This window comes from Rhinoderma darwinii, chromosome 2 (assembly GCF_050947455.1).
Source record: "Rhinoderma darwinii isolate aRhiDar2 chromosome 2, aRhiDar2.hap1, whole genome shotgun sequence".
Classification (NCBI taxonomy): Eukaryota; Metazoa; Chordata; class Amphibia; order Anura; family Rhinodermatidae; genus Rhinoderma; species Rhinoderma darwinii.
In genome coordinates this window covers 94,447,424-94,735,781 of record NC_134688.1, presented here as the reverse complement: position 1 = coordinate 94,735,781, position 288,358 = coordinate 94,447,424, and the positions used below count along the sequence as shown (strand labels likewise).

The 288,358-nt window shown below is 41.6% G+C and overlaps 1 protein-coding gene across 7 annotated transcripts; it reads right to left on the bottom strand.

Moving 5' to 3' along the window:
* Positions 1–66,586: 66,586 nt before the first annotated feature.
* On the bottom strand, positions 66,587–235,796 carry SCN8A (sodium voltage-gated channel alpha subunit 8). 7 transcript variants are annotated; one of them, XM_075851927.1, is made up of 27 exons: positions 235,645–235,796; positions 192,449–192,778; positions 135,202–135,319; positions 131,543–131,633; positions 128,583–128,711; positions 124,930–125,021; positions 113,432–113,653; positions 110,788–110,851; positions 106,849–106,990; positions 104,402–104,605; positions 103,903–104,193; positions 101,404–101,787; positions 96,799–96,934; positions 94,453–94,691; positions 92,764–92,937; positions 89,497–89,853; positions 88,503–88,967; positions 86,859–86,976; positions 86,241–86,395; positions 85,344–85,517; positions 80,370–80,492; positions 75,099–75,383; positions 74,821–74,874; positions 72,721–72,858; positions 71,295–71,399; positions 70,820–71,090; positions 66,587–70,616 (listed from the first exon to the last, which is right to left on the bottom strand). In XM_075851927.1, exons 2-27 carry the CDS (start codon positions 192,722–192,724, stop codon positions 69,469–69,471), a joined length of 5,955 nt encoding a protein of 1,984 aa, XP_075708042.1. In that variant the 5' UTR covers positions 192,725–192,778; positions 235,645–235,796; the 3' UTR covers positions 66,587–69,468. The 7 variants fall into 7 exon arrangements, with proteins under 7 accessions (XP_075708042.1, XP_075708041.1, XP_075708043.1 ...); XM_075851926.1 differs by lacking the exon at positions 124,930–125,021 and adding an exon at positions 125,134–125,225 and having other exon boundaries at positions 235,645–235,795; XM_075851928.1 differs by having other exon boundaries at positions 101,437–101,787; positions 235,645–235,795.
* Positions 235,797–288,358: the final 52,562 nt, after the last annotated feature.

Below are 288,358 nucleotides of genomic sequence, written 5' to 3'. Positions count from 1 at the left end.
CTAATGGTATACTGCTGCTACCCCCCTAGGCCTCATGCACACTTCCATGTGCCGTTGAATGTCCGCTAATGACGGTTCCGTGAATCTCTGACCGCACACGGATGGCTTCCGTGTGCAGTTCGTTATTTCACGGACCAAATCAATGCAAAGGCAAGAGACTGTTTCGTCAAAAATAGGCAGGAGTAGGACCTGCCCTATTTTTGACGGAACGGCTGCATGGTTCCGTTAAAACAACGGAAGTGTGCATGGCCCCATTGAAAGGAATGTGTCAGGGTGCTATCCGTTAAAACCACGGATAGCAACCTGACAAAAAAAACTGAAGTGGGCATGAGGCCTTAATGGGAGTCTGCAATGTGCTTTAGTCAAGGAAGTTCCCAAATTGCAGCTCTTTCCCAATTTGTGAAAGGCAGATGTTGTTCACTTTTATACTAGATAGATGATAGATAGATAGATAGATAGATAGATAGATAGATAGATAGATAGATAGATAGATAGATAGATAGATAGATAGATAGATAGATAGATAGATAGATGATAGATAGATAGATAGATAGATAGATAGATAGATAGATAGATAGATAGATAGATAGATAGATAGATAGATAGATAGACTTTTTTTCTTTGCCGCGAGCAGAAAAACCGTCTCGCGGGAAAAAGAAGCAAACGGAAAAAATTCCAAACGGAATTTTGAGGCAGATTTTCTGCCTGCAAAAAACTCAGTGTGAACCCATTTGCTAGGAGCTGTTCGCACCTTTTATTTCAATATTTGTAATTGGAACATAGTAATTCAAAATATTATCAAACTAACAATTTTTCTACATTTTTGCACATCTCTATGGATATATAAAAATGTTAATGGTGTTATTCCAGAATAATGTTTTTGAAAGAGAGTTTGGTTTTCCCTGCCGCACTCTATGACCGGGTTACACATTGGTTCATTTTTGGTTATGTCAAACAATCTAGACTTGTGGAATGCTGTTATAAATCATGTGAATCCATAAATATGAATTGTTTCTATGCTGCTTTTAAAGTGTGAAGGGAAAAATAACACCTTCTGGCTAATCATTTCAAGCGCTGATCCTTCATGTCGGGAATCAAGTTTAAGACGCACAATCCTCCTTTTCATGACATTCATTTTATCTCTCTATGCCGGAGGCAAAATAAAATTAGATTGTAAAGTCCACTGAGAATGGGAGTCACAATACTTATAAATTGAGCTGTGTACAGTGAACATTATATAGTCACCGCTGTAACACATACCAGAGGTTGTCACATTAAGCTATGTACCTGAGGGATCTTTACCCAAGAACAAACCTTCAAGTACTGCTGGCTACAGGCAGATTGCACTTTCACCGCCACAATGGTAAGAGTAATGTGATATAGTATCTATTATACAAAATACTTGATAAGTTTTTTTTTCGTTTTTTTTTTTTAATCTATAATTCGGATAATTTGACCAAAACATAAAATTCAATCTCAGAAACTACTCCTGCGCTTTACGACACTGCGGAGCACTCTCCTCTGACAAACTGTAACAGTGCTTTCTATAATTACGAAAAGAAAATTGGAGAGTTTGTCCAGGAAGTAATTACCAAATATCAGTAATGATTTATTCATACAGTAATTTCCCTACACATATAAAAGCAAACATACCCGTTATAACTATTTACAAACGAAGCCAATTGAATTGTATTTATGGAGTATGGGAGGAAACCAGACTCAAAGGGGGAAATTATTAAGACTGGCGTTTCATATGCAAATCTAAAACTAGAGTATACCGGCGTGAGTAATAAACCTGCCGCTTTGTTGGTGGCCCTGTCCACTCCAGGCTAGCCCCGCCTAATTTTCTCTGTTCTGTTTAAAGGTGAAAAAAGGTGTGAAAGTTAAAAAAAAAAATAGCAAATATGGTGCGCGCAAAAATGTGCAACTTTTTAATGCCGCAATGCATTAGTTCCAATAAATAAAATCAATTTAAAATGTATTTTAATTACAGGTTGTAATGCCGCAAAACATGAAAACCCCAAGGTGGTGAATACATTTTTGCAAAGCATTGTATAATGCGTCAGTCAGGTTTGCTTTTTTTAGTGGTGCAGATTATGCTACAGAGACCAGTCCTGGTGTGAACAGAGCCAAAAATATTAAAATGTACCGTATTTTTCGGACTATAAGACGCAGTTTTTAGCAAGAATAAATCTTGCTAAAAAATCCCTGCGTCTTATAGTCGGCAGTCAAGGGACCCGGCAGCGCCGGGCCCCCTGACCGCTTCTTACTTAACCCCTTCACGACCCGTGATGTGCCGGCACATCATGGAGCGGGGAGGGGATGATGTTTGGAGCGGAGCGGGCTCACACGCTGAGCCCGCTCCATACACTACAGATATCAGCTGTGTTTCTGGCCGTTTAACTAGTTAAGAGCCGCGGTCAATAGCGACCGCAGCATTTATGGGAATCTTCCCATGAAGGACATTTATGACATATCCACAGCATATTTCATAAATGTCAGATAGATGTGGGTCCCACCTCTGGGACCGGCACCTATCTCTAGAACGAGGCCCCCTAAACCCCGTTCTATCTTACCCGGCTCCGCTGTCTCCTGGACACTTCCTGATTACATGGTCGAGTTACGGAAACAGCGTAACTCGCTGAGCTACGCTGTTTCCGTAACACCCATAGAACTGAATAGTAGTTATGGAAACAGCGTAGCATGCTATGCTGCTTCTGTAACTGCCTTTTACTACTATGGGAGTTACGGAAACAGCATAGCTCAGCAAGTTACGCTGTTTACGTAACTCATCCATGTATTATACCAAGAAAGAGTACATGGAGTCCTTAAGTCAAGAGATAAAACATATACTTTATTTAGCAACATCTAAAAAGTTAATACATGAACTATTTAAAAATGAAACACCACAGATGACAGACAAAAAGACCGCCAGAACATGAGGCAATTAATCATAAGAATTCACATAACCATTATGTATCCACATATACATTGGTGTACAGTATCATAAAGAAAGTGCATAGTGCAATATGGTTGCTTAAACCGTTAGTATATCTATTTCTAAGGGTATGAGAAATATACTGTTACCAGCCTCAATACAAGGGCCAATAGGGACCTCCCTACCACTATTCCATTTAGTAAAGTGCTAAGTGCAAACAATGAACAACCTGAACAGAGGTGGACTACTGACCCATGATGCTGTGTCTCAAGAAATGGCGACCTGCCCCGACGCGCGTTTCGGCTTCCGCCTTCGTCTGGGGAATAGTGGTAGGGGGGTCCCTATTGGCCCTTGTATTGAGGCTGGTAACAGTATATTTCTCATACCCTTAGAAATAGATATACTAACGGTTTAAGCAACCATGTTGCACTATGCACTTTCTTTATTATACTGTACACCAATGTATATGTGGATACATAATGGTTATGTGAATTCTTATGATTAATTGCCTCATGTTCTGGCGGTCTTTTTGTCTGTCATCTGTGGTGTTTCATTTTTAAATAGTTAATGTATTAACTTTTTAGATGTTGCTAAATAAAGTATATGTTTTATCTCTTGACTTAAAGACTCCATGTACTCTTTCTTGGTATAATATTTATAAGGAGCACAGTCGTGTTACGTGGGGAAATGAAAATGTTTATGTAAAATGATGCATGTATATACCCTATGGATAGGTTCTATCATCCATGTATTGCAGTGTATTGCACCAGCGATCTAATGATCGCTTGTTCAAGTCCCCTAGGGGAACTAATAAAATGTGTACAAAAAAACGTAGATAAATATTCAGGAGTGTAAAAAAAAATGTAAAGTTAAAAAACAAAAACCTTTTCCCATTTTCCCCCAAGCACAATGTAAAAATAAAAAAAGAAAAGAAAAATTGGTATCGCTGCGTCCGTAAAAATCAGAAACTATTACAATATAGCATAATTTGACTCACACAGTGAACAGTGTAAAAAAAATAAATGTAAAACCCCAGAATCTTTGTTTTTTGGTCACCATATCACTGAGGCTGGATTCACACGAGGTCATTACGTCCATAATTGACGGACGTATTTCGGCCGCAAGTCCTGGACCGAACACACTGCAGGGAGCCGGGCTCCTAGCATCATAGTTATGTACGATGCTAGGAGTCCCTGCCTCTCCGTGGAACTACTGTCCCGTACTGTAATCATGTTTTCAGTACGGGACAGTTGTCCTGCAGCGAGGCAAGGACTCCTAGCATCGTACATAAGTATGATGCTAGGAGACCGGCTCCCTGCACTGTGTTCGGTCCAGGACTTGCGGCCGAAATACGTCCGTCAATTACGGACGTAATGACCTCGTGTGAACCCAGCCTAAAACTAATTAATTAAAAAGTGATAAAAAATCGTATGTACCAATTAAAAATTACAACTCGTCTCTCAAAAAATAAGCCCTCACACCGCTCAAACAATGGAAAATATAAGTTATGGCTCTCAGAATGTGGTGAAACCGAACAAATTATTTTTTTTAACCAATAGTTTTTTCTTTGTAAAACAAGTAAAATATGATTTTTTTTTCCCCTATTTTCTGTTATCTAAAATCTCGGTGCGTCTTATAGTCAGAAAAATACGGTAAATAATGTATTGCACACTGACACAGCACTTTTGGGTTCAAATCCAACCGGGGGAAAAAAATGCATTGCGTTTGTATGTTCTCCCCATGCACATTTGGGTTTCCACAGGGAAGAACTGACTCTTTGCCGTGTAGAAAGAAAGCAAGCTAAAACTCAGGGGGGATTTTATTATGGCCTTAACACTGCAGCCAATCAGAGAGCTCAGCACTGTCAAATCGTATTTCAGGCATAATTCCAGAAATACAACATATGACCGCAAAGCCCTCTAATTGGTTGCAGCGGTCACAATCTGCCTGCATGTAAATAATCACCGGTACTGCCGCCGGAAGGTCACCACTGGATCGCCGGGGGAAAGGATATGTGATTACTGCTTATTTTGTTTATGGAAAAAAAATTTGGAACCCAAATAACCCCTTTAAATAGAAAGAAAAATTGTACTTTCTGATGAGGGAAATGTACAAAATTTGTAAAAACAGAAGTTATTTCATCCTCTTGATACAGATCATAGAGACATCTTTAACTACTCACAGCAATGCAAATGTCTAGACTGTGAACATGATGAATAGAGAGACGGTGGTAAATGAAGAGTAAAGCATATATTGTAATATCCAAGCAATCCCATGGGGCACAGCATGTGATGTAATTGTTATGAGTCTCAGAACTGTCTGTTGACTTGTCAAAGCTTGACACGGGATTGACAAAGGTTTTGTCCTCATAACCAAGACCAACAATTTTGTGCCAGGCAGTCAGCATTGTCTTGCCCCTTAACCTTTAATAGCAATATTTTTCTTATGTATGCAATATGCAGTGCCACCGGGGCTTAGCAGAAAGACCCTGAGACACAAAGTTTAATGGGCAATTTATAAGCCTGAATTGCTATAGAAGTGCCACAGTTACCTGTAAAATAATAATAGATATATAACGATCCAGAAAGATCTGGTAGGGTTACTGCATATTTCCAATCACCATTGTTGCTTTATCTTCAAAAAATTATAATTTATTAAATATGACTAGCTCTCCACCATATCACAATACAAAGTGTACAGATGTAGACATCTTTATCTTGATTTTTAACGCATTCAATAAACAATGTAAAAAAACTTTAACTTGACCTTTTCAATTAATTTTCAATGGCTTTTTTTTAGTGATATCACGCTGCAGCAAGTTTTCAGAGTCAAGATAAACTTGGCTACATCTCTAGAGCAGTAGAAACAATTGCTTACACAATCAAAACATTCAAATTGAGTCAAATTTTATTTTATTTGTACGGTACTACTTTGGAAATAGATTGCTAGGCTAAATATTAATAATAATAATAATAATAATAATAATAATAATAATAATAATTTGGGTCCTTTTCCTTCCTTTTGTTGGTTTCTGTAAATGCATACTATCTCCCTCGATGCTTGCTGAATGGGCAAACCCCTGGTGTGATGTCAGAGTGGTGCTGTGTGCTCAGAGCCAATCAGATGTCTCCCCGGCTCCTACTCCCCCTTTCTTCGTACAGCAAGTAGTCTCACATGCAGACTGGGAGATATTGCAGCTTCATCCCCCTCCTCCCTAGCTTTTTCTGTTTTACTTTAGACAGATTTTATGGTGATTTGAGGTTTCTGAGCATTTACAGAGAGCCTGTAGACAGGGACAGAAGTACTACAGGCTGCTCAAAGGTGAAAAAGATGCCAATTTAGCTACATCCAATCCAGTGGAAAGTGAAAATTCTAATAAAAGAATGCAAAAAAAATTATATGAAAGAGAAGTTCTAATTTTTAAATAAAAGGAAACAAATTAAGGGTGTAGCTACAGGTGGTGCAGAGGTAGCAACGTGTCCTAATACCTAAGGGGGCCTGAAGGCTTTCTGTCACATAAAATGAGACCAGTATTATATATATATAAATGACACATTGTAGGTGGGGGCTCTGTTAAAGATTTTGCATTGGGGCTAAGGAGCTTCAAGTTACGCCTCTGAACCAAATATAAAGAGAATTTCATGTAGAATTGTTATAGTTAATTTATGGGCAAATTTTAAATACAGAGAAAAAAAATACCCAGCTTTGGCGAAGTTACAAATGTTGAAATAGTCAAACAATTCAGCACATGAACCCCACTATTGTTACTGGCATCAAAAGCAAATCCACCTGAAAGATGAAACAAGGCACAATGGACTGTCACCAATGATATTGATCAGTTTCACTGCCGGCCATAAAGAACGATCATGTAGTATTTATATAGGAGAGGCTTGTGCCTCAGGGCAGTGTTACTTTTCTAAAGCTGGCCATAGGCATAAGATAATTGTCATTACAAACGCCATTACAAACAGGCTCGACATTTTGTTAGAAATCGATGGTGCATAGGGTGTAGAGGAGGAGGAAGTAGAAACTTTTCTGCGTGTGTGGGAGGGATATGGAAATGAGAAGGAAGGGCGATGTGCGGCAGATACCACTTACAAACGTTTGTCAAACAAAATCTGCATAATGCAATATGTCATTACATAATGCTAGAAGTGTTGCGTTATATCAGTATCCTCTGTGATCAAAGGGATAGAGAGGATAAGTTCTCTTTCTCATTTCAGGAGTAAACGGCAATTCCCACTGTAGTCCACTCACATCTACTATATAGGTGGACATACAGTTCAGCAGAAGACACAAAAAATGCACAGAACATCTACAACCAGAGTTGAGAACTAGAGTTTACTATACTGACAAACATGAGTCAGCATTTCAAACATATAAAATTTCGTGTGGCATCCATACAGTCAAAAAGTTTGTCATGTTTGTAAGAATAACAAACTATATTAGATTTCTTAACGCTGGTTATACTATTTTATATTGTACTACATAATGCTAAAAATTGACTGCAAAAGTAAACAAAAAAACGAGCCATCTATCCTACATACATGTTACACAAATTGTGTAATATTACGTTGTTTATTTCTCCTAGTAATATACATTTTATTTTATCTAAAGATTCCAGATTACTTCTATGAAGGTTCGTTTGCTAGCACATCTTTTCCTCTTCTAATTTACATTTACCACCCCTTCCCCACATTACCTGTGTGCTCTAATACGAATGATCAGTCGAACACCAAACCTCACACACACACCAGGCGACTTCAGATTCATGGCAGAGAAAATCCAACATGACAGACCAAAATTTCTATCGGTTATCGATCATTAATCGGCCAAAGTGCCAAAAGATCGTGTCCATTTAACAATGTACAAAGTGCTCCACGCTTCTATTAACTGAAAAAGTTGCTTCTAGATGGGCCAAATTTCACAGTTGTGATTGTTGTAGTTCAGAATTCGTCATAATGCCAACACTACAATGTATTTGCTTCGGTAATACAAAATGTTGCTATTTAATGGCCAATAATATGACTGATACATATGTACACTATTATGTGGCCCGCATACTATGTAAGTTTTGTGTGCCAGTAATATGTGGGCGCTACAGGGCATTATTATTTGGGCACTGTATAGCACTATTTTACCTATATGTGTATAGGGGCGGGGGGTTGTTCGAATAGAGTTGTTTTGGATTCTTAGTGTAAAACCTGCGCATATAAAGATTCGGTTTCAAGTCTCAGTGACGTCACTCAGCATCATTTTAGTTAAAATCTTTAAATGATATAAAAGAAAAAAAAATAACATTGTGAGGCTTTGTATTTGTGTGAGGTTTGTTAGCTTTGCTTTCATTCACTATTTTCTTTATGTTAAATGTAATGTGTATTTTTGTTATTGTTGCAATAATAGAATTACGAAACACACACAGCACTTTGCCAATAAAAGGAACAATCAATTTGAATTTTTTGTTGAGCTAGAAATTACACATAATAATTTCACACTTGTAATTAAATTATACATTAAAAAAAAGAGACGTGAAGCTAAATTAGGCCCCATGTGTTCTCCCTGATTTAGTGTTAGGATGTAATGCGCTGAAAGAAATTCAGGCCCCTTCGCCTAGGAAGATAATTGTGTTTCTTAGTGCCGCAGATGGTACAACTTCTTGATATTCCCTATAAACAAGATGGATCACTGTCAGGCGGAGGAGCAATCAGCAGGCCTGACAGAAAAGCCTCCCTCGCTTTCATTATGGCCTGTATTCATCAAGCCACTTACCACAAGACAGAAACTTAGTAGGGAAATATTTAAAACCTGAGGGTGCTGTGAAATCGCCGCCTATTCCGCACATGCCATAATTTGTATTATTAGTTTGTTTTTTTTTTAATAAAAGACCATAAATAGTTTCATGGAACACGATAACAGTCTGAGCTCTCAGAGATGAGTTTTTATTAAAAATGGGCTGAGGTGACTGAGGATGGCATGAGGAATTTATGAGGCATAAATCCTTAGGCTCATGAGCGTTGTAACATGTCAAAGCTGTCTTTCTGTCAGGTGTCCAGATTATATGACAAGGGTAATGGGAGGAGGGAACCGGAGAACTTGAGATCTTTTAGCCCTTAAAGCAAATATTTATTAATAAAAATATATTTTCCAGTCATTTTCTTCCTGTTTAAATGAGAAAATGCTAATACAATAATGCAATAATACAGCTAATCATGATTATAAATATATACATATATAGATATTACTAATATTAATCTAATATATATAGTATATATATTATATAGGTTATTATTAGCAAAAACGAAGCAGTATGTAATATGATACATATGTCCTTTCTATTAGCATTACACTTAGGCCTGATTCACACGAGCATTGAATACGTTCGTGCGACGGCCGTTGAAACAACCGCCGAAACACGGACCTATGTATTTCAATGGGGCCGTTCACACAGCCGTTGTTTCAACAGAGCGTGTGAAGGGTCCGTGAAAATATAGGACATGTCCGGGGCGTGGTCTCAGCATGTGAGGAAGAAGGACGCATTCTCAGGAGCTCCCGCCGACCGTGACTTAACTTGTGACATTAACGCTGACAGTGACTTACAATCACCCCGACACCTCGCGTAATGCCCCGAGGGAAGCCTCTGAAGACCTCGGACAAAAATATTCCGGCATCCTCACTATCTCGCTTCTTACGGCCACGTGTCTCGCAGAAGCAGGAAGAAGCCAACATGGCGACCGCAGCTACATGTGGAACGCCTCAACGACCGGGAGCGACGACGTCAGCCAGATTCTGCAATCTATCAGGTGTGTCTACTCCCTCTATACCCCTGGAGAGTGCCCCAGCTATCAGCCCCAGTCCAGAGAGATCCCATGAGGGAAGTTCTTGGTCCCCGGGCCCTGTCTCCCCGCCCTTCATGGAGACGCCATTAACTCCACTAACGCGATTAGATCTGGCGGAGGCCCTTAAGCATCTCCCGTCCCAGAACTTTTTTGACACCATGTTAGACAGAATGGAGAAAATGCAACGTACGTGTTTAGAGGAGGTGAACCGCACTGTTGAGCAGATGTGCTCTCGGGTCTCAGCCATTGAGCAACAGACATCTTCTCATGGCAACAGACTAGATAGGTTGGAGGACCAACTGCGCTCACAACATGCACTAATACAAGCTATGACTCTTGACCATGATGATCTAGAAAACCGCAACAGGCGCAATAATGTCCGTATCAGGGGACTGCCAGAGGATAAGGAGGGCCATAATCTCCGCGCAATAGTTGTAGAACTGTTTAACGGTATTCTGGGAGAACCACTGAGCAATCATATAGAACTGGATCGGGTACACAGAGCGTTGGGCCCGGTGTCAGCGGATCCGGATCGTCCACGGGACATTGTATGTAGGATTCACTACTTTACAGTGAAGGAAAATTTAATGCGTAAAATGCGCACCATGGGCCACGTGAAATTTAGAGGGGCTGAAATTCATATCTTGCCTGACCTATCAGCTCGTACATTGCATATGAGACAGATGATGCGACCGCTACTGGATATCATCAGAGAGGCTGAAGCGACATATATGTGGGGTTTTCCGTTCCACCTTATTGTCAAGAAACAAGGCTCAGTGATGGCTATACATTCGCCACAAGATCTACCTGCCCTTTTTGTCTTCCTGGAAGTCCCACCGAGCGCCATTCCGGACTGGATTGCGGCATCCTTGAACTATCGCCCTGCTAGACGCGGCAGAAACCGCCCTATCGACCCGCTTCAACCCAGACCGCAGCGCATCAGACCGGCGAGGCAACAACTGCCATAGAAGAGAATCCAAGATCTGTGATAGTCTTGCTGTGCTGTGGAGTCATGATTACATATGACACTGGACTCCCTGCTCACCCTGGTGCAAATGTTTGGTTTCCTGATCTAATGACTAGATGGTCAGATAATGTATCCTTACAAATTGAGCCATACTGAAGGAATAGTCCCCTCAACATGTTTTTCTAGTGGTTAGATATTTCTGTTAGAACAAATCACGGAATGGGCCCCTTGTGTTTAAGGGGAAAGAGATAGACACACACACAGCTGGATAATGTGGGCCTCATGGTTCATAGTGCGACATTTGATGGGACATACATAGGACTATTCCAAATAGTTGAGTTAAGATTTGTTAGTTGGGACTTATTGAGTATGGAGATGTTTTCTGGGTAGAGGAGTACGCTTCATAACACCTTCTGGGGGCGAGGGAACTTACAGGATTCCATTGAAAAGGGTGAAGGGGCTTCATGCTATCACAAGTGTCGCTGCAAGGGTTAGTACATAGGGTAGGGCTCTTTATGGAGTTTATGGGCCTCTTTGCATGAGCGAGCTAACCAGGGCTGGGAAGTGGTTTGAGATCCCTACAGAGCTGTGCTATACCTTTATTGCAACAAGTTTTGAATTAGTATCACTTCCCCGTTCTCCCTGGTGAATTACTAATAGAGCTTTGGGGTGGGTGTTTGTGATCGCTGAAAGCGTACGATTTACAGATAACTGCACGGGAGGTGGACTCCACTTCCTTAGATTCCTTATCAACTCTCCCCTATAGGAATTCCCTCCGAGGTGTCTCGCTGGCTGAGTATCCTCGGTTTCTTTAACCTTCCTTAGAGATTTCCCTGTTTCTCCCTATATACTTACCTATTTTCGATCTCTATTGTTGTTTTCTTTTCTTTCCCTTTTCTTCTTCCCTCCCTTCGGTTTCTTCCCTCGCAGCACTCGGGAACCATGAACACGGATACGAAGTTGCTATCCTATAATGTCCGAGGCCTGAGGACGCCGGAGAAGCGCTCCATGATCCTTGCTGAACTGTGGAGACTTAAAACTCAGGTGGCGTTTCTTCAGGAAACACACTTCCGGAAAGATAAGGTACCCAGGCTTTCCAATAGACGCTTTCCATATTGCTATCATGGTTGCTCAGAGGACTCCAGATCTAGGGGTGTGAGTATTCTCATTGCACAACATGTACCTTGGATCTTCATTGATTCTCAAGCTGACCCTCATGGTAGATTTCTATTTGTCAAGGGCACTCTATTCTCACAGATAGTCACACTAGCTAACTTGCACTTACCAAACACGGGACAATCAGCGGCTCTAGCGACACATCTGGAACAGCTCCAGACTTTTGGGGAAGGTGTGATCGTAGTGGGAGGGGATTTTAATGTAGCAATGGAACCTCACCTGGACGTCTCAAGGGGCGCCTCCCATCTTCCTTACTCTCAACTCAGCTCCATTAGGAAAATTATTCATGATCACCAATTAGTGGACGTATGGAGGACTCTGTACCTGGGATCTAGGGATTACTCGTATTACTCAGCAACTCATGATATGTTCTCAAGAATAGACTATTTTTTCATCAGTCATTTCCATCTGGATAGAGTAGAGGGGGCAGACATTCACACATCTCCTTTGTCGGATCATTCGCCAATTGCGCTCTCTCTCTCTTTCGCTCCGCCCTCACAGACACAAGGTCGGTGGAAACTCAACGAGTTTTTACTTCTACATCCTGAGGCTCAATCTGAAATTCGTCGCGAGCTGGAGCTCTACTTTTCTACCAATACTGGCTCAGTAGCAAACCCGCTCATCTTATGGGAGGCCCATAAATGCTACATAAGAGGTTTTTTCATCAAATGGGGGGTGCGGCTTAAGAGAGAGAGAGTGGCAAAAACGAGTGACCTGTTGACTAAGATTAGCGAAGTAGAGGTCAAACATAAACATTGTCAGACATCAGAAACTAGGGGAGTCTTGCTGTCACTTCGGGAAGAACTTAGAGCACTTTATGAAGTCAAGGCTAAAGCCACATTAGTTAAGTGCCGGAGAATATTTTATGAGTATGGAAATAAACCGGGGAAAATACTGGAAAATGCTTTAAGAACCCAGAGAGCTTCAGCATATGTTCCTCATATTACTTCCCATACAGGGGTAAAGATAACCTCTCCGAGGGAGATCGCCCGATCCTTTCGGGAGTTCTACTCCTCCCTATACCAATTAACACCTCATTCTCCTCCCACTAAGGTAGCTATACAGGAATATATATCCTCCTCAGGTTTCCCATGACTACCTGATGATGCATGTAACACTTTGGATCATCCAATCACTAATGAAGAACTTTCTGGGGCACTGCAGGATACAAAAAAGGGTAAGGCCCCAGGCCCAGATGGACTGACGGTTGGTATAAAATGTTCTTAGATAAGTTAGCAGATGGCTTTTTGGGGGCTTTTAATGCGGTATCATCGGGCAGCTCAGTTCCTTCAGATTCATTGAGGGCTACCATAGTGGTTATACCGAAAGATGGCAAGGATCCCTCCTCTTGTGCTAGTTATAGACCGATTTCTTTACTCAATGTAGATCTGAAATTGTTTTCTAAAATACTGGCGAATCGGCTAGCCCCATTGATGACTACTGTAATTCACGGAGACCAAACAGGCTTCATTCCATCTAGGGAAGCGAGAGATAATACGACTAAGGCTCTCAACCTTGTCCATTGGGCCAACTCACAGAGGAGCCCTGCTTTCATTTTATCCACAGACGCGGAAAAGGCTTTTGATCGAGTCGGGTGGCCATTCTTATTTGGAATTCTGGAGCATCTGGGTTTGGGACCTAACATGCGCTCCTGGGTTGGGGCACTATACTCGTCGCCTTCGGCTTCTGTTAGGGTGAATGGTACTTACTCTGCCCCGTTTATGATTCATAACGGTACAAGACAGGGATGTCCTCTTTCACCCCTGCTTTTCGCCTTAGCTCTGGAACCTTTTTTTGTGTAAGACCAGAGGCAATGTTAACGTGAGTGGCTTAACTTTGAAGGGTAAAGTTTTCAAGGTGGCGGCTTATGCAGATGATCTGCTATTTTTTGTGACCTCTCCGCACATTTCTATGCCCAATCTCATGAAAGAATTTCGAGAGTATGGCCTATTGTCCAACCTGAAAATCAACTTTCAGAAGTCGGAGGCGATGATGTTACATATTCCACATGACCTAGTGAATTCCCTACGTGCTAGTTTTTCCTTTAGATGGGCGCGGGAATCGATCAGATACCTGGGTATCCAATTGCCGGCCAGTATAGAACGGACATTCCAGCTAAACTTCCTACCTCTGTTACAAACATTGAGGACTGATTTGGCTCGATGGACAAGGGGGACATACTCATGGTTTGGGAGAGTGAGTATTATCAAGATGAATGTGTTACCCAGATTTCTATACCCGATGCAGGCATTACCAATTAAATTACCTACGTCCTTTTTTAAAACTGTATATCAGTACATCACTTCCTTTGTATGGGCTGATAAACCGCCGAGACTACAGAGGAGAATTTTAGTGCTTGCCAAGCGACGTGGAGGGATTGGGCTGCCTGATGTAGAGCAATATTATCATGCCATACACTTGACTAGAGTAGTCGACTGGTGCCGCCATGCTTTTCTTAAAGATTGGATAGCTGTGGAACAGGGCTTTACGGATCTCCCACTGAAATGCGTGCCATGGATACCTGTGACTCATCTGAAATCCCTGAGGGATCACCCTACTATATATCCAACACTACAGGTATTCAGGAGTGTGCGGGGACGGGAAGGGGTTTCATCGACCCCTTCACCGCTCACGCCGGTCCTGGGGACACCAGAATTTGGACCAGGATTATCGGAAGTGACATTTAAGAACTGGCTTCAACAGGGTCATTTTAGGATTAGTCACTTTCGTAGACGTGCTGTTTGGCTACGCGAGAGGGAACTTGCTGAGCCTGAGGGCATGCCGGTAGCATCACAGTGGCAGACTTTACAGCTATCTCACTACTTGGCTCATATACCTGCACCTGCTACTTATGATCGCAGACTAACTCAGTTTGAAACGCTGTGTTCCCAGGCGGGACATGTGAAACGAGCATTGTCTAAAATTTATGGTTTACTGATTTCTTCTGCAGAAGATTTCACGCCACCGTTTATAGCTAAATGGGAGCGAGATCTCCAGATCTCTCTAACGCAAGAACAAAAAGAGAAGGTCATGCTCCTTTCACATAAAGCTTCTATTAGTAATGCTTATCAAGAAACGAATTATAAACTACTATCCCGGTGGTACAGAGTCCCACATGTGCTTCACAAAATGTTTCCTGAGGTTTCTCATCTCTGTTGGAGATGCGACAGGGAAGAAGGTACGCTACTACATATATTTTGGGGCTGTGACAGTCTTCGCCCCTTTTGGGCAGAAGTTCAAGACGTCATATTTGAGATTACGGGACTCGCCCTGGGAGACGATCCGGCGTGGATCCTGTTGCATCATCATGACATCTCTATAGGGACGTATAAGAAATCGCTGGTGAGACGCTTGTTGAATGCAGCTAAAGCATGTATTCCAGCGAAATGGCAGTCCTCTGAGCCTCCATCGATTAGACAATGGTTGAAGCGGGTGCACGACATTCGGAGAATGGAGGAGTTGCTTCATTTCTCTCCTGAACAAGCAGGTAGATTCCGGAAAACATGGTTCTACTGGCTCTAATTTTGTGGCTCAGACAGGTACAAAGGGGCTATGGGTGAACAAATTGGGAATGGTGGTGGGAGTTCTTAGAATTTCTGGTTCGTAGGGACGTGCTGCGGGGGGGGAGAGAGCTGAGAGAGATGACTCCCCTCTTCCCTCATATCTTTTAATCTTTTCTGTTTTCCTTTTTTCTCTCCTTTCTATCGTTCTTTCTCTGTAATTTGATTCCTGACTATCTTAACAGATAGTTTTCTGCTGTGGGGTGACAGGAGGGAATTGGGAAATGTCGGATGGAGGCGTCAATTTATGGTACAAGTCTCTCTATATTGACACTAGTAGATGAGAGAAGTATCTCACAATATTGGTATTATTGGAAATCAAACAGACTTGTTGAGTTAAATGTAGAAATGTCGCATTGTGTTCAGATTTTGTTTTTGTACCCTCGTCTTCCTTTTTTCCTTCTGTATCCTTACTTTCTTTGTTGAAAAATAAAAAAAAAATTGAAATACGAAGAAAATATAGGACATGTCCAATTTTTTAGCAATTCACACATCCCTCCATAGATTCTTCTCTATGGGGGATGCATGATAACGCGTCCTGCAGGGAATGCACCTTGGACGTGAAAAACTACAGTTTTTCACATCCGAGGTTTGCTACGTTCGTGTGAATCTAGCCATAACAGTATTTAAATGGGTCTCATGGTCTTACATAGGTAAAACTTAAACAATATGATACACATAGTTCCCTCAGGTCAAATTTAGCGGTGGAATATTTGTTGTGGAATTTGCACCAAAAATCCACAATGAGTACAAACAAGTGAATGGGGTTTTATGAAAACCCATTCACATGAGGCAGAAAAAAATCTGTGTCATTTATTTTATTTTTTTTTTAAATACTGCATGCCCTAAATATTACATTTTTTCTTCCATAGTTTTGGTGCTGGTTTCACTTTTTTACTGCAGATGGTGAAATCCACCCACAAAATCTGAAATGATGTAAGACCATGTCTACAGCCACAGAGACATAGCTAGGGGACTGCCAGGGCCTGAGTACTGGGTGCCATGGGGGTGCCAACAAGCCACTCTGTCTTGGTCAGGGTATTTGGATACAGCATTACGGCAGTACACTGAATTTGGCCATAGGTGATGGAAAACCTAGCTACTACTCTACACAGCCACATCTGAACATGGCTTTATAAATAATATTAGCTAAAATTTGTTCTCAATAATCTAAAGGCCAGGATCACACACACAGACTTGATGCAGATTTTGTTGCAGTTTTTGGCTCCGTTTCTTGAGCCAAAGCCAGAAGTGGATTTAAAGGAAGGAAAGGTATAAAGAAAAACCAGATGCATCTCCTTTGGGTGTGTTCACATCAGAGTTGGACTTGAACTTCATTGGTACCGTTTGACCTTTCCGCCGGGGGAACCAATGAATGGAAAGCCAAACAGAAACCATAGCTTCAATTTGCATTACCATTGATTTCAATGTTAATACTAAAGTTACAGTTGGTTTCGTTTGTTTCCGTTTCGTAAAGTTTCCGTTTTTTTGGCGGAAACAATAGCGTAGACGACCCACACTATTTTTTCAGTGAAAAAACTAAAACTTTACAGAATGGAAACAAATGGAAACCAACTGCAACGGAAGCATTGCCATTGAAATAAATGGTAATGCAAACGGAAGCTATGGTTTCTGTTTGGCTTTCCTGTCATTGGTTCCTCCAACGGAAAGGTGGAACGGGACCGATGAACGGAAGATCCAACGCTGATGTGAACAGGCCTTTTCTTCTGTGTCCACTACTGTGTTTGACTAAAAACACTGAGCGAAAAACTGCCACAAAAACTGTATCAAAACTGTGTGTGTGATCCTGGCCTAAGACTACGGGTGCCAGCAAAGGTGGTGAAGAAGGAATAAATATTTACATATGTCTCATCCATAATGACGGGGCGAAAAGTTAGTTTACCAAGAAATAAAAAAATATATTAATAATATTGATGATGATACTAATAATAATGGATTTATGGGTTTTTTTTCTTGCCATCAGAGCTTGAAATCAACTTTTATGTTGCTTATTTTTCAGTGACATAAAATGGCATAAAATATAATGTTCCAAAAAAAACAATATTTACAAGACACTTCTGAAACACTGTAGATTAAGTTAAAGGTCCAGAATTCTATCAAATAGAATGACACTGTGGGGGGTTGGCACACCAGCTGAAAACTGAAGAGTATTTAAGTGTAATACTAAAACAAGGCTGCGGGGATGTCGCTGGCAGTCTCTCAGGGTACCAGGATGATTATTTCAGTGTAATCCCTTGCCTGCCATGTATCGCTGCAATAAAAGTCAGTGTTGTAAAGGTTAATATCCTTTCTGGAGTTGGTGGAGAAATTGAATAGGAGTAGGTAAGAGTCATAGCACAATCCTCTGGAATTTGTTATGGCACTTGCAGAGGGTCCCTTATCTCTTGGATATCAATTTGAGACAAGTCTGTCACATATTTTATTTTTTTCTTTCTCCCTATTATTTATTTTAAAGGAAAAGAAATCTGCATATTTATGAACAATCAACCACATGGCAAGAAAAAAGCTGAATTGTGATCCTGGGCTGTATGAATTTTATGCCTCCAACTGCAAATTTCAATTTATATGCACATGCTTTGTGCCTCTGAAAACCCTGCATATGTATTTTAAAGATGCATAAAGACACCATAAATGTCCTAATATGATTCTGTTTCCCAGAGGAGATTCATCATATTAAAGGTGCTGTAATAGGTTTCTCTGGTTGCATTTCTGAAATAGATATTGGAATATTATTTTCAGAATATTTATAAGGGATCTATACAGAGAGAGAAGTAAAGAGTGCCCATTGTCCATCCACATTGTAGGGAGCGATTTTTAAGGTCTACGTGGTAACATTTGGTTGCGCATGAGTTGTAGTAAAAGCAGAGGTTATAGCTACATAGGTTGTGTCAATACCTTCCTAAAAAAAAATGCTGCATCTTATCAAATTGCAAAAATTGCCTTGTGACCTGGACCAAAGGAGCTTGCTCTACAATACACCCCTTGAGCTTGAGGATGTTTTTATTTTTCTTTACTATTTTTAGCTATTTATATAACATATATAGTTTCCTTTAACACAATTCCCAGACCTGTAAAGGCTTTTTATTCAAAATAAAATAAAAAATGAGAACCTGGGCAACAAGTAAAACCCACCCTCATTTGCTATTTTCAGTGAGTTGTTCTCACATATATACGAGTTATATATATAGATGTATATCTATACATATATATATATATACATATATATATATATATATAATTACTTGGGGCCACACCACTATGACCCCAATGCCCCCTAGACAGGGGTCCCGAGACCCCTGTTCCTCCTCATCAGGACGATTGTGGTGGGGAGTAACTTGAAGAAAGCCGCAGTAAATTTAAACTCTCTGGGAGCGATGCAAACGGCTATGATAAATTTATTGGGGGAGAAAGCCCCTTTAATGGTAAAGTCTAGTGTACTGAAGGGGTTAATGGTAAAGTCCCTAATTTGCCAGGGTTTGCTCCACTCTAAGGTTGCTCTTGGGGGTTTAGTTTTTGGAAGCCCCCTAGGAAATAGTAAGCCTGGACAATTGCCTAGTTTGCCACCCCCTAAAACTAGCCCTGCAGGACATGACCAATTTACAATGCTACATAGAATAAATACTTATTCTGTGACTGCTATTACATTGGAAGCTCCTTAGGACCAATAAATCTATAGTAAAAAGCTTATAAAGATTCAGTTTATGAAAAGAGTTGCTGATATAATTCACACATAAGAAAATTTTCCTTAGAATTGCATATGTAACATTATTTATGGATCATGTGGGACAACATTTTTCTGGACAAAATCGTTATCTCATGAAGACAACCTCTGTCCATATGCCTTATTAGGGCATATAGACAGCATAGAGGGGGTCCCCTGCTCAGGCGCCCCTCTATGAGCAGGAAGGGAGAACCGCTCTGTATGAATGGTATTTTTAAATGACCGCCATGTAATACTATATTTTCCCTGCAGCGACCACTGCACGGGAAATGCACAGGAAATAGCAGTCACTCGCATGTTGCCCGGCTTTCCCATTCACTTCTATTGTACTGTAAAATCAGCAGGGAAAAACTGCACAACCTGAACTTTAGTTGCATTGTAAAGTCATAGCCTACACCTGGTCTAAGTATTTGTGTTTCATACATCAGGGGGTACATTTGTAAACTATAGTGTATTGTCAAGTCTGTGTGACAACCTTGAGTTCTAGCACTTGGGTCCCTTAAATAATAGGCAGATAGCACGTTACGTATTTGCTATGCATTCAGGTTTCAAATGGTGGCAGATGAAAAGACAAATCAACACTCTCTCGCAGTTTTAATCCCAAACTGGGAAAACATGGAATTAAAAATGGAAAGATACAGATGAAAGTGGTTACACTTAACCAGGAGCAGGGGTATATACCGCAACATTCTCTGTGATCTAACTACAGGGATATTTTCATTGCATGCTAAAATAGTAAGTACATAGTCAAATATATATCCAAAATATTAATAATGTTAGTGTATAAGCTAAAAAAGTTTATTTTTTTTATGGAAGAAAAAGGATCTAAAACTCGGAAGGAAAAATGTGCAGTACCTCATGTTAAAGAAAACATGATTGATTTATATATTTGAAACCCTCTCCAAAAATATTTCTGACAAATGACTCGTTATGATGAAATGTCAACAAACTATAGACAATATATAGCGACTTTTTGAAAATGATTTTCTGTACAATGTAGTATACAGCTGTCTAACGGTCTTTGTTTTCTACTCGTTTCTCTTTTATGTCATTTGAACAGACAGAAATTTCTGTTTGCGGCATCTTATCTTCCATGAGGCTACTCCTCTGATTAACTTAAAATGCAGATTTCTGTACACAGTGTCCCTTTGACCTTGGATCTATTCTTCCAGCTTTGACAGACTGCAATTTCTTCAATGAGCACAGTTCCTATTTGACATTTTTGGGACCCTTTATCACATAGGCAGATGTAAGAAAAACACTACCCCTTATTGGAAACTGCAAATTTAGCAGCTAATGAAAATAATAATTCTTTCCATTCTGTTCTGCCATTGACTTTTTTTGAATAATCCAAGGGCCGGTTCAGACAACCACTCCAAAGCCTAAGGAAGTGTTTTCTTTCCTTTTCAGAATCGAAAATTTATAGGAGGTCACCTTGTTGTCTACAAAGAAGTACTGTACTGCTAGTATACTGGTGGAAAATGCTGTCAGACTCATTAAAAAGATAGATCTCTTCTGCCTTACAAGGACCACCATGCTCTATTAGCCTCAATAAATCTATTGACCACAGCAGCCACTTCTCTTTCCTCTCACCGTTCAAGTACATTGACTTGGCAGAGTTTTTTCTTGGCCCCTTTCCTACTCTAGAGCCCCATATACTAAAAGACTGCTTATTCCAAAGAGTTCTTAAGGTGGTTTGATTCCACATCTTGATGGATGCGGCCGCGCTAAGCTTCCTATTGTTTACAAGGAGCTCTCTTTCATTATGGATGCAGATGCAAGGACCTGAGATTAAAGCGAGACAATGTGACAGCACAGCATTCACAAATACTTCGCACTGAAAATGCCTCTAAATTCTTTGGACACTCAGCAAAAAATTAAACCATCATTTTTCTATAGAAATCTAATAAGTAAAATCAGTGACATCTGTTTTGAGCTGTGTCCTGTGTTAGTGTTGCTGTAAAATAAAATATCATTTAACCTTCTTTTACTGTGGAAAATAGTCTTTCAGAACTATAAAAAAAGAAAAAGCTGCTCAATGATAAATGAAAAAAAACCTGGTAGGCCCTTGAAAAATTCACTAGGAATTGGCCAAGAATGGTTGTAGAGATTAAAACTCAAATATTTCTCAAAAGTCACAATAGTGATAAAAGTCACCAGAAAACTATAAACTAAATGAAAATGTTATTGAATAAATGTCTCAAAACAGTATACATATTTGGAATCCCATAACCATAAGGGTATGTTCACACGCACTGTTTTCAGACGTAATTCGGGCGTATTACGCCTCGAATTACGCCTTAAAAAAGGGCTCCATTACGCCTACAAACATCTGCCCATTGCTTCCAATGGGTTTTACGGTGTTCTGTTCCCACGAGTTGTTATTTTACGCGTCGCTGTCAAAATACGGCGCGTAAAAATACGCCCGCGAAAAAGAAGTGCATGTCACTTCTTGGGACGTTTTTGGAGCCGGTTTTCATTGACTCCATTGAAAAACAGCTCCAATAATGTCCGTAAAATATGCCGCAAAAAACGCGAGTTGTTACAAAAACGTCTGAAAATCAGGAGCTGTTTTCGCCTGACAATCTGTACAATAAAATGAACATTAAAAAAAAAAAAAAATATGGTGGAATAGCTTTTTCTAAAGCGGTGGCCGAGCATGCGCAGTACCGCTTTATTTATATGGGGCACACAGGAACTTGAAGGTAAGCCCGCTCTTAATATCGGTCGGGGTTCCAGCGGTTGGACTCCCACCTATCAGATATTTATATAAATATCAATTATGGGAAAACCACTATAGCACGCAAGACATACTGTCAAATGTTTACTTTGGACTCGAGGTGTTAGTGGGGATGTCCATTTTTGGATAACATTTTTTGAGTAGCATGAATGTGATGATTAATCTAATTATTAAATGAATATGACTTATGATCCCTCCAACAAACGAAAGTCAGCACGGGAAGTTACAGCCAGCCATGCACGAAGTATTACATGACGGTCATTCATACAAATGGATGACCATGTATCCATGGTTAGGCCGAGTCTGACAAAGTAGGAGCTGCTATTTGTTAGTGGTTCTTTACAATGTGTCGTATAGTAAAGTCCCAAGTGTGAGATGTTCATACTGTATACCTTAATACGATACATGGACAGGGTTGGTCTTCATGTGACAAATCCTTTACTGATTAATGGGTTCCACATTTTCAACATTTTGAAATTGCTTGCTCTATTCCGATGCTTATTTGTTCCAGATTTCACTGCAGATTTCTCCCTAACTGACAAATCTGCAGCAAAATATGTGTCAAAATCCATATGTTACACATGAAAATGTTGTTGCAAATCTCCTGGCCTGTATGGATCTTTATGCAACATCTGAATGGGGTTTTCTATTTACTTGCAACTTTTGCATCCTTTCTAAAACCCTATTCAAAATGGAAAAGTAATCACTTGCATCAGAACAGCATGCATACATTCACTTGCTTTAGAATCTGCACCAAAAATTCACAGCAAATCCATCCTATGTAAACATGGCCGAAAACGTCATATGATCGTTTGTTATTTACATCTTTTTCATATGGCCTTGACAATAATTTGCGCTCCATTTGCCGGTCCTATGAAAAATGCTGTTCCACGGGGTCCAAACATGGCAAAGTTATACAATGTAATGACCGCCATACAATAATGACTCTAAAGCCATGCGGTCAAATATCATAAAAAATGATGCAACACATATATCACTTCTGTGAAATACTGATATTATTCTAACATTGGTGAATTCCCATTATTTCAGGCTGAGGAGGCTGAGATGAAATTGAATTGCTCTGTAGTAACGGGAGAATGAGGGGATGACCTTCTCCAAGGATGACTTTCAATTAGCTTTAAATCCGACACAAATCTAAAGACTAAATGAAGAGGAGGATAGAAAATTCCCAAAGAATAAAGATGACAAGTTTAGACATTGTTACGGTTAAAAAAAATTTATTTAAAAGTCAAATGGTTTCTTGACCTCAAGTTGAACAATCCCAGTTCAGGTCTGGGTCATGTTCAGATCTTGTACTCTGCTATGTTGTATGAACCTTGTATAAAAAATAGCTGTGAGCACAACCCACAATAAAGACCACCGCTGGTCTGGGGACTGATTAACTGGAAGTGCATACATTTACTCTACTACTACATTGTATAGGAAAGGCTGATTGCAAATGAGGCTCTCAAAGTACAATTCGCTAGAAGAAACCTAATTTCCGATTTTAGCTGTTAACAGCACAGGCGAAACTTAAAAAATAACTTGTTAAACTTGACATGAATTTTCAGCTGGTCTTTGACAGTGCTTCGAAAACTTTTTCAGCCCAAGGAACCCTAAACCAGCTAGAGACCCTAATATATGTAGGGGTGGAACTGTGTCAGTAGTAGTGTCTGCCGTTGCTCCACAAAGCTCTCCCTACAAGTATGAGGCTGCTGACTTTTTGGTGTTTATTTGTTGTTTCTTTTGTTTGATTTTTTTTTTGTTTTGTTTTGTTTTTTAGCTTTTTATGTTTTCTAAGACCCATTGTGTGAAAACCTGCAATGTGTGAATGATAATTAAAAAAATGGTTCATTCTATAACTTTACATATTTCGACATTGCACCAGTTAAAAAAAAAACGAAAAAAAAAAAACACTGCAGCAAAAATGTCTAAATTATGCTCTGTGTGAATCAGGTTTAACAAGGGATTATCAAGGGACATTTATTTTATATTAAACCTAAAAAACAACCTCAAAACAGAAGAAACAGGGAGTCCCCACAAACTGCAGAACAACCAAAAAACATAGGGGACATAACACCCACTATTATACCTATGAATGTATAACTGACACGTATTTTCATAAAATATTATAATCTTTATTAGTACATAATGAATAACAATACGTGATATCAGAAATAATGACAATGATAAAAATAAGTCAGATTCCAAGAACAGCATCAGAGTGGTATAGATGTAATTATACCTGAGGGTATACAGAACAACACATCTAGAGACAAAAATGCCAAATCATGCAGACCCCATGAAATATAAAGGACATGTGTAGCTGTAAAAGACAGCAAAAATACACAGCCCAAACAAAAGTTGTAACTATAGGTAAATATAAATGGTGAATAGCCATATATGTATAACCCTGAATAGAGTACTATCTAATGGGAGAAAGGCATTTCACTACAAAAAATAAACCATACCTATAGACATGGTGGCAGGAGATGGACATCAGCGTAGATGTGGCAAAGAAAAAAGAGCACCTCGACGCGCGTTTCGCCTGGGACCGGCTTCGTCAGGAGGCTGACTAGTTTAAAAATCTAGGGGGCTTTTATAGAGATACCGGGAGCATAAGAATATAGGGTTCTCACCTGTGAGTAATTCGCAAATCGACGCGTAACAGCCGTGATGACGAGCCCCGCATCGCCGGAAATGCCATGTAGCTGCAATGTCCCATTAGATAGTACTCTATTTAGGGTTATACATATATGGCTATTCAATTTAAAAGATTTTTTGGTCAAAAGCCACTATATACCTCGTAATATCTGCCCATTTGGGTCTCGAGGACCTAGAAAGGGCTGCTATCCCTGTGGCGATTGCAAAGCCTGTAGCAATATATGCCGGGCAACCAATTTTTCGTCAGCCGACGGTCTAAGACAGTTTGACATTAGGGAGTACATTTCTTGTAGCTCCACACATGTGGTATATTATGCCACATGTGGTTGTCAGAAGATATACATAGGGCTCACGTCGAGGGAACTAAGAACGCGTACGAGAGAACATGTACGAGATATCATCAAAGCCAATGAAATAGAGGATCTGTCAAGTTTAAAAACATTACCCAGACATTTTAAAAAATACCACGAATGTAATCCAAAAACATTATTGGTACGTGGTATTGATATAATACATTGTGGCATCAGAGGGGGCAATGTGAAGAGACTCCTAGCCCAGAGGGAGTGTAAATGGATCGTTATGATTGGATCCATGAGACCCCACGGCCTGAATGAAAATTTGAGCTTTGTTCCATTTTTATAATCTCTATCCTATAGTTCTTTTTAATTTTGTCTTGTCTTACATCTGTTTTTTATTTTAGGTGTCTGTATAGTGCTCTTATATGTTTGCTGTCCGACTGTGGATGAGGGAGTCACCTATACTTTTCGTCCCAGATTGAAAAAATAATAACAAGTTCGAATCAGCGTATTGAATACTGTTGGTCTTCGAATATGACCGTTATTTATACAATATCTAGGACCTCTGTATCTTCAGCCATCTTTCCAAACGCCTATATATTGTGTTGAGGTTTCTTTAGATTTATATGCATATTTTGTAGTATCTGTATCCCTTAATCACTACGATTTTTAAAAACACGTGACATGTGCCAGATATATATACCATCATAGATGAAACAAATGTATTCATATTTAGATTAAACATTGATGTATGCTCGTAGTGTTTTTAGGTTGATTAATCTACACAGTCAAGATTCCTCTAACAGATATGGATAATCTATTTATATATAAATTGAGGTATAGAGGGGCATGTAATTGGGTAAATTTAAGCATACCTATATCTATATGTATCTTTATTGGCTCCTATGTATGACTCAACTGTACCATATCACTATGTATTATTATTACTATTTTGTGTATGCTCTTATCATAATATAGATATTATGTTTCCATTTATATCTGTTTGTTGGTAGGATATATCATAACTTGCACTTTTGTCACCATGTACATCAATAGCATTATTGCTATTGTCTTATTATTATTTCTCTTTTTCATGCTTAGTAGTTTTCTTTTCCTCTTCCTTTTGCTGTATTTTTTGGCACAATGACTTTTTGACTAAGGTCTCTTATCTTTTATATTTATCTCTTCTTTTGTCACATGCATATACTCATGTCATTACATATTTTCGGAGATTAGATACTTATCTCCTTTTTTACATTAACCCCCTTTTTTTTTAGCACGATTTTTATAGACATGCTTAGATTTCTACTTGTTTGTCCCTACGAAGCTAGCGAGGCACGACTTTGAGGTGCATACATAATTAATTATGTCCATAACACATACGATCTTGCTTACATATTCCAAGTTCTCCCATGCGATGAGTGCGCATGCCCGTGTCAGCTGCTGGTGTGACGCTGCCTCCGCTCCATCTCCTTTAGTGCACTGCGCATGTCCGGAACTCCCGTTACGCGTCGGGAATCCGGATGTGCGCTCCAGCACCTGGGGGCGGAAGTGGGGCAGTCTTCGCTTCCGGTCGCATCACGGCGCATGCGCCGACAGTCATTGCTAACTAACCCGATATGTATCACAGTATAAAAGGACAGCTAGGCAGGGTACATACATATGCACATCTCCCCCTGAGGAAGCAACTGAATAGCGAAATGCGCGTTGGGGCTTATGTGTTAGAGCGAACACTGACTTTTACTACCATCATTATGGGTAAGCTGCTGTCACCTGTTTCTGACTACTAATTGCATTTGGCACTTTACTATGAATCTTCTCCTGATCATCTAATGTTCACTTATAACATGGAGAGTTTGAGCTACAGTGAAGGAAATAAGTATTTCATCCCTTGCTGATTTTGTACGTTTGCCCACTGTCAAAGACATGAACAGTCTAGAATTATTTTAGGCTAGGTTAATTTTACCAGTAAGAGATAGATTATATAAAAAAAAACAACAGAAAATCACATTGTCAAAATTATATATATTTATTTGCATTTTGCACAGAGAAATAAGTATTTGATCCCTTTGGTAAACAAGACTTAATACTTGGTGGCAAAACCCTTGTTGGCAAGCACAGCAGTCAGACGTTTTTTGTAGTTGATGATGAGGTTTGCACACATGTTAGATGGAATTTTGGCCCACTCCTCTTTGCAGATCATCTGTAAATCATTAAGATTTCGAGGCTGTCACTTGGCAACTCGGATCTTCAGCTCCCTCCATAAGTTTTCGATGGGATTAAGGTCTGGAGACTGGCTAGGCCACTCCATGACCTTAATGTGCTTCTTTTTGAGCCACTCCTTGTTGCCTTGGCTGTATGTTTCGGGTCATTGTCGTGCTGGAAGACCCATTTTTAATGTCCTGGTGGAGGGAAGGAGGTTGTCACTCAGGATTTGACGGTACATGGCTCCATCCATTCTCCCATTGATGCGGTGAAGTAGTCCTGTGCCCTTAGCAGAGAAACACCCCCAAAACATAATGTTTCCACCTCCATGCTTGACAGTGGGGACGGTGTTCTTTGGGTCATAGGCAGCATTTCTCTTCCTCCAAACACGGCGAGTTGAGTTAATGCCAAAGAGCTCAATTTTAGTCTCATCTGACCACAGCACCTTCTCCCAATCACTCTCAGAATCATCCAGATGTTCATTTGCAAACTTCAGATGGGCCTGTACATGTGCAGGGGGACCTTGCGGGCAGTGCAGGATTTTAATCCATTACAGCGTAATGTGTTACCAATGGTTTTCTTTGTGACTGTGGTCCGAGCTGCCATGAGATCATTAACAAGTTCCCCCCCGTGTAGTTTTCGGCTGAGCTCTCACCTTCCTCAGGATCAAGGATACCCCACGAGGTGAGACTTTGCATGAAGCCCCAGATCGATGTCGATTGACAGTCATTTTGTATGTCTTCCATTTTCTTACTATTGCACCAACAGTTGTCTCCTTCTCACCCAGCGTCTTACTTATGGTTCTGTAGCCCATTCCAGCCTTGTGCAGGTCTATGATCTTGTCCCTGACATCCTTAAAAAGCTCTTTGGTCTTGCCCATGTTGTAGAGGTTAGAGTCAGACTGATTCATTGAGTTTGTGGACGGGAGTCTTTATACTGGTGACCATTTAAGACAGCTGTCTTCAATGCAGGCACCAACATGATTTGGAGCGTGTAACTGGTCTGGAGGAGGCTGAACTCTTAATGGTTGGTAGGGGATCAAATACTTATTTCTCTGTGCACAATGCAAATAAATATATATAATTTTGACAATGTGATTTTCTTTTTTTTTTAATATATATATAATCTATCTCTCACTGGTAAAATTAACCTAGCCTAAAAATTCTAGACTGTTCATGTCTTTGACAGTGGGCAAACTTACAAAATCAGCAAGGGATCAAATACTTATTTCCTTCACTGTATATAGCATCTTTGTTTTTGGCTCACTTGTTTACAATTTTAAAGGGGAATTTTCTGTACTGATCGGAACTAGTGGACAGCATCTTTATTTCCCATGTTCTCACTAAATATATCAGTAACCGCTCCCAATATTTTTTACTAGGGTCTTGTCCTTTTGTTATACTTTTTAATCTTGTATTAATATGTGTCTATAAAAATATTCATTATTTATACATATGTTTGGCTATAAACTCTTTTTTTGTGTTGTTGAAGTATATGGGTGAGCAGCTTAATGATGATCTAAATTAAAAAATGAATCCTGGACATTTTTTCATTTTATTGTATCAGTTTGCATCCTATAAAAATGAAAGAAATCTGTCAAAGGAACTGAATGTTACATTGTGGGGAGCATTATTTGATATTACTCTTTAATACTCCTAAATTACTGCATGATAATTGAATAGAAAACATTGATCTATTAGAAGTTTAGATTATGTTGTCATTGATCTGCTATCTTTACTCTTGTACCATTGTGACAGGCAGATAAGCATAAATCAATTTAAACTGAATATTATATTAATTTATTTTTTCGGACATTTGTCTGATGATAAGCAATATCTTTAATCGCTGCATTTAAGTAAAAAAAAACACTCAATGGTAAAATGGAGAGTAAAGATGAAGATGATTCAACAAAATAAACACATTATTTATTCATTGCTCCCTTTTATCCACCATGTGATTTGTAAAGTGAGATGGAATCTAGCCCATCTCTCAGCTGTCAATCAAAGGATATTTTTAGTGAGAAGATGACTTATTGTCAGTCACGCTCAGCTGGAGAATTAGAACTAGGTTCCACAACACTGCTCATCTTTACAATGGGCATTATCTTTTTGCCCATCAATTCTACAGTTTCCCTTTTAGTTCCACTTTCCCATGCAAAGTTAATTTACCTGTGCTCATTGTTAGCAACATGAAGGCAAAGAAGAGTTAAGTAACACTAGGAAATAATTGTAGCAACACTGAGTAGTGATGGCTTCTACATTACATTATGTGGGGTTAGAACTCTAACTTCAAAATACTACCATATTCTTTGAGTTAAGAGAATAGTAAATGGTGATAAGTATTAATAAGCAAGATACACAGAAGCATAACTTGAAGTTCCTGGGCCCCAATGCAAAATCTGTAACAATGACCACAGACTTACATGCAATTTAGTAATGTCCTCATATGTAGTATAGCAGGGGTGGGGAACAATTTTTCTGCCAAGGGCCATTTGGATATTTATAACATCATTCGCGGGCCGTACAGAATTATTAACTTAAAAATTTGCCTGCTATATATTTGGTCAAACATTTCATTACCTCGCCCCTAATGTGATGGCTGGAACTGCTTCTCTGTGGTGAGGCGTGTGATGTTAGCCGGTATTGATGATGATGTGTCGGTCAGTCTGGGGCACAGTCGTCTCTTTGGTAAATTTTGAAAATAACTCGCAGCAGTAAGTTGTTCTGACTTACTTAAAGGGGTTTTCCCATCAGGGACATTTATGACATATCCACAGGATATCTCATAAATGTCAGATAGATGTGGGTCCCACCTCTGGAATCCGCACCTATCTCTAGAACGGGGCTCCCTAAACCAAGTTCTACCTCTCTGTGTTCCTGCTGATTTCTGAGCATGAAGAAGAAAACAGCGTAGCTCGCTGAGCTGCGCTGTTTCCATAACTCCCATAGTAGTGAATGACAGTTATTTCTGCAATATAAAGTTGGACATCTTATACAGAGTTAGGGCCTATGCACACAACCGTGCCCGTAATCACGGTCCGTGGACAGTCACTCGTACTTGCGGGCCGTGCTCCCATTATAAAGTAAAATAAAAAAATAGGACATGTCCTGTTTTTTACACAGACTTTCTATAGCCCGGACACTTTCCCGTAAATGTCGGCTATAGAAATGAATGGGTCTGATACGGATAAAATCTACGGTAGTGTGCATGGGGCCTTACTGTTGGTATCATGTACAGAATGAAAGCTCTAGTCTCACTGACACATCCTTGGTGGACTACATTTAGTCTGTGATATCAGATCATGTTTACTCTACAAGCATGACAATCAAGCATGTGTCTGCTCAATGAGAGGGATGGGAAGGGAAGACCTATGATTGACAGGCAGAGAGACCTGACAGAAAGAGGGAAGTCCTCCTAGGTAATGAAGTGGCAGAGAGATTAGTCCCGTGAGAGGTAATATGACTGACAATGGTAGCTTTGTGAAAGCTACTTCTTGTCCTACGAACTTAAAACAGAAGTCTGGAGCAGAAATGGCCGTCTTACAAGCCAGACTGTCTACAGTTACAACACATCAAGAGCATAGTTAAAGGGAACATGTCACGCTAAATATGCAGACTAATCTGTAGGCAGCATGTTATAAAACATGGAGCGGAGTAGATTGATATTTATATTTTTGTTGCAAAAGTTTCAGTCTAACTTGTAATTTATTCTTTTTTTTCCCTATAAATATTTATTTGTTTTATCAATTTAAAAAATATGTTATATAAAACACAAAACAGCATATAGGCTAATCCAGAACAATAGTAATACATATAATAATGCATTGCATATCCCCAACCACAACCATACCCCCTATCCAACAGCCACTCCCGGCCAAAAGAGAAAAAACAAAGGGAAACCCCTTTCATTAGCTAGACCATTTCCCCCACATATTGTCCCATTTCTTCATCTTCCCCTTGTACCAGATTCGTTCATATTCTTTACTCTTACTAAGATTTATCCATTCATTTGTATCCGGCGGGTCCGGGGATATTAACTTCCTAACAATTAACAATCTTGCAATCATAACCTATAGCTCATTAGAACCGTCCATATCCTCTGTACAGCCAAGCATCACATACAATGATGCAAAAGGTACTACTATTCCTAACCTGCTTTCAATACCCTGATAAATATTCCTCCATAAGGGGGTCGTTTTTTGGCAGTTTTGCACCATGTACAGTACCATAAGAACACCTATTGCATACAGCATTATCATTGAGGCCCATTTTTTGTAGGAGAACAGTAATACAGTCTATAAACTAAGTTGAATTGTGTCCATAGTTAAGTGAAACTATTTTCATATTCTGGTATATGTTTTCCCAGCTGTTTTTTTCCAAACGTCCTATATCCCTTTCCCATTTTTGTGCACTAATATGTATAATTTAATTTGTATCTTCTCCAACTAGGAGCCTGTAAATTCGTGAGGGTGTCTTTCTAGATTTACTGAATTTAATCAATAATTCAAACTCCCTGTGTTCAGTGACTTTAAATGAGCGTTTATTAACATCTTTTCATATGTGTGCAATATTTGAAAATATCTAAAATTACATTTTTTGCCACCATATTTGATTTGAATCTCGGAAAAATTGGACGACTGTCCCTTCTGGAACAGGTGTCTTACCTGAGTAATACCCTTTCTAAACCAAAATTCTATATTCATCAATTTATTAAATCCGGTAAAGGGCCCATTTTTCCATAATGGGGTGAAACTATGTGCTCTGTTTACCCCTAGAATACTCCTCAATGTTTCCCAGGATTTAATGAGAAGTTTACTAATTGGCCATAATAAAAACGGTGCCCGTCGCAACTGATCCATTTTCATTAATTCAAAGATTTTATAAATCAGACCCCCAGCTTGGTCCAATAATCTCCTAATAATACCAGTCTTTCCACCCATATATGAATTGTAATTGAGTGGCTAGAAAATATCCCAAAAAATTGGGTAAAGACATTGCCTCATTCTTGTCTGTTTTACAGAGAAATTTCTGTTTAATACGTACCCATTTTATCCCCCAAATTAGTTGATTGATCAAAGTTTTTCCTCAATCTAAACCGGGCTAGTGGTCAAAATATATAAAATCTGAGGTAACAATGGCATTTTAATCAACAGAATTGTATCGCTCTTTGATAAGGGGAGTTTCTCCCAAATGCTTACTTTAGATCTAATCTTAGGTATTATTGGCATAATACCTCTACTCCAACCTTGATACCCAGATATTCAAAGTCTTGCGATCTATCTAGGATAGTCAATCCTCCCATCTGCTCCAAAACATCCCCATTCAATGGTAGAAGCACAGACTTGCTCCAATTTATATTGAACCCTGACATCTTTCCAAACTCTTCAACTATCTTTATAACTCTGGGCACAGTTTTTCCCTATTATTGAGGCACATCAAGATGTCATCTGGGTTTAATAGGATCTTATCCCTCTTTCCTTTGCATCCAAAACCATTTTTTGCTTATCTTTTATATGTGTTGCTAAAGGTTCTATGAATCGGGGAAATAGATGCGGGGAGAGAGGGTATCCTTACCGGTTACCCCTATTCAGTGGGAACAAGTCTGTCATGTCTCCACACTCCTTCACCCTTGCACTTGGAGAACAGTACAACAATTTTACCCACTGAATAAATTCCCCACCAAAGCCAAATTTATCCATTACTTTCCAGAGGAAAATACACTCTACCCTGACATAAAACTTTGATGCGTCCAGGGACAGGATGGAGCGGGTTTGCCCTCGGCCCAGCTGAATATTTGCAAACAGTCGGCGAAGATTTGTGCCTCTAACAGCATTGGTAATATAACCTCATCATATTTCCTATAAATCTCAAATGGAAAACCATCTGAGCCAGGAGACGTGTACCCGGTAAATTATTCCCCCAATGAGAATGGCTCCTCCAACGAAGCCCTCTGTGTTTTAGAAATAGAGGGAAATTTTATTTGTTCTAAAAACTTTCAATGCTAGTCTGATCCACCTCAATTGTAGATGTATATAGTTGGGGGGGGGGGACTTCTGAATTCTAACTTAATTTCCTCGTAGCCCAACTAGCCCAACTAAATTTCCTCCTAGGAAAACTGCTCGCTGATATTGTTCGAAATCAACAAGTGCAACATAAAAATTGTCTGTATTGGTACACATCTGGGAGTTATGATACAGGGTAATTTACTCAATTAAACCTCTGCTCATTCTAGGCGTCGGAGTCCAGTGGGTGGTCCTACTCACTGGTTGACAGCTATCTCTGTATTCACACTAATACAGAGAAGTCTGTCAATCACTGTGTAGGACCGCCCACTAGACTCCGAAGCCCAGAATGAGCAGAGGTTTAAATGAATAAATTACAAATTATACTGAATCTAGTGCTATAAATATATACATTAACCTGCTCAACTACTCCTGCTCTATAACATGCTGCCCACAGATTTTTCATTGGGGCCAAAGAGGTTACACCTCTTCTATGCCTTAATTCTATGGGCTGTTCCTAAATGAAAACTGTACAGGCAAATTAGGCTTGTGCTGGATCTCAGAATAAGGATCCACTATGAACTTTCAACTGTAACTTTACAAATCTCATTGTAACAATTTTTTTATGCTGAAAACTTATTTAAGCAATGGTCATTGTCTGATAAAGTGCTAGTTTGTACAGTCTAAGCATTCTAATACAATTTTGCTTGTGATATTTAGAATGTGATGAGATGTCCACTTTTGAAGCCATAAATGTAGAGTCTTCTAAAAAAAAAAAAAAAAGTTGCCAAATCTGTTACATCTTCTTATCAATCAATAATACTCAGTTGATCTGTTCTCTTCCTGGTAGTAGCATCTGCTGTCCTGTACATTACATTGTGTATCATATTGCTTGTATATTGGCTGTGGGTCTCCAGATGCTATGACAAGACATCTTCTGTTTGCTTTATTTTTCTGGTAGAACCACTGTCTACAAAGACATACTAACAGCTAAAGGACACTCGATCCACATTTTAATTGATCAGAAGGACAGATGGGATGCAATATATGATCAATCAAAACATAATAAGCTTATTCCAGTAATGTGATATACCCCACTGAGTCATTTGTGTAGGGTCTGTTTCCGTAATCCCAGTCTTGTCCTCGCTTTACAGGGTGTCTTATCCTATGTTATACATATACACGGCTAAACAGATATCTGTACTAAATTTGTAACCATGAACTCATTGAAATTAACAAAAAAATATGATGCACTATAGGTTGACCATAGCAGATAGGAAATCTACCAGAGCTGTAATAACACATTGATCTTCATGCTGTATAGTGATCCGCATGGATCCTTTATTAAGAATTATTTATTCGTAGTGCTCTTCTAATTTTTAGTCACCACATCTAAGTTTACATCTTTTTTTTCTGTTATTCTATATGGGGAGTCATTTATTTGCCTTCTCTTCTATAGTTGACCTTGTTTGGGCTTGTCATTGACATGTACATTCAGTAGTTTCACGTGAAACACTATGAATGCCTCCAAGCTAAAATAAAAAAATGGGTTATAGTTATATAGGAGCCATTGTCACAATCTTCCTGTATTAGTATGACTGAAGTCTCTCGTCCCTACATAGATCAGCAAGAGTACCCTGCACTTGCCTCCATTCCCCTCAACAACATGACATTACTCCTGTCCTGCCACATAAAGCCCTGTCCACAGACATAGTCACATGAGGGAACTGATCAATATCAATTTCAGTATCACCAGACTCCTGACCGGATGCTGTGGACATTTAAATGACCAGAAGATGAATTATTATTTTACCCAGATTCAACTGCAACTCTTCCCTACATCAGGTCTGTGAGAAAACTTGAATGGTAAGACAAAACGCCAGCCTGATGGTCTCTCACTTTTCACTACCTTCTATCCTGGCTCTTCAAAACCACCGGTAAAAAACCCAAAATCTATCAAGAAAAAAAATCTATTAAGAAAAATAAATCGTGTACTGGCTCCAAGCTGCCATGTTCCTCTACCTGGCAGCCAGAACCTATAGTGCTGTTGGTAAGTTTTTATCTATTCATTGTGAGCGACAATGCCAGATGTACACAATAGCATGGAGATCCAGTGTTGTCACCCATCAACAGCATTCTGTGTTGTTAAACATGGGCCCAAAGAAATATGGGCCCCTGCTTAGCAAACAGCTCAGTTAAAAAATAGTTTATTTTGGACTCTGAAGAATATCCCTAGTAAAATTGTAGTTTATACTTAAGTAGCCTTTAAAGGGGTTGTCCACTTTTAGAAGTTTGCCTTGACAGACTCATAACAGAGTGTCCCACTGCTGAGTGCCTCAGTGATCAGCTGCAATCTGTTAGTGAACTTGGCAGCAACTGTTCAATTTCTCTGCAGCACTACCGCAGGGGAAACAAAGCATTACACAGTTCTCATTATAATCAATGGTCTGTTCATGTGACTTGCCAGGTTTTCCCCTAGTGAGAAACTCTCTTCACAGCCACTCTCCACTTTAACTAATAGATGAGAGTACTGAGCAAGGAATCCTTCTCTATTAAATGAGAATTCCCTAATATGGTTTTTACAAATGAGTTTTATAAAATAGACCACTCCTTTACATTGATGATTCTTTTATCCATTTCCCTTTAATCTTTGAAGGATAAATAAGTCTCTTACCTACTGTATAGAAGCCACAAGGGCACGTAATAGAAGAATCACTAACCTGTTACTACCATACTTCTCTTCAACAACTAATCCTGGTGATGACCTCACTGAAATTTCCATTAGTAATGTGAACCACCATGACAGCACATGGCATAAATCATTAAGGCCGCATGCACACTTAAAACAAATGGTTTTACGCCACTTTTGTAGCATTAAAAAGTCGAACATTTTGGCGCACAGCACATTTGTGCTAGAATTTGTGACCTCTTACTTTTCTCTCCACTTTTCAAAAGCCAGCAGAGAGCAGGGCCACCAACGCACAGACGGATTTCTATAACTAATGCCAGAAACTGTATATAATAGCGCAAATTTGCCCAAAATCCAATCATCATTCCAAAAGTTTTCACTAGAACAGTGGCAGTTAAGTGAGCATACACAGGAATGATTTTCTCATTTCTCATTTAGGTATATTGCTGCAAATGTATTTTCTCCTATGATAGTTTATTAAACACGAGCACAACCGATAAAAAACTTGAAGGAAATCCTGAGTCTGTTACAACAAATTAAATAAATAATTTGAAAAAACCCTTAGGCTCTTTATACACCACATTTTTGGCCTATGTCGGATTTCTACATATAAAGATGTATACAGTGCAGTACCAATAGACGTTTGTTACACAAATGTGTGGCAAAGGGTTGTTTTTTGGCATACATTTGACAGGTTTACGTCCGATTCCCTTTTTCTTAGGTCTCATTCACACGCCATTATTATGGTTAGTATTTTGCATCAATATCTGGACTGGGTACATAAGGAGGTAAAATTATTTCCTTTATACTTTTTCTCTGGGTCAGTTCCCCTCCTGGTTTTGGCTAACAAATACTGAAGCAAAATACTGACCAAAATAAAGTTGCCTTAGGGGGTCCAGAAAAGCATAGGCTGCTATATTTTTCAGAATCACAAAAGATGTATAAGTATACTTTTTTATAGAAAAAGTCTATAACTGGCTGACCTGTACAGGCAGATGTTTGCACAGTATATGTTTGGATCCATCTGAAGAAAAAAAGATAGATCTATAGTATCTCACAGACACCAAATGTACAACATTTTTGACAGAAGCTTTTGTCGGTACCTTCAAGCATATACAGTTACATCCTATTGTTTGCAGCATAAATTTTTTTTTCTTCCTACAAAAATGTAAATATCTGTCGTAGGGGACAAACAGGGTGTGAACTGTATTACCTGAAAAAAAATACTGACGTCTAGGATTTGCCCAGAAATGCACTTTGATGTGGTGCACAGAAGTTTTGACATGTGGTTTTACTGCCACCACTGGGCCAAATGTGGGGTCTGATCAGAAATTAACTTAATTCACAGAAGTACAAAATTTTGGATTTTTGGACACAGAACCAGTGGCGTAACTACCGCTGCAGCAGCCAGGGCCGCACCGTCCATGAGGCTAGATGAGCATCTCGCCTCAAGTGGCTGCCTGCTGCCACTCATACCAGCCACCGCCACCGCCTCCTGCACTAATTGTACCTGCATCTATAGAACGCAGGTACAATTACATGCATAAGCGCTGATGACCATTCAGCGCCTTACAATGACGCTGATTGGCAGGGCAGAATGACTTGCCCCGCCAATCAGCGCCTTTCGATGTACCGCACCGCTTCTGCTGTTGAAAGGCGCTGATTGGCGGGGCAAGTCATTCAGCCCTGCCAATCAGCGCCTTTCAACGACGCTAGCGGCACGATGATGTCATCGTGTCACTTGCATTGTTCAGCCCCAGCAGACCTGCTCAGAAGAGAGCAAGCCTGCATTGACACAGGACAGAGCGGGAACGGGTTCAAGGTGAATTTGTAAAGTTTTTTTCTGTAAAAAGTGTGCGTCGCATTATGTACAGGAGGGGAGGGCTATATGTTGGGCACAATCTATAGAGGGGGCTATATGTAGGGAATTATCTAAAGTGGGAGCTATATGTGGGTAACTATATACAGGGGGGCTACGTGAGGCATTATATACTGGGGGCTATATGTGAGGCACTATATACAGGGGGGCTATGTGTGGGGCACTATTTTCAGGGGGCTATATGTGGGGCACTATCTACAGGGGGGCTATATGTGGGGCACTATATACAGGGGGCTATATGTAGAGTACTATCTACAGGGGGCTATATGTAGGGCACTATCTACAGGGGAGCCTATATGTGGGACACTATATACAGGGGGGCTATATATGGGGCACTATCTACAGGGGAACTATATGTGGGGCACTATCTACAGGGGGATCTATGTAGGGCACTATCTATGGGGGCACTGTCTACAAGGGGATCTATGGGGGGCATTATCTACAGGGAGCACTGTGTGTGTGGGACACAGCTTATGGTGCTATTATAATTAGATGTGCAGTGTTTGGCACTATTATATTTATATTTAGGGCGTAGTGTGTGGCATCATGAGAATTTCTTCTTCATGCAGAAATATTTGAAAAAGTGAGAAGCTGAAGACATCTGAGTGGCAAACTGCAGAAATGGCCCATGACCGGGAGAAGTTATCATAGAGTTCTAGACCGAATGGAGAAGAAAAGAGAAAAAGAACAACTAGAATCTGAGATAGTCACCAGTGAGTCACTTAATATAAATAGTTATTCTGCCTCTAATCAGTAATGTAGTCACGTTATGATCTGCAGCGAGATGATAGTTGTTGTGATTATTTTTTTTGGGGTGAAACAGCAACTACCCAGCATATCCTTACCATTGTTCGGACCATGCTGGGAGCTGTAGTTTTACAGCATACAAACCTATATGGCAGGGTTGGCAGTAAATTGAGCTGTATTTGTGTTGGTGATGTAGTTATGTACTGAGCTTGGTTTTGATGCTGTATATATGTACTAAGCTTGGTTCTGGTGTTGTATATATATAGGCTGAGCTTGGTTCTGGTGCAGTATATATGTGCTGAGCTTAGTTCTGGTGCTGTATTATGTGCTGAGCTTTTTTCTAGTGTTGTACTTATGTACTGAGCTTGGTTTTGGTGTTATATATATGTACTGAGCTTTGTTACGGTGCTGTATATATGTACTGAGGTTGGTTCTGGGGCTGTATATATGTACTGAGCTTGGTTCTGGTGTTGTATATATGTACTGAGCTTGGTTCTGGTGTTGTATATATGTACTGAGCTTTGTTCTGGTGTTGTATATATGTATTGAGCTTGGTTCTGGTGTTGTATATATGTACTGCGTGTAGTGTCCATGGCCGCGGTCGTCCGGTTTATTTACCTCCCGACGCCCGCAGCCATGGATCTGTGAGCGCTGGTCCCCATCTCCTTCCTAGGAGACGACAGCACTCACTTCCGCTCCGGTCCACTGTGTCCCGTAGGGTGCGCGCGCACGCTCCTAAAGGGCCAGCGCGCGTACATGAAAACAATTATCATCATCAACTCACATGATTTCCTGGACTATAAGAAAGCCTCTGCCCTTCTGATCCTTGCCTGAGCGTTGTTTGTCATATCCTAGTTTATCTAAGCAAATGGTCTCCTACTGTTTTCCAGTTCCAGTGTTCCCTGTTCCTGTATCCCGTGCTATCCTTGTCATGTGCCATGCTGTGCTGTAGTCGTGCTGTGCTGTATCTACGCCTGTCCTGGTACTCCACGCCTGACGTCTACCTGCTGCCTAGTCCCAACCGAGCCTGCCTTGCTACTGTCTGAGCTGCCACAGGTACCCTATACAAACTATAGACTTTGACCTGCGCCCTGTTGGCCAGCTGCCATACTGCCAAGGCGGTACGGCCCAGTGGGTCCACGAACCCTACGTGACACTGCACTTAGTTCTGGTGTTGTATATATATCTACTGAGCTTGGTTCTGGTGTTGTATATATGTACTGAGCTTTGTTCTGGTACTGTATTTATGTTATAAGCTTTGTTCTTTGTTCTGGTGCTGTATATATGTACTGAGCTTGTTTCTGGTGTTGTATATATGTACTGAGCTCTGTTCTGGTGCTGTATGTATGTATGTATTGAGCTTGGTTCCGGAGCCGTGTAATTCAGAGCTTGGTTCTGGAGCTGTAATTATATAGAATATATTTATTATAACAAAATTGCAGAGCAGATAGAATTGTTTTCAATTCATTGTATATTTAATGGGAAACTGTCAGGTAATTTTAGCCCCTTGAACCGCCACCATCCGGTAATACATGACCTATATTTCCAAACATTCCCTTGTATGTTTTTTTCAGATGCAGCAAAATCTATAAAATCAACTTTTAAAATGACGCTATATGCTAATTACTCATTAAAGGCTCATGGGATGGTGCCGCTATCCTAAAGAGTCACATAGTCCTGCCTCTAAACCCAACTTTCCATGTTTGATTGACATCCCCCTGGCTGTTATACATCACTACCAGTCTCCTCCAACTTTCTCGGATGCACCATTGCCTTGTACTACTTAGGCATGCACCGCGCATGCCAGTACAAGTCAACGGCGCATCCGCAAGAGTTGGGGGAGACTGCTAGTGATGTAGAACAGCCAAGGGGATGTCAATCAAAATCTGGAGGGCGCCATTTTTATTTTCGCCTCAGGCAGCAGAAAAGCTTGAATCGGCCCTGGTAGCAGACATAGCGGCTGCTACAGGGCCCGCGGCATGAGGGGGCCCATGCTGCCCACTGTCATGGGCCCCCCATTACCGATGGTGCCGTTAGACGCCGCTATGTATCGCGCTATCTACACGATGGGCCATATGGCGCTATCTATGTGGGTTGCATGGCATTATCTACAGGGGTGCTGTATGGTGCTATCTACAAGGAGCATGTATGGTGCTATCTACATGGGGGCTGTATGGCGCTACCTATTGGGGGCTGTATGGCACTATCTACAGAGGCTGTATGGCGTTATCTACAGGGGGCTGTATGGTGTTATCTACAGGGGGGCTGTATGGCGCTATCTACAGGTGGGGTTGTATCGCGCTATCTACAGGGTGCTGTATGGCGCTGTCTATAGTGGGGCTCTATGGCACTATCTACAGGGGGAGCTGTATGGCGCTATCTACAGGGGGGTTGTATGGCAGTATCTACAAGGGGGAGTTGGGTGGCACTATCTACAAGTGGGGTGTGACACTGTCTAAGGGGGGGCTGTATAGCACTGTGGGGCCTTATGGCACTGTCTACAGGGGGGCTGTATGGCACAATCTACAGGGGGGCACCATCTACAGGGGGCACTATCTACATGGAGGGCTGTGTGTAGCACCTAGGAGAGGGGGGGCAGTCAAAAATTTGCTATGGGGCCCAGTCTTTCCTAGTTACTCCCCTGCACAGAATACAATTTTCACTATCCTCAGGGGCACACAAAGTGAATAGTTACTTAACCCGTTAGTGACCGGCCCATCGTGTTTCTACGTCGGTCACTAACGGGCCTTATTCCGATGCCATAGACTTTTTACGTCGCGGCATCGGAATACGTTTACAGAGCAGGGAACTGTCAGATCTCCCTGCTCTCAGCTGCTAGAGGCAGCTGAGGGCTGGGAGCGTCCCTGCTCTGCCGTGTGAGATCGATATTAGTATCGATCTCACACGTTTAACCCCTCAGATGCGGTGCTCAATAGCGAGCACCGCATCTGAGTGGTTTTGGAGAGAGGGATGGAGCTCCCTCTCTCCCCCACCGACACCCGGCGATACGATTGCCGAGTGTCTGTGTCTGTAATGGCAGCCGGGGGTCTAATAAAGGCCCCCAGGTCTGCCTGGAGTGAATGCCTGCTAGATCATGCCGAAGGCATGACCTAGCAGATGCCTGTCCGTGTTAAACGGACAGGCAGTAATACAATGCAATACAAAAGTATTGCAGTGTATTATAAATGCGATCGGAGAATCGCATATTATAGTCCCCTAGTGGGACTAGTAAAAAAGTGAAAAAAAAGTTTAATAAAGTTAATTAAAAAAAAAATGTGAAAAAAATGAAAAACCCAGCTTTTCCCCTTACAAAATGCTTTATTATTAAAAAAACAAAATAAAGTTAAAAAGTTACACATATTTGGTATCGCCGCGTCCGTAACGACCCCGACTATAAATCTATTACATTATTTAACCCGCCCGGTGAACGCCGTAAAAAAAATAATGAAAAACTATGGAAAAATTGCTGTTTTCTGTGAATACTGACTTTAAAAAAATGTAATAAAAAGTGATCAAAAAGTCGCATCTACTCCAAAATAGTACCAATAAAAACTACAAGTCGTCCCGCAAAAAAAAAGCCCTCATACAACCGCATCGGCGAAAAAATAAAACCGTTACGGCTCTTCAAATATGGAGACACAAAAACAAATAATTTTGAAAAAAAAGAGTTTTTACTGTGTAAAAGTAGTAAAACATACAAAAACTATACAAATTTGGTATCGTTGCAATCGTAACAACCCGCTGAATAAAGTTATTGTGTTATTTATACCACACGGTAAACGGCGTAGATTTAGGACGAAAAAAAGAGTGGCGAAATTTCAGATTTTTTTCTATTCCCCCCCCAAAAAAAAGTTAATAAAAGTTAATCAATAAATAATATGTACCTAAAAATGGTGCTATTAAAAAGTGCAACTTGTCCCGCAAAAAACAAGACCTTATACAGCTATGTCGACGCAAAAATAAGAAGGTTATAGCTCTTGGAATGCGACGATTGAAAAACTTAAAAAATAGCTTGGTCATTAAGGTCCAAAATAGGCCGGTCATTAAGGGGTTAATAACACATGGAAATCTACATCTTGATCTAAAATAAACACCGTATCTATCTCGTAGTCGGAAAAGCACTAAATTATGATCATTCCAAAATGGCTATTACAGTCCTTTTGGAAAATAACTGCGGATTATTATCTGTTGTCTGGTACAGTATTTTACTAAAGTGTGGTATTTTCTGGTCTTTTCTGCTTATTCACTATTTAATATTTCTGCAGCATTTACTTTTTTTTTAGCAGTTAGATCATTTTGGATTTTTTGTGTTTAGGGCTGCATCTCTTCAGATATTCAGTTCTATATTGACTCTGTTTCTTTTATTTTATAAATGTTTTTGTTTCTTTTCAGACCTTTCTCATATCTGGGGTTTCCTGCATCAAGAAAAATTCACAAACAAAAACAATAACATTTGAAAGAAAAAAAAGATTTATTTTAAATATATTTATACAAAAACGACACCATAAAAGTGGCATAATGGACACATAAAAAGAGCACACATTGGTGCTACAGTGCCATCTGCAGTATACAGGAGGTATTGCAATACATATGTTGAAACAAATGTATAAACAGCAATACACTTGTTATGTCCAGCAGACTTTCTTCTCTCTTTTTTACACCTACCTATTCATGCAGGTTCCCACCTACTTGGGTTTACACACAGTCCTAGCCATATAAGCTAAGTGTTTTAATAATTCAAGTCTAAATATCCTTCTATTTAATGGCAAATGTGCATGACGCAACATTTTGAGGTGATGCCCCCTTTCTCTCATTGGTTGGGAGAATGCTGCTAATGTATGGATATGCTAATAAAAGCACATTTGACATTGAAAATCTAAATATTGTACTGTATGAACATCTGAATTATTAAGACATCTAGCCTAATTGATTACATATGAGACATTAAAAGATGTTCATAATTTTTCATGAAAGTAAGTTATATACCTTTTGGCTATTTAATGTAAAAAAAAAATAATGCTTTTTAGGACTTTCTATCTATCTATCTATCTATCTATCTATCTATCTATCTATCTATCTATCTATCTATCTATCTATCTATCTATCTATCTATCTATCTATCTATCTATCATCTTTTAAGCATTATGTTCTGTCTTAAAGAAACAGTGTCAGTCTATGTCTCCCTATGTGGTTGTCTTCTTTAGAAAACACTTTCCATAAACACTAAAATATTAGGAAATAATAGTCAATGGGCATGTAGGCACACATTTTGGAAAAACTCGATTGCTTTTGCCTGTTCTTTCATCTTCAGTTCTCAGGCCAAAAGCCACAATACTTCAACGCCATCATCATGTTCTGTTGGTGCCGATGCTCAGGAGTGTAGCTAGGGGCAGGCGGGGCATGTGCCCCAGGCACAACTATGAGGGAAGGTGCTGGGGGGGGCCCAGACGCTCTGGTCGAGTATCCGCTCCTACAGGGAGCACCTGACGTCCCTGCCATATATGGACAGTGTCGTCAAGGGCTCCTCCAGGAGAGGAATCCCCGGCCAGAGCGTCAGCAACGTTCTGGCTAGGGATTCCACTCCTAAAGGGAGCCCCAATGGTTGTGTGGCACTATCTTCTAGGGGGGGTGTGGCAATATCTACAGGGGGGGCTGTAGAATCTACAAGGCAGGGCTGTGGGGCAATATCTACAAGAGGGGTATATGGCATTATCTACAAGGGGGGCTGTGTAGCACTATCTACAAGGGGTATGTGGCGCTATCTACAAGGGTTGTGTGGCAATATCTACAAGGGGGTGTGGCACTAGCTACAGGTGAGCTATGCAGCAGTATCTACAAGGGGGGTGCATGGCACTATCTACAGTGGGGGCTGTGCGGCAGTATCTAGAAGGGGGATGTGTGCCACTATCTACAGGGGAGCTGTGTGGCACTATGTACAAGGGGGGCTGTGCGGCCGTATCTACAAGGGGGTGTGCGGCACTCAGTGGCGGATTATCATTAGGGCAGTTCAGGCGGCCGCCCGCGGCCCAAGGCTCCCAGGGGGCCCATAGCCACCCAAACCCCCTCATGCCCAGTGGCGTCGCTAGCACCGGAGGGAGCCCCGGTTTCAGGACCGCACCTGTCATGAGACGAGGGGAGCTTTGCTCCTACTTAGCAGCCGTGGTCTGTGCTGGTTTAGAAGCTCCCCCTCCAGCCCCCCTTCCCTGCTCTAAACATCTCTCCTCCTGCTGCTAGCTGTCGGGACATGGGGGAGGGGAGACTGTCGGCGGGCTCTGTGTCGGGCTGTGAGCAGGAGAAGAGCTGCAGTGAAAACTCACAAATATCCTACATAAAAGGTAAGTGCATGTGTGTTTACCATGTGTACTTTATATGTGTATAATGTGCATACTCATGTGTACTTTATATGTGTATAATGTGCATTCTCATGTGTACTTTATATGTGTAGAATCTGCATTCTCATGTGTACTTTATTTGTGTATAATGTGCATACTCATGTGTACTTTATATGTGTATAATGTGCATTCTCATGTGTACTTTATATGTGTATAATGTGCATTCTCATGTGTACTTTATATGTGTATAATGTGCATACTCATGTGTGTCTGTGATGTGTATAATGTGCATACTCATGTGTGTCTGTGATGTGTATAATGTGTAAACTCATGTGTGTCTGTGATGTGTATAATGTGCATACTCATGTGTGTCTGTGATGTGTATAATGTGCATACTCATGTGTGTCTGTGATGTGTATAATGTGCATACTCATGTATGTATGCATGTATATATATATATGTGTGTGTGTGTGTGTGTGTGTGTGTGTGTGTGTGTGTGTGTGTGTGTGTGTGTGTGTATATATATATATATATATATATATATATATATATATATATATATATATATTTCTGCAGCAATTCCGCAGACACTAGCAGAAATTTTGCTGCAGAAAATGTTGCGTATTTTGCTGCATTTTTCTCAATGTTGGGAGATGGTGACGTCTCCTCTGAAAAAACGCAGCAATTCTGTCCACTTTCCGCAGCAGGAATTGACATGCTGCAGTACGAGAAATATGCACCGCAGGACAAAATGTCTGGTCGGAAATTTTACGCAGCGTCTGGATGAGATTTGTTAAATCTCACTTACTTTGCTGCTACCGTATTCTGCGTATTTTCCGTGCGGAAAATACGCAGCAATTCCGTTAAGTGTGGACAAGCCCTAATACAGTAGCAGCAGAGTAGATTAGATGTGAACAATTCTCATCACACGCTGCGTAACTACGTGGAAAACAATCTCAGAAATTGACCTGCGGTGCGGTTTTTTATTCCGCAGCATGTCAATTGTATTTGCGTAAACGCTGCTCATTTGTTTCGGGTTTTCCCCATTTAATTCAATGGGGAGGTAAAACCTGCAACAGATAACAGATGTTATGTAAAAACGCAATTTAGAAAAAATTTAAATCTTATACTTGCCCAGAATTCTGTTTCTTCGTCCGGGCCGGCCTCCTGGGATGACGTTTCACCCCATGTGAATGCTGCAGCCAATCACAGGCCAATCACAGGCTGCAGGAGTCATATGGGATAAAATGTCATCCCAGGGCTGCAGTGTAGCGACGCTGTGTAGCACTATATACAAGGGGAAGCACTGTGTGACACTATATACAAGGCAGGAGCGCTGTGAGGCACTATATATAAGGGGGAGTGCTGTGTGATGATATCTATAGGGGGCTGTGTGATGCTATCTATAGGGGGCTGTGTGATGCTATCTATAGGGGACTGTGTGACGCTCTCTACAGGGGGTTGTGTGTGTGGCGCTATCTACAGGGGTGTGTGTGTGGCTCCAGCTACAGGGTGTGTGTGTGTGTGGCGCTGTCTACATGGGGGGTTGGTGCTGTGTCCCTGCACAGTGTGATACTGTCAGTATGTAGGGACACAGCCCTGTGAAAGGGGAATCGTAACACCCATTTGTTAATGCTTGTGCAAAAAGGTAGTGTTAGCAATAGTTACGGCGCGGCAGGGCGGCGGTGGAGAAGGGGGGCCCAAGTTTGGGTAACAGCCCAGGGCCCATGGTCTTCTTAATCCGCCACTGGCGGCACTATCTACAGGGGGTGTGGCACTATCTACGGGGGGCTGTGTGGCACTATCTTCTCGGATGGGGTCTGTGTGGCACTATTTTCAGGGGGTTGTGCGGCAGTTTCTACAAGAGCGGGTGTGTGGCACTATCTACAAGGGGGGCTGTGTGGCAGTATCTACAGGGGCTGTGTGGCACTATCTACAGGGGGGTGTGCAGCATCTATCTACAGGGGGATGTTCGGCACTATCTACAGGGGGGCTGTGCGACAGTATCTACAACGGGTTTGTGGCACTATTTACTGGGGGGGTGGCACGATCTATGAGCGGGCTGTGCAGCAGTATCTACAAGGAGGTGTGGCACTATCAACAAGGGGTGGCTGTGTAGCAATTTCTACAGGGGGCTGTGGGGCACTATCTACAGGGGGCTGTGCAGCACTATCTACAGGGGGGCTCTGTGACAGTATCTACAAGCACTGGCGTAGCTATAGGGGTCGCAGCGGTCGCAATTGCGACCGGGCCCCGAAGCCAGGGGGGCCCACGGCCCCCCGCACTACATCAATAAAAAGTTACTATAGTAACTCGGGCCGCGGGCCCCTGTTACTATAGTAACATACTTTACTTACCTTCCTGGTTCCGGATGGCAGCGGAGGTCCTGACGTAAAGCGCTGTGCGCAGCGCATGACGTCACCACGCTATGCGCCGCGCACAGCATCGAGACGACAGAACTCCCGCCGCGGCCGAAGAGGAAGGTAAGGTTAGCCCTGACTGGCGGGGTCCGACTCCCGGGACCCGCCAATCAGCTGTTTTGAAGGGGCCGCAGCACTCGTACGAGAGCTGCTCTCCTTCATTCCTGTCACTTCATTCCGGTCACACTGTGAATCCGGGTTTGCGATTCACAGTGTGGGCGAGTAGTGAAATGAAGGGGAAGCAGCTCTCGTACGAGTGCTGCGGCCCCTTCAAAACAGCTGATTGGCGGGTCCCGGGAGACACATCAGCTATTGATGGCCTATCCTGAGGATAGGCCATCAATGTTTAGGGACTGCACAACCCCTAAGCCTACGATGTAGCAGGCTTAGGGGGCCCATGAGACAGGATCACTGATTGTGTGATCCTGTCTGCTTGCCCCGTATCTAAGCCAATCACATGGTAGGCTTAGATACATGGCCCATGCGTGATCCTGTCTGCTGGGCCCTGTATCTAAGCCAATCACATGGTAGGCTTAGATACATGGCCCATGTGTGATCCTGTCTGATGGGCCCTGTATATAAGCCAATCACATGGTAGGCTTAGATACATGGCCCATGCGTGATCCTGTCTGATGGACCCTGTATATAAGCCTACCACACTGTAGGTTTAGATACAGGGCCCCAGCACACAGTAATCTTATACTGTATAAGATTACTGTCTGCTGGACCCTGAATCTAAGCCTACGTTGTGGTAGGCTTAGATACAGGGTCCCACAGACAGTATCACACATGGGCCCTGTATCTAAGCCTAACACACGTGTTACTAATCATTTTGTGTGTGTTTTCTTACAGGTTCGGTCGTTGGACTACGGCGGATTCCAGGACTACTTCGATGACGGCTTTTTTTTTATTAATAAAATGGTTAATGAGGGTTGTGTGGGGGTTTTTTATTTCAATAAAATATTTTTTCTATGTCTTTGTGGTTTTTTTTAAACTATATTACTACCGCCTTAGTAATGGCCGCCGGCTGATTGACAGCATCCATTGCTAAGGCGGGGCTTAGTGTTAGCCGATGCAGAGGCAAACACTAACCCCCTTTATTACCCCAGTACCCACCGCCACCCACCGCCACCAGGGGTGCTGGGAAGAGCCGGGTACGATCCAGTACCTGACCATCTGTAGTGATGGTCGGCCACTGGGGTGGCCGCAGGCTGGTATTATCAGGAGGGGAAAGGCCAAAAACAGTGGCCCTTCCCACCCTGGTGATGCTAGGCTGCTGCTGCTTTATTGTATCTGGCTGGTTATGAAAAATGGGGGGGACCCCACGTTATTTAAAAAAAAATATTGGAAAGAACGATGTGGGGTCCCCCCCAATTTTCATAACCAGCCAGATACAACACAGCAGCAGCAGGCAGCATTACAAGGGTGGGAAGGGCCACTGTTTTTGGCCTTCCCCAGCCTAATACTACCAGCCTGCGGCCACCCCGGTGCCTGCCCGTCACTACAGATGGTCGGGTACTGGTTCGTACCCGGCTCTTCCCAGTACTCTTGGTGACGGTGGGTACCGGGGTAATAATGGGGGTTAGTGTAGCTTCTGCACCGGCTAACATTAAGCACCGCCTTAGTAATGGAGCTTGTCAATCAGCCAGCGGCCATTACTAAGGCGGTGATAATAAAGTTTAAAAAGATACAAGCACATAGAAAAAATATTTTATTGAAATAAAAAAACACAACCCTCATTAACCATTTTATTGAGAATAAAAAAAACGTCGTCATTGAAGTCCTCGTATCCGAAGTCCAACAACCGAACCTGTAAAAAAAACACAAACAAACAAAAATAATCAGTAACACATAAAGAAGCAAAATTATTATTCTTACCTATCCTGGGTCCAGCGCTGGAGACGCAATGTCAGTGAGCTGAGCCCTGTATCTAATCCAATCATGTGTGATACTGTCTGCTGAGCTGTGTATCTAATCCAATTATGTGTGATACTGTCCGCTGAGCTGTGTATCTAATCTAATCATGTGTGATACTGTCTGCTGGGCCCTATATCTAATCGTATCTTGTGTGATACTGTCTGCTGGGCCACTGTATCTAATCCAATCATGTGTGATACTGTCTGCTGGGCCCTATATCTAATCGTATCTTGTGTGATACTGTCTGCTGGGCCACTGTATCTAATCCTATCATGTGTGATACTGCCTTCTGAGCCACTGTATCTAATCCTATCATGTGTGGTACTGTCTGCTGAGCCACTGTATCTAATCCTATCATGTGTGGTACTGTCTGCTGAGCCACTGTATCTAATCCTATCATGTGTGATACTGTCTGCTGAGCCACTGTATCTAATCCTCTCATGTGTGATACTGTCTGCTGGGCCACTGTATCTAATCCTATTATGTGTGATACTGCCTTCTGAGCCACTGTATCTAATCCTATCATGTGTGATACTGTCTGCTGAGCCACTGTATCTAATCCTATCCATAGTTTATAGGGTCGTAGTGCTATAGATATGCTATGCTGTCTCATATACACACTTTTTTTTGGGCGGACACATATGTATTGGGGCTATTTCCCGGACATTTTAAGCCCTGAGGGTATGTTCACACGGCAGCGTCTGTTACGGCTGAAATTAGGGTGCTGTTTTCAGGAGAAAACAGCACCGTAATTTCAGCCGTAAAGGCATGTGCAGGCGTCTTTCGCTGCGTCCATTACGGACGTAATTGGAGCTGTTTTTCTATGGAGTCCATGGAAAACAGCTCCATTTACGTTTGAAGAAGTGACAGGCACTTCTTCGATGCGGGCGTCTTTTTTACGCTCCGCCTTTTGACAGCGGCGCGTAAAAAAAAATGACCGTCGGCACAGAACATCGTAAGACCCATTCAAATGAATGGGCAGATGTTTGCCTATGCTATTGAGCCGCATTTTCGGACGTAATTCAATGCTAAAACGCCCGAATTACGTCCGTAAATAGGGTGTGTGAACCCAGCCTTAGTGACGCCCCGGCTACTAGTGCTGCATTGTTGGGTCACTTAGGAGACCCAGCGATGCAGCTGACAGCTGCGGACCGTCGGCCATGAGAAGTTTGCGGGGGGGGGGGCCCAGTAAGAATTTTTGCATCGGGGCCCATGAGCCTTTAGCTACGCCCCTGTCTACAAGGGGGCTGTGTGGCAATATCTACAGGGGCTGTGCGGCAGTATCTACAAGGGGGGTGTCATTATTTACAGGGCGGTGTGTGGCACTATCTACAAGAGGGGGCAGTTCATTATGTCACCATATAGTCTCATTAGCTGCAGTTATACAGTCTGTTTTAGTCAGGCACACTGACCCCGGAAAATATAGACCTGTAAGTTTAAAGAGGCTCTGTCACCAGATTTTGCAACCCCTATCTGCTATTGCAGCAGATCGGCGCTGCAATGTAGATAAGAGTAACGTTTTTATTTTTAAAAAACGAGCATTTTTGGCCAAGTTATGACCATTTTTGTATTTATGCAAATGAGGCTTGCTAAAGTCCAACTGGGCGTGTTTAAAGTAAAAGTCCATCTGGGCGTGTTTACTTCTTTTACTAGCTGGGCGTTCTGACGAGTAGTATCATCCACTTCTCTTCACAACGCCCAGCTTCTGGCAGTGCAGACACAGCCGTGTTCTCGAGAGATCACACTGTGACGTCACTCACTTCCTGCCCCAGGTCCTGCATCGTGTCGGACGAGCGAGGACACATCTGCACCAGAGGCTACATTTGATTCTTCAGCAGCATCAGCGTTTTCAGGTAAGTCGATGTAGCTACTTACCTGCAAACGCTGATGCTGCTGCAGAATCAACTGTAGCCTCTGGTGCCAATGTATCCTCGCTCGTCCGACACGATGCAGGACCTGGGGCAGGAAGTGAGTGACGTCACAGCGTGATCTCTCGAGAACACGCTGTGTGGCTGCACTGCCAGAAGCTGGGCGTTCTGAAGAGAAGTGGATGATACTTCTCGTCAGAACGCCCAGCTAGTAAAAAAAGTAAACACGCCCCGATGTACGCACATAATACACGCCCAGTTGGACATTTACTGTAAACACAGTTGTACTTTTGCAAGCCTCATTAGCATAAATACAAAAATGGTCATAACTTGGCCAAAAATGCTTGTTTTTTAAAAATAAAAACGTTACTGTAATCTACATTGCAGAGCCTATCTGCTGCAATAGCAGATAGGGGTTGCAAAATCTGGTGACAGAGCCTCTTTAACCTTCATTGAGAGTAAAATATTTCAGGGTTTTCTAAGAGATGCTATTCTCAAATATCACAATGCAAATAAACTGTTAACGCAACATCAGCATTGGTTTATGAGGAATCGGCCCCGTCAAAGCAATCTGATTAGCTTCTATGAGGAGGTAAGTTCTAGACTGGACTTGGGTTAGGTTGTAGATGTTGTATATTTAGATTTTCCAAAGGCGTTTGATACTGCGCCGCATAAAAGTTTGGTATATAAAATGAAAATGCTGGGACTGGTCGAAAATATGTGTAATTGGGTCAACAACTGGCGCAGTGACAGAAAACAGAGGGTGGTTATTAATGGTACATCCTCAGAGTGGGTCGCAGTTACCAGTGGGGTTCCACAGGGGTCAGTATTGGTCCCTCTTTTTAATATGTTTATAAATGGCGTAGAGGATTTACAGAGTATAATTTTAGTATTTGCAGATGATTCTAAGCTCTGTAAAGTAATCAACACAGAGGAGGATCATGTAATACTACAGAGGGATTTGGGGAAGCTGGGGGTTGGACAGAGAACTTGCAAATGATAATTAATGTGGATGAATGTAAGGTTATGCACTTGGGCCGAGGAAACAGATTTTACAATTATGCATTAAATGGTAAAACACTGGGTAAAACGACTACTGAAAAAGATTTGGGGATATTGGTGGACAGTACATTTACCTTTCAGCAACAAGTGCCAGGCATCTGCTGCCAAGGTAAATAAAATCATGGGATGCATCAAAAGAAGCATAGATGCTCGTGACAAGAACTTAGTTTTGCAAATCACTAGTCAGACCACATATGGAATATTGCGTACAATTTTGGCCACCTGTGTATAAGAAGGACATGGCTGAACTAGAATGGGAGCAAAGAAGTGCAACCAAGGTAATTAAGGAAATGGGTGGATTAAAGTACCAAGAAAGGTTATCAAACCTGGGGCTATTCAGTTTAGAAAAAAGACGTCTATGGGGCGATCTAACTACAATGTACAAATATATAATTGCACAGTACAGAGATCTTTCTAATGCTCTTTTTACACCTAGACCTGTAACAACCACAAGGGGGCATCCTCTACGTCTAGAGGAGAAAAGGTTTCACCATCATCACAGACGGGGATTCTTTACTGCGAGAGCTTTGAGACTTTGGAACGCTCAGGTGGTTGATTAGTTGAACAAGTTTAAGAAGGGCCTTGATGCCTTTCTTGAAAAATACAATATTACAGGGTAGGAGTACTAGATTCTGGAGATGGGACGTTGATCCAGGGATTTATTCTTATTTCCATATTTGGAGTCAAGGAGGAATTTTTACCCTAATGAGGCAATTGGCATTAACCTCATGGGGGCTCTGCCTTCCTCTGGATTAACATGGTAGGATTATAGGTGGGATTTGATGGATCTGTGTCTTTTTTCAACCTTATCAACTATGTAACTATGTCACCTCGTTCCTTTATTTTCTTTTAATTTATTGTTATGTTAATGACCTTATAGAACTATACTGCTTGTAAAATAAAAGGTTTTATGCTCAAATTACTAAAAAAACAAAAACATTACACCTTATTGACTGGTAGAGAAAGCAAACATGGCGAGGGGAAAGGAGATGTTAGGAAAGAGGTTTGGAGTCAAGGGGGGCAAACTGCCCTGGGTGTTGGAGCACGTAGCAATGCCTCTGTATGGGGGGGCATGTGCCCCTGGTGCAATTAGGATGGAGGGCAAGGGTTTCCCCTGCACTCAATTGTATCAGATTCCTTAGAATTAAGATACAATTGAACAACAGGCTCACTTTAATGTTAGCGGGTGCAAGGGTACTATCAGTTCCCTACCCCACCATTCTGCTCTTTATTTGTGATGCAGGTGGTGGGAGGACAACATTGCTGGAGCAGGCCTGGCCAGACATCATGGGAACAAGAATAGGTGAGTTTGCATGTGTCTGTTTGGCATTTTTTACAGGGGGCACTATCTACAGGGGGCAATGTGTAACTATCCACAGGGGGCACTGTGTAGCACTATCTATAGGTGGCACTGTGTGACTATGTCTGCAGCAGGCACTTAGTGGCACTATCTGCAGGGGGCACTGTGTGGCACTAACTACATGAGGTACTGTGTGGCACTATCCATAGGGGCACTGTGTGGCAGTATCTACATGGGGCACTGTATGGCACTATCTACAGGGTAACTGTGTGGCACTATAAGCAGGTGGCGCACAATTTGGCACTTTTAACAGGGAGCATGGTGCAGCACTATCTACAGGTAGCACAGTGTGTGACAAGATTGTATTCAGGAGTATAGTGTGTGATATGATTGTATTTAGGGGCATATTGTGTGGCAGTATATTCAGGGGCACAGTTTATGATGCCATTATATTAACGGGCATAGTGTCTGGCGCCATGAGGTTTTTGTGTTAGCATATAGGTGCAGATATGCTAGAAAACCCATAGTTCTGGTACTGTGTGTATGTACTATGCTTATTTCTGGTGCTCTATTTATGTACTGTTTGGTTCTGGTGCTATATTTATGCACTGAGCTTGGTTCTGTATTTCTGTATTGAACTTGGTTCTGGTACTGTATTTATGTACTGAGCTTGGTTCTGGTACTCTGTTTATGTACTGTATTTGTGTACTGAGCTTTGTTCTGATACTTTGTATAAGTGCTATGCTTGCTTCTGGTGCTGTATTTATGTACTGAGCATGGTTCTGTATTTCTGTATTGAACTTTGTGCTGATGCTGTATATATGTACTGAACCTGCTTCTGGTGTTGTATTTATGTACTGAGCTTGGTTCGGTATTTCTGTATTGAACTTGATTCTTGTGCTGTATTTATGTACTGAGTTTGGTTCTGGTACTATATCTCTGTATTGAACTTGGTTCTGAAACATTATTTATCTACTGAGCTTGGTTCCGGTGATGCATGAATGTTATGAACTTGGTTCTGGCACCAAATCCATGTGTTCAGCTTGAATCTCATCCTGTATCTGTACACTAAACTTTGTATTTAGGGGTTGTGTCAAATAGCAGATCCAGGATATGCTCACCACAAAAGGGCAGCGGAGGATAAAGCACCTGTGGAGGATGCAGGGGCAAGACAGAGCAGAGGAAGATGCTGCAGCGAGAATCTTCCCTCATCAGAGGCAACAGTAACCACTAGGGGCCTATTGCCCATAGTCAAGAGGCCCTTCACCCCAACTAAGATAGCTAATATATTATTTTTATCACCCACCAGGTCAATCTAGTGGTAAATGAGTGATGCACCTTAATGACAAGGCCAAGAGCAAAGCTATGAAGACCACTGTGCATAGATACTATATGTTGCTTTCCCTACACTACCGTATCATATGTGTACAGTCAGGTACTGCCATTTCATGTTAATGTTCTTACTAAACTTCAAAGACTAGAGGAAGAGGGGTGCGCATTCTGAAACTTTTACCAGTTTGTCCCCAACCTGATAGGCACCGTAGTGTCCAGGGCAGTATGCTCCCATTGTAGCTCCCATTTACGCTGCTAAATATTTTTTCCTGGACGTGCAGCAAACCGGTCTTCTGTTTGTTGATGCTTTTATACTTGTCTGACTGCAAGCAATGCTTCTTTTGGGGAACTACTTTGGTGTCAAGAGGAGGCACTGGGAAGGGGGGCTGGAAGAGGAGACTGACATGATTCTTGTCCAGAAGGAGGAAGAGGAGGATATGGAATAGGAGGAAATACAAGTGATACATTGTGAATAAAAAGAATACTCTAACACCAAGTGTAGCAGACATGCCGGATGTGACTGTGACAACAAAGATGCAGAAAGGATTCCCGTGGGCAGCACAGAGAGATGCTAGTCTATCCTTTAGCTCTCTGTTCTTGGTGCATCTAAGAAATAAAAGACAGGGATTACTATTCGGCAGGAATTCTCATAGGATGAGGCCCCTTTATGCTCAACACTGCATTGTTGCTGCACAGCATTACTATAATATAATTTACTAATAGAATATTAATGTAAATACGATGTGAATGTAAAAACTAGTTTATTAGAGTGATTATGTTCACTGGCATTCAGTCCAGGCAAATTTGATGTACTGTGTTATGCCTAGTGCAGGGCCTAACACGACATGAAGGTGCGTGACACAGGGATTAAGAAAATACTAAAGAGAGAATTTTTGTCTCATGCACTGCCCCATCAGGTCCTATCCTAAGCATAACACAGTATGGCTATGTTCACACACGACGGATACACTGTGTAAAAGCACGCAGCGTATCCGGCCTGGTCGCCGCAGAGAATTCGGGCCGACAAACTGCACCAAATTGTGGTGCAGTTTTTTGACCGGAATGTCCGCTGCGGAAAACTGCACCTGAAAAAATAAAAAAGCTTTACACTTACGTAACCATGGCGACTCGTTCCTCCGCCGTCCTGCAGCCCGGCCTCCTGGGATGACGTTTCAACCCATGTGACCATCGCTGTCTGTGATTGGCTGCAGCGGTCACATGGGATGAAACATCATCGAAGGAGCCTGGCCTGGTAGAAGAAACACTGACTTCTGTGTAAGTATAAGATTTATTTTTTTTCTGAATTGCGTTCTTTGCGGCGGAATCACTGTGATTCCACTGCAAAAATACACAACATCTGCTATTTGTTGTGGGTTTTGTCTCCCCATTGAATTCAATGGGGAAATTCTGCAACAAAAAGCAGCGTTCACGCAAATACAATTGACATGCTGTGGATTAAATAAACGCACCGCAGGTCAATTTCTGAGGGTTTCTTCTGCTCAGCATTTGCGCAGCGTGTGGATCAGATTTGTTTTATCTCATCCACTTTGCTGCTACTATATTATGCTGCAGATTTTCCGCAACAAAATCCGCAGTATTTACGCAACGTGCGAACTGACCCTATCCTTCTTTTAAGAGGATGTTTTATTTTTTTGTATGTCTTCTCTTAAAACTCTGGTTTCCTTCTCTAGATTCTCAGCCATTTATATAAACTTGATTCCTCTCATTGCCAAATTTGACATGTCCCTTCTCCCAAGGCTGGTCAAAGTGCAGCCACTCTCCTGGGATGCCACTCTCCTGGGATGACGTTTCGTCCCACTTGATGCTGCAGCCTGTGATTTGCTGCAGCAGTCTCATAGGATAAAATGCTATCTCAAGAGGCTTGGAGCACACAGACCATCCAGGGGAGCAGGGGCGCATTGCTACTGGAGTGCCAGAGGATGGGAGTATGGTATTTTTTTTATTTAAAAGTGGAAATAGGGTTATTTCTTTTTTTTACATTTGCAATTTCTTCTGTAGAAATGCAGCTAATTTGCAGGAGAAAAATGCGACATTTGTCATTTGTTGCAGATTTTCCCTTCCCCATTTGAACTCAATAGGGAAAATCTGCAACAAATGCTCAACAATTCCACAGCATAAATTAAAAAGGTTCTGGATTTTGGAATCCGCAACGCAGATCAACTTCTGCACATAAGTATTCTGCAGCGTGTTGATGGGATTCGCTGTAATGCGCTTCAGATTTTCCACCGCAAATACAGACAGAAAATCCACAGCAATTCCGATACATGTGCAGGGTGCCTAAGAATGATTATACCATAGCAACAATTATACAATAATACACTTCTGTTTTCAATCAAAAATAGTCTGTTCAAATTAGTAATCTCAATTATGGATTAAAATAATAATAGAAGTAGAGGAAAGTTAAGATTATTTTACATCAGATGTAGCTGTGGCTGAGGGGACCCGCTTTAGGATCATCGTTACATTATATGGAGAATAAACACAGTGGTCATTCGGCTTTGTGCAAAAGTTATGCTATATTAACGCCTTGTACCAGTGGCGTAACTACCGCCGTAGCAGCAGTAGCGGCTGCTACGGGGCCCGCGGCATGAGGGGGCCCATGTCGCCCGCCGGCACGGGCCCCCACCATGGCCGGAGGCTCCGCTAGCAGCCGCTATGGCTGCTACAGCGGGACGCCACTGAACAGTACGGCAGAGCAGGGAGGTATCTCCCCGCTCTGCCATTAAACAAAAGAAATGTATCCCCTCTCCACAGGACAGGGGATACATGTGTGATCGCTGCCAGCGATAGGGAGAACGGGGGACTGAAAGTCCCCCAATGTTCTCCATCACAAACCTCGGACTTCTGGGGTCTGTGTCGGCAGCTCCGTAGAAATGAATGGAGCGCCGGTCGCGGTTGTGCGCATGCGTGACCAGCGCTCCTTTCATTTTTAGTGAGCTGCGCAGACGCCGAAAGTCAGAGGTTAGTCATGGAGAACTTCAGGGGACTTTCGGTCCCCTGTTCTCCTTATCGCTGCTAGCGATCACACATGTATCCCCTATCCGGTGGATAGGGGATACATGTCTTTTGTGGGACACACTGTAGGTCGCATTTTTTTGGGAGGGGGGACGCTGTATGGCGTTCCCTACAGGGGGGGATGCTGTATGGCGTTCCCTACAGGGGGGGACGCTGTATGGCGTTCCCTACAGGGGGGGGCTGTATGGCGTTCCCTACAGGGGGGCTGTATGGCATTCCCTACAGGGGGGGACGCTGTATGGCGTTCCCTACAGGGGGGGGGCTGTATGGCGTTCCCTACAGGGGGGGGGCTGTATGGCGTTCCCTACAGGGGGGGCTGTATGGCGTTCCCTACAGGGGGGGGCTGTATGGCGTTCCCTACAGACCCCCGTAGGGAACGCCATACAGACTCCCTGTAGGTAACGCCATACAGTCCCCCCTGTAGATAACGCCAGACAGCCCCCTCTGTAGGGAACGCCATACAGCCCCCCCTCGTAGATAACGCCATACAGTCCCCCCTCTAGATAACGCCATACAGCCCCCCCTGTAGATAGCGCCATACAGTCCCAGGGGGGCTGTATGGCGTTATCAAAAGGGGGGGGTTTGTAAAAAAGGCACTATCTACAAGGGGGGGGGGTTGTGTGACACCCGGGGGAGGGGGGGCCCCAGTCAAAAGTTTGCTATGGGGCCCAGTCTTTCCTAGTTACGCCCCTGCCTTGTACCATAATAAATTGCAGTTCCCAAGAATTGCTGTACTATTATGGCGCAGTGAGGGGGAGAGTGCAAGTGCTGTGTCCGTGTCATATCTTGTATTATGCAGCCGACAGAGCTGCTTAGGTTCATGCCCGGTTGACACTGGGCGGTGGAGACCACCAGTTGTCAATTTATTCATAAATGAGCATATCAACCGGTGAATTGAATGGGTTGATTGTGAAAGGAGGCACCTAGAAATATCAAATAAATGCTGCTGGCAACAGATGGAAGGCTGCAATTAAGGAATGGCGGCAGATTAACTATTCTGGGGACAAGACAGGTCCATAAATGGCAATAAAAACTGCAACTAGTCACGCAAAAAACAAGCCCTCATATGGCTACTACAACGGAAAAACGAAAAAGTTAATGATCTCAAAATGAATGTGGCGATACAAAATGGATTTTTTTCTTGTTCAAAAGTTCTAAAACATAAGAAAGCTACGAGGGAAAAATGATCCGCACTCTAGCTACAGAACTTTCAGAAAAGACAAATACATCATTTTTCGACATAACCTCCCTGCTTTTCAATACGCTTTGTCAATATGTCAACAAGCTTTCGCACTCCCATATTAACCCTTTCAGAACTGAGCCATTTTTTACTTTTTCATTTTCGTTTTTCACTCCCAGCCTTCGAAGAGCCATAACTTTTTTATTTTTCAGAGGGCTTAATTTTTGCCGGAGGAGTTGTTGTTTCTATTGGCCATATAATGTACGAGGAAACAGAAAAAAAAATATTTGCAGGGTGAAATTGGAAAAAACTGCAATTCCTCTCTTGTACTTTGGGTTTCGTCTTTCCCCATGCGGTTAAAACGACAACTTAACTTTATTCTGCGGCTCAATACGATTACGGTGATATCAATTTATACAGGTTTTTATATTTTACTTCTTTGTTGATTGAGCGGTGTGAGGCCTTATTTTTTGTGGGACGAGCTGTAGTTTTTAGTGGTACACTTTTTTGGTACATACAACTTTTTGATCACTTTTTTATCAAAATTTTTTTTTAGAGCTAAGATGACCAAAAAACAGAGATTTTGGCAGTGTTCACCATGCGAGTTGAATAATGGTATAATCAGCTATACCAATTTTGTTTATTTCTTACTTTAGAGGAAAATTCAGAAAAGGTTTTTTTTTTAATTTTTAATTTATTTATTTTTTCACCTCTAATAACTAACTTTTTTTTTTACAGATTTTGTTAGTCCTCCTAGGGGACTTGAACCAGCAAACGTTTGATCGCTGGTACATTACACTGCCTGCTTTGAGTGAAAGAGGCATGGCTTAACAGAGGAAGAGTGAAGGCCCCTGGGCTGCCATGACAACCATTGGCACCCCACGATCGCGTTGCACGAGGGGCGATGTGCTATCAGTATTTTTACACCCTTTCATAAATTGTGATACACATCATGGAGTCTATGCCATCAATTGCATCACATGTAACTTGACCTATATAGGATGCACAGTAAGAAAATTTAAAATCTGCATAGCGGAACATATGTCGGATATCGTAAAAAATGCTTCCAATACTATTGGTACAGCTAAACACTTTATACTGTAGATCAACACAACAGCTCTTTTGATTTCATTAGATTTTATGGTATGGCATATGTAAAAAAAAAAAAAAAAAAACTTCTAAGAGGGGGGAACTGGCGGAAACATCTTTTGACTAGAGAGGCTTATTGGATTCTCCAATTGGAAACGAGATTTCCTAAAGGCCTTAATTGGAGAAGAGATCTCCTTTATCTCTATTAAAATAACTACACTTTAGCCTCCTATTTGTTTACGTCCAGAATGGTGTTTAACGTTGTTTATTCAAAAAACGAAAAAAATTACTTTGGCTGAAGTCCCAGCAAAATGTTGCTGGTCTTTATTCACACTGTTGCAGAATATATGTGCTTAAATGTGTTTTCTTTGTAGCAATAATGCTATATATGCTGGTCTTCATTCACACTGTTGCAGAATATATGTTCTCAAATGCGTTTTCTTTGCAGCAATAATGCTATATATAACATGTGGATGGTTTTAGTACTGACCACTAGATTGGGAGTTAAGCAAATGTTACACTACAATATATTGTTTGTCTATTTCCCACACTATAAAGTATCTGTGAAAAGCTGTTAAATAAGAAATATATTTATGTGCATTATTGAAACCTGTGTAGAGTTTATGATGAGGAGCAACTAGGATTGGCTAATTATGTTCTTAAAAACACATGCATTAGTTGAGTGACGTATGCTATATAAGATATTTTTCATGAACCATTAGAATATGTATTTGGTCCTTACACATAAATTCTCTATATCTTTAAAATGCAGAAGTCCAGGTATAATATTCTCTCCGGGTCCAGGATTAGGATACCTTACTTAAAAAAAATATAGCAATAAAGTGTACCTAAACTTTTAAGAAAAAGCTGACATGTGTGAGTACATGAGGAATAACATAATTTCTGGCCGTTATATGACTTGTATTCTGCATTTTTAACAATTCTCGATTCTGCAGGCTCTATTTCTAAGTCTCAGTTTTCTCTTAGATGGTGCTATCATGTCTTCTATACACTGCAAACATAAAGAGAATATTTTTCCTCCTCTCTCTGTAGCAGACATATAGAAGCAGCAGCAGCATGGAGGAAATTATATAGCAGTAATAAGCAGTGTAGCTGTGAATCCAGCACTGGGGTGAGATATAAGGCTGGGTTCACACGACCTATTTTCAGACGTAAACGAGGCGTATTATGCCTCGTTTTACGTCTGAAAATACGGCTACAATACGTCGGCAAACATCTGCCCATTCATTTGAATGGGTTTGCCGACGTACTGTGCCGACGACCAGTAATTTACGCGTCGTCGTTTGACAGCTGTCAAACGACGACGCGTAAATTGACTGCCTCGGCAAAGAAGTGCAGGACACTTCTTTGCAACGTAATTTGAGCCGTTCTTCATTGAAGTCAATGAAGAGCAGCTCAAGATTTACGAGCGTCAAAGACGCCTCGCATAATGCGAGGAACTTTTAAGTCTGAAACGACGCAGCTGTTTTCTCCTGAAAACAGTCTGTCTTTTCAGACGTAAAAGGTAGCTAGGGTATGTGCACACACACTAATTACGTCCGTAAGTGACGGACGTATTTCGGCCGCAAGTCCCGGACCGAACACATTGCAGGGAGCCGGGCTCCTAGCATCATACTTACGTACGATGCTAGAAGTCCCTGCCTCACTGCAGGACAACTGTCCCATACTGAAAACATTATTACAGTACGGGACAGTTGTCCTGCAGCGAGGCAGGGACTCCTAGCGTCGTACATAAGTGCGACGCTAGGAGCCCGGCTCCCTGCACTGTGTTCGGTCCGGGACTTGCGGCCGAAATACGTCCGTCAATTACGGACGTAATTAGTGTGTGTGCACATACCCTAACTCTTACTTGGAAGCTGCTGCATGGTCTAGGTCTGTGTCTCTCTGCCTCTCTCTCACCCTGTTTCTGCTGTCTTTCTCTCTCTCACCCTGTTTCTCCTGCCTTCACCACAAATTTCTATGGGAAGCTGTAACCTGATCCTTCAGTTAGATGAGCCTGTCTTGTTTAACCCCTTCCCGCCGCAGCCCTTTTTCAGATTTTCTTTTTCGTTTTTTTCCTCCCCACCTTCCAAAAGCCATAACTTCTATATTTTTTCGTCGATATAGTCCTTTGAGGGCTTGATTTTTGCGGGACGAGTTGTAGTTTTTCGTAGCTCCATTTATTGTGCCATATAATGTACTAGGAAAATTATTTGTGGGTAAAAATAAAAAAAAAACAGCGATTCCTCCATTGTTCTTTGCGCGTGGTTTTTATGGAATTCACTGTGCAATTAAAACAACATGTTAACTTTATTCTGTGGGTCAATACGATTACGGCGATACCAAATATATATAGTTTTTTCTATATTTTACTACTTTTACAAGTAAAAACCAAAGTGTAAAAAAGAAAATTTATTTTGTGTCGCCAAATTCCGAGAGCCATAACTTTTATATTTTTCCGTCGATTAAGTGGTATGAGGGATTATTTTTTGTGGGATAAGCTGTCATTTTTAATAATATCATTTTGGTGTACATGCGACGTTTTGATCACTTTTTATTTCATTTTTTGTTAGGGATGAGGTGACCAAAAAATAGAGAGATTCAGGCTTTTCCATTTTATTTTCTTTTACGGCGGGTTAAATACATTTTTTGTGGGTTAAATGATATATTGTAATAGTTCAGACTTTTACGGACGCGGCCATACCAATTATTTATTTTTTTACTATGCTCTAGGGGGAAAGTGGGAAAAGGGGTTTTTTTTAACTTTAAATTTTAATTTTTTTTTACATAAAAAAACCTTTATTTAAAGAGACTGTCACCACATTATATGTGCCCTAGCTCCTACATAAGGAGATCGGCGCTATAATGTAGGTGACAGCAGTGCTTTTTATTTAAAAAAAACGATCTATTTTTACCACTTTATTAGCGATTTTAGATTTATGCTAATGAGTTGCTTAATGCACAACTGGGCGTATTTTTACTTTAGACCAAGTGGGCGTTGTACAGGGGAGTGTATGACGCTGACCAATCAGCATCATGCACTCCTGTCCATTCATTTACTCAGCACATAGGGATCCTGCTAGATCCTTATGTGCTGTCTTCTACTAACACATTAACAATACTGAAGTGCTTAGACAGTGAATAGACATCCCACGGGATGTCTATTCACAATCTCTGCACTTCGTTACCCGGTCTGTGGTAGTTACAGCAGAGGAAGCGTAATCTCGCGAGGTCTCGCTGTAAATGACAGGTTACAGCGAGATTACGTTTTGCTCTGCTGTAAGTACCAAACAAACGTTAATGAAGTGCAGGGATTGTGAATAGACATCCCATCCTGGCTGGAAGGAATGTCTAGTTACTGTCTAAACACTTCAGTAACGTTAATATGTCAGTATAAGACAGCACATAGTGAACAACACAGTGTCACTATGCGCTGTCTAAATGAATGGAGAGAAGTGCATGACGCTGATTGGTCACTGATTGGTCAGCGTCATACACTCCTCTGTACAACGCCCACTTGGTCTAAAGTAAAAGCACGCCCACTTGGGCATTAAGAAACTAATTAGCATAAAGCTAAAATCGCTCCTAATGTGGTGAAAATAGATCGTTTTTCTAAATAAAAAGCACTGCTGTCACCTACATTACAGCGCCGATCTCCTTATGTAGGAGATAGGCCACTTATAATGTGGTGACAGAGTCTCTTTAAAGGGGTATTCACATTTTAGACATATCAGGATATGCCATAAATGTCTGATACATGTGGGTCCCAGGTCTGGGACCCACACATCAAGAGAACAGGGTTCCCTGACTCTATCTGGTGCGGCGGCCAACACAAGCAGCAGGGTAGCTCAGTGGTTAGTGCTTTTGCCTTGCAGCACTAGGCTCCTGATCTTGAAAACAACCAGCAAAATATATACATGAAGTTTGTATGTTTCCTGGTTTACTCCAATGCACGAATAACAATCTGGCAAGTGGTAGAAGTGGTGGTTACTAGAATTTAAATATAGTTTCTATCCATGAAATAAGGTCCTACCTCCATAATGTGACCCAGCCCCTGATGTACTTTGGTGCTGGAGTAGGTTAATGTTTGGCAGGACCATTTGAAATGGTCCCTGAAAATTATGTCCCAGATGTATGCCACTATATTCCTATACAATTTCATGTTTTCTCATTAAAAAAAACTTACACCACATGGTATGCCGTTGAACAGCGTAAGTTAACTATACTTTTTAATGCAAAGGTATACTGAAATATACAGTACAAACATATAAGAGTCCTCTTTTGGCATACATCCGGTTCATAGCCTATGGACCAGCGTCGGATTGGGGTTCCTTGGGCCCACCAGAGGAGTTGATTCTGAGGGCCCATCCTCCATCTACATAGAAAATGTACATATCCACTTTTAATTTAGTTACAGTCCTTGTTGTTATCATTGTACAAGTAGGATATATCATCAATAAGGTCTAATAGGTCATTTGTGAATCATCCCATAAGAAACAGACTCTAGTGGCAAGTGATTGACTCCTAAGAGCTCCAAATGGGGTTGTCTTCTGCTTGACCTTATTTTGTTAGAGCCTCGGCCCACCGCAGGATCCTCTGGTGGGCCAGTCCAACCCTGCAATGGACACATTAGAGACATATACGTTGAATTTCCCAACGTATGTGCCATTGACCCCAAAAGTGGTGTGAACCTAGGCTTAGGTCGGATTCACACGAGTGTGTGCGTTTTGCGCGCGCAAAAGGTCCATAACAGCTCCGTGTGTCAGCCCCGTATGATGCGCGGCTGCGTGATTTTCGTGCAGACGGAATCATTATGACACTCTGTTTGTATGTTTGTAAACAGAAAAGCACGTGGTGCTTTTCTGTTTTCATTCATAGTTTTTACTGCTGTTGCGCGAATCACGCGCATAACACGGAAGTGCTTCCGTGTGCTGCGCGATATTTTCACGCACCCATTGACTTCATGGAAATTTGGTTGATATTTGCATCTCCTGCAAAATGTAAACTGGTTTCCTATTATAAACTACCAATATGACAGAAAAATAATATATTTAGGGCAGAGCTTATTTACTACTATTGCTGATGGGCTACTTAGAGAATATATTGATAATTTCCATAAACCATATTGATCAAGACATGACATTTACCCTCGTGTGTCTTCTGCACTGATAACATTAAAAACATATGCACAAGAGAAAACAAAGATTTTAAGAATTTTTTGGTGGAATTCTATTTTGTTTAAAAAAAACATTTTGAAGAACTGAAAAGAGAGTAATAAGACAATGACGAACATGAAAAAGGCACACAGCAGACACCCTTTTCTTGTACAATAAAAAAACTAATATTTATTAGATTTTTTTTGACTTGTGGTAGTAATTATTCTTTTTGTGATTCAAGTTTGGGTAAGATGAGCATTAGCCACCATGCATTTTGCTAACACAACCCTATATTAACTAGTGTCCTCGTACATAGCTTAACACTTTGCCTCAAAAATATTCGAGAAAGAAAAAGATAAAAGGGACAAAAATGAGTTTCCCTGGTCTGATCCAGCTGTATTTTTATATAATAAATAATATAAACAAAGTGAGTAGAGATAAAGGTTATGGTTACATGTGAAATGCTTTACATTAGTGACACAATAAGTTATGAGTGTAGTGTGTCACCTCTGGGTGTTCTAAGACACAAGCCTTCAATGGGAGGCCTAGCAACGTTTGGCTAGGACAGGGCAACACAAGTACATAGCAGATGTTAATGTAACGCTCACCACAAGTTCTTGTAGTAATAAGCATACAAAGAGACAAAACTTTGCATGAATATCCAAAAACCAGAACATTGGGCGAGGGCCAAACTGCAGCTATAGAAATTAAATGGGTTGTATAAGATTTTAAAAAAAAAGACGTCTGCACCACTCTTGTCCATGGGCTATCTGTGGTATTGAAGCTCAGCCCCGTTCACTTGAAAGGAGATATATTGCAACACACAGCCCATGGACAAGAGTGGCACTGTACTGATTCAAATCTCAAACAATCCCTTCAAGCAGTGCTAACTATCGGATCAGTGCCAGTCATTGTCCAAAACAAACCAGAAGTGGATGGTGTCATCGTTGCTCTAATAATGGCAAGAAATACATCAACTGGAAAATGTCCTTATCCCCTAGGGAAAAACAACCGAGATATCGTTAATTCAACCCCTTAACCTAGAGTCCTTCTTAGATTGACTGGTCTTTTCTGTCTATACGGGGCACTGGCGGTAGTACAGATGTAGCCATCTTTAACTTGATTCTGATAACTTGCTGCAGCGTGATATCGCACAATAAAAGCCATTGAAAAGTCATTGAAAAAGCCAAGATAAAGGATCTAGCCATTGTTTATTTAATGCGTTAAAAGTCAAGGTAAAGACGGATACATCTGTATTTGGTGTTGTTGCCCTTCGGCCTCTTTTGCCAGCCCTCCCTTGGTACCTTTTGGTAGTTTACTAATTATTGAATCAAAAATTCTGAATATTGTGGATTCTCTTTTCTCCAGCATATGCTATTTGTCACAAACACATGCATATTTTCCTGTTCTTGGTCTTTACGTTTCAGAGAATCACTGCATCACAGACTACACAGCGCATTGGTACGTGGTTTTTATTTAGTGAAGGTTCATTTTCATCACCCCTTCCCTTGCCCAAATTAAAGACATACAAAATGTAAGACATCAAATTTATCAGTGCCTCTTTACTGCCACGTTTCTGCTGGTGATGGAGTCACTCTGCTACCTACACCTCAAATGAAGAGAACGAGCATTCGGCATTTGCTTTGGTGATGTGCTCCTAAAATTAAGACGTTAATTGTGGGCTTGTTGAGTTACTACATAATTATTTGCTAGATTTTTGAAGAACAATATTCAAATTGATGGATATATACATAAAATGATATAAAGGAACCATTCAGAAATACTGTAAAATGTAGCGTTGTGATATCACCAGCCTCAGAAATTTGTTGCAAGTGGCTATATAAAAACATCTTGGCTTCTCACAGCATAAATATATTTATATGAACGTTAGCCAAATGTTGCATAGAAGTGGTCAGAATTTATTGCACACTGGAATGAGAAAACACGACTCGTAATATTGTCTGTGTTGTAACTTCAGGGCTATACATTTCAAGCTGAAGCATCTGGCATTGTACAAAAGAAATATAAAATAAAACATAAAGATGACAATGGCATACGCCAGAAGCCATTCTATTTAATTTGTCATTTTTGTTCGTATTTACAAAAAAACATGTCAATAAAATAATATTTTACAGCATTTATAGTATCCTCTTAAAAAGTTGAACCACGCGTTTCAGCTTCTTGTGCTGTTTACAACATAGCCTGTACATATGTATGGCATTGCTTTATTATAATACATCCTATTGTAGCTGTAAATGGAAAAAAATGCTATATCAAGTTATAAATTGTCCCTTTGTCTAGATTCCCTTTTCCATGCTAACCAGCGTCACATAGGCCACTGCATTGGAAATTGAGTTCCACTTGGCACAGAGGTATGATTTTCAGTGTAATACAATACAATGGAGAACTTAGTTATGGTCTCAATGGACGAAATGACATCTCATGCATTCTGCGAATCAGTTAAATATCAGGCATTATTTTAGTCCACACCATGAATGTCTTTCCTCATATTCTACATTTATGACCAAAACTCCTTAGCAGCATCAGCTAGTAAACAGAATACAGCATGCTTTTATTTTATTTTTTGCATTAGTTACTGCAGCACCAGCGAGGTGTCCTCTCCAAAAACATAAACTGATGAAATGATTCTTCCAAAAATGTAAAAGACGTATGTTGATGGCTGAAAGGACAAACATTCATGAAAAAAAACCACTTAATGATCGGTCTCAAACATTCCTAGCGAAGTCAGCGTTCACACAGATCATTTCAAATCAGGTGACAAAGCGAGTGAGAAAGGCTAAAACGATCGGCGGCAAAAGTGTCTCAGTGCAATACCGTGGTTGGGAGGGAGGGGGGGTGCATTTTATTTTTAATGCACAATGAGACTTTACTAAGTAAGAGCCATCATAAATTGCATTCACGCTAAAATTCAATGGGCATTGTTGCCATGGTGACGATGGTAAAAGATCATTATTTATTCAAAAATAATTGTTATGACAAAAACGGTGATCAAACATGCCATATAAAGTGCTAAGCTGTGAATTGTCCCAAGGGAAACAGAATGACTTTCTTCACAAATCCTGCCCGTGTCCGGTAAAGCCGCCTGCAATGATCAATTCCCAATGCAAATTGACTTAATTCTGCCACCTAAAGGCTTCTCTAAATATTGCAGGCTTTGCTTCTGCTAAATATATATGCCCTTTGTAGAATGGAGACTAAAAACATTGCAAAATACAAAAGCAGAATTTCATAAGCCCTAGATTTTGGTTTACAGTGACATAGTATTAGAAGCTATATTTTTGTATTTTTTTACTATTTATATTACCCCAGGAAAGGAAACCTCAAGCAGCAACTAGTAGTTTTCATTTGTATGTATTATGTGCAAAAGTGCCATAATTTCTTAAAGAATTTTAATAAACATACACAAATCGTTCTGTCTTGCTTTAATCCCTAGCCATGATGTGTAAAAGTTTGAAGATTTGTTAAATATTGGTGAAGGGTATATATATATATATATATATACTAGGTTGCCTCCAGATACAGTGTTCAGTGGTGTGCCTCAAACTTATGGCTTAGCCACTGCAGTGGACAGAGTACTGATGTTTTGTGTTTTATGAGTCTTCATGCATGATTCCTGATCACAGCATGCCATCATGCAAGTCATTTCTATGCATTGAACGAGCACAATTTATTGAATTTTTTTGGAATCGGCCCCTCAGTCCGAAGAATAACCTGATTTTCCCATCTCCCGAATCACATGAAGCCCATGTAGAAAAATTATGCAGATATATCAAAGAAACAGGGACAATTATGCAGCATGGGCATAATGTTTAGGTATTTTTTGTGATTTTTTTTTTTATTTTAATTTTTTTTAGCCAGATTTTTTTGTCTTTTTTTTTTTTTTTTGTCTTGTTTTGCTGCTTGACTAATGTAACAATGCAAATATAGTTTTGCATGAAGAATCAATCCCCTAAGTGGTGCTTTTTTTAATTTCCGTAATAATAATAAGAATAAGAATTATAATATGAGAAAATAAACTCCATTTGGCTGATCAGGAATTGGACTATTCCTTACAGCTCTGGTTGTTTCTCCTACGTTGCATTGATTGATGGGAGACATGCAGTATCCACCTGCCCAACAAAATAACATCCTTGTAATAGTCTTTTAACCAGGTGGTGCGTCACTGCCATACACAGTAAAATGCAACAATGTCCCAATGAGCAGATTGTTTGCTATTGATCTTTACGTAAGTGTCTCCATCGCTAATCTGCATTGATATATTTATTGAATTTGTAAACAATCTTTGCTTGCAAATTTGAAATGTTAACATTTTTTTTCAACACTTGGATTCCCTGACACATTTTTGTTTTTTCGCTCTCTCTCTAATTGCTTCTTCTATTCTTTCTTGTTTTTCCTTTTCAGGTTTAGTTACACTGTCATATGATGGCAGCGATGCCGTAGAAGGGGTGCCTTCTTTCCTGTCCATATTTGTTCCTCCGTTCTCCATTTTGGTAGAAGAAGGCTTTCTACAAACAAATCCTCGTTTTAATAAATGGCGCCTATACGCCTGCTGAATAACGACCGCTGATACTTCCTCTTGTTTGCGTCTGAGCGTAGTAGTGATCGGCTCGTAAGACACTTTTGAAGGGTTAGAAGCGACAAACCGCTCTTCCATCTGCTGACGCAATATATCAAGCTCGCCGCTCTCTCCAAGTACACGTTTGGTGAAGGCAAAGAGGACGTCCAAACAATGAATTCTGTCACCGCTCACCATAGGCAAATCCATGGCAATTAGTTCTATAGTGTTTGGCTTGGGGACTCTCAGTGGATGCTCCAAAGCATCTGCAAAATCTGGGAGTTTGCTGAACTGGATGAACTGAGTAGCATCGGCGTCAAATTTCTCCCAAATTTCGTAAAAAGTTTCAAAATCATCCTCACTTAAAGGATCTGCACTTTCTTCGGTGGCCACACTAAAATTTTCTAGGATGATAGCAATGTACATGTTTACCACTATAAGAAAGGAGATAATTATATAGCTGACAAAGAAAAAAATCCCTACAGAGGGGTTTCCACAATCACCTTGCATTGGACTTCCAGGGTTCTCTTTTTTAGGATCGCAATCTGGGGGACGATTTAAGATGGGCAACAACAAGCCGTCCCAGCCTGCAGAGGTAGTGATCTGAAATAAGCAGATCATGCTATTGCCGAAAGTCTCAAAGTTGAACATGTCATCTATTCCTGCTTCTTTCTTTACATAGGCAAAGTTAGACATTCCAAATATGGAAAAAATGAACATAACAAGAAACAAAAGCAGGCCAATATTAAATAAGGCCGGCAATGACATCATTAAGGCAAAAAGCAGGGTTCGTATTCCTTTAGCTGATTTGATTAAGCGAAGTATACGGCCAATTCGAGCCAAGCGGATGACTCGAAAGAGTGTTGGAGAGACAAAGTATTTTTCAATCAGATCAGCCAGAAACATACCTGTGGGGAAAATGATCATAATTAAGACATAATACAGACACGACAATAACAAAAATGACAAAAATTGTATGAATTCCATGTCAAATAATAGAAATTTCAACAGCATAACTAATATGAAAATGTGAATACTGTAGCAATGTTAGGTTGCATGAATAAAATATATACTGTAGTTGAATATGTATGTCAAATAAATGAATACTTACCAACGATAGAAAGAATTACAACAACAAAGTCAAAAATGTTCCATCCGATGGTGAAGTAGTAATGCCGCAAGGCACACAGTTTTAACACACACTCAGTGGTAAAAAAGCAGATAAAAACCAAATTAACCCAGTACAGGACATTCTCTGTATATTCGGTCTGATCATCTGTTTCCACCATCATGGTGACCATGTTGAGACAAATGAGGATCATGATGATTATATCAAACGCTTGTTGTGTGATCAAATCAAAGATGGCACCTTGAAATATATTCTGTTGGAAAATAGAAATTTAAATAGTTTAGTCCAAAAGAGACAAGATATTCTGAATGTTATTTCCTTCTACTCTTGAAGATAGATAGATAGATAGATAGATAGATAGATAGATAGATAGATAGATAAATAAAATATTATATTTAATAAATATTTTTTATTTTAATGTGATCTAAACAAAGGGACCCAAGTGCAAGTGTCTTACCAGTGGCCTAGGTATAGGCTTCTGAGGTTTCTTGGAGCCCAATTTTTTCATAGCATTGTAATATTTTTTCTGTTCCTCTGTCATGAAGATATCCTGACCTCCAAAGTGAAGCAGAAAACACAAAGTTGGTTACAATCTGTACAAACATGAAAGTGTTCATCCTGGGGTATTCCTATATCACAATCGGTCTGTCTAAGAGGCCATCTACAGTAGTCAATTTTAAGGCTAGGATTGCGCATAGATATTGCTGGATGTAGCCTATATAATAGTATTGCTCCAGTAACATTGGTAGCTTCTAGAACAAAAATTTGGGTTTTGACAGTCAGATAAAGACAGAGTATCCACTAGTCCTATCACCAGCAGACTCCACCATGATAGGTTAACAGGAATAAGGACTGGAGGTGGCAGCAACAGTTCAACACAGTTGCAGTTAGCAGTAGGATGAGACCAAAAAGGAGAATCCGGACTTCCTGAGTAGCATAAACTTCACGAAAGAAGATTCATGGCAATGAAATGTTAATGTGTTCGGCCTCAGAGGAGCGCAGCAGCCATTGACAGATAAGGTGAGGGGATCATAAATGTGAAGTACATCCTTTGCAAGGGGATATGGGAAGGCACAGAAATTCATGGGCCTAATTATGAGACAGGAAACTCCGACATAAAACTATATTAACGGCTCAAAAATATTCTCTTTAAAGAGACTCTGTCACCACATTATAAGTGCCCTATCTCCTACATAAGGAGATCGGCGCTATAATGTAGGTGACAGTAATGCTTTTTATTTAGAAAAACAATCTATTTTTACCACGTTAGGAGCGATTTTAGCTTTATGCTAATGACTTTCTTAATGCCCAACTGGCGTTACTTTAGACCAAGTGGGCGTTGTACAGAGGAGTGTATGACGCTGACTAATCGTCATGCACTTCTCTCCATTCATTTCCTCAGCGCATAGGGATCCTGCTAGATCACTATGTGCTGTCTTATACTGACACATTAACATTACTGAAGTGTTTAGACAGTGAATAGAAATTTTTTCCAGCCAGGACGGGATGTCTATTCACAATCCCGACACTTCGTTAACGTTTCTGTGGTACTTACAGCAGAGCAAACGTAATCTCGCGAGCTCACGCTGTAAATGACAGGTTACAGCGAGATAACACTTTGCTCTGCTGTAAGTACCACCGAAACATTACCGAAGTGCCAGGATTGTGAATAGACATCCTGTCCTGGCTGGAAGGAATGTCTATTCACTGTCTACACACTGTTTAACACTGCCCAGATTGCCCTTGTTATAATCTGCCGCTGACTACCACCGTGTGAACATAGCCTAATATAAATAACTAGCTCTTTCCCAAATATTATTGTACTAAACAATTTACTGAATTACATATTTAATTAACCAATGACTTAATAAAAAAATACTTATCTTTTTCTTTTGCTGATTAAAGTTGTCAATGATGACACCAATGAATAAATTTAGGGTGAAAAAAGAGCCAAAGATGATAAAAATGACAAAATAAATGTACATATAGATGTTGTCTTCATATTTTGGCTGTTCTGTGACCTACAATGCAAAATTATTATATTATTGCAGAGTAAAGGTTTTCATGAACTGTTAGCCCTAATCATCAACATTAAAGAAAGAAATGCTGGAAATAGATCACTCTGTGTGTAATGAATCTATATAATATACGAGTCTCACTTTTTGAATTGAATTACTGAAATAAATAAACTTTTTGATGATATACTAATTCATTGAGAAGGACTAGTATATATACATATATATCTCAATACATATATAAATATCAATGTATATCTATATAAATCAGTAGTTTATCTGAATACATTTGACTTTGTAATATTCCTTGTCATGGGAAGGTGGCATCTTCATCTTTCAGCAGCCTAAAGTCCCGTTTCCTGACTACAGCATTCTCTTCAGGAAAGGCAAAACCTGTGGCCCGTGGGCCGCATGCAGCCCGTAATGCCATTCTGTGCAGCTCCCAATCATGGGACACAGGCTTGTCTGTGTCCTAGTTGTTCAGAAAGACACGACCGTCATAGGAATCAGTGCAGGACTTGGAAGATACATGTGAGCACCCTCTATAGGAGCTGTGTAACACTCAGCTATTTCTTTAAATTCCATAAACGACAATGGAGAAGGCCATTTAAAGACACATCGGCTCTTCTACTGTGGTGTGCCAGTGGAGAAGAGAATCCCATTCTCCCGACAGGTGGGAGTCCGAGAAGTGGACTGTCAATATGCCGTAAATGGTTTAGATGGGAATACCCCTTTAAGCTTTATTGTGACCCTTAGCAGTAGTACAATCTGACAATGTGACCCTTGGACCAGAAAAGGTTGGGCATCCCTGCTTTAGATGTTTACAAACCTTCTCAGCTCACAGAAAATGTATCTACAGCTTAATGTATACAGTAGACACATTTCTCCCTATGTAACAGTGGGGAGATGTCTCAGTAGCAAAACTTGGTCGTACAGTATAGATACTTAAACTGTAGACGTTTGGAACTCCAGGTTAGGAAGAAAACTACAAGTTGTATAGGAGCCTAAGGATTGATTGTGACCTTTATTGTGTGATGATAGGTATACTTGAAGGCAGGTAAGCCTGTATTCTTTCCAATTGTTTATTTTCAAGGACTTCAAGGACATACATGAATGATGTAACACATGTATGTTTTTGTTTTATTATTTCATGGTTACTTTCCAGGTAAAACTGAAACTCTGCGGTATCGCTCTTTTCTTCCAGGCCTCTCCTGATGTCTGGTCGATCACTTAGCCCAAGTGTATTGGTTGTCAAAGGCCCCCAGGGACCTGCACAGGAACTTTATACGTGTTCAAATAGTTCGTTATTTGCTGTGCAAGGTCCCAAGAAGTTATGACAATGCTGTTAGAGAGCTACGGAACAGGCTGCAGGAGAGGCCAACAAGAAAGTATAACTAGGGGGGTGTAGTAAGCTCCCTAACTCTCGGAAAATGTTGAGTTTCACTTTAAGATTTACAAAAAATATATATTCAGAGCGATTTTCAATTAAAAATTAAATAAACATTTAAAAAACTTTTGACATGTCATAGTCACATGTCAGAAGTTTTGATTGGTGGGGCTCCAAGCACTGAGACTCCACTGACTGCTAAAACAAAGTGGCAGAAGCGCTCGGGTGTGCTCTATGCCACTTAATATCTGATCGGCTTTCCTTGGAAAGTCAAGTAAGCAGCGTACGGGCTCAATAGAAAGTGTATGAGTCTGCCCGAGGAAAGCCGATCAGAAACAAAATGGCACAGAGCTCTCCGAGCACTTCTGCCGCTTACATTTTAGTGATCTCTGGGGGTCTCAGTGCTTGGACCCCCCACAGATCAAAAATTGTAAGGTGTCACTATGATATGTCAAAAGTTTTATTAAAAGTTTAGTTAACTTTAAAGGATCACAGAGTAATTAGGGGATAATTATTGTACGCTAATGAATGTTTTAGAGGACTGGTTGTTTCAATTACTTGCTAATGACAATAATTCTTACCCTTCTGGAGTCCACTGCAGCATACATTATGTCCATCCACCCTTTAAATGTAGCCTAAGTAAAATAAAAATACTGTAAAACATGCATTTCTAACAATAAAGACAAAATTATACAGATGGGGAACAGGCTTTAAACTATGGGTTACATTTATATTTTGATACTATATATAAAAGCAAACATAAGATAAGTGCAGAAAGGCAGCGAGGCTGAGAAATACATGTAGTATTTCTATAGTTATAGCTACGGAGAGACAATATAGACATAAAGATGGAGCTTACTACTTGAAGCAAGGCAAGGTATCCAGCCCCAACGTTGTCAAAGTTGATTTTCACATTTTTCCATCTGACTTCTGTGTAGTTTTGGTATATAAGATTCTCACAATCGGTCTGATTGTTTACATCTTCTATTAAGAATCTGTCTTCTGCCGTCTCATTGTAACAGTAGTAGTATTTGCCAGCAAACAAGTTGACCCCCATGATACTGAAAATCAGCCAGAATATAAGGCAGACCAGCAATACATTCATAATGGAAGGAATTGCACCAACCAAGGCGTTGACTACAACCTGCATTGGAAGGAGATAACATTGTAGTAAAACAATCCAATATCTTGATAACATCTGATCTTACATGGGAATGGTTAAAAATAAAGGCCACCAACACCTATACATTAATTCAACGGTATGATGAGTAGAATACAATATAAAAGGTAAATCTAGGATAATGTGAATATTATAATAAACTTTAAAGAAAAATATAGCTAAGGCAATGATTCTCAAGAAGTTGCACATTTTAGAGAAGAATAGATTATCTTTGGAAATCACTACTAGAGTCACATGATTGTTCTAGAATGCTCCCAATCTATGGTAGACGAGTCAAAGGCAAAACTTGTATTGGCCGTCACACCAGAGAACTGCATAGGCTACTTGGATTGCATCGTTTTTGCAGCGGAGTTATAATGGCCTTATGACATTGTAAGACATTCGTGTGACTTTGGTATCAGTGGCCTTTAGACGGACATTCCCAAATATTCGCAATATTAAGACGCAGAAGTGGACAGTGTCCATACAGAGCGCATTGGTGACTATGCAGGTTATATATGCCTCAGGCAGCTGGCTGAGCATGCATGTAATGCAAGCTCAAGTTGTAAAAAGCCATATTCCCTCCTTTTTAGCTCACATGAAGGTGTAAAGAATATTTAGACATCAGTTATACCTTCCACTAAAATTTCTTAATCGAACACAATGTTTAACTAAATTATCGCATTCAGTATTAAAAGTAGAGTGGAATAAGTCATGAAAAATCATAGGGCTGAAATTAAAATGTATTTACCTTTAAATGACTTTTTGCCGTTTGCATACAGATATAATGTAAATGTAAGCAGTTGAATAACTTTGTTGCTCTGTGTGTTTTAAAAACGTAACCTCACAGTAGAGAATATAGCATAATTGGGCGTGTCTGTCAACATGCTGTCGACTGGTTCCAATAGCAACTAACAAAATTGTAAAGACACCTAGTGGCTAAAAGCCATGATGTACCTCAGGGTCTGTATAAGTATAGCAACATATTTGCTAAGTTACTCAACCTTGTATATTGATTTTAACCTGTAAAATCATCACTTCAATCCTCGTCAATCAATTACATCCCTGGTAAAATATGTTATCACTGCTTTTGCTATTCACTAATGCATTGGTACACCCATTATTTTCAGCGCTGATGTACTTTGGAAACCATTACTAATACTAACAATACTAGTATTGATAGAAATGTTCTGCTCTGTTCTCAGTACCTTTCATATATTATATTACAAAGCCACTATTATTGAGAAATGATGTTGATGGATCCTTTTCTTACTATGACAACAGATTGTGTTGCCATTCTAATAATTCCACTCTGCATTTAAATGAAATCACCATTTACACGTCTTTATGACGTCATCGGTAGGGTGCCACCGTAAGAGGGAACATGGCTTTTGAGTTACTTTTTGCATTGGCAGTTAGTATATTGCATGCATGTTTCATTGCATTAATATCACTTAGAAAACAAACTTAAAGAGATATGGTAGTTCTTTCTGAGAGCAAGTTAACATGAAACGGAGAACACAAAGAACATGTAATGATTCAAAGCTTGTACTTCACATGCTTTCTATCATTAAATGTGCCGTTGAAATGAACCTATAAACTAGGTGTGAATATCATAAGGATAAACAGGTAATGGAGCAGTTAGGATGATCACATAAAGCAGGTCTCCTTTATGTAGTTGAGCTTCTAAAAAGTACCAAATGTCAACTTGAACTACATCAGTTACTTGTTTTACTATCAGTGTAGGAAGAATGTTTGGATCCTCGAGGTAAATGCCTCTACAGTCAATGTTCACCAAACGGGGCCCTGATAACACCCTGCTATTTCTAATATCTTTTTGAGAACCCCCTTGTTTGCATCTCCTAAGCAAAAGCCAAAACAGTACGATTATATTTCTATTCTATTTTACATTTATACCATAGACTAAAACCAAAAGTATATAACAAAGGGGAGGATTGGAGACTATCAAAGAAAACAGAGGTCCAATATTTCAGTTCATGTTATTCCTCATCTAATCTTATGAAATCTGCTATGTTATTTATGACAGGCCACTGACATCTGCAAAAAACACTATATGACAAAGCCATACAATGCAGAGTTTTAAAAACTTGGGTGGCCAATGCCCACTAAACCGCGAGAACAATTTTCTGTACCATGATGCTACATATATGGATGAAGTGAGTTACATAATTCGACATAAAACTGGATCTGATATGCTCTCGTGAGATGAGTTTTAGTAAATACTTGCATTCCCCATGTGATAGCAATTCCGGAGCATCTCTTTTTAGGACTCTGCATTGTGCTCTTCCCCTGTTAGTCTTCCTGGCAATGTTACTTTTCTCCTTGTCAATAGAATGTGTCTCTGATCGGACAGTGCCAGAGTGTATAGTAACACACCCATTGATAAGAGAAATGGTGACACCCAGTTGTCAATTTATTTATCCATTTCCAACTCTCTACTAGTTTGTCAATGAATGAAAACTTTCCTTACATTCAGAGACTGAATTTTTTTTCTGACCTAGTCCTGCTTATTTTGGTGCATTGTTCATTACAGTATCAGAGTTAGAAAAAAGTGTAAGTACAACTTAAAATACAGAGAGAAGAAGCCTATGGTGCTCTGGAGGTCCTTAACAATGGAAGTAAAAAGAAAAAAGAACTCTTTAAATAAATTAGAAAAGGGTTTGGATGTAATGTATTGTTCGGCTTATATATGAAGTTACATTAAAGTCTATGAAAACTTTCATGAACTTAGATGTAATCCATAATAGCTGGATCCTGCATGTCAGAGACACGCAGGACTGGCGCCCCCGAAGCCGCCACTCCCGCTGACCAGAAGGATTAGACTTTAACCGCTAGATACAGCTTCTGTGTATCAAGGATACATAGAAGCCGTAAATTAAAATGCAATTCTTTTTCCATAAAACCCAATTGAAAACTTGTTCTTAATAACATAAAACAATGATTTATTTAAAAAAGCCTTCAAAGGTTTTCATAGCCTTATTTGGAAATTACTTTTGGCTTTACTCTGTATCAATACAGAAAATAATAGGTTGAACTTTGTATGCTGCAGGAGACATGTAGTATTACATGTTGGCCATTCAAATAAATGGCTGACCATGTAATACATTGATGGCCCAGCCAAAGGGGGAATCGTTCTTACTTCTTGGCTCTCTGTTCTAGCTCATAGATAGGGGGCTCTAGCAGGGTACTCCATCTCTGATGTCATATACCCTTATAAGGCACATGGTAAGGGGTTGTCCTAATGACACTGCCCCTTTAAAGAAAGGCATCATCAGCAATTACTAGTATATGGTTATATTTTACAGTAATCCAGTAATAACCCTGCTTGACTACTTGGACTTGCACCAGGAGGCACCATCAACAGTATACAAGATTTGTTTGCACAACCCTGGATACTTTCAATATACTTTTGACTAACTAATTCTTAGAGCTACATTGTATTACAGAAATGCTTGTTATAAAATGTCCTGATATGATGATTAAAGTGGCTCCATACTTGAACTTTCATGGAAATATCCTTTTGTGATTGTATTATATGAGCGCATTGCATGTATTTGCATGATACAGCTATGTCTATTGAGAAACGTTAATGGCTTTCTCCGGAGAAAAGGCACGGATCAACCAAATATACATTTTCACTTTAGCAACAGAAATTTTGGTAAGCATGCAAGGAACTAAAACGAACTAGAAAGAGGTAGAAAATGAGGAAACTTTGAGAGTTTCTATATCAGTATGAGGCACAATTATTACATTATAAATGCAAAAAAAAAAAAGCTACATTTTTACAACGCCTCAGAGTTGGGATTATTCACTATATTCAAAGATGTAATTTGCTCATTCTAAATGCACAAAATCTATCAATCACATAACAGTCCATGTAGATTAACATGAAATCACGACAATTTCTATGAATAACACTAAGCAATAAGTTAATAAAGGGCTGTTTAATGGTGTAACAGGCAGCCCCTTACCTTAATTTTTGTGTGTAAATTAGAAGAATTAATGCACAATGATCATGCAAAAGCATCAGACAATTTCAATGCAGTTTGGATGTAAATTCAATCAAAGCAAGTATAGCGGTGTTCTTATTTATGACGCAATGTTTGGATCAGGCATGACCCACACTACAGGTAACAGCGCATAATGTAGTGTCTATCACTATATTTTTGTATTACATTTCTGTAATTATTAGACAAGCTGCAACCAGCACCGGCAACTAAACCATCTATTTTTTTTGTTTAGGAAAATGATATAGCAATACCATTTACTGCAGAAATTGGTTATGTTCCAAAATATTTAAGGAAGCATTCAAAGACATCGTTTTAATGATCGGATTGGGTACCTAAAGACACAGTAATAGCACAGGGCACTATAAAGCAGAGAGAGCGCAAAGTGTCAGGAAGTGAAGAAGCTTCGCTTTCAGACAAGCCTTCCAGTCTTCATTAGACTGGACTGAGAACAACAAGGTGCAGCAAGATGAATTAAACCAAAATGTCAAAGTCTCTTTAATTGGATGATTAAACAAATTATCTCTTCTAACTTGAACGAAGACAAGGTTCTTTAAATTTCTGCAATCTACATCCAGTTACCCAGATAATATACAAAACAAATTATGAAGATGAGTTGCAAAGGGTTCAAATTCCTCTTCTTTGCACCTGGTGATTCTCCCTATAGAGATATAGCAGGGAAACCATCTGCGTGCTGGAGACAAGCCAGGCCACATGAGAACAGCCAATGTTACGATGTACTACGAATGATATGTCATTTTTGGCCAGTATCAATGTGATGAGGCAGCTGAATGCATCTCCCTTTTTTTAGCAGAGGGTGCAGGGATAAGGGAATCAGCAGCTGCATCATGAATTTTGAAGTTCAATCCAGTTTGATCAGTTCTAGCATGCTTAAAACTGCTCCGTACGCATGCAGAAGGATCAGCTGCTTTCAGCATCTTACCCTCATCCCTTCAAATCGTGACAAGGCTCTTAGGGGTCTCAAAGCTCTTAAGGTCCTAAGGGACTTAATGGCACCTAGTTCCGAGTAGCCCAAGGCATTAGCTACAAGGCTTACTAAAGAGACCTACACAGAAACAGAAAAGCAAAGAGAGGTTCCAGACTGTTAGAATGAAAGCCTAACACTGATTGAACAGCCTGGATTCAGGACTGGTAGTCCCAGCTGTCTAAGTCACGGGACAGAATCAACCTGGAAATAAACATGGTTGAAAAGGTGTTAGCACGGCAATACGGAGAAATATATGAGAATGAAGAAGGAACCACAAGGATAGACATTAAGGCCTGTTCAAGGCGGAGCGGACAAAATTCTTACCCGGGCCCATCACAGTCTCCTGGTGACAGCTGCTCCCATTAAATTAAGCCAGACAAATTAAAGGTACCTGTGAGAAAGAATACAAATAAACATATACAGGCCTCCTAAAAAGACGTCAGCTGGAATTTAAAGATGTGTATTGTGTAGCTAAACCGGAGTCATAGTCTTCCTCTCATTCTGGTATGTTTATATTACATTAATGGGGATTAAAGGCCAGTGGATTTCATGAAGGACTTCAAACACGTTGTCCTTAAAAAATACAACAAAAGTCAGGTCAGTTAAGCAGTTCCTCTTATCTGTTCTAATGACAGGTCCTCTTTAAATGCTACACGGAGTCGGTGTCACCTATACAAAGAAATGTTTACTCTCTGTCTTATATAGAAGTTTTGTCACCAAGTTTGTGTTGCAGTCTATAACTTTTTGCACTAAAGAGACTGGGTTCTTTCTTATAGGCTGGACACAGTGCATTCTCTGCAGAGTAAGACCTGTGGAACATAACAAATACAAAATGCAAATAGTCCTGTCAAATGGGAAATAGTTGGTTAATACAATAGTTTAGAGCTCATATTCTGAATAAAATATATATTTCTAAAAATAAATGTCTATTGCATCTTAGGCTTGCAAGCCCTAAACCTAAATCTAATAAACCACATGATAGGGGTAGTATGGTTTAATATCTTATGTACCCCGACATTGCTACAAGACGTATGTAATCATTCTTATTCTATATACTGCAGCCTCAATACAACTGTATGTCATTGTCTATTGCATATATTCAGCCCAAATATTGTTGTATCATTTTTGAAGATTGTTTAAAGGAAACTCCTTTTTTGCACAACATATTTAGGGGTTAAATCTACAAATAACTGTGAATATCTATGTCATTACTTTGCTTTGATTATCTCGTTCTGCTTTTAAAGCCTTTAAAAGGGTTGTCACACAACACACATGTATCCATATCCACAGGATACTTGTGTGATCGTTGGGGGTCCGAGCCCTGCTATAAGGAGAATGGGGAACCGAAAGTCCCCCGAAGTGCTCCATGAGAAGCATGGGACTTCCGGGGTCTGTGTCTGGCAGCTCCACAGAAATGAATAGAGCGCTGGTCGCGCTTGCGCATGCTTGACCGGCACTCCATTAGTTTCTATGGACACAGACCCCGGAAGTCCCAAGCTTCTCATGGAGAACATCGGGGGACTTTCGGCTCCCCATTCTCCTTATCGCTGGGGGTCCCAGCGGTCAGACCCCCAGCGACCACACATGTATCCCCTATCCTGTGGATAGGGAATACATGTGTTTTGTGGGACAACACCTTTAATGCCCAGGCCATTTTTTATTTCTTTATTTTCAGTTTTCCCTCTTCGCCTTCCAAGAGCCATAACTTTTTTATTTTTCTGTCAATATAGCCGTATGAGGGCTTTTTCTTTTATAGCGAAACAAGTTGTCATTTTAAATGGCAGCCTTTAATGTGCCATATACTGTACTGGGAGAAAACAGGAATTTCCCAATTTTTTGGGGGTTTTTCGTTTTTACGGCATTCACCCTGTGGTAAAAATTAAATGTTAACTTTATTCTGTCGGTCAATACAATTATGGTGATATCAAATTTATATAGCTTTTTTTATGTTTAACTACTTTTACAAAATAGAAACTTTGTTAAAAAAAAAAATTTGTGTCGCCATATTCGGAGACTCAAAACTTTTCAATTTTTCAGCTGTATGAGGGATTGTTTTTTGCTTTTTTATTGATACTATTTAGGGGTACATACTTTTTAATCAGTTTTTATTCCTTTTTTTGTAGTAGACATGGTGACCAAAAAAGAGAAATTCTGGCATATTTTTATTTTTTTTACGATGTTCACCGTGCAAGTTAAATAAAGTTATGTTGTAATAGTTCAGACTTTTACAGATAGTAAAATGTTTTGTTTTTTTTTAAATATAAAAAAAAACTTTTTTTTAACAGTTTTTTATTCTTTTTTTTATTAGTCCTCTTAGGAGACTTGAACCAGTTATTATTGGATCGCTTGCACAATATACTGCAGTACTTATGCATTGCAGTATATCGTACTTTATATTAAGACCGGCCTCCTATAGGAGCACAAAGCTTGCAGACCGCAGGTTCATCATTAGGTCCCCTGGCTGCCATGACAACCATAAGCACCCCGCGATCGCATTGCGGTGTGGGGGGGCGATAGGCTGTCAAAGGGGGCTGTCCTTCTTTCAACACGTTATTGTCGCTATTAACTTTAATAGACACCCACAGTGTTTGGAGCGGGCTTAGCCTGTGAACCCAATCCATACAACCATCCTCCCCCTATGTTGCACAGACACTGTTTGTGGTTGTGAAGGGGTTAATTACATGATGTTGTATTCTCTATTCAGACTGAATGCTAAATTCTTAATGCTGCTGAATTCCTGTCACCAGAGAGAAGTGCACTGTGGGATGTCACATGATAGTGAGCACAAAAACTAAATCCTAACTCCAAGGGGGAACCAGCAGAACTGAAAGGTAAAAAAAAAGTCATAAATCACTAGAAGATAAGTAAAAAAGAGTATTTAGGACTGTAGATTTATATCGATTTCAACAGTTCAAAAGGGGAGTTTTCTTTTAATTATTTTATACTTCTTAGGTTTCGTTCACATCTGCGCTAGGGCTCCGTTCCGACGTTACGTCTGAGCTTTCCGTCGTAATGGAGCCCTGATAGACACAAATGGAAACCATAGGTTTCCGTCTCCATTGATTTCAATGGTGACGGATCCGGTGCCAATGGTTTCCATTTGACTCTACTACGCTATTGATACCGTCAAAACGATGGAAACCTTGCACAACGGAGACAAACGGAAACCATTGGCACCGAATACGTCACCATTGAAATCAAGGGTGATTGAAACGGAAACCTATGGTTTCCATTTGTGTCTGTAAGGGCTCTGTTCCGACGAAAAGCTCAGACGGAACGTCGGAACGGAGCCCTAGCGCAGATGTGAACGAAGCCTTATACATTAGTTTAGTATTAATATCATTTCCAGACAGAAGTCGTCATTATAATGGATTACAATTAATTACAGCTTCCCTTAATAAATTTCCACATTTCATAAATGAATTGAATATGAGCTCACGTGCATGACAATAGTTTATATAAGTTACACAGGTAAAGAGTTATATTCAACCATTATTGCCCTAAGATAGTAACGTACAGTTGTAGAATTGCAGCCAAACCTTACGGCCTAAACTATTACACTAAGCTAGGCCTACAGAAATATCTGTCCATCCCAATGAACTTGAGCAGAGCTCAATATGTTTTAAAAACATTTAGAGCAGGTGGTGTAAAAAGCAAATTTAAAGCGGCTTTCCCATCTTAAAGGGGTTACTCGAGTTACTGAAATGTATGGCCTATCTTTAGGATAGGCCATCGAATGAGCGCCGCAGCCTCTTCATTGTTTACATGGTTCTTCTCTCCATTCGTACTTGCGAACGATCATTCCTGATTATTGGCCCGTGTGAACAGGGCAGCGATCAGCCGGCAAACTAAAAAAACACCCATTCCACGGCAGATCTCTTAGTTTATACTGGTGATAAAATCATAGCTGTCAGAAGCACATCTTCCCGTGTAAACAGGGGATGTACTGCCAAAAATGATGCAAACTGAGTGGGACCGATCATTTGTCCCCATACAGACAGCATCGGCCCGTGTCAAAGGGCCTGTTAACAAGCGCAGATCCACTGATATCTTTATGTCTGTAGCTACAAACAAGTGTTTTTGTCGGACTTATCATAAAGAAAGAAGTATGATTGAAAGGTTGATCCCCTATAATCATAACACAGAGTACTCAAGCAAGGGCTCACTTCTGTAGAAATGATGGCATTAAACCAGTAATAAAGAGTAAACCAGCCTTTCGACACGTCTGATAGGTGAGTGTCTGACTTGCTAATCTGTTTCCATAACTCACATAGACTTCAATGAAGAGAACTGTGCAGCCACCTCTCCATTTAGTGTCTGCCTATAGGTGGCTGACTGGCAGAATAGGAACCACCCCCATACCCCGTGGCTAGGTTATAAATGTCTTATAAACCTCTATAAACACTATGAGTTACTTTTTTTAATGTCATAATTTATACTAAAGTGCTTAAGTACCCTGTGTTATGATTGAAGGAGATTGACCCTTCAATCTACCATACTTCTTTCTTTATGACCTACATAAACACTTGTTTGTAGCTAGACATGAAAAGTGCTTTCCTCTATTGAGTCATCCTGATTTACTGTCCAGTTTGATTTATTTCTCCTCAACATCCCTCTACAAGATGTCCATCCATCAAATTCACTCCGAATCCCAAACTAGGGCCTGATTCTACCATCTCCCTCATGTCTGATAAGGCTCAGGGTGTTAGAAACAAGATCATTACACTTCATATTTCCTTTGATTAAATTATAATCGCCTGTACAAAAGAAAAGTTAAAGGGTTGCACATTAGCGTAAACCATAAGGTTCTAATACGTTGTCAACCAATTTAACTGGCAATTTTCCTTCTGCCCATAATAAAATAAACAGACTAAGCTATATCTTTAATGCGCCTTCATTCTGGTAAAAAATATAATAAATGATACATACATCAACAATGAGGAAGTCAAGCCAGCACCAGGCATTCGTGAAGAACTTGACAAATCCATAGGCCAGCCACTTCAGTAACATTTCCAGGATGAAAATGTAAGTGAAAACCTTATCTGCATATTCGAGAATCGTTCGAATGGTCTTGCGTTGTTCTATGTAGATATCTTCAAAGGCCTGTCAATACAAATACATTGGCTATGATATTCTATCTTTTGTAGAGGCCAGATGTAGATACTGCTACCTTAGGTTGTTTTTATGTTTTCCATGAAATGGTCTAAAAGAATGATGTACAAAAGATAGAATGATTCTCTAGGTCATTATTATTTGCATTGTTGCTGATCAAACCTAAGCTCTGTACCAAATCCTCATAGTACAGTGCTGTCTATATGGTTGTTGTGACATACAGTATGTTTGTAATTGTCCTTTCGTAGAATTATGTTTTTTATTATTATTATTAATGATAATGATTTAGCTTTTTTTTTTAAATAATATTATTCAGTCAATACTAATGGGTAAGCACAATGACTTCACATTTTGCATATTTACGACTGCCCCATATGACAAATTTATAAACAACAAAAACCATATATTTATTATTGATATTTCAATGCAATTTTCATTATATGGGCAAAGAGAGAAGAAAAAAATAGTAGTAAAATATATTCCATCCATCAATTAAATAAAATATATACACCAAATTCTGTTAACTTCTTGGAATCCAGGGTTTCCATTACACACTACTTCAATTCTAGCTTACACCACCAACATAGCGTGTATAACTTATACATAGTCAAGCTATACTGAGCATATGTCATTAATGTGATGTGCTATGTATATGTCACTCAACGCTCTTCTAAATAAAGCCTAAAACAGGATGAAGATAAATACAAAACTTACCAAAGCCCCGGAGCTCATCAAGATCATGAAGATGATAAAGGATTCAAACCAGTTGTGTTCCACTATAAGGAAACAGGTTTTCCGCAGGGTCCACCAAGTCTTTGCCCACCCTTCTTCTACACTGACTTGACAGCACTTGAAACGTGCCACACAGCCTGCACAAAATAAACAAGCTCTTTTCTTACACTGGCAAAGTGTGACAAGCTACAATAATATATTATACGTTAGATGTTATTGGGCAAGCAGTACGTTTACATCTTTATATATGATTTATATAACATGATACATAGATAATTGTTTAGTCAAATCTTGTTTTTGCTAATACACCAGTCTAAGTGCTATATATACTATATAGTCTATGTCACAAGACAATAAATTATGTATTTAAAGTAAAAAGCTTCCCAAAAAGCAGGGTCTCATTTCTTTTTTTAAAGCTTTGTAATACATACTCTTCTGTAATTTACCATATTAGACCATATTCAAGAGACCTCCCTCCATCAGTGAGAATAACATTTCCACTCAAAAAGTTAAAGCCATTCCGGCAAACCCATTAAAGGTTATTGCAACGCCACCAACACAGTGGTAAAATAGAAATATATTGTAAGTATAAGAACCCACCTTCTGTGAAGCAGTTATCTGGGTCCAGATATTCTTCCGGCTGTTCCACTGGAACTTCTTCTTCTTCTGGTTTTATGTCAATGGTGCTTCCTTCTGAAGAACTGGTGTCATCGAGTTTCTACAACAGGAGAAATAGTATAAACTTATTAGCAATTAGAAACAAATTAATAAACTATTTCTAAAACAACTGCTAATTGCCAAAAATATATTTTGTACTATAATTATTTAAAGAGGCTCTGTCACCAGATTATAAGTGCCCTATCTCCTACATAATGTGATCGGTGCTGTAATGTAGATAACAGTGGTTTTTATTTTGAAGAACGATCATTTTTGAGCAAGTTATGAGCAATTTTAGATTTATGCTAATTAGTTTCTTAAAGACCAACTGGGCGTGTTTTTACTTTTGACCAAGTGGGTGTTGTAAAGAAGTGTATGAGGCTGACCAATCAGTGACCAATCAGCGACCAATCAGCCTCATACACTTCTCATTGTTCCAGTCCAGCATGATCCACAGCAAAGTGTGATTGTGCAGTGGAAGAAGCTGGGCTGGAACAATGAGAAGTGTATGAGGCTGATTGGTCACTGATTGGTCAGCCTCATACACTTCTTTACAACAGCCACTTGGTCAAAAGTAAAAACACGCCCAGTTGGTCTTTAAGAAACTAATTAGCATAAATCTAAAATTGCTCATAACTTGCTCAAAAATGATCGTTTTTCAAAATAAAAACCACTGTTGTTATCTACATTGCAGCGCCGATCAGATTATGGAGGAGATAGGGCACTTATAATCTGGTGACAGAGCCTCTTTAAAGGGTATTCCCAGTGTACTCATTTATGGCACATTCATGGGCAATGCCAAATATGTCTGATAGATGCGGGTCCTACTTCTGACCCACACCTTTCTCCAGTACAGGGGTTATCCGACCACAACCAGCAAGGTGAGCAATGGCTTTCTCCATTCATTCCTATGGGAGTTATAAAAACAGCTGAGCCCGCTTGTTCCCGTGCTTAATATGCTTACTTTAATGCTTACGTTAGTTTGAAAAACATCCAAGTCCTTGGTATGCCCTCATATGTTTTTTTTTCTATCTTTGTAGTTTGCAAAACAATAAAAAAGAACTAGAAGTTTGTGCTGCTCTTCTTTTTAGCTCCCCAATAGCATTTAATGTTATTAGGGCACAGATACCTTCATTTTAAATGGTAAGCAAACTTTCAGAAAACTTCTGATATGTCATAGTGACATGTCAGAAGTTTTGATTGGTGGGGGTCTGAGCACTGAGACCTCCACCGATCACTAAAACTAAGCGGCAGAAGCGATTGGGTGAGCGCTGAGCCGCTTGGTTTCTGATCAGCTTTTCTCGGAAAGCCGAGCTAACGGTGTACGGACTCAATAAAAAGTCTATGAGCCCGTACACCAACTGCTCAGCTTTCCAAAAAAGCCGTTCAGAAACTAAGCGGCTCAGCGCTCGCCCAAGTGCTTCTGCCGCTTCATTTTAGCGATAGGTGGTGGTCTCAGTGCTCTGACCCCCACCGATTAAAACTATGACATGTCAGAAGTTTTCTGAAAGTTTAGTTACCCTTTAAGAGGATATAAATTTCTCTTTAAGGGGATTTAATTTTAAAAAAAAAAGGCAAACCACTCACATCTTTACTTCCTTCTTCATCAGATACACTACTGAAATCTTCAGTGTTAAGATTCTCAAAATCAGATTCTCCCACTGCAATTGGCACTTTGACTGTGAGGTTAGGGTTATGTATAAAAGACAAGTGATCCTCATCTATGACATATTTCTCCATACTGCTTCCTATACCACTGGTAGTGCCATTGCCATTCTTCTGATATTCCATATCTCGATTGATATCCTCCCCGGCATGATTTACTAAGCAGTGTTTTTTCTCATACATGTCATCCAAAGGTTTTTCATCAGCGTCTTTCTTCTTAAAGTGTGTTTGTATAAAGTTGTGTACTTTAAGTTTAATCCAAGCTATGCCTTTTTTGATGCGAATGGCTGATATCTGAAGGTTGTTCATTTCTCCATCATCATCGGTAGCAGCCAAATTGTCCGCACTGAATGAGCTCAGTAACAAAGCCAGGAACAGATTCAGGACCTAGAAGAAAGTGGGAAGGGATATTTACCTCAATATAGAGGACAAATCCAGTCAAATTGTCTTACATTATTAAGTAGTAGTATAAATCTGTACATTATGTAAATATATGCATTCGTGTGTAGAACTATAGAAATAAGTATGACAGAAATATTTGATGTTTCTGCATATTAGGTATCATTACTCTTTAAAAGATTATAGAATAAAAATTTAGCACCGCTACTAGAGAGGTATGCACAAAAATCAGAGTCCCATATCAAAACTTAGAATGGGCCTCACCCTCCCTTGGAAACAAATGTACTACTTTGGTTTTTATTAAAGATAATGCCCTTTTTAGAAATCCCCTGCATTTCTTCACACCTGCAGACAACACTATTTTTCCCGCCAAATTTGACAGAATTTGTGAAGGAGGCTCCGAACATATTATCCGAAGCAGATGTGAACATACAGATACTTCTGAACGTATAAAAGCTTGAAAATGAAATAAAGAGATAGTTTAATATAGATGTAAAAAAAAAATACATATACTAACCACTAAGTTCCCAATAACCATCACCATCATGAAGACACACAGACACATAGCCTGTCCTGCAACCTCCATACAGTCCCACATGGTTTCAATCCATTCTCCACACAACACTCGAAAAACAATAAGGAAAGAGTGAAAGAAATCATTCATGTGCCATCGTGGTAGAACACATTCTGGATTTATTTTGCAGACACAGTCCTTGTAGTTTTTGCCAAATAACTGCATCCCCACCACAGCAAAAATGAAGACGATGATGGCCAGCACTACGGTCAGGTTACCCAATGCACCAACAGAGTTTCCAATGATCTTGATCAGCATGTTTAGCGTGGGCCAGGATTTGGCTAGCTTGAAGACTCTCAGCTGTTGGTAAAACACAACAATTACTTTAATAAGTGATGAATATGCATAACAAGCCTATGATTCATATGAAATTTTCTTTATTAATGGTTACGTTTATTCACATTTTTCTTGTGCAGATTTTATCATTTGTATCTTTAGATAGAAGGATCATGCAGGAATCTCTTATCTTAACAGGCAGTATATTACTGCCTACTAAGGCTCTGTTCACACCTGCATTGTGGCTCCTTGTCACTTCGCTGTGACAGATCAGTCTCACAAAGAATATTAGTGGCCTGTCGAGGTTTCCATCTTTTGGAGACAAAAATAGTGCAGCATGAAGCGATATTTTTTGAGGAAAAAATGACGTAAACGGAGCCTCCAACATGGATGTAAACAGAGCTTGAGGCTATGCTTTCATTAGGGCTTTTAGATTTTAGTTTTTGAGGAACTTGACGGAGTCCAGAGGTCCGGCAGGATTTGTTGAAAAACGGATCTGAGGTAGCCGTCATGGCTCCATTATGAAGAGCCTAATTTCATATTTAGGCCGATGTTTTCAAAGGGCAATGGCAATTTATTGTCAGCAACATTTTTTGCTACAACCATTAGACCTTATTCACACGACAGGGTTTACCGGCCGGGTGACAGCCATTCATAAAACATCCGTCACACGGCCGCAGTAGGAACAGTAGACCCCTAATGGGGCTATTCACACGACCGTTTTTTTGACGGACCGGGAAACCCGGCCGTAAAAAAATGGGACATGCCCTATTTTCGGCCGTTCACCCGGCCCCCATAGAAGTCTACGGGGCCAGGTAATACACGGCCATCACTTGAATGTGCTCCAAGTGACGGCCGTGTCTTCTGTCACTCGCGTTCTCTCCTTCTCCTCCTCACAGTGCGAAGTGCATGTGAGGAGGAGGATGGTATTTTTTTGCTCCCTGTAGGAACGGAATCTCCAATCCCCGGCCACAGCTTCGGCAATGCTGTGGCCGGGGATTGGGGATTCCGCTCCAGGAGAAGTCCGTGACTTTATTGTGTCCATATATGGACACAGTGACGTCACAGACTTCTGAAGCGGAATCCCTGGCGATGTGACCGGGGATTCCGCTCCAGGAGAAGTCCCTGCCTTCACTGTCCATATATGGACACAGTGACATCTGAAGCGGAATCCCCAACGCTGTGGCTGGGGATTCCGATCCAGGAGAAGTCCCCCACTTCACTGTCCATATAAACTTCTCCTGGAGCCATCCCCTACAGGAAAGTAGGGGGGGGGCATCTATGGGGGATTACTATGTACAAGGGGGCTGTGTAGCACTACCTACAGGGGGGCTGTGTGGCATTACCTACAGGGGGCTGTGTGGCATTGCTTACAGGGGTCTGTGTGGCACTACCTACAAGGGTGTGTGTGGCACTACCTACAAGGGTGTGTGTGGCACTACCTACAAGGGTGTGTGTGGCACTACCTAAAAGGGGGCGGTGTGGCATTGCTTACAGGAGGGCTGTGTGGCATTACCTACAGGGGGCTGTGTGGCACTACCTACAATGGTGTCTGTGTGGCACTACCTACAAGGGGGTCTGTGTGGCATTACCTACAAGGGGGCTGTGGTTGTATCTACAGAGGGAAGTGTGTGGCAAAAAAGTTACAAATGAAATTCATCCGATTTTAAAGCGGACAGGGAAAAAAATGGATGCAAAACGGGTCAAAATCGGCCGTTAAAACGGCAACACGGCCCGGAACGGATGCAAAACGGCCGGGAAAAAGGGCCCAAAACGGCCGTTTTTATTGGCCGACACTCGGAACCCTGTCGTGTGAATAAGGCCTTATACCCTTCTCCTTTCTTCATTTTGTCCTAATTTTATTTCCCTAAAGACGTGTAATTTAGAATATGAGTATATTGAGAGAACATTGATTAGTTAGGGGTACAAACTACACTGTACTAGGGTGCATACCAAAGAAGGTTATTATTTACTTACTTAGCCGCTTGAAAAAAAACAGTCCGTGAGTCATGAGTATAGACTCTTCATTTATGCAGCGTTATTTTACACTATTAATTGATATAATTAAATTATTACATTATTACTTTTAGACTAAAATACTTTGGTAATGCAATCAATGTGCACCAGAAGAAGCTGGACAAGGCGAAACCCAGTGTCGGGCAGAAAGGGCTTGGCGTGTAACGTGGAGATGCTAAATATTTATGAGCACTTTTTACTTTGTCATTCTGTGAGTATATGGAATAAAGTACCGAAAGATTTTATCCAACACAGCGGTCTGTGCTATGTTTGTCTGCTTTTATCCTCTGCAGAACCACTTTATGTGAAGGCTGGGAGACCCGGCAGTAGAAAAATCAAGTGTGTTCCGTACTTCATCTACCGCATCTAACCTCCTTGATATTGGGGATGTTAAGGAACATTTCCTGGAGACAGTGTGTTGAATTTTTATCCGGACTATGCAGTGTGTACCCCTATTGCATATAATCTTTAGAAATGTTCAGCATTAGAATTTGCCTGACCATACTTGCATTCTATTTTGGATAAACCTAAAAATATATGACTTAAAGAAGTTATTATAGCATTTATTATATAGATGCTCCACTTCCCAAAAGCTGAAGGCAGAAGTCTGACTTCTGGCAAACACATCTCCACTCCCTATAGGACCACTGCTTAGCGGAAACTACAAGGAACAGGTATTACACTAGTGAAGGGCAGGGGATACAAATTGATCAGCACTCCTAAAACTTTATGATAAGAATTTTCCCATTAAGTATGCCTAAAAAGTCAAGAAGAAAAGCCATGATAGTTAGGCATAACTAGCAAAGAATGGGGAATCCCTGCTAAAAAATCATTGTACCACCAGGGGGCACAATTTGAAATAACAGTATTTATCTAATCTAAGAACGATTGTGAAAAGTAAGCATTATTATAACATACCAATCGGAAAGATCGCAAAACTGAGAGCCCCTCGACATCTTGAAGACCCAACTCCATTAAACTGAGAGACACAATAAAGCTATCGAAAATATTCCAGCCTTCCTGAAAGTAGTAGTATGGATCCATTGCAACCAACTTCAAAAACATTTCTGCTGTAAAAATGGCGGTAAAAACCTAAAAAAGAAGGCAAACTTATTTTAGAACGATAACATTCAACAGTTTGTTCAACACATTTCTATGTATATTTATAGTTTGCTTTAGGACCTTTCAAGTTGACTTTCAAAACTTAAAAGGCTTGTCTTATGTGGACACCCCTTTCTTAGATGGAAGACGTCGAAATTCCTGCGGATTTGCGGTACAGATTCCACCCCGCAAATCCGCTGCACTGTACAGTACAATTATTGACATGTGGATAGGGTTTTCAAAACTCCACTCACACAGTGAAAAAAATTCTGTGCGGAAATATGAGCATGCCACGAATATTCAAATCCCCAGCATGTTCATTGTTCTGCAGAAATCTTGCTAATTTATCCAGTGCTCAATGTATAGCGTGAAATCCGCAGTGAATCTGCTGCACAATCAGTGGCAAAATCTGAATGTAGGAATCCGCCACAGATTTTCGGTAACATTGTCACGTTGAGCCTGTCAAAGCAGTGGCCAGCCCTTGCAGTGGATCTCCACTCTCGCCCATAGATGTTGATCCCGAATGAGAGATCCCCCTCTATGAAGTACCTACACCCTAATATGGGACAACGACTCTAAGAAGTAACAGTAACCAGAACCGGTTTTATTAGATTAAGATACTTGAGACGCCCTATTAAAGCATAAAGGCTAGGAAAACCTTTCAATGGATTTTTTTTTTCCATTAAATTAATGTTTTTTGGGTTTTTAAGCACTTTTCTAATTAACCTTCCTTAAAAATTGTTTTTACTTTTTACCATAGAGCTTCTATATATTCTGTATACAAAGAAGCTGTATCGTTCTTTCTCAGCCAATTCTGTCAGTTCAGCTGAACTGACGGCTCGGCTGAGCGCGGGTCCTTTGTGTCTCTGACCACCTAATATCGATCACAACTAAGTTGACGAACTTAGATGAAGTGCGTTGGGGTAAAATGCACCAAACTTATTAAGAGGTGCACTCCTAATAAATTTATGGGGATATTGGGCTGTCCTAAAGCCAGAAAATGAAATCTACACCTGCTATAAGCAGGAGTAGATTTGCAACACCTTCTCGGGCTTTAAACTTAATAAATTATTCAGACTGATGTTGGATCTGCCCCCTCTAACCTCCCGCCACTTTTCTTGCCACTTTTCAAAAGTAGTGAGAGGAGAGAAAATATGATGTGTACCATAATTTGCAGTTTTTCTATGCCAAAATACTGTCACAAATCAGTTTCTGGCCCCCAGATCAGCATTTCCCAACAGGTCATTTCGCTACTGAGTTTATCCATTTATCCTCAAAGCATGAAAAGCTCATAATGGTCTAAGTATAGAAAGTTTTACTAAATAGTATGTACTTAAATTCTGAATTTTAAATATTTGCAGAATGCTTTTTATGAAGGAACTACTTTTTTTGCATTTAACTTCATATTCAGTTATACCAATAGTTAGAATAACATAAATGAAATAAACTTTTACCCTTAATAGACTCTAAATAGAGATGTAATGAACACTACAGGTGTTGACCTACCAGATTTCCTACATATAAGACGCCTTCAAATTGTTCAGTCATTGGGTAATGTTCCATGGCCATGAACAAAGTGTTAAGGACAATGCAAATGGTTATTGCCAAGTCCACGAAGGGATCCATTACAAACATGTTTATCATGGTCTTGATACGTATCCAGAGAGGGCTACACGTCCATATCAAATATGTGTCTGCAAACTTGTACCAACAAGGTGGGCACTTCCTCTGAGATTCTTCCAATTCTAGAAAAAGAAAATAATAGAATAGATTATGAGATATGGGTCATAGTTAGAACCCAGCATTCCCCACATAGGCTTAGTGTGAGTTGAACAGTACTAATGCTATGAAACACTATAGATTTACATTATTTCTTAAGCTGGCCATAGACGTGATAATTATCGATAACTATACATGGTTGTTTGCAATATTACAACTATGAATGAATTTGTTTAAAAACACAAAAAATGGCCATACTCACAAATTGGGCATGTATAATCCCAATAGGACGCAGCCAGGTCAAAAATGCTGCTGAAGGAAAGTGCACATGTACGTTTAAATAATAATAGCCACTCCCACTAGCCTTGAGGGGAGTGGCGTGTGGTGCATGGGATATGTAGTAAAAAGTTAATGAATAGTGTATAATGTGCAAGTAGTAATAATATGTGTGAAATATAGGGGGCAGTACTGAGTATAGTGAGTGGTGAATAAAGTGTAAAATATAGGGGGCAGTACTAAAAGGGTCAGGAACGTGAGTGATGCATGAAGTGTGGGTGCAGTGTGTAAAACATGGAGGGCTAATGCGTAAATCATGAGGCACAGCCTATATAGCCTGGTAGCAGCCTATTTGTAACGCCATGATAATACATAGAGCGGGCTGCCCTGCTTGCTATGCCAGACGGCAACACACCATGCTCTCCCAGCACTGAAGACCTGGCTGCGTCCAAAAAGTAGTAAATATTATACAAGCAAACATGGAAAATACATGGGGTATTGGTTGTAATTTTGGCCAAAAGAACGCAAGCTCACAATCCTCGTCACGGATCCCCACACTTGCGAGTCCCTAACTGGAACTTTTCGTTCCAAACTTGAAGCTACACCACAGAAAAAAGTGGGACATAGAATAGGATTAAAAACACAAAAAATGGCCATACTCACAAATTGGGCAGGTATAATCCCAATAGGACGCAGCCAGGTCAAAAATGCTGAATGAATGAATGAATTTGTTTGTATATTCAAACTTTTCATCTGCCCTATGACTGATCAGAACGAACAAAGGAATTGACTGCCAGCCAATGGACCCCATTGATTTTTGCTGCATTATTCTTGCCATCAAGAGTCACAGAAAACTTGACGAGATCCCCAATGGAAGGGCCGAACGCAGGTCTGAATATAGACTAACACAGTACAATAGGACAAGTTGGAGGATGACTGTTAACATGTCTTAATTCTTAAAATATTAGTGGAGCTTTTTTCTATTATGGTGTATCGTCTCATGTCTATGGTCAACTCTAATGTTAAAATCCCTGAGCGACCGGTCGGCAGATATACACCTCACATTTCAAAAGCAGGTTTATCACATACTGTCGTGAACTAGTGTTTATAAATGTTCTCTAAAGTCAGCCCTAGACATCATATTGTTATAGGCACAAACTGTAAAGCTGGCCGTAAGTGCAAAGATTGGTCACAATAAAACAATCAGTCTGATATAGTTAAAATCTGAAAACTCATATGGAAAAGGGAATACACAAAATTATATTTCCCATATTACTAATGATTTTTTTTATGTATTATATCATGCATTTACATTGTCCCACATGTATTTTTCTTAATGTATTTTTCTTAATGTCTAAAAATAAATCCTACTATTGTCGAGTTTACAACTAATACTCTCAACTAGTGAACTTCATCATTTTTAAAGCATGAACATTAAGTGTTCCAACCAATGGAGCAGACGTGAAATGGTCAGAACCGATTGTTTTTTAGTACTGATACCGTCAGGCATCAATTCCGGGGAGAGAAAATAAATGGTGAAGTTTGGATTAGATAGATAGATAGATAGATATGAGATAGATAGATAGATAGATAGATAGATAGATAGATAGATAGATAGATAGATAGATAGATAGATAGATAGACAGATATGAGATAGATAGATAGATAGATAGATAGATAGATAGATAGATAGATAGATAGATAGGAGATAGATAGATAGATAGATAGATAGATAGATAGATAGATAGATAGATAGATAGATAGATAGATAGATAGATAGAAAATTATTGGATCCACATTGCCTATAAATCAAATAACAGCTGTTCCCCAAATAATCACATGGAAAGTGTCTTGTACCTTCCACCAGGGTCTGTGTTAGGACACTCAAGACACTATTGGCTCTATTCTTTTTCCCAAATGAAGCATGCAGTTGATCCATAGACACTCGGAGTGACCCAGACGGCTTCTTTTTGATCTCCACCTCTGTTGTAGGCTGTAAAAAATACATTTAGTTAGACAAGAGGGGATGGAAAAATGTATATCCTGCCGATTTTTTAAGTAATGCTAAAAAAAAAAGTAAACTGTAATAAGCCAACCAAGAGGTGGTATAAAGTTAGACAGAAGTTTCTAAAGGTGCACCAAATTTGTTTGGCGCATCTAGTCTAATTCTAAAGTTGTCTAATTTGCCCCAATGTGGTTTTGTGGTTTTTAACAACTGAACATTGTTAGGGCATGACCACACATGGCGGAATTCCTCCGCAACTGTCCGCATCAATGCCGCACAGAATCTGCGTTGCAGATTCTGCAGCGGATCTGCACAAAATGTGCAGAAAATTGATGCGGACTGGCCGCTGCGGACTGCAGGAAAAGTGCTTCTCTTCTCCCTATTCAGTGCAGGATAGAGAGAAGGGACAGCACTTTCCCTAGTGAAAGTCAAAGAAATTCATACTTACCGCCCGTTGTCTTGGTGACGCGTCCTTCTTTCGGCATCCGGCCCGACCTCCCTGGATGACGCTCCAGTCCATGTGACCGCTGCAGCCTGTGCTTGGCCTGTGATTGGCTGCAGCCGTCACTTACACTGAAACGTCATCCTGGGAGGCCGGACTGGAGACAGACGCAGGGAGTTCTCGGTAAGTATGAACTTATATGTTTTTTTACAGATACATGTATATTGAGATCGGTAGTCACTGTCCCGGGTGCAGAAACAGTTACTGCCGATCGCGTAACTCTTTCAGCACCCTGGACAGTGACTATTTACAGACGTCTCCTAGCAACGCTCCCGTCATTACGGGAGCCCCATTGACTTCCTCAGTCTGGCTGTAGACCTAGAAATACATAGGTCCAGCCAGAATGAAGAAATGTCATGGTAGTAAAAACAATACGCTCCGCAGCACACATAAGATCTGCGGACTTCATTGCGGAATTTTGACTCTCCATTGAAGTCAATGGAGAAATTCCGCCATGAGTCCGCAACCAGTCCGCCACTGCTCCGCAACAGACAGAGCATGCTGCGGACAACAAATTCCGCTCCGCAGCCTATGCTCCGCAGCGGAATTGTACGCATCGTGTAAACGAACACTGCTAAATTAAAGTGAAAGTCAATGGAGAAACGGCTCCGCTGCGGATTAACGCTGCGGAGTGTCCGCAGCGGAATTTAAGTGAAATTCCGCTATGTGTGAACCCGCCCTTAGAGTTTACTTGCAGTCACTAAAACTGAGGTGAATTAATGGAGGATATATCCTAAAATACCTACAACTGGACTAGAATTATCTAACATGAATGATGGCGTGCTGGATGTGCAGTTTGTTACAATGGGCCTCTTGTACGCCCAGCCCGCCATCAGTGCTAGACGTGATCTTTTATCATTACAAATGAAAGCGCTCCTGATGAGGCAGGGGGTGATTGGTCTGCTGGAAAGCATAGAAGGCAGCTCAGACCAGAGAATGAATGAAGTCATCGTTGCGGAGTAGAATATTACATACAGTATGTATTCAGTAAACATCAGGGAGGAACGAGGTGATCAGGCCAGGAAAAACAGAAGGGAAACAGCAGTATTAGGCAGAACTGGATAGGGAAACACTAATGTTCTTGCTGCGGTTCGCTCTATTCTGTCAGATTTTCACCCCCTCCTTTCCGATCATCAGGGCCACATAAAATTGTAATTAATATTCCTTTACAATGATTCAATTTGGGATATAAGATAGAGGAACCCTATTTCTTGCATTTACAAGGGCTGTCGGTGAATAATCTTTAAACCATATTGAGCAGTTTATATGTAGAATTAATTGACAGTTAATTTGAGTAACTGTGTAAATACATTACAGCCTATATATACTCCAGAGCTGTAGTCACAATTCTGCAACTTCAGAGCTGTAATCTGCCAGCATTTATTGCTGCTCTGAGGGTTATCATTTTAGGAAGGGTTGCCTTTAAATCAGGTTCTGTACATTTGTTTTACATTTGCCATTCAGAAGTCTGGTTGAGCAATCCTGTGGCAGCAGCAATGGCAGTGACTATTGGTAATCTCATATATATTTTCTATTATGCTTCTTTTAAAATCGTCTAAGGGTTAAAACTTTCTGAACAGCCATACCTATTCATTACAGTATGTCAACAGGACATCCCCCTAGCTTGTGTGCGTATGTCATACCTCAACAAGGGAGGAGACATTAAGAGTTATTAGCACAATAGAAACGATAAAAAGCCCTATAATAAAACATTCAGCCGCTACAGTTAAAGTGGTATTCCAATCTTACACATTTACGGATATGCAATAAATGTGTCAGATGAGGTTACCCCTTTTAAGGGACTTTTTCAAACAAACAAAATGTTTTCTGTATTCTTAGTATAGGTGATAAGTGTTAGATGGGTGGGGGTCTCCCAGTTAAGAAACCACCTAATGCTAGAACTTGGGAACTCCATCCCCGCCATTAACAGTAGGCTATGTATGGAACCGTGGCCATGCAAGCACTCGCTCAGCTGTTTCTGTATCTCCCATAGACCTGTACAAAGCACTGTAGCCATAAAGCATGTTTCAGTCACACTCGTAGAGAATGCAACTTAGTGCAAGGGAGAGTGTAGGTCCTATAGAAGGTCCCTCCGATTCCAGTTATTGTGATGCTTGATGTTAGTGGGGAGGGATTTTTTTTCTCCCTATAGTGAGTATAATTGGAAAACACCAATTGAGGGTTGCTATGCCTGCAACTGGATCCACAGCGCAGGGTAATAAGTTGAACTTGATGCACTTTTTGCTAATAAACTTTCCTAAGTACTACTAGCTTGCATATGATTGTGTGGCCAAGATAAAATATTGTTGTTTTCTTTTTATCTTTTTAATTTGTCCTCTTACCATTACATGCATCATGCTATTCTTGAGTGCCCATGCCGGGTTAGAGAGGGAAATTGGAGTAGTTACACATTAGGCTAACATGCTATCTGGGTGTATAACATAACCGGACACAAAATAGAAGTGAAAGATTATACAAAATTTTGGGTTATTTGAGGCAAAAACAAACTGGAATTTACAGATATATTACTATAATGAAGTATTGCTCTTTTCCTGAGTAACAAAAACAGAAATTATTATTATAAATATAATATAAATATTATTATTGTGCATGACATACAAGTACAAAAAGGGTTGTAAACCTATCACTTCTGAAGGGTAGTGAACCCCAAGTTAGTAAAAATTCGCTGTGGTTAAACCGTACCGGCAGAGTTCTCTCTCAAATTGAAAAAAATTAAGACTGCTTGATAGTTCATGAAGGAAAATGAATATGGAAGCTGAAACACATTACATATTAAAGATCCTTAAATTATTTTGTACGACAAGCTTAGAGCATTGATTCTATATGTATTCATCATGTGCATACAGAGCTTAGTTAGTCCATTAAGTCTATAGCAATAAAGGTATTCACATATGCATACGGTATGCATCTACACAAATGCTCAAATACTCAGTATTCCGGACCAGTAAGTGCCGGACTACTAGTACAGATGTAGCCATCTTTATCTTGACAACTACATCTGTATATTAGTCTGCATGTAACTAAAAATAGTCCCACAATGGATTAATAGTGTTAGTCTTGCACTTCAGGCCCTTTAGTGATGGAACTATAGGACTCTCTTGAGGCTCTAAAGTATTGCAACTCATGCATGTCCTAGCACTAATGTATGACATCATCAGTGTCAGCGAAAGCTTGTTTGTGTGCATGCGCCAATGGCAATGCACATGAGACAGTGTTAGTACCTATTCACATTATTGCCATTAACATCAGCATCTGCAATTTGGACCCCAAATAAGATGAAGATCCCCATGGCCCTGCCACTAAGGATGCTTTGTGGACCGTACTGTGGATCTGCCACTGAGGAGGAGATTAATTTCTCACTGGTAAAGGTTCTGAGAACTTCTAATAATATAATATAAAAAGTGGCTATTTATTCAATTATTAATATTTATCTATACAAGATTATTAAAATTGATCATCAATAAAAAAAACTGTCACTGTTATAATTGCTTTCTGGTTTATTTCATATTTTTGTTTTTTTGCCTTTTTATTTGACTCAACTACAGGTTGCATTTTTGCTTTTTTTGTCCTAGGGTGTTTAGGCATAGGTGTTATTGTAGGTAGTTAAATAGAAATTTGTGGTTATTGGCCTGAAGGAAACATCTAAGGTATTATGCACCATATATATAAAACCATAAATGTAAATTTCCAGCATGTTTTTGTCTCCTTATTAGACATGGGAAAAGATAGATAGTAGATTGTTAGGAAAAAAACATAACATAAAAAGACGAAATCAAAATCTTTTTACAGGTTTAGAAAAAGGTTAACATAAGGTTAGGAGAAAACCAGTACTCATTCCACCAGGGAAGGATCCAACTGAGTATTTCTGGGCGGCATACAGGAAGCAGAAGGGTGGACCGCCATGCCTAGACTAAACTACTATAGACTTTCTTACGCTGTCATCAGTAGCTGCCTTATCTATTTTCACCTCAGGCAGAAGACGTCCACCAGGGATATTGGCACCCGGACCACCAATTAATGACACCACGCCATTACAATCCACGGTGCTGTTCCTTTTTACGTTCCTTCGCAGGTTTGGAAAGATGCGAGAGGATCTGCTGCCCTGGCTGTACCCACTGTTGTAACTATTCCTCCGATTGTGCCTGGCCGGGATGAACAAGGAATCTCGTCTGCCTTCACTTTCTTCCACTGTACTGTGTTCATCATCTGCAAACTCATTTTCAGAGACCGGCTCTCTGAAACTTCTCCGAAAACTGAAGATGCTGCTTTTGCTGTTGTGTCTAGACAGATAAGGAGAACCTGGGATGCTAAGTAGAGACTGTAAAAAGGAAACAAAAAGACATCTTAGGAAAGAAAATAAGCCACACATGTTATATCTTTGCTATTGTGCTCTTATTTTGTTTGTATGCATATGTTACAGTTGTCTTCTTTATTCTTGTTACCTACCCTTTGTTTTCTCCCACAGTATCAAAAATATGAAAAATAAAGAATATCTAAAAGCAGGTCGGAATGATATTTAAAAAGGAAAAATAGGAAAGTATTGGTTGTATAGTAGGCCATGGTTTATCACAGGGCTGTCTAGCACATCATGTGTGGGTCCTATTGTGGCCATGTTGTCTGCCTCATCTATCTGCTGATACAGATCAGCTCTGAAAGGTGAAGTGATGTGTGAGCAGCCGCCCATTGGTCGCTCATTGTTATAATGGCAGCGCTCTGTACCTGTCATGGGGAGCAGTGGTTGTCAGTGTCATGAGGGGGGATGTGGTTTTCACCTTTTGTGGGGCTGTGGCTGTCAATAACAACTATGCTATGGGGGAACTCTGGCTGTCATTGTTATTTGTAAAGATCACTCACAGAATTAACATTCAGTCTGCAATCTAATGTCACATGGTAAATTAAGTAGGTAGATCAAGTAACATTTTATGATTACGGTGGCCATGTTTTGGTAGTCTGCTTTCTTATAGTTGCTGTGATGTTGGGAGTTGAATCTAGGAGAAGGAAGAATATTGATACACACCAGCACCATGGTCTGATCTTCCGATATGTAATTGGTACATGAGAGGCTCTTTTGCACTGAGATATGTTGTGTCTGATTTTCAGAGCCGAAGAGAAATACTATAAGTGCCGTATATAGCACTTTATTGTGGAAATCCGTGTCAATTCCAAGGTAACAGATTTCACCAATGTGATTTATTTCATGAGTATCAATGATATCTGAAGTTCATTTAGGCTGCACTTCCCCTTTAAACTCCTAACAGAGTTCTGTCTACGTCACCAGTACAAGGCTACTTTCTCACGTTGCGTATTTTGCTGCAGAAAATATGCACCAAAACCGCAGCAATATGCAGGAATTCGCAGGTAAAAACCGCATATAATTGTGTGTTTTTCGGTGTAGTTTTTACTTTTTGATACGTTTTTCATTACATTTTCATGCTGCGCGATTTAGTGTGCGATTTTCTGCAGCATTAGGTAGGTACAATTCACAAGCGGAAACGCAAGATAAATTGACATGCTGCGGATTTTAAAATACGCACCGCAGGTTAATTTCCGTCCCGAAAAATACTGCAGCGTGTACATGGGATTTCCTCGAATCTCATTGACTATGCTGGTACTGTATTACGCTGCAAGCAAATTCGCGCAGAAAAACCGCATGTAATATGCATCGTGTGCATTGAGCCCAAGGGTTTCCAATGCTTCACTCTTCTATCAGAAAAGCTAAGGGTCACTTAATTGGAAAATAAAAAAAATTCAAGATATTTTTGTTGGAAAACCTCTTACAATATTAAGCGCTTTACATCTTTAGAAGCACTTGATATCTCCCCATACTGTCACCATTAGGCTCTGTTCACATCTGCGTTGGGGTCCCGTTCTGACGTTCCGTCGGAGGTTTCCATCAGAACGGGACCCTGTGCAGACACAAACGGAAACTGACGGAAACCAGAGGTTTCCGTCTACACCGACGGAAACCAGAGGTTTCCGTCTCCATCACCATTGATTTCAATGGTGACGGAGCCGGTGCCCCTGATTTCCGTTTGTCTCTTTTGTGCACCGGATCAGTCGTTTTGCCGGAAGCAATAGCGTAGTCGACTACACTATTGCTTCCAGCAAAACAACAGGTCCGGTGCACAAGAGGCACCAGCTCCGTCACCATTGAAATCAATGGTGATGGCAACGGAAACCTCTGGTTTCCGTCGGTGTCAGCTTGTGTCTGCTCAGGGTCCCGTTCTGACGGATACCTCCGACGGAACGTCAGAACGGGACCCCAACGCAGATGTGAACAGAGCCTAAGATGTCTTCCTTCCTCTTACTACTCAGGAGCATTGTATTCTAACAGCAGTGGAAGAGCACAGTCATCACTGTATTTAGTATGCAAACGTATGTCATGTACATAGTAAACTGCTTTGAATACGTCATCATTTTTGTTTTTCATTACCTGGTCCATAATTGAAAACTTTCGTCCCAGCCTATTGTCAGGGTACCAAAAACCTTTTCTTTTCATACCATCTTCTGATTCTGATTTGTACACTTTTTCAGCATCTCCTTTCTCCTCCCCTTCTGAAAATTCTTTCTGTCTCTTCTTCCTTCTGCGGTTTCTTTTTTCCTTTGCACTCTTAGTACTAAACTTTGAAAGTTCTGAAGATGTCTGAGACATCCGTGCATCCCCTTCTTCATCTTCCACAGCATCTTCAGTAACAGTGCCCGCCGAGGTAGCCATAGCTGCTGCCTAACAGGGTACAAAGAGATAAATATTATAATCTACCAAAGTTGTATTGTTTGTATGTTTGGAACGAATGTGACAGAAAGAAGTAGGTGAATCAAAGTAAGTTGGGGGATTTTACTACTACCCAGTCTTTCCTCCCTGTCACAGCTCACCCTTATGCAATATGGGTCACATATATTTATTTATATATTTCTTCAGATTGAGGTCACACCTGCTCCTCCTGATGCTTCTTCAGCTGCTCCAGCATTGCTTTGAATTCATTTTCCTTCTGCTCTGCTTCCTCAAGAGTTGCTTGATTCTGTTCTTCATAAGCCATCGCTACCACAGCCAGAATCAAGTTCACCAAATAAAATGAACCAACGAAGATGACCAAAACAAAGAAGATCATGTATGTTTTTCCAGAAGCACGTAGGCTCTAAACAGTATTAAAAACAAAAACCAATGAGAAATATATTTGCTATCTTGTCATAACCTAAAATGTGAACTTCTTGGTCTATGTTACAATACAAGGAATTATTTTATCACCTTAGGATATGTCAGAAATGTCAGATAGATGCGGGTCCCACCTCTGGGACCCGCACCTATATCTAGAACGGGGCTCCCTAAACCCCGTTCTAGCTTTGTCTGCTATTGCTGACTCCCGGCCACTTCCTGACATTATGGTCGGCAGTTACGAAAACAGCGTAGCTCGTTTCCGTAACTCCCATAGTAGTGAATAGCAGTTACGGAAGAAGAGTAGTATGCAAGCTACGCTGTTTCCATAACTACCATTCCGTTATATGGGGCATACGAAAACAGCGTAGCTAAGCTAGTTATGCTGTTTTCACCTCCATGGTCAGAAATCAGCCGACCCACACAGGTAGAACGGAGTTTAGGGGCCCCGTTCTAGAGATAGGTATGGGTCCCAGAGGTGGGACCCGCATCTATCTGACATTTGACATATCCTGTGGATATGTCATAAATGTCCCTCGTGGGAAAACTCCTTTAAGGCTTTACTCTTTTCTTTAAAGATCTTTTGCTGATTTACTTCACGTCAACAAGCCTCCAGTTCATACATCTGCAACGTTTTGAAGCTCAAGGCTATGTTCACACAGGGTATTTTGCAGGAGGAATATCTGCCTCAAAATTCCGTTTGGAAGTTTGAGGCAGATTTTCCTCTCCCTGCACGCCGATTTTCGCTGAGTTTTTCGCCCGCGGCCATTGAGCGCAGCGGGCATAAAACAGCGAGAAATACGCTTTCTCTGCCTCCCATTGAAGTCAATGGGAGGTCAGAGGCGGAAGCGCCCGAAGATAGGGCATGTCGCTTCTTTTTCCCGCGAGGCAGTTTTACTGCTCGCGGGAAAAAGACGCCGACGCCTCCCATTGAAATCAATGGGAGGCATTTTCGGGCCGTTTTTGCGACGCGGTTTCCACGTCAAAAAACTCGGCAAAATACCCCGTGTGAACATAGCCCAAGAGTCACATTTATATATAAGAGATGATGTTGAGCCACACTGTATATTAACCCATTTAGTGACTGCAAATACACCTTTTTACACCTAGCCTAAGGGGCCTTAAGCTAGGCTGCTGCCGTTTTTTTACAGTAGCCTAGTCTAAGTCCTGCATTAGTGTCCCGTGCTGTATGGAGCGGGTGATCGGCTGTCTAATAATAGCCGAGCTCTTGTTCTAATAGTCAGAATCTGAGGAATCTCGGATCCCAGACCTTTAACTATTTGGATGCCGCGGTGAATAGTGACCGCAGCACCTAAGTAGTTTACAGAAGGAGGGGGTTCCCTCTGTAAGCCCATCGGCATCCCGCAACGCAATCGCAGACGGTCCGTAAAGGGGTTTTCCCATGAAGGACATTTGTGACATATCCACAGGATATGTCATAAATGTCAGATAGATGCAGGTCCCACCTCTGGAACCCAGTTCTAGATAAGTGCTATCTCTAGAACGGGCCCCCCAAACCCCGTTCTAGCTTTTTGTGCTTACGCTGACTCCCGCCAACTTCCTGATTACATGGTCGGGAGTTACGGAAACAGCGTAACTTGCTGAGATACGCTGTTTCCATAACTCCCATAGTGGTGAATGGCAGTTACGGAAGCAGCGTAGCATGCAAGCTACGCTGTTTCCGTAACTACTATAACAGCTCTATGGGAGTAACGAAAAAGCGTATCTCAGCGAGTTACGCTGTTTCCGTAACTCCCGACCATGTAACTAGTAAGTTGCCAGGAGGCAGTATGAGCACAAAAAGCTGGAACGGAGTTTAGGGGGCCCCCTTCTAGAGATATGTGTGGGTCCCAGACGTGGGACCCGCATCTATCTGACATTTATGACATATTCTGTGTATATTTTATGGGAGAACCCAATTAAGGGTCAAAATTAGCTGGTCACTAAAGGTTTTAAGACTAAGAAATAAAAGATATGATGGAAATCAAGTAACTTTTACAATCTACAACCAGTTTCTAATAAGGGCGAATGAACTACTCATATAGAATATATCAGAATCAGAAATGCAAGGTTGCCGTGATATTGTTATACTGTTTCTTGCAGAGTCTTGTTAAATAATGCTGAAGGTAAATGCCATGTTGTTGTTCCCTGGTATAAACTGCCTGTCAAATGGATCAATAAATGAATAAATATTGTAAATTAAATATAAACATTCAGTTTGCTTACCAATTGGTACAAGTTTTCCCAAAAATCCTGAGTCATAAGGCGAAATAAGGCCAGAAAAGCCCAACTAAAAGTATCAAAGTTTGTGTAGCCGTAGTTTGGATTCCTCCCTGCTTTCATACATGTGTATCCTTCTGGACATTGCCTTGGATTAGACAAAAAGAAATGGAAACAAAATTAATGCAACCTATGCAAGTTTTCTAAATAATTTTTAAAGATATAACATGGATCAAACTATTGAATTATCTGCTTTTTGACAAAGTAAAGGAACGTATTGCAATGTATGCCTGCATTGTGCAGAATGCAAATGACTGAAATAAATATTCCTATCAATAGGAGGTTCTTCCGAGTTTGCGCTACCCATGACCGAATAATAGAGCTTTGTGCTCCAAGTTGTTCTTGGAGAAATTCCCCCTAAACACTCCATGAGGTAAGGATGGGTACTGCAGGTAAAATATTTAGAGTGTAAAAATCAACATTAAAAGTAAATATAAGTCCCTGAGTTTTTCTCTTTATTCCTGAAGTCATTTTTGGAAAACACAGAATGAATGTAGAAATGTTTATTAACAGTATTCGGAGAGTTATAAAAATGTAACAATTGACACATGATTTATCAGTGTATATGATATTTCATGTTAAATCCTTCATGTACTTATTATCAGTAATTAAATGCAAAATGAATTTCTTGAAGCGTTAAGATGCCATAGAATTTCTTAACCTGGCTTAATTTATAACTATATGCTGTATGTTGCCGATGTTCCGTATTAACCCCTGCAGGTCATTATTAGAAGTATACCGCTATATGCCCATATTGCTATTTAGGAGAATTAGGGTTAACCGAGTGGTAAACCAGTATTAATTTACAATGCAGTGTGCTGAAGTACAGTTGTTTTGCTGTGACATGTTTCCCTGGGTAAGACCCTGTCGTAGTTCACCGTTATTTTTTTTATATGCTTGAATTATCTTTAAAGAGTTTGAAAGAAAGGTTTGATGTTGTGAAAATATGGCATTAAAGTGGATCTCTCAGCTTAACATGCTCCCCTATGTATTACACCTATCCCTGTTAGCCAAAACGGCACAAAATTATGTTGTGCCGTTTGGCTAATAGGAGCACTGAAAGAATACACTGGATTCATAGTTATGAGTTCAGCGCATTCATGAAGGGAGCGCTCCCCCGCCCTTCAGGCCGGTAATTAACAGGCTGCGGTATATGAATGTATACACAGCAGCCAGTTAGTCACCACAGAGAGGGGAAGGGACAGTCAGGGGGTGTCCCTCATGAATTTGCCGGAATGTCAGTTCTGGTGTATTCTTTCGGTGCTTCTATTAGCCAAACGGCACAGTATTTATTTTGTGCCGCTGCCCTTAAATAGGGCACCATATTAAGATGACAGATCTGCTTTCAGCCTGAATGCCATTCTTATCGATGCAATTATGCAATTGAATTGATAAGTATGCCCCATTATGTTTTCATTAGTATATACAACACCAACACCCTAAGCAAGACACATTAACAGTTATGTGATCTCCGAAGTATATTTTAAAACTCACACATAGTAAAAGCATGTAATATGATTTGAATGGCTAGTAATTTGGAGCTCTTAAAATGTAAAACTATGTGAACTTTTATGTATTAAAGGCTAGGAAGAATAAGACTGAGAAATTTGTCAACTTATTAGCTATTTGAGTCACCCAAAATGTGGATATTGATGTACAATGGATATAAAAAGTCTACACACCCCTGGTAAAATGACAGGTTTTTGTCATGTCAAAAAATCAGTATACGATGAATAATTTCAGAACTTTTTCCACCTTTAATGTGACAAATAATCTGTACAATTTCATTGAAAAACAAACTGAAATCATTTAGAGGGGAAAAATAAAAATAACAAAACTACAATAATGTGGTTGCATAAGTGTGAACACTATCTTATAATTGGGGATGTGGTTGTGCTCAGAATTAGACAATCACATGTTAAATAGTAGTCAGTACACAGCTGCCATTATTTAAAGTGATTCTGAGTTACCCAATATAAAGTTCAGCTGTTCTATTAGGAATTTCTTGACATTTGCTTTGTTGCATGTGACAGCAAAAGCCATGGACCGTAAAAGCTTACAACACATCAAAGGGATCTGATTGATGAAAGTCATCAGTCAGGAGAAGGGTACCAAAGAATTTCCAAGGCATTAGATATATCATGGACTACAGTGAAGACGGTCATCAAGAAGTGGATTACATTTGGCACAACAGTGACATTACTAAGAACTAGATGTCCCTCAAAACTTGATGAAAAGACAAGACAAAAATTGGTCCGGGAGGCTACCAAGAGGCCTACAGCAACATTAAAGAAGCTGCAAGACTTTCTGGCAGGTACTGGTTGTGTAGTGCATGTGACAACAATCTCCCGTAATCTTCATATGTCTGGGCTATGTTTTGAAAAGACCTACATCAAGTCTGCCAAAAGCATGATGGGAAAATGTGTTATGGTCTGATGAGACCAAGGTTGAACTTTTTGGCCATAATTCCAAAAGGTATGTTTGGCGCAAAGCCAACACTGCACATTACCAAAAGAACACCATACCCACAGAGAAGCATGGTGGAGGGGGCATTATGCTTTGTGGCTGTTTTTCTGCATCTGGAACTGGGGCTTTAGTCAAGGTGGAGGGAATTATGAACAGTTCCAAATGTCAGTCAATATTGGCACAAAACCTGCACCCTCTGCTAAAAAGCTGAAGATGAAGAGTAGTTTCACCTTTCAACACGACAACGACCCAAAGCATACCTCAAAATCAACAAAAAAATGGCTTCACCAGAAGAAGAACAAAGTTTTGGAATGGCCCAGCCAGAGCCCAAGCCTGAATCCCATTGAAAATCTGTGGGGTGACCTGAAGAGGGCAGTACACAGGAGATGCCCTCGCAATCTGACAGATTTGGAGCGCTTTTGCAAGGAAGAGTGGGCAACAATTGCCAAGTCAAGATGTGCCATGCTGATAGACTTCTACCGAAATAGACTGAATTATGTCATAAAGTCAAAGGGTAATTCAACAAAGTATTAGTTTAAGGGTGTGCAGATTTATGCAACCACGTTATTTTTGGTCTTTATTTTTATTTTTCCACCCTAAAAGATTTCAGTTTGTTTTTCAACACAATTGTACAGATTATAAGCGATATTAAAGATGGAAAAAGTTCTGAAATGATTCATCTTGGACTGATTTTTTGACATGACAAAAACCTGTATTCACTGTAGATGCAGATTTATTTTATTGTTTTTTCTGTACATGGTTATGGAGACCTTCTTGCCTGAGCTGCTGTTAACATTTAGAGATGTGCCTTACAGTAGCCACATGGACCAAAGGAACCTATGAACAGGGGGGAAGCATTGACTTCTAAGAGATAGGTTTCTAGGCATGCTCAGTGACCGGTGCAGAGGTCATTGTGCAGGAAGGGATAGGAGAGGAGCTGTGCCTATCACCTATTGTCAATCGTGGATCCTGTGTTATCTATATATAGGTGTTACTTTTCATTGTAATCCTGCCTGAAATGATAATGAGATGACTGCTGAAAAGTGATCTCTACAGAACAGGAAGTGTCAGTCTATTATGAAGATCAGTGGCCAAAGAGAAAACTGCAAGATTTTAGGATTTTTTTTGATAAATATAGAAAATGACATAGAAAATAAAATCACCCAAAATATTTCCTCTAATGAGAAAATTGGAATCCACGTCATGTTTTTTTTTTCTTTTTTGCCTTACTCTGAATCAACACAGCAGGATTATACATTGTATTTGATGGACCCGTGACTTTTTTCAACCTTATCAACTATGTAACTACCGTATGTAAAAAATATGTTTAACATAAAAACTTAATTTGAACAATTCTGATGACAAATTCACTTTAAGGCAAATTGGTTTACTTAAGTGTAGTCATGCAATGATACTTACCCCGCATCTGTGCCATTACCACATAGTAATGGATCTATGGCTCCATGAAGTTTATAAAAGTTTGCTGAAGAAATGTATCACGGAGGAAAATAGAGATAAATCAAAATTAGTAGAAAATCTAATACACGATAAAACAATTTCACTTCCTGACGCATAAATGAATAAGCCATTATTCAAATATACTAACAAATAAAATCTAGAAAACATTTGTCATTACTTGAATCTCACATAATAAGACATAATTTACCAAAAATGCTACTAAAAAACGACTAAACATTTAGCTACACACTACATAAAAAATATGAGGACATCGTTAGAGATGAGCGAATTTCCAAAAATTTGTTTCGGGTCCGAACCAGCCATCAGATTTGATTCAGTCAAAACCAATTTGACCAAATCAAAATTGCCCTGTTTGCCATGAAAAGTTATGTATAACACCCTGGGGTCTTTTAGGACTGTATCCAACCCCTTTTAAACCCCTGGCAAGACAGCAGTAGTAATGTCAAAATGTCAGCAACATATATGGCTATTGGTAAACCTTTGGTAGCCAGTGGTAAGGAACAACCTGTTTACAAACACACTGCACTGTTGAATTTTTTATGCTTTTTAAAATGAAAACAGTTCCAAAAATGATCCCTTTTTGGTGACAATTAGATATATGCAAAACAAAGAGTGACATCACTTCCGTGACATCTGTATCAGAAGGCAGCGGCACTTTATTAGTGCCAAAAATGTAATCTAAATTAAAATCCATTTACGTGAAAAAAAAAAACAGTCACTTGGACACATATTGAAGAATAGCAGTGCTGTATAAATGCTTGACGCAGAACAATAACCTAATTTTTGGTGGCATAATTAGATGCATGCAAAACAATGAGTGACGTCACATTTGTGACGTCTGTTTCTGTAGGAAGCGGAACAATATCAGAACCAGGATTAATATTATTGAAAATTTGTAAATGATGTAATGAAGATTGGTGATTCGCAAATTAATGTAAGAATTGTATAGCTGCAGCAGCACTCACTCACAGCAATGGCTGCCTCCCTAACACACTGAGAATGACTGACTCCTATCTCTCTAAAATCTCTATCTATTAAATTATTGTAAATCTAAAACTACTCTATTTGAGTCACCATGAAACACACTCACTGACACTAGTCCACTATCTGTAGCAGCATTTCCCAGTTCGGCTGATTATTGTGGCTATGACTTATATGACTGTCATCCTCTGAGTCATCAGTGACTAACACCTAATGATTGGCTGTGCTAGAGGGAGGGCCGCTTGCAAGGCATTATGGGGAAGCCAATCGGGCTGCCACCCCATGTCATGTGATCCTTGTTCTCTGTCTTCTTGACTTCTTCTGATCTGTAAAATGGTGGCTGCCACTATGAGCGATTCGTGTAGGATGAATCCAGTTTTGGATTCACTCAGATATGAAACTTTGGTAAAATTCATAACAAATTTAATTCGTGTAGAATTGATTCGCTCATCTTTAGACACCACTTTTAATTAGTGGGTTTGGCTAATTCTAGAAAATCTGACAGAATTCTAAGAAAAGGGTCATTCAAATCAATGACAGAGTGCTTAGAATACTGTGTCTCATTTTCACTAGCAAAGGAGCCCCTTTATTCAGAAAAGCGGTGGTGGTAGAAGTTCTCAGACTTTTCCAGTGTGCTATGCCATGTATCCATGACATAAGGAAAGATTATTCCGGATTTTCCCTTTAACTATATTCCTAGTATTATAGTTCTTGCTTTATTATTGTAATAAAAATGATATTTCATAGAATGTTTTTGAAAATGTAAAAGAGCCTCTACAAAGGCACACAGTGAAAGAGATATTAATGACATTAATGGTATATGAGTGGTACATCTTTCTGGAAGATGGAAACAGCTGAATAAGGACCTGCCAGTCTTTGTATCTCTTGAGTGGGTTGTGCGCATGCTTGGGACATTGCTCCATACAACTGCTCCGCACAATGGTCATCCACATGAGTAGGAACACGAGATCCAACAGTCGGACCTCCACCACTCTAGCTTGTATCTCCTTATAATAAACTACCTGGATGCCAGTGTACATTAAAAGGAATAGAACTGTATACAATCATGTATATATTGTATACATTGCTGTAACGTCGTGTTTCCCAACTAGGGTTTCATGGTAACTGGTGAGGTTCTCAGAAAACATTAACAGAACGTGTCATGTTTTTACAGGGGGCATAGGGTGGTAGTAGTAGTATGATTTCCCCAGGTAGGGCAACTTTTTTTTCAGGAGTTCCTCTTTGGTATAAAGGCAAAAAATAACTGCTGTAGCATTTTAAAATAAACTTATGGATAATGTGTGGCATCATCCAGTGCCATTCTGCTTGGAAGAAATCTATTTGGTAGACATTGAAAAGAAATTTTGCTATTCTGTCTACCAAATAAAAAGATAAAACACTATGGTATGAAACTATATGGAAATCTGGTCCTGCTGACCCATGAAATAGTTTGCTGGCAGGGAGCAGGCAGCTCATATGTGATCAGCGTCTGCACATTGCATCCTTTCCATTTCATCCATCCGCTAATTCCCAGTAAGAAATCACACATTAAAAAACAATAAACATATACAGGAGTTATTAGCAAAGACACTGTTCTACATACTGTCATTGTTCATATATTCTTCAAAGTCAAACCCTCTGCTGCCATTGGACAAGTATTGTTCGTCCATGTTGATTGGCCAAACAACACATTTCCGCCTTAAATGACCCATGAAAAGCTGTAGACCGATTAAAGCAAAGACACTGAGGCAAAACACTGTCAAAATCATGACATCCGACAACTTCTTCACAGACTGAATAAGGGCACCCACAATGGTCTTCAGACCTGCAGAATAAAACCAAAAGATATATTTTCAGATGTATGATTTCATTTAAAACCAAGTATTCAAAATTATAGATTTTTAATATTGGGAAGTCAGGGGTAATATTTAATAAAAGTCTTCTTGACTTATAATTTGCTGCATTAAGATATATTGGGTCCAGCACCCAGATGTTTCTACTGCTTTAACGACAGGAAGAAACATACTGTCATCTATTATACCTTGTGAAAACCTACACTAATTTAAAACGATTAAAATAAAAGTTTCTTAAATAGGACCTGTCATGTTTTTTTTTTTAAACCACATACCTGGCGTACTCTCAATTTCAGCGCTGTAATATATATATATTGTTTTGGCGCTCGCATTCTCCTGCCACGGTCCCTGCTCCGCTTGACAACTAATATGCAAATTTTGAGTAAAGGTACAGAGAGGAGGAGACCTCATCTCTCCTCAGCAGGCGTTGCCTCCTGCATCACTGTGAGGCTGTCCAATCAGAGCAGGTCTGCTGAATCACTGTGAGGCTGTCACCTCTGATTGGACAGAATCACAGTGATGCAGGAGGCAACGCCTACTGAGGAGGGATGAGGTCTCCTCCTCTCTGTACCTTTACTCAAAATTAGCATATTAGGAACTAAGCAGAGCAGGGGCCGTAGCGGGACAGCGGAAGGGACAAAAAAATAAAAATGACAGCGCTGGAATCGAAAGGACGCCTGGAATAAGGGGAGGTATGTGGCTTTTAAAAAATAAAAATAAAACATGACAGGTCCTCTTTAAGCTCTATGCTGGATAATTGGGCATGTTAGGCTCATTGGCAAACTGCCATCATTATGGGACAACATTAAAGGGGTATTCAAGTTTTAGAAAATAAATGGAATTCTTTGTTTAATGAAAAGTTAAAATATATTAGAAAACTGTTTATCTATTTCTAACCGTTTCCAAGATTTCTGTTTGAAGTGATTCAATAGGAACCTTAATTTTTTACTTTAAAGGTTTATATTGAATGACTGCAAGCAGATATCTTGAAAACAGTGAGGAATTGATACAGAGAGTGTATTAGAAAATGGTAAAACTTTTCATTATACAATAATTTGCTGAAACCATAATACGCCTTAGGCCCCATGCACACGACCGTGCCCGCAATCACGGCCCGCGATTGCGGGCTTGGCCGGCCGCAGACTGACAGCCGCATTTTCGGGCCGTGCTCCCATACAAAGTATGAGAGAACGGCCCACAAAATGCAAAAGAACGGACATGTTCCGTAATTCCCGGAACATTTCCACGGCACGGACACCCTTCCGTAGTGCTACGGAAAGGTGTCCGCGTTCAATGAAAGTGAATGGGTCCATTTTTGCGGACCGCAATTGTGGTCCGCAAAAACGGAGGTTTTTTACGGTCGTGTGCATGGGGCCTTAAAGAGGATTTATCACCTGCCCACAAAACTGCAGCTGACATCTCAGTTAGATTGCCGGCGCATCACAGATTCTGGCGCTTTTTTCTGCTAGCACCGACTGTCCCTGAGATATCGGTGCCGTTACTTTTAGTGCCTCATATGCAAATTAGGCCTTTGACTGTCTATTTGGCAGTTGACACCGCTAACTTGCCAACTTGCCAAGGGGGAGTAAACAGAAAGGCTCATGTACCCAATGCCGCCCATGAGGATGAGTGTAGCCGCTCTGACGTCTGCTCTGATTGGAATCTGCCGGGTGGCAAGGTTCACTCCCCTTTGGCAAGTAAGCATTGTTAACTGCCCACTTGACAGTATTTGCATATTGGGCTCCAAACACTAATGGCACCGATACCTCAGGAACTAAAAGACGTTAGAAGAGGAAAAAAAGCGCCAGAATCTGTGAGGCGCAGGCAATCTAACAGAGATGTCAGGTGCAGTTTTTTGGGCGCCAGGCCTTCTTTAAGTAGCCCAATTTAAAAAAAATAATCACTAATGAAAAACTTATTTTTTTTTGGTGTCCTACCCTTGCAGAAGCTCAGCATAAGTCTTAATATAAGAGTCAAAAGTCTATTCCACGCTTGGTTGTTTCCTAATGTCCCATAACAAGGACATATTTCGTTTTCAAAAACAATAAAGATTGCCGTTCTGAATTGATTAAAAAATTGCAATCTAGAATTAGTAAATAACTGACGGAAATATTATTTGCAAAAAAACAAATTAAAAAAAGACATATTAAAACATGTTTTGTTTATTTCAACTTTACCAAAGTTTGGACCATTGGCTCCTGGCTCTCACCATGACGGCATATATTATGTAACACTGTATTTGTTAAGAGTGGAACAAACTTTTGCAAGTAGACAACCTGCAGCTCTGCTTTTATATTATTAGGTATCGCTTAAGTGACGATGCAAAAATGTGCGCACAGCATAAGCAAAACATGCGCATTAGTTTGAACATGCTTAATCAAGTATAAAGCATTGTATAATCAAGTATAAAGGATTTTTTTCTGCACTAGAAAACCTGAGGAACAAAATCTAATAGAAGATAGGAGTGGACGTGAAATAGAACTAATGCTTCCTGTTGACATTACAAATAAATATGAGAAACCAAGACACTTCAAGCTTCAAAGCAGAAATAATGGCCAGCATAGCAGCTGCCTTTATTAATTTAGAATTACAGATAGGGAAGTTAATTCCATGTATGGCAGAAGTCGGAAAGGGAAGTATGGAACAGGCTCACGGGCTGAGCCCACTTCATACGCTGAGGGTGTCAGCTGTGTATAACAGCTGACACCCTGCTATAAAACTCAGATCCTCGCCATTTAACTACTTAGATGTCCACGGTCAATAGCAACCACGCCATCTATGTCTGAAGGCCCCCATGTCTCCTATCTTTGTCCTCTGTCCAGAGGCATGGCTTAATTGGAGAATGAAAAGAGGCACAATACACTGCAATACCGAAGTATTGCAGTGTATTGTACCAGCAATGTAAAGATCCCATGTTCAAGTTTCCTAATGGGACTAAAAAAAAATAAAAAAAAAAATAAATAAAGTTGTTCCAAATGTCCGAAAAAAACCCTAAATATTAAAAGTTAAAGAGAAAGCCCTTCTCCCGTTTCCCATCAAAGTTATGAAACTATGAAAAAAAATAAACATAATTGGTATTGCCGCATATAAAAAAGTCACAGTGAACACCATCTGAAAAAAGTAATTTAAAACGCAGATTTGGACACCTTGCCACCAAAAAAAAATTAAGAAAAATGGGATCAAAAAGTTACATGCATTTAACATGCAGTTAAATTTGGTATCATTGTATTCGTATTGACCCGCAGAATAACGTTAACTTCTCTTGATTACCGAAGGGTTAACGCAGTAAAAATTAAACAAAAGAACTGAAGGAATTGCAGCCTTTTTTTCATTAAATAATTTTACCAATTTCTCAGTGCATTATATGGTACATTAAATTGTTAGGGTATGTGCACACGAGAAGTGCCTTTTACGTCTGAAAAGACAGACTGTTTTCAGGAGAAAAAGGCTGCGTCGTTTCAGACGTAAAAGCTCCTCCTCGTATTATGCGAGGCGTCTGTGACGCTCGTAAATCTTGAGCTGCTCTTCATTGACTTCAATGAAGAATGGCTCAAATTACGTTGCAAAGAAGTGCCCTGCACTTCTTTGCCGAGGCAGTCAATTCAGGCGTCGTCGTTTGACAGCTGTCAAACGACGACGCGTAATTTACAGGTCGTCCGCACAGTACGTCGGCAAACCCATTCAAATGAATGGGCAGATGTTTGCCGACGTATTGTAGCCCTATTTTCAGGCGTAAATCGAGGCATAATACGCCTCGTTTACGGCTGAAAATAGGTCGTGTGAATCCAGCCTAACATTAAAAGCTACAACTTGTACCGCAAAAGCAAAGCCCTTATATGCCTATGTTGACGGAAAAATAAAAAAAATTAGGACTCTTGGAATGCAGGGAGGAAAAATTGAATAAAAAAAAATAAAAAATAAATGCTTCACTCCTATCCTTTCCTGCAGAGGTCGCAGAGCATGCCTAGAAAACTCTCCCATAGAAGTCAATAGGTCAGCTCTAGACTATTGATTCCTATGGTCCATGTGGCTGCTTTAAAGCATATCTCCAATAGCAAAGCTAGCGGAGGGGCAGGGGGGCGGTGGCTCCGAGCCCACCTAGATGGTGGGGCCCAGGGCCGGTCCCCAGGACGCAGATACAGTTGAATCCAATGCTTCAGCATTCACTATGTAATGCCAGCTCCAAGTTGCTCATCGCAGACAGGCGCGAATTAGTGACGTCATAACGCCTGTCTGCACAGAGCCACACACTGCACAGAGAACAGGAGCAGAGGGATCTGTATGGGGCAGTTATGGGGCATTATACTGTAAGGGGCAGCTATGGGGACATTATTCTGTATGGGGAAGCTATGGGGGCATTATATTTTATGTGAGCGGCTATGGGGCATTATACTGTGTGGGGGCATTATACTGTGTTGGAGGCACTATGAGGGCATTATACTGTGTAGGGGCAGCTATAGGGGCATTATACTGTATGTGGGAAGCTATGGGGCATTATACTGTGTGGGAGACACTATATGAGCATTATACTGTGTGGGGACAGCTATAGGGGCATTATACTGTGTGGAGGGCAGCTATGGGGGCATTATACTGTGTGGGGGCCACTAAGGGGGTCATTATACTATGTGAGGAGCACTAAGGGGTCATTATACTATGTGGGGACAGCTATGGGAGCATTATTCTTTGTGGGGGCAACCATAAGGGCATTATACTATGTGGGGGCAACTTTGGAGTCATTATACTGTGTGGAAGGCCCATTAAGATGTGTTTCGCACCCCCCCCCCTCCACCTGTGATAAACACCTAGCTACGTCTCTGTATATCTCTAAATGCTGTTAACAGTACCTCTGACACGATGAGTGCCTTCATAATCATGTACAGAAAATAAAACAGAAAAATCTAGAATCAAAAAATAAAAACAGAGCCGTGTGCACATGGTGTGGTAACTGTACGGTGTTATATGAGGGATATGGAATGATTCTAGTGGAGAATACATCCATAATACAGCGTCCCATGAAACAACTTTTTTTTTGTACAGAAGTCATACTGAATCTGATAGAAAAAGCACTTTATGCCTCAAATAATAGGAAAAAGGAAGTACAATATGGTAGTATAGACTGCTATGGGTGCCCTATTACAGATAGACACAACTCATGACTTCACCACTGTGGACAGAGCAAAGTCCATTAAAAGGGGCCAGCCAGATATTCTACAAACCTGAATGTTCTGAACTGATCTTAGCCCCAACGAAAACCTTTGGGGTGAATTGGAATCCAACTGCAAGCCATAGCCTATTGCCCAACATTACTGGTCAGATACACTAATATTGATGTGAATAATGGACCTGAATCCATGCAGCCCATGTTACAGAAACTAGTGGAAAGAATGAAAACCTCTTAAAGAGGCTCTGTCACCAGATTTTGCAACCCCTATCTCCTATTGCAGCAGATCGGCGCTGCAATGTAGATAACAGTAACGTTTTAGTTTTTTTTTTAAACGAGCATTTTTGGCCAAGTTATGACCATTTTTATATTTATGCAAATGAGGCTTTCTTATGTACAACTGGGCGTGTTTAAAGTAAAAGTACAACTGGGCGTGTATTATGTGCGTACATCTGGGCGTTTTTTCTTCTTTTACTAGCTGGGCGTTGTGAATGGGAGTGTATGATGTTGACGAATCAGCATCATCCACTTCTCTTCGTTACCACCCAGCTTCTGGAAGTGCACAGACACACAGCGTGTTCTCGAGAGATCACGCTGTGACGTCACTTCCCCAGGTCCTGCATCGTGTCGGAAGAGCGAGGACACATCGGCACCAGAGGCTACAGTTGATTCTGCAGCAGCATCGGCGTTTGCAGGTAAGTCGATGTAGCTACTTACCTGCAAACGCTGATGCTGCTGCAGAATCAACTGTAGCCTCTGGTGCCGATGTGTCCTTGCTCGTCCGACACGATGCAGGACCTGGGGCAGGAAGTGAGTGACGTCACAGCGTGATCTCTCGAGAACACGCTGTGTCTGTGCACTGCCAGAAGCTGGGTGTTAACGAAGAGAAGTGGATGATGCTGATTCGTCAGCATCATACACTCCCATTCACAACGCCCAGCTAGTAAAAGAAGTAAAAACGCCCAGATGTACATACACAATACACGCCCAGTTGTACTTTTACTTTAAACACGCCCAGTTGTACTTTAGAAAGCCTCATTTGCATAAATATAAAAATGGTCATAACTTGGCCAAAAATGCTCGTTTAAAAAAAAACAAAAAACGTTACTCTTATCTACATTGCAGCGCCTATCTGCTGCAATAGGAGATAGGGCTTGCAAAATCTGGTGACAGAGCCTCTTTAAAGCAGTCAAGGACCAACTCCAAGTCCAAATACTTGCAGAATTATATGTACCTGCGAGTAACGTGCTGTGAGTGTGCAGTGATATTTTATAATGTTTATATATTGTAAGGTGCATCATATAAACTTAAATCAAATGATTAAGGACCTTGGAAGGTCTATGATTCTAGGAAGAGTCACTGCAAACACAGTCAACTAAAAACTAATATGTAGACTATGACTAACCCGAATTAGTCGTTAAAATAACAGCTGGTTCGCAGAACTGGGGAGTGGCAGGCATCCTCACCTGCTACCCTTTCGCTAGTCTCAATTGGCACCGGCTGGATGATAGCAAAGGAAGGTCGGGAGTTGAGTATTCTTTACTGGGGGAGGCTTGTTTTATTCAGAGGGCACAGCGTAGGACATTTTTTCAGGGGGCACAGAGTGGGCCATTTTTTTATTCAGGGGGCACAATATGGAAAAAAAAATTCATTCAGGGGGCACAGTGTGACCTATTTTTTATGCAGGGGGCACAGTGTGGGGCAAATTTTTATACTAGGGGCAATAGAGTATATGTGATTTTTACGTGTTTGCCGATTCATGGCTGATCTGTTGTTATTCCTAGATAATATATATATATATACACACACATATATATATATATATATATATACATACATGGTACTGTGGATGATAGCAAAGGAAGGTCGGGAGTTGAGTATTCTTTACTGGGGGAGGCTTGTTTTATTCAGAGGGCACAGCGTAGGACATTTTTTCAGGGGGCACAGAGTGGGCCATTTTTTTATTCAGGGGGCACAATATGGAAAAAAAAATTCATTCAGGGGGCACAGTGTGACCTATTTTTTATGCAGGGGGCACAGTGTGGGGCAAATTTTTATACTAGGGGCAATAGAGTATATGTGATTTTTACGTGTTTGCCGATTCATGGCTGATCTGTTGTTATTCCTAGATAATATATATATATACACACACACATATATATATATATATATATATATATATATATATACATACATACATGGTACTGTGCGAACGTTTTAGGCAGTTAAGGAAAAATACTGCATAGTAAAAATGCTTTAAAAAATTGAAGTGTTCATTTTTTTTATCAATTAACAAATTCAAAATGAATGAACAAAAGAGAAATCTAAATCAAATTAATATTTGGTGTGACAACCCTTTGCCTTCAAAACAGCATGAATTCTTTTAGGTACACGTGCACAAAGTCATAGATTTTGTAGGATTATAGTCAGGTGTATGATTAACCAATTATACCAAACGAGATAAAGATCATCTTTTTCATATGTTGGTTTGAACACAGCCTTTAACTGTAACAGAAAAATCTGTGTAGGAGGCTTAAAACTGGGCGAGGAACAGTTAAACTCTGCTACAAAGGTGAGGTTGTGGAAGACCGTTTCATGTCACAGGTCCGCCAGCCTACTGGCTACTGTGACATTTGGTGAAGGAGTGTTAATTGTCTGGCCCAGTTTTCAGGGTTTGGGCTAGGCCCCTGATTTCCATTGAATGGTAATGTTAATGCTACGGAACACAAGAACATTTTACACAATTGTATGCTTCCAGCTTTGTGGCAATAGTTTGGGGAAGGCCCTTTCCTGTTGTAACATGACTGTGCCCCAGTGCACAAAGCGAGGTCCATAAAGGCATGGTGTGATGAGGTTGGTGTGGAGAAACATAAGTGGCCTGCACAGAGCCCTAACCACAACCCCATTGAACACTTTTTTTGATGAATTGTAACGGCTGTGAGCCAGACCATTTCTTCCATTTCTGCCTGACCTTACAAATGCTCTTTTGACTGAATGGTAACAAATTCCTACAGACACACTCCAAAGTCTTGTGAAAAGCCTTTCTAGAAGAGCGGAGGCTGTTATAGTTAAAAAGTGGGCCTAAATACATGTTAACGCGGATGGTTTTAGAATAGGATATCCAACAAGCTCATATACATGTGATGGTCAGGTGTGGAAATACTTTTGGCCACATAGTGTATCTTGAATACAAAGCACTCAGGATACATAGCAAGTTTTCGAGCTTGCTTGATTGGAAATGTATAGCAACATTTTGTGTTTGCTCACCCTTTATCAGGCACAAGTAATTCAGGGGACAGGGACCTAAAGTCTGTAACAGGCTATGTATACCTAATTATGTGTCCGTCCGTTCCCCCCATAAATTTTTTTTTTTTTTTACCAAGTCTGGATATATTGTGCATTCTCCGAAAATTAAATAGCATGTGCAAGAGTTTTAGAGTGTTGTTCTTTCTTTATTTTGTATGGGGCAGCTAATATCCAAGGAGGATCAAGTGGGCACATGGGAAGAGACAGAGTGTTTGCTCTCGAATGTTTGAGTGCTTGAGCAAGGCCCATTGGGCTTTTGAGCTAAGAATTTACACAGTGTGACTCCATACAAATGAGCGATATAAATCAACAATTGTTTTAGGTTTTATACAGAGTACAGTACATGAAAACACCAGATGTGATTAGTTTCAATGCGCTTGCTGTTATTTGGCATTGTTTGTTCTATAAAAGTCTCCCGACTAGAATCAGTAAATCTCTATGTGTCAATTAAACCGAATACACAGAAATCTTACAGTTAAATGAATACATCAATGAAAATGCCATACAAACTTGCAAGGGTGCAGCTTTGGGGAACTTGTGCAGGTTTAGGTGGCTGGCATTTCCATAACTAAAACCTATCACTTACCTTTTCCTTACTGTTTTATGAGAGTTAATTATAGAATGCATTCCCTATGTTTTATATAGCATATCAAACCCATATTTGCAAATTTACGTAGATGCTTAAGAATATACACATATAGAAAGGTAATGTTCATGGTTAGCTTCTTAACCATGAAATTAAATATTGCAGATAAAAACATAAAAAACAATTATAGCAAATAAATGCATGCATCAGTCATCATAAAATAAGCAACATTTTCATGGAATCAAGCTGGGGTTTCAGTATAGTCATGCAAACCATTTAAACGCCAAGGCTGAGCCACATTAATGGCAATTAAAAAAAAAAAAATAATAATAATTATAATAACATGAAACGTAATTATACAACTTGCCTTTTTATGATAACAGAATCCCATATTTGCTAAAGACTAAACAAGACTCAAAATCTGAAATTGATCACACTTTTCTATTTTTTCCAGCACCAATATTTACTACAGATCCAACTGGCAAGTAGAAGTTTCCTAAATAAATGAGTACAGTATAGTATACTATAGTAAATAATAATACAGTATACTAGTACAGTACAACTACAGCACTACTTGCCACTTTCTTTGATAGCCGAAGTAAATGTGTAATATTGTTTGTGCCAGTATAGATAGAAGGGGGGGGGGGGGTTCCTTAAAATATATGCATTACTACACATTTTAAGTGAAGATATTATGCTGGAAATACTGGAAAAGTAGTATAGACAGAACAATTTGCTTTCATGAATTAATCTTGAGCTTTCTTCATGTCTTAGATGCTATTGTAAAGGTTTGGTAAGAGACACATGTGCATTGTAATATTTGGATGCAGATTATACCTGTACTCAGACCTACGCCTGAGGTAAATGGTCTACGGTATATCATTTTCCTGGGTACACAGCACACAACATTCTGCACACCTTTGAGCGGTGTAATGGCTACCACGATACACCTTGTTTTATACAATAAAGATGCAAAACATTTATTCCCAATTTCCTGTTTTCACTTTTTTTTTCTATCTACATAGCATTCTTTACCTACCTTCATAAATTAGTAAAAAATAATGCAATATACCTGCGATATATTTACTGCTAGTATAATACTCTATAAATATAAAAATAGTCCTCTGTGTAGTCAATTTTGTAAAAATGTTAATAAATTTTGAAATAATCTTTAATAAATGCACACAACAGAAGATGTGAAGAACCACAAATTCACTTTCCTTTTTAATCAATAAAACATGTCAATATTTAATATTTTAATAACTCCTCATCAACGCCTTCTTAGGCTATGTTCACACAGAGTTTTTTTGCAGGCGGAATTTCTGCCTCAAAATTCCGTTTGGAAGTTTGAGGCAGATTTTCCTCTTCCTGCACGCCGATTTTCACTGCGTTTTTCGCCCGCGGCCATTGAGCACCGCGGTCATAAAACGCAGCGAAATACGCTATCTCTGCCTCCCATTGAAGTCAATGGGAGGTCAGAGGCGTAAACGCCCGAAGATAGGGAGACTCCTCCGCCTACCATTGAAATCAATGGGAGGCATATTCGGGCCGTTTTTGACGAGTTTTTTGGCTCGGTTTCCGCATCAAAAAACGTGTCAAAAAACTCTGTGTGAACATAGCCTTACACTGTCCTGGCTCTATTATATTATAAACCTCAAAATATATGATAAAAAAGCCAAGAATTTATTAAAAGTCCACATATAACCTAATTTGGATAGCCATTGCCCAAAATATAGAGGATTAAAAAACAGTTGTGTTGGCGGGGAGCTGAAAGCATAAAATTGCTGATATCCGGGTGAATACAGGCGACAAGCGCTAGAGTCCGGCTACCTGTTAGTAGAAATCTATCAAGTCTCTGCTGATGCTAGAAAAAGGGTTAAGGAGAGCGATCATTACCTGCACGTGTTCAGAAAGCTGGAGGGCACAAGGTGTGCAGGGTGCCGTAGTGCCATGCCACCAGGACGTTTTGGGACGTAATAGGCTTTATCTTTTAAACATTGCTTAGTTACAAGGTCATACATCATATTTTTTCTACATATTGTTGGTCATGATGCCTTAGTCATTGAAATATGTTCATGTTATCAGAGAAAGGCAGGCTGCAAATCCTGACAAAAATGTATCTGCACCATTTTTGCAAGAAACGGAACATAACATCTGCGAGAGATCAGCCTTAGTGTCTAAATTTTTTTTCTCACCTGGAATGACAGAGATAGTTTTCAAAGCTCGGAGAACTCTGAATGTTCTCAGCGCTGAGACATTCCCAAGGTCCACAAACTCTGTCACATATCTGCAATAAGGGAGGTCACACACAAACACAATGACAAAACACAAAACAGCTACAACAGGAGGTACGTCACAGGGCCTATCCAACACCTAACATCGACTGCAGGCCACCTTACCTGGTATTACAGATATAGTTTTCAAAGCTCTCAGAACTCTGAAAGTGCGCAGAGCTGAAACATTGCCTAGGTTTACAAACTCTGTTACATACCTGCAGAATCAAATCAGAGTTACTTGTAATGGTGTGGATTGTTTCATAGAAGCCCAACATTAACCACTCTCTTCCCAGGGGCTTGTAAAAGGACCACTATGTCCAAAATGGAAGTGGTCTCCTATAAACAAATCACCAAAAATGCTGGAAAAAATGGATATGTAAAAGTTTCCATCCCCAGGATGTCGGACTTTCCAGGGATTCCACCGAAGTCAATGTTATCTATAATATCTTGTAATATATCATCATTGACCGTACCGGTAAGAAGCTCCGAGAAGTGAGCGGTTATGGTAAGTTCTTGAAGCTTTTACATATATATTTGTGATTGTTGTTGAGAACTACTCATATGATTGAACTTGAATTTTGGAGTTAGTGGACCTGTGGTGATGTTGCTTTACCTTATTCTCTATGCTATGCGCGCCATATTAATAGTCTTGTGTATGTACGTGATGCTAGTTTGCTTTGTTTTTAAAGAAAATAACAGGTCAGTGTCAATTGTAGAGGCGACTGATAACGCCACATTAGCAGTAAATGAAAACAATAGGAGGGGTATAATTATGATATGTATCATCGTGATATATCACGATTATGTATTTTATGATTTTAATTAAAACAAGGATCTAATGTAGATTAAGTGATTGGTTCACTGATTATTGATCTCAACCACAACTGCTATTTTTTTTTCATATCAAAGTGAATGTCCACCCTTGAATACTATTATGTTTTGGTTTTTTTTCTTACCAAAATTCTATGCTAATTAATTTCTTAATATATCTTTAAAGGGGTCGAGACTTTTTATTTCTGACTCAGAGCTCCAGATCACCTGCATGGACCTAGTATTAAAAGATTAAAAATTCCGGCTGCGTGCAGCCACCACTAGAGGGAGCTTACTGCATATTGAACTCAATATTAAGACCGCATGCCGTAAGCTCCTAAGCTCCCGCCTGGAGAAAGCTAGAATTATATCTTTTAACTCTGTCAATGCAAGGAATTTGAAGCTCTTTTTTTTTTAGAAAATCTGATCTTCGATCACTATAAATGTATGAAATTAATATGGCTTAATTCTTACATTTCTAGTGTCTAGATGGAAAGTATTAAAATAAATATGTTATCCTTCTCTATTCTATATGGATAGTATACACTTTTTAGACACTACATTTCAAATATTTGATTCTTACATTATTTTATAAACATTAAATACCCCACATAAAACTATGGTCCATAGGACATGCCTCTGGATACTAAAAGAATGACCTCCCTCAATAGAAATAAAATACTATCTTAATAAAGCCATATTTTAAGTGTCCTGTCAACTCCTGAAATATTTAGTGGAATATACAGAGATATAAAAGTGAGTGGTACGCTATAGTGCTGTCAATTGAGACACTGTACAGCCCTGGTACTGCCCTCAGTGACAACCCAGCTGTGCTAATACGTAGGTTTATGTATGAGATGTTGGTATCTAAGTGTATAGTACTGTATATGTGATCTCTTTGTTGGGAAGTAACAGGTTTCCAGCTCCTGACCTGAAATGTTAGGACTAAAGAGGGGCGATTTATGGTACTATGTTTATATCTTTTTAGACTTTTTAGCACATATTCATAGCACTTCCAGATGCAGTTTCTCTGTTTTACTTCAAGCAGTAAATCGCTTTATTAGGTAAGTGGTAGTCTGACATTCTACATTTCCATCATTTGTTTACTGTAAATAATACTATATTACTTATATAGACATTTATTTTATTTTTTTAAATCAAGGGATGAATGGCATAATAACATAAGGACAATATGAGTTTGTATGGCAAAATACTGTCGTAATAAAATAGTTAATGGAGTCATTATCAATTGATATTTAGGAAGTGAAAACATTATTGGCACTTTCATCATATTTCTCCTTGACCAAATCCCTAGAATACTTTGCTCAGGACAATGAAACAAATAATGTAAGGTCTGCAGTCTCAGTTATATTATGTATATCCTCCCGAGACAGGGAAGTACATACCAGCAAAGATTCCTGGAAGTAAAAGATCGAATTTATACTATGATTTTACCTTCATTAACAATAACTTTTAATGGTAAGAATAAAACTTGATTTCCTGTAGAAAAAAAGTGCAAAAGAGAAAATTGCTTTTCCCCATTACATCTTTTAATTCTTTGGTCAGCTATCAATAAAAGAAGATTTGGTCACTGCCCTACGGCTCGCAAAGACAACAATATTATTTGGTTATTTCATTAACAAATTTACATATCATCTCCGAAGCAGAAACATAAAATGGAATGCTGTAACATGTACAATCATTCTATATACTAAAGGCCCTTTATAAAGTGCAAAAATGTAAGCACCCATCAATTTCATTCCATACAAATGCATTCGTTTATGTAGAAGTGCATGTCCACAATCTGATTTTGACAATGACCCAGTGAACTCTTATTAAACTAAAAATGTCTATAATTTTCCATCAATAATTTCAATTCTAAAATAACCAAAAGAATGCACTGGGAGATTCTTAGTTATGTATTTAAATCGGATCTGCCAGCTGAATATGTGGCCCTATGTAAGGGCAGAATACTAAAAAACAGCAGAAAATATGTGTGTCGTTTGAGTAATAAGAGTGATGAAAGTATACATTGCTTTCATAGTCATGAGTCCGCTGTATTCTTTCATCACTCCTATTACCCAAACGACACACAAAAAAAAAATGTTGTTCCATTTTGGCTATTAGGAGTATGGACTTGTAGATGTAATATGCTGCCCTTACGTAGGGCAGCATATTCAGCTGACAGATCCACTTTAACCAGTCAATCTTTGTACATTGCTATGTATCAAAAGATCATAGATACTATACATAAGGCAATTCAGTTTAAAATTTAGGACACTTCCTACAGTAAAAAAAGAAAAGGACGCACACAGACGAAAGGAGTCCGGTGCAACGATTAAAATGGGGCCCCCCATATGGTACTGGTTGACACCATCACCCACCTAACTACTTTGGACAGGAGGAATTGTCACCCATTAAAATATGGTATCTACCAATTTCTATATAATTCTCTGAATACAGCAACAACCAGCTCTCCAGGTTCATTTACTTGTATTGCTTCCTGTAAGTATACGAATGTGAACATAAAGATACGTATAAGAATGTGGTCACAGAAATTGTATATAGGCCGAAAAGAAGATTTTTGCACTGTTTAAAGGACCCTTTGTGTCCTGCTCTTTGGTTTTCTATTTCTTCGAATATATGGTACAAGCTAACTGTGCTTGACTATGACATTGTATTAAAACATGCTCAATTTTGAGTTTAACACACATAAAAAAAAGAGTTAGATTGAAGAACCATGAAGAAATAATGAAACTTACGCCATCATAATGACGCTGAAGTCTAACCAGTTCCATGGATCCCGCAAAAATGTAAAGCTGTCTATGCAAAAACCTCTTGCAATGATTTTCACAAGTGATTCAAATGTATAAATTCCAGTGAAAGTGTACCTGCGAAGAGTAAAGAACAGACAAAGATTACTACAGATCAGCATATACTTCACACATTTATTATAAGGAAAAGAAGCTATTCTCCAATGGTGTAGCCACATCAAGACATGTGATGTAATGGAAATAGAAAAGCTATGCCTTCAAAAACAATAACAAGTAAGCTTGGGCTACACAGTCACATGAAGTTACGTGCCAATTGCGGAAAAATCAGAGTAGCAACGCAATGGCAATTGTTCCCTATGTGGAGAAGCTGCAAGTGACCATGCAAACATTGGAACATTTTCGACATGGCCCAAATTTTTGAAAATCTCGGAAAGTCTCGGCCGATTGTTATTTTTCCCGCCATAGAAAAAAGTTGAAGTCACGATTGCAAGTTTACCCTAACTTGTGTGCAACTTCACGTCCCCCTAGAGCCCAAGCCTTTGAAGGGATTCTTTTTCATTGCAAACAATAAGTACGTAGCTCCCCAAATTGTTATTAATACTTGTAAGTTGTCTTCCCCCAGTAATATTACTCAGCCCAGGGTGACAAGCATAGACAAGGACTCATGCAAACATGTTCAAATCGAACGATATAACACTTTTATTGTACATGCATAAATGTGGATCTCATACGTATTCTGGTTAATAGAACAGATTTCAGAAACAATGGGGCAGATTTAGTATTGGTGTTGTGCCAGAATTCCGACCTAAGTTGCACAATCTTCTTGGCCCAAATCAATTGAGGCAAAAAGAACCAAAATTGCCCAAAATTGATGAATAAAATAACCCAACCAAGAAGTAATGTAAAGTTAGACAGAAGTTTCTAAAGGTGCACCAAATTTATCATCCATGAGCCACTGTGATACATTTAGCACATCTAGTCTAATTCGAAGCCCTTATGCACATAAACAGGGTTTCCCGGCCGTGTGACGGCCGTTCAAAAAACGGCCATCACACGGCTGCAGTAGGAACAATAGCCCCCAAATGGGGCTATTCACACGACCCATTTTTTCACAGTCCGGGAAACCTGGCCGTCAAAAAATGGGACACACACTATTTTCGGCCGTTCTCCCGGCCCCCATAGAAGTCTATGGGGCCGGGTAATACACGGCCATCACTTGAATGTGCTCCAAGTGACGGCTGTGTCTTCCTTCGCTCTCTCTCTCTCCTTCTCCTCCTCACAGTGCGAAGTGCATGTGAGGAGGAGGAGGAGGGTATATTTTTGCTCCCTGTAGGAGCGGAATCCCCAATCCCCGGCCACAGCTTTGGCAACGCTGTGGCCGGGGATTGGGGATTCCGCTCCAGCAGAAGTCCCTGTCTTCACTGTGTCCATATATGGACACAGTGACGTCAGGGTCTTCTGAAGCAAAATCCCCACCGCTGTGGCCGGGGATTCCGATCCACGAGAAGTCGTCCCCTACATGAAAGTAGGGGGGGGTGCCATCTATGGGGAGTTACTATGTACAAGGGGTCTGTGTAGCACTACCTACAGGGGGGCTGTGTGGCATTACCTACAGGGGGCTGTGTGGCACTACCTACAGGGGGGCTGTGTGGCATTACCTACAGGGGGGCTGTGTGGCCTTGCCTACAGGGGGGCTGTGTGGCACTACCTACGAGGGGGTCTGTGGGGCACTACCTACGAGGGGGTCTGTGGGGCACTACCTACAATGGGAGGCTGTGTGGCACTACCTACAGGGGGCTGTGGCAGTATCTACAGAGGGCAGTGTGTGGCATTATCTACAGAGGGAAGTGTGTGGCAAAAAATGTACAAATTAAATTCATCCGATTTTAAAATGGACAGGGAAAAAAAACGGCTGCAAAACGGGTCAAAATCGGCCATTAAAAACGGCAACACGGCACGGAACGGAAGTGGAACGGATGCAAAACGGCCGGGAAAAACTGCCGTTTTTATCGGCCGACACTCGGACCCTGTCGTGTGAATAAGGCCTAACAGTCTCATTTTGAAGTGTAACTAAACATTCAACAAACTTCTGACATGTCATAGTGACATGTCATAAGTTTTGATTGGTGGTGGGCCGAGAACTGAGACCCCCACCAATCGAGGCAGAAATGCTCGTGTGAGATCTTAGCCACTTAGTTTCTGTTCGTCTTTTTCCGGAAATCGATGTAGCGATAGAATGTCTATGAGCCCGTTATCCGAAACATCGGCTGCCCGGAAAAAGCCAAACAGAAAAGAAGCGGCTAAGCACTCACACGAGCGCTTCTGCAGCTTAGTTTTAGCGATTGGTGGGGGTCTCAGTGCTCGGACCCCCAGCAATCAAAACTTCTGACATGTCACTATGACATGTCAGAAGTTTTTTGAACGTTTAGTTAGGCCTCATGCACACGACCGCAGCCATGTGCATGGCCGTGATTTTCAGGTCGGCCGGCCACGTAGTGTCAGCTACGAGCTGCCCGACAAATCGCGGGCTGTGCACATGGCCGCGGCCATTATTTTCAATGAGCCCGGACCGCAGAACACGGCCGTAATAAGGCTTGCCCGTTCTTTTTGCGGAAAACATGGTCATGTGCATGGCCCCATAGGAATGAGTGTGGCCGCAATTCTCCCGGGGAATTGCGGCCGCAAAAGCACGTTCGTGTGCATGGGGCCTTACTCTTTAAAATACTGTTAGTAAATCTGCCCCAATGGCTCTATTATCTAAGATGCAGAGATTATTACAAATTAAGTCATAAGAGCTGAAATATTGGTGCACCTATGGGCAGTATAGAGCTCCATTGCTTCCCTTCAAACAACTATATAGGTGCTGTATTAAAAGTCTAATAAACAGAGCATACAAGCAGACTTGGTTATTTAGTATATTAATGCATGCAAATAATGTGCATACTTACTCCACTTGTTTAGACCAGTCGGGGGGATTACTAAAAGTCATGAATACGCAGTTGGTCAAAATAGTGCACATAATGATCATGCTAAATACTGTATAGAGTGGTCAAGGAAACAGCAGAAATTAGGCAAAAAGCAAAAAAACAACATTTATTACAATCGGATTACGATTTTGTTTTGTATTACAGATAAGTGCTACAACTAGCAGACCTCACAACTATGACAATTTTGGTATGACAATCCTGGATTTCGAGCATGAAAAGGAACTGTTCTGTAAAGGAAAAGCTTATACCAGTATACATAAATGGTTTGTAAATGGAAAATTTTAAGTCGCCAAATTTGTCCTATTTTTCAAAATGTAAAAAAAGTGGCAGGCGGACTAGCTTGTGCAGTGTTATTTCTAAATCCCATTTGTACTTTAGTGGCTGGTCCACTTTAGTGAGTCACGAGCGTGTTAGCATTAATGGGCAGGGTCCTATCTTACTCTTTCATTTCAAGTCAATATTAAATTTTTTTTAAATGTTAAGAATTAAAGCGCAGTGGGATATGTTGATGCCTTATAAATAAAAGTTGATTTGATAATTTTCAGAATTTCCTGTGATAATATTATTCAACACACATATATGGTGAACATACAGTATAGCCTTGATTCATGCAACTGTATGCGATATACAAGCATATGCTGCCCGTTGAAATACATTGTAAAAAAAAATGTGACAAAAACACATAATACCCAAGCATATGCCAAACTGACTCTCTTTGGGCATACATTAAAGAGGATCTGTCACTAGTAATCTCCTATCTAATGTGATAGGCTCTGTCACACTGATAATGTTAGTGAAAATTGTTTTCCAAAACGTTTATTATTTTAAAAGTTATGAGCTTGTTTCTAAATATGCAAATGAGGCTATACGTGACATTGGGCGACAACAGCAGCGATTCTCCTGAGGTGGAGCTAACTCACAGCCTCTGACGCTGTCCTATCAGAATGAAGCTGCTTCACACAGTGTGAGAGACTGAGGCTGGAGGAAAGGGGGATCACTTCAAACAGCCATATCTCAGGCTGTGGACCACCTAGAACAGCGCTTCTTGTGACATATGAAAGATGAGATTCTAATCTAGTTCTAGCTGTGAAACAACCGGAGATATCGCCAGTTGAAAACACAGTCGGGAATGGAGGCTGTATACTATATGATCACACTGTGTTGCTGGGCAGAGAAGGGGGAGAAACTGTATGATGATTGGACAGCGTCATACAGAAAACATGACACCGCCCAGAGTGAAAAGAGAGAGTCACCTCCTATTTGAATATTAGACCCACATTAGCATATTTAGAAAAATGCTCATAACTTTGCAAATAATAAACATTTTTGAAAACAAATCCAACTGTAGTTATCAGCAGCAACGCACCTATTAGATTAGTTAGGAGACAAGGAATTAATAAACTGGTGACCGAGCCACTTTAAGTCCATTATAAACTATGGGCACATTCAGTGTATATGTCGGGAGCAGTTTCCAGTGTATACAGCAAACGTACACCACAAATTGTAAAAAGAATTCAGCATAACAATGTTCAGAAATGTTTTAACCTTTGTTGTAAAACATAAAGTATAAAACCACAATATTCGTAATTGACAAGAAAAACTGTTAGTAAACAATGTGAGCTAGAATATTATTTCAAACATCAAACCAATATTAAATATATTAAGTAATTAAAAGTTCATTATTCTGAAATATAACGGTCAGAGTTTTTTATTCTTACTAATGGAAAGGATGCATTAGCTTTGTAAGCAAACTTCCCAACAGACCAGCAGATGAGAATTAAAACAATATCTAGCGGCATTTCTTTATATAGATCTGAAATGAGATTTGTGGTTTATGTTTTACAAAGGTGTATAGACTACCTGGCCCACAGTTACTTTCCGTTTACGCTTAACTGTGATGGACATAGCACACGTTAAAAAGTAGCATCTAAAATTAAGCAAAAATTGCCCTAAATTTGTGCACAAATTTGCATTATTAGTCTTCTTATTCAAATAAGAAAACAGGCAATAAAAGTGGGCACAGTCCAGCTGTAAATGTACTTTCACATTCATTTATCAAAGGCAAAGGATAAAAAAGGCACAGTTTAGTGGCACAAATGTAAAGCTGCTCATAGCTGGCATGAAAAGAAATTCAAACAGTCAGATAAATTCACATTTATTTAGAGGCGTGTACCTTTTAATAAATTAGGCGTAATATTTGCAATTTACTCCAATTTTATTGGTGAAGAATACACCATTATTAATAAATGTGGGCCCCTAAATAAATGTAAAAAATCTTGTGGTACTTGATGGACTTGTGTCTTTTTTAAACCTTATCAACTATGGAACATGTGCCATGTGCTAGTTCATTATCCATTGTATTTGTATTTTGGTAGGGTGACCAAGTGACTTTGTGACATATTTTTAGATAGTTTTTATGTATAATACAGCACTCGGCTCCAGAGCTATTATTAGGCATTGGCCACTGCCTAGACTAAGGCTATCTGCACCTCTAAATGTGATTTGGCAGAGCTTATATAAGTGCACTGATTAGGGAAAACAGAGCTGCTGTCATTTGACTGCAGCTCTGTCACGTAGGGTTTGTTGACCCACTGGACCGTACCGCCTTGGCGGTATGGCAGCTGGCCAACAGGGCGCAGGTCAATGTCTATAGTTCGTATAGGGTACCTATGGCAAGGCAGACTCGGCTGGGACTAGGCAGCAGGTAGACGTCAGGCGAGGTGAAGCAGGTCAGGCGTCATATACAGCACAGCACGACTTATGCTCAGCACAGTACTCGACCAGGGTAGTACGGAATGCAGGGAACATGAACACACTAGGAGACCATTGCATAGACAAACTAGGGAAACAACAACAACAACGCTCAGGCATCGAAGTAGGGGGCTGGACCCCTCTTATAGTCCAGGGTACTCACGGCCTGATGCTTCATCAAAGTCTGGTGCGAGCGCTGACCCTTTAAAAAGGGCACGAGTGTGTGCGCGCACCCTACGGGATCAGGCTGAGGTGAGTGGAAGCTAGTGCTGGCGTCTCCTGGGAAGGAGACTGGGGCCAGCGCTCGCCGACTCGTGGCTGCGGCTGTCATGGGGAGAGTGGCGATGATGGCCCGCAGCCACGGACATGACAAGCTCCAGTCTGCCTTTCCTGTACCAATCTGTCATTGATTGCAGGAACATGAAGTTGAATGTCAAAGTCAGTCACATACTAGTAGAGTGACACATTTAACAACACCAAAGTCCGGAAGCAGGAGTGGGGCTAAATAACTGATTTGCGGGTATCAGACACTAAAAACCAGGAACTTTGGAAAGCTGCATTTGCAGGGTTACTAAAAAATGCATACCACTGGATCAATAGATATTGGTCACTACTCTAAAGAATCACCAGGGACTGTAGACTGTGTAATTGAGACAGATGGTCATAGATGTAAAAATTATGAACTCCCATACATTTTTTTTTGTAATCAGAACGCCTCTTTGGATGGGTACATACATCAAAAGAGATTTCCCTTTTGTGCCATACTAATTTGGATATTTATAGAATACAGTACTGTAGATTGTATAACATATTTATGACATGTGTGAAGAAAAAAACAATACAACATCAATCATCTGAAAAAGGATATGAATGTATCAAAATTTTAATAGCTATTTTCCTTAATGGGTTAAAAGGACTTAGAATATACAAGGCAGGGTTGGCACTAAATCTGAAGATTGTTTTTCCTCTGTTTAGTACTATAAAGGTCTGCAGGGAAAAGGAGAGAGAGAGAGACAATTGTTAGGATATTACAAAAGGAGTCATTTATAGAAAACGTTAAGCAATTTTCTTCAACCATATTATATTAAAGGAAAAATCCCCAAAATTCTATATAAAAGCCTGTTTGAATTTTTAAAAATGTGAAAAATGATTCCTGTGGCTTTATCAAAGTCACAGGCCAGTAGGGAGAAGACCTTCCCTGCCTCTGTCCCCATTGCACTTGCCCAAACACATCAGAATAATGTTGTTGGATCCTACTGATCCTACATGCTCCATATTTCCCGGCGCGGTTCTACGGCACAGACACCTTTCAGTGGATACGGACACCGTGGAAAAACTCTGTAATTGCAGACCGCAATACGGACCTCAATTACGGACCCGCCCGGTTTTATTGGCCGCGGACACCTTTCCGTAGGTGTCCGCGGCCAATAGAACCGTGCGGGTCCGTAATTGCGGACCGTATAGCGATCCGCAATTACAGAGTTTTTCCACGGTCGTGTGTGTATAGGGCCTTATACTGTATCTTATGTGTATAGCCAGCTTTACTTCTTCTGTGCTCTGGGACGTTAGGACATCTAAGAGCCAATCAGAATCCAGATTTAATTTGTATTGTACATTTCCTATATTCCAGTTGGATAATGTGAGGCCCTATAACCGTACGATCTCTACGCTACCCAAGATCCCAAGGAAGTGTGTTTATGAGGCCGGATTCACACGAGCGTGTGCGTTTTGCGCATGCAAAAAACGTGCCGTTTTGCGTGCGCAAAAGGCACTTAACTTCTCCGTGTGTCAGCCCCGTATGACATTCCGTTTGTATGTTTGTAAACAGAAAAGCACACGGTGCTTTTCTGTTTTCATTCATACTTTTCACTGCTGTTGCGCGAATCACGCACGTCACACGGAAGTGCTTCCGTGTGGCATGCGTAATTTTCACGCACCCATTGACTTCAATGGGTGCGTGATGCGCGAAATACGCACAAAGAACGGACATGTCGTGAGGTTTTCGCAGTGGACTCACGCTGCGTAAAAATCACGCAACGGTCTGCACGGCCCCATAGACTAATATAGGTCAGTGCGACGCGCGTGAAAATCACACGCGTTGCACGGACGTATATCCCGTTCGTCTGAATAAAGCCTAAGGAAGGGTTTCTCACCACCTGTAATTTCAACCTTTAAAAGGCTGGCACATGGCTTTGATGTAGAACTTTTTTTTTTTTACATGGACATGCACGTGAACAGTAAATTAACAAAAATATTGATGACTACATTAATAAAAATATTAAAACTTTAGCTTACATAAAACAAACCTGATCTGAAAACATTTTATTTGAGCTCAAATTTTGGTCTTTAGTTTCTTCAGCTCACAACCTGTCCAGAATTTAAGTGGAACCAAAACAAAATCATAATTGACTGACGTACAGACTGCAACGTTTCCTCAATATGGTCCTCCAATAATATCATAATAAAGGCATGACGTCCAATAACTACAAGACAGGTTGAATAGGTCACCTGAGATTGAGCAGCTCCACTTTAACAAAAGTTTAAGAAGAATATTAATAGTCTCATATCTCTCAATAAAGTTACACTTTTCACACAAGACAGACTTTAAGAAATATGCATTTTCAATTGTATGTATTTGCTTGGTGTAATCCCATTTTACAGAGACATTTGTACACCAGCAAATAGAAACAAGTAAATAAAAATCATCAAAATTCCCTAATGACTGTTTTAAGGAAGACTCTACTAGGACTATAAACTGAGGTCACTGTACAGAACTGATTGTCAACTTCTTTGGTCACATGCTGCACAAAATATTATCGTTGTCGGCAGGACATCTAAGCAATATGCTGCCGAAATGACAGAAATATATGAGGACGAGCGCTCATCCCCATACATTACTGATAATAGCTCTTTGTGAAGGGAGCAAATGAGCACTGATCAATGAGCTGTCTGTGATCGGCGCTCGTTGTTACGGCCAAAATGGGCCGGTGTAAAAGGACCCTAACTCATTACTAATCGGTCTTCCCCACACTAAGCTCTCTCCTTTTCAATCTATCGTGAATGCAGCAGCTAGGCTTATCTTTCTTACAAACCGCTATACCGATGCCTCTACCCTGTGCCAATCACTGCACTGGTTGCCCACTATAGAATGCAATATAAACTTATTACTTTCACCCATAAAGCTCTCTACAGTGCTACATCACCTTACATCTCCTCCCTAATCTCTGTCTACCACCCTACCCATGCTCTATGTTCTGCCAACGACCGTTGATTAACATCCCCTATAATCTGAATCTCCCACTCCCGTCTCCAAGATATTGTGCGGCACCAGTCCTCTGGAATGCACCACCCAGACAATCAGATTAGTTCCCAACATTCACAGTTTTAATCATGCCCTGAAATCACATATTTTTAGACAGGCATATAACATTCCCCAATCTGACTCCTTTCATTCTCAGCTACATTTTTTAAAACATTAATATATACAGATGTGAGAGACGGCAGAAGCAACCAACAAAATGTGTACTTGAATGTTTTTTTTTTAGAACATTTTACAATTGTGGTGATGCCATAGAGCAGGGGTCTCAAGCACGCGGCCCCTGGGGCTGTCATCTGCAGCCCGGGGGACATAGAGCCGCTAGTACAGACTCTGCTCCGGGACTCTGTGGAATCTTCCACATATGGACAGCGATGTCTGGGGCTTCCCCAGAGCCGGAGTCCCGTGGAGAGTGCTAGTATAGTCTCTGCTCCGGGACTCTGTGGAATTCCCTGACATCGCTGTCCATATATTGACAGTGTTGTCAGGGTCTTCCCCAGAGCAGAGTCCCGGGCAGAGCGCTAGTATAGGCTCTGCTCCGGGACTCTGGGGAAGCCTCTGACATCGCTGTCCATACATCGACATTGATGTCAGGGGCTTCCCCAGAGCAGGTGTCCCAGTGATATCAGGAGCACAACTGGAGTCCCAGGAGAGCCTACTAGCGATCTGCCCAGGACTCCAGCTCTGGGGTTGCCCCTGAAATCCATGTCTATATATGGACACTGATGTCACTGGCTTCCCCAGAGTTCCGGCACAGAGCCTATACTAGTGCTCTGCTCCGGGACATCGGCTCTGGGGTTTCCCCTGATATCACATTCCGGTCCAGGAGGATCCCCTGACGTCACTGTGTATGGACAGTGACGTCAGGGGCTCCAACAGTAGAGGAATCCCCAGCCAAAGCGTTGGCGACGCTCTGGCTGGGGATTCCACTCCTAGAGGGAGCCCCAATGGAGCTATCTACTTGGGGTGTGGCATTATCTGCAGAGGGCACTGTGGCAGCATCTGCAGAGGGCACTGTGGCATTATCTACAGAGGGCACTGTGGCAGCATCTACAGAGGGCACTGTGGCAGCATCTACAGAGGGCACTGTGGCAGCATCTACAGAGGGCACTGTGGCAGCATCTACAGAGGGCACTGCGGCAGCATCTACAGAGGGCACTGCGGCAGCATCTACAGAGGGCACTGCGGCAGCATCTACAGAGGGCACTGCGGCAGCATCTACAGAGGGCACTGCGGCAGCATCTACAGAGGGCACTGCGGCAGCATCTACAGAGGGCACTGCGGCAGCATCTACAGAGGGCACTGCGGCAGCATCTACAGAGGGCACTGCGGCAGCATCTACAGAGGGCACTGTGGCAGCTTCTACAGAGGGCACTGTGGCAGCCTCTACAGAGGGCACTGTGGCAGCCTCTACAGAGGGCACTGTGGCAGCCTCTACAGAGGGCACTGTGGCAGCCTCTACAGAGGGCACTGTGGCAGCCTCTACAGAGGGCACTGTGGCAGCCTCTACAGAGGGCACTGTGGCAGCCTCTACAGAGGGCACTGTGGCAGCCTCTACAGAGGGCACTGTGGCAGCATCTACAGAGGGCACTGTGGCAGCATCTACAGAGGGCACTGTGGCAGCATCTACAGAGGGCACTGTGGCAGCATCTACAGAGGGCACTGTGGCAGCATCTACAGAGGGCACTGTGGCAGCATCTACAGAGGGCACTGTAGCAGCATCTACAGAGGGCACTGTGGCAGCATCTACAGAGGGCACTGTGGCAGCATCTACAGAGGGCACTGTGGCAGCATCTACAGAGGGCACTGTGGCAGCATCTACAGAGGGCACTGTGGCAGCATCTACAGAGGGCACTGTGGCAGCATCTACAGAGGGCACTGTGGCAGCATCCACAGAGGACTCTGTGGCACTATCTAAAAAGGGGCTGCCCAATCTTGACACGTGTGTCTGCCAAACACTGCTAACTGAGCCGCCGGACTGCATTTAGCGACACTTAAACTGGAAAACTGGATTGTAGAAATAAGCACGTGGAGAATTCTCTCAAATTTTAAACCTAGCAGTATTATTATAGTAATGTGTTATTATTATTCTAGTAATATAGTGTTATAGTAGTTCAAATAACTAATTGATTAACAATCATTTTGTATTGTATCAAATTTGAAAGTAATGCGGCCCGTCAACTTCCCATTTGGCCCACTTACCTGGCCAACTTTGAGACCCCTGCCATACAGCGATGATCAGTATAGATTCTGAATCACTCTAAATGTTATATATATATATATATATTTGTATATATATGTATGTATAAATATATGTATTTCTTTACGTTCTCTGATTTTAAAAAGTCCCAAACTGCACACTGTGCATCTCTGTTTCCTGTAAGGCTTAAAGGAAAAGTCAGCAAAGCAGAAAGCAAAATCAATAATATTTTTTTGCTGACATGATAACACGTGCAGAGGAAAGAGACTTCAGCATGTCCCTAATGCACACATCTCAAATGCATTGCTTTAAAAACTCAACTAGACTGCAAGCTTTCCTGCAAGAAGAATTTCTAATGGATATAACAAAAAAATGTTGCAATTTGTCTAAACCTATAACGGGAACCATGTAATGCTTGACTTTGCTCCCCTGCAAATTAAAGGGGTTTTCCCATCAGGGACATTTATAGCATATTACAGGATATGCCATAAATGTTAGATAGATGCGGGTCCTGCCTTTGGGTCCCACACCTACCTCTAGAATGGAGCCCCCTAACCCCGTTATACTTGTAATTTCTGACCATGTAAGTGGCAAAAAGCGTAGCTCACATGCTGTTTCCATAACTGCCATTCACTACTATGGGAGTTACGGAAATGGTCGGAAATCACACGATTCAGCCAAACACAGAGCAGTAGAACGGGGTTATAGGGGGCCCCATTCTAGAGATATCTGCTGGTCCCAGAGGTGGGAACCGCATCTATCTAACATTTATAGCATATCCTGTGGATTTACCATAAATGTCCCTGGTGGGAAAACCCCTTTAATTTGCAGGGGAGCCTGCAGCCACCACAACAGAAAAAGTCAAGCATTACATGGTTTGCATGCCATGTCTTCCAGACAGAGACAAATGCTCTTTACAGCTGCCCTCCACTCCGGCTAGTTGATGGAGGTTACGACTGAGGGACTCAAAATTCTGTGCGAATTAATTTCTTAATATATTTTTATAGTGGTTGGAGATTTGTTTTTTTCTGAAACATAGCTCCAAATCCCCTACATTTACATAGATTTGAAAGATAACATACTGGGTGTCTACAGCCACCACTAGAGGGAGCTTAGGATCTAACTGCATACTGTCCTGCACTGAACTCAATAATAAGACAGTATGCGGGATATGGACATATATGGACAGTGACGGCAGGAGAAGTGCTGGAGCTGATGCTCTGCTTGCCGATTCCAGCAATAGGGAACCAGGGCCGGTCCCTGGGCAACGTATCCCACTGTATGCCATACAGTGGGAAACGTTTGGGCCTTTTGTCATATACCTCCGACAGAAGCCCCTAACGTGATGTGAATAGGGCCTTAGATATTGTATTATTTTAATTCCAACTTCCGTGTCCGCTCAGGCTCCTTCAGCATGCTGCGCAGCTCATACAAGGTCTTGACGTCGAGCAGCATCAGAGTCTTATATATGACGCAGCACTCAATGTCCTGAATGCTGCGTCCATACAACGTCCTGAATGCTGCGTCACTTACAACGTCCTGAATTCTGCGTCACTTACAACGTCCTGAATGCTGCGTCACATACAACGTCCTGAATGCTGCGTCACTTACGTCTTGAATGCTGCGTCACTTACAACGTCCTGAATGCTGCGTCACATACAACGTCCTGAATGCTGCGTCACATACAACGTCCTGAATGCTGCGTTACATACGTCCTGAATGCTGCATCACATACAACGTCCTGAATGCTGCATCACATACAACGTCCTGAATGCTGCATCACAAACAACGTCCTGAATGCTGCGTCACATACGTCCTGAATGATCCTTCACATACAACATCCTGAATGCTGCGTCCATATGTCCTGAATGCTGCATCACATACAACATCCTGAATGCTGCGTCACATACAACGCCCTGAATGCTGCGTCACATACAACGTCCTGAATGCTGCGTCACATACGTCCTGAATGCTGCATCACATACAACGTCCTGAATGCTGCATCACATACAACGTCCTGAATGCTGCATCACATACAACGTCCTGAATGCTGCATCACATACAACGTCCTGAATGCTGCATCACATACAACGTCCTGAATGCTGCATCACATACAACGTCCTGAATGCTGCATCACATACAACGTCCTGAATGCTGCATCACATACAACGTCCTGAATGCTGCATCACATACAACGTCCTGAATGCTGCATCACATACAACGTCCTGAATGCTGCGTCACATACGTCCTGAATGATCCTTCACATACAACATCCTGAATGCTGCGTCCATATGTCCTGAATGCTGCATCACATACAACATCCTGAATGCTGCGTCACATACGTCCTGAGTGCTGTGTCCATATGTCCTGAATGCTGCATCACATACGTCCTGAATGCTGCGTCACATACAACGTCCTGAATGCTGCATCACATATGTCCTGAATGCTGCGTCACATACAACGTCCTGAATGCTGCGTCACATACAACGCCCTGAATGCTGCGTCACATACAACGCCCTGAATTCTGCGCCACATACAACGCCCTGAATACTGCGCCACATACAACGTCCTGAATGCTGCGTCACATACAACGTCCTGAATGCTGTGTCACATACAACGCCCTGAATGCTGCGCCACATACAACGCCCTGAATGCTGCGTCACATATAACGCCCTGAATGCTGCGTCACATACAACGCCCTGAATGCTGCGTCACATACAACGCCCTGAATGCTGCGTCACATACAACGTCCTGAATGCTGCGTCACATACAACGTCCTGAATGCTGCGTCACATACAACGTCCTGAATGCTGCGTCACATACAACGCCCTGAATGCTGCGTCACATACAAGGTCCTGAATGCTGCGTCACATACAAGGTCCTGAATGCTGCGTCACATACAAGGTCCTGAATGCTGCGTCACATACAACGTCCTGAATGCTGCGTCACATACAACGTCCTGAATGCTGCGTCACATACAACGTCCTGAATGTTGCGTTACATACAACGTCCTGAATGCTGCGTCACATACAAGGTCCTGAATACTGCGTCACATACAAGGTCCCGAATGCTGCGTCACATACAACGTGCTGATGCTGCCCGGCATCAGTACCTTCTATGAGCTGTAGCATGCTGAGGGACCCTGGGGGGGGGGGGAAAAGGAGCGGTGAGGTGGGTATACTTTTTTTTGTATTGTCCAATGGGAAGGCGGAGTAGTCTGATCGGGGGCCTCTACCTTGATACACCCCACAGAGTGAAATCTACACAAGCTAGGAGCTAGTTTTCTAGTGTAAATTATAATATATTTGTCTGCACATTTTGGGAAACTGCGCCCTCTTGAGACTTCTCTATGGCAGAGAACTGCCGTAGAAAGATTGATAAACCACCCCCCCCCCCCCTTGTGAAACATGAGAAATACTCATTAACATGTGGACCATTTTTCCATTAAGGACAAAATGAATGAAGTTCTCGGTGCTGATACTTACAAATAGATTCTCATTTATCACATAAAACAAGCAGGAGGCACATATTCAATCCCAACTTCCTTCCAGAAACAGGACAATGACCCCAAAAACATGGATAAAGAGAAATCCGAAAGTGCACAGTGCTCAGCTATCTCTGTCAGTCCCATAGAAAATAAACGGGGACATGGGACCCTCATTTTCGTAAATGCTGGAGGCTCTAGCGGTCGGACCCACAGCGATAATACATTTATCCCCTATCCTGTAGACAGATGATTAACCCCTTAAAGGGGTTTTCCGGAAGCAAAAAATTACTTTTAATTAAACGAAACAATCAAAAACATATGACTTTGTAATGTACTTACGTTTGATTAGCTGAATGTATCGTCGTATCCCCTCTTCCGTCACGTGACCGCTTGTCACTATGTGGTTTCGATGTGTACTGTGACGGCCGTGTCTGCTGCCGCTCGCTCTCTCCTTCTCCTCCTCACAGTCCGAAGCGCATGTGAGGAGGAGGGTGTTTTTTTGCTCACTGTAGGAGCAGAATCCCCAAGCCCGGGATTGGGGATTCCGCTCCAGGAAAAGTCTGTGCCTTCACTGTCCATATATGGACACAGTGACGTCAGGGACTTCTGAAGCGGAATCCCCGCCGATGTGGCCGGGGATTCCACTCCAGGAGAAGTCCCTGCCTTCACTGTCCATATATGGACACAGTGACGTCAGGGACTTCTGAAGCGGAATCACCGGCGAATTGGCCGGGGATTCCGCTCCAGGAGAAGTCTCTGCCTTCACTGTCCATATATGGACACAATGAAGTCAGGAACTTATGAAGCGGAATCCCCAGCGATGTGGCCGGGGATTCCGCTCCAGGAAAAGTCTCTGCCTTCACTGTCCATATATGGACACAGTGACGTCAGGGACTTCTGAAGCGGAATCCCCGCAGATGTGGCCGGGGATTCCGCTCCAGGAGAAGTCCCTGCCTTCACTGTCCATATATGGACAGTGAAGTGAGGGATTTCTCAGAGAGCCGTCCCCTACAGGAAAGTAGGGGGGGTGGACCTACCTACAAGGGAGGCTGTGTGGCATTGCCTACAGGGGAGCTGTGTGGCATTACCTACAGGCGGGGCTGTGTGGCATTACCTAAAGGCGGGGATGTGTGGCATTACCTAAAGGCGGGGATGTGTGGCATTACTTACAGGGGGGCTGTGTGGCACTACCTACAGTGGGTTGTGTGGCATTACCTACAGGGGGGCTGTGTGGCATTACCTACAGGAGGGCTGTGTGGCATTACCTACAAGGGGGTTGTGTGGCATTGCCTACAAGGGGGCTGTGTGGCGCTACCTACAGGGGGGCTGTGTGGCATTACCTACAGGGGGGCTGTGTGGCATTACTTACAGGGGGGCTGTGTGGCACTACCTACAGGTGGGTTGTGTGGCACTACCTACAAGGGGGATGTGTGGCATTGCTTACAGGGAGCTGTGTGGCATTACCTACAGGGGGGCTGTGTGGCATTACCTACAGGGGGGCTGTGTGGCATTACCTACAGTGGGGCTGTGTGGCATTACCTACAGGGGGGTTGTGTGGCACTACCTACAGGTGTTTTTTGTGGCATTGCTTACAGGGGGCTGTGTGGCATTACCTACAGGGGGGCTGTATGGCATTACCTACAGGGGTGCTGTGTGGCATTACTTACAGGGGGGCTGTGTGGCATTACCTACAGGGGGCTGTCTGGCACTACCTACAGTTGGGTTGTGTGGCACTGCCTACAAGGGGGATGTGTGGCATTGCTTACAGGGGGCTGTGTGGCATTACCTACAGGGGGGCTGTGTGGCATTACCTACAGGGGGGATATGTGGCATTACCTACAGGGGGCTGTGGCAGTATCTATAGAAGGTAGTGTGTGGCATTATCTACAGAGGGCAGTGTGTGGCAGAAAATTGAAAAATTAAATTCATCCGTTTTTAAAACGGACAAGGAAAAAAACGGGTGCAAAACGGGTTAAAAACGGAAGAATGGCCCAGAACGGAACAGATGCAAAACGGCTGAGAAAACGGACCAAAACCGGCGTTTTTATCGGGCAACACTCAGAGCCTCTCGTGTGAATAGAGCCTAAAGGTAGTTGATGACGCGCCGTGTCTTTACAGTCGGAAGTGCTGCCTTAGCAAAGACACGGAGCGTCATCAATCACAGAACACGCCCCCTCCTCCGACAATCTCGTCGTCCACACCATCTCATCCTTCTTCACACTTGTAGTTCCCGCACTGAGGCCTCATGCACACGACCGTAGCCATGTGCACGGCCGTGATCTTCGGGTCGGCCGGCCCCAAAGTGTCACCCGCGAGCCGCCTGCAAATCGCGGGCCGTGCACATGGCCGCATCCATTATTTTCTATGAGCCTGGACCGCAGAACTCGGCCGTACTAAGAAATGTCCGTTCTTTCTGCGGTCCAGGGTCCTGGGCCATGCTCGGACCTTGGAAACCACGGTCTTTTGCATGGGCCCATAGAAGTGAATGGGGCCGCAATTCTCCCATGGATTTTCGGGGGAATTGCGCCCACAAAAGCATGTTAGTGTGTATGGGGCCTTACATACATTTATAGTAAATTATGTAAAAAAAGAAAAGTACTACCATTGTTTGCTTCACTGTAAGGCCCTGTGCACACAGAGTTTTTTGCAGGCAGAAAATTCAGCCTCAAAATTCCGCTTGAATTTTCAGGCAGATTTTGATCTGCCTGCACGCCATTTGCTACGTTTTTCGCCCGTGGCCATTGAGCGCAACAGGCAAAAACGCTGCGAAAAACGCTTTCTCTGCTTCCCATAGATGTCAGAGGGATGTCAGAGGAGTAAACGCTCGAAGATATGGCATGCCGCTTCTTTTTCCCTCAATGGCCGCGGGCAAAAAACATGGCAAACGGAGTGCAGGCAGGTCAAAATCTGCCTCCAAATTCAAGACAGAATTTTGATGCAGAATTTTCTGCCAGCAAAAAAACTCAGTGTGAACAGGGCCTAATACAGAATCTCTTGGAACAGATCCAGCAGCAGGTGAGGTAAATGTGCTGAATGGATTTTGTGTACCAAGATGTCTGACTAAGGCCGGATTCACACGAGCGTGTGCATTTTGCGCATGCAAAAAACGCGGCGTTTTGAATGCGCAAAAGGTACTTAACAGATCCGTGTGTCAGCCCCGTATGATGCGCGGCTGCGTGATTTTCCCGCAGCCGCCATCATTATAAGGCTGGGTTCACACGTGGCGGAATTTCACTTAAATTCCGCTGCGGACACTCCGCAGCGTTAATCCGCAGCGGTGCCGTTTGTCCATTGACTTACACTTTAATTTAGCAGTGTTCGTTTAGACGAGGCGTAAAATTCCGCTGCGGAGCATAGGCTGCGGAGCGGAATTTGGTGTCCGCAGCATGCTCTGTCTGTTGCGGAGCAGTGGCGGACTCATGGCGGAATTTCTCCATTGACTTCAATGGAGAGTCAAAATTCCGCAATGAAGTCCGCAGATCTTATGTGTGCTGCGGAGCGTATTGGTTTTACTACCATGACATTTCTTCATTCTGGCTGGACCTATGTATTTCTAGGTCTACAGCCAGACTGAGGAAGTCAATGGGGCTCCCGTAATGACGGGAGCGTTGCTAGGAGACGTCTGTAAATAGTCACTGTCCAGGGTGCTGAAAGAGTTAAGCGATCGGCAGTAACTGTTTCTGCACCCGGGACAGTGACTACCGATCTCAATATACATGTATCTGTAAAAAAACATATAAGTTCATACTTACCGAGAACTCCCTGCGTCTGTCTCCAGTCCGGCCTCCCAGGATGACGTTTCAGTGTAAGTGACGGCTGCAGCCAATCACAGGCCAAGCACAGGCTGCAGCGGTCACATGGACTTGCGCGTCATCCAGGGAGGTCGGGCTGGATGCCGAAAGAGGGACGCGTCACCAAGACAACGGCCGGTAAGTATGAAAATCGTTTACTTTCACTAGGGAAAGTGCTGTCCCTTCTCTCTATCCTGCACTGATAGAGAGAAGGGAAGCACTTTTCCCGCAGTCCGCAGCAGCTAGTCCGCATCAATGTACTGCACATTTTGTGCAGATCCGCAGCAGAATCTGCAACGCAGATTCTGTGCGGCATTGATGCGGACAGTTGCAGAGGAAATCCGCCACGTGTGGTCATGCCCTAACACTCCGTTTGGATGTTTGTAAACAGAAAAGCACGCGTTTGACAGCTGTTGCGCGAATCACGCTCGTCCCACGGAAGTGCTTCCGTGTGGTGCGCGTGATTTTCACGCACCCATTGACTTCAATGGGTGCGTAATGCGCGAAATACGCCCAAAGAACGGACATGTCGTGACTTTTTCGCAGCGGACTGACACTGCGTAAAAATCACGCAACTGTCTGCACGGCCCCATTAACTAATATAGATCCATGCGATGCATGTGAAAATCACGCGCGTTGCACGGATGTATATCCCGTTCGTCTGAATAAGCCCTTAGGTGGAGTAGGCAGACTTAAGGCATGTTCACACGGCCTATTTTCGTCCGTTTTTCGGCCCGTAAACTCCAGAAAAACGACCGAAAAATCGGAAGCAGAACGCCTCCGAACATCTGCCCATTGATTTCAATGGGAGAACAGCATTGCGTTCCAAAGGAGCGTTTTTTGATGTGTTTTTTTACACATAAAAAACGGCCGCGAAAAAGAAGTGCAGGAAACTTCGAGACGTTTTTGGAGCCGTTTTCCATAGACTGTAGTGAAAAAAGCTCCAAAAACGGCCGTAAAAAATGCAGCGAAAATCGCGATTGGCACAAAAAGCGTCTGATAATCAGGAGCCGTTTTCTCTTGAAAACGGCTCCGTATTTTGAGATGTTTTTGACTCTGCGTGTGAACATAGCCTAACATTTATCAGGCTGTGAAAGGGGCGGGGGAGGGAGATGGGGGCCTGTACTTAGATCAGGGATAGATGGAGGCACAAAGGATAATGATGATTATTACTGTGTAAGGGCTTATTTAGACGAACGTGTAATACGTCCGTGCAACGCGCGTGATTTTCACGTGCCTCGCACGGACCTATGTTCGTCTATGGGGCCGTGCAGACTGTCCGTGAGTTTAACGCAGAGTGTGTCCGCTGCGTAAAACCCTCGACATGTTCGATATTTGTGCGTTGTTCGCGCATCACGCACCCATTGAAGTCAATGGGTGCCGATTGTTGCTATGGCAACCAGGAAGCCGTTACTAGGCTTCCTGGTTGCCAAGGTACGGTAGCCTATTAGGTCCTGCACGAGGCAGGACCTAATACGCTAACTGTCAAATGAAGAATGACAGTTACGATGCACTGCACTACATAAGTAGTGCAGTGCATTGTACCGGGGATCAGAAGATCAGATCTTCAAGTCCCCAGGTCAGTGTAAAAGAAAAAGTAAAAAATTTTAAAAAAAATGTGAAAGAAAAATAAATAAATAAATAAATAATAAATAATAAAAACAACACTTGCCCTGTTTCCCTGACCAACTCCTTTATTAGAAAAAAAATTAAAATATGGAAAAAAAACTATACATAATAGGTATCGCCGCGTTCGGAACGGCCTGATCTATAAAAATATCACATTATTTTTACCGCACGGTGAACACCGTAAAAAATTTTCATAAAAAACAATGACAGCATTTTATTTTTTGGTCATCTTGTCTCCAAAAAATTTTTAGAAAAAGTGATCAAAAAGTTGCAAGTAACGCAAAATGGTACCAATAGATACTACAGTTCGTCACGCATAAGCGATATAAACCAAAAATTAAAAAAGTTATGGCTGTCCGAAAACGGCGACACTAAAACATGATTTTTTTTAGAAAAGAGTATTTTTATTGTGGGAACGTAGTGAAACGTAAAGAAACTATATAAATTTGGTGTCGCTGTAATCGTATCGCCCCGCAGAATAAAGTTAACATGTTGTTTATACTGCACGGTGAACACGAACAAAAAAACAAAAAAGAAACGTGCTGGAATGGCTGTTTTTTGGTTTCCTCATCTCCCAAAAAATGGAATAAATAGTGATAAAAAAATCGCAAGTACCCCAAAATGGAACCAATATAAATTACAGCTCGTTCCACAAAAAACGCGCCCTCACACAGCTCCGTCAACGGAAAAATAACATGTTATGACTCTCAAAACGCAATGATGCAAAATTATGCTAAATGACGGCCCAGAATTTCACTAAATACCCCACATCATCATTTGCTGGACCTCACAGGTGGAGCGGTGATGAGTAAACTTTAGGGCCTTGTGCGGCTTATAGGGCTAGTGAAGAAGTCAAATATAAGGCAACACTGGAGCGCAGATATTTTGTATAATACCCAATAAACCCGGCCTGTGCATAAAGGATTGGTTCAAAGCGACCACACCAATCCATGGATTATTCATTCACCCCATTATTACATCATCCTATTATGACCTGATGCACTCCGCCCAGCTTACATATACCCTGGTGTACTCCGCCCAGCTTACATATACCCTGATGTACTCCGCCCAGCTCACATATACCCTGATGTACTCCGCCCAGCTTACATATACCCTGATGTACTCCGCCCAGCTTACATATACCCTGATGTACCACAGCTTACATATAGCCTGATGTACCCGCACATATTACATATACCCTGATGTACTCCACAGTTTACATATATCCTGACGTACTACGCACAGCTTACATATACCCTGATGTACTCCGCACAGCTTACATATATCCTGATTTACTCCTCACAGTTTACATATACCCTGATGTACTCCACCCAGCTTACATATACCCTGATGTACTCTGCCCAGATTACATATACCCTGATGTACTCCGCCCAGATTACATATACCCTGATGTACTCCGCCCAGATTACATATACCCTGATGTACTCCGCCCAGCTCACATATTCCCCCACATTATAAGCTGAAATACCACTAATACACCAAGCAAAATCTGCGCTTCAAAAGCCAAATGGTGGTCCAACTGAGCCTGGCAGTGTACCCAAACGGCAATTTATGACCACATATGGGGTATTCTGGAGAACCCGCTTAACAATTTATAGCATGTGCGTCTACGGTGGTACAAGCTGGGCACAACACATTGGGCACTGAAATGGCATATCTGTGGAAAACAGCAATTTTCAATCTGCAACATCTATTGTTTACTCATTTTTGCAAAACACTTGTGCGGTCAAAATGCTCACTACACCCCTAGATCAATTCTTTGAGGGATCTAGTTTCCAAAATGGGGTAATTTTTCGCGGGGTACCACTGTACTGGTACTATAGCTCAATGCAACATGGTGTAAAAAAACAAATCTTATAAAATCTCCACTCCAAATACTAAATGGCGCTCCTTCCCTTTAGAGCCTTGCTGTGTGTCCAAATAGCAGTTTATGACCACGTGTGGGGTATTTCACTACTCTGAAGAAGTTGCTTTACAAATGTTACAGTGCTTTTCTCCTTTATTTGTTGAGAAAATTAAACATTTTTAACTAATGCTGCGTCTTATTGGAAAATAATGTAATTTTTCATTTTCACTGCCCATTTCTAATAAAATGTATTAGACACCTGTGGGGTCAAAATGCTCACTACACCCCTAGATGAATTCCTCTATGGGTGTAGTTTGCCAAATGGAGTCACTTTTGGGGAGTTTCCACTGTACTGGTACCTAAGGGGCTTTGCAAAAGCGACATGGCGCAGAAAAACCAATCCAGTAAAATCTGCTCTCCAAAAGCCAAATGGCGCTCCTTCCCTTCTGAGCCCTGATGTGTATTCATACAGTACTTTATTACCACATATGGGATATTTCCGTACTCAGGAGAAGTTGCTTTACAAATGTTATGGTGATTTTTCTCCTTTATTTGATGAGAAAATGAAACATTTTTACCTAAAGCTACGTCTTAATGGAAAAAAAATGAAATTTTTCATGTTTACTGCCCAATTCTAATGAAATCTATGAAACACCTGGGGGGTCAAAATGCTCACTACACCCCTAGTTGAATTCCTCTAGGGGTGTAGTTTCCCAAATGGAGTCACTTTTGGGGGGTTTCCACTGTACTGGTACCTTAGGAGCTTTACAAATGCGACATGGTGCCGAGAAATCAAACCAGCAAAATCTGTACTTCAAAAGCTAAATGGTGTGCCTTCCCTTCCGAGTCCTGCCGCTTGCCCAAACAGCAGTTTATGACCACATGTTTGGTATTTACGTACTCTGGAGAAGTTGCTTTACAAATGTTGGGGTGCTTTTCCTCATTTATTTGTTTAAAAAAAATACAAATTTTGAGGTAAAGCTACATCTTATTGGAAAATAATGTCATTTTTCATTTTCACTGCCCAATTCTAATGAAATCTATGAAACACCTGTGGGGTCAAAATGCTCACTACACCGCTAGATGAATTCCTCAAAGGGTATAGTTTCCCAAATGGAGTCACTTTTGTGGGGTTTCCTTTGTTTCGGCACCACAAGACCTCTTCTAACCTGACATGGTGCCTGAAATATAATTTAAGAAAAGGAAGGCCCAAAAATCCTCTAGATACTCCTTTGCTTCTGAGGCCGGTGTTTCAGTCCAGTAGCGAACTAGGTTCACATGTGGGATATTTCTAAAAACGTCAGAATCAGGGCAATAAATATTCAGTTGTGTTTCTCTGGTAAAAACCTTCAGTATTAAAGGAAAAATTGATTAAAATGGAATTTCTGCAAATAAAAATGAAATTTGCAAATTTCCCTTCCGCTTTGCTTTAATTCCTGTGAAACGCATAAAGGGTTAAGAAACTTTCTAAATGCTGTTTTGAGTACTTTAAGGGGTGCAGTTTTTAAAATGGGGTGATTTGTGGGGGTTCCTAATATATAAGGCCCTCAAAGCCCCTTCAGAACTGAACTGGTCCCTAAAAAAATAGGCTTTTGAAATTTTCTTGAAAATTTGAGAAATTGCTGCTAAACTTATAAGACTTGTAACGTCCTAAAAAAATAAAAGGATGTTCAAAAAACGATGCCAATCTAAAGTAGATATATGGGAAATGTTAGCTAGTAACTATTTTGTGTGGTATAACTATCTGTCTTACAAGCAGATACATCTAAATTTTGGTGTTTTTCACACAAAAATATTGAATATATCAACCAAATTTTTTCACTAACTTAAAGTACAATATGTCACGAGAAAACATTCTCAGAATCGCTTGGATAGGTAAAAGCATTCCAGAGTTATTACCACATAAAGTGACACGTCAGATTTAAAAAATGAGGCTGTGTCATAAGGTCCAAAAGTGGCTGCGTCCTGAAGGGGTTAAGGACGTGGATTAGTTCAGGACACATTTTTCAAATCTGACAAGTGTCATTTTATGTGGTAATAACTTTGGAATGCTTTTACTTTTCCAAGTGATTCTGAGATTGTTTTCACGTGACACATTGGACTTTATGTTACTGGTAAAATTTGGTCGATACATTCAGTATTTAATTGTGAAAATCACCAAAATTTATCTGCTTGTGAGACAGGCAGTTATACCACACAAAATAGTTGGTCATTAACATTTCCCATATGTCTACTTTAGATAGGCATTGGTTTTTTTGAACATCCTTTTATTTTTCTAGGATTTTACAAGGCTTAGAACTTTAGCAGAAATTTCTCACATTTTCAAGAAAAAGGCTATTTTTTCAGGGACGAGTTCAGTTGTGAAGTGGTTTTGAGGGGCCCATACAATACAAACCCCCATAAATCGGCCCATTTTAAAAACGGAACCCCTCAAAGTATTCAAAACATCACTTAGAATGTTTATTAACCCTTTAGGCGTTTTACAAGAATTAAAGCAAAGTCAGGGTAAAATTTACAAATTTCATTTTCTTTGCAGAAATTAATTTTTAATCCTTTTTTTCTGTAACACAGAAGGTTTTACCCGAGAAATGCAAGTCAATATTTATTGCCCAGATTCTGCACTTTAGAAATTTTGGAGCCTTCTTTTTTATTAGAATATAGTTTAGGCACCATGTCTGGTTTGAGGAGGTCTTGTGGTGCCAAAACGGTGGAAACACCCCCAAAAAGACACCAATTGGCAAACTACACCCCTCAAGAAATTTATCAAGGGATATAGTGGTCATTTTGACCCCACCGTTTTTTTTTTTGCTGAATTTAGTGGAATCAAGCTGTCAACATGAAAACCTAAATTTTTCCCAATAAAACAAGGACATTTTTAATTTTTACAAGGCTTAAAAGGAGAAAAAACACCCCAACATTTGAAAAGCAATTTCTCCCGATTACGGCAATATCCCATATGTGGTCATAAACTGCTGTTTGGACTCACGGCAGGGCTCAGAAGGGAAAGAGCACCATTTGGCTTTTTGAGCTCAAGTTTCGCTGCAATGGTTTTCGTGTGCCATATCGCATTTACAAAGCCCCTGAGGGACCAAATCAGTGGAAACCCCCCCCCCCCTTCCAAAGTGACTCTATTTGGGAAACTACAGCCCTCAAGGAATTTATCGAGGTGTATAGTGAGGATTTTGACCCCACAGGTTTTTTCCTGACTTTAAGTGGAATTAGGCTGTGAAAATGACAATCTACATTTTTTTCTAATAAAATGCAGTTTTAGCTCAGATTTTTCTATTTTCACCATATATAAAGGAGAAAAAACCACCCAACATTTGTAAAACAACCTCTTCTGAGCACAGCAATACCCCATATGTGGTAATAAACTGCTGTTTGGACCCACGGCAGGGCTTAGAAGGGAAAAAGCGTTATTTGGCTTTTGGAACTCAAATTTTGCTGGAATGGTTTGCGGCGCCATGTCACATTTGCAAAGCTCCTGCGGGATCAAATCAGTGGAAACCACCCAAAAGTTACCCCATTTGGGCAACTACACCCTGAAGAAATTTTGTGAGAATTTTGATTCCATGTTTTTTGATGAATTTAGTGGAATTAGGCCATGAAATTCAAAAGCTAAATTTTTTCGATAAAACGTGGACATTTTCAATTTTTACAAGGAATAAAGGAGGAAATGCACCCCAACATTTGAAAAGCAATTTCTCCCGATTACAGCAATACACCAAAAGTAGTCGTAAACTGCTGTTTGGACGCACGGCAGGGCTTAAAAGCGAAGGAGCACCATTTGGAGCTCAAATTTAGCTGGAATGGTTTTCGGGGCCATGTCACATTTGCAAATTGCCTGCAGGGCCAAACAAGTAGGAACCCCCCAAAATGACCGAATTTGGTAAACTACACCCCTTAAGGAATCTATATAGGGTATAGTGAGCATTTGGACCACACTGGTCCTTTGCAGAACTTATTGGATTTAGGCAATAAAAAAACGTATTTTAACATTTTTTCCACTAAAAAGTTGAATTTTTTTCATTTTCACAAGGGATAAAGGAGAAAAAGCCTCCCAACATTTGTAAAGCAATTTCTCCAGAGTACGGGAATACCCCACATGTGGTCATAAACACATGGCAGGGCTCAGAATGGCAGGAGCGCTATTTGGCATGCAGATTTTGGTGGATTGGTTTTTGGACGCCATGTCGCATTTGCAAATCACTAAGGTACCAGAGTACAGTGGAAGCCCCCAAGAAGTGACCCCATTTTGGAAACTACACCACCTCAAGGCATTTATCTTTTGCCTTGACACATGACAGGGCTCAGAAGTAAAGAGCAACATGCGCATTGAAGGTCTATTTTGGTGATTTTCGCAGCATTGGCCCACAATTGCAGGGCCCTGAGGTCAAATAGTAAAACAAGTACCCCCAAGTAGTGACCCCTATTTTTGAAACTATACCCCTTAAGGCATTGTAAGGGGTGTAGGGAGCATTTTTCCCCCACAGGTGTTTTTTCATTATTAATGCGCAGCGTATGGTGCAAAGTGAAACATTTTCTGTTGATATGCAATTTTAGTGCACAATATGTTGTGCCCAGTTTGTGCCACCGAAGACACACACCTCATAAACTGCTAAGCTGGTTCTCCCGGGTATGGCGATGCACACTGTAGGGTTCAGAAGGGAGGGAGCTCCATTTGGCTTTTAGAGCGCAGATTTAGCTTGGTAGTTGTTCTATTTGGGGTTTTGCTGATATTTCAGTTTATAATGTGGGGGCATTGGAAAGCTGTGCGGAGTACATCAGGGCATAATAAGAGGGTATAATAATGCGGTAAATAAATAATAATTCATAAATATGTGGCCAGTGTCGCACTGATAAATGGTGCCCGATCTTATCCGCTTTTGGACACTGCACATTTTGTGTCGCTATATTCTGAGAGCCAGAACTTTTTTATTTTTCAGTCAAAAAAGCTGTGTAAGGGCTTGTTTATTGCGGGACGGCTTGTAGTTTTTATTGGTGCTATTTTCGGTACATGGGACTTTACGATCATGTTTTGGGAGGTGTGGTGATAAAAAAAATAGCGATTATGGCATTGCTTTTTATTTTATTGTTAAGCCTCCGGTATGCAGGAGCAGTCATCGGAACCCTGCGATTTCATTGCGGGGTTCCGATCTGCTTCTAAACACCATAGATGCAGAGCTCGCTTTTGAGCGCTGCATCTAAGGGGTTAAGCAAGCGGATCGGAGGTTAGCTCTGGTCCTGGCCTTGAACTAGTGATAGCGTTAGGCTATCACTGCTTTAAAACTGTGTCTGCAGACACAGTACCTGGTTAACGATATGATGTAATAGTCCGTCAGTTTGCATTAACAGGACAACGCCTGTGACGTACTATCACGTCATATAGCGTTAAGGGGTTAATGTTTATGTGGGACAACCCCTTTAAGCAAAAAGAAGAACAAGTAGTTGTGCAACAGGTGGTTTGAACTAAACAGAACCCAGATCTCAAACCCATCAAGAATACCTGCAGAGACAAGCAATCTTGCCAGCCGTTGTAAGTTCTCAAACACCTTTGGAATAACCTACTGACAAAATCACTAATAAAAGTGCATGACAATTTTCCTAAAAGAATTAACACATGCAAGGGCTAGTCATACCAAATATTGGTTTAATTTGGTTTAGAAAACCTATTTTCATATAACCTATTAAGCAATTTTGAGTTAATACAGAGGGTGCTCTGTTCTGAATCCTCATCTCTTGGCCAGAGTGGTAAGTGGTTACAAAGAGCGTCTCTCGCTCAAGAGGACCTGTGCTGTAATAGACAGACAACCTATTGGTGTGAATTGGCACCATTTAATGCTTAATTTCCCCTGTGGTGGCGCTGTAGGGATATTGAACACTTAAAGAGGCTCTGTCACCAGATTTTGCAACCCCTATCTGCTATTGCAGCAGATAGGCGCTGCAATGTAGATTACAGTAACGTTTTTATTTTTAAAAAACTAGCATTTTTGGCCAAGTTATGACCATTTTCGTATTTATGCAAATGAGGCTTGCAAAAGTACAACTGGGCGTGTTGAAAAGTAAAAGTACAACTGGGCGTGTATTATGTGTGTACATCGGGGCGTGTTTACTACTTTTACTAGCTGGGCGCTCTGATGAGAAGTATCATCCACTTCTCTTCACAACGCCCAGCTTCTGGCAGTGCAGATCTGTGACGTCACTCACAGGTCCTGCATCGTGTCGGCACCAGAGGCTACAGTTGACTCTGCAGCAGCATCGGCGTTTGCAGGTAAGTAGCTACATCGACTTACCTGCAAACGCCGATGCTGCTGCAGAATCAACTGTAGCCTCTGGTGCCGATGTGTCCTCGCTCGTCTGACACGATGCAGGACCTGTGAGTGACGTCACAGCGTGATCTCTCGAGAACACGCTGTGTCTGCACTGCCAGAAGCTGGGCGTTCTGAAGAGAAGTGGATGATACTTCTATACACAACGCCCAGCTAGTAAAAGTAGTAAACACGCCCCGATGTACGCACATAATACACGCCCAGTTGTACTTTTACTTTTCAACACGCCCAGTTGTACTTTTGCAAGCCTCATTTGCATAAATACGAAAATGGTCATAACTTGGCCAAAAATGCTTGTTTTTTAAAAATAAAAACGTTACTGTAATCTACATTGCAGCGCCTATCTGCTTCAATAGGAGATAGGGGTTGCAAAATCAGATGACAGAGCCTCTTTAATGTCTGGTTGCCCCACAGAGAACAGAAAATTGCTGGGGGGAGGGGGCATACTTTGTGATCTTCTTATTGTCAATAGACCCTTCTAACAATTAGGTATTATCCAAAGAAGATAATTTTATATTTAATATTACGCATTTTTGCTTTAAAGAATGTTTTACAACTGCCTAACGTGTTTTTACTTCTCACAGGTTGCATCTATTCATTTATCTTATTGTTGCTTGTTATTACTTTATTTTAATTATCTAGCTAAGGGCCTGTTCACATTACCGTTGGCTTTCTGTTCCGGGGTTCCGTCTGAGGTTTCCGTTGGGTGAACCCCGCAATGGAAAGTGAAACTGAAAGCACAGCTTCCGTTCAGTCACCATTGATATCAATGGTGACGGAAACATCGCTAATGGTTTCCGTTCGTCACGATTCCGGCAGAGTCGACTCCGCTACTGATTCAATCGGAAAACCGGAAACCTGCCGGAATGGTGACGAACGGAAACCATTAGCGATGTTTCCGTCACCATTGATATCAATGGTGACTGAAACGGAAGCTGTGCTTGCACTTTCAATTTCCATTGCGGGGTTCATCCGACGGAAACCTCCGACGGAACCCCGGAACGGAAAGCAAACGGTGATGTGAACAGGCCCTAATCTATATTTATATACATTACACAGTACTTCAAATATCAAAACATAATTATTAAAACTAAATGCCCAATGTCCATCTTTTACTTTATTTATACTTACCCATCCAGATCCCAAATGCATCCAAGAAGTACCACGGCTAATCACATGCATATTTGCAGCGGATTTCACCTTTTGCATGGCAAAATACGCAGCATTCCCTAAAATCATCATGGGTCATTTAACAGCATTGTACTATAATTTACTGCAGATTGTCAATAAATCCGCAACACATACACCCCGACTAAATGTGGCCTAATTGTATGGGAAAAAAGCAATGAAAGGAAAAGAAAAAAGTTGCTGCATGCTCTTTTATGTTACAGTTTTGCAAACTTGAACTGCAACATACTCTATAAAGTATCAGTTTAAATCTGGCCATACACAGTAGATAAATGTCTGACAATGACTCGCTGTCGGACAACCACTTATTCTGCTTACATCTCTCCTGAGTCCCCCATAAAACATGCACTCTGGTCAGATGAGGGTCCGTGTTTATTTCAATGGGAAGAGGTAACTAATCCAATGGCAGATGTGTCTGGTAGTGACTTATCTCCTGGCGGAACCATTGATCATATATGTTGATATAAAACATGACCAGTTCCTCTTTCTTCTGACTTCTGGCATTAGGGAACTGTCATGCTGCACCTATACACACTAGATTGTTGTTCGATCTTGCTGATATTGGGGGTTCGAACGACTTTCATCTACTGTGTATGGAAGGGGTCTACCACTACCGGACAACTGATGACCTATCCACTGGATAGGTAATCAGTATATCGATCAGCCGCTCCGGTGGCCTGTGGGCACCGGATGTTATGGCACATTATGCGATGTACGAAGGCGGAAGCAGTTGGCTCCGTACATAGCATAGCGGCCGTGCTGCAGAACTGCAGCTCGGTTCCTATTCACTTGAACAGTAGCAGAGCTGCAGTACTGCAGCTCGGCCGCTATTCCGTGGCCGGAGCCAACTGCTTCCGGCATGTACGTCCGATGCCCAGCGGCTTAACGGTGCGGGGTCCGGACCCTCTGAGATCATGTACTGATGACCTATCCGGTGGATAAGTCATCAGTTGTCCGGTAGTGGACAACCCCTTTAAGTCTGCAGCTGACTTCAAGAGGAATAATCCCATCCATCCTCCTGATAGATAACACATATATCTGTTCATATCAAGCTTATGTGATCAGTCTTTCGATGTATTTTAGGATCCTTCTATTCATATAAACGGATTTTCACCTGGGGATATAAGGATTATTCAGTGATGTATAGCAGATGTCATATAGAGATGTTACAACTGTGGTCAGTTGAGTAGATTCCACAATAGGAATATCAGTGATCAGTCATTCTATTTCCAATAAAATAACATGCTTATTCATTAGTAAACATGGTTCATTCCCGATATAGGATTCATCTCATTGTATTAACTCCAGTTGTTCCTGGATACAGTAATTCATTTGATAAGGAAGGGTTACATCATCTACGCAGTAATCATTTAAAGAGCAGCTAGGCATCCCATCTAAAAAGGGATGGTATATCACTAGTATATGTCATCACTGCATTATCGGTGGGGCTCTGGGACCCCTGTACAGGGACGTTTTCCCTGTACAGTGGTGCTCGGTCCACCCGCTGTACAGGGAACTCCGCTCCATCAAGTCAATTGGGTTGTTGTAGTTTCCTGCACAGCGGAAGGGTAAGCTAGCAATGTGACATCACTTCTAATGGTGTGAAAACCCAAGTGACATTCAATTTTATACTTTTTGCCCAAAATGTAAAGCATAAAAAATATCTTTAGGTGGAAACTAAATTATATTAAAAAAAAAATATTTAGGGAGAAACAAAATTTATTCTTCTTGGCTACTGGAGTAGCACTAAGAAGACAAGAATCATTCAGCATTTTCCCTTACCAGCGGTAACAGCGGAAACAGGTGACAAACATTGGACTCTCTGCATGTCTCCTGCTGTCAACTGGCTACTAGTATCATTATGGGGAGAGTTATAATAGACGGTCACTTTTAACCCCTTAGTGACCACCAATACGCCTTTTCACGTCGGTCACTAAGGGGCCTTAGGCTAGGCTGACGCCTTTTCACGTTTGCCTAGTCTAAGTCTAAGCAGCTGGGCTCCTGCTCCAACGCCCGCGATCGAAGTTTACTTTGATCGCGGCCGTTTAACCCGTTAAATGCCGCCGTCAATAGCGACCGCGGCATTTAACTTGTTTACAGAGGGAGTGAGCTCCCCTGTCACCCATCGGCGGCCCGCGAATGCAATCGCGGGTCTCCGATGGGGTGTCATGGCAGCTGGGGGCTTGATAAAAGCCCCCAGGTCTGCCCTGGACATATGCCTGTTAGGACGCGCCGGAGGCACGTCCTAACAGATTGCCTGTCAGATTTACACTGACAGGCAATAATGCTCTGGTATACGAAGTATACCAGAGCATTATAGCAGCGATCGGAAGATCGCACAGTAAAGTCCCCTAGTGGGACTAATAAAATAAGTCATCAAAGTGAAATAAAGATTATTAATAAAAAGTACAGTAAAAAAATAAATAAAACCATTTTTTTCCATAAAAAGTGGTTTTATTTAGTAAAAGTGTAAAAAAATAAATAAAAGTACACATATGTGGTATCGCCGCGACCGTAATGACTCCATTAATAAAGTTAATATGTAATTTAAACCGCAAGGTGAACACGTAAAAAAAAAAACGCAAGAAACAATGGCGAAATTGCAATTTTTTTCCATTGCCCCCCAAAAAAGTCATAATAAAAATGAATCAATAAGTCCCATGTACCCCAAAACAGTACCAATCAAAACTACGTCTTATCCCGCAGAAAACAAGTCGAAAAAATCATTACATTGATGGAAAAATAAAAAAGTTATGGCTCTTGGAAAGCGACGATGCAAAAACAAATAATTTTAGTTCAAAAGTGTTTTTATTCTGCAAAAGTCGTAAAACATAAAAAACCTCTACATATGTGGTATCGCCGTAATCGTACCGACCCATAGAATAAAGGTAACATGTTATTTACACCGCACAGTGAACGGCGTCAATTTAAAAACGCATAGAACAATGGCGGAATTTCAGTTTTTTTTTATAAGCCCCCCCAAAAAAGTTAATAAAAGTTAATAAAAAAATTATATGTACCCTAAAATGGTGCTATTAAAAAAGTACAACTAATCCCGCAAAAAACAAGTCCTCATACAGCTATGTAGACGGAAAAATAAAAAAGTTATAGCTCTTTGAATGCGACTATAGAAAAACGAATAAAATAGCTTGGTCACTAGGGCCTAAAATTGGGCTGGTCACTAAGGGGTTAATGAAGATTATGAATAAAAGTTGTTTAGTCATGACAATAAAAAGAAATAATACAGAAATGTCCCTGGACATAGCCATAGCAACATTGATGGCTGCATTCAGAGAATTGGGCAAATTGTGCGCCATAGAAATAAGGTTTATACTACAGAGCTCTAAGGGTATGTTCACATGCTGTGTTTTTAGACGTAATTCGGGCATTTTACGCCTCGAATTACGCCTGAAAAAACGGCTCCATTACGCCTACAAACATCTGCCCATTGCTTTCAATGGGTTTTACGGTGTTCTGTTCCCACGAGGTGTAATTTTACGCGTCGCTGTCAAAATACGGTGCGTAAAAAGACGCCCGCGATAAAGAAGTGCAGGACACTTCTTGGGACGTTTTTGGAGGCGTTTTTCATTGACTTCATTGAAAACAGTTCCAATAACGTCCGTAAAATACGCCGCGAAAAACGCGAGTTGTTACAAAAACGTCTGAAAATCCGGAGCTGTTTTCACTTGAAAACAGCTCTGTAATTTCAGACGTATTTTGCTAAGCCGTGTGAACATAGCTTAACTGTGGTGAGACCAGACTTACATAGTCTCTTCTCTCCCGTCCATTTACTGCTCTCCTTGTCTTGTTCCTGCTTTGCAAATTTTTATCCATTTTCCTTATCGTGGTAGACGGCTGGGTTCACAAAGAGTTTTTTGCAGGAGGAAAATCTGCCTCAAAATTCCATCATTGAGCGCCGCATGTATAAAATGCCGCGAAATACGCTTTCTCTGCCTCCCATTGATGTCAATGGGAGGTCAGAGGCGTAAACACACGAAGATAGGGCATTTCTCTTCTTTTTCCCGAGAGCCAGTTTTTTCACTCGCGAGAAAAAAACACCTCGCCTCCCATTGAAATCAATGGGAGGCATTTTTGGCGCGTTTTCCGCATCAAAAAACGTGTCAAAACACTCTGTGTGAACTAGCCCTTATTGTCCTTTTTGTATATTAATTTTGAGGTTATGCTTATTTACTTGCACTTTTTCTTTACATGAATATACCGATATTTATCTATAATATATATAGTCTTTTTAGAACTTAGCACTTTCTCTCACAACTTGGGAGCCGTCTATATTACATACCAACATTGGGTATTATGTAGGGACCTTGCGTTGGAGTCGGTCCCACCACCCCATTGCTACGGGCATCAGCACAGGGGTGTCGCATTATTGTCTGTGACTCTCAGTTGAGTTTCATTTATTTACGTGTGTTCTATATTTGTGTGTTTTTTGGGTGTATGTATATATGGATGTATGTATATATGTATATACAAATGAACACAGCACTCCAACATACCCATATATCAGGCCATGTGCTCATCACCAGAGGATGAATCAATTCCCCAACTTAAGATAGAAAGCAACCATGGAACGCAGTAACGGCACCAGGACTTCAGAGTGGATGAAGCAGGGTGGATTTACTCACCTCAAGAAAGCGACGTTTCGGTTCAACAGAGAAACTTTCTTAAAGAGGCTCTGTCACCAGATTTTGCAACCCCTATCTGCTATTGCAGCAGATAGGCGCTGCAATGTAGATTACAGTAACGTTTTTATTTTTAAAAAACGAGCATTTTTGGCCAAGTTATGACCATTTTTGTAGTTATGCAAATGAGGCTTGCAAAAGTCCAAGTGGGTGTGTTTAAAAGTAAAAGTCCAAGTGGGCGTGTATTATGTGCGTACATCGGGGCGTTTTTAATACTTTTACTAGCTGGGCGCTCTGACGAGAAGTATCATCCACTTCTCTTCAGAACGCCCAGCTTCTGGCAGTGCAGATCTGTGACGTCACTCACAGCTCCTGCATCGTGTCAGACACATCGGCACCAGAGGCTACAGTTGATTCTGCAGCAGCATCAGCGTTTGCAGGTAAGTAGCTACATCGACTTACCTGCTAACGCCGATGCTGCTGCAGAATCATCTGTAGCCTCTGGTGCCGATGTGTCCTCGCTCGTCTGACACGATGCAGGACCTGTGAGTGACGTCACAGCGTGATTTGGCAGAAGCTGGGCGTTCTGAAGAGAAGTGGATGATACTTCTCGTCAGAGCGCCCAGCTAGTAAAAGTATTAAAAACGCCCCGATGTACGCACATAATACACGCCCACTTGGACTTTTACACACACCCACTTGGACTTTTGCAAGCCTCATTTGCATAACTACAAAAATGGTCATAACTTGGCCAAAAATGCTCGTTTTTTAAAAATAAAAACGTTACTCTTATCTACATTGCAGCGCCGATCTGCTGCAATAGCAGATAGGGGTTGCAAAATCTGGTGACAGAGCCTCTTTAAGCTATGAGAAAGGTTCTCTGTTGAACCGAAACGTTGTTTTCTTGAGGTGAATAAATCCACCCTGTTTTCATCTACTCTGAAGTCCTGGTGCCGTTACTGCGTTCTATGGTTGCTTTATATATATATATATATATATATATATATATATATATATATATATATATATATATATATATATATTTATAGTATCATAATAAAGTGTTTGTGCTCTTTCTAGTTTGCATCGTTTTTGAGTGGTCGCTTTTTGTATAAAAAAAATAAGAAAAAAGGAACTTATGGACTCCTCACATCTTTCAGTTTTTTGAGGAATACATTACAGGTTGTATTTTTATACACAGTATGCTTTTTAACACATTTGTGGATGGCGGCCAAATATTGCATGGTCTCAGGGTTTTTTTTCAAGCACAAGCTTTGTTGATGTAGATGCATGTGGTATATGTAAACTTTGCACACATTGATCTATTATTTTTACACTGTTTTTGTGTGTAAACCTCTGCTTGTATGTGAGTTTTGAGTGCAAATGTATGTTTTAATGCATTTTTTTTTCTAAATAATTACGGTTTGTCACAAACTTACGTGATGGCGGACATTGCTGTCAACAGCACATCAAGACAACTGCAATCGTCAGGTTGTCTGCTTTCAGGAAATAGAGAGAGTTTGGGGGTGCACTCACTTTTCAAGGTGTGTAATAACTATTTTCTCATTTACTTTTTGTAAATTTCCAGCTTAAATGTTCATTAACGTTTCAACAAACTTTGCATAAATCAATAGTACAAGCTAATACGGATGTAGCCATCTTTATCTTGACTCAGATAACTTTCTGCAGCGTGATATCACACAACAAAAGCCATTAAAAAAGTTAAGATAAAGGATCTTTCCCCTGTGTATGTAATGTGTTAAAAGTCAAGTTAAAGACGACTACATCTGTATAAGAAACTTTGTAATATATCTTTTTAGAGAAAAATGCCTCTTTCTCCACTTCTCCCGCTGCCTCCTGTACTGATTATTCACAGGTTACATGTTGCCCATAGAAGTCTATGGTGAGGGTGAGGGGGAAGCAGAGTGAGAGACACACAGATGCTGCTGCAGCTTCTAGTGAGTGTTCTACCTCACCCCAGTGCTGGATTCACAGCTGAACTACTCATTACTGCTGTATATGTCCTCGATGCTGCTGCGGCTTATGTGTGTGTTTTGCAAAGAGATTGAGGAGCAGGATGTTCTCTTCTCTATGTGTCCTGTGTATGGGAGACCCGATGAGAGTTAGACTCTACCCACTAAAGGTCAGTTCACACTGAGTTTTTTTACATGTTTTTTGACGCGGAAACCTTGTTGGAAAACGCGCCAAAAAACGTCCGAAAATGCCTCCCATTGATTTCAATGGGAGGCGGAGGCGTTTTTTTCCCGAGTGGATAAAACGGCTCGTGGGAAAAAGAAGCAACATGCCCTATCTTCGGGCAAACAGAATTTTGAGGCAGATTTTCTGCCTGTAAAAAATGCTTTTCTTTAATAGATAGACTACAGAGAGGAAAACTGAGAAAAAAAGTAAATGCCATATACAAGTCATATAATGGGCATAAATAGTGTAATTTCTTGAGTACACACATATGACAGCTTATTCTGAAAAGTTAGGTGCGCTATAGAACCAGATTTTTGGTCTTTACCATTCTGGTAAATTTTATGACGATATGTGCATATCGACATAGGCATAAGTGGTGTGTATGAACTTTTATTTGTAGGAGGCGTTGTGCATCTAATTTTCTGCTTGGGTCAAACTTTTAGCCACAAAAATAAACTTTTTTGCCACACACCCCCTTGTAGGTAGTACCACACAGCCCCCTCATAGATAGCACCCCCAACCTCTGTAGATAGCACCCCCCCCCTTCCTTTACATAGCACCACTGTAGCTCCCTGAAGGAGAAAAATCTCGCACTACCTACAAGAGGGCTGTGTGGCACTACCTACAAGGGGGCTGTGTGGCACTACCCACACGGGGGCTTTGTGGCACTACCCACAAGGGGGCTTTGTGGCACTACCCACAAGGGGGCTTTGTGGCACTACCTACAAGGGGGCTGTGTGACACTATCTAAAGGGGGCATCTGTGAGTGGTGGACTGATGGTCATTTTAGTGACAGTAGGAGGCTGATGGTGATTTTACTGTGAGTGGGGGCTGATGGTCTTCAAGTGGTTTCCACCTCTGACTTCCAATTGAAATTAATAGGAGTCAGAAAAAACCTGCGATGCTTGTTTGGAGCTTTTTTGCCTTCGTCTTTTGCTTTAGCTTCAATGGCTTAAAAAAAAACGCAAAAAAAAAAAAGTTCATCAACACTGTCAATTCAAAATCTGCCTCAAAATTCCTGAGGGAATTATGAGGCAGATTTTTTCTGAATTACAAAAAAATGCTGTGTGAACATACCCTGAGAGTGTAGTGCTTGTTTTTAGCCGTTTTCTGTCTTTCGCTAAATAATTTTTGGTAGGGGTGCCATGAGTATTTTTTTTTTTTCAGGGGTGCCTCGAGTCCAAAAAGGTTGGGGAACTCTGCTGTAGTCTGAGATTTTTAATAAAGATTGCCCATAAAGGGTCTTTATATTGTTATTTAGGTGAGAGAAAATATAAATGTATATAAATTGAACTGTCAGGTAAAAAAAATTTACAGTATGTATATATCTATATATAGTGTACATATATATGATATAAATATATACATCTGTACAGTATGTATATATCTGTGCAGTATGTATATATCATATATGTACACTATATATATATATATATACACACACACACACACACACACACACACACATACTGAATATATATTTCAGACATAAAACTACATATATATGAGATCTACATAGAGATATACACACGGGAAAGATATATATCTGTACAGTAGGCATATAGCTCATATATTTATACATGTACAGATTTTATATATCATATATGTACAGTAGCTATATATATATATATGTACACTATATATTTATGTCTTTACAGTATGTATATATCTCATATATATAGCTATATATGTGAGAATTATTCATACTTCTCACATGATGACAAGCAGAGAAGGATGTTGCATGCTGGGAATGTTGCATGCTGGGATTTTTACTTTCATTTTTATCATGTCCCGCCCACACAAGCCTGCGGAGAGAGCGCCGCTACTGGAGCATGGTACGGCGGGGAGGCTACATAAATCATGTATTATTTACTTTATTTGCCCTCATAAGAATTCATTAGGGCTTTCTTTATTGTCTGGGGCACTTTTGAAATTGTATACGATAGTGGCCAACCCCTTTAATACATTGAAGAATTATAGCAGAATATCATATTATAATTACTTGAGTTGAAATTAAAACCATTGCAAATCCCATTCAGCAGGGCTTAGCCTTGTTATACCTGCACAGAGCGCAAACCACAACTGTACATGGTGTCTGACCCCGTCAGCACAATTGTGTTTCAAGCATGCTTGGTCAGGCTGAGCAACATCTCGGTCTATGCCATAGAGATATAGCCCTTCTAAAAGATGTCCCTGAGCTCAGAGTTGCTTACCACATCAGCTGAAGAAGAAAGTGGAAAAAGCACATCAGTTGTCGGCTTGTAAGCGTGCGCGCACAAGGATGTGTAACTTCCTACAAATTACAAGTTACACATAGAGATAAAGCTGAGGCGGCCAGATGGTAGGGTAATGATGAATCACGGGGAGAGGATGACACACACTCTTTAGAATTTGATAAACTTATTACATTTCCAAGAAGAACACACAGACAGATTTATCAGAGCGGTATACAGCAGGCTCCTTCACAAGGGTGACATAGGCAGACATGAAATGGTGTATATTGGAAGCTTTTTTTCCCCCCAGAAATTTGAAGCTGGAGGATGTATTTTATGCATGCCGAGCAGTAGGGATGGGCAATTAAAGGGTTATTCCCAAGATGACACTTTCATTTATGGAATATTTTTAATTTTAGTAAATATTTTTATTTCTGAAAAAAATATTTTGGTCAGTAAAATAGAATTTTTTATTTCTACACTTTCACTCTAATGAAATAAGTGTGTTTCTATCACTTTTCACCAGCAAGTGGCGCTGTAATAAATTCCCATTGCTGCTTGTTGTATGTGCGCGCTCCCGAGTCTGCTATTATCCTGCATTCATAGCAGCATCGCTGTCTTGCAGAATGCCCCCACAGAGCACTTCAATGATGGTAAGTTTTTTGCCATCATTACCCCTTATCCAGCATCGTGACTAGCACTTTATCAGCCATACCGGGTGCTACGGCCTTCAGCATGAGGGGGTCCATGCCACCAACTGCCTTGACTTTACTTGGTACTCTGTATTGGCCAGCTGCTATACCGCTATGGCGGTACGGCCCAGTAGGTCCACATACCCACAGATCGTGACAATATCAGTGCAATTTTGCTATGTTATCTTCACCTTTTTGAAAAAGGCAGGTATTCTGAATATATTTAAAGTGGCCATACACATTTTGACAGAATCGGCTAATGTATATTGGGGGTCTCCCATTTCTCCCACCAATGGTAGAAGTCAGGGAAAGTAGGCTTATTCCCCTCTCGCCGTTGAAAAAACTATTATTATGGTGGTCAGGAGGAATAGCTATCAGCCGAACGAGCATTAAAAAATCTTAAAGGGAACCTGTCACCAGCATGTCACCTATTGAACTCTACTCACCCCGCTCCTGTCAAAAGTTCATTGGTGTTATCCCCTCTCCCAAACTCCTCCTCCGACCGTAAATAACGGTCTGCAGACATTTCATGCCTTTTACGGTAATAATCCGGCAGTCTCGTTTGTTCCTCTTCTTATGCCTGCCCACCGCCGAAAACTGGGCCGCATTTTTATTCTGGTGACAGAGCCTCTTTAATCTCAATCTCCTGTATTATCCTTATGCAATACATAAATACTACCAATAAGTAATGCACAGGTAGCAAAATGAACAAATTCTACAAATCTTTGCTGAACACGGTAAAGGAATTAATTTAGAAAAACAACATTTTTACGCTTTAGAATATAAAATAGGTTGGGCTAAAGCTATGGACAAAATGCAAGGCTGTTGTGTAGTCCATGCATCAAACACACTGATCTATAATAACTTAGATGATATAGTCATCCTACAGTAATCCAATACCAGTTCTTCACCAAAACACTTCAACTTGTGAATACATTTTTCAACCCATATAGGATTAAAAGCAGAATACTCGAACTAAATGAAGGGTCCTTGAAGTTGGCAATACTATCTGAAATATACTAAACTAGCAAAACAAACAAGTCAGCAGCTAAATGATAAAAGGCAAAATGATGCTTCAGCTTCAATATTGAGGCTGGGTTCACACGACCACATTAACGTCCGTAATGGACGGACGGATTTCGGATGTGTAGTAAGAAATAATAAATACCAGGCTTCTACCTGGCTGGACACGTTGCGCCTCATGACTTACACACTATCCCTCCATGTTTCACACACTTGCACCCCATTATTCATTTATTTTTTAGGCACTTTACTCATTACTGCCCCCTATATTTCACTTACATTATTACACTTGCACATACACTATTTATTTATTATTTCTTACTACACATCCCATGCACCACACACACCACTCCCCTCAAGACTAGTTGGAGTGGCTATTATTATTTAAAGCACCTGCTCACTCGCCTTCATCAGCATTTCTGACTTGGCTGTGTCCATTTGTAAGTATGGCCTTTTTCGGTGTTTTTGCTTAAATGTCCTTGTTTTTATCTGTTTTGTCTGTACATCAGGAGCTTTTCGCTCCAGTTAGGGACTCGCAAGTCTGGGGATCCTTGTCGTGGATTGCGAGCTTGCGTCCTTTTGGCCAAAATGATCACTAATACCCCAGGTATTTTTCATTATTACTTATATTCGCTTCTTTTGGACACAGCCAGGTCTTTGATGCTGGGAGAGCATGGTGTGTTGTTGTTTGGCCTAGCAAGCAGGGTAGCCCGCTCTATGAATTATCAAGGCGTCACAAATAGGCTTCTACCTGGCTAGACACGTTGCGCCTCATGACTTACACACTATCCCTCCATGTTTCACACACTTGCATCCCATTATTCATTTATTTTTTAGGCACTTTACTCATTACTGCCCCCTATATTTCACTTATAGTATTACACTTGCACACACACACTATTTATTTATTATTTCTTACTACACATCCCATGCACCACACACACCACTCCCCTCAAGACTAGTGGGAGTGGCTATTATTATTTAAAGCACCTGCTCACTCGCCTTCATCAGCATTTCTGACTTGGCTGTGTCCATTTGTAAGTATGGCCTTTTTCGGTGTTTAGTACGGGACTGTAGTTCCACGGAGAGGCAGGGACTACTAGCATCGTACATACCTATGATGCTAGGAGCCCGGCTCCCTGCACAGAGTTCGGTCCGGGACTTCCAGCCGAAATACGTCCGTCCATTACGGACGTTAATGTGGTCGTGTGAACCCAGCCTAAGAATGCACATAAATGAAGAGAAAAATAAGTTTCAGATAAGAGTATGATATTGAACCATCAACGATAATGGATCATAGTCCATTAGATGAAAATAAAATACTACTATTGTTTTTATTTTGTATCAGTTAAAACTATATTGTGAATTTATAACTATCCATATACCTTTTTTTTTATTTATTTTTTATTAATTTTTTTAAACATTGGTGAAGTTGCAAGAACAGACAGGGTCAGGATACATCAGTCAAAAATTTGTGAGCGGTGATAATTATTGCATGTTTGGTCTATGTATTTGTATCACACAGGATATGTAAGATTATGGCTATGTTCACACAGGGCGAATACGCAGCGTAAAAGCAAACAGCGTATCCACCCTGGGCACCGCAGGGAATTCCAGCTGAAAAACGGCACCGAGTCGTGGTGCAGTTTTTCGGCCGGAATGTTTACTGCGGAAAACTGAACATAAAAAAAAAGTTTCATACTTACGAAGTTATGGCGACGCATCCTTCTGCCGTCCGGCATTCTGTGGTAACGTTTCATCCCATGTGACCGCTGCAGCCTGTGATCGGCTGCAGCGGTCACATTGGATGAAATGTCATCCAGGATGCCAACCTGGACGAAGAAGCACAAATGTCTGGGTGAGTAAAAGATTATTTGTTTTCTGAGTTGCGATTTTTGCGGCAGAATCACAGCTCTTCCACCGCAAAAATTTACGTAACGTGTGAACTTACACTATGCTTTTTCATTGCTTAATTATTGGTCTAATTTTATTAATATAAATTTATTTAATTAATTTTTTACTATAAGTGGTCAGGAATGCATTATCTTTGTGTGCACTGCTGTCCCCAGTTACAGATCACTGATAACAGTTACCAGTGATCTGTGTACCGAGGCATGTAGATTGTGTCTTCTCTCTGCACAGGGAATCCCTGACACATCCTCACAGTATTTCATAGCAACCAGCCAAATGCAGAAGCAGTGACATCTGCACTCGAGGATACAATATGAACACTGCATTTAGGGTTTTTAGTGACGGGGGAACTGATTATTTCAGTTCACAGTCAGTGTATGTTGACACGGCTTATTTTTGGCCGTTTTTAAGGCCGTTTAGAAGATTCGTTCTCTTCCGACGGGCCGTTTTTTTACCGGCCGTTTTTGAAAACCGGCCATGTAAAAAAACGCCTGCGAAAAAGAAGTGCATGTCACTTCTTGAGCCGTTTATGGAGTCGTTTTTCATTGGCGAAAAACGTGAGTTGCTAAAAAAAAACAGGTGAAAATCAGGAGCTGTTTTCCCGTGAAAATAGCTCCGTATTTTCAGACGTTTTTTATTAAGCGTGTGAACATAGCCTCACAGTACAGAATCACACTGGCAGACCAATCCTGCCGTTAGCACTGTATGGAAAAATGCAAAGAGCCATCAGACAGAACAGCTAAATTAACTAGGAAGTGGCATGGAGACTGTGCCATTAGCCTGTTAATTTACGCATGGTGGGCGGGATGGTGTCAAGATGCTAAGTAGGGGAAAACCCTGTCATAATGGCATGTCAGAAGTTTTAATTGGTGGGGGTCCGAGCACTGAGACCCCCACCGATCACTAAAATGAAGGGACAGAAGTGCTCGTGTGAGCGCTCCGCCACTTTGCCTCTGTTCGTCTTTTCTTGGAAAGCCGATGTAACGTGTACAGGCTCATAGACTTTCTATTCAGCTCGTACACCGCTATATCGGCTTTCTGAGAAAGGCGAAACAGAAACAAAGCGGCTCAGCGCTCACGCAAGCACTTCTGCAGCTTCGTTGGTGGGGGTCTCAGTGCTCGGACCCCCACCGATCAAAACTTCTGAGAGTTCACTATGACATGTCAGAAGTTTGTTGAACGTTTAGTTACCCTTTGAGAACACAACGGACCCAGTGATTTTTTTGGTTTGTTTTTACATCCCCACCTTCAGAGAGTCAGAAACTTTTCTATTTTTCAATGTTTTTTTAATGGCACCATCTGAGGCACAAATAATGTACTGACAAACTTTTTTTGTGGAGGGGTGCAATAAACTGCAATTCTATCAGTGTTTACAGTGTTCACCGTGCGGAATAAGGCCTCATGCACAGGACCGTAGCCATATGCACTGCCGTGATTTTCGGCTCGGATAGCCGCGGAGCGTCACCTGCGGACCGCCCGCAAATCGCGAGCCGTGCATATGGCCGCATGCATTAATTTCAATGAGCCAGGGCCCCTGGGCAATGCACGGCATGTGAAAACCACGGTCGTGTGCATGGGCCCATTGAAATGAATGGGGCCGCAATTCACCCGCAGATTTGCGGGTGAATTGCGGCTGCAAAAATACATTCGTGTGCATGGGGCCTTAATGTTGTTAACTTTTTTCTGCATGACAGTACAATTACAACAATACCAGATTGAAATAATATTTTGTTTTACTACTTTTGCACAGCAAAAAGTCTTTAAAATTTTTTTAAAAAATCATCTGCTTTTGTGTCGCCATACTCTAAGGGACTTAACTTACTTTTCCATCAACAGAGCGGGTTTTTTCGAGATTACCCGATGTTTTCATTGGTACTATTTTGGGGATTTTGATCACTTTTTAGCCTGTTTTTTTTTTTGGAGGCAGGATAAACAAAAAAACAAATTCTGGCGAGGTTCTAAAATTTATTTTTTACGTAGGCAACCACGCGTGTTAAATAACGTGGTTATTTTATAGTTCGGGTCGTTACGGACACCAAGTATGTGTTTTTTTTTTTTTTTTACATCTCTTTATTTAACAAAGCATTATTATTTTTTGGTTTCCTTTTTCCTTTTTTTTATATTTTTAAAGATTTTGTTTAACCTTTTTGCACTTTTTATTTTAGTCCACCTTGAATATGTGTGAGCTTGATTGCTTATACACAGTAATACACTGTAATAATAATTCTGTATTGTAGTCTATTATGCCTGACAATTCCATAAATTAATTTACCCGTCAGTGTGACACCTACAGTATACACTACAGTGTAACGCCTATTGGCCCTGCCTCTCACCGGGATCCGGTACCAATCCCGTCCGTTGCAGCAGGGTGGCATAAGCTGTATATTGACACACGCTGCTGATGCCGCAGACTCATCTCCTGACCCATGTACGATGATTTGCGGGAAGTACATCCAAACAGTGCCGCACATGTAGAGTGGATATCAGGAAGGGGTTAAAAAGCTTTGAAAGATGTTTCAGGTGATCAGCCAAATCAGAGACACCCATCTGTAGACAGTACTGAGAGTTATTTTGCATAAGACGCGGAGCGAATAGAGAAATATTCTGTTTGGTGTGAAATTGATACAGAATTTTTTTTCCATCGTTTTGTCTTGCATACAGCATAAGCTTAACCCCTTCCCGCTCCTTGACGTACTATTACGTCATGGCAGCTGTATCGTTCGCGCTCCATGCCGTAATAGTACGTCTCGGGAGTAACGGCCGTTTCGGCCGTCCTCCCGACACATACAGGAGCTGTGACGCTGCTGTCTTGTTCAGCAGCTGTCACAGCTCCTACAGCGGGGACCGATCGCTGTGTCCCCGCTGATTAACCCCTTAAAAGCCGCGTTCTATAGAGATCGCGGCTTTTTAGGGGTTAAGCTGCCATGGTGACTATGGCGTCCGGCTATGCCATAGACGGAAGCCTAGTGGGTCCTGACAACGTTAGGACCCACTATGCTTGCTGTCAGTGAGTAGCTGACAGTTCTAATACACTGCACTACGCATGTAGTGCAGTGTATTAGAATAGCGATCAGGGCCTCCTGCCCTCAAGTCCCCTAGTGGGACAAAGTAATAAAGTAAAAAAAAAGTTAAAAAAAGATGTGTAAAAATAAGAAAATAAAAGATTTAAAAGTAATAAAAGTAAAAATCCCCCCTTTTCCCTTATCAGTCCTTTATTATTAATAAAAATATATAAACAAACAAATAAACTATACATAATTGGTATCGCGGCGTCCGTAACGGCCTGAACTACAAAATTATTTCATTATTTATCCCGCACGGTGAACGCCGTAAAATAAAATAATAATAAACCGAACCACAATCACAATTCTTTGGTCACTTCACCTCCCAAAAAAAGGAATAAAAAGAGATCCAAAAGTCGCATGTACCTAAAAATGGTACTGATCGAAACTACAGTTCGTTACGCAAAAAATAAGTCCTCGCACGGCTTTATTGATGGAAAAATAAAAACGTTCTGGCTCTTAGAATAAGGTAACACAAAAAGTGAATGATTGTTTACAAAACGTATTTTATTGTGCAAACGCTGTAAGACATAAAAAAAACTATAAACATCTGGTATCGCCATAATCGTATCGCCCCGCAGAATAAAGTGAATGTGTCATTTATAGCGCACGGTGAACGCTGTAAAAAAAAACGAAAAAAAAAACAATAGTACAATTGCTGTTTTTTAGTCACCACGCCACCTAAAAATAGAATAAAAACTGATCAAAAAGCCGCATGCACCCCAAGAAAACTGCAATGGATTCCTCAAGGGGTCTAGTTTCCAAATTGGGGTCACTTTTGGGGGGTTCCCAATGTTTTGGCACCACAAGACCTCTTCAAACCGGACATGGTGCCTAATAAAAAAGAGGCTTCAAAATCCACTAGGTGCTCCTTTGCTTCGGAGGCCGGCGCTTCAGTCATTACCGCACTAGGGCCACATGTGGGATATTTCTCAAAACTGCAGAATCTGGGCAATACGTATGAAGTTGCGTTTCTCTGATAAATCCTTTTGTGTTATAAAAAAATGGTATAAAGAGGATTTTCTGACAACAAAAAAAAGTTAATTTCACCTCTACTTTGCTCTAAATTTTTGTGAAACACCTAAAGGGTTCATAAACTTTCTACAGGCTGTTGTGAATACTTTGAGGGGTCTAGTTTCTAAAATGGGGTATTTGATAGGGGTTTCTAATATATGGGCCCCTCAAAGCAACTTCAGAACTGAACTGGAACCTAAAAAAATAAATAAATGAGGCAATACTTCGCTTCTTACATTATACTGATAATGAGCCGTGCCCACCCCGAGATGACCCCAGTTTTGACCGTTTGTATAAACGGAGACCCCTATTAGACCGTTCCAGTGCCCGGTTTTCCCAAGCATTCACCCCCGAGAAGTGTATTTCTATTGATGAGTCCCTGGTACATTTTAAAGGGAGGGTTCAATTCCGCGAGTACCTGCCGGGTAAGAGGGCAAGGTATGGCGTGAAGATGTATAAGCTGTGAGAGTGCATCAGGGTATACCTACAGGTTTAGGATATATGAAGGAAAGGCCACCCCCAAATCAGACTGCATCCTGGACTACAATAGGTACATGGGAGGGATGGACTTGTAAGATCAAGCCCTGAAGCCCTACAGCGCCATGCGGTGTGGTATAAGAAGCTGGCCGGGCACATCATACAGATGGCATTGTACAATGCGTACATGCTATGTCGATGTGCAGGCCAGACGGGAACTTTCCTGGAATTTCAAGAGGTGATTATCAAGACCCTAATCTTTAGGGACCAAGAAGGGGGGGCACCCAGTACTTCTGGAAGCGAGCCCACACGCATCGTACCAGGGCAACACTTTCCAGGAGAAGTTCCCCAAACTGGCAAGAAGGGAAAAAGTCAAAAGAGGTGCAAAGTCTGCTATAAGAGGGCGATAATGGATGACACAATATATCAATGTGACACGTGTCCCGAATAACCAGAGCTCTGTATGAAAGTGTTTTAAAATTTATCATACATCCCTTGGTTTATAATTTACCCCAATTTTACTTACCCTGATGCACTCCACACAGCTTATCCCCCCTCGTCTTTCCCCTCTGGGCCCTGCTGTGTGTCCAGGCAGCTGATAACAGCCACATGTAGGGTATTGCCATACCCGGGAGAACCCACATTACAGTTTATGGGGTGTAGGTCTCCGGTCAAAATGCTCACTACACCTCTAGATGAATGCCTTAAGGGTGTAGTTTTTAAAACGGGGTCACTTCTTGCGGGTTTCAACTGTACTGGTACCTCAGGTGCTTCCGCATACATGACTTCGCACTAGAAAATCCCCAGTAGGCCAAATGGTGGTCCTTTCCTTCTGAGCCCTCCCATGGGCCCAAACGGCAGTTTATCACAACAAATGGGGTATTGCGGCCCTCAGAACAAACTGCGCAACAGAATGGGGTATTTTGTTTCTTGTGAAAATAAGAAATTTTCAGCCAAAACTACATATTATTTGAAAAAAACAATTCTGTTTTCATTCCCAGCCCAATTCAAATAAGTTCTGTGAAGAAACTATGGAGTCTAAATGGTCACATTACCCATAAATGAATTCCTTGAGGGGTGTAGTTTCCAAAATGGGGTCACTTCTGGTGGGTTTCCATTGCTTTGATACCTCTGGGTCTCTGCAAATGCGACATGGCACCCGAAAACCAAACCAGCAAAATCTGTACTCCAAAGAACACACAGCGCTCCTTCCCTTCTGAGGCCTCCCATGGGCCCAAACGGCAGTTTATTGCAACAAATGGGGTATTGATGCACTCAGGAGAAATTGGGCAACAAAATTGAGTATTTTGTTCCCTGTGAAAATAAGAAATTTTGGTAAAAAATTACATCTTATTGGAAAAAATGTCATTTTTTTAATGTCACAGCCCAATTGAAATAGGTGCTGTGAAAAAACTGTGTGGTCAAAATGCTAACAACAACCATAAATGAATTCCTTGAGGGGTGTAGTTTCCAAAATGGGGTTACTTTTGGTGGGTTTCCATTGCTTTGATACCTCTGAGGCTCTGCAAATGCGACATGGCACCCGAAAACCAATCCAACAAAATCTGGACTCCAACAAACATATAGCGCTCCTTTCCTTCTGAGCCTTCCCATGGGCCCAAACGGCAGTTTATCACCACAAATGGGGTATTTGTCAAAATGGTAACAACAACCCTAAATGAATTCCTTGAGGGGTGTAGTTTCCAAAATGGGGTCACTATTGGGGGATTCCTACTGTTTTGACACCTCAACACCTCTTCAAACCTGGCATGCTGCCTAAAATATATTCTAATAAAAAAAGGACTCAAAATGCACTAGGTGCTTCCTTGCTTCTAGGGCTTGTGTTTTAGTCCACGAGCGCAGTAGGGCCACATGTGGGACATTTCTAAAAACTGCAGAATCTGGACAATACATATTTAGTAGTGTTTCTCTGGTAAAACCTTCTGTGTTACAGAAAAAAAATGAATAAAATTGAAATTCAGCAAGAAAAATGAAATTTGCAAATATCACCTCCACTTTGCTTTAATTCCTGTGAAATGCCTGAAGGGTTAAAAAACTTTCTAACTGCTGTTTTGAATACTTTGAGGGGCCTAGTTTTTAAAATGGGGTGTTTTATCAGGGTTTCTAATACATAGGCCCCACAAAGCCACTTCAGAACTCAAGAGGTACCTTAAAAAAAAGGCTTTTGAAATTTTCTTAAAAATATGAGAAATTGCTGTTTATGTTCTAAGCCTTGTAACGTCCAAGAAAAATAAAAGAATGTTCAAAAAACGATGCCAATCTAAAGTAGACATATGGGAAATGTGAACTAGTAACTATTTTGGGTGGTATAACAGTCTGTTTTACAAGCAGATGCATTTAAATTCTGAAAAATTCATTTTTTTCAAAATTTTCTCTAAATTTTGCAATTTTTCACCAATAAACACTGAATATATCGACCAAATTTTACCACGAACATGAAGCCCAATGTGTCACGAGAAAACAATCTCAGAATCGCTTGGGTAGGTTTAAGCATTCCGACGTTATTACCACATAAAGTGAAATATGTCAGATTTGAAAAATGGGCTCTGAGCCTTAAGGCCAAAACTAGGCTGCGTCCTTAAGGGGTTAAAGGCTATTTAAACCTTTGACAGACATTTTTTTTTTTTAACAAAAAGGTAAATCTGTGATTGGTGCAACTTTACAGTTTTTATTAAAAATTATTTTTACTTTGAGATACAGCTGCTCTGTATTCTCTATACAGAGCAGATGTATCGTTCGTTAAATCCTTTTCCCGTCAGGTCAGCGTAGGATCCACCTGTAATCTATCACAAGTTCATAACTTAGCTGTGATAGATAACAGGTGGATATGACACGCAACTGCGGGACTGACGGATTCAGGTCATACAGGATACAGAGAAGTTGTATCTCAAAAGCGTAAAATTATTTTTAATAAAAACTATTTATAAAGTTGCACAAATCACATTGATTGACCTTTTTATAAAAAAAAAATGCCTTTCAAAGGTTTACATAGGCTTTAATATATCTGTCTATGGTCAGTTGCAACAATTCTCCTGGCTAAGGCCCCATACACACGACCGTAGTTTTATCCATAATTACAGATCCATAATTACGGATAATCTGAGGACGCATTATTTTCTGTAATCCACGCCTTTCTGTACGGATATGTGTCCGGTTGTAGAAATGATCCGCAAACTATGGAACATGTCCTATTCTTGTCCGCAATTGCGTCACAGACTCGCCCATAGAAGTCTATGGGTGCATGCAAAATTGCAGACGGCTACAGTTGCGTAACCGTAGCGGTCCGTAATGCGGAAGCGCTGCTATGCGATGGCAGGGGATTCTCCAAGAACATGGTGCCTGAGCGATCATTCGACCTTTTCAAGAGGTGGGGTCATGTTGGTGACATCATTTCTAGTCTCTTATTTGCGGATCCGTAAATACGGATGCACTATGGACCGTATTTGCAGACAGATGTGCCAGATATGCAAATGACTTGCGGATGACTACGGGTTCCGTATTTGCGGTCAGTAAAAAACACTACGGTCGAGTAAAAGGGGCCTTAGACCTCATTTCCAGTATTTTTGTTGCTTTGTACATTTTTACACCAGGAGACAGATTCCACTTAGTGTAGTGATGCATCTGTTAGCAAATATTTAGCACATTGCACATATCCTTATATTGCTCCTTTTATTATTAATGGAATGTCTTTTAATAATAATAATTCTATGGCTTAATTTGGATAGGAAGTCCATTTTTTATCTCAAGATCAAACATATTTGTAGAATTTTACCACATCACAGATGTGCTATATCAGGTAACTAGCGTAATACTACTATAATTAATAGAGATGGGTTATTATTAGTGCTTGAAGCTGTGAAGGGTAGAAAATAAAAAATGAAGGCCCCATGCACACGACCATAAATTTTAACCGTAATTACGGACCCATTTATTTCTATTGCCTATATTCTAAGGTGTCCGGGCCGTAGAAAGCTTCCGTAAAAAATAGGAAATTTTACGGACCGTGCTCCCATACTTTATAATGGGAGCACCACCCGCAAATTGGGTGACTGTCCAAAGCCGGCCATGTGATTACCGGCATGGTCATGTGCATGGGGCCTAAGATTGATAAATTGTGAACAAAGCACTGTATTATAACTGAGAAGCTCTGTCATAAAAGGCTAGTGGTGGGAGGCCACAAAATACTATGCATCAGATTGAAATAAATAATAAGATGTCAATAGTTGATATTAGAAGTCGACAATGGATGACAGTCATTTCCCGGGAAGTAAATGAAGAACATTGTTTGGATGTAAGTCTCTGGACTGTTGGACCTCCTCTTAGGGTATGTTCACACGGCAGCGTCCGTTACGGCTGAAATTACGGTGCTGTTTTCAGGAGAAAACAGCACCGTAATTTCAGCCGTAATGGCATGTGCAGGCGTTTTTCGCTGCGTCCATTACGGACGTAATTGGAGAAGTTTATCCATGGAGTCCATGGAAAACGGCTCCATTTACGTCTGAAGAAGTGACAGGCACTTCTTTGACGCGGGCGTCTTTTTTACGTGCCGCCTTTTGACAGCGGCGCGTAAAAAAAATGCCCGTCGGAGCAGAACATCGTAAGACCCATTCTAATGAATGGGCAGATGTTTGCCGACGCTTTTGAGACGCATTTTCGGACGTAATTCGGGGCTAAAACGCCCGAATTACGTCCGTAAATAGTGTGTGTGAACCAAGCCTTAGAGCAGTTGGACTGTATGGACAAGTGAGTTCTTGCAAAAGAACCAGACCAGGAAGAACCATAAAGCTCAAGTTATGAATTTACAAAACTCCACATCAACTGAGAATATCTGAAATGAACTAAAGTGATCTAATTAAATAATACCAAAATTTTTATATTTCTCTGTGACGGCTGACTATATTGATGTACTAAAGGGCAAAGATAAAGCCGCTATTAAATGTAACTGGAGCTGAAACATTAAGATGATGGTGTAATGATGCATGGAGCGCTAATGTTCAAAAATATCCTAGTAAAGGCTACAAAAATGAGTCGGGATCGATTTTTCAGATTGGCAGAAGCTTTGATCTTAAATGGACAATAACCAAATGAGAGCTCTTCAGGCGCCTACACAGTCCCCTAACCTAAATCTGTATGACATACACTTTACAAGTACATTACAGACAGAACCCTAGTGCGCTGTCATGGACTGTAAATAAAAAAATGGTCGAAAAAAAGAGGGCTGTTGATTTGGACAATGCAACCACAAGAGAAGGAACAATCTGTTTATATATAGCTATAACATAAATGTAATTATATTCATTTGTTATTGACAACGTGATCCATTCTTGATCCTCTATGAGGAGGGCAAATGGATATCTAACCAAATCATTTAAATTATATCCTGTGCAACTATATTTTAAACTCATATTTAGTTAAGCACCCCAAGGTAAATAGATCTAAGACAGACAAAAGGACTGACAAAGGGACAAACAGAAAGACAGCTGTAGACACAGTCTCATGTAAAAATTTGTGTACTTGTCAAATGACATGTTCTGGTGAACTGGAGCCATCCATGTATTGCATAGATGGCCATTCATCTGAATTCGATGTATTGCTACATTTCCCCTACAGCGGCCATTGAAATGTCCAATCTGAGAGAGGCTGTTTCAGATGAGACAACCCCTTTAACACAACCACTGCAGAAAACAACCTTACACACGGCATAAGTCTGTAAATTTACAGTCTGACATTACTGTTTATTTGCTTAAAGTAGTATTCCCAGAATCAAAATTTATCAACTGTCCACAGGAAAGGGAATGTCTCTGATCAACAGTAGCCTCATTACTGGGATCTCCCCCCCCCCCCCCCCGATCACTAAAACAGGGATCCCGAGCCCCCATTCCTCACTGCATACATCAGTGAGGAAAGGTTTGAATGGAGCGGCAGGCGAGTATGCGCAGTGCAGCTTAATTTAAAGTCCATGGGACTGACTGAGACAGCTGAGTACAGTGCTTGGCTATTTTCATTAGTCCCACAGAATAGAGCGGCAGGGCGCATGCTCGTCCGCCATCTCATTCAAGCTCCTACTCACTGTGGGGAGTGCAATGAGGAGGAACAAGGGTCTTGGGATCTTCATTCTATTGATCGGTGAGGTCCAAATGAATAGACACTTACTTATGATCTATTCTGTGGATAGGTGATAAATGTCGATTCTGGAAATACCTATTTTAATGCATCATAGTGGAGAAAAATTTGCAAAAGTCAAGAGAAATATTTAAGTAATATGTGAAAGACCACCTATCACACAAATGTATGAGAGATAGATCACATTGGTGTGCACCACCTGGGTATTGTATATATTTGAGGGAAGGAGAAGAGGAAAGTGTGTGATCTATTAATATATAACTTTTATTAATGTTCATTAAAATTGACAAATAAGATAAAATTCCAATGGTGCAATCGGGTATGTGCAAGTGACCCCCAAACTCACATACCCTTAGGCCATATGAACAGTGTAACAAATTGTGTCACTGTGAAAATCACATTTATTTGTGTGCTGCCATGCGGTTGACAAGCAGCACATTGTGAATGGGTTCCATCCAGATAATCTCCCACGATGGTGTACCCTGTGACCTGAGCAGCAACGTGGTAGATGGCTGTCAGAATGGATCGGGATTAACAAGATTGTTGATGCACTGCAACGGCGCCCCAGCTATTAGCAGGGGCAGCGGTGTCAGTGAATCGTCCGGGTGTCAGACTATGATCCCGGCAGTGCGGGACCCGGCCTCAGCGCTGTGCCTAGATGCAGGACGGCAATACAGTAAGCGCTGTATGACAAGGAGGGAGATATTCTCGCAAGGTGAAGCCGGCCGAGACCGCACTGTCTAATGAACCCCCACAGATGACCATATGAACAGTGTGACAAATTGTGTCACTGTGAATTCACATTTGAATGTGTAGTGCCAAATTGTGTCACTGTGAAAATCACATTTATTTGTGTGCTGCCATGCGGTTGACAAGCAGCACAGTGTGAATGGGTTCCAGCCAGATAATCTCCCACGATGGTGTTCCCTGTGACCGAAGCAGCAACGTGGTAGATGGCTGTCAGAATGTAACCACTGGCTTGATTAAGAATTGCATGAATTTGTATATCAGTTACCTTCCGACACCAGGGACACTGTGCAAATCCTTAATGGCCTGGATGGTAGTTCCCTGGAGGTGAATGAATGGCTAACTACATGTGATGTAGACTCCCTGTACACCAGTATTGACCACAATACAGGTTGTGCGACAGTTGAATTTTTCCTAATAGGGAAAGAAAATTCTAATCCAACCCGCAGGACTTTTGTCCTATGTGCACTTAAATTCATTCTCAAACACAATTACTTTCTCTTTGATGGACGTTTCTATTTACAAATACGCGGAACGCAACTTTTGCTAATCGCTATCTAGGTTGGTGGGAAGAAAAATTAGTCTTTTGCTCCTCAATGGATAAATTTACCACCAAGATCAACATTTGGCGTCGTTACATTGATGATATTCTGTTCATTTGGAACGGTTCACCTATGGAATTGGAAGATTTCATAGGAACCTTGAATAATAATGATTTTAACCTAAGACTGACCTTAGTGTATGATCAACACTCAATTCCTTTTCTTGATGTGAGGTTCTTTACAAATGAACACGGCATAATTGAGACTGATTTGTTTCGGAAGGACACAGCTACAAATAGCCTCCTAGATGCCACCAGTGCACATTCAGTAAATACCATCAAAGGGATCCCTAAGGGAGAATTTTTGCTTCTTAGATGAAATTGTTCCACTTTCCAACTATTCAAAATGAGGGCAGTAGAATTAAAGAACAGACTGTCAGTAATGAATTATTCTAAAAGAAGCATCAAAAAGGCATATAACTGGCCTTTGAGAACGGAACGTGAGACACTGCTCACCCCAAAGGTGAAAGTCCACAAGGGACGAGAACAACGATTTATCACGGATTTCCATGAAAACAGGGATGAAATGAATAACATTTTCAACTGTCACTGGAAAATTCTGCTCAGTGACCCAGTACTTAGGAACATCTTAGGAAATAGAGTATCGCTAGGATATAGGAAGGGCAAGACAATCTCGAAGAAGCTGGTACGAAGCCACTTCTCAAGAGAGAATAGAACCAATTCAACTCTGAATCCTGGCTTCTACTCCTGCAAAATGTGCAGGGCCTGCAGAATTCTGATAGAAAAAAGACAGTTCGTAGAGGCCTATGGAATCAACCATCACGTTAGAGACCATATCAGATGTACTACACATGGGGTGGTTTACGGTCTTGAATGTCCTTGTGGCCTCAAATATATTGGCAAAACAGTGAGGGAACTACGTGTCCGCATTAGAGAACACATCAACTCCATTATTAATTATGACAAAAATCAAAGTGAATGTCAGTCAAAAAAGAAACCATTTTGCCCGACCCCAATAGCCAGACATTTCAAAGTCAAGCATAATTTGAACTGGGACTACTCTAAAAGGCTGGGCCTTGTGTCAAATACGCCTGGGCATTAGAAGGGGAGATTTAGATTTGGCACTCCTCAAAAAAAGAAAGAGAGAGTGAGTGGACCTTTAATTTGAATACAGTCAATCCATTAGGACTCAATGAGAATTTTGGATTTGGCGGTTTCCTTTAATATTAGGTACTGAGGTTGATGTTTCAACTTCACCGCAACTTCCCTATACAAAATATATAATTTATATATACATTTTATTAAATATATATATTTTTTGCTCCACATCATAATTTCTGTTTTTTCATTTATTTATTTTGTGTATCTCTTAAAGTATTAGAAAACACTCAATTGAGGCATAAATATGCCATTATTGATCCTTCATTTAGCCATGCGTATCTACAATTTAATATCTCTTTATCTAATTTGATCATTTATTATTCCAATATGACCTATGTATCAAATCTGTATTCCAGGACCAGGATTGGGCGGTCTGGCTGTCAATCAATTCTTACCCTATTTATAAGGCAGTTTAATGGCGGTCCCCCACCCCTAGAAGAAGCCAGAATGCTGGCGAAACGCGCGTCGGGTGCTTAGCACTTTTTACAATCCATGGTGCACTTACATGGCACTTAGCTGCACAGTACAAATTCAGTCGGTTAGCAGCTAAACTTACTTTACAACCGGACTGACAGCCGTCAGCTGTCCCACGAGTGCAATAGTGTAGTTCGTAACATACCCCGGTGTGCCTCATTCCAGCAGCTGGGCGAGACCCAAAACTTACCTGCTGCATTGACTGCTGATCGCCGTCGGACAATCCACCGTACGGTCTTCTCTGCACTATTGCTCCGGTCATCTGTGGGGGTTCCGTCACGGCTGTTCACTCCTTGTCATACAGCGCTCACTGTATTGCCGTCCTGCATCCAGGCACAGTGCTGAGGCCGGGTCCCGCACTGCCGGGATCATAGTCCGACACACGGACGATTCACTGACACCGCTGCCCCAGCTGACAGCTGGGGCGCCGTTGCAGTGTGTCAACAATCCTTTCAATCCCGATCCATTCTGCCAGCCATCTACCACGTTGCTGCTCCGGTCACAGGGAGCACCATCGTGGGAGATTATCTGGCTGGAACCCATTCACACTGTGCTGCTTGTCAACCGCATGGCAGCACACAAATAAATGTGATTTTCACAGTGACACAATTTGGCAGCACACCTTCAAATGTGAATTTCACAGTGACACAATTTGTTACACTGTTCATATGGCCTAAGGGTATGTGAGTTTGGGGGTCACTCGCACATACCCGATTGCACCATTGGAATTTTATCTTATTTGTCAATTTTAATGAACATTATTAAAAGTTATATATTAATAGATCACACACTTTCCTCTTCTCCTTCCCTCAAATATATAAGAGAAATATTTAAACTGGTCAAGTATGCAAAGCAACATTCCTCACAGGACTGTCAAGGACCTGCAGGAACATTTGGCTGCCATGGAAGTAGTGACACTTGCAAAAACATGATCTACAAGCACAAGTCATCAGAAAAAAACCTTACTGTGATCTATTAACAAAAGTCAACATCTCAACTATGCCACACAACACTTAGGCCCCATGCACACGAACGTGCTTTTGTGGCTGCAATTCCCCCAAAAATCCACGAGAGAATTCATTTCTATGGGCCCATGCACATGACCGTGGTTTCCATGGTCCGTGCATGGCCCAGGAGCACAGACTGCAGAAAGAACGGGTAATTCTTATTACGGCCGTGTTCTGCGGTCCGGGCTCATTGAAAATAATGGCCGCGGCCATGTGCACTGCCCACGATTTGTCGGGCAGCTTGTAGCTGACACTACGTGGCCGGCCGGCCGACCTGAAAATCACGGCCGTGCACATGGCTACGGTCGTGTGCATGAAGCCTTAGGGTATGTTCACACGTAGTCAACAAAAACGTCTGAAAATCCAGAGCTGTTTTCAAGGGAAAACAGACCCTGCTTTTCAGACGTTTTTTTACCAACTCGCATTTTTCGCTGCGTTTTCAAGCCGTTTTTTACGTCCGTTTTTGGAGCTGTTTTCATTGGAGTCTATGAGAAAACAGCTCCAAAAACGTCCAAAGAAGTGTCCTGCACTTCTTTTGACGAGGCTGTATTTTTACGCGTCGTCGTTTGACAGCTGTCAAACGACAACGCGTAAATAACAGGTCGTCTGCACAGTACGTCGGCAAACCCATTCAAATGAATGGGCAGATGTTTGCCGACGTATTTGAGACGTATTTCCAGACGTAAAACGAGGCAAAATACGCCTCGTATACGTCTGAAATTTGGCCGTGTGAACATACCCTAAGAGAAACCAAGGACATTTCAAGAAAAAAAAACCTTCCAACTGTTGAGCTGGGGGGGGGAGGGGGGGGACGATACTGTAATGCGTTGGGTCATGTGGCAGTCGGGGGCATTGTGGGGCTAGAGGAAAGAAGGAATTTTTCTAAATATCAACAAATGCTGGAAGCCAATGCCCTACATTTGGTAAAGACACAAGGTTTTGGAATGGCTTTCACAGTCCCCAGACTTAAAAATTATTGATAACCTGTAGTAAATCCTAAATATGCTGTGCATGCAAAACGACCAAGGAATGTTTCAGAACTTAAAAGCATTTTCAAGAAAAAGTGGGAAAAATCATAAAGCAAGAATACAAAGACTGAAAGCTGGCTACAAGAAACAACTGCAGGCTGTGATTTCTGTTAAAGAGGTTATTGCTAACTATCGACTAACAGAAATGCCCAAACATTCAGCAGCCAAACAAAAACTATTAGTGAATTAAAATTTGCACAACGGTGTCATTTTTAAGTTAGAAAATGTTCTTTTCACTTTGCACTGTGCATTTGATATGAAATGAAAATAATTGCGAGGAATGTCTCGACTCAGGTGTCATTTCTAGGTTGTAAATTTAAATCCAGAAGTCCTTAGTGCACATTTTCACCCCAGTAAGGATTATGCTGATGTTGGTTTACAGGACGGAGGGATTTTTTGGCTTTATTTTTTATTACCTCACCGTAATTTTCTTAATTTTTAAGACTATGTAGCTATTTGATGCATTGTTTCCTGCTAAACAAGCTGCAGATATCTTAGTTATTTTGATCAATATTTTATTTAGTTTAGGGTACACATAAATTAGCTTTTAAAGAGACACCAGATTGTAAGTGCCCTATCTCCTACATAATGTGATCGGCGCTGTAATGTAGATAACAGTGGCTTTTATTTTGAAAACGATCTTTTTTTTTTTTTTTTTTTAAAGAGAAATATTTAATGACTTAATCTTCACCATCAACAAAATAAGAAAAACACACACTACTAGGAAAAAAACAACTTCTTTTGAGCTTCAACACTGCGCTAACAGATTAAGACTTGTATGCAGCTCTTCGGTTTATTACTACTAGGTGGCACATGACCACAATATTTATTTTCAATCAAAACGTACATCGTTGAAGCAGAGTTTACTTAAATACTGAAAAACAATTAAAAAAAATATATGTACTATAAACTTTTTCTGGGGGCTAAACAAAAATATAAATCTAGCATACATGTAAGCACACAGTAGTGTATTATCCCCTTTCTTGCACGAAAAAAAAACAAATCTTCTAATTCTGCAACACAATCTTGCTTGCCATGCCACAATAGCCATACTTCCCATTTCAATATATAGGAAAAGTAAGACGTCACAAAGTCACAGTCCTAAGGGTATGTGCACACACACTAATTACGTCCGTAATTGACGGACGTATTTCGGCCTCAAGTCCTGGACCGACCACAGTGCAGGGAGCCGGGCTCCTAGCATCATACTTATGTACGATGCTAGGAGTCCCTGCTACTCCGTGGAACTGCTGTCCCGTACTGAAAACATGATTACAGTACGGGACAGTTGTCCTGCAGAGAGGCAGGGACTCCTAGCATCGTACATAAGTATGATGCTAGGAGCCCGGCTCCCTGCACTGTGTTCGGTCCGGGACTTGCGGCCGAAATACGTCCGTCAATTACGGACGTAATTAGTGTGTGTGCACATACCCTAACAATTGAGGTAGAACGGTGAAGAGAAGACAGTGACTAAGGTCTGGGTAAGTAGTGTATTCTCTAATCATGTAGAGTGAATTGTCCAAATTCTTCTGCATAAGACTTCCTAATGTATTTATACTTATGACTGGTCTGGGGGAAAAAAACGAGGTTTCTGGACGAAAAACTATCATTTTTGAGCAAGTTATGAACAATTTTAGATTTATGCTAATTAGTTTCTCAATGCCCAACTGGGCTTTCTTTAAGTTTTGACCAAGTGGGCGTTGTAAAGAGAACTGTATGACACTGACAGCATCATACACTTCTCTTCATTCATGGCCAGCTTCTTTCACTGCACAGCGTGATCTTGTGAGATCCCGCTGTGTTGTCATTTACTCACATTAACTTTACTGAAGTGTCTTGAGAGTGAATAGACATCGCCTCCAGCCAGGACGCGATGTCTATTCACACTCCCGACACTTTGGTAAAGTTTCTGTGGGACTTACACAGCACAGCGTGATCTCGCGAGATCACGCTGTGCTGTGAGTACAGATGGATGTGAGTAAGTCCCACAGAAACTTTAACTAAGTGTGTGGAGTATGATTAGACATCGCGTCCTGGCTGGAAGCAATGTCTATTCACTCTCAAGACACTTCGGTAAAGTTAATGTGTGAGTAAGTGACAGCACAGCGTGATCTCGCGAGATCACGCTGTGCAGTGAAAGAAGCTGGCCATGAATGAAGAGAAGTGTCATACACTTCTCTTTACAATGCCCACTTGGTCAAAAGTTAAAAAACGCCTAGTTGGGAATGAAGAAACGAATTAGCATAAATATAAAATTGCTCATAACTTGCTTAAAAATAATCGTTTTTCAAAATAAAAACCACTGTTATCTACATTACAGCGCCGATCAGATTATGTAGGAGATAGGGCACTTAAAATCTGGTGACAGAGCCTCTTTAATTTCTATCAGTATGTAATATTATATTTTTTTAAATGGAGGAATACATAACAAAAGCAATTCCACCAATTTTTTTTGAATATAGTTACATTTTTTTTTTTACTCAAACTAATTTTAGCCTCTTATGTTTAACATTTTTTTATTTAAAACATTTCTATAGGACATTCACATTTTTATAGGGCATTGCATTTTAGCCTGTGCATATAAAATGCACAATCATCATTTAGGGCATATCTCAATACTGTCAGTATAAGCCTTGTTCACACAGTGCAGATTTTGCATGCATTTTTTAAGACAAAACCAGAACAGAATCCAGGAGAGGAGACACTTTAAGGTCTTACTTTATATATTTTCTTCTCTTTTGGTTCCGTTTCTGGTTTTGGCCTAAAAAATACAGGCAAATTCTGCACTGTGAACAAGGCCTAAAGCGGTCATCCCTGACTATCGCAATGCTTATAAGGTTAAACAAAAAATTGATGGATATAGATGAAAGCGCTACTGATAAAAGGAGTAGATCCAATATTTGTGATTTAAAGGATATTTAATGCATGCCTACACGTTTCAACACAGAACCTGCATCTTCATCAGGCCAAAAAAATATATTGATGAAGACGCAGGCTCTGTGTTGAAACGCGTAGGCATGCATTAATTATCCTTTAAATCACAAATATTGGATCTACTCCTTTTATCAGTAGCGCTTTCATCTAGATCTATAAATTTTTGTTCTAACCTTATCTCTATGCGCTACCATTCTTATGCTACCGGTCTTTGGATTTGAGAGCTGCAGCTGACTACAATAATTATACATGCTTACATCAGTGTTGTGCCTGAACTGTACAACTTACATAGGTGAGCGCAACTGCTTCTGCTTGAATTTTATTCATTTAACCTATCAGGTTTATCTTGCACTATGTGGCGCTGTGCATCTCTTTTTCTCTCTTTAGGTATAAGGTTAAACATCTGGGATAAGTTGTCTGCAATACTGGCTGTTGGTGTCTACCAATTATAGACTCCCTGCCAACGACTGCTGTCCCTACATGATCACCATGACTGACATATATGGAATTTTTAATGCGAAGGGTTTAACTACACCACATGCTAGATTAAACAAGCAGCATTCCAAAACTGCTTTGCTTGACAGGCTTGCAATGAACAAATCCAAGAAAAAAAGTTAGAGGTCCAGCATACGATATGATGTGAAAAAATACGAAAGTGTTAAATAAAAGTCAAAATTAAAACATGAAATTAAAAAATCCCGGGACAGAACGCCTACGCGTTTCAAACTTTTCAGTTCTTAATTCATTGATTAAGAACTGAAAAGTTTGAAACGCGTAGGCATTCTCTCCCAGGATTTTTTAATTTCTTGTTTTCATTTTGACTTAAATAAACAGTTTTGTATTTTTTCACATCATATCGTGTGCTGGACCTCTAACTTTTTTCCTTGGATTTCTACCTACTCCAGACGTAGCTCCCTTGCCCATGCACCGAATAATCATGGAATGTGGTGTCTTTACTTCGAATGAGTGGTGAGCGGACCAATTTTTCTTGTATATTTTTTACTTACAATGAAGAACTCTATTATTTCTTAAGTAGGACATGATTAATATGTTTTGAAACTCACTAAAGCATATTAAAGTGCTATTATAAAGTACATAACTCCGTTCTTGTCACTCATATGTAATACAGAGGCCCACTGCACACGGCCGTACCTCAAATTACGGTCCATGGTTACGCCCACGGCCGGCCGCGTACAGTCACCCGCATTTTCCGGCCGTGCTCCCATTATTAAGTATAGGAGCACGCTTCGTGAAATCAAAAAATAGATGTCCTATTTTTTACGGATCATTTCTACGGCCCAGACACCTTCCCGTAAATATACAGAGGGTGTCCGTGGTCCATAGAAATGAATAAATCTGTATTTTGATCCGCAATTATGGTCCGTAATTGCGGATCCAAATTACGGGCGTGTATATAATACAATGTTGATACCTATTGTGGTGTATTTTTTTTAATTTTTTTCAACAAAGGCTTACTGATATATCTTGTATGTACAGATGTGTCCACCCTTACTTTTTCTTGAATTTAATTATGTTATACAATTTGGTATGGTAACAATTCAATACAATCTCGTACTATCCAGTACAAAAAGTATACGTTAAACGTATACAATTTTTTAACATGTGAATATATTGGCGACAGATGGCCAATGGATGGAATCCATCAGAGGCATCTGTCACAGCCATCCAGTAAAAAAAGTATACGTTAAACGTGTCTATGGGCAACATATAGGCAACAGATGCCTCTGATGGATTCCATCTGTCGTTGATAGATTCCCATATTAAAAAATGGTCTCCGTCATGCCATACATCTCAGGTTATGGCGAATTTTGAAAGAGAGAAAGAAGGACACATCTGGAATATAGTTTCATTTCAATGTTCAACACAACTACATAGTAAATGGTAGTTTATAATACAAAGCTTATCTTGGTGACCCACAACTCTACTGGCTAGACCCAGAACTCACTTTTATTAATAACCCCGGAAGTTTCAGCAGTCAGTTTGAGATTGGTTGGCTCTTATCCTATTTAATAGGTGCAGCTAGTAAGAACTCTACATACATAAAGCCATGGCACGTACTGCATATATTTAAAGCAACAATACTATCCTTCCATATTTAACTAAAATCTTAGGGTCAGTCCACACTGTTTTTTGGCACGGATTTTGACATGGAAAGCACGTCGGGATCAGCGCTAAAAAACTGGCCAAATCGCCGCCCATTGATTTCAATGGGAGGCAGAGGCATTTTGCTTCTCTGTGGCTTTTGGCCATTCGTGGGGAAAAAAAGCAGCATGCTCTTCCTTCGAGTGGATTCCACCTCTGACCACCCATTGAAATCAATGGGGAGACAGAAAAAATCTGCGGCGCTAATCTAGAACATTTATTTCAGCGGTTTTTGCATTAGATTCAACAGCCGCGGGCAAAAAAAGAAGGGAAAAAAAAAGACTTAAACAAAGCTGGCATTTCAAAATCTGCCTCAAAATTCCTGAAGAAGTTTTGGGCAGAATTTTCTGCCTGCAAAAATCTCTGTGTCAACTAGGCCTTACTATTTGTATACTATGAATGAGATTAGAGCTTCCCACAACTTAAATCGACCCAGGTTAAATGTCACTTATTACTAAAAGGTTAACCATTTGAAAACTGAATAATTGCCCCGATAGCAACGTGGCATACCATAAATGTGTGTTCCAAAGACAAACAAGATGTGGTAAAAATCATGATATCCTTAGATATTATTTACTAGTGGCAAATATACCCAAACCAATAAATGGAAGCCCTGATGCCTGTGGAATTTTGAGTATAATCTCCTTCATTGGCAAACCCCGTTTCCACAGACTATCAAAAATTTAAGTTGCAGATAATAATTCATATCCATAAATCCAGTATGGTTGCAATGACACCAATTCTGCAAAGCAAAAGCCAATAGAGCTTATCACTTATCTCCACTCTCACTGACTCTAGTTGAAAGCATCGCAACCACAAGAACCTGTAATCCCATTGAATTATTTCTCTTGGACTCACTTTCTGGTTTAAATAAAAACGGTCTAAGTCTTCGATTGGCACAGCAATAAGTTTCGAAGGAACATCGCCATAGATAAACGGCACATTTTTGCCTGCTTCCAGGTCAGTGTTTGGTGCTGGTCTATTGTCGTCATCATCGTCTCTGTGGCTACTGTCCGCCTTTGGTGGCTTTTTTTTCTTCTCTTCGGCTACGCGTTTTTCAATGGCATCCAATGATTCACGGGTAAATAATTTGAAGCTATCAGGGCCGGGTGGTGCAATAAGCGGAGCTGCCATGTTTTCATCCTGCAGCAACTTCTTTATTTATATAGCACCCAAGACAGTCAAACTCTGCAAGGAAAATAAAAACACAAAAATTCAATTAAAAAAACCGAATTCATAAATATTGACAATAATAAAGATTTTAAAGTTTATTACATAAGTTCAATCCAGCCTTATACGACATTACGCTTTCATTTAGAACAGCCAGTTAAATCATATGGAAGCTTCTCACAAAACCTATGGCTAAATTGAAAATCGAAAGTCTAAAAAGCCCATTTTTGTTACAGTGAACACCTAGGAAAAGTTAGTCATTATCATATATTAAAATGAATCACGACCTTCGAGTCACAGACAGTATGTATGTACTTTAAATAAGGGCATCGACAAGGTAATCTTAAAGAGCTAACCGAGTGGGTGCTATGAGCACCTACTGTACAGTCATCTGAGACACATATTGAAGGAGTTGTACATTGCTGGCAGCATTGAGGAAGGGAATCCCAATCTATCACTGTCAAATACCATGAAGCATCAATACTGCTCTTAGCAATTACCCTTTATGTATCTTTTACCCACATTTACTATCTTTACAAGCAAGGGACGTTTCTGGAATAGACGAAGGCAACCATGGGCAGAGAGGCTGGCATAATGCCCATCAGCGATTTCTGATGACCTTTGCCAGATCCATTCAGAGATGCAGGCTACTGTGTAAAGTAGTTGTACGGAAGTAGCAATACATATGATTATCCTGCCCTTGCCCTTATCTATTATCCAAATTGCTGAGGATCTAATAGAGAATTGCTGATATTTTCTGCACTATTGTCATGCAGCTGTGGCGTCCGGGATTTAAATCTATATTCAATATGGGCATGGAATTTGTATGTTGTCCTTGTGTTTGTGTCAGTTTCCTCTCACACCCCAAAGCATATATTGGCTTGCAATGAATGTGGCCCTAGTGTAGGTGTTCACATATGAAAACAACATAAAATATTTTTGGATAACTAGCTAATGGACATGTCATTTTTGGGACAAAAAAAAATACATCATTTATACATGTATCCTTTTATAATCCAAGTAAGGCCCAAAAATTAGGCTAAAATAATGTATTATTTCGTTTAGAGTTTTGTAAATCACTGGAATGAGGAGGCAGAAAAGCCAGCCCTCACACTAGCAGGAAAGTGGGGGACTGGCAAGAGATTGAAGGACTGTCTCCCAATGGCAAGTGGTGTAACGACTGCCATAGTGGCAGCTAAGGGGTCCACAAACTCAAGGTGGCCCTGCATACATCATCCTGACGCCGATCAGGCCATTGTGTGTGGCAACAGATATAAAGTCCTGTCAGGACCTTAAATGCAGTGGCGCATAGAGAAAAAGAGAACCTTGGATCATTTAGTAAATAAAGGGGTTTGTTCTGAGGTCTGAATTAATTTTGGGGACTAGTTTGGTGTTTTAATTAATTTTGGGGTCTGGGGTTTGAATTTATTTCGGAGTCTGGTATGGAATATGATATTACCCACACCCCAATCATGCATTTTCTACTTATGTGGCTGATATCGCGCTACTATTGCACCAGCATGCTCTGATAAATTGTCAGGTCATGCTAAGTGGGTTTCATAACAGTTGTGATACCTGTTCTGTGGAACTACAACTCCCATTGTAGTCTGATCCTGATCAATTGTCAGGCCATGCTGGGAGAGGTAGTTTCACAGAAGCTATGTTTTTTATTGTGACTGGTCTGTGACTGTGCTATAGGGCCCAGCATGCCCCCTGTTACGCACTTGCTAATGGCCCAGTATCTCAAACAAATGTAAAAGTACCAGACCAGCAGGACTGGTTGATTTCAATCCCGTGTATCTGGTATGTGTATAAAATGGCCTAAAAGGTGGTTAAAACATTACTTAAGACCATGAAATATTTGTTTTGATGGTGTACATTTTTGAAAGGGGTTGTCACAAGATCCACATTTATCACCAGTATAGTGATAAATGTCTGATCACTGGGTGGGCACCATTGCTGGTACCTCCAGTGATCACTAGAACAGGGGTCCCGAGTCCCCGTTCCTCCTCACTGCATGACCACAGTGAGGAGAACTTTGAATGAAGCAGAGGACGAGCATACGCAGTACGGCTCCATTTAAAGTCTGTGGATACAGCGCTTGGCTGTTTCCGTTAGCACCATAGACATTAAATGAAGTGGCAGGGCGCATGCTCGACAACCGCGCCATTCAAGACACTCCTCACTACGGGGGGGGTGCAGTGAGGGGGAATGGGAGGCACGGGACCCCCGTTCTAGTGATCGTGGGGGTGGAAGCGATCAGACATCACCTATCCTGTGAATAGGTGATAAATGGTAATCTTGGGACAACCCCTCTAGCAGACTAAACGTAAAACGTGCAAAAGTGGCAGAAATCAATTCCAGGTCAGAACTTGTGTTATTTGTACCTATGCCATATTTAACAGCGGGTCCGTTTCCACAGTGCGTCATTATAAAACCTCCCCCTAGGTTTCCTCTCAGTGCCTTTAGGAAGGGAAGTGAAAGAGCTGTGTTATGAATTTTGCGCACAGAAAAGTGGCGAAAGGGGGAACGGAAAATCATACTGACTGTTCTGAACCACCACAGTAAGGCTTTATTCAAACGAATGTTGTATACGTCCGTGTGCTGTCCGTTAAAACATTGGACGTTACACGGGCATATGCAATTCAATAGGGTTATTCAGACATGAGTGATTTTTCACTCAGCGTGTTTCCGCTGAGTGAAACTCACTGCTATTGTAGTCTGTTTTTGCGGACCACGCGCCCATTGAAGTCTATGGGTGCGTGAAAATTACGGAGAGCACACGGACGTCATCCGTCTAATATATCCGTGTTTCACGTAACAGTTACTAAAGAAAGGCTGAGGAAAAAAATATATGTGCACCAACACCGACATTAAAAACTTATGGCACACAGAACAAACACTGATGGCACACAGAACTGCAACGCATGAAAAACACTGAGTTTTTTTACGCGCACACTTCAGTCATTAGCTGAAGCAGACAATAAAGATATGATGTAACCCCTTTAGTTGTATCTTTGCATGACATACATTTACAGTAAACACATCACAGAAACTAATGCTGCCATTTATTCTTATATAGTGCTAATATATGTGGTACTGCTAAGCTACAAAGAGGAGGAATGCAATACATCAAATTCCAGGATCCAATAAGAGAAAAAAAAATAACATCTCTCTGTTTAATAGATATATACGATATCCCAATATTTCAAATGATCATCACGAATCAGACGCAATATTGCACACTCTTTATTATGTATACACTTCCATCAAGCGGAGAAAACACAAATTATTAAATAACCCAATAAGCGATTGTTTTTTTTTTTTACAGGGATCTCTTCGCTTAACCCCTTCAGGACTGAGCCTGTTTTGGCCTTCAGGACGAAGCCGATTTTTCAAATCTGACATGTGTCACTTTATGTGGTAATAACTCCGGAATGCTTTTACCTATCCAAGTGATTCTGAGATTGTTTTCTCGTGACATATTGTACTTTATGTTAGGGAAAAAATTTGGTCGATAAATTCAATATTTATTTGTAAAAAACACCAAGATTTAGAGAAAATTAGCAAAAATTTGCATTTTTCAACATTTAAATGTATCTACTTGTAAAACAGATAGTAATACCACACAAAATACTTACTAGTTTATATTTCCCATATGTCTACTTTATGTTTGCATCGTTTTTTGAACGTACTTTTATTTTTCCAGGACGTTACAAGGCTTAGAACTTTAGCAGCAATTTCTCATATTTTCAAGAAAATTTCAAAAGCCTATTTTTTCAGGGACCAGTTAAGTTCTGAAGTGGCTTTGAGGGCCTTATATATTAGAAAGTCCCCATAAATCACCCCATTTTGAAAACGGCACCCCTCAAAGTATTCTAAACAGCATTCAGAAAGTGTTTTAACCCTTTAAGCGTTTCACAGGAATTAAAGCAAAGTAGAGGTGAAATGGGGGGGCGTGGGCAGATGTCTGCCTGAGTAGACGTGCTTCACAGTGCTCCTGAGCTCCCTGACTCCTTATCCTGCTGATATCCTTGCCATCCTGCGTTTTAAGTTGCCCAAACGGGCAGGACAAGTGCATCTCTCACCCCTGTACCCTTACCTGTCGGTAGTTTTGGGGTCTGGTGCCGTGAAGCCCTCCTGGAGAGAGAAGCTGGTCAGTCGGCAGTACTTCCTGTGGAGCACGAGGTGGGCGGAAGTGAAAGGCTGACTGCAGGAGTCTGGCTCTGTGTCGGTTGCTGCTGCTGGAGGCTGGTGTTGCTGATTGCTGACGGCGGGACTGTGGATCGGCTGGGAGGCAGAGCTGTGCAGCGGTGTGGGGTGGTTGTCCCGTTGCAGGCAGGAGGATCCGTCTGAGGAGAACTTCCCAGGTATTTTACTGGACTGAGCTAGCCATTCAGGCCCACTACTCACCCTGCATTGGGCCTGACACTGGGTCCCCGGGATACCTCACATCCTTAGCTTGTGGACTTGCTCCGTTTGGTGTATCAGACACCCTGCCAGCTCCTACATACCCTGCATCCCCACATTTAAATCATGGGAGGCAGTAAGGCTGGAAAGAAGGGGAAAACGAGGTCCACGCAAGGCAGTTATATTCCCCCATCAGATGAGGAATCCCTAGATGAGATGGAGGATGGAGCCTCTGTCTCGGCCCTGGCCAAAATCAAGGCTAATGCAGTAAAGAGGCTGGAGCAATTTGCTAGGCCTGAACACCCCCCTGCTTCTCCGAACCCATCTTTATCCCTGTTTGAGGGCTCGCTGAGTCCTCCAAGACCAATTTCACCACAGGACCTGCCCGTTTCTTCCTCTTATGTGGATACGAAATTTGCTGAGTTAATGTCTGCAATTACCTCCTGTCAATCCTTGTTGGTTACTAAGGTTGATGAACTCCATCAGGATTTTGTTATCCTGAGGCATGATGTGCAAAAAGTGCGGGAACGCACTACAGAGGCAGAGCGCAGGATATCGGAGGTGGAGGATATTCTACACCCTATTCCAGCTCAGATTGCTGATTTGAGGAGACAGGTGGAGACCTCGGTCGAACGGGCTGATGATTTTGAGAACAGATTACGCCGGAACAACATCCGCATAGTGGGGCTGCCAGAGAAGTCAGAGGGTACAGATGCTGTTTCTTTCTTGGAAAAATGGCTGAAGGACACCTTTGATGACACTGTATTTTCAGCATTCTTCACAATTGAACAGGCTCATCGGGTCCCTGCTAGGCCCGGGCCGCCGGGAGGGCCCCCTCGCCTATGTTGGCGCGACTGCTGCATTTCAGGGATAGAGATGCTACTCTTCAGGCGGCAAGACGTAAAGGCTCTATTTTACATGGCTCTCAGCGGATCTCCATTTACCCTGATTTTTAGGTCACAAGCAGCGTGTGTGTTTTACAGAGGTCAGGAAGAAGCTCCAAGAAAAGGGGTACAAATATGCGATGTTATATCCTGCTAAACTGCGGGTGGTGGATGGGCCGACTGCAAGATTTTTCCTTTCCCCTAATGAAGCCTTGGACTGGGTGGCTGCCGCTCCCCGAGTACCAGGAATGAGCCTCCCCCATGATTGCTGCGATCCCCTGCTGGGGTAGCCCCCCCTGATGTTTAATTTGTTGAAATTGTCTCTCTCTCTCTCGTTGAAAGGTAATTCCTGCACTGATTTGGTTGCTGATTACATGCTGTACTTACAATGTTACTTAGGAGAGATGATGTGATCTGACTGTGATGTACTGCTTAACCATTTTGTTACTTGTCTTTCACTGTTTACTTTGTATTTCTTTTGCTCCTTTTCCCCTCTTAGTGGGGTCAGGTCTCAGGACTGTGCTGCTGTTGTAGCGGTTAGCTTAGTCAGGGACCACTGTTCTCAGTTGTAGTTCAGTTAGTGGGTACAGGTCTGCACTAGAAGTCTGGTTCTTTACAGGGACGGTTGGGGTTTGTTTTACTGTATTTCAATGTACGGTTATGTGTTATATGTGGTGTGTCATGAGTGTGTGTGTGTGTGTGTGTGTGTGTGTGTGTGTGTGTGTGTGTGTGTATTCTTCTCCTCTCCATTCCCATCATATACTAGCTATGGGTCTCCTGCTGTTTTCTGCTCTTCAGGCGTACCATGGCTGTAATTAAGGTCTTGAGCTGGAATGTCCGTGGGCTCAATTCAAAATTTAAATGGTCTCTTGTGTTTAACTTCCTGAAGAAACACTCGCCTCATGTTATTTGCTTACAAGAGACGCATTTAACTGGACAAAAAATTCTGGCCCTTAAACGGGCCTGGGTAGCTAGAGGATATCATTCCTCATACTCCTCTTATTCTAGGGGTGTGTCTGTTCTGATAGCCAAGAGTGTGCGCCTGGAGGTGTTGAAGGTAGCATGTGACCATTTTGGGCGCTATGTCATTGTACACTGCTCATCCCCTGGGTCCTGTTTTACCTTTGTAAATGTATATGTTCCCCAGCCCCTAGATCCCACACTATTGGACTTGATAGCACAGAAACTCTCAGAGTTCCCCGCTGGCCCAGTGTTGTGTATGGGTGACTTCAATGCAGTCCCTGATATATCCTTGGATCGTACTGGAGTTTCGGATCAGTCCTCTGTTCACCTCAACTCCTGGTCCTCAATGCTTCATCTGACAGATGTGTGGCGCTGGAAATACCCGCAAGAAAAAAAATACTCCTATTACTCCTCTGCCCATAAAACCTTTTCTAGAATTGACCTTGCTCTGGTGTCACAGGACCTTTTGCCCGCAGTAACTGCTATAGATATCACTCCACGAGGCATCTCAGATCACTCGGCTCTCATTTTGTCATTTACGGTTGGTCCCCCAGCTGACTCCAAAATATGGAGACTACATCCGGCCTGGCTGTCCTCTCCTGAGGTTCGGTCAGAGGTGGCGGCCTCTCATGACTCATATTGGGATCATAATTCCTCATTTCCAGACCCCTTGGTAGTGTGGGATGCATATAAAGCCACTCTTAGGGGTGCGTTTATGGCAGGGGTTGCAAGGTGTAGAGCAGTGTCCAGAGAGAAGGAGAGGTCGCTGATAGAAGAGAGTCGGAGAGCTGAGAGAAAATATATTGCAGATCCTTCTCCAGGTGCGAAGAGTCGGTGGGCTGGGGTCCAGAGGGAACTAAACCATATACAGGTCGAACAAACTAAAAAACAGGTGCTGCATACGGAGGCAAGGGTGTTTGAGTTTGGTGACAAAAATGGCAAGCTTCTTGCATACTTGGCTAGGTCGGAACGTCCGTGTGCCTCTGTTCCATCTATTCTTTCTTCTGAGGGTACTCTCTGTACTGCCCCTAAAGATTTAAATAAAGTGTTTAGTGATTTTTATGCTGACTTATATAGTTCCAGATGCAGTGGGCCTCCGGAGGATATAGAACGCTTTTTGGATGACCTCCCCCTATGGCGTTTGACTGATGCTCAGGCAGGGGAACTAGACGGCCCGCTTACAGAGGACGATATCACTGATGCGATTCGGTTGTTGCCATCTGGTAAGACCCCCGGACTTGACGGCCTGGGGGCTGATTGGTATAAGGATAGCTGTGAGGTTGTGGTGCCCAGGCTTAGGGAAGTCTATTCTGCTGCTCTGGAGATGGGGGTTCTGCCGTCATCTATGAGAGAGGCCCTAATTGTGGTGCTGTTGAAGCCTGGGAAAGATCTGACTCTCCCGGATTCCTACCGGCCCATCTCGTTGATTAACTCAGATGCAAAGACACTTGCCAAAATATTAGCTACCAGATTAAACAAAGTTATATTGTCCCTCATCCATCCTGACCAAACAGGCTTTATGCCTGGGAAGGGTACGGATATTAACGTACACAGGTTGTTTCTTAATATTGATGCGGCATCCCCTGGGTTTGTTCTCTCCCTAGATACATATAAAGCCTTTGATTCGGTTGAATGGAGGTATCTCTGGATACTGCTTTCCCGTCTAAATTTTGGTCCCAGATTTCTGGCCCTTGTCCGTCTGTTATATGAGCAGCCTGTCGCTAGGGTGAGAACAAATCTGGATGTCTCTAAGCCCTTCTCTTTAGGTCGGGGTACAAGCCAGGGCTGTCCACTTTCCCCTTTGTTGTTTGCTCTTGCGATTGAGCCTCTGGCGCTGGCAGTTAGGCGTTCTTCCTCCATTATTGGTATCCCTCGAGGCTCGCTAGTTGAGAAAATATCCCTGTATGCAGATGATACTTTGGTGTACCTAGCGGATGATGGTCCTTCGTTGTCTTCCCTCTTGCAGCTGATTGTTACTTTTGGGGCGTTCTCGGGGTTGTCGGTTAATTGGTCTAAGTCGATTATGTTCCCTCTATGTGCAGAATATCGCTCCCGGCAGGGGCTCCCTGTCCCGTTGCAGGTCGTGTCTCAATTTACGTATCTTGGGGTGCGGATTTCCCTTAATATGTTACACTTTTGTGAACTTAATCTGTGTCCCTTAGTGGCCTCTACTGAAAAGCAGCTAAACTCTTGGAGGAACCTCCCCCTCTCATTATATGGTAGGATAAACCTTTTTAAAATGATATATCTGCCTAAATTTCTTTACCTCCTACATATTTGTCCGATTATCTTGCCCAAACAATTTTTTGGCCACCTGGATGGGATCCTACGTGGGTTTTACTGGCAAGGCGGCATAGCCAGGTTTAGTCTCAGTCTTCTGCAGGCCCCAAGGAGTGTGGGGGGGATGGCGGCGCCCAACCTTTACTTATATTATCTGGCTTCGCAGCTGGTACTGGCTCACTGGTGGATTGACATTGACTTAAGTAATGCGGCCACGGCGCTGGCTGGAGCACTCATGACTTCTTATGAGAGTCTTACCAACCTTTTATATAGGTTTAAAACTTAGTGTCAGGCGCCCTTACCGTTAAAAACTATTGCGAATGCCTGGAAGAAGGCACAACTCTTACTAAAAGATACTACGGATTCTTCTGTTTCCCCCAGGACTCCGTTATGGAATAATCCATGGCTGCCTCACCTGGTGTCCCTGCCGGGAGCGATGATGTGGGCTGGGGTAGGGGTTCGATTTTTAGGCCAAATATACTCTGTAGACAGCGAGTTTGTCTCCTTTTCTGAGCTAGAGGATAGATCTGGGGTCTCGAGAAAGGTTTTTTATCATTATCTCCAGTTGAGACATGCCTGCTTGGATCAGTTTGATTCTGTTATGCCAGCTTTGGGGTTTTCCGGATTGGAGGACCTACTCGGCACCCCAGACCTTCCTAAGACTCTTACTCAGACGTATGCCCTGTTGCTGTCCTCTGTAAAACATCCATTTGATAGGGCGTACCTGGGGTGGAAGAGAGATATCCCTGATCTGTCGGAGGAGGAGTGAAGGGAGGTGGAGCTTTCCTTTTTTGATTCCGTAGTTAGTGCTCGAGACTTTTTAATACAATCACGGTTTCTGCACAGTATTTACTATACTCCGGTTAGACTTCAGAGAATTGGGGCCTCTGGGTCGGACAGCTGTTTTAGGTGTCAGTCGGATGTTGGCACGTACCTCCACTGCGTATGGTCCTGTCCTAGGATTTCACTATTCTGGTCAAGGGTTGTAGAGTTTCTGCATGACAACTTTGAGTTTCCCAGGGTTCTCTCCCCTCAGGTGTGCCTCTTGGGCATTATGAATGAGTTAGTACAAGGCTATTATGACAAAATCTTTTTCCGATTTGTTTTGTTCTGTGCACGGAAGGTTATAATTATGGAATGGAAGGCCACGGTGTGTCCTAGTATAGAACATTGGTTACAACTGGTAAATAAATATATACCATTATATCAGAAATTATACATTAGCAGAGGGTGTCCTGACAAATTCGGGAAGATATGGGCTAGATGGATGGAGATTTCGGACACTGTTGTCTGATAGATAGGAGTGAGTGAAGTGTGACTGGTTGTCTGTTTTGACAATAAAGGCGGTCAAATGTTGATCCTATTTTCTTCATAATACACTTATATGCACCTGTGATCCGTTAAGTTTTCATGTGGGCTTTTGCACTGTAATTGTATTTTTCTATATGATGATTGTCATTGCCAACTAGTGCGGTTGGTCAGTATGTTATGTATGTTTTTGTGCGCAATTTACGCTTTTGTACATTTGTATTTTGAGAAAAAGTTAATAAAGAAAACCTTTTAAAAAAAAAAGTAGAGGTGAAATGTACAAATTTTTACAAGGAATAAAAGTAGAAAAACACCCCAACATATGTAAAGCAATTTCTTCTGATTATAGTAATACCCCATATGTGGTAATAAACTGCTGTTTGGACCCACAGCAGGCCTCAGAAGAGAAGGAGCACCATTTGGATTTTGGATTTCTGATTTTGATGGAATAGTTTTCAGTGCCATGTCGCGTTTGCAATGCACTGAAGGGATGAAAACAGTGGAAACCCCCCAAAAGTGACCCCATTTTGGAAACTACACCCCTCAAGGAATTTTTCTAAGGGTAAAGTTAGCATTTTTACCCCACAGTTGTTTTTTCTGAATTCATTGGACTTAGTCTGTAAAGGTAACAATCTGCTTTTTTTCTGTTAGAACTTAGACATTTTTAATTTTTACAAGGAATAAAGGAGAAAAAGCACCCCAACATTTGTAAAACAATTTCTCCTGATTACGTAAATACCCCATATGTGGTAATAAACTGCTGTTTGGACCCACACCGGGGCTTAGAAGGGAAGGAGCGCTATGTGGCTTTTGGAGCTCAAATTTAGCTGGAATAGTTTTTGGGTGTCATGTCGAATTTGCAAAGCCACTGAGAGACCGAAACAGTGGAAGCCCCCCAATAGTAACCCCATTTGGGAAACTACACCACTTAAGGAATCTATTTAGGGGTATAGTGAGCATTTAGACCCCACACGTCTTTTGCAGAATTTATTAGAATTAGGCTGTGAAAATTAATATCAACATTATTTCCACTAAAATGTTGAATTTTTTCAATTTCACAAAAGTATAAAAGGAGAAAATGCACCCCAACATTTGTTAAGCAATTTCTCCCGAGTACGGCTATACCTCACATGTGGTCATAAATGTTTTTTCATTAGAAAGTAATTAACCCTTTCCGAACTAATCCATGTTTTGCTTTTTCTTTTTTCCTCCCCGCTTTCCGAGAGCCACAACTTTTTTATTTTTCCGTCAATAGAGTGGTGTGAGGGCTTATTTTTTGCGGGACGTGCTGTAGTTTTTATCGGTATCATTTTTTGGTACATAAGACTTTTTGAGCACTTTTTATTAAATTTTTTGGTAGAGCCAAGGTGAGCAAAAAACTGCAATATTGCCGTTTAAAATTCTTTATTTTTCACGGCATTCACCGTGCGAGTTCAATAATGGTATATTGTAATAGCTTGGACTTTTACGGACGCAGCGATACCAATTTTGTGTATTTTTTTTATTTTTTTACATTACTTTAGAGAAAAAATGTGAAAAGGGTTTCTTTTTGGACTTTAAATATTTAATTTTTTTCCACTAATAATAACTATTTACTTTTGTTTTTACATATTTTATTAGTCACCCTAGGAGACTTGAACCAGCGATCGTTAGATCACTGGTAGAATACACTGCAATACTAATGTATTGCAGTATATTGTAATTTTTACAGGCTCCTGTAACAGAACGATCGCTGTTTCTGTCCGTTAGTCCCGGGTATCAGCTGTAATACACAGCTGACAACCGCAGCGTATGGCACGGGCTCAGTGAGTGAGACTCTCCATATATCACCCCCCACACACCACGACATGCTATTAAGTCATGGTGCGCGAAGGGTTTAATGCGCAGCGGATGGTGCAGAGTGAAAATTACAATTTTCCACTGATGTGCCATTTTAGTGCACTATATGTTGTGCCCAGTTTGTGCCACAAATACCTCATAAAATATTAACCAGGTTCTCTCGGGTATGGCGATGCCATATCGGTGGACGTAAACGGCTGTTTGGGCACGCTGTAGGGCTCAGAAGGGAGGGAGCGGCATTTGGCTTTTGGAGCACAGATTTAGCTTGGTAGTAGTTCTGTTTGGCGTTTTGCTGGTATTTCAGTTTATAATGCGGGGGCATATGTAGGCTGGGCAGAGTACATCAGGGCATAATAAGAGGGTATAATAATGGGGTAAAAAAAGAATAATCCGCTGATATGTGGCCGGTGTCGCACTGATAAATGGTGCCCAATCTTATCCGCTTTTGGAACGCTCTGCACATTTTGCATCGCCATAATCTGGGAGCCGGAACTTTTTTTGATTTTTTCACTACCGGAGCTGCGTGAGGGCTTATTTGTTGCGGGACAATCTGTAATTTTCATTGGTACCATTTTGGGGTACATGCGATTTTGTTGATCACTTTGTATTCCATATGTATATAGGTTTTTTAATGTTTTGCAGCATTTGCGCTATAAAATCACTTATTTAGAAAATAAATAAATTTTTGTGTCACCATATTCTGAGAGCCATAACTTTTTTATTTTTCAGTAAAAAAAGCTGTGTAAGGTCTTGTTTTTTGCGGGACGGGTTGTAGTTTGTATCGGTACTATTTTGGCGTACATGCGACTTTTTGATCCCTTTTTATTGTATATTTTGGGAGGGGTAGTGACCAAAAAATTGTGATTCTCGCATTGTTTTTCGTTTATTTTTTTTGCAGTGTTCACCGTGCGGGAAAAATAATATTATAGTTTTATAGTTGGGGTTGTTACGAACGCGGTGATACCCAATATGTGTACTTTTTTTTTTACGTGTTCATTTTTTTCCTATAATAAATGACTTAAAAAAGCAGCTCTTGTTTATGTCACTTATAACTTTTATTTTTACACTTTTTTTAAAACATTTTTATTCTTTTTTTTTACTTTTTTCACTTGTCCCACTAGGGGACACTTAGACTTGCAGCTTTGATCGCTGCTAGAGTACATTACACTACCTACGTAGTGTAATGTATTCTAACTGTCATTGTGACGTAACAGTCACACTGACAGGAAGCCTACGACGACCAGCCTCTGGCTGGTCCTCATAGGCTTCTGTACATGGCAGCCCGGAAGTCATTGTCTGGCGTCCGGTTGCCATGGGTACCATCGCCAGCCCCCCGGAATCGACCGCCGCATCGAAGGGGTTAACTGCTGAAATCAGAGGCGATGGGCCGCTGATCGGCAACGGGGAATGCGGGGCGGACACCCTGCACAGTTAACCGCCGCTGCGGTGAAGCAGCGCGCGGCGGTTAACTGTCAAAGCACAGACATAACTGCACATCACGGTGCGCGAACTTACTGCACACATTGACGTGCAGTTACGTCAAGGTGCGGGAAGGGGTTATTAACCATGGATTCTAAACAACTAACCGTTATTTAAGTCTACTGTTTGATCTAAATATACCTGCCTCATAGCTCTTGAGGATATTGATGGCCATAACCTCAGGATAGGCCATCAATACATCTGATATCATGATATCATCTGAATACATCAATAATATCTGGAATGGTTGGGGTGAGACTCCCGGGACCCCCGCCGATCAGCTGTTTTGAAGGGGCTGCAGCACTGTACGAGTGCTGCTTCCCCTTTATTTCCTTTGCTGCTCAAACTGAGTCGCCAACACCCTTGTAGTGGCGGTTCACAGTATTACAGCCTTCTCCCATTCACTTCAATGGGAGAAGGCTGTAATATTGTGAACCACCGCTACAAGTGTGTCGGCAATTCACAGTGTGAGCAGTAAAGGAACTGAAGGGGAAGCAGCGCTCGTACAGCTGATTGGCGAGGCTGCCGAGAGTCGGAACTCGACAAATCAGATATTGATGGCCTATCCTTAGGCTGACCACCAATTTTTTGGGACAACCCCTTTATGCTCCTGAGGAGGAAGGGTGCCTCAGGAACCCCATTCTAGTGATCTATGGGGGTCCCAGGGTCAACTGAAATTAGAAAATTATATATTCTTAAAATATAGGCAGTTATGTCATCCATATATGCTTGTAATTTAGGGTACCGCAACATATGGATTCAGTCTGCTTTCTTACTCAGACACTTTTTCAGATTCCTTTCTACAAATTGAGTACATACATTTGCAGAGTATTACAGCCTATGGGTCAGCTCACACGTTGCGTAAATACTGTGGATTTTCTGGAACGGATTTAGTTGCGGAACATCCGTAGCATAATAAAGTATAATAAAGCATAATAAAGTAGCAGTCCCTGCACCACTTTTTATGACACATGAGAATGCGTAGGGAAAAGTGGATGGAGCTTGAGATTTGACTCATTTATCGAAAAGTAAAACAGTTAGAGCAGACAGAGAACCTAGCCACCGAAAGATCCCTGCAGGTATTTCCTCTTATAATTCATTTAATATAAATATACATATAGTCAGTACCTGTTCGTACCTACACTATGGAAGCCGTTTTTTAGTCTGTTTTGGTAGGTGGATGATATAGGATTAGCTAGTGTTTCTTTATGGATGACAATAAATATAGGTAGAAATTATAAAATTAATGAAAAATATTTTGTTTAACCTTATTTTAATGAAAATTAATCAAATATATGTATTATATTTAATGGTGGTCATGCCCCATATTCAACTTCCAGTCAACTGAACTTTTACTGGACAGCACATTATGGATGCTCTATAAATGAATGTTTAGACTTGAGCTCAAAATGAGTCAGAACCTATAGGTAATGCTTACATGTTATTTATTTTCCTAGTGCTTGCTGCTTTCTAGCTCAGTTTCATTGGGGTAGAGCTGTGATCTGTGCATACAGCTTGAACACTATGTACAAATTAGAAGTAAAAAATATTTGGGTAAAGAAATGTATGTTTTAAGTGATTTAAAACAACTTTTAAATGGACTTTAAGAATCTATTTTTACTTTTTAAGACACAACTTCTATGTATCCTGTATACAGCTGACCTGACAGAATGATACAGTTTCTATGTATACAGGAGACATAGAAGCTGAATCTTATAAAGTCAAATAATGTTTAAAAAAAAAAAAAAGTATAGACTACTAAATTACCAAAAAAAAAGGAGAAAAAGAAGAATATCAGCTACTGTACACATAGTGTATATTGAACCAAATGAGTTTTAGTAAGAGGGAGCCTGGAGAGCCACTTTCCTAACATAAACTGCGCATATCAATGCAAGTCTGTAGGCTACAGCATAGCGAGTACAGGTGCGTGACATATAGATCAGACCTAAAGCCTACTATTATATGGTAGTGCACGGGTCAGCAACCTTCAGCGCTCCAGCTGTTGTGAAACTACAACTCCCAGCATACCCTGACAGCCTTTGGCTACAATAATAAAGCCTTTGGCTGTCAGGGAATGCTGGGAGTTGTAGTTTCACAACAACTGGATTGCCGAAGATTACTGACCCCTGTGGTAGTGATTTTAGGGCTGCCAAATTTGGAATGTGACCATGACAATGTATTTTTTGGACAGCACTTAAAGGGTAACTAAACGTTAAACAAACTTCTGACATGTCATAGTTTTGATTGGTGGGGGTCCGAGCACTGAGACCCCCACCAATTGCTAAAACGAAGCGGCAGAAGCACTCGTGTGAGCGCTGAGCCGCTTAGTTTCTGTTCGGCTTTCTCCAGAAATCGATGAAGCGGAGTACGGGCTCATAGACATTCTATTGAGCCCGTACACCGCTACATTGATTTTTGGAATAAACCGAACAGCAATTAAGCGGCTCAGCGCTCACACGAGTGCTTCTGCCGCTTCGTTTTAGCGATTGGTGGGGGTCTCAATGCTCGGACCTCCACCAATCAAAACTTCTGACATGTCGCAATGACATGTCAGAAGTTTGTTGAACGTTTAGTTACCCCTTAAATAGTAAAATACTTTGACCATTACTATTTTTGTGTTTTCCGTTATTACTATTACTTTTACATATAAAAACAACTGGGTTCCTACTTATATAAAAAGATTAAACTATTTGTATTCAAGTTGCTTCCATCTTTTATTGTCATTTACATCATTTAAAAATTTGCACTAAAATTCTTTACAAAATCTCATATTGAATGACCATTGGCTTGCACTACTATGAAAACGAATGAATGTCTCCTGCTCAGCAATGAAGAAGTTAAGTGATTAATAAATCATTTATCCACTTGAGTTTTACAGGAAATAGGCCCTAATTTATGAAACCGATTTATGAACAGCAGTTTTCCCACTGGCTTTAACTGTGCCAAGACTCCTGTGAGATCATCAAAGCTCAGCAATGTGCTCTTACCCAAATGACACTTAAATAACCACAGAACGCACAGGCTGTCCGGCTTCTATCCAGGAATTTACTTACAGAGTAAAAACTATCACATATACAGTCTCCCTGCCCTTGTGTGACTACTCCAAAAACCGGTGACCTAGAAGCTAGAATTAATGGCTTAGAACTATGGCAGTCCCAAACCTTTCTTATTATATAGCAATGTGAAGGGCTCTATGTGTGGTGGAGGAGTGCCAGGGTCCCTATTCTTATTCTTTGCTTTGCCTATTATCGGGAATGTATGGTTTGGTCTACCCCAAAGCGGTTTCTTTACCCGCCCATGTGATTTGCTGAGTTTTCTGTTTTGGTTTTTTCCTACATGCTGCTTACTACACGGACACCATGTTCATAAGGTTTCATTTTATCTCGTTCCTTTAAAGAGGCTCTGTCACCACATTATAAGTGACCTATCTCCTACATAAGGAGATCGGCGCTATAATGTAGGTGACAGCAGTGCTTTTTATTTAAAAAAATTATCTAATTTTACCACGTTAGTAGCGATTTTAGCTTTATGCTAATTTGTTTCTTAAATGCCCAACTGGGCGTGTTTTTACTTTAGACCAAGTGGGCGTTGTACAGAGGAGTGTATGACGCTGACCAATCAGCGTCATAAACTTCTCCCATTCATTTAGTCAGCGCATAGTGACACTGCGTTATTCACTATGTGCTGTCTTAGGCCCCATGCACACGAACGTAAAAACGCCCGTAATTACGGCCCGTAATTATGGGCCCATAGACTTCTATTGGACACGGGTACCTTCCCGTATGCTTACGGGAAGGTGCCCGTGCCATTGAAAAATATAGAAAATGTCCTATTTCAGGCCGTAATAACGGCACGGGCAGACCCATAGAAGTCTATGGGGCTCCCGTAATTACTGGTGGCTAAGGTGTGTGCACCCGTAATTACGGGAGCGTTGCTAGGCAACGTCAGGGGATAGTCTCTGTCCAGGGTGCTGAAAGAGTGAACTGATTGGCAGTAACTCTCAGCACCCGGGACAGTGACTACCGCTGGAGTAAATAGGATTAAAAGTTAACTTACCCAGAACTCTTCTTCTTCTTCTTCTTCCTCCAGTCCGGCCTCCCGGGATGACGTTTCATCCCATGTGACCGCTGCAGCCAGTGATCGGCCACATGGACTGCCGCGTCATCCAGGGAGGTCGGACTGGATGTCGAGAGGGACGCGTCACCAAGACAACGGCCGGGTAAGTATGAATTTCTTTTGCTTTTACTGCGGAAAGGGCTGTCCCTTCTCTCTATCCTGCACTGATAGAGAGAAGGGCTGCCGATTAGTGCAGTGCAATTTTGCAGCGAAAACGTGCCCGTAAATACGGGTGGAATACTGGTGACACCGGACCCATATTTACGGGCACGGGTCCATAAATACTGGTGCAATACGGGTCGAATACGTGTGACCAAGGACTCGTATTTACGCCAGTATTTACGGTAGGACAAAAATACGTTCGTGTGTATTAGGCCTTATACTGACATATTAACGTTACTGAAGTGTTTAGACAGTGAATGGTGGGCCAATGAGACTTTGAACAAGGGCCATTTATACTTTATGTACTCAAGATGGTCAAGAGACTTTTAATTCTCAATAGCTCAAGAAAACACTGCACTACTTTATACTAATTGATTATTCTTTTAATCTTATAATGCCACCTGGCAGGAAATCTCCACACTACAGCAATTCATTGAAACGTATTCTATTCCATTAATCATTTTCCAGTTTACAAATATGGCTGATTTGGAGTTTGGAGAGATGAAAAAAGATGGTTGCACTAGCATTTCGTTGAATGTCACCTGTGCAGCACAACTTATTAAAAACAATATAAGGAGATTAATTTGGCCTGATTCTCCGTCTCACAACAACATCTTGAACAGACGTGAAGCCTTGCTTATGTCGAATATTCATACAAACACTAAGCAAAGGCGAGGATGTAATTTATGACTTGATACAACGGTCTATTCAAGTGTCATTATACACAAGTGTGAATGGTGTTGCTCAAGAATAAGTTATGCTGCAATGCAATAGTAAGAGTAGATTCCATGAAGGGCAGGACACTAGTGTAAAGCCTCAGGGACCTCCTCTGGAATACACTATTAGTACAATGAATGACATGAAAATAGAAGGATGTGTTTTTGCTGATGACAGAGAAAAGTAGCAAGGCATCTATGTAGGTGGTAAGAGAATCAGTAATGATTAATGAGTTAAGGACAGCAGAGGAATGACTACAGTTGTCCCAACTATAATTTACAGCTAATGGCTGCAATATAATGCACATGGGATTTTTAAATACAAAAACTGAAAAATGATAAGGTAAATGGAATCAGTATACACTATAGAGGACAAGTTAGTCCTTGTTATATCATACTAAAGCCTTTAGGTCAACATAGAAATCAAGAAACCTGAACATTATACTAGGCCCCATGTAGACGGGACCCCGTGTGCTGCAGTATGATGCTCAGTCTTGAGCCGTATACGGCATTCAATGAAGCATGCCACTATTTATTTTCTATCAGAATTGTCTAAAACTTGACACAAAAACCCCTATGTAACCCTCCATGTAAAAATCGAAGACCTACGAGGTACAATAAAGGCCCTATGTACTTCCATGGGTGCTATTTCACAGCTCAGTACATGATAGGGCCATAATATGACTGTGTGCATGAGGCCTTACTTATAGACAACCATACGATTGTAGCGGATATACACACTAAGTACCAGCACCTGGATTCATTCATGTTCAGTTTTAAGTCCACTCATGTTAGGCTTCCTTTACAGTGATGTTTGTTTGTTTTTTGCATTTGGGAATAAAAAGTGTTTTTAGTCTGGATTTACACACAGCATTTTGATGCGGTTTTTCTGTGGCATTGACGATAGACTACATCAGCTGCATGGATCAAGATAATGGTAGGAATTCACATCTATCAAACTGGCTGACATCACAGCTAGAACAAAGCACGGAGATCAAAGACAGCTAGACTTCAAGCAAAAATATCATGTCTATAGGGCAGTGTTTCCCAACCAGGGCTCCCTGGAATTCCTTGGAGCTTGGTCAGGGGTTCCCCAGTACACAATAGCAAGACCGCGGTCACTTTTATAGTAGAGATCGAAAACTGATTTAAATTTGCTCAAAAGATGCTTGGATGCGAAGAAAACACACACTGTAGACAAGCTTCTTTAAGGTAGGAATGAGAGTAGGGGATCCCTGGGAATGAAAAAATAGTTTAGGGATTACCCCCATGGTTAAGAGGCTGGGAAACACTGCTTTAGGGGAATGTGTGTCCTTATTATACTTATTATAAGTATTCAACAGCAAATGTCCTTATCCAAGTTGTATAACTGGTTAGTCATAGTAAATATTACTGTACAGAAGCACATGCTAATATTTTTTGAACCATTAGGCGTTAAAGTGAATCTCCACCTCTGTGATGCATCACAAATAACTGCTGTTAGGTATATATAATATAAGGGGGGGGGGAGCTGTACTAGGTGATATGACCCTGCCCCTGGATCAAAAAAATTAAAACGCAGCAAGTTTGCACTGCCCAAGTCAGAAGCAATTTTGTACTTTGAAGCTGGACTGGTCCGAGCATGCCATGTGTACCCAATGTTCTCAGCATCGGCAGGGTGAGAGGAAGGGAGTGAAAGGCTCTGTTCACATCTCGTTTTTGCAGCCTGTTGACAGGTACTGTGTTCTTCTTCACTCCACGTTTTAACATCCCTGTTGAAAGCTGCTTTTTTTTTTGTTGGGTGAAAATTTACCATTAACCAGACGCAACAGAACCCAAATATGATGCATGCTTCTTTTTCTGCCCTGTTAAATAACAAAATTCCGACGGATCAATTTTTTCTATCATCAATAGAGGTCAATGGCAATAGAATGCCTGTTTTAAAGGCACCTTTTTTCTAAAACTGTACCTTACAACAGGATGCCAAAACGTGGTGTGAACAAAACTTTAAAAAGTTGTTTTGATTAGGAAAAGGCATCTGTTTTTCTTGCAGACACAGCACAATTCTTGTCCTTGGTCTGCGTCTGGTATTGCAGCATAGTCCGAATCACTTCATGAGGTATGCTACGTTATTTGGAAAAATAACAGATCTTTTTATTTCATCTTAGACAGTCTTTTGTCCTCCCCCCATATTTTGACATGTTTGACAAGTTGCCCCACATCGAACTTTTTACTACAGCGTATGTTTGGATATCCATTTTAAGCATGCAAAAAAGAGGGGAAAAAAATAAAAAAATATCTAAATATGCTGAAAAAATTCTATAAAATTCAGATCAGCTTTATCTCACCTCTGTACACTGGTTGAGAGGACTTTGTTGCCTGAAGTCCTATTATCTTTCTAAAGCAGAGAGTTCTCCGATTAATCTGTGTTAAGTGCATTGGCCCAGCTCCATATCTGCATTTAAGGCTATGTTCACACGGAGTATTTTGGGGGAGGAATATCTGCCTCAAAATTCCGTTTGGAACTTTGAGGCAGATATTCCTCTCCCTGCACGCCGATTTTCGCGGCGATTATCGCGCTGTTTTTTGCCCGCGGCCATTGAGCACCGCGGGCATAAAACAGCGAGAAATACCCTTTCTCCTGCCTCCCATTGAAGTCAATGGGAGGTCAGAGGCGGAAGCGCCCGAAGATAGGGCATGTCGCTTCTTTTTCCCGCGAGGCAGTTTTACTGCTCGCGGGAAAAAGACGCCGACGCCCCCCATTGAAATCAATGGGAGGCGTTCTCGGGCCGTTTTTGCCGAGTTTTGCGACGCGGTTTCGCGTCAAAAAACTCGGCAAAATACTCCGTGTGAACATCCCCTAAGGTTACCCAGTTCATTTATATTTAAAGCATCAGGATCACAATGTCCATACTTTCATTACATATCGGTGAAGTAGATGAGAGCCCCGTATTTTTTCCGGCATGAAATTCATACATAACTTCACACTTGAGTATGTTGCATATTTCCCTATCCTGTACAGTGTTATAGCGGTTATACACCTGTAATAAACATTTCAATTTGCTGTGTTTTGATAGGTCGGTGTCACGTGGGTTTAAGGCTATGTTCACACGGAGTATTTTGGGGGAGGAATATCTGCCTCAAAATTCCGTTTGGAACTTTGAGGCAGATATTCCTCTCCCTGCACGCCGATTTTCGCGGCGATTATCGCGCTGTTTTTTGCCCGCGGCCATTGAGCACCGCGGGCATAAAACAGCGAGAAATACCCTTTCTCCTGCCTCCCATTGAAGTCAATGGGAGGTCAGAGGCGGAAGCGCCCGAAGATAGGGCATGTCGCTTCTTTTTCCCGCGAGGCAGTTTTACTGCTCGCGGGAAAAAGACGCCGACGCCTCCCATTGAAATCAATGGGAGGCGTTCTCGGGCCGTTTTTGCCGAGTTTTGCGACGCGGTTTCCGCGTCAAAAAACTCGGCAAAATACCCCGTGTGAACATAGCAGCTGCATTTTAGGGTCCATAAAAAAGCCACAATAAACAGACCCCCTGCAGTTCTACTGAAATGAATTTCGTTCACCTTAGGGTTCTATGGTGATCTTAGTTCAATTTGATAGATCCGCAGAGGTCCAGGTGTTGCAGCTGTAAGATGGAACATAAAATGTGGCTGCATTATGCCCTTGTGTAACCAGCCTCAAAGTATAGGTTTGCAGTTTACATATAGATAAACTAACTACATAAAAAGCTAACTTTGCAAAAACTTTGCTTCAGGGATCCTGGCTTACAACAGACCTCCTGGCTCCCCCTTACTGAGGTGATTTGCATTCTGGCAAGTGAACTTTTTGCACTAGGCATTGTACAGTAATAATGCAGTACAGAGCATTGCATTATAGGAGCTTAGTTCATCTGAAGGATGTATCAATAAACTTTTAACAGGTTCCAATAACAATCAGCAGAATTGTGATTGTAGCTCTGGGCTATACAAATACATAGTACCAGGTTAGTAAGCCAGGGTATCTAAAAAGTTACTCAACTTTTTACCTCTTGATATCTATAGTATATATAAACTGTAAAATGATCAATGGTCAAAGAAAATACAAAACTCTATATTTTATTTTTAATATTGAGTAAAAACAGAAGTGTCCTTGTTGCCCATTGCAACTGTCACAGCGCGGGGTGTTGACCCACTGGGCCGTACCGCGTAGCAGGATAGCAGCTGGCCAACTAAGTACAACACAATGTCTATAGTCCAGAACGGGTACCTGAGGCAATGTAGACAGTAGCGGAGACACAACTTGACTTTCACTGTAGATGGCTCAGTAGACGCAGCGGAAGAAACGACTTGACTCTCTCTGTAGATATGATAGCACGGGATACAGGGTACAGGCAGCAGGAACGGGTAACACTGGGAACTGGAAAACACTGGGAGACCATTTGCAAGACAAACTTAGGTATACAACAACGCTCAGGCAAGGATCAAGTGGAAAGAGCCCTTTTTATACTCCAGCAGCATTCTGGACTAATTATTGAATAATGACAGCTGGACGCGTCTTGGCCCTTTAAGACCGTGCGTGTGTGCGCCCTGCGGGAAACAGTCCCAGAACCCGGATGTGAGTGCCAGCATCTCCCTGGAGGGAGATATCACTGGGAACACAGATGTCCTTGGCCGGCGCCATCAGAGGGTAAGTCTGAACGACGGCCCTCGGCCACAGACGTTACAATATCCCCCCTCTTACGACCCCTCTTCTTGGGACCAGAGCAGGAGAGAAATCTCTTCACAAGGACAGGGGCATCAATGTTCTCCTCTGGCTCCCAAGACCTCTCCTCTGGACAAAATCCCCTCCAATCCACCAGATAAAATGTCCTTCCTCCCACTTTCTTGGTGGCCAGGATCTCCCTCACTTCGAAAGTCCCAGACGAACCGCCAGGAGCCACTGCGGAACTAGGAGTCCTGGAGTAGCGGTTAGGGACCACGAGCTTCAGCAAGGAGACATGGAAGGAGTTAGGGATCTTGAGGGTAGGAGGCAGCCGAAGCTTGTATGACACAGGATTGATCTGTAGCAGAATCTCGAAGGGTCCGAGGAACCTGGGACCAAACTTGCAAGATGGCACCCTCAGCCGGATATTCCTGGAAGACAGCCAGACCTTCGTACCTGGAAGAAACTGGCTAGGTTCTCATCTTCTAGTGTCTGCCTTTCTCTTCATGCAGTCCACCGCCAGTAGAATAGAAGATCGTGTCTGTTTCCATATCTGCAGAAAGTCCCTGAAGGTAGAGTCAGCTGCAGGCACCTGGGACATAGTAGAGACAGGAAGAGGTATACAAAGATGTTGACCGTAGACGATGAAGAACGGACTAGAGGTGGTGGACTCACTAGTATGGTTATTATAGGAGAACTCAGCCCACGGTAGCAGCTGTACCCAGTCATCATGCCGTCTGGAGACAAAGTGCCGCAGATAGTTCTCCTTAATTTGGCTAATCCTTTCGACTTGTCCATTGGACTAAGGTTAAGCCGAGAAGTCCAACTTTACACGAGGAGGCCGCAGGGTGCTCTCCAGAACTTCAAGGTGAACTGGACCCCTCGATCCGAGACAATATGCAGAGGCAAGCCGTGCAGACGGAAGATGTGTTGAACGAAGAGGTCGGCCAGTCGAGCAGCAGAAGGCAGACCTGTCAGGGGAACAAAATGAGCCATTTTAGAAAATCGATCCACCACCACCCAGATCTCCCGCAGAGAGATGTTGATCTGTGACAAAGTCCATAGCAACATGCTGCCAGGCCTCATTGGGCACAGGCAGTGGTTGGAGCAGATAAGCTGGTCTGGAGTGGGCAATTTTGTTTGCTGCGCACACCGTACAGGAGGAAACTAAGTCCATGACGTCTTTGGGCAGCGTGGGCCACCAGAACTGACGGGCAATTAGCTCTCGGGTCTTACGGGCACCAGTGTGACCTGTCAGCTTGGAACTGTGACCCCAGCGAAGGATTCTTCCTCTGTCTGCCAGACGTACAAAAGTCCTTCCCGGAGGAATGTCTCTAACTTGCAGAGGGTTAACAGAATAGATGCAGGAAGGGTGGATAATATTCTGTGAGGACACCACAGTGTCCTCTGTTTCAAATGACCTAGACAAGGCATCGGCCCTCACATTCTTGTCGGTAGTGGAGTTCGAACCGGAGCCGAGCAAAGAAAAACGACCACCTGGCTTGACGAGGATTCAGCCGTTGAGCCGTCTGTAGATAGGTCAGGTTCGTGTGATCCGTGAAGACCAGGATAGGATGAGCTCCACCTTCCAGTAGGTGTCTCCACTCCTGCAGGACCAGCTTCATGGCCAGTAACTCCCGATCCCAATCGAGTAGTTGCACTCTGCGGGAGAAAACAGCTTAGAATAGTAGCCACATACCACAGTCTTGCCTTTCGAACCTCTCTGGAATAATAGTGCACCGGCACCAACAGAGGAAGCGTCCACCTCCAATGAAAACTGTAGGGAGACATCAGGATGATGAAGAATAGAGGCTGACATGAAGGCCTTTTTTAAGGTTTTAAATGCTACTTCAGCCTCTGGAGTCCATATCTTGGCATTCATACCCTTTTTAGTGAGGGTGGAGATGGGAGCTGTCAAAGAAGAGAAGTTAGGAATGAACAGCCAGTAGAAGTTGGTGAATCCCAGGAAGTGTTGTATGGCCCTTAAGCCATGGGGACGTGGCCACTCCAAGACAGCGTTTACCTTCTCAGGGTCCATTTTGAGACCCTGATCAGAGATGATATAGCCCAGGAAGGGTAGAGACTTCTCTTCGAACACGCACTTCTCCAGCTTGGCATAAAGATGATTCTCCCTTAATCGAAGCAACACCTGGCGGACATGACCCTGATGAGTCACAAGGTTTGGGGATCAAAATGTCATCGAGATACACCACAACACAGACATAGAGGAGATCATGAAAAATGTCTGACAAATTCTTGAAACACGGCGGGGGCGTTACACATGCCGAAGGTCACGACTAGATACTTGTAGTGTCCATCACGTGTATTAAATGCAGTCTTCCACTCGTCATCCTGACAAATCCGGATAAGATTGTAAGCTCCCCACAGGTCTAGCTTGGAAAAAAAATGTTGCCCCCCGTATGTGTTTAAAAAGTTCTGAAATCAAAGGCAATGGGTACCTGTTCTTCACCGTGATCTGGTTGAAGCCTCGGTAGTCAATGCAGGGACGGAGGGATCCATCTTTCTTCTTGACAAAGAAAAACCTGGCGCCGGCCGGGGATTAGGATTTTCATATGAAGCCCCTCTCCAGATTCCCCTTAATGTAGGCTGACATATACTGGGTCTCCGGCAAAGAGAGAGGGTATACTCTACTGCGAGGAGGGGACGAATCAGGAACCAAGTCAATAGGGCAATCATATGCTCGATGTGGTGGACATGTCTCGTCTTCAACAAGAAGGAAGCAATCTGCGAACTGAGAGTAACAAAGAGGCAACCCAGCCAGTGACTGATGCGGAGGAGACTGAGGCAGATGGACCTGCACCAGACAGCGGTCGAGACACTTGGGGCCCCACTGGAGAACCTCTCCAGAGTTCCAATCCAGGACTGGGGCGTGTAGACGGAGCCAAGGCAAACCCAGCAGCACGGGGTTGATGGCCTTGGACAGGACAAACAGGGAGATGTGTTCAGAGTGAAGAACTCCCACTTGGAGTCTTAACGGCTTGGTCACAGACAAAACTGGGTCAGGTAAAGGCAGTCCATCTACCGAGGCAACGATCAACGGCCTTTCCAGCAGAACAGTGGGCAACTGAAGGAGATCCACAAGGTCTTGGCAGATGAAATTGGCTGCAGAGCAAGAGTCCAGGTAGGCAGAGACTGGAGGAGGTCTCTCGCCAGCGACGATGGTCACAGGAATGAACAGTTTGGAGGAGAGTTCTCTATTAACTGCAGTATCACCCAGGGTTGTCTCTCCAACCAATCCTAGGCGTGGGGGTTTTTTGGCTTCTGATGACACAGACGCACGACATGGCCAGCGAGGCCGCAATATAAAAATAGTCCATAGGTGCGCCTCCGCGATTTCTCTTGAACGGACAGTTTAAGCCGATCCACCTGCATCGGAACCTCGGATGGGGCAGAAGAAGAAGGCAAGAGGGGTTGCTGGAAGTTGGGCGCCAGTCTAGGAAGCCGTCTCTCCTGTCGAACCTCTTGAGATCGCTCTCTGAGCGTTATGTCCGCTCGAGTAGCAAGTAGAATCAGGTCGCCCAAGGCAGCTGGTAGATTTCGAGCACCAAGTTAGTCCTTGATCTCGGGCGATAGGCCATGCCAAAAGGATTCTACCAAGGCCTCATTGTTCCAGGACAATTCTCCTGCCAGGGTCCGGAACTGGATGGTGTATTCGCCCACAGAGGCGTCCTCCTGGCGAAGGTTAAAGATAGCAGTGGCTGCCGACAACTCGTTCAGGATCCTCGAATACGGTACGGAACAACCGCACAAACCCCTGGAAGTCTTGGGTCCCTGTCGTTCCCAGATAGGATTCGCCCACGCCAGGGCCTTGCCAGCAAGTAGAGATATAATGAAGGTGATCCTGGCTCCGTCCAAAGGAAATGCTCGGGCGTGCAGAGTGAAGTGAATATGGCATTGGTTCAAAAAGCCCCTGCACAAACTTGCGTCTCCATGGAACCAAGGTGGCAATGGCAGCGAGAACCGAGGATCCGAAACGGAGCTGCCAGGAGGTGTAGCAGGAGAGTCGATCGGAGGAGCTTGCATAGGAGCAGTGAAGGAAGCAGCTAGCGCCTCTAGCTGCTGTGCCATGGAGTCTACTGCCACAAGGAGTTGATCCTGTCGTGCTCGCAGATCCTGCAGGTCCGCCTGCATGGCTTGGGAGGGTGACATGCCCTTGAATTGACCAGCGGGGTCCATGGCCTGAGCGTACTGTCACGGCGTGGGGTGTGGACCCACTGGGCCGTACCGCATAGCGGGATAGCAGCCCGCCAACTAGGTGCAAAACAATGTCTATAGTCCAGAATGGGTACCTGAGGCAATGTAGACAGTAGCGGAGACACAACTTGACTTTCACTGTAGATGGCACAGTAGATGCAGCAGAAGACACGACTTGACTCTCTCTGTAGATATGATAGCACGGGATACAGGGTACAGGCAGCAGGAACGGGTAACACTGGGAACTGGAAAACACCAGGAGACCATTTGCAAGACAAACTTAGGTATACAACAACGCTCAGGCAAGGATCAAGTGGGCAGAGCCCTTTTTATAGTCCAGCAGCATTCTGGGCTAATTATTGAATAATGACAGCTGGACGCGTTCTGGACATTTAAAGGGAATGTGTTGCCAGAAAAACATGTTTTTTTTTTAAAAATTAAACATTTAGTGTGTGGGTGATTAAACATGGTTCAATTTTTTTTTTTTTTTTTCACGAGTCAGGAAATAGTCAGGAAATATTATAAATTAATTCTAATTTATAATACTACCCATTTTTGGTCACTAGATGGAGCTAGTTCCCAAAATTGCAGCATTGCAACATTGGGTTAAAAGCCCTCGCTCTAGTGAGCTCTCAGCATCCCCCCCTCCTTTATCCTGGCTAGTGCCGGGATAAACGAGGGGTTTGAAAGGTTTAACCTCCTACACTGTGTGTCGCCATTTTTTGAGGTAACCCACAGTGTAGTAGGTTTACATACAGTAGTAAACACACACAAACACTAACATACATTGAAATCTCTTACCTGCTCCTGCCGCCGCGGCTCCCTCCGGCCCGTCCGCTCCCTTTGCTGCCGCTGTTCCATGTGCACAAGTCCGGAAGCCGCGACCGGAAGTAGTAATATTACTGTCCGGCCGCGACTTCCGGTCCACAGGAAAATGGCGCCGGACAGCGCCAATTTCGAATAGGACTGTGTGGGAGCGGCGCATGCGCAGTTCCCACACAGACGCCGTACACGGCAGTCAATGGGACGGGAGCCGTTCGCAGTCCCTATGGGACTGTGGCTGCCGTATTCCATGTCTGTGTGTGTCGTTAATCGACACACACAGAAATGGAACAAAAAATGGCAGCCCCCATAGGGAAGAAAAAGTGTAAAAATAAGAAACAGTAAAACACAAACACACAAATGAAAATAAACGTTTTTATTAAAGCACTAACATCTTTAACATATAAAAAAATTATTTGTGATGACACTGTTCCTTTAAGGCCGTGCACGCTCGGGCGCGCGCTCCCTGCGGGAAACGGTCCCAGAACCCGGAAGAGAGTGCCGGCGTCTCCCTGGAGGGAGAGGTCGCCGAGAACACAGATGTCCATGGCCGGGGCCGTCAGAGGGTAAGTCTGAACGACGGCCCTCGGCCATAGACGTTACAGCAACCAATCAGAGCTCAGCTTTCTTTACTTGCACTGAACTTAAAAAGGGAAAGTTGCTCCATGATTGGTTGCTAAAAGCAACAAGGCCAGTATTTCTGCTAGTCGGTTTTGATAAATAAGGTCCTATCTACTAGTAGAATACATCTTTCTTCAGTAGCCTAGAGATCTGGTATCTGTATGTACATGTCTTGAAAGACTTGAAAATGCACCCAAATGTTATTTTCTTTTTTAATGAGCTTAGATGTGATAAACAGCACAAAACCTTTCACATTATAGTCAATAGTGCAGCCTGAAACACTACATCCAGAAAGTTTCTAGACTTATATTAATGTATATTACATAGAACTATAAAGAATACGGTATAAATAAAAAGTGAATATTAGGTCCCATGTATTAAAGAGGACCTGTCACTAGGTCATATAAGTTGAACTGGTTAACTAACCTGAATAGCGCTGTCTCCCTGATTCCAGCAGGTTTTTCTTTTTACTGGACCACCCCATCCCACTGTTGTGTTGGACTCCTATATGCTAATTTGCTGCAGTTAGCCAACGGGTTGGAGCTAGCTTCCCTGCCTCTGATGCTGCCCAATCAGTGCGAGGTAGCTTGAGGGTAGTTTACGCTCTGTTGGCTAACTACAGCAAATTAGCATAAATGTAGACAACACAACAGTGGGCCATATCTCTGGAATAGGGGCTCTAAGAAAAAAGAAAACCAGCGCTATTCAAGTCGGTTAACCAGATCAACTTATTTGACCTAGTGACAGGTCCACTTTGAGGCCTCACTCACACGAGCGTGGCGTTTTTGCTCAGCCGCCATCATTATGACACTCCATTTGGATGTTTGTAAACAGAAAAGCACGTGGTGCTTTTCTGTTTTCATTCATCCTTTTGACAGCTGTTGCGCGAATCACGCTTGTCCCACGGAAGTGCTTCCGTGCGACATGCGTGGTTTTCACGCACCCACTGACTTCAATGGGTGCATGATTCACGCAAAACGGCCAAAGAACGGACATGTCGTGACTTTTTTTCAGCGGACTCACGCTGAGTAAAAATCACGGACATTTCTGCACGGCCCCATAGACTAATATAAGTCCGTGCAACGCGCGTGCAAATCACACGCGTTGCACGGACGTTTTTCCCATTCGTCTGAATAAAGCCTAATACTGTTAATACGAAAAGTGTCCTTGTTACCCCCAACCACCAGTTAGACAACCTGTTGGGGTAGCACTTTCTTTTTCACTTTTAGTATTGATGCATTGGAACCATTTTAACCAATTACTAATCCAAATAATTTGGTGCAATTATGATTCAACGCTTATGTTACCAGTATCATTAAAAATGCTACATATTTACAGTAAGAAAGTCATGACATGTGTAATGTAAAATACTGTAATAGCCTTGTCCCATAAAATAAAGCAATACAGTAAAGTATGGTATAATAAAATAGTTAAAATAAGAAGTGATATTACAACTATGAACAAGAGTTGCGCTGGGGATAAGAACATTAATGCCTACCACGGAGCCCTAGCGGTTAGGTTAGATTTATGTAATATAATATATAGAATAAACCATTGTGTCCGATTAGTGGTACAAAGAGGTCACAATAATAACCTGGAGGTCACAGTAATAACCTGTATCCCACCGTGGGACGAATACTAACTCCTCCAAGCAGGGGCGGGTCCAGGTTTATGTGGGCCCTTGGGTGACACAGACATCATGGGTCCGTTTGGGAGGGAACTCACTGCGGCAGTGAAACGACAGAAAATGGCAGCTTGTGCTCCCATATAGAAGTTAGGTCCCCAGTTTGTGCCCCCATATAGAAGTTAGGCCCAGTTTGTGCCCCCATATATCCACAGTGCCCCCTGTAGAGAGTGCCACAGTGCTCCCTGTAGACCGTGCCACAGTGCCCCGTAGACCGTGCCACAGTGCCCCGTAGACCGTGCCACAGTGCTCCGTAGGCAGTGCCACACAGTGCTCCGTAGGCAGTGCCACACAGTGCTCCGTAGGCAGTGCCACACAGTGCTCCGTAGGCAGTGCCACACAGTGCTCCGTAGGCAGTGCCACACAGTGCTCCGTAGGCAGTGCCACACAGTGCTCCGTAGGCAGTGCCACACAGTGCTCCGTAGGCAGTGCCACACAGTGCTCCGTAGGCAGTGCCACACAGTGCTCCGTAGACAGTGCCACACAGTGCTCCGTAGACAGTGCCACACAGTGCTCCGTAGACAGTGCCACACAGTGCTCCGTAGACAGTGCCACACAGTGCTCCGTAGACAGTGCCACACAGTGCTCCGTAGACAGTGCCACACAGTGCTCCGTAGACAGTGCCACACAGTGCTCCGTAGACAGTGCCACACAGTGCTCCGTAGACAGTGCCACACAGTGCTCCGTAGACAGTGCCACAGTGCTCCGTAGACAGTGCCACACAGTGCTCCGTAGACAGTGCCACACAGTGCTCCGTAGACAGTGCCACACAGTGCTCCGTAGACAGTGCCACACAGTGCTCCGTAGACAGTGCCACACAGTGCTCCGTAGACAGTGCCACACAGTGCTCCGTAGACAGTGCCACACAGTGCTCCGTAGACAGTGCCACACAGTGCTCCGTAGACAGTGCCACACAGTGCTCCGTAGATAGTGCTACACACACCATCTGTAGATAGTGCCACACACCCCCTAAAAGATAGTGCCATACACACCCCCTAAAAGATAGTGCAACACACACCCCCCTGTAGATAGCGACACACATACCCCGCTGTATATAGCGCTACCCCCACTGTAGATAGCGCCACACACCCCACCCTGTAGATAGCACTACACATCCACCCTCCCTGTAGACAGCGCCATTGGGGCTCCCTCTGGGAGTGGAATCCCCAGCCAAAGCATTGCCGAACATCTGGCCGGGGATTCTGGGCCCAGAGGAGCCCCTGACATCACTCTCTATATATGGACAGGGACGTCAGGGGATCTCTCTAGGAGCAAAACCTTCGGCCAGAGCGTCGGCAATACTCTGGGGGGATTCTGCCCCTAGACAGGGGCTTCCTCTAGGTGCAGAATCCCTGGCAAGAGCGTCGGCAACGCTCTGGCCGGGGATTCCTGCTCCTGGAGGAGCCCCTGATGTCACTGTCCATTAAGGACCCGGCGGGCGAGTGGGCACCCCCAAGGGAAGTGGGCCTCGGCACTTGCCCGGATTCGCCGGGTGCTGACACGGGCCATGCTCCTAGCATAGCTGTTGTTTAATAAAACTGTTGTCAATAGATATTGTATACAAGGAAAGTTCATAACTAAATATTGCCAATGAACGTTGCAAATGTATTAATAAAAAGTTCAAGTTCTATGTTTCAACTGCCAATATATGTCAAACAAAATCTATTCAATGTTAACTGGTACATTCAAGTGGGCCGTCAGTGGTGTCGGAGAAAGCACTCGGCTACCTCTGGCACTCCCATAGAAAGTGAACGGAGCGTTAGCCAAGCATGTGCAGTATCGCTTGATTCACATAGGGCACTTGGTGACCCACGTTCTTGGGATCTGTGGGGGTCCCAGCGGTCGAACTACCACCGATCAGACATGTATCACCTATCTAGTGGATAGGTGATAAATGATCATTATGAGAAAACTTTTACATGCATCAGATATAAAATTTTCCAGGAGACTTGTTGTTTTCTGCAGTATCTAATACCATCTATACAATTCTTTAAAGTTATAAGAAAAAACTGCTTAATAAACAATGACCGTAAAATATATATACAGGTTTCTTTTATGTTCTGTATGTGTCCGTGTGTATTCTTGTGAATACCTACACATCCCTCACACAATGAACATACTAAATGCAATGACTTTCCTACAAATGTTGCAATTTCTGCATAAGGGCTCATGCACACATCCGTCATCTTTTATACAACCTCAAAACACGGATCCACAAAACACGGACTGCGCACAGATGGCTTCCGTGTGCGGTTCGTTTTTTTAATGGACCATTGAATAGTAAGGGCGGGACTGATCCTCAAAAACAGTCAGGAATAGGACCGGTTCTATAATTTGCAGAACGGATACACATACCCGCAAAAAAAAAAAAACGGATGTGTACATGGTCCCAAAAAATGACGGCCGCTGTGGAAGTGTGCATGGCCCCATAGAAATGAATTAAAAAAATGGATAGCACACTGAAGAATTTAACTGAAGTGTGCATAAGCCGTAAGGCCTCATGCTCACTTCAGTCATTTTCTTCAGGGTACTATACGTTTTATTAACAGATAGCACACTGACCCATTCAGTTCTATGGGACCATGCACACTTCCATTGTTTTAACGGAACCGTGTGGCCGTTCCGACAAAAATAGAACAGGTCCTACTCACGTCCGTTTTTGACCGAACAGTCTCGGCCAATCCATTCAATTGGTCCATTGAAACAACGGACTGCACACGGAAGCCATCTGTGTGTGGTCCGTGTTTCACGGATCCGTCATTAGCGGCAATGTATTTGTGCATGAGGCCTTAAGCATAGACAAATGAGGTACATCGGTTGAATGTTTCAGACTTTCTTTACACAGACATAAAAAATACTAGCACAATACTTGTGTGTGTAGTGGTGCTCAACTATGTAAAATACATAACTAAGAAAAATGCATAAGAGAAAGATTTTGCTTGCACAACCCTTCCAGAATTTACACCTGCTTTATTGCAAGGCAAGAAATCATAACAGATCCCAGTTTGTAGAATTTAGGCAGGTGGTATGGAGGGGGGACTGGGGGGAACTGCACAACAACACAGCTGCAATATCAGACATGACTTCTGTAAAGACTTATGACTATTTACTTGCTGCTACTATCTTTTTCAGAACTGCTGAATAGTTTTTCTCTTATGTCATTAGCAGCCCGGCTTATGTGGGTGTGAGGTTCTTCAATATTATTGCACTATTTACCTGTTACTAATAATTCTACATTACAATTATATATATCATTGGAATATCAGTTTTCCTAAATATTGTGCTGCATTTTAGAATATTAAAGGCTATGTACACATTCGAAAAAAATTTGTTGTTGTTTTTTTAATAAAACAGTGTGTTTAGTGCAACTCTGTAATTACATTTTATTAAAAATTATGTTTACTTTTTCATATACAGCTGCTTTGTATCCTATATACAGAGCAGCTGTATCGTGCGCTGAGACCTAAGTCTGTCAGGTCAGCGGCACTGACGGGTTCAGTGAAAACGGGTCCTGCGTGATCCACCTGTCATCGATCATATCTAAGTTATGAACAGCTTGCAGCTAAATAACAGCTCGATCACCTGACGGATACAGGTTCTAGCGCTAGATGCAGCTGCACTCTATACAGGATACAAAGCAGCTGTATCTCAAAAAGTAAAAAGTTTTTTTACTAAAAATGGAATTACAAAGTTGCACCAATCACACTGATACACATTTAGATTTATGCTAATGACTTTCTTAATGCCCAACTGGGCGTGTTTTTACTTTTTGACCAAGTGGGCGTTGTGGAGAGAAGTGTATGACGCTGACCAATCAGTGTCATACACTTCTCCCCATTCATTTATTCAGCACATAGTGATCTTGCTAGATCATGATGTGCTGTCACTTACTCACAACTTACTATGGGCAACGACCACTTTATTCTCTGCACCAGTTTTGATAAATAACCCTCAATATTAAGTGAAGTTCAGCTTTCCACTACAGCAAGGACAAAATCATTATAAACTACAAACACTGAAACCACCAGTGAAAAAGAAGACATTGCCACACATATACTGAGGAAAATAAGCCTCAGTAAGGGCGGATCCTCTGAGAAGACATTATCATTAATCTAACTGCTAACTTGATCCAGTTGAAATTAGGCTATGAGATTGTCCCTGTTTTCCCAAGACACTATGTAAAATACTGATACTAACCTACAAAGATACCCTTGATACTTTATCTTCCCAGATTTGTCCTATACCATTAAATGCATGCAAGGTTGAGGAGTTGTTACCCAGTATGTCATTATATCTATATTGGTAAGGGTATAGACTTCATTTAAAATGCAAAATCTCATAGTGACTGTTGTCAATGTGACCTACAAGTTGCCAAGTGATACCCCTGGAGGTTCATCACTTACTGGAATTGTGTAATATGCATATTTTAAACCTATATAACACAGTGCACAACTAATGAATATTAGTAAACTCTTTGCCTTGGCTATGCCATTGATAATGTGAGCTCATCACTGAAATATTCATGCACTGGCAGGAGGTTCAGTGTGAAGATGGAGGCAGTAGACACATAATGGGGATCTGGTGGTCTAGAAAGAAATCCACTCAACCGATTCATAAATACAATATAGATAAAGTGTGCATGTGCCTATTGGATAAATTATACCCATATCAGTTTAAAACACCTATTTATTTCTTAAAATGTGTATTAGGAGTAAGAAATAAGTGTTTTAAGAAACTGGACAAAATGCTGTTAAGTTAGAAATACAAAAAATGAAAAAGTTGTAACGTAATTATTGTCCATAAACTAAAACAGAAGCATAAAAATGTACATGCAGTTGGAGACTACTACCGTATTACATACTAAAGGGGTTTTCCAGTTTAGAAAACCCATTTTCAAATATACTATTGGGGAATTCTGAATAAATAGACGGGGGTCTCCTGTTCAGGATCCTCATCTATTAGCCAGAGCAGAGAGTGGCTAAAAATAGTGTCTCTCGCTTCGGAGGATCCAGCATGTCCATGCATTTCACAGACAGCCCATTGATTTCAATAGGAACTGAGTAATGCTTCATTTCTCCTGTGATGGCGCTACAGGGGAACGGAACACTTGCTGCTGGTTTCCCCTACAGATTATAACTAGATGCGGGAGCCCCAGAAGTGGGACAACCGGTAATGAGCATATTTCTGAGAGACCATTCTAATACAAAAGGATTGTCCAAAACGGAATACCCCTTTATATTAAACTTCCAACACCCAGATAGCATTATTGAACAAGAAAGGATCTGAATGCATAAGAGAGCAAACATTCACCCACATTTATTAATAATGGCATATATTGCACCAATTAAATTAGGGAAGGTAGTTGGCACCTAATTTATAAAAAGCACACAATTCTTCATACATCCGGTACATTTGGATTTGCCCGTTTGTATTTCTCTGGTAGGAGCAGGCGTACATTTGTGCCACTAATTTATGCCTTTTTTAACCTTTGCCATTAATAAATGAATCCACGGGCCTGTTCACATCAGCGTTGACTTTCCGTTCATGGGTTCCATTGCAGCTTTCCGTCGGAGGAACCCGTGTACGGAAAGGCAAACAGAAACCATAGCTTCCGTTTGCATTACCATTGATTTCAATGGTAATGCTTTCGTTTCAAATGGTTCCATATGTCTCCGTTCCGTAAGGTTTCCGTTTTTTTAGCGGAAACAATAGCGCAGTCGACTACAACGAAAACCTGACAGAATAGACCCTGAAGGCAGTTGGCTCTCGAAACTTGAGTGAATCTTCATTCCTATATGAACGGCTGGCATAAACAGCAATGCAGTAATATATACATATTCTTGTAATTAGAATGGAAGCTGCAGTAATTGAGAATCCCACATCTTTACTGACAACTCATCAGCTTTACTACAAGGGTCTGTCGTCTGCCTCAAATGCAGAACAGCGAATCAGAATGGAGGTCTGCTATAAACCATAAAGGAGATAATGCATTTACTAAACAGGGGAGGTTATAGTTCATGTAATTAATTCACTAAATTGCCACAAAAACATCTGTAATGATTTGTAAGGTTTTGAATATCTCTGGTCGCTGTCAATCAATTGGGGCATTCATTGTTTACTCCTAATAGATAAAAATCTGCCCTGGCATGTGCTGTTCATTAGAAGACTAAAGGCCCATTTACACAGTCCAATAATAGGGAATAAGCGTTCCGAAGAGCGATCGTTTAGCCGATTATTGGCCTGGGTAAACAGGGCAGCGATCAGCCGACAGACAGCAAACGCTTGTTTGTCGGCTGACCACTTAGTTTATGCAGGATATAAAATCATCGTTGCTGGCAGTAGAATTTCCTGTGTAATCAGGGGATGTGCTGACAACAATGATGCAAACGATTGTATTAAAAATTGTTCGTCCCCATACAGTACAGCATCGGTCCCTGTAAAAGGTCATGATAACGATCGCAGGTCAAATTATTATATCTTCGATCGGCACTCGCTGTGGGCAGAAATCTGCCCATGTAAACCCACCTTAAAGGGAACCTATCACCAGCATTTCACCTATTAAACCAGCAATACCTGGTTGTAGTGGGTGAAAAATCATTTCTATATAACCTATAATTGTCTTCTTAGTCGGCTCTGTAGCTTTAGTATTCAGCTTTTTAGTGTTCCCGCACTGTATGCTAATGAGCATAAAAGAGTCATATCTTCGTTTGAAAAGAGTCATATCTTCATTCCTCAAGTCTTTCCGATTTTAACTCGCCTCCTTACCTTTGAGTGACAGCTCCTCCTCGCCTTCCCCGAGCACACAAAATCCTGTGCTTGTGCATTGATGTCCTCTTCCGGTGTGTGCGCACAAAGGGACTCCGGACTATTATGATAAAAGGCGCAAAATGTTTGCAGAGCGTTATTTACAGTCGGAGGAGGAGTTTAGGAGAAGGGATAACAGTAATGAACTTCTGATAGCAGCGGCCAGTGAGGGAGAAGTAAAGTTCAACAGGTGAAATGCTGGTGACAGGTTCCCTTTAAGGGGCTTGGCTCATGGAAGTCCTGTGTGTCCATCACATGGCCAGATTTTATCCACTTGAACAAACAATGAAATATTGTAACTTTTCATTATACTAAAAAAAAAACATTTATTTGATGAAACGTTTTTAAAGAGACTTTAAGGGTCAGTTCACACGAAGTTTGTTGGCGCTCATCTTGACGTGGAAACCGCGTTGGAATCAGCACCAAAAAAAGGCCATAATTGCCCCCCATCGATTTCAATGAGAGGCAGAGGCGTTTTTTCCTGGGCAGCTTTTAGCCGCTCACAGGAAAAAAAAAAGCACAATGTACTTTCTTGCTGCGGTTTCCGCCTCTAACCTCATATTGAATCAATTGTGCAAGAGTAGTAAAACATAAAAAAAAACTATACATATTTAGTATCGCCATAGTTGTACTGACCCATACAACAAAGTTAACACCTCATAGTGAATGGGGTACATATTAAAACAATGCTGAAATCGCTGGGGGGGGGGGGGGGCGGGGGAGAATATAATTCCTTCCCAATTTTTTTTCTATAAAAGTTAAACAATATAATATATACACCGAAAAATGATGCAATTGGAAAATACAACTCGTCCTGCAAAAAACAAGCTCTCATATGACTATGACGACATAAAAAAAAAAAAGTTATGACTCTTGAAAGTCGGGGAGGAAAAAATGAAAAAGAATGCTTGATCATTAAGGCCAAAGTAGGCTTGGTCCTTAAGGGGTTAAGAAGGAAGAAAATGACATCTAAATTTATGGGCTATGTAAACCTTTGAACCCTTTTTTATAAATAAAACAATGTATCTTATTATTAAAAGCAACTTTGTAATTAATATTTCAATACATTTTTATTCTATTTTTTGAGATACAGCTGCTATCTATCCTGGATACAAAGAAGCTGTATCTTGTGCTCAAACCCCATTCCGTCAGATCAGCGAGAGTGACGGCTTCAATGACAGCAGTCCCTGCATGTGATCCACCTATTGTCGATCACATCTAAGTTCAGTACCAATTTTTTTTTTTTTTAAAAGCGTTAAAAAACTTACATTAAATCTGATTTTAAAGTCATATTATTTCCAGACATACACTGACATACCTGGACAAAAAAAACTGATCAAAGCCACAGTAAGGCCTCATGCACACTTCCGACACCGTTTTCACGGCCGTTTTTGACGGATCCGTGTTTCCGTTTCCGAGCGCTGAGCATGGTACTGTTCAAGGTGCTGAAAGAGTTAATGGGCTGCACAGATCGGCGGTAACGCTTTCAGTACCCTGGACAGTACCATGCTCGGCGCTCGGAAAATACAATTTTAATGAAATTAAAATAAAAAAAATAATTTCATACTTACTTTCCTCCTGTCCGGCCTCCAGTGATGAAGTTTTATCCATGTGACCGCTGCAGCCAATCACAGGCTGTAGTGGCGGTCACGCACGTCAGGATGACGTCAGAAGCCTGGCCTCCAGGGATGACGCTTCATCCCACGTGACCGCCTCTGCAGCCAATCACAGGCCGCAGCGGCTTCTGCAGCCAATCACAGGCTGCCGCGTCATACAGGAAGGTCGGACTGGAGGAAGAAGAGGGACTCGTCACCAAGACAACGACCGGGTACGTATGAAATGCTTTTTATTTTATTTTTAACCAGCAGCCTCTTTTCTCTATCAGTGATTGATAGAGACAAGTGGCTGCCGATTAGTGTAATATATCTGTAATGTATTTCTGCCCGCCCGGCCGTTGCTAGGCAACGGCTCCGTCACACACGGACAGCACACGGATGCCTTCCGTCTGCCTTCAGTTTTTTTGACGGCCCCATTGACTTGCATGGGCTTCACGGTCACGGAATCTCGGACCAAAGTAGGACATGCTCTACTTTGGATCGGAACGGAGCAACGGGACAGTCAAAAAAACTGAAGTGTGCATGGCCCCATTGAAATGAAGGGGTCAGGGTGCTAGCCGTCAGAAAAACAGCTAGCACCCTGAAGAAAAACACTGAAGTGGGCATGAGGCCTAACACTACTACTGCCCCTACAACTACATTTCTTGTATCTGGAAAAAAGAAAATCATCCCACGTATATATGGAATTTTTATCATTACTTACCTGATTGGCAAACTACAAATACAGATTTGGATTTTATAAATTCAAATAAAGTTTCAAATGTTCTATAGCACATTCATTTCTATATATCAACTTTCAATATTGGTAAGGGCCTGTTAACATCAGCGTAGCCCTTCCGTTGTGGGGTTCCGTCAGAGGTTTCCGTCAGGTTAACCCCTCAACGGAAAGGCTAACGGAAACCTTAGCTTCCGTTTCCGTCACCATTGATCTCAATGGTGACGGAAATGTTGTTAATGGTTTCCGTTGGTCACCGTTGTGACAGGGTTCCGTTGTTTTGACGGAATCAATAGCGCAGTCCGTTTGTCTATCCGTTGAGGGGTTAACCTGATGGAAAGCTCAGACGGAACCCCTCAACGAAAGGGCAACGGTGATGTGAATTGTGAACAGGCCCTTACTATATAAAGTGAAAACTGCCATGATATAGTTATTATATAGAATATATTAAATTTATTAAATATATGCTTTATGACTGTCTCTATAACAGAAGTGCTAAAAGTAGAAAATACTAATCTTGTTTTTTTTTATAAAAATATGTGCATGCAGAAATTCATAAATTCCTAATAAATATATTACAATAACAAAACAACAATAATATTTTATTATTATCATGTTTATGAATATTTTGCCCCACATAGATTTAACTGCTGATCTTTCAGAAAATTTCAACAGTTACAAATACAAGTCAATTCACCTCAGTAGACTATACCTATTAGTTAGTTTTAACATAAAAAATAATACATATAATAAAACAACAACAATTATTAATAATTCTGCTGGAATCATCTGCCACATGTAAATAACTTGAGTATTCCTCCAAATCTATAAACACAACAAGCCACTATGATATAGGTTACTATCTTACATGTTCTAAAATGTAGATAACATATAGGTGTATAAAAATGGAAGCATAAAACTTTTTGGGCAGCTATTAAGAATAAATACAGATTGACGGTCTACATAACAGCGCAATATTTAGATGTAAAATTTGTTTAATTTGAAAGTAATTTGTCATTCCCATAAAATCGGATAAATCTGACAAACACCCCGTTAAGAGCCCATGACGTAAAGGTGTTATATCTTCCAGATCAGTTATTAGAAATATGTTACAAGATTTTTTTAATTTTTCGTTTCAGTAAATTTATAGAAAAGGGTCTAAGGCAGGAATCATTCAACCAATAAATTAAACATATGTGGAGCTACTCTGAAAAGTGAATTTTAATTCAATATGAGTAAGGTATTTTACTAAAATCAAATGAAAAATGTTCAATGACACAAAACTGTAGTTACAAAAAAAATGTAAGTGTCACACATGGGTAAAAGCTGCCAACATCAGCGTTATGGAGCTGTCCATTCAGCACCATGCTTTCCCACCGCAAATACAAGGAGGTGTCCATTCAGCACCACGCTACACAGCCAGAATACTCTACAGCTATATTCATTCAGTCACACTAGATGACTGGTCTATTGTGCTATACTGTGCTGAACTGTGCTGTACTGTGCTATACTGTGCTGTGCTATACTGTGCTGAACTGTGCTGTGCTATACTGTGCTATACTGTGCTGAACTGTGCTGAACTGTGCTGTACTGTGCTGTACTGTGCTGAACTGTGCTGAACTGTGCTGAACTGTGCTGTACTGTGCTGTACTGTGCTGTACTGTGCTGAACTGTGTTGAGCTTAACTGTGCTGTACTGTGCTGTACTGTGCTGTACTGTGCTGTGCTAATATATAGTAGCTGTCTATTCAGCACCGCACTACAGGCCGGTCTAATATAAAGTAGCTGTCTATTCAGCACCACACTACAGACCAGTTCAATGTAAAGGAGCTGTCTATTCAGCACCACACTACAGACCAGTCCAATGTAAAGGAGCTGTCTATTCAGCACCACATTACAGGCCAGTCTAATGTACAGGAGCTGTCTAATCAGCACCACACTACAGACGAGTCTAATGTAAAGTAGCTGTCTATTCAGCACCACATTACAGGCCAGTCTAATGTAAAGGAGCTGTCTAATCAGCACCACTCCACATGCTGGCTGTACGCTCAGATCCATCACATGATATACTCCACAGTGCTGTCCATTCATACCTATGTAGCAGTCGATTTAGCACCACATTAAAAGGCCAGGCTAATGTTAAGTAACTTTCCATTCAGAATCACACAAGATCTGCTGTCTAATCTTATGGAGCACCACACTATAAGACCAGTCTATGGAGCTGAGCATCCTGATCCACCGCAAGTTCTACTCCACACCATGCTTCTCACAAGTAAATGCATGCAGCTATCCATTCAACAACACCGCATACATAGTCCCTTGGGTTCATCATAAAACAAAAGATAATCAAAGAAAAATATGGGCACCTTATCCTGTATTCACCTTAAACAATCCGTCCGTCTGCAAGCAGGAAGATCGCTGACTCCAGAACTACATGCACAACTAGAACCTTAACTTCACTAACAGAACTCAACAATCTACCAAAACTGACATTATCTTTTCATATTAGATTAACGCCAGGTGAAGAATTGCGAAGAAGGAACAGGATCACATCATGCATCATCCATTCTCTGTAATGCATGATGCAAACAGAGCTAAACGCAGTCATCCCAGAGCCATATGTGCTCTACAACTTGTACAGTGATATGTAACGTGTCTCAGGACCTGCCATCACCCAGCCGGGGACACGCGTGCTTATCCCTGACATTCCTATGCACATGATGCCATCCTACTAAGTAATGCCCGTTCTGCCACCCCTGCTCTGTTTCATGAATGCATATTCATTGCAGATCGGAAGGGCCACAGGCTTCAGGAGAAGAAAAAAAATACTGCAGTGTAAAAGAAGGAGCAGGTTCCATCCAACAGAGGAAACCCTGCACTCCTTCACTGCAAAACTCACCGCCCAGAGATCTCCTGCTGCCAGCCGTACTCTACAGCACTACAGAACATTGCAGACCCGTCCACCTACCACACCCGCATTCCTCACACCCTCCGACAGTAAAAGGGGGTCCCCAGCTACAAACTCTGGCAGGAGTGCAGCACAACCTCCTTCCAGGATTTAATGGAGCAGATCGAGCCCTTTACTATGCAGCCCCCCCTGCCATCCCTTCATATAATGTACGGGTCTAGTCTCATGTAAGGGAGGGGCAGGGGACAGAAAGTGATGACACCTTGTGTTTTCTATGGCCGCACTTGCCGTGCTGAGGGTGAGTGTGCGCTGCACAGGTTTTCCTATGACACTTAGTGGTAAGTTATCAGGAGGGGGTAGGTGAGGGGAGAACCCCGGCTCTCTGCACTGTTCTACATAGCCCGTCCTGTGTATGCAGCGCTGAGGCGGTGTGATGTGCCGGTGCACGGGACTGTCGGGCCTCATACTAGTGAAGTTCAGGGCAGTAATATCTCTGCGGCAGTTGCCTGAGCAGTCTCCCCCTCCCCCATCCCGGGCCCCGCTATTACCAGCGGCCGCCGCTCTACTTGTGCTCGTCAGTCAGTCTGAGCCTCGTCCTAATCTCCTGTGCCCGCGTCCCCTTTTCCTCCCCTGTCCCAGCTCTTGTAGGTCTCTGGAAGTGTCCGCATCGCACTTACTTGCCCGACTCTAGCGAGAGTCCCTGCAGCCTGCGCCGCCGGACTGCAGAGGTGGGGAGGCTGCAGCAGGAGGAACTGCGGCCGTCGCCATCTTGGAGCCTCCGCAACGCGCGCCGGCCCCGTACATAGAGCTGTGAGCAGAGAGGTTGCCGGGGAGCGTGGTGAAAGAGCGCGCACACTGTTCCGCCGCACACACGGGAGACCGGGGGCTGGGGGCGTCTCACATTTACCGCTCAGGAGGGAGGTCGCTCTTTATCAACCTTCCCTTGAGCCAGTTCTTGAGAAGTTCTTCTGTTCTGTTATAAATGTGAAGCACATGACAATGATTCCAGTCATCTTATAGTTACATGAGGGGGGTCTGCTCATTTTTCCTCATTCCCAAAGGGTGGGATTTCCTATAGTTGCACATTTTTCAATTCGGGCAGGAATAAAATCTTTGAAATAATAACTTCTAACTTTGATCCCTCCTCTTTCATTCCATTAAAATCTAGTATTGCCACAGCAACTCATTTTCACCTCTAAATTGTATAAAGATTGAATCTTACAGCAATTCCACCAAACATGCTCCAAATCTGCTCCATCTCATATCCCGGTTTTCTGTATATGACAAAGTGTATCATACAGACCGTGAAATATGAAGAATTGCGTATCTTTATGTGACATATGTGAGATATTTAGTCCCAAAACCTTCTTCCCATAGTCCAATGTCCATATTACCAACAACTTTCCCCAATTATCGATAGAATATAGCTGTGTTTGCTCTATCATCAATTCTTTACATATTGGTGAAACTATCCCACTTATATCGGCAGTTACGAAATTGTCATCAAATACAAGTTGTGAGTCTTTCATATCGTGAAAGGGATTAAAATAATGTTTCAATGAGTTCCTTTTGTGCAGCGGCCATCTTGCCTCTAGTTTCCATCTTGGCTCTTTTGTAATGAATAAGAAAGTCATTACTCCTTTAAGACAGGTTTTTAGGTTTCTAAGTTGAGTTATCTTTGACCTTGGTTCCCATACGAGGCTTGGAAGGAAGGAACAGGGAGTGAGATAGGAGGAGGGAGACACATTCACATGTGCATCTGAGTATGTCTCCTCCATCTTAAAAGAACAATCTATTATATCCTTGCCAAGAAATATAAGCCACCTGCAAACCCTGATGTATGAAGAATTATAATAATGCATTTGGAATGTATTGTATGTCTGTGATTGGCTGAATTTGAAGTATTGTCATATTGCCTCTGATTGGTTAACCTCAAGCCTACACCCCTTTTGCATGATATTATTGTATTGTGAGGAGTATTTTGAGCATACCAGCAGCGTCTGTGTGTTATTCCTCCTCTCCGATATATGATTGGAAACTGGATAAGTCACTGGAGGGCGGGTATCGGTTGACATATCCATTACAGATTTCAGTCTAATATATTGTGGCCCCTGATTGCGTCAACACATATTGAACCTCTTCTTATCCAGTCTAGAATTAACAGCACTTCTTTAATAACATATTCTATTACCAGTATCCCATCTTAAAAGTTTTACACTTCCCCATATCAATGAATTGTGAAACTTTACTTAAAAGCCATTCTCAACCCATATTCTAGATTTCCAAATCTCACCAAATAAATTATTTCTAAAAAAAAAAGGCGTAAACCTAAATAATCCTGTCTCTTCCCTAAACTTCCCGACTGCTCCCCATATTCTAACCATCAATACCATAATAGGTGACCTCTTATAACACCCAATGCAAAAGGCCTCTAACATCTCAGATATTTAAATGGCAGACTTAGGGTATGTTCACACGGCCTATTTACGGACGTTATTCGGGCGTTTTTGCCCCGAATTACGTCTGAAAATAGCGCTGACAAACATCTGCCCATTGAAAGCAATGGGCAGACGTTTGTCTGTTCACACGAGGCGTATATTTACGCGCCGCTGTCAAATGACGGCGCGTAAATAGACGCCCGCGTCAAAGAAGTGACCTGTCACTTCTTTGGCCGTAATTGGAGCCGTTATTTATTGACTCCAATGAATAGCAGCGCTAATTACGGCCGTAATTGACGCGGCGTTCAAGCGCCTGCACATGCCGGTACGGCTGAAATTACGGGGATGTTTTCAGGCTGAAACATCCCCGTAATTTCAGCCGTAACGGACGCCCTCGTGTGAACATACCCTTACTGTGTAACCTGTTTCACCAAATACTGATCATTTTACCATACAGTATATGCCAAATGTGCTGCCCAAAAAATCCTTAAATATATTATCTTTGTCAAAGCCCCCTTTTTTCTGGAGTCGGGACTTTTTGTTTAATATGAACCTGTTTATGATTCCAAAGTCATTCATTTCTAATTCCTTCTTTTTTTTTTAAGACTTTTTCACCAATCCACAGTGGAGTGTTATTCAGCAAATACAAAAGTTGTGGCAAGACCATTATTTTAATCAAGCCGATCCAATTGGCCATCGACATTGGCAATCTTTTCCATATCAACATTTCTCTTTTTAGTTTTTTAATTAGAGGCTGAATATTGAGTTTTACATACTGTCTTGGATTAGCGGAAATTCCAATATCAGGATACTTCAACTTGGCATAAGTAAAATCACTTGAGCTGTTGTACTGCTTAATTTAAAGAGGCTCTGTCACCGGATTATAAGTGCCCTATCTCCTACATAATCTGATCGGCGCTGCAATGTAGATAACAGCAGTGGTTTTTATTTTGAAAAGCGATCATTTTTACCAAGTTATAAACAATTTTAGATTTATGCTAATTCGTTTCTTAACAGACAACTGGGCGTTTTTTACTTTTTACCAACTGGGCGTTGTGGAGAGAAGTGTATGATGCTGACCAATCAGTGACCAATCAGTGACCTACACTTCTCATTGTTCCAGCCCAGCTTCTTTCACTGCACAATCACACGGTAACAATGGGCTGGAACAATGAGAAGTGTATGAGGCTGATTGGACGCTGATTGGTCACTGATTGGTCAGCGTCATACACTTCTCTCCACAACGCCCAGTTGGTAAAAAGTAAAAAACGCCCAGTTGTCTGTTAAGAAACTAATTAGCATAAATCTAAAATTGTTTATAACTTGGTCAAAATGATCGCTTTTCAAAATAAAAACCACTGTTGTTCTATACATTACAGCGCCGATCAGATTATGTAGGAGATTGGGCATTTATAATCCGGTGACAGAGCCTCTTTAACCCATGGGTCTAATGGTAGTATTACTGATTTTGTCCAGTTTATCTCTAATAAATATATGATATGGAACTGAATTCTTCTATCACATCCATTAGGTAACTAGGCATGGAATCCGTCCCTCTCAAGAAGATCATCAAGTTATCTACATATAACGATATCTTGTCTTCTCTCCGAAACCCCTAATTTGAGACTCTTCCCTGATTTTAACTGCCAATGGCTCAAAAGACAAGTCAGGGAGCAGAGGGGAGGCTGAAGTATCCTGAAGCTGTGCAGATGTAGATGTTTATCTTGACTCGGATAACGTGCTTCAGCGTGACATCACACAACAAAAGCCATTGAAACGTCATTGAAAAAGTCAATTAAAGTTTCTTTCCACCGTGTATTTAATGCGTTAAGAGTCAAGATAAAGATGGCTACATCTTTACCATTAATTCATATTTTATCTCTGGGTCTCATATACAATATCCAAACCCTACTCATATAAGTTGCACCAAACCCAAATCTTTCCATAATCTTCCACAAGAACCGCCACCCCACAGTTTTACAGCATGAAGCGACAGTACGTAGTGGCGGCATCCTCCATCCCCTGGCTATTCACGTGAGCTCTAAAGATGTTATTTTATTATTATTTTGTTTACCCGCCAAGACCTTAACAAATATCTTTATGTCAGAATTAAAGAAATTGGTATGTATGAAGAGAAGTTTAATGGGTCCTTATCTGCCTTTTTGGATCAGTATTATATTAGCATTATACATAGGTTCTGGTAGCTGCTTAACCCCTTCCTGACATTTGATGTATCCATATGCCAAAGTTGGGTAGGGGAAGTATGGAGCGGGCTCACGCAGTGAGCTCGCTCCATACGATGACGGTGTCGGCTGTATGTTACAGCCGACACTTCACAGTAACTAGCGGCATCGAGCGCGATCCCGCTAGTTTAACTCGTTAAATGCCGCGGTCAATACTGACCGTGGCATTTAAATCGCCAGAAAGAGGGGGCGACCCCCTCTAACAGCTCATCGCGCCCCCCGCAACGCAATCGCGGGGGGGTGATGGTTACTATGGCTGCCTGGGGGCTTAATGAACGCCCCCAGGTCCGCCATCTTTGTACACCTATTAAGCCTTGCCTCCGGCAGGGCTTAACAGGTGCTTGTCAGAATCACAATATACTGCAGTACATTAGTATTGCAGTATATCGTGCAAGCGATCTAACGATTGCTGGTTGAAGTCCCCTAGGGGGAATAATAAAAAAAGTTAAAATAAGTTAAATAAAGTTTTCTTTGGTGTAAAAAAAAATAAAAAATATTAAAAGTTCAAAAAAAAACCCTTTTCCCATTTTCCCCCTAGAGCATAGTAAAAAAATAAATAAATAAAAATAATTGGTATTGCCGCGTCGGTAAAAGTCTGAACTATTATAATATATCGTTATTTAACCCGCACGGTGAACGCCGTAAAAAAATAAAATTGTAAACGCCAGAATGTCTATTTTTTGTTCACCTAATCTACCACAAAAAATGAAATAAAAAGTGATCAAACTGTCACATTTACACCAAAATGGTGTTATTAAAAACTACAGCTTATCCCGCAAAAAATAAGCCCTCATACAACTTAATCGACGGAAAAATAAAAAAGTTGTGGCTCTCGGAATTTGGCGATGCAAAATACATTTTCTTTTTTACACTTAGGTTTTTAAATGTAAAAGTAGTAAAACATAGAAAAAACTATACATATTTGGTATCGGCGTAATCGTATTGACCCACAGAATAAAGTTAACATGTTGTTTTAATTGCACAGTGAATTCCATAAAAACAGCGCGCAAAAAACCATGGAGGTATCGCTGTTTTTTTTATTTTCTACCCCACAAATAATTTTTTTCCCGTTTCCTAGTACATTATACGGCAAAATAAATGGTGCTACGAAAAACTACAACTTGTCCCGCAAAAATCAAGCCCTCATAGTACTATATCGACGGAAAAATAAAGACATTATGGCTTCTGGAATGTGGGGAGGAAAAAACGAAAATGAAAATCTGAAAGTTGTTTACGACGGGAAGGGGTTAAATAAGGGGTTAAAATCACTTTTTGTATAATTCCGCTGGTAGCCCATCCTTGCCTGGAGCTTTTCCTACAGCCATTCTGCCTCCTTTAGCTCCTGAATTCCGATTGGTCGCTCTAGCCAGTCTTTCTGCTCTTTAGTCATTTTGGTAGAGTTATTGTATCTAATTAATTGTTTCGGGTTATATCAGAATGCAACGCCTTAGTAGTATAAAGCTGTTCATAAATCTTACAAATCACCTTCAACACCTCTCCCGAGGTGTCAACTTTGATCACGAATTGCAGCTATGTTTGCCCTATTCTTTAGATTTTTCACTATGCTTGAAAGCAGTCTGCCTGGTTTGTATCCCTGCTTATAATACCAGGTCCCAGCGAATAAACGTGTGCGGAATGTTTTTTCATTCAAATATACATTCAGTGTTTGCACACACTTTTCACATTTTTCTTCTAAATTCCTCTCAATATTTTATTTTCTGCACTTTGAACTGAGTGAACCAACTTCTCTTCTTTATAACAAAAACCTCTTTTTAACCTTGTTACTGCCCTATAGAAGGACCCCTATTATAGGAGGTTTTCTTTGTATCCCATACCCTATTCTTACCCGCAATGCCCTAATTATTTACAAAGAAAAAGAGATCATTTCTAACACAATTTTGTCATGACAGTCAGTCAAGCTAAACCAGTACGAATTAAAATTATAATCTCCTCGACTTGCAAAATGGTTTGAACCCAATTCAACTAATACTGGAACATGATCTGATATTGTTCTATACTCATATGACACTTTTTAAACTAATGGTCAGCCAGCTCATTGCCAAGCACCAGAACAATGCGGAAAAAACTATTTGTTGAATTGAAATTTGAAAACTCTTGTTTTTCTGACACGATCTACGCCTCAAATCATACCATTAAAATTCATGCATTGCTTTTAAAAGAGGAGACCTGAAACACAGCACTTTAATGCTATGGATGTTAAAGTACAGGAAAGCAGAAGAACAGATTATCAAATTAAATCTGCAATTTAGCCTTCAAGAATCTGATTACAATCCCTCTAGGAGAATCCAGAAAGGAGGAATGAACTCAGGTAGATCTGTGTATTTACCAATACAACATTTTTGCCCTTCTGTCACTGAAATGTTGCATAGATAAATATAAAGATTTGCAGTGGTCTTTGGAGGTTGTTTAATTTTGTATGTGACTCTACATATAAAGGAAAATCTTGAACTTTGCCAGTTTTCACACTGGCAATTAAAGCAGACTCCGTAAGCTATTTCCTGTTTTCTGTGGCCCACTTTGCTTTGCTGTTTAGACTAGGGCAGAGTCATTAAAGGGCGGAGATCTAATATAGGATAGCAACAATATGCACACAGATAAGGCTCTATATGCAGCTCCCCTGTTTCTCTCGAGGGACTGTACACCATCACATCCTGGAGACTGGTTTATGACATTTCTCTGTCTATTGACTTCCATTCATTGCAGCTGCTGTACTCTTTGTACAAAATTTAGAAAGGAAGTGCGTTTTTACCATATGTCTACGCTTGGCAAATGCCAGGAAAACGTTGCCTGACTGCATTGTGACAACTATAAAGTTTAGTGGAGGAGGGATAATGCTGTGGGGTTATTTTTCAGGGGTTGGTATAGGCCCCATAGTTCCATTGAAGGGATATCTTAATGCTTCAGCATACCAAGACATTTTGGACAATTGTCTGCTTCCAACTTTGTAGGAACAATTTGGGGATGGCCCTATTCTTTTCCAACATGACTGTGCCCCAGTACACAAAACAAGGTCCATAAAGGAATGGTTGGGTGATTTTGGTATGGAAGAACTTTACTAGCCCGCACAAAGCCCTGACCTCAACCCCAGGGCCGGACTGGGACTTAAAATCAGCCCTGGCATTTTTAAGCACACAGACCCACCGCAGGCCATACGCAGCCGCCAGTGTTGGACTGGAGTACATGGGACCACCTGTCAGTTATACAAGACATGGGGAGATTTCTTAAAACAGGTGTAAATAAAAGAGGAATAGTCCTGATAGCTCCAACTCCAACGAATCTACTGCTCTTCCACGAGAATAATGAACATGCTAATTATTCTAGAGGATTTTTTTTTGCAGAGCGGAAAAAAATTCAAGCAGACTTATTTCCGCTGCATGTGAATGGGGTATAAAATAGCCCAATTACTTGTAAGGGCATGACCACACATGGCGGAATTCCTCCGCAACTGTCCGCATCAATGCCGCACCTAATCCGGGTTGCGGATTACGGCTGCGGATCTGCACAAAATGTGCAGAAAATTGATGCGGACTAGCTGCTGCGGACTGCGGGAAAAGTGCTTCCCTTCTCCCTATCAGTGCAGGATAGAGAGAAGGGACAGCACTTTCCCTAGTGAAAGTAAAAGAAATTCATACTTACCGCCCGTTGTCTTGATGACGCGTCCCTCCTTCGGCATCCAGCCCGACCTCCCTGGATGACGCGCCAGTCCATGTGACCGCTGCAGCCTGTGCTTGGCCTGTGATTGGCTGCAGCCGTCACTTACACTGAAACGTCATCCTGGGAGGCCGGACTGGAGACAGAAACAGGGAGTTCTCGGTAAGTATGAACTTATATGTTTTTTTACAGATACATGTATATTGAGATCGGTAGTCACTGTCCCGGGTGCAGAAACAGTTACTGCCGATCGCTTAACTCTTTCAGCACCCTGGACAGTGACTATTTACTGACGTCTCCTAGCAACGCTCCCGTCATTACGGGAGCCCCATTGACTTCCTCAGTCTGGCTGTAGACCTAGAAATACATAGGTCCAGCCAGAATGAAGAAATGTCATGTTAAAAAACCAATACGCTCCGCACCACACATAACATGTGCATGACAGCTGCGGACTTCATTGCGGAACTTAGAATCTCCATTGAAGTCAATGGAGAAATTCCGCCATGAGTCCGCAACCAGTCCGCCACTGCTCCGCAACATCCCTTGCATGCTGCGGACACCAAATTCCGCTCCGCAGCCTATGCTCCGCAGCGGAATTGTACGCATCGTGTAAACGAACACTGCTAAATTAAAGTGAAAGTCAATGGAGAAACGGCTCCGCTGCGGATTAACGCTGCGGAGTGTCCGCAGCGGAATTTAAGTGAAAATCCGCCATGTGTGAACCCGCCCTTATGGATGCAGAAGGTCAGTGGATTTGAAAGGGGTTTAGGTGTGGAATCAGGGACTTAGCCCTAATCAAATCCTGATTGCGTAATCATGGCCTAATACTGACGTATAAAGATTGCAAATTATACCATTATACAATGCTAAAATATCACCATACTGTAACTAAATAGTATGATTGTTATTTTATATTCAGCCATATATACACACACTCACATGCTGGACACATGACGCACAGATGCAACCCAGAAGCTGGACACATGCTGCATTCGTGCCACTCACACGTAGGACACGTGTGCACGCACACCACTCACACCTAGGACACATGCGTAAGCGCACCACTCACACCTAGGACACATCCGCACGCATACCACTCACACCTAGGACACATGCGCACGCACATCACTCACACCTAGGACACATGCGCACGCACACCTATGGACACATGCGCACGCACACCTATGGACACATGCGTACGCACACCTCTTACACCTAGAACACATCCCCCACTCACACCAAGAACATATGCCGCACATCAGCCACTCACACCTAAGACACATCCGCACGCACACCACTCACACCTAGGATATATCCTCTACTCTCGCCACTCACACCTAAGACATGCCGCACGTTGTTTACCCACACCAAGGACACACGTTGAACATGCACTACTCACACCTGGCAAAGATGTTGCACACACCACTCACACAATAGACACATACCACTCACACACTAGACACGTACCAGACACTAGACACATACCGCACGCACTACTTACACTAGACACACACCACTCAAATGCTAAACACATACCTCACATAACACTTACACACTAGACCTATACCACACATACCATTCACACTGAAAACAATACGTACACAAATGCCACTTATACATTAGAAGAAGACACAAAACTCAAAATGCATATTTTTGCTCAGGGGGCAGTAAAAAGAGCAAGCCCATCACAGATTGACTGATGCTCAGCCAACCAGCATTAGGTTTGATTTGTACATGCAGACTGGGCAGGTACTGATTCTCATTTTCCTCTGCGGCACCAGAGATGTGCGCTAATGAGCGAGGCATCAGTGCAAAAAACAAGTCTAGAGTTGATTAGCTGTGGCTCGGCCAACAAGCACTATACTTCATTTCTGCAGTACTCCTTCCCATCATTGCAGAGTACACAGCAATAAATCTCGTAAATATGTGGTTTTAAACTCCAGGAGGCAGCAGTTATTGTAATGTTGGTGCTTGTGTTCACCACTGTCCGCAGGGCCGATTCTAGCTTTTCTGCTGCCTGAGGCGAAAATTTAAATGGCGCCCCCCAGATTTTGATTGACACCCCCTGGCTGTTCTACATCACTAGCAGCCTCCTCCAACTCTTGCGGATGCGCCGTTGCCTTGTACTGGCATGTGTGGTGCAGCCGGGCATAGTACACCTCGCTGCACGGTGTGTGCCCAAGTAGTACAAGGCAATGGCACATCCGAGAAAGTTGGAGGAGACTGGTAGTGATGTATAACAGCTAGAGGGATGTCAATCAAGCATGTAAAATTGGGTTTGGAGGCAGGACTCTGACTCTTCAGGATAGTGGCACCGCCCCATGACCCTTTAATGAGTAATTAGCATATAGCGTGCGCCAGTTTAAAAGTTAATTTTATAGATTTTTCTGCATCTGAAAACAACACACAGGGGAATGTTTGGAAATATTGTCAGGTCATGTATTACCGCAGGGTGGCGGTTCAAGGGGTTAAAACTACCTGACAGGTTCCCGTTAAATATACAATGAATTGAAAACAATTCCATCTGTCCTGTAATTTTGTTATTATAAATATATTCTATATAACTACAGCATCAGAACCAAGCTCTGACATATACGGCTCCAGAACCAAGCTCATACATAAATACAACGCCAGAACCAAGGTCAGTACATAAATAGAACACCTGAACCAAGCTCAGTACATATATGCAACACCAGAACAAAGCTCAGTACATATATGAAACACCAGAACCAAGCTCAGTACATATATACAACACCAGAACTAAGAGCAGTACATATATACAGCTCCAGAACCAGGCTCATTACATAAATACAGTACCAGAACAAAGTGCAGTACATAAATACAGATCCAGAACCAAGCTCATTACATGAATACAGTACCAGAACAAAGCTCAGTACATATATACAGCACCAGAACCGAGCTCAGTACATAAATACAGCTCCAGAACCAGGCTCATTACATAAATACAGTACCAGAACAAAGCGCAGTACATAAATACAGATCCAGAACCAAGCTCATTACATGAATACAGTACCAGAACCAAGCTCAGTACATATATACAGCACCAGAACAGAGCTCAGTACATAAATACAGCTCCCAAACCAAGCTCATTGCATAAATACAGTACGTTAAAAGGCGCTGATTGTCGGGGCAAGTCATTCTGCCCTGCCAATCAGCGTCATTGTAAGGGAGGTACAATTAGTGCAGGAGGGGGTGGCGGCGGCTGGTTTTGGTGGCACCGACACCCCCTCAGAGAGGCAGCAGGCTGCTTGCACTAATTGGGTGGCCAGCAGTCGGCCCACTGTTCACCGGCCCATCTGGCATTTGCCAGTACTGCCAAATGGCCAGTCCGGCCTTGCTCAACCCCATCGAACACCTTTGGGATGAACTAGAATGGAGATTGAGAGCCAGGCCCTCTCGTCCTACAACATGATAACTCTCTTTCTTATGTTGTCTCTTATCCATTGATATTATTACAGACAATCCTGGACATATTAACTACAGGAAGACAGGAACAAATCAAGAGTTGCTAAACTCCTGTTTTCTTCTACGCATTCCTCATCCTTTGTAAACTTTGTGGTCCATATTTCTGTTGGGTCCGACATTACAAATTGTGAACAAGCACATTGTTTTCAATTATTTTGCAACATTTTTTTCATCTCTGTATTCTGAAAGCAATAACTTTTTAATTTTCCTTCGACGTAGCCATGTGCGTTTTTTTTTTATGGAAGATGTTGTATTTTTAATGACACCATTTTAGGGTACATATAAGGCTTTGTTCACATCTGCGTCAGAGCTCCGTTTATGGGGTACCCATGAACGGAACCCTGACTGAAACAAACGGAAACCATTTGCACCGGATCCGTCACCATTGAAATCAATAGTGATGCACACGAAAACCCCTGGTTTCCATTTGTTTCAGTGAGGGATCCGTTCATGGGTTTCCCTGACAGAAAGCGCCAAAGGAAACCCATTAACAGAGCCCTGACGCAGATGTGAACGAAGCCTAATGTATTTTTCTAACTGTTATACATTTTTGGGGGGTTGAAAGCAATTCCATTGTTATTGGGGCTTTGTTTTTATGACATTCACCATGCAGTATAAATAACGATAACTTTCCCAAATTTATTTTGTTTTACAACTTTTTCATAAGAACAACCCTTTAAAATAAATGTTTTTGTTTTTGTGTCGTATACATGGTTTTATGGGGTCTTGCTTTTTGAAGTTTTCATTGGTACCATTTTGGGGTACATATACATTTTTGAGCACTTTCTATTCAGTTTTTTTTGGTAGGCAGAATAAACAAGAAATGCAATTCTGGCATATTTTTAGTTTTTTTTTAAGGTGTTCACCATGCAGAATAAATAACACAAATTATGTGTAGTTTTTTTTAACATTTTTGAAAAAAATTGTCATTATAAAGCATTTGGTAAGGGGAAAAATAGATTTTTATTGCTTTTTTTTCTTGATGATTTTCTTTTGTTTTTTATTAGGTTTTTTAGTCCCTCTATGGGACATCTGATCTCCTAATCTTCTCAATAATACTTTGCAATACTTCTGTGTTGCAGTGTATTTATGCCTGTCATCAAGTAATTTTACATATTAAAAAGCTTTTATAGTGCACTGCAAATGGCAAACATTAAAATGTTTTAGCTTAAAATGTTTTATTTTTAATTAAGAAACTGAACTGGGATTCGTTCTGTAGATAATCCAGATTCAATGTTAAAGGGGCAGACTGAGGGTGGCCTGTGCCCCTGGGCAATAAGTGATAGGCCCTTCACTACCCACCTTTTTTTTCACCTGATCTAAAAAAATATATTTTAATATTTTGTTTCCATCCTTAGTTTTCATCTCTTGATGTTCTTTTAAAGCGTTCCCCTTGCATTGAATTACTGGCAGAGGATTTTTTGCTAACACGTCTGCAGTTTTATATAAGCAGCTTATTTGTCTTTAAAAACTCAGTGTGTCATGATTTATAGCAACCCCAAAACATGTACAGTATGCATGTAAGGTTCCCATCATCACTTGTATAGTGAGAGAGCACTGTAGAATAATACCATCATACTAGGCTCAAATGTAGCAGGATTTGTAGAAGTTAAACCACATACACACACACACACACACACACACACACACACACACACACACACACACACTTACAATAGTAGTATAAGTTTATTAAGGGAAACAAACTTGAAGCTTTGCATTGGGGCTGTCAGTACCTGTGGTTGTCGAGAGTCTGTTACCCGTTGGATACCTGTGGTTACGTGGTGACCAGACCCTTACACCATCCTACCTCTGACTTAAGGTCTACTAGATATGTCAGATCACAATACTTATGCATTTATTCTGGTATAGGAATGGTATAGAACTACTTTGTCCAATCAACACTATACATATATGCCGGTATAACAATGGTATAGAGGTATGTGGACAAATCAATAATAAGATATACTGTACATGTTCTTTTAAGGTGACAAACATATATACTAGACAGAGTATCAGGAATTGATTGCCATATCATCTTATGACTCGTGTTCTACTTTGTTTACAGGAAATGTCAGTCAGTGGTTAATCTTTTCCAGGATCAGTAAAACATGGCTCAATTCTTCAAAAAACAGTGCCACACCTGTCCACAAGTTGTGTCACTTCAATGGAGCGTAGCTGCAATACCAGACATAACCGATGGAATAATGTGGCACTGTTTCTGGAAGAAAGCAGTCATGTTTTTCGAATCCTGTACTACCTTTTAATGCAAAGTTTTATCCTTTATGACCTGCGAGCAATACTATGCTATATAAAGAAGACTTGATTATGCGCAGTCAGGGGTATAACTAGGAAAGACCTGGCCCCATAGCAAACTTTTCACTGGCCCCCCCTCCCCTAGGTGCCACACACAGCCCCCCTTGTAGATAGTGCCCCCTCTTGATAGTAACCCCCCTGTGGATTGTGCCATACAGGCCCCCCCATAGATTGTGGCATACAGCCCCCCCTGTAAACAGTGCTATACAACCCCCTGTAGACAGTGTCACACCCCACTTGTAGATGGCGCCCCCTCCCACCTCTCCCCCTGCTGATAGCACAATACAGCTCCCCCTGTAGATAGCGCCATACAGCTCCCCAGGTAGATAGTGCCATACAGCTCCACTGTAGATAGCGCCAAACAGCTCCCCCTGTAGATAGCGCCATACAGCCCCCCTGTAGATAGCACCATACAGCCCATCCATGTAGATAGCGTCATACAGCCCCCCCCCTCTAGATAGCGCAATACTTCCCCCTGTAGATAGCGCCACACAGCTCCCCTGTAGATGGTGCCATACAGCCCCCCTTCTGTAGATAGCTCCATATAGCGCTCCCTCCTGTAGATAGCGCCCCCCTTCTGTAGATAGCACCATTTAGTGACCCTCCAAACAAATTAAACAAAAACACTTCATACTCACTGTAGACAGTGCTATACAGCCTCCATGTAGACAGTGTCACACCCCACTTGTAGATAGCGCCCCCCCTCTCCCTTGTAGATAGTGTCATAGAACCCCCCTGTAGACAGTGCCATACAGCCCCCCAGGTAGATAGCGCCATAAAGCCCCCCCTCTAGATAGCGCTATACTCCACCCTGTAGTTAGCGCCATACAGCTCACCAGGTAGATAGAGCCATAAAGCCCCCCCTGTAGATGGTGCCATACAGCCCCCCCTTCTGTAGATAGCTCCATATAGCGCTCCCTCCTGTAGATAGCGCCCCCTTCTGTAGATAGCACCATATAGCGACCCTCCAAACAAATTAAACAAAAACACTTCATACTCACCTAGGCCCCGTTTCCGCAACGAACGGAGATAATCCCATCTTTGCGCCTGATAGGCTGGAGGCCAATTGTGACCTGTAGCCTAGTAAATGGCAGAGTAGGGAGCTACCTCCATGCTCTGCCATAGCGTTCAATAGTATATGTGTCCTAAGGTCGCAGACACTATTGAATGTGGCATTGCTACTGTTGTAGCAGTCATAGCAGCTATTAGCGGGGCCACCAGGCATTGGGGGACGAGACGGCGCGCGGCACAGTACCCCCTCATGCCGCGAGCCATATAGCAGCCGCTATGGCTGCTACAGCGGTAGTTACACTACTGTGCTCAGTCACTCATTACACTTAATACCTGAGAATTACCTGTGCCATACACCAAATAATTCTTCCATACAGTTCATATGCACCCAATAAATTCCAAGTAATGTCAAAAGGGTTTATATGATCACTTTGCATTCAATTTAGATCAATATGCTATACAAGATCAACTTCATATATGAGAGAATGGGAAAAGGACCTGAGCACTCTCCCAGAGACATGTACTTGGAAAGTAATTTTTGATAAAATCAGAACAATATCTCTTTCCAACAATATTAAGGAGAGATCCAATAAAATCCTTGCAGGATGATACCTCACTCCCGAGAGATTATCAAAATACGTTTCCTTTTACCCTAATTCCTGTTTTCACAATTGTGGAGAAGTGCGCACTTTAGCTCATGTGTCGTGGTTCTATCCAACTGCTCGCTTCCATTGAAAAAAGGGTTAAACGCATTATCAATTCCAAACTGAATACAAACATCCAACTATCCCAGTGGTCTGCATTATTTATTGCTGATATTGAGAGAATTCCAAGTAAACGTCACAAATTAGTCTCACACATTCTTTCCAAGGCCAAATGGACTATTGCCATCAGTTGGAATTTCCCTAGTATCCCCTTTCAGAGAACCTTGGCCGAAATCCAAGAAATTCAATGCTTTGAGAGGACATTTGGCATGATAGAAGACAAATTTCCAAAATGGGAAGCCCTTTGGTCAATAAGTGACTCCAGCTAAATTAACATGAGAGAACATCAGTCTGAACTAAACCACTAAATCCACTATTACTAATTCTTTGAAACCTCAAGCTATATTTTCCACTTTAGTTAGTTGAAAACCTACGGTTTAACTTATTACTGCCCTTTACATTACAATTCTTTATTGGAGGGCCGGTTCATAACATGTTAGGTTCCTACATCATTCAGTTTTTATAATATCATAGAAAGTGTTCACTTCTACAAATGGTGCCGTCAATGCTTGATATGCTGTTCTATACATAAAGTCAGTTAATCTATGTTGCTCTAAATAAGATCATGGTCATCTACAATTAGAGGACAATCTCTTAGTGTTGCCCTCCCTCCCTCTTTGCCCATTTTTACTTTTGTCTTGCCCACCCCATCTCCATTTATATGATATTTTCTTTTAATATAGAATTGGCTCTGCGTAGCCTAAACTTTCCCAAGATTGGGACATTTTTATTTTTTGTTTTTTGTTTATTTTGAGAAATTCAAGAGCAAAGTTTAATCAAAGTAAATAATCGTGTTCATTCTTTAATTTCTGTGTGTTCATTTTCTTAACAAAATTTATTTATTTTTCCCACATGGGGACTTTTAGTTTTAATTAACGCTTTTTCCTAATAATGCATTTGGAATACCATTGTATTTCAATGCACAAGCAGCTGTGTACCTTAGGTATGCCCTAACAGGGATTAGGTCAGGACAACTCTGGATGCCTTTGCTAGGCCCAGGGATGTCCCTTAAAACAATTAGTCCCGGCAATTGCTGTTAGAAATATCTATGCATTTACAGCGCAGGGTGAGTAGGGGTTAAAGGAATTCTTCGCTTGGTTATCAGCCCTAGTGGTAAGTTCCCTGGCGTTTGTATCTGTTGTCTGTATTTTCCTGTGTTTGGCCTGGCTTTTGTCTTGATTCCGCTTGATCTGACTTTTCTGTGTACCGACTTCTGGCTTGAACCTGAACTTGCCTCTTGATTCTTATTACTGGCCCTGACCTTTCCTGCTTGTTCTGCTCTGACCCACTAATGGGGACTATCCTGGGGATCGTGACCTGGGAATCTTGCCGGCAAAGTCCATACCTCTTCGTATGGTAAAGAACGGGAGATTCCTTAGACTCTGCATGCCAGGTTAGCCTGCACCGTTTCATTAATGGTCACAGTCCTTCACCATCTTTTAGACGTCATCCAAGTTCCGACTACACTAGTCGGGGACCGACATCCAGGTACGCTTGGGCATAAAGTCTAATGCAGATTATTAAACCAAGTAATACTGTTACACAGTGGCCAAATAATATTGCTAAAGAGATAGGGCCATATTTATCACTAGTCACTGAGCAATCTGTGGCACTGAGGCAGCATTTTAAAACCTGCTGCCACCAGTTGGTTTTAATTGCTTTAAGTATTTATTTACTTTACAAGCTCCTCTGCCTTCTGCCGTACTTATGATTGGAATGGGAGTGTACAGCAGGAGATTGCTGGGCAGACAGCACCTCAGTTTCACAGCTGAGCAGCACTGCCGGCGGATTGCGCTTCCTCGTAGGAATGACTGCCTGTAAGACCTACTACCTTCGCAGATTAGTGGAGCAGACTGCAGTTCCGCTAATCAGAACTGACTTCTTGCTGCATAAGAAGGGGAGAGGAGCATTGCATATCTCCCTCCTCTCTTTGCCATGCCTTGGAGCTTGTTGGCAGCATATTTTCAGCAAGTACGTTTATGGTTTCTATGGTAGCTGTTTTAAACTGCTAATGGATTTCACTGTGGAGGCGGAATGGATGCCCAGAGTCTTTGAATTTAATTGAGTAGAATAGGGTGTAACGTCCACGGCCGCGGACGATCGTTCCTACTCACCCCTGGATTGCCGCGGTCATGAGTGCTGGCCGGCATCTCTTCCCTTGGAGACATCAGCACTCACTTCCGCTCCGCTCTTCAGTGTCCCGTAGTCTGCGCGCGCTCTTGTGCCCGGCTTTAAAGGGCCAGCGCGCGCACATGTAAAATATGGTTAATTAGCCATAACCACCATGGACTATAAAAAGGGCTCTGCTCTTTCACTCCTTGCCTGAGCGTTGTTGTAGTTTTCCCATGTTCGTATTGCAAATGGTCCCTTAGTGTTATCCTGCTCACAGTGTTCCCGTGCCCTACTACCTGTATCCCGTGCTGTGTTTAGTTCGGAGCCTGTCTAGTGTTGAAGTCGTGTTGTGCCGCCTGCGGTTATACACCATGTCTGGTGTTATCTGCCACTCCTGGTATCTTCCGCCACATCTGGCTCAACTTACCACACCTTCTGGTATACAACACGTCTGGTGTCATCTGCCATCCCTGATATCCTCCGCAACTTACCACGCCTGCTGGTATACATCATGCCTGGTGTTATCTGCCTCTCCAGGTACTATCCGCCATGTCTGGCACAACCTGCTAAATCTAGCCCCATCCGTGCTAGAGCCTTTGCCACCGTCTGGACTATCTCAGGTACCCTTGTGCTACGAACCTCTTGTATAGACTTTTGCATAGACTGTGACTTGCCTCTCGGCTATGGCAGAGCGGCCTAGTGGGTCCACATACCCCTTGATCGTGACACAGCGAATGCCAGTCCAGGCATCAGCTTTGAATTTGATTAGGGGGACATGGATGTTAGCCTAGCAGCTTAAAGAGGGGGACGAATGCCAGCCAAGGCAGCAGTTTTTAATTTAATTGGAGATTACATGAATGCCACCCCAGCAGCTTTGAATTTTATTGGAGAGGATAGATGCCAGCCCAGACAGCAGCTTTGAATTTGATGGGGATATGGATGCCCATCATCTTTGTTATTGATTTGGGGTGGGGGAATGGATGCCAGCCCAGCAGCTTTAATTTGATTGGAGGAAGTGGACGCCAGTCCATGCAGAAGATTTAAATTTCATTAGGGGGATGTGTATTCTAGCTCATAAGCTTTCAATTTGATTGTAGGGGGGGACATGGATGCTAGTCCAGCAGATCTACATTTTATTGGAGGAGGGGTTGTTCAGTGCAGTGTCACGTTGAGTTCATGGACTGGGCCATACCGCCTTAACGATATGGCAGCTGGCCAACAGGGCGCAGGTCACAGTCTATAGTTTGTATAGTGTACCTGTGGTAGCTCGGACAGTAGCAAGTCAGGCTCGGCTGGGACTAGGCAGCAGGTAGACGTCAGGCGTGGAGTAGCAGGAAAGGCGTGGAATACAGCACAGCATGACTACAGCTCAGCACGGCACTTGACCAGGATAGCACGGGATACAGGATACTGGTACGGGGAACACTGGGAACTGGAAAACACTAGGAGACCATTTGCATAGACAAACTTTGGATACGTTAACAACGCTCAGGCATTGCAGGGAGGGGCACAGCCCTTCTTATAGCCCAGGATGCTCTCGGAGCAATCAGCTCAATCTCCCACCTGCGTGCGCTTTGGCTTCTTAAGTCTGGACTGAGCTTGCGAGTGCACTCTGGTGGTCACTGTGGAACAGGACGGCCATATGTGTAGACATCTCTGGATAGAAGGGCGTCGACTGGATGGAGGGAGTTCGTGGTCAGCGGACGTTACATGCAGTTGGTTGTAGTGCAGCGTCTCGCTGCACCACCTCGCAATGTTTGAACCTAGAGACTGACTGTGTGATAGGGCGTTAGCACTATAAGGTCTTATTCACACGAACGTGTATTACATCAGTGATACGCGCGTGAAAATCATGCGCGTCGCACGGACCTATGTTAGTGAATGGCGCCGTTCAGACAGTCCGTGATTTTTACGACATGTCCTATACTTGGCCGTTTTCTGCGCATCACACACCCATTGAAGTCAATGGGCTGCGTGAAAATCGTGCACAGCACACGGAAGCACTTCCGTGTGATGCGCGTGATTCGCGCAACAGTAGATAAAGAAATGAAGGAAAAAATAAAAGCGCTTCCTTCATTTCTTTTTCTAAACGTCAAAACCGTGTGTCATAAGCATGGCATATGCGTGAAAATCACGCAGCCACGCAGCACATACTGATGACACACGCAACTGCAACGCGCAAAAAACACAGCGGTTTTTGCGCGCACAAAACACACACGTTTGTGTGAATAAGGCCTTACTGCATTGGGCAACATGAACTTTAAATACAGCCCAGTGTAGAGAGAGAAGTTAATCCAAAATAATACTGGCACAATATATACATAAACTGACAATTACACCTCCATACACATACAGAAATGTATTTTACACACCTATGCATGTGCTCGCACATTCACTCGCTCATTGCTCGCTCTGAAGGTTAACATCATTAGTACTGGTGTCTAGTTATAGCTGGGGGCCTATTCTGACCTTGTGCTTACCCTGGTCTTGAGTCTGGGACACATGAAAATACATGCTGCAATGATGGAAAGCCAGGCAGTGGCCCCATTTAAAGGAAGCCCATCACCTTTTTGATGCTGCTGTTGGTAAATTGCCAGCAGGCCTGAATTTTAGATTGTGATCCACTGGGCAGTGGGCTATGCAAAGTTAAAGAAGGATCTTGTTTATCATAATCTCTTTTATCCATCTTATTTGCTGGCAGATAGCAGAAGGAATTTATATACATGTCTGATTAACTTGTACTGCTCTGGGAAACAGGTTATCAATAATCAAGGGTGACTAGACGTAGATCCTCTCCCACTTTTGCTCTCTATCATATGCGGCTGCTTGTGCTGCATCAGTAGAGATCTTCTAAGATTCCTTTTGATGGCAGCTAGATTGGTTATTCAATGTCACTTAAAAGCTATTCATTGAGCAATATCTGGAAATATAGAAGTCTATAGAATAGATTAATTCATTGAAGTTATCCCAGAATACAACCATTGATCTATATCCACATGGTGGCCTATAACGGGATGCCATGCACTCCGATTACCTGTGTGGTTGACATCACACTCTTTGTTCCATTACTGCTTCCGCCAGAGCTCTCTATTGCAGCGCATGTGTGCAGAACGACATCTTAAAGGGACATATGTCAGCTTTTGGTATGATTACCTCTTATCAGACTACCTTGCCTGAGCAACAAGTTCCCTTGGTTCATGTTCATTTTTGAAGGTTTTTATTACTATTTTGAATTTGACCCGGATTGTTTCCTGACTCTGACTTTTAATTATTGCCTGCCCTGACCTGTATCTGTCTAAGGTGTTGCATGAACTTTGCGAGCCCTGACCTTGGATTTGTATGACCATGTTTATCAATTCTAGTACCTCACTTTGGAAATGCCATCTGCAATCACAGAGTAGATTCTATTGGAGGCTACTCTGGGGATACAACCAGAGGATTTCCTGCTGAAAGTCCATACACCTTTGAGGGGTGTTTTAAGGCAATCTAATAGTGATACAGTGGACCCACGTTTCTGTCCAGTGTGCTGACCGTGTCATGGCCATGCAATGATTTAATGAATGTGCAATGTTATTTTAATGTGCGCTAAGTAGGAAGGTTCCTAAATGTTAAGTTAAAGGGGTTGTCCCAGGGTTGTACTGTAGATAGGCGATACATGTCCTTCCCTGGAAAAACCCTTAAAAATGATTTTGTTTATGACTTTTATTTTTGTACTTTTTGCCCGGTAATGACCTGACTTTTTTGTGTATTATGGCTCCTGCTACAACACCCATTATAATAACTTTTAGGATATCTTGGGAACTAGGACTGTTTGTAACAAGAAGTTCCTTTTTCTACTTCACTAACCTCACTAACTCTTACTGAGTAACATCTGAAGGAGAATTATTAATTTCTATTTTTATACAAAGTCGTTCTTTTATGGGATTGGGGATATTAGGACTAAAGAAGGTAAGAATGTGTTAAAAGTTTTTTATTATAAAAGAAGTTGCTGCTTAACCTCATTGCTGGGTCCTAAAATTCAATGAATTGCTGGGAACTACCAGGCACATATATACACACGCACATACTCGCATCATACACCTTCCATATTCTAAAAAACTAAAGCAAAAGTAATAAAACTAAAAACAAATATGATACTGTAAGTGTACAGGTTCCTGATTTACATTGGAACTTCATGCTGCATCTTCCTCCTCACTGATCTGTATTGGGAATTGCGTACATTTTCACTCTAGTGCTACATATAGCCATGTAATGGGTTTGTCTCTGCACCTGGCACCTTCAGTGAAAAAGTGGTACATGTGGCTTACTGCAATTCAGTAGCATGAACTCCTTATGAATGAGGCAGCCAGCATGCATTGAAAGACTCTCCGTTTAGTACATATCTTTCAGCAATAATTATACAACTTGTATACCTTCACTCTCACAGCATAACAAGCAATATGTTATAAATGTCTATTATGGGAAAACCTCATCGAAGTGTTGACTTTGCTTTGTTATTTGTATACAAGCCATTTATTATCTAAACACTACAGATAACAGTATACCTCCCTGTTCACACTGAGTTTTTTGCAGGAGGAAAATTCCTCCTGTAAAAACTGACCCTGGAGGTTTTCATGTTTGATGTGGTTTTTGACGTGGTTTTTGACGTGGTTTTTGAGGCGGTTTTCCAGGCGGTTTTTCAGGCTGTTTTTGCCGAGGTTTTCACATGCATGAGGCTGGGTTCACACGACCATGTTACGTCCGTTATGTACGGAACGTATTTCGGCCGGAAGACCCGGACCGAAGACAGTGCAGGGAGCCGGGCTCCTAGCATCATAGTTATGTACGACGCTAGGAGTCCCTGCCTCTGCGTGGAACTACTGTCCCGTACTGTAATCATGATTACAGTACGGGACAGTTGTCCGGCAGCGAGGCAGGGACTCCTAGCATCGTACATTACTATGATGCTAGGAGCCCGGCTCCCTGCACTGTCTTCGGTCCGGGTCTTCCGGCCGAAATACGTTCCATACATTACGGACGTAACATGGTCGTGTGAACCCAGCCTGACATCCTTCTGTCAACGGATCTGTCACCATTGAAATGAATGGTGATGCAAACGGAACTTACTTCACACTTGCCTTTCCGTTGAGGGGTTCCCCTGACTGAAAGCACCGACGGAACCCCACAGCAGAAACCACGCTGATGTGAACAGGCCCACATTAAAAAAAACATTGTTTTCTGTTTGCATCATCATTGACTTCAATGCTGATGGATCCGTTGCTAATGGGATTCCCTACACTGCGGTATTGGTTCCGTCGAAACGACAGAACCCTTTGCACAACGGGGACAAACAGAAACCATTAGCAACGGATCTGTCACCACTTCACACTTGCCTTTCCGTTGAGGGGTTCCCCTGACTGAAAGCACCGACGGAACCCCTCAGCGGAAACCACGCTGATGTGAACAGGCCCACATAAAAAATAAAAAAAGTATACTTACTTCTTGAATCAATTTCCCAACATCAATGTCCATTCGGTGGTACATTTCTGTTCCTGAAATGTAAAAAAAAAAAAAAAGAGATGACATACATGAACAACTGCATAACAAAATTAAAAAAAATGTAAAAAAAAATTTTTTAAAAATTTTAAAAAAAATTATAAAAAAAATAAAATGCACAGCTCCATACATGTATAGCATTTTGATGGAACATAGGAGCAATTGCACTTACTTGGTTTTCGATTTGGATGCAGGACTTCGGTTTTCTGTATCCCTGAGTTCTGTCCACGATGTTTTTCAGCCTCCACGAGCAGACAGGAAATGACAGCCCCTTTCTGGGCTGGACTAGCAGCAGGAGACGACTCCTGCAAAAACTCCTCCAAAACACTCGGCAATATACTCGTCAGAAAACACCTCACTAGTTCGAGGTGTTTTTTGACGTGTCCCCATTGATTTCAATGCGGTTTTGGACGCGGAAACCGCATCAAGAAGAGTCATGTCCCTTCTTTTTGCCGCGAGGCGTTTTTTTTACTCGCGGTAAAAAAACGCCTCCGTCTCCCATTGAAATCAATGGGAGTCATTTTGGGTCGTTTTTGGCGCATTTTCCGAGGCGTTTTCCGCGTCAAAAAACGTGTCAAAAAACTCTGTGTGAACACAGCCTAAGGGAGAGTTCATACGGAGTATTTTGACGAGTTTTTTGGTGCAGAAACCGTGCCGCAAAACTCGCCGTAAAACCAGCTCGCGGGAGAAATAAGGGACATGCCCTATCGTCGGGTGTTTATGCCTCTGACCTCCCATTGACATCAATGGGAGGCAGAGAAAACGTAATTCGCTGCGTTTTATGCCAGTGGCGCTCAATGGCCGCTGGTGAAAAACACAGCGAAAATCGGCGTGCAGGCAGAGGAAAATCTGCCTCAAAATTCCAAACTGAATTTTTAGGCAGAATTTCCTCCTGCAAAAAACTCTGTGTGAACCCAGCCTAACATGTTCCTAAGATGCAGAACCTCTTTTTGAAGAGGAGCTTCATGTCAATCCCAGACTGATTGACATGACGTTCTCATTTTAAATATGTTTTGTGCATTGTAAGATTCTAAAGCAGCTAGTGCAATGTACTGTATAATAAAGTACAGTGCACCAGCTGCTGCAGAACCTCTTTCATGGCAATCAGTAAGGATTGCCACAAATCTAAACATATTCCTCCATTACAAAGGCAAGAGTGGGAGAATGAGGAGGAGGCCAGGCTGTACCTAGGAATGGGGACTAGCAATGCATGTTTCCCGTGTGCTGGGGGGCACCAGCAAGCCACTCTTTCTTGGCTACAGCTAGGGCAGAAAACTGAATCTTTGTCCTAATTGAAAGAAAGACTAGTTATGACTCTGGAAGGAGGTACTGTTAGGCTGTGTTCACATCAGTGTTGCCCTTCCGTTGAGGGGTTCCATGTGAGGTTTCCGTCGGGTTAACCCCTCAACGGAAAGGCAAACTGAAACCTTTGCTTCCCTTTACCTCACCATTGATCTCAATGGTGATGGAAACGTTGCTAAAGGTTTCCGTTTGTCACCTTTGTGACAGGGTTCTGTTGTTTTGACGGAATCAATGGCGCAGTCAACTGTGCTATTGGTTCCGTCCTGAGCAACGTTACCCTGTCACAACGGTGACAAATGGAAACCTTTAGCAACGTTTCCATCACCATTGAGATCAATGGTGAGGGAAACCGAAGCTAAGGTTTCGGTTTGCCTTTCCGTTGAGGGGTTAACCCGACGGAAACCTCAGAGGGAACCCCTCAACGGAAGGGCAACGCTGATGTGAACAGGCCCTTAGGTAGGAGGAGATGAATGGAGAGGAGAGGATGAAAAACAGGGAGGGCATTTGTAAGAAACAAACACAGACTGGGGGGGGGGGCAAAAGCACTTAATTTTAAGAAGGCCAATTTCCCCAGCTTGAGGACTATGCTTCAGGACATAGACTGGGAACAACTAATGTTAAATAACGGTACAAATGCTAGATGGGAATGCTTAAAATCTACTTTGGGTAATATATTCCTATAGGTAACAAGTATAAAGGACTAAATTTAAGCCCTGCATGGCTTACACGTACTGCAAATAGGGCAATAAATGACAAAAAAGGGAAATTGAAAAATATAAATCAGAGGATACAGCTTTAACCTTTAAAAATGACAAAATCAGCAAACATTTTAAATAAAACACAGGTGGTAGAAAATAGCAAACCAAATCCCCAAAAATTCTTTAAGTATATAATTGCAAAAAACAAACAAACAAACAAGGTTAGAACATGTAGGACTGCTAAAAAGTGATAATGGGGAGCTGGTCACAGGGGATCAAGAGAAGGCAGAGTTACTAAATGGGTTCTTTAGCTCTGTATATATAAAACAGAAGAAAGAGCAGCTGATATAGCCGGTGCCAGTGCTGTTAATATATCAGTTGATATACTGAATTGGATGAATGTAGATATGGTCCAAGCTAAATTAAATAAAATAAATGTGCACAAGGCCCCGGGACCAGATGGGTTACACACTAGAGTTCTTAAAGGACAGTTCAGTTATTTTTGCCCCCCTCTTCATAATATTTATAGATTCTATAGTGACTGGTATAGTGCCAAGGGACTGGCGCAGGGCAAATGTGGTGCCTATTTTCAAAAAGGTCTCTAGGTCTTCCCTAGGTAATTATAGACCAGTAAGATTAACATCCATCATCGGAAAGATGTTTGAGGGCTCGTAAGGGACTATATACTGGAGTATGTGACAAAAAATAGTATTACAAGTGACAGCCAGCACGATTTTACTAAGGACAGAAGTTGACAAACCAATCTGATTTGTTTTTATGAAGAGGGGAGCAGAAGCCTAGACAGAGGGGCCGCTGTGGATATAGTGTTTTTGGACTTTGCAAAGGCATTTGACACTGTCCCTCAGAGACGTCTAATGGGGAAATTAAGGTCTATAGGTTCAGAAAGTAAAGTTTGTAATTGGATTGAATATTGGCTCAAGGACCGTATCCAGAGAGTTGTGGTCAATGATTCCTACTCTGAATGGTCCCCGGTTATAAGTGGTGTACACCAGGTTTCGGTTCTGGGACCAATATTATCCAACTTATTTATTATTGATATAGAGGATGGTATTAATAATACTATTTCTATTTTTGCAGATCACACCAAGCTATGTAGTATTTTTCAGTCTATGGAAGATGTTCATAAATTACCAGCTGACTTGAATACACTAAGTGTTTTGGCATCCACTTGACAAATGAGCTTCAACGTGGATATATGTAAAGTTATGCTTCTGGGTATTAATAATCTGCATGCCCCATGTGGCCTAGGGGGAGTTAAATTGGTAGAGCCACTTGTTGAGAAGGATCTGGGTGTACTTGTAGATCATAGAATAAATAACAGCATGCAATGTCAATCAGCTGCTTCTAAGGCCAGCAAGATACTTTGGTGTATTAAAAGAGGCATGGACTCGCGGGACAGGGATATAATATTGCCACTTTACAAAGCATTAGTGTGGCCTCATCTAGAATATTCAGTTCAGTTCTGAGCTCCAATTTATAGAAAGGATGCCCTGGAGTTGAAAAAATACAAAGAAGAGCAACTTAACTAATGAGCATCTTAGTTATGAGGAAAGATTAAAATTGTTTATTTTATTTAGCCTTGAAAAGAGATAACTAAGGGGGATGATAATTAACTTGTATAAGTATATAAATGGTCCTTACAAAAATTGTGGTGAAAACCTGTTCCATGTAAAATCCCCTCAAAAGACAAAAGGGTACTCCCTCCATCTGGAGAAAAATAGGCTCAATCTCCAGAGATGACAAACCTTCTTTTCCATAAGAACTGTGCATCTGTGGAATAGCCGACCGCAGGAGCTGGTCACAGCAGGAATAGTAGATGGCTTAAAAAAAAAGGCTTAGATAATTTCTTAGAACAAAAAAATATCAGCACTTATGTTCATGTATAGAATTTTTGGATTCAATCATCTTTATTAGAAGTTTTCTTATGGAATACAGTTCAGTTGATAAACAAAACTCTATACATCCATAAAGCGTAAGAAGGACAAAAGGAAGAAAAATAGAGAGGAACAAAAAAAAAAAAAGAATCAGCTACCTATCAGAGTAGGAGCCTATACGTTTGGGAAATATTGCTTCCATCTTTCCTGGAATAAATACTTTCCCACCTCTCAATCTAAACCTAGAACATTTTCATATTGAAAATATATATTTACTTTATTTATTACTTCAGTAATACAAGGAATTTTATCAGTTTTCCAATTAGATGCAATTATATTACGTTCTGAATCTAAAATTCTGCAACAGAACCATTTATTTGCTTTAGCGATTAAGTTCAACCTCATATTTAATAGGGCCAATTCTATCGTAAGAATTCCTTTATTCTCTCCGATAATTTGGTTAATTAGAGTAGACACTTCGGACCAAAATATACTAAATTTTTCAGACCCCCACCAGGTATGCATCATATTACTCACTATCCCACAACCTCTCCAGCATAGCCCATTGTTGTTTGGATTAACCCCTTAAGGACGCAGCCTGTTTTGGCCTTCAGGACACAGCCAATTTTTTCAAATCTGACATGTTTCACTTTATGTGGTAATAACTTCGGAATGCTTTTACCTATCCAAGCGAATCTGAGATTGTTTTCTCGTGACACATTGGACTTTATGTTACTGGCAAAATTTGCTCGATACATTAAGTATTTAAATGTGAAAAACACCAAAATTTAGCGAAAAATTGCAGAAATTAGCATTTTTCTAAATTTATATGTATCTGCTTGTAAGACAGATAGTAATACCACACAAAATTTTGGTAATTAACATCACCCATATGTCTACTTTAGATTGGCATTGTTTTCTGAACATCCTTTTATTTTTCTAGGACGTTACAAGGCTTAGATTTTTAGCAGTAATTTCTCACATTTTCAAGAAAATTTCAAAAGGCTATTTTTACAGGGACCAGTTCAGTTGTGAAGCGGATTTTAGGGCCTTATATATTAGAAACCCCCGATAAGTCACCCCATTTTAAAAACTTTACCCCTCAAAGTATTCAAAACAGGAGTTAGAAAGTTTCTTAACTCTTTAGACGTTTCACAGGAATTAAGGCAAAGTAGATGTGAAATTTTCAAATTTCTTTTTTTTTTGCAGAAATAAATTTTTCATCTATTTTTTTTGTAACACAGAAAGTTTTACCAGAGAAACGCAACTCAATATCTATTGCCCAGATTCTGCAGTTTTTAGAAATACCCCACATGTGGCCCTAGTGCACTTATTGACTGAAGCACAGGCCTCAGAAGCAAAGGAGCACCTAGAGGATTTTGGGGTCTCGTTATTATTAGAAAATATTTTAGGCACCATGTCAGGTTTGAAAGGCTCTTGCGGTGCCAAAACAGTGGAAATCCCCCAAAAGTGACCCCATTTTGGAAACTATACCCCTTGAGGAAATGATCTAGGGGTATAGTGAGCATTTTGACCCTGCAGGTTTTTTGCAGAAATTATTGGAAGTAGGCTGTGAAAATGAAAATCTACATTCTTTCAAAGAAAATGTAGGTTTAGCTAATTTTTTCTAATTTCCACTAGGACTAAAGGAGAAAATGCACCACTACATTTGTAAAGCAATTTCTCCCGAGTAAAACAATACCACACATGTGGTCATAAACGGCTGTTTGGACACACGGCAGGGCTTAGAAGGGAAAGAGCGCCATTTGGCTTTTGGAGCTAAAATTTAGCAGGAATGATTTGCGGAGACCACGTCGCATTTGCAAAGCCCCTAAGGGACCAAAACAGTGAAAACACCAAAAAAGTGACTCCATTTAGGAAACTACACCCCTTATAGAATCCATCTAGGGGTGTAGTGAGCATTTTAAACCCACAGGGGTTTCATAGATTTTATTAGAATTGGGCAGTGAAGATAAAAAAAATAATTTTTTTGAAATAAGACGTAGCTTTAGCTCAACATTTTTCATTTTCTAAACAAATAAAGGAATAAAAGAACCCCAACATTTGTAAAGCAACTTCTCTGGAGCACGGCAATACCCCATTTGTGGTCATAAACTGCTGTTTGGGCACACGGCAAGGATCAGAAGAGAAGGAGCGCCATTTGGCTTTTGGAGCACAGATTTTGCTGGATTGGTTTCTTGACACCATGTCACATTTGCAAAGCTCCTAAGGTACCAGTACAGTGGAAACTCCCCAAAAGTGACTCGATTCATGAAATTACACCCCTTGAGGAATACATCTAGGGGTGTAGTGAGCATTTTGACCCCACAGGTGTTTCATAGATTTTATTAGAATTGGGCAGTGAAAATAAAAAAAAAAATTTTTCTTCAATAAGACGTAGTTTTAGCTGAAAATTTTTCATTTTCTCAATAAATAAATGAAAAAAAGCACCCCAACACTTGTAAAGCAACTTCTCCTGTGTACGGCAATACCACATATGTGGTCATAAACTGCTGTTTGGGCACAGAGTAGGGCTCAGAATGGAAGGAGCGCCATTTGGCTTTTGGAGTACAGATTTTGCTGGATTGGTTTCTGGGCGCTAAGTCGCAATTGCAAAGTCCCTGTGGGACCAAAACAGTGGATCCCCCCCAGAAGTGACCCCATTTTGGAAACTACACCCCTCAATGTATTCACCTAGGGGTGTAGTGTGCATATTAACCCCACAGGTGATTGGCAGAAATTGGTGTGCACTCGATGTTGCAGAGTGAAAATGGGATTTTTTCCATATATATGTCAATATGTGGCGCCCAGCTTGTGCCACCATAACAAGACAGCTCTCTAATTATTATGCTGTGTTTCCCGGTTTTAGAAACACCCTACGTGTCGCCCTAATCTGTTGCCTGGACATTCGACCAGGCTCAGGAGTGAAAGAGTACCATGTAAAATTAAGGCCTAATTTTTCAATTTACAAAGTATTGGATCACAATTGCAGGGCTCTGATGTGAAATAACAAAAGAAACTGCTGAGAAGTGACCCCATTTTGGAAACTGCACCCGTCAAGGCATTTATTAAGGGGTGTAGTGAGCATTTTCAACCCACAGGCCTTTTCCATGAATGATTGCGCTGCGGAAGGTGCAAAGTAAAAATTAAAATGTTTCCCTATATATGCTATTTCAGTGGCAAATATGTCGTGCCCAGCTTGTGCCACTGGAGACACACACCCCAAAAATTGTTAAAAGGGTTCTCCCGGGTATGGCGATGCCATTTATGTAGAAGTAAACTGCTGTTTGGGTACACTGTAGGGTTCAGAAGGGAGATAGCGCCATTTGGCTTTTGGAGCGTGGATTTTTCTTGGAAGTAGTTTTGTTTGGAGTCTTACTGGTGTTTCCGTTTATAATGTGGGGGTACATGTAAGCCAGGCGGAGTATATAAGGGGCATAGTCAGGTGGTATAATAATGGGGTAAAAAAACAATAAAATGATCCATAGATGTGTGTTACACTGTGAAGCAATCCTTTCTGCACAGGCCAGTGATGCACTGATATATGGCGTACTTTCTTCTGCCCCTTTTGGTCCACACTCCGCACCTTTGCAGTTTGGGGAATTTTGCTGGGAAAGTGTTGTCCTGGTATAATACGGGCACCGTCACTTCCAGCAGATATGTTTGGGCCATACCCTTCCTGGTTCCCTAATTTTAGGGGCCTTGATAATTCGCCACTTGACACAGAAGAAATGTTCCCCTCGGGTCGGCAAAACTGCATATTTTTTCTTTCCTGACTTATTGGAGCCTTAACTAATTTTATTTTTTCATAGACGTAGTGGTATGAAGGCTGTTTTATTTGCGGGACGAGCTGTAGTTTTTATTGGTACCATTTTGGGGTACATACGACTTTTTGATCACTTGTTATCCTTTTTTTTGGGGAGGCAAGGTGACCAAAAAACAGCAATTCTGGCATATTTTTTTTAGTTTTTTTTGTACAGCGTTCACCTCGCGTTATAAATTACATGTTACCTTTATTCTGCGGGTCAGTACGATTCCGGTGATACCTAATTTATAGCACTCTTTTTTATGTTTTACAACTTTTGCACAATAAAATAACTTTTGTAAAGAGAATGGATTTTTTCTGTCGCCAAGTTGTGAGAGCCATAACGGTTTTAATTTTTTAGTCGACGGAGCTGTATGAGGGCTTGTTTTTAGCGAGACGAGTTATAGTTTTTATAGGTACCATTTTTGGGTACATGCGACTTTTTGATCACTTTTTATTTCAATTTTTGGAAGACAAAGTGACCAAAAAATAGCAATTATGTCAGTATTTTTTAGTTGTTTTTTTTTACGGCGTTCACTGTGCGGAATAAATAACATAATATTTTTATAGTTCAAGTCGTTACGGTCGCAGCGATACCAAATATGTATTTACTTTATTATTTTTTTCAATAATAAATGACGTCATAAGGGAAAAAGGGCGATTGTGTTTTATTTTATTACTTGAAACTTTTATTGCATTTTTTACAACTTTTATTTTTTTTTACACTTTTTTTTTACACAATTCTTTAGTCCCACTAGAGGACTTGAAGCTCCAACTGTTTGTTTGATGTGCTAATACATTGCACTACCTATGTAGTGCAATGTATTAGAACTGTCAGTTGTTTACTGACAGGAAGCCGATCAGGCTCCGCCTCCGGACGGGGCCTAATCGGCTTCCGTAATGGCAGATAGGAAGCCATTGTTAGGCCTCCTGTTGCCATAGTAGCAGTCGCCAGCCTTGCCATCGCATGACAGGCTGCCGAATTCATACAAACCACTTTGATGCAGCGATTGCATTGGATCGCTGCATTGAAGGGGTTAATGGCAGGAATCGGAACTAGCTCCAGTTCCTGCCTTTACAGTGGGATATCCGCTGTAACATACAGTGGACACCCACTGCTGATGACGCTGGCTCAGATTCTGAGCCGGAAGCTGAGCCGGTGCCATCTTGCCGATGGTACAGGAAGCCTTTTGGGCCCCGCCGACGACGGGGCATAGAAGGATTCTGTTACTGGCAGACCGGGGGGTAAGTATTATGCCTCCGATCGCCTTTGCAGCCACCGGCAACCCAGCAATCACGTTGCTGGGGTGCCGGTGGCTATAAACTCCTCACATGCTGCGATCTCTATTGAACGCAGCATGTGAGGGGTTAATCGGTCGGATCGAAGGCTAGCTCCGGTCCCGGCCAATACCTCAGGGTGCCAGCTGTAACATACAGCTGTCGCCCGCCGGTGATGTCGCTGGCTCAGCTCCTGAGCCAGCTCCATCTCTTTCACGTACAGTTACGTGGAATTGCGGGAAAACACCAGCTCCCATCACGTAACTGTACGTGAAAATGCGGAAAGGGGTAAAACTGAGCCAATTTCTTTGGATGTAGTTATATGCGGAAATTAATATTTTTTAACCGTTACAAGATTACCTATGCATTGAGTATTTTGACAAGTGTATCTTATAGCGGTCAACCATTTATCCAGGGAAAACTCTTTTTGCAAATCCTTTTCCGATTGTAACATGTATTTAAATTTACCAATGATATTTCCAGATATTAATTTGTTATAAATCGAGGATAGATTGTTAGAGGGTGCTGTGGACTCGATGTCCTGTATAGACCCCTTTGTAGCCCTCTGACTCCATACTCTAATAGCTTCAACAATTTTATATTCATTAATAATACTTTTAATTTAAGCAATTTTCAAGAAATCTTTGTCATGTATACCATAAAGCCATAATAACCATTCTGGAGAGCCAAATTGGTCTTTATTATAAATATCAGCTAGGCTTCAAATTCCCTTTGACTCCCACCAAGTCTTATCCCACTTATGTGTTAAGTGCCCAAAAAAAATCTAATTTTAAAATCTGTCATATTAATGGGTAATTCCCCTAACTCTTTGAGCGTAAGGGGTCATATTCTAAAAGATTTGGAGGTGGTATAAGGAAGATCATGAGAAATAGGGAGATTTAAGGTATCAAAGATCAAAATCTGTTTTGGGTGCCATCCATCTTTTAAGGATTTGGCTTTTAATTTAACCCATAACGGAGTTTGTTCTACCTGCCAACAGCAATTAATTGGCTCTAGGATTGCTGCTTTATAATAGCATAATAAACTTTGTATACCCAATCCACCACTCTTGAACTTTGTATATGCTATTTTCCCTGAAACCCTGACTCTTCCTCTACCCCCCTTCCAAATATAATAGGAAATGCGAGTTTGCAGTTTTTATCCAAGAATGGGTAAATTTAAGGGGAAGGTGGCAGAAAACAAACAGTATTTTTGGTAAAAATAATCATTTTAAAGGCATTAATCCTTGCTATCCATGACAAGTTATTTCTAGCTAATTTCACAAGGTCTTCCCGGACCACTTCAAGAAGCATTTTTTGATTTAACTTGTTTGTATTAACGATACTGTTAGCAATTTTTAGTCCTAAATTTACGCATATTATTTACCCAATGAAATGTTTTGTTTTTTTATATATTCTTTCAAATTTCCCAAAATATTAAAGGGTCAAATTTTTAATTTCCCCTCATCTAATTTATACCATGACACCTGCGAGTAAATATGAATCATATTTTTAATACTTTGAAGAGAATTATAAATATCAGTACAAGAAATAATAATGTCATCTGCGTATAAGATGTCTAGGTTGACTGTCTGGCCAATCCCTATGCCAGTGATATTTGACTCCTCTTTTAAGGCGTAGACTAAAGGTTCCACCACCAAATTAAATATTAAATGAGAGAGCGGACAGCCTTGTCTTGTTCCGTTCATATCATAAAACTTTTCCGAAAGGAAACAATTATATAATATTTTAGAGCTTGGAAATAAGTACAAGGCCTTCATTGCATTCATGAATGATCCCATGAATCCATATCACTCCATAACATCGATCAGACACAATATGCTGCGGCAAGCCGTGCAGGCGGAAGAGGTGTTGGATGAACAGCTTGGCCAGCAGTGGAGCAGAAGGAAGACCGGTCAGAGGAACGAAGTGGGCCATCTTTGAAAATCGATCCACCACCACCCAGACAGTACTGCATCCGGCAGAGAGAGGCAGTTCCGTAATAGAGTCCATAGCTTTATGCTGCCAGGAGGCATTGGGCACAGGCAATAGCTGGAGCAGACCAGCAGGTCTAGAGTGATCAACCTTGTTGGCTGCACATACTGAACAGGAAGAAACAAAGTCCATAATGTCCTTGGGTAGCGTGGGCCACCAGAAATGACGAGCAATCAGATCCCGAGTCTTACGGGTCCCCGCGTGACCTGTCAGTCTAGAGGAGTGACCCCAGCGGAGGATTCTTCCATGGTCAGCAAGGCGCACAAAAGTCCTCACTGGAGGAATGTCCCCAACTTGCAGGGGATTGACAGAGACAATGAAAGACGGATCAATGATATTCCGTGGAATCTCCATGGTGTCTTCTGTCTCTAAAGACCTGGACAAGGCATCGGCCCTCACATTCTTGTCGGCCGGGCGATAAAGGAGCTTAAACTGGAACCTGGTAAAGAACAGTGACCACCTGGCCTGACGAGGGTTCAGCCGTTGGGCCATCTGAAGATAAGTAAGGTTCTTATGGTCCGTAAAAATCAGGATGGGATGAGCTGCGCCCTTTAGTAGATGTCTCCACTCCTCCAGAGCCAATTTGATGGCCAGTAACTCCCAATCCCCAATCGAGCAGTTGCGTTCTGCGGAAGAGAAGAGCTTAGAAAAATATCCACATACTATTGACTTGCCCTTGGAGCCTCTATGGAACAGTAGTGCACCATCACCGACAGAGGATGCGTCCACCTCCGAGAACTGTAGAGAGACATCTGGATGATGGAGGATAGAGGCTGACGTGAAGGCATGCTTCAGGCTATTGAATGCAGACTCTGCCTCAGGAGTCCACGCCTTGGCGTTAATGCCCTTCTTAGTGAGATAGGAGAAGTCAGTGAGAAGAAGTTTGGAGTAAACTGTCTATAAAAATTGGTGAATCCCAGAAAGCGCTGTATGGCCCTCAAGCCTTAAGGGCGTGGCCATTCCAGGACAGACTTTACCTTTTCAGGATCCATCTCGAGACCTCGATTTGAGACAATATAGCCCAGGAAGGGTAGAGCATCTTTTTCAAACACGCACTTTTCCAACTTAGCGTACAGACGATTCTCCCTTAACAGCTCAAAACTTGACGGATATGTCTCTGATGCGTCATAGGATTTGGAGAAAAAAATCAAGATATCATCAAGGTGGACTACTACACAAACATAGAGGAGGTTACGGAAAATATAATTAACAAACTCCTGGGAGCATTACACAGGCCGAAGGGCATTACTAGATATTCATAGTGTCCATCACGGGTGTTAAATGCAGTCTTCCATTCATCACCCTGGCGAATCGGGACTAGGTTGTAAGTCCCACGCAGGTCTAGTTTGGAAAAAATCTTGGCACCACGTATACGATCAAACAGTTCTGAGATCAGTGGCAACGGATATTTATTTTTTAACCGTTATCTGGTTGAGACCTCAGTAGTCAATACAAGGACCAAGAGAACCATCCTTCATTTTGACGAAGAAGAACCCGGCTTGGATCTTGGATTGACCAGCAGGTTCCATGGCCTGATCTTACTGTCACGTAGGGTTCGTGGACCCACTGGGCTGTACCGCCTTGGCGGTATGGCAGCTGGCCAACAGGGCGCAGGTCAGAGTCTATAGTTTATGTAGGGTACCTGTGGGAGCTCGGACAGTAGCAAGGCAGGCTAGGCAGGAACTAGGCAGCAGGTAGACGTCAGGCGTGGAGAAGCAGGACAGGCGTGGTATACAGCATGGCTACAGCTCAGCACGGCTCTAGATCAGGATACAGGTTACAGGATACAGGAACAGGAAATACTGGGAGCAGGAAACACTAGGGGACCATTTGCAAGACAGACTTGGAATACAACAACAAAGCTCAGGCGTGGTAGGATGGGGCTGGGACCTTCTTATAGCCCAGGGTGCTCTGGAGCAATTAGCTCAAATCACCAACATGCGTGCGCTCTGGCTTCTTAAGTCTGGACTGAGCTCGTGAGCGCACCCTAGTGGTCACTGTGGAGCAGGACGGCCGTATGTGCAGACATCTCTTGAGAGAAGGGCGTCGACTGGATGGAAGGAGTTCGTGGTCAGCGACCACGGACGTTACAGGTATACCCTTGAGTGCCAAATTAAATATCCTAGATAAATAGGGAGACTAAATATCTCCAAAGGTCATGTAATATTCATTTATTAGGCTATCAGGATGTGAGGTTTTACCTCCTTTTATAGAATTAATACATTCTCCGACCTCAGAAATGTGAATCGGTCTATTCAAAACATCTTGATTATGTTTGGAAAGATGGGGAAGACCTAAACTATCCAGAAATTGTTTTGTGTCTGGAATATTTGGATTATTTATTTCCTCAGAACCATTTAGATTTACAGTTTCTTATAATAATCCGCAAGGGTGTCAACGATGGCCTGAGGTGAGAATCTTTTTTTTCCTTTGCTATCGATCAAAAAATCTATATTTTTCTTAATAGTATTAGCTTTCAGTCTGTCGCTTAGAGTCCTACCAGCTTTGTCTCCTTTTTCATAAAACTTAGCTCATTTTTTCCACAGGCTTTCCCTATAATTTTCTAAGAGAGATAATTTAATTTGAGAGCGCATCTGCTCAATCTCGTGCAAAGTAGAGGGTAATTTAGTATTTTTGTGTTCTGATTCCAAGAGCAAAAGTTTTAATTTTGTGGCATCCAACATTTTAGCTTGATTGCTCCTCCACTTGTGTATGAGTTTGATACAATGCCACCTCAGCACCACTTTATCATTATCTAAAAAAAAAAATATGTTGTTTCCCTTCAATCTCTGAAACAGAACTTTCTGAAGTTAACAGTATGTTTTGGAGTTGCCATCTGTAGGTTTTAGTGGACATGTCTCTGATCTTAGGCGGGATTCACACGACAGGGTCCCGCCCGAGCCCGAGTGTCGGCCGGTAAAATCGGGCATTTTGCCCGGCTGGTTTGCATAAGGTTTTGCATCCGTTCCGGGCCGGGCAGATCTGGACAGTGACATCAGCGGCAACTCCTGAAGGGGAATCCCCATGTGTTCGGGGATTCCGCTTCAGGAGTTTCCCCTGATGTCACTGCCCAGATATGGACAGAGACATCAAGCGCTCTGTCCAGGAGCGGAATCCCCGAAAACACGGGGATTCCGCTCCTTCAAGGAGCTTAAGTGGGGCTAGCACATAGCAGAGCGGGAAGATACCTCCCTGCTCTGCTATAGTGGCGTCGCTACAGTAGTAGCAGCCGCAGCAGCAGCAGCTGCTAGTGGTGCCATGGAAGGTGTAGCCAGGCCAGGGTGCTTTTAAAACAAGCAGAGGAAGGGAGCCAGCGCAGCGCTCCCTCCACCTGCTGTACACCCCGGCCCTGCAACACAGTCTCCAGCGTAGCCATTCGTCCGAATGGCAGCAACTCCTCCTCTGCACTCTGCGCTGTGAGGAGGAGGAGATAGAGCGCAAGCGACGGAAAACCCGGCCATCACTCGGGACACATTCCGGTGATGGCTGTGTATTACCCGGCCCCATAGACTTCTATGGGAGCTGGGCGGCCGGGCACCCGGCCGAAAATAGAGCATGGCCTATTTTTTGACGGCCGGTTTTCACGGCCGTCAAAAAATCGGTCGTGTGAATAGTCCCATTAGGGGTCTATTATTCCTAATGCCCTCATGATTCTCTTTGACACTTTTTTTTTACAACTATGGGCATTTGGCTAGAAAAAAAAAGGAAAAAAAAAACAAAAGAAAAAAAAAGTAAAGACAAAAAATAAAGAGAGAAAAAAAAAATCTAGTGTGAAGAGTTTACATTTTTCGTCCTAAATGCGTGAGAAATCCCACATTTATATTACCAGCCCCGATGTCCATGGTGGATGAAAATTGTTGCCCGCCTCATTAACGAGGGAGAGAGAAGGATGTCTTATTAGAACACTTAGAAAGCGAGGAGGAGGAAAGAACCAGAAAAATAAAGACATTCTCATTCTCAATCATTCAAAAATGTAACTGAAATGTTATATTGGATTCTGCCTTCCTTTTACCCATCACTTCTTCCTTCCCCCTCCCCCTCCCCATATCTTCATTTTTTTCCCATTGCGCCTTTTTGTCTCTTTTCTTCCCCACTCCTTACTCTCTTTTTGTTCTCCATTTTTACTAAATTCCTCCGTGTATAGAATTCTTGTTTAAATGTGGATCCAGTCTGATCGCCGCTTTGGATCAGGAGGAATTTTTTTCTTTTTTAAGGCAGATTGGTTAATGCCTTATGGTATTTTATTTTTTTAACATTCCTCTGGATCAATAGGATTAAAAAAAAGAGTTCTATAGTTTACCTATATCCGTTCCCTTTTTCCCATCCCCTGGTTGGACTTGATGGACATACGTATGCCTTTTTTCAACCGTGCTATGTGTGTTTTGACATCATACATGCCGTATCTTTTTAATCAGAGGTCTGAAGTCATACTTCACCAAATATACATACACAGAGTCAATATTTACATACATCAATGGAAATTTTCCATTGACATATTTTATATGAAATTATACATGAATAATATGTATACATTGTATATGAAGTACATGTCATTTGAACTATATAAAAGACATTAGTGCTACATAGTGGACATATGCATATATAGAAGATACAGAAGCCTATATCGGACCTTGTCATTATTGTGCTGCTGTTGCATCCTTTTTGTTGTATGATGCTTGTCAAGTTTATACTCTTCACTGCATTATACTGCCTGCTCCATTTGACCTTCTCTTAAAGCCTCACTTTATCATTCATTAAAGGGAACCTGTCACCAACAGCAATACCTGGTGGAAGTGGGTGAAAAATATTTTTTAAGTAACCTATAACTATCTTCTAACTAGGCTCTGTACCTTTAGTATTCCATTTTTTTGTGTTCCTGCGCCGTATACTAATAAGCATAAAAGAGTTGTATCTTCATTCCTCAAGCCTTTCTGAGTTAACCTCGCTTACTTACTTTCTAATGTCTGCTCCTCGCCTCCCTCCAGCACACACAAAATCCTGTGCTTGCGCATCGATGTCTTGTTCTTTTGCATGCGCACAACGGGACACCATAGCGCGCATGCACAGTAACTAGATTTGAGGCCCGGAAGAAGCAGGGAAGGGTGTTGGACCATATATGACGGGCGCATGTGCACTATCTCAGAGTAAATTTTGGGATTCAGGGCGGGTTAGTTTTCTCCAGTAGGCGGGCATAAGAAGAGAAACAAACGAGACTGTAATGATGGGGGTAGGGAAACGGACAAGTGAGCCCTAATCTACCCACCACTCTGTCCCTGCCTACTTGCAACGACCCGCCCTAGGCGACGGGGTACAACTGGGCGGCACGAGACAAACAGACAAGGGTACACAAAGCTAAGGGAAATGGGGCAGTTGCCCACGGCAACACCGTGAGCAACAAGAGTGGTGAACGAGCCGAGTCAAACCAGGAGTGAACGAGGTACCAAACGCAGAGCAGGAGAGTAGTCAGTAAGCCAGGGTCAGTATGGAGCAGGATCAAATAGTAACAAGCTGTAGCTGGGCCAGGAAACCACACGAGAAGAATCACAAGCAAAGGAGGAACAGGAAAGGCAGGTATAAATAGACAGAGGGCGGGAGCTAGCTCCGTCTGGCAAGGCTGCGATAGGCTCTCCCGCTCCTAAGCCTGCCATCCTGAGTGGTGGAAGCTGGAGTCAGTCTCAGAGACATAGACTCAGGTGCAGACTGATTACCTATGGGCGTATACACAGAAGTTGTGTCTGGCAGATCCTTTACAGAGACTGCTGGATTATTACCATAAAAAGCTCAAAATGTTTACAGACCGTTATTTATTGTCGGAGGAGAAGTTTAGGAGAGGGGATAACGGCAATTAACTTTTGACAGCAGCGACCAGCGAGGGGTGAGTAGAGTTCAATGGGTGAAATGCTGGTGACAGGTTCCCTTTAAACCGCATTTTCATAGCACATGACATGGTCAAACTAAATGTAGGCAGATATGTAAAAGCATGGCTGTATGGCACCATCTACAAGGGAGGACTGTGTGGCACCATCTATAAGGGGGGACTGTGTGGCACCATCTACAAGGGAGGGCTGTGTGGCACCATCTGAAGGGGGCTGTGTGGCACTATCTACAAGGGGGGCTGTGTGGCTCTATCTATAGGGGGGACTGTGTGGCATTTTCTACAAGGGGGGTCTGTTTGGCACCATCTACAAGGGAGGGCTGTGTGGCATCATCTGAAGAGGGGGCTGTGGCACTATCTGAAGGGGGACTGTGTGCCACTATCTTCAAGGGGGGGCTGTGTGTGGCACTATCTACAGGGGGGCTGTGTGTGGCACTATCTACAAGAGGGGGGCTGTGTGTGGAGCTATCTATAGGGGGCTGTGTGTGGCGCTATCTACAAGTGGGTTGTGTGTGGTGCTATCTAGAAGGGGACTGTGTGTGGCACTATCCACAGGGGGCTGTGTGTGGAGCTATCTACAAGGGGATTGTGTGTGGCGCTATCTACAGGGGGCTGTGTGTGGTGCTATCCACAGGGGTCTGTGTGTGGCGCTATCTTCAGACGGGCTGTGTGTGAAGCGATCTACGAGGCGGCTGTGTGTGTAGCTCTCTACAAGGGGGCTGTGTGTGGCGCTATCTACAAGGGGGCTGTGTGTGACCTCTTTAATTTATTTTATTTTAATTTATTGTTATGGTAACTCCCTTATATAACTTTATTGCTTGCAAAATACACAAATGGTTTTATGCTCGAGTTACATTAAAAAAGTGACAAAAAATTACATCTCATTGATTGGTAGAGAAAGCAAACATGCAGCACGGTGCAGGAGTGAGTTAAGTTTCCCATCGTGGTGGCTGAAGGCATCTAAATTTTTATCATTTAAAGGGGTTGTCCACCTTAACCCCTTTTACGACGAAGGACGGATATATCAGTCCTGTGCAGGCGCTAGTTCCCGCAAAAGGCTGGATATATCTATTTTCTGATCACGTGGGTACTGCCAGTGTACCCACGCGATCAACAGCAGGAGCACGGCTGTTATGCACAGCCTGGCAACTGCCGGAATCGAAGCGCGCTCCGATTCCGGCAGTTTAACCCATTAAATACCGCTGTCCATAGTGACAGCTGGAGGGAGCTCCCTCTGTCACCCCATCGGCGCCCCCGCAAAGAAATCGCGGGGTGCGGTCGGGTTTCCATGGCAGCCAGGGGCCTAACAAAGGCCCCCAGTTCTGCCTTCAGCAAATGCCTGTTAGGCCATACCGGAGGCATGGCCTAATTGCCTGTCAGTTTTACACTGACAGTCAATAATGCTTTGGTGTACTAAGTATACCAAAGCATTATATATGCGATCAGCAGATCACATAGTGAAGTCCCCTGGTGGGACTAAAAAAAAAAAATCTAAAGCAGTTAAATAACGTTTGAGAAAAAAATAAATAATAATTACAGTGAAAATAAAATAAAACCTCTTTTTGTCCAAAAAGTGGTTTTATTTAGTAAAAGTATCAAAACAAATAACACATACACATATATGGTATCCCCGCGATCGTAAGGACTTGAATAATAAAATGAATACATTAATTAAACCGCCGAATGAATGACGTCCAAAAAAAACACAAAAAACAACGGCAAAATTCTCTCTTTTCTCCCATTACCCCCATAAAAAAAAGTTAATCTATAAGTCCTATGTACCCCAAAATAGTACTAATGAAAACTACACCTTGGCCTGCAAAAATCAAGCCCACATACGGTCACATTGACGGAAAAATAAAAAAGTTACGGCTCTTGGAATGCGGCGATGCAAAAACAAGTAATTTTATTGCGCAAACGTAGGAAAACATATAAAACCTTTACATATTTGGTATCCCCTTAAAGGGAATGTGTCGCTAGAAAATTATTATTATTTTTTTTGTTAAACAGTTAGTATATACATGATTACACATTGTTCTAATTTTTTAAATTTTGTCACAAGTCAGGAAATATTATAAATTAGATTCTAATTTAGAACATTTCCATGTGCTGGTCACTAGAGGGAGCAATTCCCAAAATTGCAGCATTGGCATGTGGTAAAGCAACCTCATTGCTTTATGCTGCAAAATTGAGGAAGAAACACTCGCTCTAGTGTGCTCAATTAATCCCCCTCCTTTCTCCTGGCTAGTGCCAGGCGAAAGGAGGGGGTTAAATGTTCAAACCTCCTACACTGTGTGCCGCCATTTTTTGAGAGAATGCACAGTGTAGTAGGCTTACATACAGTGCTAATCACACAGTAAAACACGAACATACACAAACATAACTTATCTGCGCCTGCCGCCGCCGCTGCCGCTGCTCCCTCCGCTCCGTCCGCTCCCTCCGCTCCGCCATCTTACTGTCCGGCCGCGGCTTCCGGTCCACATGAAAATGGCATCGGATGTCGCTCAGCCGAAGACCTTCCTTTTGGACTGTGTGGGAGCGGCGCATGCGCCGTTCCCACACATACGGCGTACACCATAGTGAATGGAACGGCTCCCGTTCGCATTCTCTATGGGGATGTATATGCCGTATTCCATCTCTGTATGTGTCGTTAATCGACACATACAGAGATGGAAAAAAAAAATGGCAGCCCCCATAGTGAAGTAAAACTAAGAAAAAAGAAAAAAGTAAAACACAAAAACACAAATAAATAAAATATATTTAAATAACACACTAAAAGCAAATTGATATAAAAAATTTTTTTTCCGCGACACCTGTCCTTTAATCATGCCGACCCATAGAATAAAGTTAACATGTTATTTACGCTACATAGTAAACGGTGTAAATTTATAACGTGAAAATCAATGCTGGAATAGCTTCTTATTTTCAATTCTCTCCTAAAATAAAGTTAATAAAAGTTAATCGATATATTATAAGCATCTAAAAATGGTGCAATTACAAAATACAACTCGTCCCACAAAAAACAAGCACTTATACGGCTATGTCGATGGAATAAAAAAAAAGTTACGACTCTTGGAATGCGACCGTGTAAAAACAAAAAATAATCCTTGGTCATTAATGCGCAAAATGGCCTGGTCATTAACCCCTTCCCGCAATTTCACGTACAGTTACCTCATGGGAGATGGCCTTTTCCCGCATCTCCACGTAACTGTACGTGATGGAGATGAAGCTGGCTCAGGAGCTGAGCCAGCGACATCACTGCCGGGTGACAGCTGTATGTTACAGCTGGCACCCTGAGGTATCAGCAAGGACCGGAGCTAGCCTCCGATCCGACCGATTAAACCCTCACATGCTGTGTTCAATAGAGATCGCAGCATGTGAGGAGTTTATAGCCATCGGCACCCCAGCAACGTGATCGCTGGGTTGCCGGTGGCTGCAAAAGGCGATCGGAGGGCTAATAGTTACCTCCCGATCAGCCTGTAACGGAATCCTCCTATGTCCCGTCGTCGGCGGGGCCCAGGAGGCTTCCGGTACCATCGGCAAGATGGCGCAGGCTCAGCTTCCGGCTCAGAAGCTGAGCCGGCGTCATCAGCAGTGGGTGTCCGCTGTATGTTACAGCGGACAGCCCGATTTTTCGCCAGGAACCGGAGCTAGCTCCGATTCTTGGCATTAACCCCTTCAATGCAGCGATTCAATGCAATCGCTGCATCAAAGTGGTTTGTATGCAATCGGCAGCCTTGCCATGCGATGGCAAGGCTGGCGACTGCTACTATGGCAACAGGATGCCTAACAATGGCTTCCTATCTGCCATTACGTTAGCCGATTAGGCCCCGCCCAGAGGCGGAGCCTGATCGGCTTGCTGTCAGTGAACAACTGACAGTTCAAATACATTGCACTACATAGGTAGTGCAATGTATTAGAACATCAAACAAACAGTTGGACCTTCAAGTCCCCTAGTGGGACTAAAGAAAAGTGTAAAAAAAAGTGTAAAAAAAGTAAAAATAAAAGTTGTAAAAAATACAATAAAAGTTTCAAATAATAACACAAAACACAATCGCCCTTTTTTCCTTATCAAGTCATTTATTATTGAAAAAAATAATAAAGCCATACATATTTGATATCGCTGCGACCGTAACGACCTGAACTATAAAAATATTATGTTATTTATCCCGCGCAATGAGCGCCGTAAAAAAAACAACTAAAAAATACTGACATAATTGCTATTTTTTGGTCACTTTGTCTTCCAAAAATTGAAATAAAAAGTGATCAAAAAGTCGCATGTACCTAAAAATGGTACCTATAAAAACTATAACTCGTCTCGCTAAAAACAAGCCCTCATACAGCTCCGTCGACGAAAAATTTAAAACCGTTATGGCTCTCACAACTTGGCGACAGAAAAAATCCATTCTCTTTACAAAAGTTATTTTATTGTGCAAAAAGTTGTAAAACATAAAAAGTGCTATAAATTAGGTATTACCGGAATCGGACTGACCCGCAGAATAAACGTAACATGTAATTTATAACGCATGGTGAACGCTGTATAAAAAGAACTAAAAAAATATGCCAGAATTGCTGTTTTTTGGTCACCTTGCCTCCCAAAATGGTACCAATAAAAACTACAGCTCGTCACAAAAAAAAAACAGCCCTCATACCACCACGTCTATGAAAAAATAAAATTAGTCAAGGCACCAATAAGCCAGGAAATAAAAATATGCAGTTGTGCTGGCCCGAGGGGAACATTTCTTCTGTTTCAAGTGGCGATTTATCAAGGCCCCTAAAATTAGGGAACCAGGAAGGGTAGGGCCCAAACATATCTGCTGGAAGTGAGGGCGCCCGTATTATACCAGGACAACACTTTCCCAGCAAAATTCCCCAAACTTCAAATGTGCGGAGTGCGGACCAAAAGGGGAATAAGTAAAGACCATTTATTAGTGCGACACCGGCCTGTGCAGAAAGGATTGTGTCACAGCGTAACACACATCTATGGATTATTTTATTGGTTTTTTTTACCCCATTATTATACCACCTGACTATGCCCCTTATACACTCCGCCCGCCTTACATGTACCCCCACATTATAAACGGAAACACCAGTAAGACTCCAAACAAAACTACTACAAGCAAAATCCACGCTCCAAAAGCCCCCTTCTGAACGATACAGTGTGCCCAAACAGCAGTTTACTTCCACATATATGGCATCGCCATACCCGGGAGAACCCTTTTAACAATTTTTGGGGTGTGTGTCTCCAGTGGCACAAGCTGGGTGCCACATATTGGCATATCTATTGAAAAACCATTTTCACTCTGCAACATCGAGTGCACACCAATTTCTGCCAATCACCTGTGGGGTTAATATGCTCACTACACTCCTAGGTGAATACCTTGAGGGGTGTAGTTTCCAAAATGGGCTCACTTCTGGGGGGGATGCACTGTTTTGGTCCCACAGGGACTTTGCAAATGCGACATAGCGACCAGAAACTAATCCAGCAAAATCTATACTCCAAAAGCCAAATGGCGCTTTTTCCCTTCTGAGCCCTACCCTGTGCCTAAACAGCAGTTTATGACCACATATGTGCTATTGCCGTACACAGGAGAAGTTGCTTTACAAGTGTTGGGGTGCTCTTTTTCATTTATTTGTTGCGAATATGAAACATTTTCAGCTAAAACTACGTCTTATTGAAGAAAAAGGATTTTTTTTATTTTCACTGCCCAATTCTAATAAAATCTATGAAACACCTGTGGGGTCAAAATGCTCACTACACCCCTAGATGAATTCCTCAAGGGGTGTAGTTTCGTGAATCGAGTCACTTTTGGGGAGTTTCCACTGTACTGGTACCTTAGGAGCTTTGCAAATGTGACATGGTGTCAAGAAACCAATCCAACAAAATCTGTGCTCCAAAAGCCAAACGGCACTCCTTCTCTTCTGATCCTTGCCGTATGCCCAAACAGCAGTTTATGACCACAAATGGGGTATTGTCGTACTCCAGAGAAGTTGCTTTACAAATGTTGGGGTTCTTTTATTCCTTTATTTGTTGAGAAAATGAAAAATGTTGAGCTAAAGCTACGTCTTATTGGAAAAAAAGGATTTTTTTTTTATTTTCACTGCCCAATTCTAATAAAATCTATGAAACCCCTGTGGGTTCAAAATGCTCACTACACCCCTAGATGGATTCTTCAAGGGGTGTAGTTTCCTAAATGGAGTCACTTTTTTGGTGTTTTCACTGTTTTGGGTCCTTAGGGGCTTTGCAAATTCGACGTGGTCTCCGCAAACCATTCCTGCTAAATTTGAGCTCCAAAAGCCAAATGGCGCTCTTTCCCTTCTAAGCTCCGCCGTGTGTCCAAACAGCCGTTTATGACCACATGCGGGGTATTGTTTTACTCGGGAGAAATTGCTTTACAAAAGTAGTGGTGCATTTTCTCCTTTTAGTCCTTGTGGAAATTAGAAAAAATTAGCTAAACCTACATTTTCTTTGAAAGAATGTAGATTCTCATTTTCACGGCCTACTTCCAATAATTTCTGCAAAAAACCTGCAGGGTCAAAATGCTCACTATACCCCTAGATAATTTCCTCAAGGGGTATAGTTTCCAAAATGGTGTCACTTTTGGGGGATTTCCACTGTTTTGGTGCTGCAAGAGCCTTTCAAACCAGACATGGAGCCTAAAATATTTTCTAATAAAAAGGAGGCCCCAAAATCCTCTAGGTGTTCCTTTGTTTCTGAGGCCTGTGCTTCAGTCAATAAGTGCACTAGGGCCACATGTGGGGTATTTCTAAAAACTGCAAAATCTGGGCAATAGATATTGAGTTGCATTTCTCTGGTAAAACTTTCTGTGTTACAAAAAAAATAGATAAAAAATGAATTTCTACAAAAAAAAAAGACATTTGAACATTTCACATCTACTTTGCCTTAATTCCTGTGAAACATCTAAAGGGTTAATAAATTTTCTAAATGCTGTTTTGAATACTTTGAGGGGTGATGTTTTTAAAATGGGGTGACTTATCGAGGGTTTCTAATATATAAGGCCCTAAAATCCACTTCACAACTGAACTGGCCACTGTAAAAATTGCCTTTTGAAATTTTCTTGAAAATGTGAGAAATTGCTGCTAAAGTTCTAAGCCTTGTGATGTCATAGAAAAATAAAAGGATGTTCAAAAAACGATGCCAATCTAAAGTAGACATGTGGGTGATGTTAATTAGCAACAATTTTGTGTGGTATTACTATCTGTCTTACAAGCTGATACATATAAATTTAGAAAAATGCTAATTTTTGCAATTTTTAGCTAAATTTTGGTGTTTTTCACAATTAAATACTTAATGTATCGAGCAAATTTTGCAAGTAACATAAAGTCCAATGTGTCATGAGAAAACAATCTCAGATTCGCTTGGATAGGTAAAAGCATTCCGGAGTTATTACCACATAAAGTGAAACATGTCAGATTTGAAAAAATTGGCTGTGTCCTGAAGGCCAAAACAGGCTGTGTCTTGAAGGAGTTAAGGGGTTAAATTTGTTTCATTGAACTTGATGGACATGTGTCTTTTTTCAACCATACAAACTATGTAACTATGTATGTAACTATGTAACCCCTTCCCGACCACCCCACGTAGATTAACGGGCTGCAGAGCTGGTCCTTGTGCCTGCAGCCCGTTAATCTACATGTGCTCCTACCAGAGCACACAGACGCTCCCCGCAGCCCGGCATCTCCCAGTACAGGCTGCTACTAGCAGCCTTAGTACTGGGGGAAAACATCGGGTCGGATCACAGCGGTGATCCGAACTGATTAACACCTTAATTGCGGCAGTCAATAGTGACCACCGCATTTAAATTGTTATAGCAACATCGGTACTCCGCTATGCGATTGCGGGGGCCGATTGTTGCGGGGGGGGGGGGCGATTGCTATGACAACCGGAAGCCTAACAAAGGCTTCGGGTCTGCCATCTATTGAAGGCGATTACGTCCTACCAGAGGCAGGACCTAATATGCCTCCTGTCAGTGTGAAACTGACGGGTATAATACCCTGCAATACATAAGTATTGCAGGGTATTATAACAATGATCCAAGTCCATAGAAGGACTAAAAAAATAAAAAAGTAAAAAAGTTACAAAAAATGGACAAAAGTAAAATGTCAAAATAATAAAATAAAAAAATTGACTTTTTCCCCTTATAAAGTCCTTTATTATTAGAAAAAAATGAAAAAAATAAATAAACTATTCATAATTGGTATCGCTGCGTCCGTAACGGCCTGAACTATAAACATATAATGTAATTTATCCCGCACGGTGACCGCCATAAAAAAATAATTAAAAAACTATACCGGAATCGCTATTTTTAGTCACTTCAGCTCCCAAATAATTTTCATAAATAGGGATCAAAAAGTCGCATGTACCCAAAAATTGTACCAATAAAAACTACAGTTTGTTCTGCAAAAAACAAGCCCTCACACAGCTTTCCTGATAGAAAAATAAAAAAGTTGTGTCTCTTAGAATATGGCGACACAAAAACGAAATAATTTTTTTAAAACCGTGATTTTATCGTGCAAGCAACATAAAACATAAAAAGCCTATATACATATGGTATCGCCGTAATCGCATCAACCCACAGAATAAATTAAATATGTCATTTATAGCGCACGGTGAACTACGTAAAAAAAAAAGAATAAAAAACAATAGAAGTTTTGACGGCCTAATTCTACTAAATTCAGCAAAAAACCTATGGGATCAAAATGCTCACTATACCCCTAGACAAATTATTTTTAGGGCTGTAGTTTCCCAAATGGGGTCCCTTCTGGGGGTTGTCCACTGTTTTGGTCCCTCAGGGGCTTTGCAAATGCGACATGACACCCGAAAACCAATTGAGTAAACTTGAGCTCCAGAAACCAAATAGCGCTCCTTCCCTTCTGAGCCCTGCTGTGCATCCAAACAGCCGTTTATTACCACATATGGGATATTGCCGTAATCAGGAGAAATTGCTTTACAAATCTTAGGGTGCTTTTTCTTCTTTATTGCTTGTAAAAATGTATCATTTCTAAGTTTTATTGAAAAAAATTTAGATTTTCATTTTTACGGACTAATTCCACAAACTTCAACAAAAAACCTGTGGGGTTAAAATGCTCACTACACCCCTTGATGAATTCCTTGAGGTGTGTAGTTTGCCAAATGGTGTCTTTTTGGAGGGGTTTCCACTGTTTTGGCACTACAAAACCTCTTCAAACCTGACATGGTGCCTAAAATATATTCTAATAAAAAGGAGGCCCCAAAATCCACTAGGTGCTCCTTTGGTTCTGAGGCCTGTGGTTCAGTCCATTAGCGCACTAGAGCCACATGTGGGATATTTCTAAAAACTGCACAATCCGGTGAATATATATTGAGTTGTGTTTCTCTGGTAAAACCTTTTGTGTTACAGAAAAAAATGGATTTGCTTTAATTGTTGTGAAATACCTAAAGGGTTAACAAACTTTCTAAATGCTGTATTGAATACTTTGAGGGGTGTAGTTTTAAAAATTGGGTGACTTATGGGGGTTTCTATATATAAGGCCCTCAAAGCCATTTCAGAACTGAACTGGTACCTATAAATATAGGTTTTGGAAATTTTCTTGAAAATGTGAGAAATTGCTGCTAAAGTTCTAAGCCTTGTAACGTCGTTGAAAAATAAAATAATGTTCAAAAAACGATGCAAATATAAAGTAGACATATGGAATATGTGAAATAGTAACTATTTTGTGTGGTATTACTGTCTGTCTTACAAGCAAATAAATGTAAAATTAGAAAAATCATGATTTTTGCTAATTTTTTCTAAATGTTGATGTTTTTCACAAATAAGCAATGAATTTATTGACCAAATTTTTCCACTAGCATGAAGTACAATATGTCACGAGAAAACAATCTCAGAATCGCTTAGATAGGCAAAAGCATTCCAGAGTTCTTACCACATAAAGTGACACATGTCAGATTTGAAAAAATGGGACTGGTCCTGAAAGGGTTAATTTATTTATAGAATATGAAATTAAACAGGTTTCTAATATATATGTATTTAAATTCTGCTCACATATCTTTCTTATATCAGTGCAGTTGACTTTGTAAAAATAAATAAATTGGTATAGTCAATCATTTTAAAAATCATGTAGAGGCAGTAAATAGAGGCACAGTGAAGTATCTGTTCATCATTATTCCACCATTAGAATCTATTCACGTAGCCCATAGATGTGTCCTGCTGGCCCGGCCTTAGTATTAGTGGCGTAACTACCGCGGTAGCAGCCATAGCGGCTGCGACGGGTCCCGTGGCTTGAGGGGACCCGTGCCGCCAGCCGACATGCCCCCCTATATGCCCGGTGGCGCCGCTAGCAGGCGTTATGGCTGCTACAGCAGTAGCGCCGCTACTACGGGGCCCACGCCGCCGAGCCTCTAACATGTATGGGCCAGGCGACACAGGCCCTCTCATGCCCGTAGGAGTCACTAGCACAGGAGGGGGCCCCGGTGCTAGCGACAGCCACTCCGTCTTGCAGTAATTATACCTGCGTCTATAGCACGCAGGTACAAATACATGCATTAGCGCGGAATCCCCAACCATTCAGCACCTTACAATGATGCTGATTGGCGGGGCAAAATGACTTGCCCCGCCAATCAGCACCTTTCAACGACGCTAGCGGTGCGATGACATCATCGCACTGCTTCCGTGCTTGAAAGGCGCTGATTGACGGGGCAAGTCATTCTGCCCCGCCAATCAGTGCCTTTGAACAACGCCTCGTTCAGCTCCAACAGACCTGCTCAGAGAGAGCAGATCTGCGTTGCCATCGGACGGTGCGGGAACGGGATCATGTATGTAAAGTTTTTTGTTTTTTCCTAATAAAACTGTGAGTGGCACTATCTACGGGGGGGGGGTCATCTATATGTGGGGATGTGGGGCACTATCTACAGGGGCAGTCTATATGTGGGGGTGTGGGGCACTATATACAAGGGGATTTATATGTGGGTATGTGGGCCACTATATACAGGGGGGTCTATATGTGGGGATGTGGGCCACTATCTACAGGGGGTCTATATGTGGGGATGTGGTCCACTATCTACAGGGGGGTCTATATGTGGGGATGTGGGACACTATATACAGGGGGTCTATATGTGAGACACTATATACACGGGTGGGCTATATGTAGAGCACTATCTATAGGGAAGCTATTTTTCAGGCACTTTCTATAGGGGTGGGCTATATGTGAGACACTATATACAGGGGTGGGTTACCTGTGGGGCACTAGCTACAGGGGGACTATATGTAGGGCACTGTCTACAGGGGTGGGCTATATGTGGGACACTATATACAGGGGGAGCTATATGTGAGACACTATCTACAGAGGTGGGCTATATGTGGAGCACTATCTATAGGGGAAGCTATATGTAGGGCAGCACAGTGGCTCAGTTTTTAGCACTATTGCCTTGTAGCTCTGGAGTCCATATGTGGGGCACTATCTACAAAGGGCTGTATGTGGGGCACTATATACAGAGGGCTCTATGTGTGACACTATCTACAGGGGCTTTTATGTAGGGCACTATCTACAGGGGGCTATGGGGGCACTATCTACAGGAGGCACGGTGTGTGTGTGTGTGTGTGTGTGTGTGTGTGTGTGTGTGTGTGTGTGGGACACAGTGTATGGTACTATTATAATCAGGGACACAGTGTATGGCGCTATTATAGTTAGAGGTGCAGTTTATGGCGCTATTATATTTAGAGTTGATGAGAATTTTAACTTCGGTTATAGGTGCAGAAATGTTTTAAAAGTGGGAAGCTGAAGACATCTGAGCGAAAAACTGCAAAAATGGGTCATGGGCGGGAGAAATCCATCATAGACGTCTGGACCAGAGGGAGGATAAAAGAACTAGAATCTGAGACGTCATCGGTGAGTCACTTAATGTAAATGTTTATTCTGCCTCTAATCACCACTGTAGTCACTGTATGATCTGCAGCGAGATGATGGGTGGTATGATATTTTTTTGGGAAACAGCATCTCCCAGCACTTACTTTTGGTCGGGCCATGCTGGGAGCTGTAGTTTTACGCCTTACAAACCTAGTGCAGGGGTTGCACTAAATTTAGCTGTATTTGTTCTGGTGTTGTATATATGTACTGAGCTTGGTTCTGGGGATGTATATATGTACTGAGCTTGGTTCTGGTGTTGTCTACACCGCATTCCAAATTATTATGCAAATGTTATTTGTCCCTGATTTTCCTAAATAGTCGATGCAAATGACAGTATAATCTTCAAGCCATCAACCGTTGGAGTATAATGCAAATTTTACTGAACAAATTTCCTAATGATAATAGATTTTTTTTTAGAAGTAAAAAACTCAAAATGCACTGTTTCAAATTATTATGCACAACAGAGATCAAAACATTTTAAAGGTTGAAAAGAGAACTAAAATGGTAATTTGTTGAATTTGCAGCATCAGGAGGTCATATTTACAGAAATCAAAAGCACTTTCAATAAAAAAAATCTTAACAGGCCAAGTTACATGTTAACATAGGACCCCTTCTTTGATATCACCTTCACAATTCTTGCATCCATTGAATTTGTGAGTATTTGGACAGTTTCTGCTTGAATATCTTTGCAGGATGTCAGAATAACCTCCCAGAGCTTCTGTTTTGATGTGAACTGCCTCCCACCCTCATAGATATTTTGCTTGAGGATGCTCCAAATGTTCTCAATAGGGTTGAGGTCAGGGGAACATGGGGGCCACACCATGAGTTTCTCTCCTTTTATGCCCATAGCAGCCAATGACACAGAGGTATTCTTTGCAGCATGAGATGGTGCATTGTCATGCATGAAGATAATTTTGCTACGGAAGGCACGGTTCTTCTTGTTGGTCCACGGAAGAAAGTTGTCAGTCATAAACTCTACGTACTTTTCAGAGGTAATTTTCACACCATCAGGGACCCTAAAGGGGCCTACCAGCTCTCTCCCCATGATTCCAGCCCAAAACATGAC

Excerpts from the sequence above, each read along its gene's own strand:
- SCN8A (XM_075851927.1), bottom strand. The coding sequence starts at position 192,724 with ATGGCAGCTCCGCTTATTGCACCACCCGGCCCTGATAGCTTCAAATTA. Across the intron at positions 101,788-103,902 it reads AGTTTTCAATTATGGACCAG|TCTCTACTTAGCATCCCAGG; the intron begins GTAATGAAAAAC and ends TCCTTTTTACAG. Across the intron at positions 96,935-101,403 it reads AGGCAGCTACTGATGACAGC|CCTACAACAGAGGTGGAGAT; the intron begins GTAAGAAAGTCT and ends TATTTTTTACAG.